Source organism: Sminthopsis crassicaudata, chromosome 1 (assembly GCF_048593235.1).
Source record: "Sminthopsis crassicaudata isolate SCR6 chromosome 1, ASM4859323v1, whole genome shotgun sequence".
NCBI classification, from domain to species: domain Eukaryota; kingdom Metazoa; phylum Chordata; class Mammalia; order Dasyuromorphia; family Dasyuridae; genus Sminthopsis; species Sminthopsis crassicaudata.
The window spans coordinates 512,672,259-512,948,866 of NC_133617.1; the positions used below are offsets into that span (position 1 = coordinate 512,672,259).

At 34.5% G+C, this 276,608-nt stretch overlaps 2 protein-coding genes, 2 non-coding genes and 1 pseudogene across 17 annotated transcripts; 1 reads left to right on the top strand and 4 right to left on the bottom strand.

Annotated features, from left to right (window-relative positions):
* Window positions 1-14,406: 14,406 nt before the first annotated feature.
* Window positions 14,407-113,591, top strand: UBE2R2 (ubiquitin conjugating enzyme E2 R2). Its single transcript, XM_074281636.1, has 6 exons — window positions 14,407-14,941; window positions 15,297-15,542; window positions 81,408-81,494; window positions 96,267-96,364; window positions 106,745-106,879; window positions 109,474-113,591. The coding sequence occupies exons 2-6, from the start codon at window positions 15,366-15,368 to the stop codon at window positions 109,691-109,693; spliced, it is 717 nt and encodes a 238-aa protein (XP_074137737.1). The 5' UTR covers window positions 14,407-14,941; window positions 15,297-15,365; the 3' UTR covers window positions 109,694-113,591.
* A 4,184-nt stretch (window positions 113,592-117,775) lies between these two features.
* On the bottom strand, window positions 117,776-232,907 carry UBAP2 (ubiquitin associated protein 2). Of its 14 annotated transcripts, none has more exons than XM_074281639.1 (30): window positions 232,771-232,907; window positions 227,274-227,358; window positions 207,417-207,556; window positions 198,382-198,459; window positions 190,758-190,868; window positions 186,699-186,852; window positions 185,650-185,727; window positions 175,380-175,434; window positions 174,891-174,994; window positions 164,275-164,327; window positions 159,023-159,090; window positions 156,288-156,480; window positions 152,103-152,313; window positions 150,550-150,824; window positions 149,800-149,969; window positions 147,161-147,371; window positions 141,654-141,693; window positions 131,103-131,286; window positions 129,887-129,956; window positions 128,600-128,795; window positions 127,395-127,486; window positions 126,345-126,395; window positions 122,315-122,344; window positions 121,885-121,963; window positions 120,975-121,180; window positions 120,168-120,267; window positions 119,974-120,081; window positions 119,593-119,660; window positions 119,019-119,210; window positions 117,776-118,824 (listed from the first exon to the last, which is right to left on the bottom strand). In XM_074281639.1, exons 3-30 carry the CDS (start codon window positions 207,513-207,515, stop codon window positions 118,729-118,731), a joined length of 3,372 nt encoding a protein of 1,123 aa, XP_074137740.1. In that variant the 5' UTR covers window positions 207,516-207,556; window positions 227,274-227,358; window positions 232,771-232,907; the 3' UTR covers window positions 117,776-118,728. The 14 variants fall into 14 exon arrangements, with proteins under 14 accessions (XP_074137740.1, XP_074137739.1, XP_074137741.1 ...); XM_074281638.1 differs by lacking the exon at window positions 232,771-232,907 and adding an exon at window positions 231,912-231,960; XM_074281640.1 differs by lacking the exon at window positions 227,274-227,358 and having other exon boundaries at window positions 232,771-232,902.
* On the bottom strand, window positions 156,105-156,189 carry LOC141552407 (small nucleolar RNA SNORD121A). Its single transcript, XR_012485196.1, has one exon. It is a non-coding gene; the product is annotated as a small nucleolar RNA SNORD121A (small nucleolar RNA).
* On the bottom strand, window positions 157,539-157,618 carry LOC141552405 (small nucleolar RNA SNORD121A). The gene has a single exon (XR_012485194.1). It is a non-coding gene; the product is annotated as a small nucleolar RNA SNORD121A (small nucleolar RNA).
* LOC141550711 (myosin light polypeptide 6-like) lies at window positions 207,568-222,841 on the bottom strand (annotated as a pseudogene).
* Window positions 232,908-276,608: the final 43,701 nt, after the last annotated feature.

A 276,608-nucleotide genomic window follows, 5' to 3' on the forward strand; every position in this document is an offset into this window, starting at 1 on the left:
CATTTTACATGTGTTACAGTATAACCTAGATACAATATATGTGTGTAAATCCAATTTTCTTGTTGCATGTTAAGTATTGGATTCCGAAGGTATAAGTAACCTGGGTAGATAGACAGTAGTGCTAATATTTTACATTCAATTCCCAGTGTTCCTTCTCTGGGTGTAGTTGTTTCTGTCCATCATTGATCAGCTGGAAGTGAGTTGGATCTTCTTTATGTTGAAGATATCCACTTCCATCAGAATACGTCCTCATTCAGTATTGTTGTTGAAGTGTATAGTGATCTTCTGGTTCTGCTCATTTCACTCAGCATCAGTTCATGCAAGTCTCTCCAAGCCTCTCTGTATTCATCCTGCTGGTCATTTCTTACAGAGCAATAATATTCCATAACCTTCATATACCATAATTTACCCAACCATTCTCCAATTGATGGACATCCATTCATCTTCCAGTTTCTAGCCACTACGAAAAGAGCTGCTACAAACATTTTGGCACACACAGGTCCCTTTCCCCTCTTTAGTATTTCTTTGGGATCTGCTCATCATTTCTTACAGAACAATAATATTCCATTACATTCATATAACTTATTCAGCTATTCCCCAACTAAGGGGGATCCCTTTGCTTTCTAGTTCCCACTACAAAAAGGGTGCTACAAATATTTTTGTGCATTTGGATTCTTTTAACCCCCTTTTAGCTACATGAAGATTTTAAAGATTCATGTTTCTGATCACTTTGAGATTTCTCAGGAAAGCCATTCATTCCTGATGCCTCAAGATACAGAGCTTTTCAGGGAATGGAGGTCTCCAAGTGTCTCAGTCATCTAAGAGGCTGACATATGGTTTTCCTATGCTGGCAAGAACTTTTTTTTGGGAGTATTTTAATACTTTTTATTAATAAAATGGTCATTGTACCACCACCTTCTTTTTATATTTTAAATGTGATTTTATTATAGCTTTTTATTGACAAAACATATGCATGGGTAATTTTTCAACATTGACCCTTGCAAAAAACTTCTGTTCCAACTTTTCCCCTCCTTTCTTCCACTTCCTACCCTAGATGGCAGGTAGTCCCATACATGTTAAATATGTTAAAGTATATGTTAAATAAAATATATGTATACATATTTATACAGTTTTCTTTCTACAGAAGAAAAATAGGATTTAGAAAGAAGGTAAAAATAACCTGGGAAGAAAAACAAAAATGCAAGCAAACAACAACAGAAAGAGTGCAAATGTTATGTTGTAGTCCATACTCATTTCCCAGTGTTATTTTGCTGGGTGTAGCTGGTTCTATTCATTACTGATCAATTGGAACTGATTTGGATCCTGTCATTGTTGAAGAGAGCTACGTCCATCAGAATTGATCCTCATATAGTATTGTTGAAGTGTATAATGATCTCCTGGTTCTGTTCATTTCACTTAGCATCAGTTCATGTAAATCTCTCCAAGCCTCTCCGTATTCATCCTGCTGGTCATTTCTTACAGAACAATAATATTCCATAACATTCATATACCACAATTTACCCAACCATTCTCCAATTGATGGGCATCCATTCAATTTCCAGTGTCTAGCCACTATACAAAGGGCCACCACAAACATTTTTGCACATATAGATCCCTTTCCCTTCTTTAATAAGCCCAGTAGTAACATTGCTGGATTAAAGGATATGCACAGTTTGACAACTTTTTGAGCATAGTTCCAAATTGCTCTCCAGAATGGTTGGATCCATTCACAACTCCACCAACAATGCATCAGTGTCCCAGTTTCCCCACATGTCCTCCATTCATTCTTCTGTCATCTTAGCCAATCTGAGAGGTGTGTAGTGTATCTCAGAGTTGTCTTAATTTGCAGTTCTCTGATCAATGATGATTTGGAGCACCTTTTCATATGGGTGGAAATAGTTTCAATTTCTTCATCTGAAAATTGTCTGTTCAAATCCTTTGACCATTTATCATTTGGAGAATGGCTTGATTTCTTATAAATTTGAGTCAATTCTCCCTATATTTTGGAAATGAGGCCTTTATCAGAACCTTTAATTGTAAAGATGTTTTCCCAGTTTATTGCTTCCCTTCTAATCTTCTCTGCATTAGTCTTGTTTGCACAAAAGTTTTTTTAACTTGATATAACCAAAATTTTCTACTTTGTGATCAATAATTATCTCTAGTGATTCTTTGGTCACAAATTCGGCAAGAACTTTTCTAATAGACTTTTTTCCTAATGTCCACCAGCTTTCAGCTGATTTCTTATGTAGTTCTGGGGTAGATGAAATCACTTACTGGAGTTTCTTAATGAATATTTTGATCATTATTTAGTATGGTACTATTTTTAATTTTGGAATTGGTGTGTGTATATATTGCTGGGGTAAGAGTGTAGGAACTAGGTTGTCAATCTCTGATCAGGCAGCCATTCTGGTTGATATTCCTTAATAGGCTTTATTTAACTATAAACAAAACAAAGATTTGTGCCCAAACCCAAACTTATAAACAGAAATGACACCTTTTTTTCTTCTCTAAGGAATCTTTCCTCCCTTGGGGATCTAGACTGACTTCTACAATAGTATTACCCTAGGGTTAAGGGCCTTCTTCAAGGAAAAAGTTCCTCTTGAGTTTATGTAGTTCATCCTTCTCTCATCTGAGCTCCAAGTCAAGTCAGATTGAGTCAAAAACCATTTAATGTCTTTTGTGTGCCACAGACTGCCTTGAGCACTGAGGATTCAAAGAAAAGTAAAAATAGCCTCTGTCTTTAACTTCCAGCCTAACTTGGGAGACAACTTTGTAGAAACAAAATATATTCAGAATAGACTGTTTTTGAAAGAAGGCACTAGCATTAAGGGGGAGGGTATATCTACTATAATTATCAAGAAAGACAATACTTTCCTCATTAATGGGAGAAGTTTAATGCTAAGACATTAAAAAAATGACTTGAGTTATCAGGTCTGATTTCTGTAGAGAAACCTAGATAGACTAAAGTTAGAGAGCATGAAAAGAGTGACCTTGAAAACATGCAATATGATGCCTGGGAGGAAGAATCAGAGATGTTCGATCAGGATGACAAACATGATGACTGTTTTCAAGTATCTGAAGGCTTGTCATGTTGAAGAGGGACATGACTTGCTCTGCTTGGCATATCAGGAATGAAATGGGGATCCTGGTTAGAAATTTCAAAGGATCAGATTTAGGCTTAAAATCTTCATGATTAGAGCTATTTCCCAAAAAGAGAGGGAGGTGGGTTTCCCTGGAAGGTAAAGATTTCTATCTGACTTGCAGTCTTTTCAAGGATAGATGACTCCTTCCTAGGTATATTGTCGAGTAGATTGATATTCAGCTATGAAATGGGTTAGATGGAATCCGAGCCCCCTTCCAATGTTGAGATTCTATTCATTATGCCTCCATTTCTTATTTTGCTTTTGATCTTAGTAATGTTTTTAAAAATTTATATTCTACATTTTCTTCATTATTTTCTTCTGAAGTTATTTTAGTATCATTCAGTTTTTTCTAGCTTAAATTTGTTCTTGAGGTTTTTTAGCTGCTTTGAGTTTTAAAATAAATTCCTCATGTGATTTTTCCTGCTAGATTTAGTTCTTCCTTTTTTGGTCTAGCACTATAATTTAAATAGTGTGGGGAACTCCCAGTTACGAAACTCTACTAATACAAATCAGCAACTTTCCTGAAATTTATAATCTTACAGATTGCCTGGAATGACTTAATTGTGTCAATTATTCATTTGACCATGTCTTTTATCTTTTTTCTTTTTCTTAAAATATGTATTTTTTTCTGGTATTTTTTCCTTTGTCTTACTCTTATTTCCCACCCTCCCATATATCATCAAAATTTTTTGTTTTTATATTTTCTGTTCCTAATATTACCATAGTTATGCAAGACTCTATTTCCTGGAGAATCATTTCATATGACAAATGGTAATTAAAAAAAAATATTTCCCCCAGTTACATTGAAAAAAAATTTTTTTAACATTTGTTTTTAAAGCTTTTATCTTATCTCCACTTCCAGCCTCCATTAAGAAACCACATATGAAGTTATGCAGACAAACACATAGTATCTCTTAAAGAGGAAAAAGAAAGCCCAACTTATTGCCTTAAATTGTATAATGTCTAACACCTTTGACCTCCCTGAAAGAGTAGATTGGGAGTCTATCCAACTATATCTTCTATACATCTATTCCATAATGTTTTTGAAAAGCATTTTTAGTTTTCTCATTATCTTTTTTGTGAATTTAAATTTTATTGTAATTGTCAATTTTGTTTCTTTTCTATTATTTTTTGAGGAGATGTGTCCATTGCAATTTAGTATTTTGCCACCTTCCTAGAAGACTCCCCATTATTATCTCTCCTATTCCTATGTTATAAGCAAGGCACTTATTCCCCTTTTATAGAAGAACAAATTGAAGCCTACTATGTTTAAGTAGCTAGGCCAAGGTCACATGACTAGTTAAGTAGCAAAGTAGGAACTAGGATTCCTTAGAATTCCCAGGGATTAGAATTCCCACTAATACTAAATACAAGGTAGGTAGCTACATGGTGAAATGGAGAGATTTTGGGATCTAAAGCCAGGAAGAACTGAGTTTAAATTTTACCTCAGACATTAGCTGTGTGACTTCATTTACCTCAGTTTCCTCATCTGTAAAATGAGCTAGAGAAGAAAATGGCAAATCACTCCAGAATTTTTGCCAAAAAAACAAAACAAAACCAAACAAAAAACAAATAGTTGGACATAATTGAAACAATTCAATAACAAAGTATAAGGTACTAGGATTGCAAAATCTCATGAAGCTTTTCTTCTATTAGGGGAATATAGCATATACACAAGTAAATACAAAGTAAGGAAATAGAATCTTTGATTTCATTGGTACAAGAGATTCTCAGGTTGATAATTTCCTCTATTAATATAGGTGATTACATTTTCTAGAACTTAATAGTTTTAGAAAATGGCTAAGAGCAATTTAAGGTCAAATGACTAGCTCAAGGTCACGTGTCTAGTATATATCAGATAGGAGGAAAATTTAGGTCTTCCTGGATTTGAGGCAAGTTCCCTACATTTTGTTGCCTTTCAAGTCCTAATTACTGGACAGAGATTGGGGTCGAAAGAATCTGAGAAGGTCTTTTCTGGAAGGAAAAGATGTAACAAGAGGTATAGAGTTAATCCTTCCATATAACGGAAATTTGAGGAGTGGCATGGTGTCCCCATCCCTCCATCTAGAAAATCTGAGTAAAATTTTTTAGTCTTCCTTTCAAACCAGAAAAGTCTGAATTATGATATCAAAAGATAACATATGTTAAAATTATGCAATACTATACAGATATTTTGTGCATTACTGCATTTTTAAACTTGCCTATTGTCTGTAGGTCTTGGTATGTCTTTTGTAGTTTCCACAAAACTCCCAAATTACCATTTAATTTTTAATGCTGACCCACAACATTGGGCAAAAGAGCAAAGTGGAAGGATAACAATACTTTGAAAGAAGCTAGACATTCTAAAAATAGAAGCGAAGAGGATGCTTTCTAGACAGTGGGAACATTGTATAAATGCCCAAATACAGGAAATAGAATGTCAAATATGAGGAATGTTGAGCAGACCAGTTTGATTGGGACAGTTTGAGTGAAGGGAAGTAACATGAAGTAAGATTGAAAACATGGGTGGAAACCAGATTGAGGAGGATGTTAAAGAACAAAATGAGGATAGTGGATTGAGTCAGTCATCCAATGAAGATTGAATGTTAGGGCAGAAGCTAGAAGAAGAGCGATCAATTAAGTTTTTGTAATCATCCAACTTAGAGGTGATGGTCTGAGTTAGAGTAGATGTTATGTGAATAGAGAGAAAAGGTCAGATGGAAGAAAGATCTTTTCTGGAGGTAGAATCCATAAGAATTCACTGATTGAAAATGGAGATTGAAGAAGAGGGCAGAGTAGAGAGTGAATCTAGATTAATGATTTAGGATTCTAATATGTCAAGTTCCTAAAAACTAAAGGATCTCTGTTAGCAAATCTGGTTGGTGGAATATAAATATTCCCTTTCCCTGCTAATGATTAATGTCCCTAGATATAACAGGATATTTTGCTTGGCATTAACATAGTTAATTAACATTAATCTACTGAGGGCTCATCTTGAATTAGTGGATCCCCCCCTCTTACTAGACTTTTAAAAGTTTTGAGTCAAAGATTCATACTAAGTAGTTAAACCAGAAATGGGGATATTCATTGCTTTTTTTTTTTTTTTTTTAATTTTTTCATTGAATTTTTTGCTTTTACATCAACTAAATTTCTCCTTGTATTCCTCCCCCTTCTAAGGGAGCTTCATTTAAATATTTCTTCCTTAAAAAGAAAAACTTGAGAAAGAAAAAAATCAGCAAGACATTTCAATACATGAGAAAATATCTGATAATATTTGTAATGTTCCATATCCTTAAACTCTTGATTTCTGGCAAGGCATGGTAGTGCTGTTTTTTTAAATCATATCTCCTGAGACCAAGCTTTGGTCTTTTAAATTTTGCAACATTGTTTAAATACATTTTATTGGTATGTTTTGTTTTTACCTTATCTAAATTTCTTTTAGAATCCTTCCCTTTGCTACTTCCCAGAAAGCCATCCCATATTACAAAGACTTCTTAAGAAAAAGAAAAAAATAATTGATCAGTATACCAAAGAGTCTATAAAAATATGTGTAATGCTCCATACCCATAAAGTCTTTCTTCTGCAAAGGAGTTTGGGGAAAATGTTTTCTATCTCTTTGGAGCCATGCTTGTTCTTTGTAATTTTGTAACATTTGCTTTCAATTGTTTGTGATTGTGGTTCTTTCCATTTACATTGTTGAAGTCATATATATTGTTTTAGAGGTTTTGCTTACTTCACTTTGTATTAATCCTTGTTTTTCCCTGTTTCTTTGTATTCATAATATTCCACATTTCTTATAGGACAATAATATTCTATTGGGAATCTCTGGAGGAGGGAACAGGAAAAATAAGCATTTAAATAGTGCCATTATATGACATTGTGCCAGACATTTTTTTTTTAATTTAAAAACATTATCTCATTTGATCCTCACAACAACCCAGAAAGATAGGCGCTATTATTTTCCTACTTTACAGTTGGAGAAACTAAAGCAGAAAACTTACCTATACAAGGCTATACAACAAGGGAGTGTCTAAGGCTAAATTTGAACTCAGGTATTCCTGACCCCAGACACTAACCATTAGACATCAGCAATCATACAATTTATTTAGTCATTCCATATTCCATGGAAATCTACTCTTCCCCCTCCTCCAGTTCTTTGCTATTACAAAAAGTGCTGTGAAGCCTTTCTTTTTATCTAGGACCTCCTTGAGTTGTATACCTACCAGTAGAATCTCTGGGTAATAGAATATTTTTCACTGGCTCTTCATCAATTAAAGTGGAGGTGGGACTACTTGCTACTGACAAAAAATGCCAGTGCTTTGGGGAGATAATCAGAGTTCACAAGACAGTGTTTTTTCCCTGACTGCCCTCCTGATAGAATGCTTCTTAATTTTTTTTTTTTTTTTTTTTTTTTTTTTTTGCTGAGGCAACTGGGGTTAAGTGACTTGCCTAGGAAGTGTTAAGGGTTTAAGGTCACATTTGAACTCAGGTCCTCCTGACTTCAGGGCTGGTGCTCTATTCACTGTGCCACCTAGCTGCCCCATGGTTAATTTTCTTTCTTTCTTTCTTTTTTTTTTTTTTTTTTTTACATTTTTTTTTATTATAGCTTTTTATATACAAAACATATGCACAGGTAAAATTTCAACATTGACCCTTACAAAAACTTGTTTCAAATTTTCCCCTCTTTCCGTCCACCCCCCCTCCCACAGATGGCAGGTAGTCCCATATATGTTAAATATGTTATAATATATGTTAAATACAATATATGTATACATAGTTATAGTTATCTTGCGGCACAAGAAAAATCGTATTTAGAAAAAAGGTGAAAATAACCTGAGAAAACAAAAATGCAATGCTTAATTTTCAGGCAGACCTTCCTAGTTTGAAAGTTTTAATCCAATTTCTAACTATTCTATTTAAGAGGCTGGTGTTCAGTAGAAACTGAGATTCTTATCTATGCTGAGTCATTAGTTCATGCTTTCACTTGAATCCAGATTTGGACCCTACTTCTCTTTCCTCAGGTTTGCTAATGGACTCTTGTTAGGGACAGGACAATTCAATGTAATGAATACTATGTGCTCTACATGCAGGGCACTGTGCTAAGTCTTGTGGATATAAACATATAAAATTTCCCCTATAAATCTGTTGATGGACACTATCATTTTTACTGAATTCCTTGGGGTTATGACTTGCCACAACATTCTGTCTCATGGTCTCTTTCCCCTCCACTACACCTCATCTTGAGTTTCACTCCACCTTGTCTCTTGGGCTCTTTTTAAGGGCACATTACAACTTCATGAGGTGTTCCTTTTTTCTGAATAACAGAGTTCCACTAGGGAACTTCTCTTTTCCATTATTAATGGTTAAAATCCCTTTCCTTGCAACTGTATGCTCTCCCAACTCTTTTCCATATTTACACTCTTGGTGTCTATTGTATCCCTTCATTTTGTCTGTAATCTCTTCTCCTAAAATAAACCTACATTTTGCAATGAAAATGGTCACTGTAAATTCTTTACAGGAATGAAGCCCAACATTTGGTGCCTACATCAATTTCATCATTTGGTGCTAAAACTCAAATATATCATTTGAAAGTCGCAATTGTTCTTCTAAATCACATTAATTAGGATCCATTAAAGACTTTTGGGTATGTGTTTGGGGGATATTAGGTGGTAGAACATGGTCAAATATGTTACTCTAATGCTAACTTCCTTTCTAACGTATGGGCCTTTTATGGCAATAGTGTGTGTTCTCTGTTATGAGCTTGCTTTGATATATTGCTCCTCCTTCTGTGTAATATAGGTAGGGCTGTGAGCTCAGTCACTGAGGAGACCTTACTGTAGGATCTGCAGAGTGATTGACTTGCCCAAAGAAACTCAATTTAAAGTAGCAGATTGAGGGAAGAAAGGAACAAAGGAAGGCATCTGGAGCCAATGAGTTACAGCTAAGACTTTTGGGAGCCTTATCTGAGTTCTATTTCCTCTCAAATCAGTTAAGCTGATCAGTTAAGCTGGGATTGAGTCCCAGACAGTTCAAAATGACACTTCTTTATCTTTCAGATCCAAAGTACTATGCATTGGTTTATAGTAGGTAACTACTAAATCTCATAGACCAGATTATCATGTAGTGCTGATTTAGGAATTAGGCAAAGTCAGACAGAACAAAGATCTTCAATTTTCATGACTTAAGCTTTCAATTTACTTCAGTCACCTACAGATATATGTTAATTTCACAATTAATGTTGTACTTTGGTGATCAAGAATTCTATGATTCTTGGTGAGGTAGACCACATCTTTGTCAGAGAATAGAGCAAAGACACTGAAAGGTTTGAAGGCATACCAAAAAAAAAAAAAAAAAAAAAAAAAAAAAAAAAAAAAAAAAGGAAGCTCATAATACTGGCTTGTATTTTTTCAGTAAAGTATAAGGGTATAAGGTAAGGTCTATTTGACCATATATTCCTATCTTTCCACCTCTTCTAGGACCTTCTAAATAGTTTTATTTCTTATTTGTCATTGAACTGTTACAGCCAGTCCAGCTCTCCATGATCCCATTTGGGGGTTTTCTTAGCAAAGATATTGGAGTGATTTGCCATTTTCTTCTTCAGCTCAGTTCATTTTATAGATGAGGAAACTGAAATTTGCCCAGAGTTATAGAGCTTGTGGATGATAACAGATTTGAATCCAGGTCTTCCTGATTACAGGCTCAGCACTTATCCAACCTTTCTTTTTAATATGACCTCTAATCACCTGACCCCTCACTGCTCTCCCAAGTATGTTTTCATTTTCCTTCTTTCCCAGTCTTAACTTATATAGTTGAACTGAAAACATTGTTAATGTGATGGGACAATATGCTGGAGGAAACAGTATAGGAACTAGGTGAAAGTATACAATGAAGTAAGCAGAATCAGGGAAATCATATACAAATAACCAATCTTGGCCCCAGAAAATAGAATACTCTCCTTTCCTTGGAGCACTTAATATATGGGTATATAAGTGTAGCCCAGGGTGTCAGACATAGTTGGTTTTGATTGTTTTTGTTACTAGGAAAGGATTACTGGGTGGGGAAAGTGAAGTATATATTAAACTGCTTATGATGTAAAAGTAAAGCACATTAGTAAAGAATTTTAGGTAGTTTGCTGTTGCCTTTGGGATAAGAAATCAAATGTGATATTTAAAGTCCTTCACAATTTAGCTCCACTTTTAAAAGTGTTTTTCTTACAACAACCCTGTAAGGAAGACAATTGCAAGTAGTATTTAAAGGTGAAAACACTTAGACTTTTATCTAGATGGGGGGAAAATCAGGGCAAGTTCCATGGAATAAGTATCAAATGAGCTGGGTCTTAAAAGAATAATCAGAATACGGGCAAAAATAGACATTCATATAGGCATAGGGAATAGCATAAATTACATAAAGGGCATAGGAAAGCATGAAATGGATCAAGAGAAGAAAACAGTGAATCTAATTTGTCTGGAAAGTAAGGTGCAAGGCACAGTAGGAGTAAAAGGAGTGAGAATATATATAGTTGGGGTTTGATTAGGGAAGGCATGATAGGCCAAAGTTTGGATTTTTAAGGTAGGCTGTGGATGGGGTCAATCTGGAGTATTATGTGATTGGAATTCTGCTTTAGGAAGATTAATTAAATTCCTTCTTAACAGACCAAAGATGAGCCTTGTTTATCTGGTATGGTTATGTAGGAACATTAGGGTCCCAGCAGGAATCAGAAAACAAAGCTCAGTAGTTAAAGGTGGGGTGAGCAATCAAGTTAATATATATAAAATTCTTTGCAGATCATTCATCCTATGTAAGCAAAGCTGTTCATATACCTTTCCAATAGAGACCTACTTCTTGACTTAGTTCACATAACAGAGTAGCCTGGGGCAAAAGAAGGCCTGGCATTAACAATTGGACATTATCCTGGGCCTAGAAACATAAAACTTGAGGAAAGGGAGTTGAAAGATACTTCCTGACTTCAGTGTTACAGTAAAAAATAATTTTAGAATTCTTAAGTAAAGCTGGCTTTTATATAGTACTTTGGATGCCTGTTTCAGATATAAGAAAGTTGAAATCCTGTCATAGTGAGGCAGAATGTAGCTGAATGCTGGTATACCATTGGCTTAGAGGAGAATTCCAAAATGCCCATTCCCCACATCTCACCCATTCTCAAATTCCTAGTCTTTATTTATACCACTGGATTTTTTTCTATTGTCTTCAATTTAACAATCCATCTTTCTGAACTTAAAGGTCTTCGTTAATGATAACTTCCCTACCTTTTTCTTTCCTTATTCTGCTTTTATATTTCTAGACAGTCCTGTAGTTTAGTTTCTGGTTGTTTTGTTCCAAACATAGGTGGCCTCAGTCTTTTGCTCTCTTTTTCCTTGCCCCTTAAAACTCTTTATATATGCTCTTTAATGTTAGAGATCATGCCTTCTGTTTTTCCTACAACTTAAGTCCATCCTCATAGAATAAGGACTAGTATAAGAACATACTACATATTTCACAAGTACTGGTTGTGTAATAGGGATATAAATCTTTTCTCTGTTGGCAGCCATCAGTTTTAAAGGATTAAGTCTTTTAAAAATATTTGATGCTTTCTCGAGGCTTCTTTGTGCCTCAGGATCATTTGTGTACCAGGGTCCTTTTGGAACATCAAGAGGAAGAGGAAGACTAGAATTGGAAAGATAAAGGGCACTAGCCCAGAGGTATGTTGGCTTAAGCTGTCTCATTCTAAAAGAGTCGGAGAAAGGCCTTCATAGCAAGAATAAACAGATGAGTGACAGAAAAGTGCTAAGTTGAGGCGGATGTAGCTGGAGCTGAGGAACAGCAAATATCTACCTTACTTATTCATCACTGGTATTTTGAGTGATATGGACTCTAGGAGTTCAGGGGGATGGAGTTGGCTTTCTGTTGAATCTGTTTCCCCCCTCAAACTGAAGATAATATTTATAGGTCAGTAATTACCTTTTGTGGCCTTGGTTAAAAATACTTTCTGTGATTCCTATATATAATGTTTGTTCTATACTTTGTCTCTAGTTAGTTTGTTCTTTGCAATGGAACTGAGGACACTTAGATGAAAACTAGAAATAAATCCAGTTTTTTACCTTCCAAATCAAATCTCCAGAGACGATGCCTGGGAAAAGCTAAGTCAATCTGTCTTGTACTCTTTGAGATAATGCATCCTAATTTTTGCTCTAGCTATTTCCCGTCTTTTCTGGTTCTCTCTTACTCTGAGAACTGTAATCAAATCAATACTACTATTGCTTCTGTTTTGTTCATCATCTTTGTGTCTTCTCAGACCATAATTTGCTTCCCTATTTGTCATTTTCTTTATTAGAATGTAAACTCTTAGAGAGACAAAAGCCTATATTCTCAATTTTCACTTAGTGAAAGCACCTAGCACTTAGTAAAGAGCTTAACACATAGTAATTTTTTCATAAATGTTTCCCCCTCCTCAAACATTCACATTCTGTTGTTCCTGGTGGAAATACTAGGTAGAAAGCATAGACTGAGAGATGTAGGCTTGCGTCTGTGTGAGTCCAGAATTAATTTAGACCATAGTTTATAGTCAATTGCCAGATATAAGTCTATATCCATATAGGGATAGGAAAGGCCACTTATAACAATGTTGACTGTTTTATAGTCAGTTGGTGGTCATACCTGGGGAGGAGGGAAACAAACTGAACATAATAAAAGCTAGTTGAAGGGGGCTCTGTTGGAGTTTGGGGTATAGAGGTACTGTCATTTGGCTTTTAAATAGGAATTCTAAACTTTTTTAGGTTATGGGCTCTTTTGGCAGTCTGGTGAAGTCTATGGACTCCTAAGAATTATGTTTTTAAATATACAAATTAGATAGAACTACTAAGGAAATCAATTATGTTAAAATATTAGTCAAATTTTAAAAAATTAGGTTCAGAGATCCTAAGTCAAGAAGCTCTATTCACAAACTGAACAAACAGAATGGTTATAATGCCGTGATTACCAACATTTTTTTGTTCTGTGAACCTCTTTCAACAGCACCAAAAAGTGTATTGTGAACCCTCGAGGTAAATTTTATAAAATTCTATACTTACTTACTACTTAAAGATTCCATTAAATTAGTTTAGCTCAGATTCCTGGATCATTTCAAACTCGCCAGAAGGGTTGAGGATCCACTAAATGGGAATCACTAATATTGTAGATTGCACAATGAATGCAGAATGAGAAGACCTGGGATCTATTATGAACATGAGTTAAGTGAACACGGATAAGTAATTTCTTCCCTGAAATTCTTTTGAGTGCATATGATTGAATAGGAAAGGAAGGACCAAGCATTGGATCCTCCCCCACAGCCTCTTCCAGGTCCCTTCCCACTAAATATATGCTATATTCACTCTTCAAAGTTTCTCACAGCAACCATATCTATCACAAACCTTCAGCTAGAGTTCCCCTGACTTATCTTCATACCCAGGTGGCTCTTTTAAGTTTTCAGGCAGCTTACTCTAGGAACCCTAATTCCTACAGTTTGAAAGGGCAAGTTTAAGTCTCTTGACAATTATTTCTACTATCATCCAGAAATATTCAAAGAGGTCTTTTAGGAGTCTATGGGGGTCAGCCATTCTTACCCTACGAGGCTCTTGACTCTTCTCTTTATCTTGCTCTTGAACCCCTATAGATCAGCCCCCAAGTGGCCTCTCCCCTTCTCGGCCGGGCCACCCAGAGGTCACCTAGTAATATAGCTATATCAATATCCATATCCATATTTCCTTTCCAAAGCAGCGCTACCTTTCCAGCAGTGAAGTTCCAATTTAATTCTGCAAAGGAACTAGGAACCGCCCTATCCCCAGCCCCCACCTCTCACACCCCGCAGTAGCCAGACTAGACAGAGAGGGGTACGCACGCATTTCCAACCTCCTCCATTCCCGCCTTCGCTTTCCTGTATCTCTAAGGTCCATCTCGCTTAAGCATAAGGATAACAAAAAATTCCCAGTCATTTCTTGAGACTTCTTTCTCGCTCCTCCACAGGAGAGAAGAGAATCATACAGACATACCCTCCTAAATCCTTCTTAGCCAACCCGGAACCCTAAGCACTCCGCTCCGCTGGGCTCCACTCCAGCAGGACATGCAAGGACAGGGGCTGGAGGGAGGAGGTTAGAAAAGGAGGGGGAAATCCCTCTTAACCCTCCTCCCCCATAAAGGCAAAGCTTGAAACTATTTCTTTAAGGGTTGGGGTGGAGAGGAGGAAAATGGGAGGAGCAAGGGGCGGGGACGGGATGGGGAGGGAGGAAACAGCTGGCGGGGCTGCCACCGCCCCTGGAACTGAGCACGCTGAGGTCAGGGTGCTCTGCTGGCGTCACAAAGGGCCTAAGTGGCCGGCGAGAGAGGAGCTGGTGACTGGAAGAGGAGGAGGAGGAGGAGGAGACGGCGGGGGGAGGAGGAGGAGGAGGAGGAGGGAGGGGGCGCGCGCGCGCCCCGCCGCTGAGGAGAGCCGCCCCCCCTCCCACCTTACCACCACCACCACCACCAGCACCAGCAACACCACCGCCGACGCGCGCGCGCGCGGCTGTCCCTCTCCCTCCCCTTTCTTTCTCCCGAGGCGCGCGAGACCCTCTCCCTCCCCGTTCCTCCCCCCCGCAGAGCCATAGCTGCGAGACCCTCGCGCGTACCCCCGTCGCCATCCCCTCCCCCCCTTCTCGGGCACCTCGCGCCCCTTCCCCGGCCCTTGAGGAGAGGGAGAGAGCGAGAAAGAGCGAACGAGCGAGCGAGCGAAAGAGAGAGATAGGAAGAGAAAGAGAGAAGAGAGCGAGAGCGCGCGCGTGAGAGAGACAGAGAGACAGAGAAAGAAAAGAGCGCGGCGGTGCTGGGCCCTGTCTCCCCCCTATTTCCCCTCCCTCTGCCTTACTCTTCCTCTTCCTCCTCCTCTTCCTCCTCCTCCTCCTCCTCCTCCTCGTTCTCCACCTCCTCCCGCAGAGGCCCCCCCCCCTGGGGGGGGGGAGGCCCCGGAAAGGGAGCGATTCCTCCCCCACCTCCCCCCCCACACCCCCAGCACAACACTCACTCACACACACACTCACCCACACCCACACCTGTGAGGAGGCCTCTCCCGTCCCCTCCCCCGCCCCGCCGCAGTCCTGAGGAGCCGCCGCGGCCGGTGGGGAGGAGAGCGAGGCCTGTGTGGGAGCCGGGGCCTCGGGGACTGGAGAGGGGCCCGGCGGCCCGGCCCTAGCCCTCGCCGCCGCCGCCGCCGCCGCCTCCGCCGCCGCCGCCGCTGCCATGGCCCAGCAGCAGATGACCAGCTCGCAGAAAGCCCTGATGCTGGAGCTCAAATCCCTGCAGGAGGAGCCGGTGGAGGGCTTCCGGATCACCCTGGTGGACGAGTCCGACCTCTACAACTGGGAGGTGGCCATCTTCGGGCCCCCCAACACGCTCTACGAGGGCGGCTACTTCAAGGTACGGCCATCACTCGCTCCCCTGGGGTCGCCCAGCGCGTGTATGTGTACGTGTGTGTATGTACACCCCTTCCTTCCCTCCCCCTCCCCCACCGCTTTTGGTCTTGGCTTCAGACCCCATCTACCGGTCTTAGGGGGTGCGGGAGGCCCAGCTTCTGTCCCCCATCCCGCCTCGCCAGCGTCTCTGTGCAGTGCCCGCGATCCCGGGAGATAGGAAATTAAGAAGGCCTTGTTCACCTTGCTCCCTTTCTCCCTCCTCGGAAGTAATGGATATGGGCAAAGTGTGGTGATCAGGGGAGGGAAGCGGGACCCTTCTCTGTCTGGGGATCTTATTATGTATTGTGCATCATCTTGGGACTCCCCAATCAAACAATCAATCCTAGTCGAGCAAGACACACTAAGCTGGAGATTGCTTGGAGACCGAGAGGTGAACCCTACGGAGTACCTGCACCTTTTGCATTAACATCTCCCCTCCCCCTCCACCCCAGGGGGTTGGTGGAGAAAGGTATTGGCTTGTCATTCTATCCTCCGAGACTATCCGGAGGCCCGGCCGGGAGTTTGTTGGGTCTCTTTAGTACATTCCTTCGGTGGATGATAATGGTAGATGAGGAAAGCCTTACGTGTGGGAAAAGAGGTAACAATCTTCCAATCACAATCTTGTTTGAAAATCTCATTTTCCTCTTTCTTTACCACTCCCAATTTAACTGATGAATCGATTACAATTACTTGGTAAATAGTACTTTTAACTTTTTTTTTTTTTTTTCAGAGCCTTTTCTCTAGTGTCTTTTGTCCAGTCCCTGGCACAAGTCAACGACTTGCATTTTAATAATACTAAGAATAATGCCAGCATTTTGATAGTGTTTTAAGGTTTGCAAAGACGTTTGACATTTAGTTTCTAATGAGCCTCACAGCAACCCTGTGAGTTTTTAAGCAGGTAGAGAAAGCTTCACCGAGTATTGTTGAGTGTCTTAGAGGGAGGAAGAAAGATTCCCATTTTAGGGAGATGAAATCGAGACTTTTTGCTCAGATGACTAGCCAGAACAAATGGAATGTCTGGATCATTGAAAAGGGGTGGGATCTGAGGTAGGGGTGGCTGGAATGACCGTGCTAGCTCTTTATTCAAATAGCCATAGGTCTAATTTTCAGTAATATGGAAGTTAGTTTTAATATGTTGCATTTACCAACTTGTTTGAAGAATCTTTTAAGATTCAGGAACTTTTGAGTTTTTCGTTGACTTTTTTTGTACAAACACTTTAAGATAGGATTATTATTGATTTTGGGGGGAGATGAAGTGGGAGAAGGAGGCCGTCTAAAGAACTGTGAAGCAAGTACCTGAAAATCCATTTTTGTTTTGTTTTAGTGACATGATCTGTGAGTCATTTTTCAGGTTATTGTTTTGAAGGGAGAGGATATCTTGGCACAAGTTTCAAATCAGTGTCTTAGTCATGCAGGTGTGATGTATATTTTTAGGACTACCCAATTACTTAACCTTTATTTTCCTTCAAGGTAGTAGCCCCAGTTTCAGGCTTGTAACTAGGTCAGCTTTGCAGGGATGATTTTAAAAGAGATGGGATGGAGATGTTAAAATATCATATAAGGAATAATTGGTAGTAATAAATAGCACATTGTGAAAAGTATTGCAAGTAATTTGTTACTCCTACTTCCTTGGGTGCTTCATTTGTTAAGAAGCCTCTGTTGACCATATATATGTAGATATTTACAAATATATAAATACAAATGATTAGTTGACTACCTCTTTGTGTCAAAAATAAAACTGGATAAGGTATTTTGCTTATATTGTGGTTGTCTCAATTAGTCTTTAGTTTGAGGACCATTCACTGTTAGTACAGTAAACCTTGTTATTTTTTTCAATTTAGTATGAATTTAGGCAATTTATAGTCTTAAACAAAACGTGATCATTACAAACTGTTTGCAGGAGAATTTACCTCCAAACTTTCTTTATGATCACTGTATACCTACTCTATTGTATTTAATTGTCTTATTTCGTAGTTCTTTTCAACCCTAGTAATCAAATGGTATATAGAAGTATTTTCATCTATATTGTAAACACTTCAAAGTTCTCCAAAATAATCTACTGGAATGGGAGTAAAATAAATTTTACAAGTTTTGCTTCTAGCTTATGGTACAGTAAAATTCTAAAGATATCTATATATGGAATTTAGTAGAATTTTCTTATCCTAATGCAGCTTTTGAACTAGTCATGCTTGGAAATAAAACAGACATCCAAAGAAAGTAGAAAAAGCATTAGTGGAGAATTATGGTCCAGAAAGTATAGTTGTGTGTCCTTGGGCAAGTCATTTAATTTTACTGGGCTTTAGCTTCCTCAAATAGGAATAATAATGCTTGATGGTCACAAGGTGGTTGTGAAGAAAATGCTTTGCAAATCTCAAAATGATAAACAAATGTAGTTTTTATTATAAATTGTATTATTTTGAAATGCGTGACTAAGGAAGTTAAAAAACAGGAGAGTTAGAATAGGTTATATGGAGCATAAACTTAGTGAACTATGTATTAAAATCAAACAGTACTTAAAAAAATTCTGTAATTTTGAGGCCTGTTATTCTAAAATTGATATTAAAATCATGTTTCTGATTTTTAAAATTGCAATTCTGATATTTTGAAGTAAAGGTTAACCTCTCTTTTAAGTGACTTGCCCCCAAGGGTCACACAGCTAGGAGGTCAGATTTGAACTTGGGTCCTCCTGACTTCAGGGTTGGTTTTCTCTCCACTGCACCAGCTACCTGCCCTTTTTCCTCATCTTTTTAAGAGATTGGATTGGATGATCTAAAGACCCTTCCAACTCAAACATTCTATGAGTCTTTTCTTTTTGCTTTTGTTTTGAAGTTTCTTCTTCATGGGTTTTTTCTTGTCTATATATCTTTCTTTGAAGATTATACTCTCAAAACTTCAACTATCACCTTTAAAATAATGAGTCCCAAATCTAAGTTTGTACTTTATTTAGATGATTCATATCACCAGATGCCTTCAGGACATTTCCATTTAGATATCCCTTTGATTCTTCAAATGCCAACATGATTAAAATTGAGCTGATTTATCTTTTCTTCTAAATTTGCTACTCTGACTTTATCATTTCTGACTGCTATATCACTTTTTATTCAGTCTCCATGTTTAATATCCTGAGTTGGTTATTTTTTTACTCCATTTGTCCTTTCTTATATTCAGACTAAATCCTCTTGATTAAATCTTGGGCAACATCTCTGGAATCATTCTTCTATTTCCCATGTCTGCCATGTTTGGAATAGTCTCCTCACAGGTTTTCTTGTCTTCCTCTTTTCAAATCCATCTTTAATACTGCTACTAGAACGAATGAACTTATGTAATAGGTTTGGTCATATATATCCACTGTTCAAAAATATTTAATAGATTCCTTTTTGCTTTTTGAGTAAACTTAAAAACTTAAAAGTTTACTTTTAAGACACCGCCAGATATCACACTAATGTTCCCCCTTACATTTTTCATAGTACTCTGTTTTAAACTCTGAATTACTTTTACAGTTTTCATTATAGCTCTCTCTCAAAAATACCAATATCTATATGTAAACATTTGTCTATCCTTCTAGACTATAAACCTTTGAGAAAAGGAATTTCTCCATTCTAGTGGTGGTGATTTTCTTTTTCTCTTCTTTCCTTTTTCTTAGTCTCTCTCCCATTAATTGTATTATCCTATTAGGTGCAGTAGTCCAGTTAGTCCATTTCTTGAAAAAGGGACAAATTAATGTTAGTGTTCCAAACAATTAACAAATGATTAAGTTCAAATACCATTGTGTTCTACTTCATTGCTTTTGTTTCTTAGATGCTTAGTAGCTCTTCTTACATTCTTATAGTTGTGATTGGAGTTTTCCCTATCATTATGTTGCTTGCTTCCTTATCAAAACTTATCAAAAGACTGCTTCCGTATATTTGCAAATTAAAATTACTCTCACTTTAGTTGGAGTAATGCTTTCTCAAGGATAGTGGAATTTTCAGTCTTTCTTATTTTTGCATTTCAGTAAATTGAAGCCTAGCAGATGAAGTAACTTTACCAAGTATGTCTTGTGTATGGAAGAACAATACAATAGCAGAGCTGGGATTTGAACCCAGGTTTCTGACTCCAAATGTGTTGGTGGTATCAGTGGTCTATATCTCTCATATACATTTTAATTTCTTCTATTTCCAGTGATTCTTGGGGGTTAAAAATCGTATATATGTGATAACTTGAGACCATTTTTTCAGGCTTCTTATACCTTATTCCCTGCCAGACTCTTTGAATTAGTAATATAGCCATCTTTGTTCTTCCATACACAAGACATACTTCATCTCTTTATCTGCTGTGGGCATTTTCTCTGACTGTTTCACAGTGCCTGGAATACTTTTTCTTTTCAATTCCGCCTACTGGCTTCCCTGGCTTCTTTTACATCTCAACTAAAATCCATCTATTATATAGCATACTTTTTCCAACTCTTCTTATTTATAGTGCTTTTCTTCTGATAATTATTTCCTAACTTATCCTGTATATATAATACAATTGTTTGCATAGTGCCTCCTCCATTAGAGTATGAGCTTCTTGATGGTAGAAACTGTCTGTTGCTTTTTTTTTTTTTTTTTTCCAATCTCAGGGTTTAGTATGCAGAGTAGACACTTAATAAATCTTTATTGATTTATTTTTTATGCTTAAAATAGACTTCTTTTAGATTTCTTTTTTTTGTCTTTTAAATTTTTTTTTCTGACTCATGTCTTATTGACTAATGATTTGAATTTTCTTTGCCTTTTTTTTTTTTTTTTTTTTTTAATACCTGGAGTCCATAATGTTGTGGGATCTTTTCCAAAAAATAAAATAATAAATGTAGTACTTTCTTGGTAGCTATTATACAAAACCTTGCTAGTGTAAATGCATCTTAAAATATTAAAAAAAAAATAGAAAGACCAGATATTGATCATGTAAAAACTTTTTATAAAAAAATGATATTTTTTTATGCTAGTACCATGCTCTAGAGTATATTGTAGATTCTTAACAAACATTTGTTGAATTGAAGTGAATCAATAAGTAAGAGTAATTTGTTTTATGGACAGCTAAGTGGCACACCAGCCCTAAATTCAGGAGGACCTGAGTTCAAATGTGACCTCAGACACTTGACACTTCCTAGCTGTGTGACGCTAGCAGGTCACTTAACCCCAATTGCCTCAGGGGAAAAAATTAGTTTTAGATAACCTAGGTTTAGAATCCCAATTATGCTCCTTTCTAGTTGTGTGACCACTTGGGTAAATCACTCAACTTCTCTGGATCTTAATTTTCTTATCTTTAAAGACGTTGGAATCAGTGACCATTGAGCTTACTTCCAATCTAAATGTGTGATTGTATGATATATAAATAGCTTCACTTGTGTTATAGGAGGCCCCATATGATTTTTTTAGATGTTCCCTGGTTAAATTTATTGATTAAAAAAACTTTTATTATAATTTTTGAAAACAATACACTTGTTATGTACAAGTAGAAATTAAGTTTTAAGGGAAAGGGTACCCATCTCTAACACTAAAACACATAATCTTGCACATAGTAGTAGGTGCTTTCTAGCCCATTCAATACAACAGAAAGGCTTTTATGTATCAGCACTTAGTTTATTACCTTTGATGGAAGTCAGTGAGTTTATTACCTTTGATGGAAGTCAGTGAATTCAATAAAATAAACAGTTACTGAGTATCCACTATGTTCAAGGTGCAATGGTAATCTTTTTAAGTAACTTCTGAAATTCTCCCTAGCCCCTTTTTTTTCCTAAAGGGCTTGAACAAATAGTAACTTATTGGAATATACATCTTAGGGACTAAACTTCTTTTTAGAATCTGTTTACATGGCTACTCCATCTTTCTGAAAGAAGGTTGTATCAGAAAGATTTTATTTTTATCATTCACCTGCATTCATTTTGGAAGGCTGCTACTGTATCCTAGATGATTTTCTGTCTCAATGTTTGTGGTTTGTCATTAACAGAACCAGTTTATTTTTAAATTTCTTCATCCATTTAGAAAGTGGATTTTTTATGCGGATAAACATGCATATTCTCTTTAAGGGAGAAAATGAGAAACTTCTAGAATGAAAAGAACTAGGTAATAAAGCTCATTTCAGTACTTTCTCTCTAAACTATTATTTAAAAAAATCTGTAGCATGGCCAAATTTTAGCGTCTTTACTATTTGAATTGTTCAGCATGAAATGCAGAAATGTGTTTATTGCCTTAAAGTTTACAAATTTGAAACACTAATTTGCTTTTTGTTATTAGACCAGTCAAGTAAAGAACACTGAAAAATTGTTGTAGTTGTAGCTGTATTATATATTGCAGCTGTGGACTGTGCTTTGGCCTCTAGGTTCATAATGTTCAAATTGATTTGTTTTAGTTTTGAATACCTCAAAACTTTTATTTTAGAGCCAAATAAAAGAGTGGGGAGAAATAGTAGGGGAATTTTAGACAGAAGGGCCAGACAGTTTATGGTCATATAATCTTCTCCTTTGATTTACCATTAATTGAGATGTGAGTAGAGGTTTCTTTCTCCTTTCCTTGCCATCCCCCTAGAGTTTCATTTATAACATGGCAGGGAGATTTAAAGCTTAGAGATTACTGAAATCAAGAAGGTGGTAATTTGTTAGAATGACTTTCTTTTTCTAACCAAAGGTGTCTTTTAAATAGCTTTCCTTAATTTGGCAGTGAAACATTTGATGCTAAATTTTTAAAAGCCATAGAGTTAGAAATTAGAATGTTATCTTTGAAAAACAAAGCACTGATGTATTAAAAAAACTTTCTTCTTTATAAATCATGATAACTTAAATATTTCTAAGGGAAATTTAAACTCTTAAAACTAGAAAAGATCTGTAGTCTTAAGTGTTTTGCTTTGGTACCTTCATTTCTTCTCATATTTTCTTTGAAATCATTTGTAATCTGTCTTCTACCTTCATCAGGCAACTTGAAACTATTCTCTTCTGAATTGTCAAATCTACTGACCTGTTCTAAATTCTCATCCTTCTGTACTTCTCTGTAGCATATTGACACTTGTTGAATCCTCTCTCTCTTCATAAGATAACCCACTCTTGGTTAGCCGAGTTTTTGTGACATTGCTATCTTCTGATTTGTCTCCTCCTACCTGTTTGACTACTCTTTAATCTTTCCTACTCATTTATCATTTTCTTGGTACTAACTTTGGCTGTATCCAAGGTATTTTTTCCCAAGGTCTTGTCAGCTTTTCTTTACTGTATTTGTTGACCTCATCAGCTCCCATAGTCTCAATTGCCAACTAGGCAGATGCTCCCCAGATACCAATCTCCAGTCCTAGTTTCTCTTACCTCACATCACCAATTGCCTAGTGACTATTTTCAGTTAGATGTTTGAAATTCATTATGTTCAGAAAAGAAGACACTTTCCCTCCTCCCTCCCCCACCCCCAAGTTATGCAGGTTTTTGCATTGTCTCACTGTCATCTTGGATTCCTTATTTTCAACCCACATATCTAATTTCTTTCCAATCTTTTCTTTTTTTCACATTGTTTTTTGAATACATTCCCTACTTAACACACACACACACACACACACACACACACACACACACACACACACACACACACACACACACACACCCTACCACCCTAATTCAGACCCTCATCACCTGTCATACAACTTTTTCTCACTTCAGTGCAGAGGGATTTTCCAGAAGTTGCAAGTCTGACCATGACATAATCCCACCTTACCTCCCCATATATAACTCTTATGGCTCCTTTTTTCTCCTAGGAAGGAATATAAACAACTCTGTCTCATATCTAAAACTCTTCACAACTTCTCTCCTTTCTACTTTGTAGTCGTCTTACATATTACTCCATTCTATGAACTCTTTATTCACTTATTCAGGCCTACTTGCTCTTTCACACAGTTAACACTTCATCTATCTAACATCTTTGCATTAATCTTCTCTCCTGCTTAGAATACTTTATCCTCACCTCTGTCTCAGAGAATCTCCTCTTTTCTTTGAGACTTGGCTTAAAGGTTATTCTTAATAAGAAAGCTTTATACCTGCAGTATACTTCTTCCACAAACCTTGCGTTAATTTTGTACATATTATATACACATACACAAATATTTGTATATAGAACTAGAGATTTAGAGCTTGAAAGGGACCTTAGAGAACCTCCTCATTTTGTAGATGATAAAACAGAGGCAAAGAAAGGTTAAGGTATTTGCCAAACAGTTAGATATTTGAGTCTTTTTATTATTATAATGTTATCCCATTTGTGACAACTTGTTTCACTTCTGTCTTTATATTCCCTCTGCTTATCACACTGTCTGGAACTTTGTAGACGTTTAATAAATGCTTATTGGGTGACTGAGGTGAATTTATAAGTTGGCATTTTTTCCTTAGTTCTGCTTATAGAAGTCCAAAATCTGTATCTTAATTTTTATCTTTTCTATATTTGGAATCTCCAGTCACATAATTCTAAAGTTAGCTGCTTTCCCATAGTTGTTGCACTGACACCTGACCCATTTGATTTCAACTGTGTGGCAGACCTATTTTATAGTTTTTCATATTTTAAACTTTGCAATTAGCTCCTAGCTGAGTAGAAAGTTTTATTCATATGATGATTTTTAAATTAGTTAAATTTGGGAAGGAGTTAACTACTGAGTGGATAGTAATCTCCATGTAAGGCTTACTTAATAATTTTAATAATAATTAAATAACATTTTGAATTTGTTTCTCTTGGTAGGAAGATTATAAGTTTCTGTGTTCAAGAAGTTGCCTTTTTTTTAAAAATTAATTTCATTGGTATTTTGTTTTTTTTTTCACATCACCAGAATTTCTCCCAGTATACTTCCCTCTACCTTATTTCTCCTCCTCCCATAACCACCCAAAACTATCCTAAAAAAAGTATTCTTTTTTTAAAGGAAAAAAAATTAGTAAAACCAATATATATATGAATATATATATATATTTAAATGAAATTATGTGCAGTCTTCCACATCCATGGATCTCTCACTTCTTCAAGGAAATGGTGAGGATTCTGGGGGAAGGTGTCTTTTCCCATATTTTGGGGGGGCAATTTGGCAACATTTGCTTTTGATTTGTGGTGATGCTTTCCATTTACATAAATATAGTGAACTGCATATTATCTTGGCCCTGTATATTAAAATTTGTATCAATTCATATAAATACATGCTTCTTTGGATTCATATTTGACATTTGTTAGAGCTCAGCAATATTCTGTTATATACATACACCACATGAATGGTTGTTTGCTTAATTCAGCATTTTCCAGTTGGTGGGTTTCTGCTTTGTTTTTAGTTCTTTGCTACCACAAGAAGTGCCCCTGTAAATTTTTTGGTGAATGTGGTATAGATATCTTTTCAAAGTTACCACTGATCTCTTTATCTCATCCTTTATTCTGTATTTATCTTGCTTGTACACAATTTTGCATGCTGTTACTTCATTGGAATGTGATTTCCTTAAGAGATTTTTTTTTCTTTTTTCTTCTTTTCTTTTTTTTTTTTAGACCCTCTTTCCTCTTTGTATTCCTAATGCTTAACAATAGTGCCTGACACATAGTAGGCACTTAATACTTGTTGGTTTTTATGGGAACTTTTAAAAATCTGTGCTCTCCTTGGAGTAAAATTTGCAAGAAAAACTTTCAGTAAATTTGGAAGGATTGTATATCAGGCATTAGTAGGTTGGTCTGAATTAAATTGAATAGAGGATAGGAAAACTTGTGAAATAATTTCTTTAGATTTTACGGAATTTGGATAGGTGGTTTGGACACATTGAAGACGACCTCACAATTTATGAGGCTGAAGGATTTTTCATTTTGTTTTTATGGACAGAAGGATTTTGAATATGAAGTAAAAAAAATTGCCAAATATTTTTATTTCATAGTAATATCTAGAAAATCTTAAAATTTGCAAAATACTTTTTACATTTATTGTCTCTTGAAATACCTCTGTGAGGTATGTTTTCTCTCTGTATATATGTGTTTAAATATTATGACTAAATAGATGTATAATCTATATCAATATATGCGATATTTGTACATATATATAAAACATACTTTTGAAAAATGTACTTCTACATATGGGTGAAGAAACTGAGATTCACAGAGATGAAATGATTTATCTAGGATAATGTAGCTAATAAGTGGGGTAAATTTGAACTTAGGTCAGTCAACAAGCATTTATTAAGGGCTAATTATGTGCTAGGCTAAGGTCAGAGTGACAGAGATAGAATATAAAAAACTTCAAAAGGTTAACATTTTCATGAAAGAGACTACATGTAAATAACTACATGCAAGAAGTAGCTGTACTATGTAAAGAGAAATTAATCATCAAGAAAAATGCAGACAGGTAGGGAAGATTGGGAAAAGCCTCCTGCAGGGGTGAGTTTTGAGTTGAAGGAAGTCTCAAAAATCAGGAGGCCAAGGTGATGTAGGAGAACATGAAAGCTAGAGATTGGGAGATGGGATGTCATGGTGGAGCAACAGTCAAGAGGCTAATTCTACTGGATTTTAAGATTTTTTTTTGTGGGGGGGGATGGTAAAGGAGGGAGTAATGTGTAAAAAGATTGGAAAGGTTTAAGAAAGGGCCAAATTGTGGGGGCTATTGGAATGAGAATGAGTAACTAGGTCACAGGAGAACCAAGAGAGAGTAATGTCATAAAAGAGAGCACCTAGGAGGAATAGAGGGTTATAATGTCAGAGATTACAGAGAAATTAAGGAAGATTAAGAAAAGGCTGTTAGATTTGGGAATTATAAGAGGTCATTTATAGCTTTGGAGAAAGCAGTTTTTTAATGATGAAGTCAGAAGTCAGATTGCAGAGAATAATTTAGAATAGAGGAGAAAGTGAAAGGAGCCAAGTATAAATGGCTTTCTCAAGGATTTTAACTTATGAGAGGAGTGAAACATAGGACTGTGAAGAGGATGATGAGCATGTAAAAGTAGGTTGGAGGGAACTGGGAGACATGGACATGTTTTCTAGGCAGCTGAAAAGCACAATAAGAGAATTGGGAAAAATTGGAGAATGTGGATGAACTAAGGGAGAAAGATCTCAGTCATATAAAGAGATAGGAAAGAGCTCTCCTCTTTGGGAGTGATCTTACTGTTTTAATTGAAGATATGAAGTCAGCTGAGTGTGAGAGTTTCTATGCCCTTGTGAGAAGAGGAAAAGGTTTTCAGTATGTGGTAAATAGGATTTCTGATTGATTAGAGAGGTGTAAAATAAATGTCTTGTAGCTGTGAGGGCTCAATTGAAATTATATAATATCAGAAATTTGTGGTCATCTCTACAGCACAGTTAGTAATAGATATCAGTGTGGTGTGGTAGAAGCAGTTGATATTATAATTTATAGAGAGCTTTGCCTGGAGCTTTAAAATGGTGGTAAGAATACTTTCTGGTTTTAAGTGTCTTTAGCAATTACGATAATATTCTCAATATAAATTTTGATACATGTAATCAAATATGTTTCCCATAAAAATTTTGTATCTATATAAAGCATTTTAAAAATCTTGTTATATGGTTAAATTCTTCTGGTTCTGTTTTCTTTACTTTACAATATTTTGTGTCTTTCCATAATTTTTTTTCCAGATATTCCATCATAGCATAATAGTAGTCTACATACAATGAGGCACTGTAACTTATTCAGCATTAGAGGATCTTGCTTTGAATCTTGAATCTGCTGCTTACTACATGTGTGACCTTGGACAATAACTTTACATTTTTAGGCCTCACTTCCTTTTTTTGTAAAAAGAGAGCATTGGGTTAGAACCCCTAAGATTCTCTCCAGTTTACAGTTAATATGATTAAATGTATTAGCCATTTCCCTCTGATTTGAAACCAAGAGGATTTTTTATTATTACTCAGTTGTGTCCAATTTATCATGACTCCATTTAGGGCATTGGCAAAAATACTGGAGTGATTTTCCTTTTCCAGCTCATTTTACAGATGAGGATCTGAGGCAAACAGGGTTAATTAACTGACTTGTCCAGAGTTATACAGCTAGTGAAAGTGTCTGAGCAGATTTGAACTCATGAAGATGAATTTTCCTGACTCCAAGCCTGGTACTCTATGCACTGTGCAATCTAGTGTCTCCTCTTCCCCTACCCCCAAAGAAGTTTTAATCATTGATAAATAGCATGTAAACTTTGTTCTGTGTTACAGTATAACTGTTTTGGAAAGCTTCCTGGAATTATGCAAAATGGACTAAAATTTCCATATCCTTTAATCCAGAGTTCCCACTAGCTTCATACCTTAATTCTGAGATCATTAGTATGAAAAAAATATCCATACACATAAAAATATTTGGATATTGATTGGATAAATATAAACAAATGGATAAACAAATTATAGAACATGAATGAAAATGTGTTATTATGCTGTAGCAAATGATGAATATGAGGAATATAGAGAAGTATGAATTTGCTTGAACTGATGAAAAGTGACGTAAAGCCAAGAAAACAATATATACAGTATAAATGAGAACACAGCCACACACACAAAATCAAAAGTGAATGTACAAAATTACAAAGAACAAGCATAGCCCCAAAGAAGAGGCATGAGGACTATTACTCCAGTCTTTTATAGAAGTTGGAACTTTATGGGTGTAGACCACGGCATATTTTTTCACTTTCTTTTTTGATATAGTGATCAGTTTTATTGATTTTTTCCCTCCTCTTTTTTTCTTTCTTTCTTTCTTTTTTTTTTTTTCTTTTCAGTGATGGTGAGGGTAGTTCTTGAAGGAGGAGGAGGTATGGGATGGGGAAAGGATGGGAGAAATTCTGGTGGTATATAACAAACCAAAATAAGTAAAATTTACTTTAAAATAAGCTCTTTGGATATGGGGATAATTTCATTTTTATTGTCATTGCTTTATAACTTGGTTCATTGTAGATGTACAAATGTGGATTTTTTTTATGTGACTATATTTTTTACATCATCTACATTTTATGTGACTATATTTTTTACATCATTTAAATTTTTTATTTTTATCATACTATCTTGAGTTTTTAGGAAAAAAATTCCATCTTTTCATATAAATAGTATGGAAAAGTTTCCTTTGATATTGAATAATTCTCTAATTGTACAAAGGATAAAGATAATAAAAAAGGGTGTTTTTAAAAATTTATAAAGCAGTTTAAGGTTAACAAAGTGCTTGTTCTTTTTTGACTCTCACAGCAACTTTTTGAGGTAGTAGCTATTATCTTTAACTTACAAATGAGGAAACTGAGGCAAAGTGATATCATACATATATTTTATATAGCTAGTAAGTGTCTGAGGTCAGATTTGAACTTAGGTTAAAGTTCTACACTCTCAAGTAGTTAACATTCTCATGGAAGAGACTACATGTAAATAACTATGTGCAAGATGTAGTTATACAATGGAAATGGAAATTAATTTTGACTTCCAAGTCCAAGTGCATTATCTAGTACATCACCTAACTCCTTACATTGAGAAACATTGATAATTGTATACAGGAAAGCAGTGATATACATTTTTTTGAACTTTTACACTTAAGGATATGACTATTTTAATCTTTCTTCCTTTCTCTTTTTCAGTTCCAGTTCCTTTTTATGTATTGTCTTCTCCCATTAGGATGGAAGCTTCTTACTAAAAGGGTAGCCTGGCTTAAGTTAATATCATTGGGCCTGGAATTAGGGAGAAATGTCTGGTTCAAATTCAGCCTTTAGCACTTTCTACCTGTGTGACTGTGGACAAGTAAGTCACTTAATCTCTTTGAGCCTCAGTTTTCTTTTCTGTAGTACAATACCTGAAGTACTTACCTAAAAGGATTATTATGAAGCTCATATGAGAGCTTTTCAACTTTAAAACACTATTCAGACACAATTAGTAGTTACATTAAATAATAATGGTATGAGGACAGTGAAGGATATCATTTCCTATTGCTATTTATCGGGAAAAGTTTCTTCATTGTCAAATGTTATCACAAGATTTTAGATGAATACATTTGATCACATTAAACAATAAACATTCCATGTCTGTGCTTTTTTCCAGTTAATACAAATCACTGCTGCATTTTGAGAGTTTTTTTTTTTCTCAGTATAAACATACGTGTTGTTGGTATGGCTCTGAAGCCAGCATTTTTACAGTTTGGGTTCAATATTGGGATGAAATGAGGATATTGAAAGTTATTGATCACTTAACAAAGAAGTTTTATCTTCCTTATATAGCAAGAATATACAGTAGTGGCATTTGCTTTTCTGGATGTGAATTTTTTTGTCTCTATCTGGAAACAAGTTTGGTTAGTAAGTCATCATAGTATACTGACTTTTGTGTTCTCAGGTACCCACCAAATATGAGAGGCACCAGTTATAGGAAGTTGGGAACTTTTATGCCCCCTGACCAATAAGATTTGTATCTGGGAAGCTAAAAGCCTATCAGGTTTAGTCTAGGAGAAAACTCTCAGGGAAGTTGCATCAGGAAACTTATTGGCCCTATTACTATCTATCTATCTATATCTATCTATATAGATATATGTATATATATTTGGTTTATAACATTAATTTTTTGATTTGTTTTCATAATGTTGAATCATTTAAAAATGTTAGGTTAAATCCTTTTTAAGTAGTTGACAGTAATTTTATAGTACTTATTAATTGTTCTTCAAAGTGATAGAATTATTTGTTTTCCCTCCAGAAGAATGTAAACTCTTTGGGGACAGACCATTTTGTTTTTTATTTTATTTTATGAGTTATTTTGGTTAAAGGACTTAATATATTCTCATAATCTCTCCTTTTAAATAGCTAGATTTAGGCCTTAGGTAGCTGAAAGTCTTTAGTAGGGCAATATTTGGAGCTTTTTGTTCTAAATAAAAACCTTTCAGATCTTTGACTCTATTAATATATTTTCTGAGAACCTTATGGTTATATTCATGTGTCATTGAGAGATTGAAGGTAGTACTTTGTGAAGATTCATTTGTAGTGATTTTTTAAAATGTGTAAATGAAAAGTTTCAAATAATCTTATGTAGGTTCAATATTTCAGTTCCATTGATTGCTTATACTTTGGTATGGAGACTGATTTAGGTGGTTTCAGATTCATCAACTTTCTGAGAAAGGAAATTTATCTTTTTAGCTACTTCATATATAATGATGGAAAAGAAAACTAAGGCTATTAGCTAGGTGATTTTTATCTAGGCCTTGAAACAGTAGATAAAATGACATTTTGTTGAAGACTTTGCTTTCTTCCCTTTTCTCCTTTTCTAACCTGAAAGTGATCTTTTCCTCATTTGAATTTTTTAGTACTTTGTATTTCTTTTATGTGTATTATTCTACTTTGTGTTATGGTTGTTTCATATTAAGTATGAAAAGAGGGATCCTCATTATTGATCACAAAATAGAAAATTTTGATTACATTAAATTAAGCTTTTGTACAAATAAAACTAATGCAAACAAGATTAGAAGGAAAGTAACAAATTGGGAAAACATTTTTATAGTTAAAGGTTCTGATAAAGGCCTCATCTCCAAAATATACAGAGAATTGACTCTAATTTATAAGAAATCAAGTCATGAACAGACAATTTTCAGATGATGAAATTGAAACTATTTCCACTCATATGAAAGAGTGTTCCAAATCACTATTGATCAGAGAAATGCAAATTAAGACAACTCTGAGATACCACTACACACCTGTCAGATTGGCTAAGATGACAGGCACAAATAATGAATGTTGGAGGGGATGTGGGAAAACTGGGACACTGATGCATTATTGGTGGAGCTGTGAAAGAATCCAACCATTCTGGAGAGCAATCTGGAATTATGCCCCAAAAGTTATCAAACTGTGCATACCCTTTGATCAAGCAAAGGGTTTATATTCCAAAGAAATACTAAAGAAGGGAAAGGGACCTGTATGTGCCAAAATGTTTGTGGCAGCCCTTTTTGTAGTGGCTAGAAAGTGGAAAATGAATAGATGCCCATCAATTGGAGAATGGTTGGATAAATTATGGAATATGAATGTTATGGAATATTATTGTTCTGTAAGAAATGACCAACAGGATAAATATAGAGAGGCTTGGAGAGACACATCAACTGATGCTGAGTGAAATGAGCAGAACCAGAAGATCACTATAGACTTCAACAACAATACTGTATGAGGATGTATTCTGATGGAAGTGGATATCTTCAACATAGAGAAGGTCTAATCTAGTTCCAATTGATCAATGATGGACAGAAACAGCTAAGCCCAGAGAAGGAACACTGGGAAATGAGTGTAAACTGTTTTCATTTTTTCTTCCCAGGTTATTTTTACCTTCCGAATCCAATTCTTCCTTTGCAACAACAAACAACATCCACATAAATCCTCAGCATTTTTATACATTAACAACACAATCCAACAGCAAGAGATACAAAGAGAAATTCCATTCAAAATAATGGTCGATAGTATAAAATATTTGGGAATATATCTACCAAAGGAGAGTCAGGAATTATATGAGCAAAATTACAAAACACTTGCCACAAAAATAAAGTCAGATTTAAATAATTGGAAAGACATTCAGTGCTCTTGGATAGGCCGAGCGAATATAATTAAGATGACAATACTCCTAAACTAATCTATTTATTTAGTGCTATACCAATCAGACTTCCAAGAAACTATTTAAATAACCTAGAAAAAATAACAACAGAATTCATATGGAACAACAAAAGGTCGAGAATTTTAAGGGAAGTAATGAAAAAAAAATTAAGTAAAGGTGGTCTAGCTGTGATCTAGAACTGTATTATAAAGCAACAGTCACCAAAACCATTTGGTATTGGCTAAGAAATAGACTAGTGATCAGTGGCATGGGTTAGGTTCACAGGGCAAGATAGTGAATAAAAATAGCAATCTAGTGTTTGACAAACCCAAAGATCCCAAATTTTGGGATAAGAATTCATTATTTGACAAAAACTGCTGGGAAAACTGGAAATTAGTATGGCAGAAAGTAGGCATGGACCCACATTTAACACACATACTAAGATAAGATCAAAATGGGTCCAAGATTTAGGCATAAAGAACGAAATCATAAATAAATTGGAGGAACATGGAATGGTTTACCTCTCAGACTTATGGAGGAGGAAGGAGTTTGTGTCCAAGGGAGAACTAGAGACCATTATTGATCACAACATAGAAAATTTTGATTACACCAAATTAAAAAGTTTCTGCACAAACAAAACTAATGCAAACAAGATTAGAAGGGAAGTAACAAATTGGGAAAACATTTTTACAGTTAAAGGTTCTGATAAAGGCCTCATCTCCAAAATATACAGAGAATTGACTTTAATTTATAAGAAATCAAGCCATTCTCCAGTTGATAAATGGTCAAAGGATATGAACAGACAATTTTCAGATGATGAAATTAAAACTATTTCCACTCATATGAAAGAGTGTTCCAAATCACTATTGATCAGAGAAATGCAAATTAAGACAACTCTGAGATTTCATTACACATCTGTCAGATTGGCTAAGATGACAGGAACAAATAACGATGAATGTTGGAAGGGCAGTGGGAAAACTGGGACACTGATGCATTGTTGGTGGAGTTGTGAAAGAATCCAACCATTCTGGAGAGCAATCTGGAATTATGCCCAAAAAGTTATCAAAATGTGCATACCCTTTGACCCAGCCATACTACTACTGGGCTTATACCCCAAGGAAATACTAAAGAAGGGAAAGGGACCTGTATGTGCCAAAATGTTTGTGGCAGCCCTTTTCATAGTGGCTAGAAGCTGGAAGATGAATGTATGTCCATCAATTGGAGAATGGTTGGGTAAATTATGGTATATGAATGTCATGGAATATTATTGTTCTGTAAGAAATGACCAACAGGAGAAATACAGAGAGGCTTGGAGAGACTTACATCAACTGATGCTGAGTGAAACGAGCAGAACCAGAAGATCATTATACACTTCAACAATGATACTGTACGAGGATGTATGCTGATGGAAGTGGATATCTTCAACATAGAGAAGAGCTAATCCAATTCCAGTTGATTAATGATGGACAGAATCAGCTACATCCAGAAAAGGAACACTGGGAAATGAGTGTAAACTGTTATTTTTACCTTCTGAATCCAATTCTTCCTGTGCAACAAGAAATTCGGTTCTACACACATATATTGTATCTAGAATATACTGTAATATATTTAACATGTATAAGACTGCCTGCCATCTGGGGGAGGGGGTTGGGAGAGGAAGGGAAAAAATCTGAGTAGAAGTAAGTGCAAGGGATAATGTTGTAAAAAATTACCCATGCATATGTACTGTCAAAAAAATTATAATTATAAAATAAAATAAAAATTAAATTAAAAAAAAAACAAACACTTTGGTTCTGCACATATATATTGTATTTAGGATATACTATAACTTATTTAATATGTATGGGAATGCCTGCCATCTAGAGGAGGAGGTAGAGGGAAGGAGGGGAAAATTCGGAACAGAAAGGAGTACAAGGGATAATGTTGTAAAAAATTACCTATGCATGTGTACTGTCAAAAATGTTATAATTATAAAATTAATTTAAAAAAAGTCATTAGTAAAAATAAAAAAAATTAAAAAGAGGGATCCTTCTCTCCTATCCTCCTATATCAATAAAAGTTGATATCTTTTTTTTCCATTTTCAAAAAATTCCGAACTAAAGAACAATTTTTTTCCCTGAGGCAATTGGGATTAAGTGACTTGGCCAGGGTCACACTGTCAGAAAGTGTCTGAGGCCAGATTTGAACTCAGGTTCTCCTGCCTTCAAGGGTGGTGCTCTATCCACTATACCAACTTGCTGCCCCAAGAACATTTTTATGTGTACTGTAGAACTTAAAATATGTTGTATAAAACTGAATTTCCATTTCATATTACTTGATTTTCTAATCACATTCTTTTTTACCCCTCAGTAGTATTTTATTTTTCCAAATACATTTAAAGATATTTCGAAATTTGTTTCTGTAAGACCTTGTGTTCCAAATTTTTCTCCCTCCCTTCCTCCCTCACCTCCCCAAAACAGCAATCAATTTGATATAGATTAAATTTGTGCAATTCTTTTAAACATATTTTAGTATTTGTCATTTTGTGTAAGAAAAATCAGACTAAAAGGGAGAAAACCATGAGCAAGAAAAAGCAAACAAACAAGGCGAAAATACTATTCTTTGATCCACATTCAGTCTCCATAGTTCTTTCTCTGGGTATGGATGGCATTTTCCATCCCAAATCTATTGGAATTGCCTTGAATCTCATTGTTGAGAATAGCCATATGTGTTGATCATTGCATAATCTTGATATTACTGTGTACTGTGTTCCCTTGGTTCTATTTCTATGCCTTTTCACTAGCTGTCCCACATTTCTGGAATGCACTCACCTTTATCTTAACAAAGTTCATCTCTTTTTAATATAAAGCCTTTTTTTTTTTTTTTTTAAACTTCCCTCTTCTTCCCATTGCCTAGGATCTTTCAAATTATCTTATATTTAATTACTTTGTATCTATTTGCATTCATTCTTTATAGTTTTATATATATAAGCTTGCATTTATTAACTTTATATTCATGCCACATATAGTAGAAGATAAGCTAATCGTGAATAAGGATTTCATTCTTTGTATTCCTAGTGCCTGTCAGTCCCTTCATTACATAGATGCTTAAAATAAAAATTCTTGCTAAATAAGTCTATGTTAATATGTTTTAAAAATTAATGTAATTATGTTAATACATATGTTAATATAACAATCTCAAAACTGAGAATATGAAGACTAAAGTTATTGGCAACTTCTAAGTCTGACTCTTAAAGTTGTAGTTATTCTTTAATCTCTTATTACTGATCCTGTCACTGAATTATTTATAGCTATTATGCCTAACAATCTTATCTCATAGTAAACTTTATTTTAAAAAGCTGTTTGGACTTAAATATTTTCTTTAAAGACCTCTTTATATATCCACTAGCAAGAAAATGTCACCTTTTTTTTTGGCTTTTTATTTACAGGATAATATTATTTAAAGAAGATGTATTTAAACCTAAAAAGACAAATTTTTAAAAAATACATTTTAAATACTCGTTAATGTTAATTGGCTTTAACCTGTTTGTTTACATGCATAAGTAATCACTGATAAGAAAGGGGTCATAGTATATTGGGAGGAAAAATTAGTTCTAGAGTTCCTGCCATTTATATATCTACTAGAAGAAATTTAGTTTGTTTTAGAATGTTTTAAATTTTAAAGACTTAACATCTTTGTGAGTGCAAATCCAGCCTCAGATACTTGCTAGCTTAATTGTGTAACCTTGGACAAGTCACATAACCCTATTTACCTTGGTTTCCTCATCTGTAAAATTAATTGGAAAAGGAAATGGGAAACCACTCCAATGATCTTTGCTATGTAAAACCCAAATGGGGTCATGAAGGACTCAGACATGATTGACAAAAAAAAATTCTGAAGTTAAACCTTAAAAAAAAAATTAAGCACTTTTAATGCATAGCACAACAGAGAAAAATTGCAAATGAAATGGTCTCCAAAGTATATGAATAAATTCCATACTTTACATTGAAAACTATCTTGCTTATCTGTGCTCCTTTCTCAACTTCCTTCTGTTCTCTGTGCATTTAAAAATGACCTTTTTGGGGGGGCAAGGAGTTTCACTATTTCTAATCATTCTCTCCATCCACCTTCCTCCAAGGTTAAAACATAAAAACAAGCAAGCAAACAAACAAACAAAAAAAAACTTTTGCAATAAGTACAATCAAGCAAAATGAATCCACATGATGACTATGAGCCAAAATGTTTTATTTATTTATTTATTGCATTTTGAGTTCGTCTCTGTCTGAAGTCATCATAGGTTCTCTGGATGGTTGTTTATTGCATTAATCAGAATTCTTAAGTCTTACTAATTTATCTTTCCTTGCATTATTGCTTCCTATAAATTGTTGTTTTGCTTTTGCTTCACCCTTGAAGGGTTCTCTGAAATTTGCCCTTTCATCATTTCTTACAGCACAATATTTCTTTTTTTTTATATATATATATATTTTATAATATTATCCCTTGTATTCATTTTTCCAAATTACCCCCCTTCCCTCTATTCCCTCCCCCCGACGACAGGCAATACCATACATTTTACATGTGTTACAATATAGTCTAGGTACAATACATGTGTGCGAATATCATTTTCTTGTTGCACAATAAACATTAGAATCCGAAGGTACATGCAACCTGGGCAGACAGATATTAGTGCTAACAATTTTCATTCTCCTCCCAGTGTTTCTTCTCTGGGTGTAGCTACCTCTGTCCATCATTGATCAACTGGAAGTGAGTTGGATCTTCTTTATGTTGAAGATTTCCACTTCCATCAGAATACATCCTCATACAGTATTGTTGTTGAAGTGTACAGTGATCTTCTGGTTCTGCTCATTTCACTCAGCATCAGTTGATTTAAGTCTCTCCAGGCCTCTCTATATTCCTCCTGCTGGTCATTTCTTACCGAGCAATAATATTCCATAACCTTCATATACCACAATTTACCCAACCATTCTCCAACTGATGGACATCCATTCATCTTCCAGTTTCTAGCTACAACAAAAAGAGCTGCCACAAACATTTTGGCACATATATGTCTCTTTCCGCTCTTTAGTATTTCTTTGGGATATAATCCCAGTAGTAGCGCTGCTGGGTCAAAGGGTATGCACAGTTTGATAACTTTTTGGGCATAATTCCAGATTGCTCTCCAGAATGGCTGGATTCTTTCACAACTCCACCAGCAATGTATTGGTGTCCCAATTTCCCCACATCCCCTCCAACATTTGTCATTATTTGTTCCTGTCATCTTAGCCAATCTGACAGGTGTGTAGTGGTATCTCAGAGTGGTCTTAATTTGCATTTCTCTGATCAGTAGTGATTTGGAACACTCTTTCATGTGAGTGGATATAGTTTCAATTTCTTCCTCTGAGAATTGTCTGTTCATATCCTTTGACCATTTATCAATTGGAGAATGGTTCGGTTTCTTATAAATTATGGTCAGTTCTCTATATATTTTGGAAATGAGACCTTTGTCAGAACCTTTGTTTTTAAAAATATTTTCCCAATTTGTTACTTCCCTTCTAATCTTGTTTGCATTAGTATTATTTGTACAGAAACTTTAGTTTGATGTAATCAAAATCTTCTATTTTGTGATCAATAATGATCTCTAGTTCTCCTCTGGTCATAAATTCCTTCCTCCTCCACAAGTCTGAGAGGTAGACTATCCTCTGTTCCTCTAATCTATTTATTATCTCCCTCTTTATGCCTAAATTATGGACCCATTTTGATCTTATCTTGGTATATGGTGTTAAGTGTGGATCCATATCTAATTTCTGCCATACTAATTTCCAGTTTTCCCAACAGTTTTTTCCGAATAATGAATTTTTATCCCTAATGTTGGAATCTTTGGGTTTGTCAAAGATTAGATTGCTATAGATGTACCCTTTTTTGTCCTTTGTATCTAATCTGTTCCACTGATCTACTGGTCTATTTCGTAGCCAATACCAAATGGTTTTGGTGACTGCTGCTATATAATATAGCTTTAGATCAGGTACACTTAGACCACCTTCCTCTGAGTTTTTTTTCATTAGTTCCCTTGCAATTCTTGACCTTTCATTCTTCCATATGAATTTTGTTGTTATTTTTTCTAGGTCATTAAAATAGTTTCTTGGGAGTCTGATTGGTATAGCACTAAATAAATAGATTAGTTTGGGGAGTATTGTCATCTTTATTATACAGCACAATATTTCATAATGTTTTTATACCACAATTTGTTTAGCCATTGCTCACTTGAATGAGTACCTCCTTAGTTTCAAATGTTTTTGTTTTTGTTTTTTCTTCTCTGTTAAATTCTTTCAGGATCAGGAAATTTATTTTGCTTTATTGCTATTTTCTTTCTAGAATTATCTTCTCCTTCCTTATCACAATTCCTTCTTTATCCCTTGCAAATGAATGCCAATCCATTCCTTCCACCATGTTTGTTTACTCTCATGCATTCTAATCTTGAAAAATAAAAAGTACCACCTCCCTTTCCTCTTTTCTATGCTAATATATTCCTTTTGCCTTCCTTTTTCTTTTCCCTCTTAATAACCAGAACAAAACCCTTTCTACCTTCCCATCCCCTTTGTTTTTATCCTTTGAAAACAAAGATTTTGAAGGGACACATTTCTTCTTCCTGTTAGAATGTTAGCACACACTGTATCATCATATAGACTCTTCCAGTTGCTCAGATAAATCTGGCTTATTCTTGTTTTTTTGAAAGTCTGTTGCTTGGCTAAAATTTTCTAATTTGTCTTCCAGACTATTTAGTCTCTTAATTCTTTATTCAGGGACTTTTAATTTCACCTTTTATCTCTTTATTCATTCTGGTTATTCATGAAGTGCTTGTGGAAAATTTTTTTATAATTATCTTCTTTGGGATGATCTACAGAATTAAAATAATTTTGATATTGATTGGTGATATTTTTCTTTGGAGTATCCATTTCTCCAGTATTATTAATTCCTGATTTGAAGATTTGTGCTAGAGCCATTCCCTGCTTTGTGCTGAGCTTTTGAATGGGAAAGTTGGTGGGAGCTGATTGATTTCATTCCAAGGTCAGAACCTCCATTTCGAAGGGTTGAATTCCCTTGAATCTTTATGTTCTCTGTGGCATTACAGAACAGAGGTAGGGACTTCAAAACCCTGGGTTTGGAATGATCCTCCTATTCTATGCTCTTCCTTTGGTCTTCCTGATCGTCTAGGGCTTTTTTACCATCCTAATATTTCCTCATTGGGCCCCTCAGTCTAACAGAGTCCTATAATTTGCCTAAAAATGTGTTTGTTTATAACCTATCATTGGTCTTCTGGGAGGCTTTTACCCAGCTTTTTGACTTTAGCTACATTGACATTATGGTAGCTGACTTTTTGTGCAGTTCTGGGGCGAAGAAAGTCATTTGCTATAGTTGCTCACTGGATTTCTTGATCATTTTTCAGTCTGATTCTATTTTTGTACTTCGTAAAGTACATTTCTGACCATGTCACCTCCCTACTCAATAAACTCCAGTGGCTCCCTGTCACCTCCAGGATCAAATATACAACTCTCTTATTTGGTTTTTCAAAGGCCTTCATAACCTACTCCTTTACCCTCATGCCTTTCTAATTAACACCTTATCTTCTCCTTCCCCCCATGCTTTATGAGTCAGTGACACTGACTCCCTTGCTTTTGTTCTATGAACAAGAACAAGAACAAGACAACATAACATTCCAGAGACAAGAACAAGAACAAGACAACACTTCATCTCTGGAATGGTTGTTTGTCATTCCTGGAATGCTCTCCCTCTGCATTTCTGCCTTCTGCCTTCCCTTGCTTCTTTAAAGTATCAGCTAAAATCTTATTTTCTACAAGTTGACTTTCTTAACTCTAGGATTATTTCTATAGCTTGTTTGTACATAGTAACTGTTGCAATAGAATTGCATGTTATCTCCCCCCCTTGTAAGTTCCCTGAGAGCAGAGAGTGACATCTTTCTTTATATCTCCCAAACTAATCTATTAAGCCCTTAATAAATGTTTCTTAACTGACAAGACTACTTTCTACTTTTCCTAGAAGTTTCAGATAGGTAATCTTTTTTAAATTTTTTTTATTAATTTTTATAATTATAACATTTTTTTTGATAGTACATATGCATAGGTAATTTTTTTTTTTTTTTAACAACATTATCCCTTGCACTTCCTTCTGTTCCGAATTTTTCCCCTCCTTCCCTCCACCTCCTCCCCTAGATGGCAGGCATTCCCATACATATTAAATATCTTATAGTATGTCTTAGGTACAATATATATGTGCAGATCCGAATTTTGTTGTTGTTGCAAAGGAAGAATTTTATTCCGACAGATAGGTAATCTTTACCTCAGATATTGGTACCTTTGTGCTTAGGCTACTAAATTAATTTTTTCTGAGTCTTGTCTACCTAGGCTTTTTCCTATTTTTAAAAAAGTTAGTATCAAATAATTTTGGCAAGTGTCACTTTTATAAAGTAGTTTTTAGTTCTGGTAACACTAGGTCCCTTTCATTACTATTTCTCCCCCCCCCCCAATTATTATTTTATTTGAGATTCTTGGCTTTTTGATCCTCCAGTGGGATTTTATTTTTTATTTTTAATTTTATTTAAAAAAAATTTTTTTTTTTGAGGCTGGGGTTAAGTGACTTGCCCAGGGTCACACAGCTAGGAAGTGTTAAGTGTCTGAGACCAGATTTGAACTCGGGTCCTCCTGAATTCAGGGCTGTTGCTCTATCCACTGCACCACCTAGCTGCCCCCCTCCAGTGGAATTTTAAAATTATTTTAGTTTATTTTTATATAATAATCCCTTATTGATTTGATTTGTTTAATGCTCTGTAACCTGTGATAAAATCTTCTAAAGCTTTTAAAAATATTTTGAATATTTAATATGTAGAACATTGTATGGAACTGCTATAAGAATAGTTGGTCATTTAAAAAATTATTTTAATTAAAATTTTTTGTTAAATGTTCTTTGTGATGATACCTTTTGTTTTTATATCCTCTTCATTACTATTTGCAGTTTAGCCCTTTCCCCTCCCAGAGAGCCATCTTTTGTAACAAAATAAAGTTACAGAGTAAAATTTTATTTAATGAAAGTTACCTTTAGACTTATAAAAACATGTAGTATTTTGACAGTATTGCTAAATAAAATACAGTTGGATTACTAACTTGAATTGCATATAATTAAAATGTTTTTAAAAAATAATGCTTATTATTTGGCAGACTCTTTCAAAGTTGTGACACAGTAAACAAAGAAATAAACATGTTTTTATTATTTTTGCTTATGTCATGTTAGACACCCATTATCAGTAGGGCAGATGTTGGATATGTTCAAGTGAACTAATGACATAGCAAAAAACCTTTTAGTAATGGTAACATCCTTATATGCTTGGGCATTTGATAAAAAAGCTTTAATAAACATTCTGCATTTTGCATAAAATAGCATTTGTTTTACTAAATTATGTTTAGATCTAGAAAATGTGGTTTAATATTCAGTTTGGGGAGAGACAGGCTATTTTGTTACCTGAAATAATGAAGGCATTTTATTTTAATCTTATTAGTAAAATCCTAATTTTAAAAAACTCAATAGGTTATTGAAATTGCTTTGCTTAATTTTAAGTGAAAACTTAAGGCTACAGGGCAGATTGACCCTTTTTTGTTTAATATGCGAGTGTATACTGCATTTGTAAACATAAGTGCCCTCTTGCGTTGAATGTTTTACTTAATTGAGTTTTGGGAATTCAGAATTATGAAAACTAATGAATGATTTAAAAGTGCTTCGTTAACATTTTTTCTCTCTTCTCTCTAGTTGAACAAAAATGAAAAAAGAGCCTGCAAAGATTAAAATCTTATATGTTTCAAAATAATCTTTGTTTATAAACAAAATTAACAAAAATGGTGGTGTTGTTTACATTGTTCTTTTATTCTGCTCACTTCACTGTGTACTAATTCATGTGTTTCCTGATTTCTCTGATAATTTGAATGGTATAGAATTAAAATTGTACATTTAACTTTGATACTACTGTAATTTTAATTCTTTTGGCAACTCTAGCCATGAGCATTTTATTCTTCCAACTATTTAAGTTCTTTTATTTCTTGAAGGAGCACTTTGTAGTTAAATCTGTATGAGTATTTTGCCTATTTTGTTGTGATGCCAAAATATTTCATATATTTTATGGATTTGAATATGATTTCCATTTCTATTACTATCTCTTGGATGTTGTTATGTAGAAATACTGGTGGTTTTTTTTTTTTTTTTTTTTTGGGTGAGGCAGTTGGGGTTAAGTGATGTGATGCCCAGGATCACAGCTAGTAAGTAAGTAGTATTAAGTGTCTGAGGCCAAATTTGAACTCAAGATCTCCTGACTCCAGAATTATTGTTCTATTCACTGTACCAACTGCCCTTGAGCATTTATTTTATAAGCTATTTTCTGTTTCTTTTGTTGATTTCCTAGGATTTTCTAAGGTAAATTGGCTTTTCTTTAGCAATAGGGATAATTTTATCCTATCTTTGAATATTTTAATTTTTCATCATTGCTATTTCTAGTATTTCCAGAATTAGATTAAATAACATCCTTCCTTTATTCCTTTACTTGTTGGAAATTTACTTTTGTTTGCCAACTATATATGATTTTGGTTTATTCAGATACTTTTTATTATATATTTTTTAAAAAGTCCTTATATGTCTATGCTTTTTATTGTTTTTAATAGTAGAATCAGTGTTGTATTTTGTTTAAGGTTTTGCCACCTTTTGAGATAATCATATTGTTTTGGATATTTGTTTATAATATGGTTATTTCTGTTAATAATATATTTTATGTAGTGCTTACTATATAAATAAAGAGAGCTAAGCCCTTTACAACTACTATTTCATTTGATACTCTAGGAGATTTTTATAGTTGATCCATCTAAAGCAAACAAGTCATAAACTTGAAGCAAACAGAGGTTAAATTTAAATTATTTTATGCCTTTGATTTATTTTGTATCATTGGTGTTACTAACATTTCTAAAAATAGATCAAATAGCAGTGAGAAGAATGAGCATTTTAACTTTATTCCTGTATTTATAGCGAAGAGGAAAAAATGAGTAAAACAGATACGTTAAAAAAAATTCAAAAGCATGCAGCATACAACACCTGTAACCTTCCACATCTATAGATATATATGGGTTGGAGGTGGACTTACATCTCTTCATTTGAGTCATGTTTGATCTTTGTAATTTGCTCCATTTACTTTTGATTTTTTTTTTTTTTTTCTGTGTGTGGGGTTGTTCTTTCCATTTAAATCGCTATATCCATTCTGTATCTTGTTTTCTTGGCTCTGTTTCACTTTGCATCAGTTTATGTTGATCTTTCCATGCTTCTCTGAATTTATTACATCATTTTTAAAAGGCTCAGTAGTATCAGATTATATTGATGTCCCAGAGATCCATTCCTCAGTCAATGAGGATCTATCTACTTCACAAAAAGTACTGCTACAAACATTATGGTGTAAATGGGACTTTCTTCTTATTTTATTGCCTTTTTTTTTCTTCTTCCAAATTATCTCTCAAATTATCTTTCAGTTCTGTGTATTTGCATTCCTAATTATTTGCACCCTGTCCCTGTCCCTCTTCCTCTCCCTCTCCCTCTTTCTCTTCCTTCCTTTCCTTTTCTCCCTCTCCCTCCCCCTTTCTCTTTCTGTGTCTCTGTCTTTCACTTTCTCTAGTGAGGCTTGCCACCATTGATTCGAGGCATGCTGTTCTGCCAATTATTTCTGCTTTGTTGGATATATATATATATATATATATATATATATATATCGTCCTATCATATTCTTCTTTTTCTAAGTAATTTGGAAATATTGTGCTGTGATGCTTTAATCCTCTGCTTCATCAAGTATTGATTCATTTTTCTTTGTTTTGCAATATTTATTTGGACATGTTTGGATTTGTTTCGCTAATTTGTAGGACATATTCCTTTTGATTGTTAATATCTTTTCTATTTGGTTTGTCTCCTCGTTCTTAAAGTTTTTAGCTGAGTTTTTTTTTCCTCCTCATCAGATAATTTGAATTTTACCTTTTCCCCCAATCCCTCATTTTTTGATTATTTCAATGGCTATTACTTTGGGGCTGAATGTCAGAGTTGTCTTCAGTCTTTTCATAGGTGAGAATTCATTTTTCACCAACTTGAGTTTCTGCTCCATTAATTATAGTTGAGGTCTTTGCTAGATGTCTGAACACCTTTAAAAAAATCTAGTCTAATTATATATATATATATATATATATATATATATATATATATATATATATATATATATATATATATATATAGTATTTAATTTATACTTTAACATATTTAACATGTATTGGTCAACCTGCCATCTTGGGGGGGGGAAGGAGAGGAAAAATTAGAACAAAAGGTTTGGTAATTGTCAATGTTGTAAAATTACCCATGCATATATCTGGTAAATAAAAACTATTAAAATATAAAAAAAAAATCTAGTCTAGTACCATGCTTGCTGATTTGCTGCAAATCCTTTTTTTCATTTCTATAGCTAAGTAGTATTACAGTGCAAAGCACTATCATGCTGTAGTCCCAGCCACAGCAAGCTTCTGACTTGTTTCTTCAGTCTTCAGAGAGGGTTAATTCGAATTGAGTTCATTTGCAAGCTCTTGGGTTCTCTTGCACAGCTCTGCCCAGATGCTTGTTGGTTGGTGGAGGAGGGAATACTGCATAAACATATTAAGAATTCTATATTAGCCTTTCCTATTGGTTGTTCATAGTGTTCTCTTTATTTCTTGTTTCCTGATGAGTTTGTTGTTACCTTGAGATTCTTGACCATTTTTCCTCCAGTTGAATGTTGTTCTTATATGTAGTTAGTATTATAAAATAACTGGTCGTTTGTCTTGGTGCTCAATATATTTAATTTAGATTGTATTGTCACTTTTATTATGTTGACATTGCCCAGGGAATATTTATTTATTTCTATTGTTGTATTGTGTTGATTGTATCAAGCCCCATGATAAACCACAGAAATCTTCTGGAAGACATCTGTAATCACTCAAAGAAGTTTGGCCTGTCTATTCATACAGCAATGATCAAATGAATGAAATGGTATAAATATATTTTACTAAGTACTTGTTAGACTTTGCTTTTCTCTTAGATGGTCAGATTTCATTAATAATAGGAGTTAGAAAAAAAATCTACTGAAATTGTGAAAAATCCCTCTTCTCTAGTTAGCTTATGGAAAAGCTGACCAGCAGCTTCTAGGTTATATAAGCAACAAGATGGAGGACTAGACTTTTTCTCTCATTCCATAACCTTTCATATGTCTCCAAAACAGAAATTATGTGTTAAAGCAACTTCATCTGTCTCTATGGTCTAAGGTACTCACTGACCCTACACTCACTCACCCAATACTCTACCACTATCTCCTATGTTACTTGCAGCAAGGCTGCACAAGGAGACCCAAACACCTGACATATCCTTTTAGCAAAAATCAGACCCCACACTCTGATTCCCTTTCTCTCTGTCTTCAGTGTCATGGAAACCTTGGCTCCAGGCTGCAGAAGTTTGTTGCATGACAGTGCTGCAACTGCCAGCTTCACAGAAGCTCTTCTGGAGCAAAAAATGTGGTGACAGTGCAAGAGATTGAGGCATGACATGGCTGTGTGTGTGTGTGTGTGTGTGTGTGTGTGTGTGTGTGTGTGTGTGTGTGTTTGGGAGAACTGTGCAGCAGTCCACTAAAGAGAAGTACTGAAAGAAGAGTTCTGTCTCCCCAAAAGTCACTTGGGGCAGAAACCTAGGCTGGTAAACTATGAATTAATAGTCTGGAAGGAGGCTGAGACTCTCTGAGACACAGCCCTTAAGGAAACTACCATCAGAGAAGTGATAGAAAGTGAACATTAAAATTATAAAGTGTGTGTTGGAGGGAGCCAAAACTAACAAAAATCTCAGAAAGAATTAAACTCAAAGACCTTGAATATAAGCAGACATATAAATCAACAGGGGAAACATTAACAACTAAAGGAAATACAACTTGTAGATCTAGTAAATCAGTTCAGAGTTTATGATTAATTACTTCAGAACAAAGGAAAAAGATTTAGTACTTCATGAGACAGAGAACTCTGTGGAATGTAAGAACATTGAGCCATGACATGCTGTTGAGTGATCAAAAGAAAAGTAAAAATTACAAGAGAATTTGTATATTGCTTAACACAGCAAAAATAATGGGCAAGATAAAAAAAAACTGGAATCTATAATAGTATATTTCACTAAAAAAACAAAAGGGAGAACAGCAGATTGGCAGTGCAAATATGCAGAAGGAAAGGACAGTCTAGAACAAGAGAAAAACCAGTAACATCAGAAGAAAAGCACAAAAATTACATGAAAAGAATGTACTTACTATGCATGCAAAACATATTGATCTTAAAGACAGGATGTATAGAGACAATAACAGAAGGATCATAGGTCTCCTAGAAGAATGTCAAGATGAAAAATCTCAGATACCATAATCCAAGAAATAATACAATAATATTGTTCAATGTCAATTAAAAGAATTACTTAAGTTACCTCCAGAAAAAAACAAAACAAAACAAAACAAAAACCCACAGCTTCTGATTCTAGGATATATAGTGGTTAAATTTAACAGTACATTTTAGAAATAAGCAATCAGGAGAAAGACTTTCAAATACAAAGCAAAGGCGCTTCAAATAACAGAAGTATTCTGTACCCATCAAAAAGCCATAGGGAATGGAATATATTGTGAAAAGCACATGAAGCTCAAAATGACTTATTCTGAACTTTAACCATATACTAAAGAAGGTGGACATTCAAGAATAAAGGAACATTTGAAACATTTTTTTAGAATAAAAACCAGACCTGAAGTGTGTATGCACTTCTTAAATGCCCCAGACAACAGAAGTGCAAAAGAATAGATAATAAAAGCAGCCAAGCACAGCCACAGCAACAACATAGACCAGAAAGTGTCTTTTAAAATGTATACAAGACCACCAGGAGATATAGAAAGAGAGTGGGGGGGGGGAGGTCATAACGAAGAGTCAGCTCTGGAGCTTTATAGACAAAATCTGGTGACACCTGCCTACCAGTGAAAGATTTTTTTTTTTTTTCCTACATAGGAGGGTACTTGAAAAGGAGGGGGGGGGTGTAGCAGGATTATAAAAAGGGATATGTGATGCACCTGGGTCAAATCAAGGACCATCTATGAGATGATCTTTTGTGATCTCTAAAGAACCTACAAAAGAGTGGGGAAGGAAGGAAGCCCTACCCTGGTGTATCAAAGATAAAGGTGGGGGGTGGAATTCTACTGGTGAATAAAGATGTTTTGTAAAGGCAGATGGGAACTGTACTGTATATAGATGGGGAGGGGGATTTGTATTTGAAAAGTCTATCCCTTCTGCCTTGGGGAGGAGGAAAATTAGAATTCTTAGGGTTTCTGGAATGTAGGGGAGTTGGGAGTTTATGGACTCAAGGAGATTTTAAGACAAATGAGACAAAAAGGTAACCAAGGCGGGAAGGGGGGAGGGGAGATGGAAGGTGGTGGGGAGGGAGAGATGGAAGGGGGTGGGTATAGATCAATTGTGAGTTACATAACAAAGGAATGTTGGGGGTGTGGTCTACCTCTGACATCTTCAAAAATTGGCTTTGTTCTGGGAAAGGAGCCACTGATAAAAAAGGGAATCCACGGGGCAAGTTCTAGTGGCAGAAACTGCCTAGAGGGAAGAACCTAGAACAGATACTTGGGAAGTTTTGATTGTATGAGAAATATAAAAAATAAATAAAGACTATGTGATTATAAGGGTCATGAACAAGAATGAGAATCTGGAGTCAAAGAATGGATAATGAAGAGATTGACAGATCCTTTTTGGAAATGGATGCAAAAATGAAATAAAAAAAAACAGGATTAATTGAAGGGGGGAAAGAGGTAAGAATTATATAATTATTTAACTAGATTTAAAAAAAAAATGTTAGAAAAAGGAATAAGCAAAACTCCAGAGGGAAAGGAATAATAAATAACAAGGGTGAAGAGGGCAGGAGTGAGGGGGAAGAAAGCCAGTGGGAATAAGATCTAAAAATAGCTGAAGGAACATAATTCTGTTTTTACAATCAAAGAGGGAAAAAAAAACCCCATAATTTGAAAAAAATCCCCAATAATTAGAAGATAGAGGAAAAATATAAAACTGATTCTTAAGACTTTAAAATGAAAGGATTAAAATTCAACAAAAAGAGTGATAGATTGAATAAGAAAGTGAAATCCTACAATTTTTTGTTTGTAATAAACACATAAAAACTGAAGACATCCCAAAATAAAATTGATGGAAATATAAATGTGTCAAGTAAGTCCCAAAAAACAGGAATTACTGAGTAAAAAAAAAAAAAAAAAAAAAAAAAAAAGAATACAATTAAGGAAACTGCACTATGCTGAAGGGGGAAGCAAACCTAGACAACAAATCATTATCAGCATTAAATTGTATTTTCCAATGCCTTGTCATCTTAAATTTTTTAAATCTGAGCTACAAGAAGCACATATAGCACAAAATAGTAACAATAGACTTTATACTGTCAGTTTTGAATAAGAAAGATAAATAAAAGGGAAAATGTGGAACTGAAAAATTGCTGAAAAAGACTTATGGTATTTTCAAAGGGAAGTTTATCTATGATCTTGTTGACTTATTAAATGAAGAAATTTGCCATGTAACTCTTGGATAATGCTGTATGATCTATTTTAGGAACAAGATTTCCAGAAAGTTTTATTTGTTTTCCATTAAAGTAATATCCAAGCCATTTCTAGTCTAGAGAGATGTGTAAACACTAATTTCACCATCCCAAGATGATTGCACTAACAATTGTAGGTATCTTTTTAAAGTGTTTCTTAAAATTTCTGTTTGTCTCTTGGCAAGTTGGATTATCAGATAATTTAGTCTCTGTGCCCTATCCCATATGTGTGGAATTCTTCCTTGTCACTCTTAGCATCTTTGTCCCTTTTCAATACACGGCTCAAATATTACTTGCTTTCCCCCTGCCTTTCCTATTTTCCCACTACTATATGTATCTTGGACATAACCTTTTATGTGTATGTATAGTTATCTCTCCCATATGGATTGAAGTCTCTTGAAGGCAAACTGTTTTTGCTCTTATTGTATTTTCAGTGTGTATACAGTGCTTCCTTTATAATAAGCAATTAATAAATACCCGTTTACTGCTTAGTTGATGTGGTCCTGTGGGAGTTCATTTATGTCTTATTTGATTTCTTTTTTTCTGAGATTTAATTATTTAAATTCTTACTTGGTTAATATGGATATTTTTTATTTTTGTAAGAATTCATCAATTTTGTTTAAATTATTATGTTGGCAAATAACTTGGCAAATAGTTTACAATAATTTTCCTTATGTCCTCTTCATTGTTGTGAATTTAGCTTTTAAAATTTTTTACTTTGTAAGTTTTTTTATTTAAAATAATTTTAATTATCTGATTTATCAGTTTTATTATTTAAAAAATTTATAAATTTATAAATTAAATTTAAACAGTCTTAGCTTGTCTTTTTATTTTTTCTGAATTTTGATTTTTTGTTTAAATTTGTTGCCTTCTAATTTTTTCATTCCATTGATCTGTTGTTCCCATTTGGACTTTGTCTATCCTCTCATGTTGACATTTCCATTAACCTTCTCCATGTGTGATATGATTTGCCCCCAGGACAATTTTAAAGGGGTCCTTGAGGTCAAAACTATTATTATTTTAATACTAATGGTAAATATTGATAGATACAATTCCCATAATTCAGATAGCAAATAAAATATTTGAACATGATAACTATTGATAGATATCCCACATAAACAAAAGTTCTTTGGGGACTTTTAAAAAGTATAGAGGGGTCCGGAGACCATAAAATTTGAGAACTACCAGTCTCCTTTAGCTTCCAGGTCAACTACTAGCTTATTCTGACCCAATCATATTGTTGTTATTGGTCAGGTGAGATTCAGATGTGTTGGTTATTTAGATTCAGTATTTGAATGAGATGAGAGAGTACAGGTCATCTAAGAGTTATAACAAAAGGTGATTTATGTACACATACAGTGAAAAGATATATTCTTGAGGTTAATTTTTCTTTAAAAACATGATAAAAATCACTTACCAATCAACCTGATTTCCCTCCCCTCTTTGGGAATTGAATTCTCCTATCCTTCCCTTTTAAAGATTGGGTTGCTAAGAGAACTGTATGGTTCTGCACACATATATTATATCTAGGCTATACTATAACATATTTAACATGTATAAGACTGCCTGCCATCTAGAGGGAGGGGGTGGAGGGAGGGAAGGGAAGGGAAAAGTTGGAACAGAAGTGAGTGCAAGGGATAATGTTGTTAAAAAAAAAAATTACCCATGCATATGTTCTGTCAATAAAAAGTTATAATTTAAAGAAAAATTGGGTTGCTTAAATATATTTTTTAAATTGAGATATTTTATATTTTTATAAACAAGTATCCACCAAATTTTGCTATATGGTTAGGCAATGTGACTTTTAGTAATTTTCCTTATTTCCTTTTAATTTCCTTTGAATTTTGTTATTGGAAATTTGCTTTTCTTGGAAAAATCAGATTAGCTAACAGTTTATTATTTTTAAAAAATAGCGCTTAGTATGACAGGAACAAATAATGATGATTGTTGGAGGGGATGTGGGGAAACTAGGACACTATTGCATTGTTGGTGGAGTTGCGAAAGAATCCAGCCATTCTGGAGAGCAATTTGGAACTATGCCCAAAAAACTATCAAACTGTGCATACCCTTTGACCCAGCAGCACTACTACTGGGATTATATCCCAAAGAAATACTAAAGAGCGGAAAGAGACATATATGTGCCAAAATGTTTGTGGCAGCTCTTTTTGTTGTAGTTAGAAACTGGAAGATGAATGGATGTCCATCAGTTGAAGAATGGTTGGGTAAATTATGGTATATGAAGGTTATGGAATATTATTGCTCTGTAAGAAATGACCATACAGAGAGGCTTGGAGAGACTTACATCAACTGATGCTCAGTGAAATGAGCAGAACCAGAAGATCACTATACACTTCAACAACAATGCTGTATGAGGATGTATTCTGATGGAAGTGGAAATCTTCAACATAAAGAAAAACCAACTCACTTCCAGTTGATCAATGATGGACAGAGGTAGCTACACACAGAGAAGAAACACTGGGAAGTGAATGTAAATTGTTAGCACTAATATCTGTCTACCCAGGTTACTTATACCTTCGGAATCTAATGCTTATTGTGCAACAAGAAAATGATATTCACACACATGTATTGTATCTAGGTTATATTGTAACACATGTAAAATGTATGGGATTGCCTGTCATCGGGGGGAGCGGGGGGATAATTTGGAAAAATGAATACAAGGGATAATATTATAAATATATATATATACATATATATATATATATATAAAATAAAAAAATAGCGCTTAGTCTTATCAGTACAGTAGAATGTTTTTCTTTGTTATATGCTCTTTGATATTTGGTGTTTCCATTTTTGTTTGGTGGGGATTTTAAAATTTGTTGGTTTGAAGTTCATTTCATTAATCTTTTCTTTCTGGTTTTTGATCATACTGTTAAGGACTGTTTTGGATGAATCCTGAAAGTTTTGGTACATTGTCTTACTGGTGTCATTTTCTTTGATGAAATCATCTGTTTTTACAAATTGTACTTTGCCCCACCAGTTATTTAGGATTTGCTTGTTTAAATTTGAATCCTCTCTTTAAAAACCCTTTATTTTTTTTTTTTTTGATGTTGTGATCAATTTTTAAAAATTGTTTTAATATTTCTATTTTTCTGTATTTATTTATAATCTTATGCCCTTGCATATGAACAATTTTGTTAAAGGTGCCATGCCACACAGAGATAAATTATAAGTAAATTCCTTTGTATTTATATTCAAATTGCCAGGGATCTAATTTTTCTAATTGTATTCATTTCTTTTAGGGGCTGCTGGAAAACAGCCACCCTAAAGCATACTATACAGGCAGCTAGGTGGCACAGTGGATAGAGTGGCAGGTCTGAAGTCATGAAAACTTATCTTTCTGTGTTCAAATTTGACCTCAGACACTTATTTGCTGTGTAATTCTGGACAAATCACTTAACGCTGCTTCAGTTTTTGATCTGTAAAATGAACTGGAGAAGGAAATGACAAGCCATATTTTGCCAAGAAAATCCCAAATGGGATCAAGAAAGAGTCAGACACCATTGAACAGCAAATGTGTACTATTGTTAGAGCTATGAATTGGTTCACATATTCTGGGAAAAAATTTGAAACTGTACTGTTAAAATCACTTGCACTTATCATATATAACCTTTGACTCAGTGAATGCTATTCTTAGAGAATTTGGAGCCAGGTTGTGAAGAGCTTAACATGCCACATAGAAGAATGTATATTGTATCTTACAGGCTGTTGGCAGACACTGAAGTTCTTTGAGAAGCATTATCAGACCTGTTTTTTAGAATCAACAATTTGGCAACAGATGGATGATGAATTTGAGAAGGCAGAGGCTGAAGTCAGGGAACCAATTAGAAAGCTCTTATAGTAATCCAGGTGAGAAATGGAGTGTCCGGACTAGGATTATGGTTAAGAAAAAAGAAGGGTGCAGATCTAAGAGGTGGTGTGGAGATAGAATTGGCAACGATAATACCATTAAAACCCACAAGTATGAAGAATACAAAGAATCTGGATGGACCAAACACAAAAAGGCAGAATCAGAAAATGGAGCACACACTCCAATATGAGGAAAAATGAATGGACAAGAATTCTGGTAGGGACATTAAGAATGATTGAAAAACTTATACATTGAAATTAACATAACTAAAAAATAATCACAAAGTAAATTTAGTTGATCGAATTGTTATTCAGTCTAAATGTTTAACAAAACATTTAAAACTTGTATTCAGAGCCTTGGCTTCTTTATTTTTTTGGTTAGATTTTTTTTTTTTTTTCCCTGAGTAAAACACATTGAGGTGTCAAGTATTATAGCTTTAGCTTTACTATCTTTACATATTGTTGGAACTCTTCTTTAAAAATTCTACAACCTTTTTCTTATGTCATTTCATCTTAGTATTTCCAAATTCCTAATAGAGGTTAAGCTTTGGGACTTGAAAATGAGAATTGGGAATTCCTGAAATAATAAATTATTCTGTATTTGCCATAATTTTATTTATTTATTTCATAATAAAAAATAGTGACCATAATAAGTCACTTTTCTGTAATAGGATTACTTTAAAAGTTTCAAAATGTCATAGGATTATTCTAAAAGTTTCAAAAATTTCTGGGGGAAAATTTTTATTATGATTATGAACATATTAATACAAATGATTTCAAACATACCTGATAATAAGCTGAGTTCCTTAATCCTTTTTAAAATTCCTCAAATACTCTTTTTTAAATATTTTTTTTACTCATTGTTCTGTGTACCAAAATACTAAGTTTAGTAATATTTACAAAGAACTGAAACCTATAGCAAATATTCAAACACTCAAAAATACCAGCAAACAGGGACAGCTAGGTGGTGCAGTGAATAGAGCACTAGTCCTGAAGTCAGGAAGACTTGAGTTCAAATATGGCCTTTAGACACTTAACACATCCTAGCTGTGTGACCCTGGGCAAGTCACTTGACCCCAATTGCTTTAGCCCAAAAACAAAAACAAAAACAAACAAAAAACCCCCAAAATATCATACTTATTATGGAGTAATATTCAAATATTCAGGCAATTGATGGCATAATGGATAATGCAGGTCTGAAGTCAGGAGGGCTCATCTTCCCAAGTTTAGATCTGGCATAAAACCCTGGACAAGTCACTTAATCCTGTTTGACTCAGTTCTTCATCTAATAAATGAACTGAAGAGGGAAATGGTAAACCACTCCAGTATCTTTGTTAAGAAAACTCCAAATGAGGTCATGAAGAGTTAGACATGATTGAACAACATCATTCAAATATTCAGATCTTCTAGCAAGGTTAATCGTGTTAAAATTTCCAATTGTATTTGTTTAAAAAACTTGTTATTTCTTGGAATATGACTCCTAGGGTTTATATAATATAAATTATAAGTAAAAACTTAGTAAAATTAATTTTTTTATTTGCAAAAATGACTATTTACAGTAGAGAAGACCACGAACACAAACTTAAAGCCTGTCAACAGTTATAAGCAAGATTGACTAATTCGATTGTGACCATTTCTCTTCTAAATGCTCCTATCCAGTTCCTGGAAATGTTAAAGTTAACTTTTTTACCCTGCAATATAGTAGCATCTCTAATGGTGATCATTAACCTTATTTCTGACAGGAGAATTTACAATACTTTCTTTCAGTTTCTTGATGGGAATTTTTCTTGAGATTAAGAGAAATGCAAATTTCTCAAAAAATGCCAACAAGGGACTCTTATATGAAAACACTAATAATATAATAATTATCATTATCACTTGTTACACCTTCCCTTTTAGACAAAGAATTTAGATAATAATTATCATTATCACTTGTTACACCTTCCCTTTTAGACAAAGAATTTAGATAAATGGAAAGAATTTGATCTTCAGTGATTAATTATAATTTAAATGATCTGTTCTTTTCATTATGCCCACACCCTCAATATCTGATTCTTATACTTTTTTTCTCTTTTTATCCCCCTTTTTACTATCTATTCTTCCAAAATATAAGTTTTGTTTTGTTTATGTTTACCTATTTGATATGGGAACTCTAGATTTTATATGTGAAGTTCTGAGACTTTTCCTTTTAGGACATGATTATTTCTATCTTTATTTTCTGTTTCTGATAGATTTGGGGAGTTTTTATTTGTTGAAATAGGATGAGATAAAGATGAGAGTAGAATCTTCAGGGACCTCTATGACTTCTCAGGAGTAAAAGCTAAAGACCTTGGTGGATTCCTGGTGCCTACCTGGTCTGCCTCTCTAGTATTGGTCACTGCTTATTCCCAGGGGCCCCATTGTAGTTTCCAAGTATCTTCAGGTTGTCTCAGGAGACCCCCAGCTGTTGTTGCTTCTAGAAAAAGACCCATGGCACATTGCATGCTTTCTGGTGTGGTAATTTGGGGAGTTTGCTATTTTGCTTATTGGCATTAATACTAGCTTTGAGTTTTGTATGGTTATTTGATGGAAGAAGTCATTGTAGTTTTTCATTGGATTTATTTTTAAATTTGAATATAACAAACATGATCATTTCAACATAGAAATAGGAAAAGAGGATTGTATATGACGAAACAGCAAAACCTGATTGCTAATCTATTGTCTTCTCTATTTTTATCACTCTATTAGTGATCAATTTTCTCTAATAAAAAACCATTTTTTCTTTTAATCTATCCCTTCCATAATTCCCCATTCCAAGTTGAGCCAATTAAAAACAAACCTGAAAAATAAAGAATTCAATATATACATGCCTAGAATCAGGCAAAATAAAATTCCATATTGTATCTGTTTGAATGTATATGTTTCTGTACCTCTCATTAGATGGCATGTTTCATATTCATTTGACCAGGCTTAATAAGCTTATTATTTTATTAATCAGAGTTCTAAAGTCTTTAAAAGTTTTTTTCCTATATTGCTTGTTTTTTTTCCTCACTTTACAATGTATCAATTCACAGAGGTCTTCCCAGTTTCCTTAGAAATTGTACATTTTATCATTTCTGAGTGCATTCCCCAATAGAAGGAAATATCTTTAATTTTTATCTTTGACAACCACAAAAACACCACTATAGATATTTTTGTATATATGCAATATTTTTTTTATTTGATTTCCTTGAGATAGAGGCCTAATAGTGCTATAACTTAGTCAAGCTTTTAATATACAGGGGTGTTGAATTTTGTCAAAAGCCTCTTAAGCATTTATTTACACAATCATATCTTTAAAAAATTATTTGTATTTTAAACATTGTTTATTATATTTGTAGTCTTTTTTTTTATGGGGTAGCTAGATGGGTGGTACTATGGAGTAAGGCTTCTTAAACTTTTCCCACTTGCTACCCCTTTTTGCCAAGTTTTTATGCGACCCCAGGTATATAGGTAAAGTTGGTATACAAATCAAACATTTATTGATAATAAACCATAAATTAATTAATTTTAAAACAATTCTTTGGTTTACATATTATTTTACTATTTATTAAAAGCAAAAGTAAATTTGCATGCTAATAAGATAGATGGGCATTTATTTTTACATAAAGAATTAAATTTTAGCAGAATATTTGACAGTGTAACATGTAGAATGTTCAGAAACCTTTCATTGTTAGCAGATTTTTTGCAACTCCCACATTGAATGGTATGAGAAGCTTTGCCATAGAACTCTGGGTCTGGAGTCAAGAAAACCTTGGCTTAAATTCAACCTGGAACACTTACTAACTGTGTGACTTTGGTCGATTCACTTAATCTTGTTTACTTTCATCTCCTTATCTGTAAAATGGGCTGAAGAAGGAAATGGCGAACCACTCTAATATCTTTGCTAAGAAATCCCTCCAGAAGGGGTCATGCAAGTGAAATGAAGAATAACAATAGTCATGTTTAGTTAGCCTTGCATTCCTGGTATAAACCCAATCTGGGCATAGCATATAAACATATTTTGTAGCTTATATGCTAATATTTTATTTGAATATTTTTGTGTCATTGTTCAATGGTGGGGATAATGTTCATAGTCTTTGATCTCACTTTGATTTGGTTATCAGGACCTATAGTAGTATCATCGAAATTGGAAAAGGTGTCTTCTATTCTTAGTGCAAACTGTTTATGTAATTATTCTTTGAATGTTTGCTAGATTTGATATATGAATCCATATGGTCTTATAGTTTATTTTCTTTGGAAATCATTTTTATGATTTCTTTTTAGTTTCTGTTGAAAATGCATTTTGTTGTTTAAACCAATCTGTTCCTTTATCTGGATACTTTGTTATTTTTGTGAATTTTCTTCTATATTATCAGTTTTGTTGTCATATAATTGGGCAAAATAGTATGTAATAACTGTTAGGGGTCACAGCCCCAACTCCCAAGTGGAACAAGCCTTATGTGTGTGACCAGCACTGCCTGTCCCCTTGAAATGGTGAAGGCTTTAAGTAATGAGGGGTGAGAGCCAGGGTGGTGTGAGACTCTTGTTTATTACAAAGATTGCCAGTCCTTTTATCATCTTGGTGCTTGTTTCTAGTTACTACTTCATACGTGATCACATTCTAGCCTATAGTAGATACATGATTCTCTACAGGAAGCTACATGTAGATATGATGTATGCATTCCTTTCCTAATAAGGATATTCAAGGTACTCCCCTCTAAGGTCTAGCATGCCTCCCCTGGGAACTGCCACATTGCTCCTTTGGGTGGGACCCTTTTTCTCTCAGCGCCATCTTGTTCATCCTTACAAGGCTACCTTCAGATTACCATGCCCTGTGCGATGTCCAAGGCTGGTGGGAGGGTTGGCAGGCCCTCTTACAAATAACTCACTTTATTGCCACTTAAATAGATGTTTCTCCTTTTTTCCTCCTTAGTTTGATCAATTTGATTTTCCTCTCTTTTTTAAGTCAGATGGATAAAGCATTTATTTTATTGCTTAGTTTTTTTTCCTCCTACAAAACAGCTCCCAATTTAATTTATCTTATCAGTACAGTTATTTTTTAAAAAATTTAACTCCCAATTCATTGATGTGTTCTTTTGTTGAAGAGATAGAAAATTTCCCCTCAAAATTGCATTAGTTACATTCCATAAATTCTCATTATTGTAATTTTCTTTGAAATTTTCTATTCTATAATTTATTTTCCCATTAGTCTTTAAAATTAAGTTATTTTAGTGTAGTATTACATTGACATTCTTTCCTTAAGGGCTATTTATTGAATGTAATTACTTCACCGTGATCTGTATTTGATGTGTTTAGTATTTCTGCTTTTCTGCAATTTTTTGGTAAAGTCTTTATGCTCTCTAATATGTGATCATATTTTTCTGGGGGAAAGTGCTATGTACTGCTAATAAATTATATTTTATATATAATTCATATATGTATATAATATAATACACATTTTATATATATATATATACATATATATATATATATATAATTTTCACTATTCACTTTCAGTAATTTCCAGAGAACTGGTCATCTCTTATTTCATTAAAGTTTTATTCAGGCTTTTAATGTTTTTCTTTAAAAAAAAAAAATACACTTCTCCACTGTTATCCTTTTACCAAATTTTCTCCCTCCAATTTGAATAATCTTTAAATATTTAGATGAATTGCTGTTGGGTAGGTATATATTAAAATTTGATATGAATTACAGAAAACTCTTAATTATAATATAAATTTTCTGTTTTTCTTTTTTTTATCTTGTCTAAATTTCTTGTAATCTTATCTGAAATCACATTTACCTATAAGTACTTGATTTTTGGAGTTTAGCTGAAGAACAATAAATTTTACTCTCATTATTGTGAATCTTTGTGTTTCATCTATGTTTCTTGAAAACAAGATAGTCAGATTCCATTTTCTTATCCATTTTATATGTTTCTCCGTTTTATTTGTTGTGCTTATCTCATTCCTATTCCCACCTATTGTACTTTTTCTTCCTTTGTTCCCATCCTTTTCTTTATAAATGAGAATTTTGTTAAAGAGAGTTTGCCTGACACTTGTGATCTATGAGGGAAGGAACTTATTTCCTCTCCATTTGTAGCTTATTTCATTCTGATCCCAGGGTGTTTCTTTTCTTTTTAAATAATCTGCTCATAGCTTTTGAGATAATTTCTGACTATTCCCATGCCTGTCTTGACTTCCTTTTTAGAGCCCCCCCAAGTTTCCTTTGTTTCCTGCCTTCTCCTATTTCTCTTTTGAGTTTTTTTTATATCAGAATACCTTTGATTATCTGTATTGATTGTTTTTAATTTTTCTTTATCTGGTTCAGATGAAAATTAGGTTCATGGGATCTCCATTTCCTTCTATTCCTGCTTTTGTGAGTTTATACTCTTTATCTTTTTTTTTTAATTTGCAAAGCACTTTAAATATATATATATATAATATATATATATATGTAATTGAAACTTTATTTTCAAATCATAAGCAAGGTACTCCATTTTTCACTATTGACCTTTGCAAAACCTTGGGTTCCAATTCCCATCCTTTCTTCCACCCCCTTTCTTAGATGGCAAGTAATCCAATATATGTTATATAATGGTAAAAATATATGTAAATCCAATATAGACATACATATTTATACCAAAAGGGGGAAAAGTGAGAAAGAAAATAAAATTCAAGTAAACAACAACAAAAAGAGTGAAAATGCTATATTGTGAACCACTCTCAGTTCCCACAGTCCTCTCTTTGGGTGTAGATGGCTCTCATCATCACAGGGCCATTGGAATTGGTTTGAATTGTCTCATTATTGAAAAGAGCCACATCCATCAGAATTGATCATATAATCTTGCCATGTATAATGAATTCCTGAATTGTGTTCATTTCACTTAGCATCAGTTTATGTAAGTCTTTCCAGACCTCTCCGAAATCATCCTGCTGGTCATTTCTTACAGAACAATAATATTCCATAATATTCATATACCATAACTTATTCATCCATTCTCCAATTGATGGGCATCTATTCAGTTTCCAGTTTCTTGCCACTACAAAAAGTGCTGCTATACAAACATTTTTGCACATGTGGGTTCCTTTCCCTCCTTTAAGATGTCTTTGGGATATAAGCCCAATAGAAACACTGCCACATCAAAGGGTATGCACAGTTTGATAACCCTTTGATATTCTCTTCATATTAATGTACCTTGATACAAGAATAGTGCTTTTCCTCATTTTCTTTTCTTCTCCAATATAGTTATTGGTCCCTCTCATATTTCTCTTAATGCCAGTAAAACAAAACAAGATCATCCAGAAAATACTTTCTATCTCCAACTTTTTCTATCATCCATAAAGCTATTAGGGTTCTTAAAAGATATTTATTATTTTTATTAACATGTAAATACTTCATATTCATATATTTCCTTTTAATGAAACAAATATGTATACCCTACCTTTTTATTTATTTATTTTTTGTCTTCTGTGATTTCCATTTTAAAATGTCTACTTATTTTTGGTGTTTTCATTATTAATGGCTCTCCTCCCCATGAAAGATTGTATTTAGTTTTGCCATATATTCTATGTTGTAAACTTTTATCTCTTGCCTCTTGTATTATCATATTCCAAGTTCTCTTCTTCTATGTATTGACGGATACAAATTTTTATATGACCCTTATTTTGGCTACTTGGTATTTGAATTCCTCTTTTTTTTTTTTTTTAAGCAACGTCTGTTTCCTTTGAAATTTCCTTGAAATTCTGAATTTTAACTATGATATTCCTTTGAGTTTTCATATATTCTTTCTCAAGATAACTGGTGGATTTTGACTTCTGGCTATAAAAATTCTGAGTGGTTTTCACTTAAATTTCTTGAAAATTGCTTCCAGTCTTTGTTTTGATCATTTTAGCTGATAATTCTTAGTAAATTCTTTCGCCTTAATCTGTTTTCCAGATCATTGGTTTTGAGATAGCATTTCTCATGTTTCCTTTTTTGTTTTAGTATTTCTTGTTCTCCTAAGTCACTTTCTGTTTGGTTTATCCTAATTTTTCAGCCATTTAATTCTTGGGTGAGGTTTTCCATCATCTATTGTAAGGTGTCAATTTTCCTTGCCGTTCTTTTCCTCCCTAGCTTTTCCATTCTGTTTTTCTTGTTTCATTTCTTCCAGGTACTCCTGCAGTCCCTCTGGCCAGGACATTTTTTCTTCGAGGCTTTACCTGGACTTGTTGTGGGGTGGTTCTCCTCCTCAGGGGTTTACCCCCCTGGGCATCATCACTTAAACCAAGGTATTTCATCATAGTATTTGGAGTTTTCCTTGGTTTGCTCATCTAATTCAATGTCTAGGTTTGGGGGAGTGGGGGTGCTGGCTGTATATTTGGGTCAGTTTTCTCAATTGAAAAATGTGGGCAGGGTCTGACTTGGTTCTGTTTATGGTATTCCAGATACCTTCAAAGGATTTCATGGCTGTTCTGGTATTGTGCCTCCCCTGAAACTCCTAGGGTCTGCTCTTTCAAAGTGGACTTCTGGAATCAGGTCTCAGATCATTTGTTCTGGCCCTGGATACTGCTTACTTTGTACCAAGACTTTTCTCAGCCTGGGTTCTTGTAGCCATGAGATTCTCTCCAAACAGAGCCTATATTAGGTTTAGCCTTCTGGGTAACAGCAGACCTGCTAGAGCCTGGCCTTGGCCTATTTATATTTATTCCAAGGTCTCTCAAAGACTCCAAGGGGTTCCTCATGGATTCTTGGTCTTATTTGTTTTCAGAGTGGTGCATTTATAAACCCAGATGGGGTATTGGGGTGAACAGAGCTTTTCTGTGCCATTGTATGTTACTTCTCATATTCCTTTTTTTTCCCTCCATTGATTTTCTTGTTCATTATTTAGTCTGCTAACAATTTAAGGTTTTTACTGAAATAGATGTCACAGAGCTAGCTTTCCTCAGTCCAGGTTTCCATTATGGTAGGAACTATACCTTTTTGTCTTAAGCTATTCTATTTTCTTTTTCCCTCTCAACTATCCTAATTTTATCTACCTCATATATTGATTTTTATCTAGCCATTCTTTTGGTTCCTTGTGACCAAGATATTATATATATATATATATATATATATAAAATTTTTTTTTTTAACTCTTCTAAGGCGCCCTGATTGTAATTTGTTTTGGAGTTACTATCTTCTTTTGGATTTTTCTCTTAGATTTCTGGTCATTCTTAGCATTTCTTAACTGTCTATTTTTTGCTTCTTTTTATGCATATGTATAACCTAAATTCCCAGATTGGGATTTTGTAGTAGTCAGGATCTATCTCCTCCAGCTCCCTTGGATAGATTGTTTGGGGTAGTCTCTTTGGTCTTATTCCCTCTGTAGTCCCTATGACGCTGCTGTACTAGCTGTGCTACCTATTATTAGGCCCCTGCCTTTGTGTCTCAACTGTTCTTCCACTATGGGTGGTGGTCTTGTATTGTCTCTTTTCCCTCTTTGCTCAGCCTCTGGTTGTGAGTTTGTTCTATCTTCTGTTGTGGCCCTGATAGACAAATAGAACAAACTCAGAACTCGGTTGTTGGAAAGCTTTTTTAATTTAAAGTCTCTCTCTCTCAGGGTTGTTTTGAAATAAAACAAGGTAGTATTTTTAAAGCCATATAAATGCTAGTTAGTTATTTTTATAATACCACCATCAACACCTGTCTTCTTGGGCCTCTTTCCTCCTTTCAAACACCTATTTTTAATTGTTCTCTTGAATTGTCTCCTAATAGCCAAGTCTAACAGTCATTTTCTTCGCCATCCTTGGTCTTTATAAGTTTTGACAATCACTTTCATATGACATATTCTCCTGACTCTCCTCCTATGTCTCTTCATTCTGTTTTTTATCTTTTTGATGTATTATTATGATGTTGTCTCCCAATGTCTTGTTCTTGCCCATCTTTGTTTTTTTTGGTGGTTTTTTTTTTTTCCTGAGGCAATTGGGGTTAAGTGACTTGCCCAGGGTCACATAGCTAGGAAGTGTTAAGTGTCTGAGACCAAATTTGAACTCAGGTCCTACTGACTTCAGGGCTGATGCTCTAACTACTGGCCACCTATCTGTCCCATTATGTTCATGGCTTCTTTTATTTTTTCTATGCAGATCTCTCAATTATATATACAGTTTTGAACTCCAGATAAGACTCTTACAACTGTTTTCAATATATTTCCACTTAGGTATCCCATTGAATCCTCAGACAATGCATGTCTAAAACTTTGTCCCTAATTGCTTTTTTTTTTTTTTTTCATCCACTCTTTTGGTAGTTCTACTGTACAATCCAGATTATCAACTTCATAACGTTATATTTCTTCTCTAAACTTTTTATCTCTCCAGTGTCTAGGATGCTTTCTGTGCACATAAGAGACTTATTGTGTCTTGATTCTCTGGAGCTTTCCTTGGGAATTCCTGGAACCACCTTGGAGGGGTCCTCTAGTTGTATCAAAGCTGGTGCAAATCTAAGTAGTTAATAGCCAAAGTAGTCCCCTTTGTCTTCTTCCTTTAGCATTCTTTATATCTTTAAAATAATACTGTGGAATTTTAAGTTGTTTTGGAGTTAATTTATTATGTTCAGTTCCAGCTAAATAGATGTGGTTCCCCCTCAAACCGAAAGGTCCTTAGAAGTTTCTTTTTTTTTTCTTTTTCTTTTTCTTTCTTTCTTTTTTTTTTTTTTTATGTGGTGGGTGGGGTGTGTTTGTGTATATAAGGCAGTTGGAGTTAAATAATTTGTCCGGATTCGAACAGCTTGTGCCTTGTCTGAGATTGAATTTGAAAGTTCTGACTCCAGGGCCAGTGCTCTAACCATTATGCCATCTAGCTGTCCCTGTCATTTGTTTTTGTTGTTGTTGACATTTATTTTCACAAAAGGATTGTTACCTGGTTTTGGGGGAATGCTGTTTTGTCTAATCTTGTGATTGTAATTTCAACACTATATTTTTATTAAAAGTTCTATAAAAAGTTGTTTTCTGCAATTCATAGGATCAAAGTTACTTTTGAATGAGATAATTATACCAAGATCTACTATGTTTGTTTGGTGAGCAAACTACTATTCTTCTATTTGCCCAATTTAGTAACCTTGCTGTCATTCTTGATTTCTATCCATTCAGTTTCAAATGTTATAATTTATTTTTCCACAACATCTGTCTTGTATGTTCCCTTCTTTCCAGTCTCACAGCTACCACCACTCAGCCACCATTATTCTAGTAAAAGATCTCATTCCCTGTTGCCTAGAGTATTCCAGTAACCTTTTAAATGGTGTCTATGCCCTAATCCATTGTTCAGATAGCAGTCAGAGTGATTTTTCTACAGCATCAATCTAACTGTCATTCTTTAATAAATTTACAAGCTCAAATATAAGATCTTTTCTGGAAGGGAGGGGGCAAATTCAAAGCTCCTCAAAATTTGACTCCTTGCTATGTTTTTTTTTTTTTAATCTTCTCAGAATGACTCTTTTCTACATATTTCGAAATCCAGCTCTGCTGTTCTATTTGCTATTATTCAAGACACTCCATTTCCTAACTCCATGTTTTCACTTAGATCATTCCTTGAAAGTAAGGGTCTGTCCATTTCAGGAAATGGTGGAAACTAGCAAAGGGAGAAATAATTCAGCAAATCAGAAGCTTGCTGTATGGTTTTCTGTGTGTCTGTTCCATTTACAGTTATTTATTTTTATTGTATCATACTAAATCACATGGATAATGAAGTCTCTCATCCAAGTATGATGAGATTGTGAGAATTTGAGACTTCTTAGATGTGGATAGTAGTTTGATGAGAGACTTCTTTTGAGTAATTATGTGAAGTGTAGTTGAGGCTCATACACTTAGGCAACAAGCAGCACTGCTCACCTAATCACTAGAAATTGAGAGATGGGTCAAAAGGCAGTATGAGCCCTTTTTTTTAGTAGGTACTAGGCTGGTGACTTGAGAGTAGTAACATCTGGTTACTAATAATAACCTGGCTAGAATATATTGAATTTATTCCATTAATATTTTTTTATAAATGGCCAACTGCCACCATATCATAATGATTCTAAACAGAAATTTCCTTTTAAATAAATATAAAATAGTAGGATTATATGATAAATACCACAACCTTGGAATGTCTTTAAACATACTAATATTGCTAGCTAACATTTATTTAGTGCCTTCCATGTGCCATTCACTATATTGTCTCATTTGATTCTCACAACAAATATGGGATGTAGATGCTATTATTATTCTCACTTTACAGATGAAGAGAAAATAAAAGTGGGAGAGAAGAGGTTAAGTGACAATGCCAACTAGGGTCACACAGCTAGTATCTGAAACTAGATTAAGTCTTTCTGACTCCAGGTTCAGAGCTCTATCCACTGAACCCCCTAGCTGCCTTGATATATAAAGTTGGCATCTGTTTATCATAAAAAACATATTTACAGTGACCTTGTAAAAGATAAACAATTAGTCATCACTGTTAAAAAGAGATAAAAATTATACCCCACTAAAAGAGTAAAAATATTTATTATCCTTCATTTATATTCATTCTGTATACTGTATGTATATCCCCTACCTGGCTGGGTAATTATTTGACAGCCTGCTTCTCTTTAGCTTTCAGAAAGCATGGAAAACGAGCCAAGTGTGGATGGTTTTTCACTTCAGCACTACCAAGCATATATACTTAACTGACACTCCAACTGTCACATTCAGAAGTTGAATCCACCTTCTACAGGATAGCCCTTCACATTATGTGTTTGAACATAGATATCAGAAGCTTTACTTAGATTTTTCTTCTTCTCAATGTTAAATATCCTTAGTTCCTTCAACCAATAGGGCATTACCTCAAGTCTTTTTGCTATCTTGGCTGTCTATTCTTCATCGGACATTTTATCACATCAGTGTCCATTTTAAACCTAGGTGTTAAGCATGATACTTTGGAAATGACTGGTACAAAATGCAGAGGGACTGTTAATTTCTGATTCTTGGAAGCTTTATCTTTTTTGAGTGAGGCAACCCAAACACATTTCCTTTATTGCCTTTTCTCCCTGCTAAATTATAGTATGCTTATAGGCTCCTAAATCCCCAGATGTTTTTAAACTTCTTTTTAATCATAACTCATCTATTTTTTCTATTTGTGAAATTGATTTTTGTAACTTGTGTAAAATTTCACATTTATTCCTATTAAATTTTATCATACTAGATTCAACCCAGTGCTCTAGTTTGTTAATGATTATTTTTGATTCAGAAACCTTTCATTCTCCGGATTAGCTCTCAAACCCAGCTTTGTCTCAATTGCCAATTTGATTTATGTGCTATTTATGCCTTCATCCAAGTTATCAATAAAAGTCTTCCTTAATTGGAATGTGAGCCCCATGAAGGTAGGATTTTTTTTTTTTTAATTAAACCTTTCTTTGTATCTTCAATGTTTTATACAGTATTTGGCCATATTGTAATTTTCTAATTAACTACTTTTTTTTTTTTAATTAATGCATGGGCAATTTTTCAACATTGACCCTTGCAAAACATTCTGTTCCAGATTTTTTCCCTTCTTCCCCCCATCCCCTCCCCTAGATAGCAGGGTAGTCCAATGCATGTAATTAACTAGTCTTAAAGGACTTGGTGATAGAGCAAACTACTGGAAACCACGTTCCATGTTGACATTGCTCCTTTGATTACCACTAGTCTTAAGTTTAGCCATTCAGCTACATCTGAATCTGATTGTATCTAGTATTATCTTTGTCTCGTCTACCCTCCACAAAAATAGTAAATGAGAGATATTTTATCAGCTGCCCTCTCACTGTTACAGATATTTCATCTGAGAAGCATTTTCACTGTTTCCCAAACCTGTAATGCTTTCTCTCATAATGTCTGCCCTCAGTTTCCCAGCCTTCCTTCAAATCTCATCTAAAGTTTCACCTTTGTTTTAGGATTCCTTCTCCAGGTTACTTTGTCCTCTTTTATCCAGAGTTTAAGTAGTAGTTTGCACATTGTCTTCAGTGAGAATAGAGTTCCTTGAGAGCAGAGATTTAGCTTTTGTCTTTTTGTTTGTTTTAATGTCCTTAGCACTTAGCAGAGTACCTGATACTAGTAAATTAATATTAGTTCACAGGTCAACTTTCTCTTTTAACTTCTAACTTTTAGAATCCCTGGCTTCTTTAAGACTCAGCACAAAGGCTCTCCCAAACTTCACTTTATTGTTGTTGTTAAGTTGTTTTCAGTTGTGTCTGACTCTTCGGGATCCTGTGACCCTTTTGGGGATTTTCTTGGTAAAGATAATGAAATAGTTAATCATTTCTTTCTCCAACTCATTTTACAGATGAGGACTATGGTCAATAGGGTTAAATGAGTTGCTCCAGAGTGTCACACCACTAGTAAGTGATAGAGGCTGAATTTGAACTTCAGGAAAATGCATTTTCCTTATTCCAGATCCAGCACTCTATCCTGGCCACCTGAATACCCTCACTCTCATCCTACCAATGAATAATTAATAGTTCTCCAATTATTTTATTCTGTTTTTCCACAAAGTGTTTTATAGTAAATCCTGGAGATATATTCTCAAACATTTTGTAGCTTCTGTTGTTATTTTGAGTGGAATTTCTCTTCTTAGGTCTTCCTGCTGGGTTTTATTGATTATACATAAGAAAGCTGATGGTTTATGAAGATTTATCCTGCAACTCTGTGGAATTTATTATTATTATTTTTTTAACTTTTTCCCTCCATAAGATTAGGGAGTTCCAATTTTATTTCTCTCTCCTTACTTTCCCTTTCCCCTCCCCAAGAAACCAAGCAATCTGATATGTCATAAATGTACAATCATATTAAACATTTCCGCATTAGTCATGTTGTGAAACAATCAGAAAAGGGAAAAAAAAACCCAAAGTGAAAATATAGCATGTTTTGATCTGTATTCAGACTCCATATTTCTTATTCTGCATGTGGAGAGCACTTTTCATGTGAGTTTTTTTGGAATTGTCTTAGATTGATGAGTAGACCGAAGTCTATCAAAATTGATCTTTTCACAATATTGCTGGTACTGTGGTACAATATTCTCCTGGTTCTGCTCACTTAATTCAGCATCATTTCATGTAAATCTTTCCAGATTTTGCGGAAATCTGCCTGGACAATAGTATTACATTATGGAATTTATTATTTTAATTAATTTTTCCATTGACTCTCTAGGGTTCTCTTAGTATAGCACCATATTTATAAAAAGAAATAATTTTTGTTTCCTGTTTTTTAGACTTATTCAAGCCTCATTTTCTTTTTCTTGTCTTATTGCTAACATTGTATTAAGTAATAGTTGTGATACTAGACATTCTTGCTTTATTTCTGATCATATTAGGAAGACCTTTTAACTTTTCCTCATTATACATAATGTTTCCTCTCAGATTTAGAGAAATATTCTATACTATGTTAAGTAAAAGTCCATTTATTCCTATGGTTTCCAGAGCTTTTAAAAGTCAGGAGTGTTATTTTGTCAAAAACAAAAAAACAAACAAAAAAACCCTTTTCAGCATCTATTTATATAATCACATAGTTTTAAAATCACTTGTATTATAAACATAATTATATTTGTAGTCTTAAGTTTATCCAGTTTTGTATTCCTCTTATAAAACCAACCTGGGCAGGTAGTATATAATCTTTCCAATATGATGTTGTATCCCACTTGCTAATAATTTATTTGAATTTTTTATTTTTTGTATTAGTGTTAAGAGTATTGACCTGTAGTTTTCTTCTCTGCTTAGTTTCTCCTTATTTTGGCTATCAAGATCATAGCTACATAATAGAAAGAAATTGGAAAAGTGTGTTATTGCAAATTGTTTGTGACATTGGAATTAATTATTCTTTAATTATTGATAAAATTGACTTTGAATTTTAACTGTTCTATGTGGTCTTTAAAATCATTAACTCCCCACTTTGGGAATTTGTTTATAACTTGTTCAATTTATTTTTCTGAAATTATTTAGTTGGATTATTTAAATACTCAAATATTACTATTTAATTAAAAATTTTTTTTCTAAGTTATCAGTTTTGTTAGCATATAATTAAGCAAAATAGGTCCTTTCTTTTTGTCATTGATCTCTTTTGAGTGGTAGATGCCTAAGCAAAGCAGTCAGCTTTGTTTTTTTTTTAAATTCTTAATTGCTTTTCAGAAAGACTAGGTCAGTTAATAAATTCTGGTCTGAGGATGTATATAGTTTAGTAACTTTTTGTTCCTTTGGTGGAGATTGCCATTGTAAGTTCAAATTCTTGTCTGCCAATTATTTTGTTACTATTTTTGATTTTCTCTTAAATCATTTGGGAACACCCTGCCATGGCTGTTTGTTTACTTGGGAATCTACAGAGACCTCAAATGTCCATTCATTTTCCCTTTTCTTGCAATATTTATTCAAAAATGTTTGGACTTGTGTAATTTGGAGTTCACATTCTCTTCTGTAGTTAATCTCTTCACTTTTTTGGTGTATCTGCCTAGGGTTTAAGGTCTTTAGCTGAAATTTTTCCTCTTGAGATCTTTTGTAATTTTGATCTTTTTCATTGACTTTTTAGCTAAAGTTCTAAATTACTTTATAAACTAGTTATACTAGTTCATAGCTTCATTAGCATTGTGTTAACATATATGTTCTTTTAAATCCTCTCCTAGGATTATTTTCCTTTTTTTTTTTTTTTTTTAAACTGTACCATTCTGATGAATGTGAAGAGAAAGCTCACTGTTTTGATTAGCATTTTTCTTATTAAATGTTTTGGGGGAAGCATTCTTTTCTATATGATTATTGATAGTTTATAATGCTTCCTTTGAAAACTGTCTATTCATAGTTTCATTATTTACCTCTTGAGATAATGGTCCTTGTATTTATTTTATTTGAATCAAAGAATTAAATAAACTTTCTCTTTAACATCCAGCCTCTGCAATTGAAGTTTGTTTTGCTTCAGTTGAATGTGTGTGTGCTGCCTACATGTATGCTGCCTGTGTGCATGTGTGTATGTGGGTTTGTTGGTTAGTATGTGTATAGATGTGTTTAACCATTCTTTGGTTCAGTTAATAGTGGAATTCATTTGGTGCTTTCTTCCCCATCCATTCCTCCAAGTGTATATATTATTCTTGAGCTACCAAATTATAAAACTTTAGGTCCCCTGCCTTTTTATTTCCTTTCAAGACCATCAATACAGAACAAAACCCTCCCCCACTCTCTCTGGTTTTTCTTAATTTTTCCTCTGTGATTCTTATGAACAAAAGAGTGGTAGAAGTAAGCTGTTTATCTTTAGTGATTGGTATGGTATCTTAACAGTAGCTTAATAAATATTTGTGGATTATGATACTTTATTTTAAAATTGTTATTAGATATAAAAATGGCTGAAAAAAGGGGAGGGGGAAGAATTTTAATGATTGCAGTGCAATTTTAAAGCAAAGAATAGAACTTAATATTTTGAGATAAAAAAATTTGGTCATTGTTCAAATTGAAGCTTTGAGAATTTTTGCTAGGAACCAAATAATATGGCAAAAAGATGAAACAATAGAAAATGTAGTGCCCAAAGGATTGATTCTTGTATTTTTGAAGGCAAGTATGTTTCATATAACATAGAAGCAAGGTGAAGCTACTTGTTATATAGATGAGAGAACATCTCAAAAAATCTGACTTGTTAAGGTAGCAAAGTGATCAAAGATTTGACCTATAATCCTCTGCTTTCTACAGGGAAATTTGCAATGAGAAAAAAAGGCAGCAAAACAGACATCCTTGGATCAGTTTCTCAAATGTCATCAAGTAGTTATAATCCTTCTCATAGAAGTCCTGCTGTATTTCATGACCTTGATGAAGGTTCCTTTATCTACTAATTTGTTGCAGTAAAAATAAAGCAAGAATTATGAAGAAGTAAGATAAGAACACAGTACTATGTCATTAAATATCATTTTATGTGACTGGTTACAGTTTTGCCCTATATGATCATTTTGCATGCCCACTAAAATTATTTCACATTTAGAAAGTTTACATTGTTCAGGTATATTACTTTTCACTTTTAAAGTTTTGTATGGTAATCTTGAGTGTGATAGATGAAGACTTCTCATAGTCACTATCTACCAAATAAAACAAATAATCTAATAAATTTGAAATAAGCAATATGATCTTACATTTAATAAAAGAGAGCCAAATACATTAGATAGGCTTACTTCAGAGTCCGTCTTTTTGAAGTGCGACCTTTGACTTTATGTAATCAATGGTAGAATGTGGTTTTTATTGTTTATTTCACATTACAATACTTTATTATAATAGGTATTTTCATAATTCCTTAGATTCATATTCGTCATTTTATAGTTATAAATCACCATAAATTAAACCAGTTTTGGGATTTGTAAAGTTTTTTGTTGTTAAAAATAAAATAGCTTAAAATATTTTTGGAGAAGTATTCTTTTCTCTTTTAGATGATATTTTATAGACTATTCTCTAGAGTCACTAAATCAAAAAGTATGATTAGTTTTGTGATTCTTATTGATACATATTGCTCTTAAGTTTTTTCATTCATTTCCAACCACACTATAAAAATATTGGAATGTCTTTCCCTACATATCTATTGAGGTCTGTGTGGGAAAGACATCATAGTGTGGGTTTAAGGTGGTATCTTAAATTTATTTTGACTTAGATTTTTGATGTCCAGGGCATATGAGTGTTTTTTTTTTTTTTTTTTTCATGTAATTGTTAATAGACATTTCTTCCTTGATTGTTTAAAAAACAACAACCTTAAGAACTTGGATGCTGTGTAATTTTAACGACTAAGCTTGATCCCAGAGAGGCTTGAAAAAGTGCATGTTGCCTTCCTTCAGTGATGGTAATGGGGACACTAAGAGTGTGAAATATTACATATATTTCAGGTGGTATCATATATTTGTTGGCTTTGCTAGATTACCTTTTTTTCTCTTTTTATTCTTTAAAAGGAATGACTTAGGGAAAGTTAAGGGAAGGAGATGAGTTATAATTGCAAAAGGAGATAATATAAAAACAAAAATAAATAAAATTGAGTGAGGTAATATAGAATAGTATATAAAGAAATGGTCTCAGAGGCAAATAAACCCAGATATAAATGTTTGTTGTTTGTGTGATTCTGGGCAAGTCATTTAACTTTGTGCTCTAGATATGAACTTGCTATGATAGTTCTTTAGTAATAGTTCTATAAACTAATAAAAGTATAGGTACTGTCTCAAGCCTTATAAATAAAAAATTTGTCATTTAATGTAATTTTCTAACATTGCTTCACTGGAAAATAGGTATTTTGGAAGTCTGTGTCTTATGTAATATTTATTAGATTATTACACCCTTCACCCCCATCTCCTGGCTTGCTTCAATGGATAGAGGGCCCGTCTACTAGTTTTTTTAATTTAAAAAATTAAAATTTTTTTTTTCATAATCTGGAATTTTTAGGTTTTTGGTTCTATAGTTTGACCATTAATAGCTGTTTGATATGCAATTTAACCTCTCTGACTTTCCCCGAGACAGTATTTAAGACTTTAAATTGTTGAGGTGGTGCTATCTCACTCCCTCCTCTCCATGTACACTTAATAATTTTTGTTTTAAGTTGATCTTTTCTCATAATTTTAGATAAATTGCTTTCTTTTTAAAATTTTATATGTCAAATCCATTGGGTTTTTTTTTTTTGCATTTCATTTAAGAAAAATATCACTTCTCTGCAAAATTGAGGCATATTTTTTATGAATTTGTTTTCCCCTGAGGCAATTGGAGTTAAGTGACTTGCCCAGGGTCACACAGCCAGGGAAGTGTTAAGTGTCTGAGATCAGATTTGAACTCAGGTCCTCCTTACTTCAGGGTTGGTACTCTATCTACTACCACTTAGCTGCCCCTGAATTAATTTTTTAAATATATAAATAGATATATAGATTATAATTTTTAAAATAAACTGAAGGATTTTATTGTGATGTGATGCCAATCTTTTTTCCACTATATAGATAACTAATATGGGAAGGAATTGTGATACAAAATAAGACCTTCTATCTATGATGAGACTTTCTACCTACATGTTATGGTTGATGTTTGTTATTTAAAGTAAGTCCTAAGGAAAAATAGCCTGGGCTATGTAGAGGATATGTGACTTGGCTGGACCACATAGCCTCTCCTTTAAACAAGAATTTGAACCCAGTCTTCATCATGATTTCACCAGATTCTCTTCAAAACATAAACTATATACTCTTGGTTTTGCAGCATGTTGATAAAAGGTTGGGTCTGGCTGGAAGTACAGTGGCTTTTCAATGGAATTTCTCTATTGATGGAAAGTTACCTGGTATATTACCTGTTACTTTGTGGTAATCCTGCTATACTGTGCTACTGGTCTTCCCATTTTCCTCCCCCAACTCTATATTATTGGTGTTGAAATGCTAATAATCAGATTAGTTTAGTAATCTTACTAAGCTCAGGACTTCCCAGCTCAAGCAATCCACCTCAGCCTTCCAGGTTGAAAGAATTATAAGTATATGCCAACTGGCTATGATAGTTCATATTTATTTGTATAAAAAGTTGGAAATCAGATCCTTTATATATTTGGCAATAATTTTCACCTCTTAGCACTTTGATTAAGGAAGTACCCTACCATAAATCCAGATCTCTCTCCATAGTTGAATTTTTAGAATGGTGAGGAATATATAAATTGAAACAAATTGTTGCATGGTTTCTTAGGTGTCACTTTTTGAGAACCTATTAGTAAGTTTCATGGTTGTAGAATGATTATTGTAGCCTTTAAGAAAGACATAATGGAAAATTATAGAATTTAGGAACTTTACTTGGGAATGTACAGGTAGTTTGCAATTTATATGACCTAATTTAGCTATGTTCCTTTAATATGTATTTGACAATTGGTGCTCTAGCAAGGTAGCTTAGTTACTGTGGAACCTCCTCTTTCTTTCCCTGCTGACGAGATTTTCTTCCCTCTTTCTTTCCTGTTTCTTTTCCTTTGACTGCTTTCCAGTACTACACCCCTGTTCTCTTCCTGTTTCTGATTCAGAGTAGGGTTGTAGGTAGTAGAATTTATTTATTTATTCTGTTTTCTTCGTCCTACACACAAGTTATTTTATTTCAACCCCTTGGATATCCTGTTTAGCACTTCAGTAGCTTCCCTGGCTTGTCCCAGACAATACTATTCCTACCTTAAGTTACTACCTGTAACTTGGAACTTGAATTTTTTTTTTTTTTTGATAGGAGTTCTAGAACAATTTGTGCCATATCAATTTGAAAATGAACGTACTTTGCCATAGAAACTTTGTTTCTATTGTAATGGGTTATAATATAGAACTTTGTTTCAGGTATGTTATGGTTTATATTGTTTTTTTGTGAACTGAACTGGCAACTATTTATAAATTGTTTTTATAATGGAAAAATTTTCAGTTTATAACATTGTTTCTCTGTGTGTGTGGGGGGGAAGTTCAAACCACTAATTATAAATGAACAGTCAATCAAAATAGACCTCTTTTGTTGAGACAGGGCAAAGGTCAAGCCAAGATACATTTAATAAGTGCCTATTATGTGCTAGGAACTGTGCTAAGAGCTGGGGATATAAAGGCAAAAATAATCTCTGCCTTGAAGGAATTTGCAACCTAAGATGGATGATGTAACATTCATTTGTTAGGAAAGTAGTTGGAGGTAAAAAAACACTTTCAGAGGACCTGGGCTCAAATATCAATATTTAAAAAAACAAACAAAAATATTATTATTGAATGCTAAAATTCAGTTAGAAGTTGTTGAAAATAAATATATAACTCCCAATACCCCCTCCACCTCAATCAAGCTTCATGAAATCTAGCCATGGACCCAATGTTAGAAAACAAAACTGAGGAGCAAACTAGAATTCTGCTAAGAAAATGGGTTAATATGTTGTTTATTTGTTATCTAGTTATTAGAAGAATTTGATGTAGATGGGGGCGGGTTAAAGACAACAACCCAGTTTCAAAAGGCCCCAATGTATTTGATTGAGAATCATCCTTTGTGCAGGTGGACTGAGGAAAACTCAGGTTGACTTGAGATTGTGTCTGTGTTTAGTTGCCTTGGATTTCCAAAAGACTAAATTAATCTTTAGATTCTGGTCAAGGTAAGAATATTTTGAACTGAAAGTTATTTCACTAGTAAATGTAGCCTTTTTTTTTTTTTTTTTTTTTGCCCCCTGATGCTGGGGCTAAATGACTTGCCCAGGGTCACACAGCTAGGAAGTGTTAAGTGTCTGAGATCAGATTTGAACTCCAGTCCTCCTGAACTCAGGGCTGGTGCTCTATGCATTGCACCACCTAGCTGCCTCTGTAAATGTAATCTTAAAGTAGAATTCTTCAATTAGGTAAAGAGGCAGATCCTATGTGTTGGATCCATAGCATCATTAGGTTTTCAGAGGATAGTTTAAAAAAGTAAATTCATTTGGGACAAAATATGTAGCCTATTCAGGGAGAAAAAATTATACCTACAAAAATCATAATTATGTAAATGAACTCAATAAGCTTAAATATATTTAAATTAGTAGATCTGTGTTCTAATCAGTGTAGGCATTCCCTCAAATAATAGATTGTAATCCATCTTGCCCTTCTCATCTTTTCTTTTACAGATTTGATGTAGGACACCTACTCTAATAAGATTGATTTTTATTTTAGAAAACAATTTGGGTTATTGTATGTGCTACATGATCTTATTTAATAACAATTGCTATAGTAACAATTAAATTTTAATAATAATTCAAAGTAATAAGTGATTCTAACCAAAAGTATGATGTAGAGAAAAGAGGTATGCTGAAGTGTAAGAAAAAGTGTTGTGAAAAAGCTTGGTGGGGAAATTTGGATTTGATCTGGATCTTGATTTGAACTAGAAATGAAGACGATATTCCTGTTTGGATAAAGAGCCCAGACATTTTCTGCATTTCCCTAATTACCCCCTAGATATAGTTCCAAGTTTTGTCATAGTATAGAGCTTGTTTTCATTCTTTGACCACAATTATTATCCTTTACTATGCTCCAGATAAACTAAACTCCCTAGTTCTAGTTTTTCAATTTCTAAGCCTTTATTCATGGTAACTCCTTGAATCTAGAGACTGATCATTCAAAGCCTGTCATGCTATTAATTTCTTGAAGCCTAATAGGTATGGGTGCTCCTCCACCCCCCAATCTACCTTTCTTTTTGCAACTTTGCTTCCAGGCTACTTTGCACCTTTCTTTTGGTATTTAATCATATTCAGCTTTGTGTTCTTATTATTTGTATATGTCCATAATTAGACAAAAGATAATAAACACCTTTCTGTGCTATAAGTACTCTATAAATAAAAGTATTTATTATATTTATATTATGAATAAATCTCTTGAGGGACACAAATGAGAGAATCTAATCTGCTTGAAGATGTAGTAAATTATCTAATATCCACAATTATCCTTTTTTCTTCATGGGTTTACAAATGCATGTAATCTAGTTCATTTGGGTTCTGCAACTAATATCTTTCTCCAGCTATCCTGATTCAAGTGTTGCAAAATTTAGCTAGAAAGTTGGATTTTTCCTCCAGAAGAGATATTTAATGAAAAATGAAGACAAAAGAAAAAAAAATCAACACAAACAAGTTTAGAAGTAAATGTGTTTTTAGAATTTACTGTCTAAATTTAAAAGCTAGCCATAGATGACAATAGGAGAACGACTTAATGAAGTCAATGTTTTAAGAAATAATATGAATTGAAAGAGGGAATAGTGACAGAGTTAAGAGAACTTGGATATTTGGGTTAGTTTTTAATCTTGTATAAGAATAATTTTCCCCTGAAGCAGAATCAAGATGAAAATATGAGAGGAAACCATATAGCCTAGATTCCTATTGTCTCTCCTCTACCAAAGTCTAGAAAAAATAATCTTACTGAATTCTGCTTAGGGAAGGTCCCCCTACTCCCCACCAAAAAAAGTCACAATAAATCACTTCTCCTAAGGCATCTTAAAAATTCAGATCTATGGGGCACTAGGTTTGGAATCTGGCTGAGACTGAAAAAGCTTGAAGACTGGACATCAGGGCAGAAATAAATGCCAGAGGATCCTTAGTTCATTAGGAATTGGTGGTGTTGAACTCACTTCCAGTTGATCAATGATGGACAGAGGTAGCTACACCCAGAGAAGAAACACTGGGAAATGAATTTAATTGTTAGCACTAATATCTGTCTGCCCAGGTTACATGTACCTTCGGAATCTAATGCTTATTGTGCAACAAGAAAATGGTATTTACACACATGTATTATATCTAGGTTATATTGTAACACAAGTAAAATGTATGGGATTGCCTGTCATTGGGGGGAGGGAGTAGGGGGGGTATAATTTGGAAAAATGAATACAAGGGATAATATTATAAAAAATATATAATAAAAATTATTAAAATAAAAAAAAAGGAATTGGTGGTGTTGGCAGCTTGTACCCCACTACCCAATTGCAGTCATAGATATAGAGCAGAAAATAACTCTGTACTGAGTAAGAAATGTAGTTGTGGGGCTTTGATCCTAGGAGCAGAAAGGCAACTTACAAAGCCCAGCATGCAAGCTTGCAGTAGAATTATTAGAACAGGTATCTCAGACCAAAGAGAAGCCAGAAATTCAGTCATTCAACTTGCAGGATTTCTTATCTGACTAGCAGTTAATTGAATTTCCAACCCTGGACAAGTTAGCAGATCCAAATCTAAGTTAGGAATTTGTGAATGGACATTATCCTGAATCACACTACTTTGAAGTATAGAAAACTTGCAGGCCTCTAGCCTGATCTATAAAAGCAGCAGAATATGATAGACATGTAGGTCAGACAACTTTCCTAGAAGTGTATAAAGCCTAGCACTAACTTGGAAGTTCAAATTTCCCATAATTTAAAATTTTTCATTTTATAAACCAAATGTGAATGGTAGAGGAAAAAATAGCTTCCTTCTCTCTCTCTCTCTCTCTCTCTCTCTCTCTCTCTCTCTCTCTCTCTCTCTCTCTCTTACAATAGTTGGACATTAAAAAAAAAAAGAATTAGTTAATATAATATTCTCCTTCATGCCGGTTTAGCCCTTAGCACAGTGACTGGCATATAGTAGGCACTTAATAAATGCTTGTTGATTTGGATTATAGGACTATTACGTATTCTTCCACCCTTGCCATTTAAATGACTAGGAGCAATGGCTGGAGACTTCTGGCAATTACCTCAAAAACCCAGTCTTTTAAAAAAGACTTTTGGTATGGACAGACAAGGTTTTTACAAAGTAATTTCACCAATAGGTTGATGGATTTCTGGTTTATTTATGAACTATTTAGCCTACAAAATAGAAATCTGAAGCATTACTAAAACCACAAAATATCTTGAATTGCTAGTGACTTCAGAGGCTAGTTAGTTTAACTCATACTTGAACAAGATCCCCTTAAAAATCATTAGTGTCATGAACATCATAGGGAGCATTTATATAATGCCTTCAGGTTGTGCACAATGCTTTAATGATAATTCATTTATTTAATTTATCATATGCTTTTTCAACCCATTCCATTTTGGCAAAGTTCTAATTTTTAGAGAGTTTTTTTTTGTTTGTTTTTGTTTTTTGTTATCTTTAATCTGTTAAATTGTCAATGTTCTTCCTAAAATGTAACACACAGCACTGAGATGACTATTCCAGTTATGGTTTAATCACAGCAGACAAATGAAAGTGAAATCTCCTTTGTTCCAGAGACTGCTACTATTAATGTAATCTGAGTTTGCAAAACTGTTGTTTAGCTATACCTGTCTCAAATTTATGAAAACTTTTTGAACCTAGGGATAATACTCTACATTTTCCCTTAATATGTCAGATTATCTGTCTATATTGTCATTACATATTTTTTGTATTGAGTCTGTCATTCAGCTTATCTTTCTCACTTATTGTTACCTATTGATAAATATGCCATGTTTGTTTTTATACAAAGTACTTGTTAAAATGTTAATTAAAATAGTTTTATAGTAGTCCCTCTCTCCCCCCCATTTATGATAATTTATTTTTTCAAATTACATATGAAAATAGTTTTAAATATTTTGTAAAATTTTGATTTCCATGTTTTCACCCTCCCCTTCTAACTCCCAAGATGGCAAGCAATCTGATATAGGTTATACATATACAATCATTTTAAACATATTTCTACATTAGTCATGTCATGAAAGAAGAATCAGAACAAAAGGGAAAAACTATGAGAAAAAATAAAAGTGAAAATACTATGCTTCAATCTGCATTCAGACTTCATAGTCTTTTCTCTGGACATGGATAGTATTTCCCATCATTAGTTTTTTGGAATTATTTTTGGATTGCTGTATTGTTGAAAAAAGATTATCATAGTTGATCATTGCACAGTGTTGCTATTATTTTAATATTCTGGTTCTGTTCACTTCACTCAGCATGTGATCTTGTTTTTTATAGCAAATACTTTGCAATAAGATTTTAATCCTACCATGCCAAATTATAGAAACACACTTCTGAATTAATATTATTGCTTAATTTTCTCCACAGACTATTTTGGATTTTTTTTTTTTAATGACAGAAGGAATAATTATCTGGTTCTAGATTTAAAAAAATGCTTGACAAATGTTTGACTATTGTAGCTATCAATTCTTGATTGGCTTTGCTAGTTAAAATTTACTGCTTAGTTTTGGTACATAGTAAACATTGTTATGTACATTCATCATTAGGATTAAAACAAATATAGTATCAAAACTCCCTTTTTTATATTCTTATTAATTGGGCACATTGCTGTGTTTAATCTTTTTTTCCCTCATACTTGTAGGCTTGAGTCTTCTGCTAAGTATCCCAATGATGTTTAATTTCAAATAATACAAATCCAAAACATTATATATATTTTCAAAAGTTTCCTTTGCCATAATTATATTGGTAGCCACATTTATTTCATTTTGTTTTCTAGGACTTTCAAGCATTAAAAAAATGTATTTGTCAGGAACTCATAAATCATTTGTAGGAAAAGTTAGCTGGGAGGACACTTTAAAAAAAAAAAAGACGAGATTTCAAAAAATTTCTTAAAATGACTTTTTATATCATTTTTGCTTTTTAAATTGTTTTCCACTACCAAACTCTCCTTTCTAACAGATAAGTACGGCTAATTTCTCCTTTTCAAAACCACACCCCCTCAAACACATTGACTGTGTCTGAAATTGTTTTCTTCCTACTACATCAGTGTTGCATTACCTGTCTAAAAATGAGAAGCTTTTTTTGCTCTCAGTTTTCCAAGTTAAAATTGGGCACTGTGTTTATGGATCATAATTCTGAAGTCTTTTAATTGTATTCTATTTACTTGTAGTCATTGTGTAAAATCTTCTCTTGGTTCTGCTTCATTTATTCTGCATCAGTTCATATACCTGCCCCCAAGTACCTCTGAATTGTTCGAAGTTGTTTTCATGGTACTGTTCCATTACATTCATAATATACTTTGTTCAGCTCTTTGAAAATTATGAATGTCTACTGGCTTTTTGAATACTTAGTTCTAAAGTACAGTACATGTTTTCCTTGAAAAATCAAACAACTAATCATTCTACAGATGTAATTGTTTTATAGCCGAGACAAACTTTCAGATCTCATTATTTTGTAAGTCAGTCTCTCATTACTTCAGTTACACTTATCTTTCTGCTTGTCTTAGCTCAGAAAAACTTTATTTATTCCTTTAGTAGAATCCCTATAGTGGAGCACACAAGTGAACTTTTTCTAGGCCTCTTTGATGTTCAATAGTATTTGGTATATGGCGACTCACTTTGACTTCTGACCACATTGTCTCTTCATCCTTTATTCTCAATACTGGAAATACAGACTGATATTCAAAGGCAAAAAGATGATATAATGAATAGAGTGCTAGATTTGGAGTCAGGAAGACCTGAGTTGAGATACTGCTTTGGACACTGATTATTAGCTTTGTGGCCTTGGGCAAGTCACTTAACCAGTCTCCTCACTTTCCATATTTGTAAAAATGAGCATGACAATAATAGCATATACCTCCTGAGGTTGCTGTCAGGGTAAAATGAGATAGTATTTATAAAGTGCTTTGCCAAGTGTTAAAGCTGTCTCTATATCCTAGATTTATTAACATTATGCTGCTTAAGTCCTACTCTTAGGAGAATGCTAATGGAGGATAAATTCTTCTTAAATATAAAAATAACAAATCTTTTTCTCTTCACATCCTATTATCATACATGTCTTTAAAGAAAAATAATGCTATATCTTTTAACTACATTAATATGTGATTCTGAAATGACTTTGTTTTTTAGGAACTTTTAATGCAATTTATCATAATATTCATATTAAAAAATAGCAACAAATTTTGTATAATAGACTAATGTTATTGTGTACCTGAGTAGCATTTTGTCACAACAATTTACAAAATAATATATCTAATTTCTTTTAATCACTACAAAAATCCTGGAGGGTAAACTGTGTAGTAGGAATAATGTTTTGGTTTTATAGGTAGAACTCAAAGCATAAAGAAGTTAAACTTTCTAAAGCTAAGAAATAGTAGATTCAGGTTTTCTTCCTAAAGTTTGTTTAAAAAGAATAATAACTGGCATGATGATTTTAGAGTAAGCATCTGGAAATACTTAAAAGGATTTGAAGTAGAAGTACTTCTTGTGGCATTTGGGGCAAGTCTGAATTGTAACTTTTAATTTATGTTGTAGTTTAATAAATTGAAATCTTCTACTATGATCAGTAAGAGCAAACTGTCTAAGCTAAAGTGGGATTAGTTTGAGATAAATGCCAGGATTTTATAATTTATTTGCATTCTTTTGGTCTGTTTTAGGCTCATATTAAATTTCCTATTGACTATCCATATTCACCACCTACCTTCAGATTCCTGACCAAAATGTGGCACCCTAACATTTATGAGGTAAGTGACTCCTACAAATTTCTCTTTTCCAGTTGTATTTTCCTATTGCATTTTTATCTCAGGGTGACCTTAGGTTGTGATGGTTTTTTGATGATCTTTATAGGAGCTATTATATGAATAAATCAATAGATTTTTAGTTTAAAAAAAAAAAAGCAAACTAGAAATGAGATATTTTCAAAGTCCATTGAGTGTTGTATTAAGAATTTACCTTTGTAAATTTTGTCTTTTAGCATGTATTTTTCTTTAAATATAAACTCGTATGTATAAGCAATTAGGATTTTATTTAAAATGTCAGATAAGTGCATATCTGTACCTATCCTCTGACCTTACAGTGAAGCAGAGGTGAATTTGTGACTGTCAACTGAGACTTAGCTTTTTTTTGGGGGGAAATTAGCTAGCTCATTTGGTCTAGTCTCGCAAAGAATTGCTGGTAAGCAATTGAGAGCCTCTTTTGCAATAAATCCAAGATGAGGTTCTTTGGAACTGTTTGTTATAAAAGGAGAAGAATAAAAGAATAATGATGTCCTTTTTCTAAGGGTGGATATATAGGAAACACTAGAAAAACTTTTTTGTTGCCAACATTTACCATTGTCTTAATATTTTAGACATAGATATTGCCATACAATATGTCCTTAGCTAAATTGACAACTCACTTGTAATGGCATTTCTTTAATTGAGTCACAAAAATTTTTAAATTTTTTAAAATCAATGATAATTGTCATCAAATGAAATGTGCTTCCTTAGGAAATAAAACTTCCCCATTGGAGTCTACAAGCTAAAGTTTGAATAGTGATTTGTCACAAATATTGCAAGAAAATATTCTAGTTCAAGTACATGTTGAGCTAGATAGTTTTGAGGTCTCTATTATGTCAAGATTCTATGAATTTACCTCCAAAGTTTCTTCAAAGATTCTATGGATCTGTCTCCAAAGTGTAATTCTACATTTTAGTCTATTTGAAAAGCACTTCTATTAGATGTACTTTGTACTATTCCTGTCCAATTTTTTAACGAATCAATTTTTTTTTGTTACACTGTACCTTTTGACTGCCCAAACAAGGTATTATCACAATATGCATTCTCCAAAAACAATTGAGCAAAATCACCAAATTGAACAATTACAATAATAAAATGTAATTTTTAACTTTTGTAATTAAAAGATAAAGATAATTAAGGGAAAAAGAGATGCATGTTTTAACTTACTTGATACTGACATCTAATGAATTTGTCCTGAGTTTTGTTGCCTTTGTTTACAGAATTACAGTTAATTATGTATATATTTTTTTGGATACAGCTTTCATTTAAAATTTTTTTTTATTAATTTTTAAAAATTTAACTTTTTAAAGTAACAAAGATCTACTTTCTTCCTCTCTTAGTCTCTATTCTTATTTTTTTAAAAGTCTCTTGTGACAAATATAGTTAAGCAAAAAAAAAAAAAATTCCCACATTACCTTTTTAGTCAGGTGGTCTCATCATTTCATTTTGTCCTGCTTTCCTTTATTATACATTATACCTTTTATTATACCTTTATTATGATTATACCTATATCATACCTTTATTAAGGTATAAAGATACCTTAATATTTTTTAATTGTTGCTTTTATTTTTTATTTTAAAAATTGTTGTCATTTCCTAATATCTTTTAACTCCACAGAACCCAATCTTGTAGCAAAGTAGTACAAAAAGCAAAACAAAAGGACACACTAATTGTGTCTAACTTCTACACTTGTATACTGTTTTTGAGTTCAAACCTCTCTACTTGCTGAGATGGATTTGATTTTTCTGGCACTGGGGTTTATTTAGAGGAAATTTCTTAGTGGTCATCAATTTTAAATATATTTTTATTTTTTAATTAAATCTTTATTTTCAAAACATATGCATGGATACTTTTTCAACATTAACCCTTGCAAAATCTTGTATTCCAATTTTTCCCTTCTTCCCCCTACCTCCTCTCCTAGATGACAAGTAATCCAATATATGTTAAACGTGGAAAAATATGTTAAATCCAATATATGCATATATATTCATATAATTATCTTGCTGCACAAGAAAAACCAAATCAAAAAGGAAAAACGAGAGTAAGAACATAAAATGCAAACAAACAACAACAAAAAGAGTGAAAAATGCTATTTTGTGATCCACAGTTCTATAATCCTTTCTCTGGGTATAGATGGGTTTCTTCATCACAAGATCATTGAAACTGACCTGAATCATCTCATTGTTGAATAGAGCCACTTCCTATCAGAATTGATCATCATATAATCTTGTTGTCATTAAACCTGTTCTTAATATCATATGAAGAGACTTGAGATCTAGAGAAGTTTAAATGAATTGACCAAGGTTAGGGCTGGAATTTGAACTCACGTCTTTAAACTCTAAATCCAGTGCTTTTGTTTACCTAAGCGTTAAACTATTTAATGAATTATTAGAGGAAATTTAAATATGGTTTATGAAACAGTATCTTTCCTGGTTTTTGAGGCAGTGTTGCTTATAATTAATCTTCTGGCATCATCCTTCATAATAGTTTTGCAGATGAAATTCCGCTTTAAATTCATTGTTACTCTTGGCCTCTTGCCATTTGGCAAGAAGATTAAAGTGTTCATTGGGTTGGTTTCTGGATCTTTTTTGACCTTTAATCATATCTAAGAAAGCTGATTTATGTTTATTTTTTATCCCTTTTTCATTAATCCAGAGTTAATTTAAAAATATTAATATTTTCTATTTCTTACATTACTGTAGTATCCCATATATGCTTCCTCTTTCCAGAGTTCCATCCTATATGACAAGCAGAAAAAAAGTCAACATAACTGACTGAAATATTAAAAAAATTTGAAAATACACATTGTGTAACACTTGTAGATCTCCCACTTCCACGAAAGGATAGACTGGGAGTGTCTTCCCATATGTTTCTTCATTCAAGTCTTATTTGATCTTTATAATTTTATTGTATTTACTTTTGTTTTTGTTGTTGTTGTTGTTGTATCATTCTTTCTATTTACATTGTTGTTAATTACTCTGTGTATTATTTCTTTGACTCTGCTTAACTTCATTCTGTACCACTTCATATAGTTCTTTCCATGTTTCTTTGTATATCTCATCTTTGTTATTCCCCATTCAATGGACATCTACTTTGTTTCCATTTCTTAGCTATCACATAAAGTGCTACTATAGCATTTTGGAGTATGTGAGGATTTTTTTTTCTTAAGATATAACTAATATAAGTCACTGATTTAAAGGGTAAGGATATTTTAGTTAGTCACTTTATATAATAATAATAATTATTATTTGCTGAGGCAATTGGGGTTAAATGCCTTGTCTGAGGTCACACAGCTAGGAAGTGTTAAGTGTCTGAGATCAGATTTGAACTCCCGTCCTTCTGACTTGAGGGCTGGTACTGTATCTACTGTGCCACCTAGCTTGCCCCCACTTTATATAATTCTCAGTTGCTTTTCAAAAAAGTTGTGCCATTTCTCAGTTCCACCTTCAATGAATAATGTACCTATCTTTTTCATAATCTCTCTAGCATTGACTGGTGCTTTTTTCTTTTTGCCAATTTACAAGGTGTGAGATAAAATCTCAGAATCGTTTTGATTTGTATTTCCCTTATGAGTAGTGATTTAGATCATCTCTCTCTGTCTCTCTGTTTCGACACTTTACAAAGATTTTGTTTAAACATTCTTCTAATACTTATATTTCAAACTATAAAATGTTTTAGGTTTTTCTTAAATCTTTTGTAATCGTATCATTTCTTGTTTAGTAAAGAATATATTTCTCATACCTGTAAAAGTGTTATGATTTGTTAAATTTTTTTGGTAATATGATCTTTAATAGTATTTTAAGGTCATGTTTTAATTTACAGTATATTATGAAATGTTTTATAAGGTATTCATTTAAGTCGAATTTCTGCCAGACTGCTTTCCAGTTTTCCTAGCAGTGGAAATTTTTTTTTCCCCCCTGGATAATTTGTTTTCTACTTTTTTTGCTGATAGATTATTTAAATAATTTCAGTCAGAGCTATTATAATTAATGTCTTTTTATCACTATACATCTAATTTAGTGTTGATTCTGACCTTTTCTTAATTCTGAAATCACTCCCATGTTATTGTCATTTCTTTTGTTTGTTTGTAAATTAATTTTTTTCCTTAATCATATGCAAAAACAAATTTTAACATTCATTAAAAATTTTTTTTTGAGTTTCACATCTCTGCTTCCATCCCTGCCCCTGCATTGAAAAGGCAAGCAATTTGATGTTGCTTATATATATGTAATCATGAAAAACATATTTCCACATTAGTCATGTTATGAAAGAAAACACAGACAACAAAACTGAAGGGAAAATAAAGAATTTTTAGCTTTGAACTGCACTCAGACTCCCATCAGTTCTTTCTCTGGAGATTGATAGCTTTTTTTTCCATCATAAATCTGTCAGAATTGTCTTGTGTGAAGACCAAGTTTGCACTAGAATCAGCCAGAGTCAAGATAAGCAAATGTCTTTGGTCTTTATTCTTGGTCTTTAGGGGTAGAAATGAAAGGAATGGATGCAAGTTCTCCACGACCTCCCTTCTCTTCTTCCACCGCCAAAGTGACTCTGGCTTGTCTTCTCCACCCCCTAATTCCTCCTACAATTATCTGTATATACCAAATGATTGGGCCAACACAGAATAGTGGGAAGGGCCATTTTCCAAGCATTTGCTTATAGAGTATTGTCCAATCGGAAATTAGCCTTAAGTGCTGGCTTGTGTGATTCCAATGTACCAACTCAGAGTTTCAGCCCTTTACAGTCTTGGATCACTGTATTGCTGAGAATAGCTAAATCATTCACCATATAATATTGTTAATATATGTAACATTCCTGTGATTCTGTTCATTTCACTTTGCATCAGTTCATGCAAGTTTTTTTTTTTAAACATCTTGCCTGTCATTTTTTCTAGCATAATAGTATTTCATCACAATCATATACAGTAACATATTTAGTTATTCCTCCATTGATGGGCATGCCCCCAATTTTTAGTTCTTTGCTTTCCCTAAAAGAACAGCTATAAATATTTTGTATGTATAGGTCCTTTTCTTTTCTTTTTTTCTTTTTTTAATCTCTTTATAATATAGACCTAGAAATGGTATTATAGAGTGAAACAATATACAAGTCTTTATAGCCTTAGTTCCAAATTGCTCTCCAGAATGGTTGAATCAATTCATAACTTCAATAGTGCATTAGTATTAGTATTAATTTTCCTACATCCTTTCCAGCATTTGTCATTTTCCTTTTCTGTTATATTAGCCAATTTGAGAAGTGTAGGGAAATTGCTCAGAGTTGTTTTTGGGCAAATGGAAACTGGTGACTGTATGTGGCATTAAGAAACAATAAAACAAAACCAAAAGAATGAAAAAATAGAAGAAAATGTGAAAACTTTGTATTTCTCTAGTCAGTAGTGATTTAGAGCATTTTTTGGGGGAGTATAGATAGCTTTGATTACCTCATTTGAAACTGCCTGTTCATATCTTTTGACCACTTATCAAATGGAGGGAAATGGCTCTTATTTCCAAAATTTTGATTCAGTTCTCTATATATTTGAGAAATGAGGTTTTTATTGGAGAAACTTTCTGTAAAAATTTTTTTTCACAGATGTGGTTACTATATATTTCCCTCCATCTTTTTTTTCTCCATGTTTCCTACTTTGTCTTTCTTTTCACCATTCTCAAAGGTATTTTGCTTCTGACTTACTTCCTCCAATTTGCCCTTCCTTTTTTCAGCATTTCCCCACCCCCTGTCTCTTACCCTATTTGATAGCTACTTTTCTATATGGTAAGATAAATTTTTATGCTGAGTGTGTTTATTATTTTCTCTTTGAGCCAGTTCTGATGAGAGTAGTATTCATTTACTCTCTCCTCACTTCTTCATCTTCTCTCCACTGTAAAAACTATTTTTTGCTTCTTTTATTTCAGATAACTTACCCTATTATAAGTTTCCCTTTCTCCCTCTTTCTCACCCCTTTATTTTACCTTTTGAAGATAATCGTCCTATCATATTCAACTGATAGCTGTCCTAATAATGAGAGAATTTTTTAAAGTTACAAATCTAATTTTCCCATATAGGAATATTAGCAGTTTAACTTTATTGAAATCCTTCATAATTTCTTTTTCCTATTTACCTTTTTATGCTTTTCTTGAGTCTTGTATTTAAAAGTCAGATTTTTTTAATTCGGCTCAAGTCTTTTCATTAGAAATGCTTGAAAGTCCTTTATTTTATTGAATGTCAGTGACTTCCCCTTACCTCCTCACAAATTATGCTCAGTTTTGCTGCATAGGTGATTCTTGATTGTAATCCTAACTCTTTTGCCCTCTAGAATATTTAATTTTCCAAATCCTTCTAAATGTGGAAACTGCTAAATCTTGTGTTGGATTGACTGTGGCTTCCCAATATTTGAATTGTTTTGTTTTATTTTGTTTTTTTTTTATTATTATTTGCAATATTTTCCCCTTGACCTGAGTCTTCTGAAATTTAGCTGTAATATTCCTGAGAATTTTCATTTTGGGATGTCTTTGAGGAACTAATTGCTGGATTCTTTCAATTTCTATTTGACCCATCAGGGATGTGGTGGGTTTTTTTTTTTTTTTTATACTTTCTTGAAAATAATATATCTAGATTACTTTTTTGATCATGGCTTTCAGGTAATCCAGTAAATCTTAAATTATCTCCTAGTACTCTTTTTCCAGGTGAGTAGTTTTTCTAGTGAAATATATCACATTTTCTGGTCAAAGGATATGAACAGACAATTTTCAGATGATGAAATTAAAACTATTTCCACTCACATGAAAGTGTTCCAAATCACTATTGATCAGAGAAATGCAAATTAAGACAACTCTGAGATATCATTACACACCTGTCAGATTGGCTAAGATGACAGGAACAAATAACGATGAATGTTGGAGGGGATGTGGGAAAACTGGGACACTGATGCATTGTTGGTGGAGTTGTGAAAGAATCCAACCATTCTGGAGAGCGATCTGGAATTATGCCCAAAAAGTTATCAAAATGTGCATACCCTTTGATCCAGCATTGCTGCTATCGGGCTTATATCCCAAAGAAATACTAAAGAAGGGAAAGGGACCTGTATGTGCCAAAATGTTTGTGGCAGCCCTTTTTGTAGTGGCTAGAAACTGGAAAATTAATGGATGCCCATCAATTGGAGAATGGTTGGGTAAATTATGGCATATGAATGTTATGGAATATTATTGTTTGGTAAGAAATGACCAACTGGAGGAATACAGAGAGGCTTGGAGAGACTTACATCAACTGATGCTGAGTGAAACGAGTAGAACTAGGGGATCATTATACACTTCAACAATGATACTGTATGAGAATGTATACTGATGGAAGTGGATATCTTCAACATAGAGAAGAGCTAATCCAATTCCAATTGACCAATGATGGACAGAATCAGCTACACCCAGAAAAGGGACACTGGGAAATGAGTGTAAACTGAGAGCATTGGTTTTTTTGTTTTGTTTCGTTTTGTTTTGTTTCTCTTCCCAGATTATTTTTACCTTGCGAATACAATCCTTCCTTTGCAACAACAACAACAACAAAATTCGGTTCTGCACATATATATTGTACTTAAGATATACTATAAGATATTTAATATATATGGGAATGCCTGCCATCTAGGGGAGGAGGGGGAGTGGAGGGAAGGAGGGGAAAAATTCAGAACAGAAGGGAGTACAAGGGATAATGTTGTAAAAAACAAAAAACAAACAAAAAAAACTACCTATACATATGTACTGTTAAAGAAAATGTTATAATTATAAAAATTAATTTAAAAAATTATATAAAAGTAAAAAAAAAGAAATATATCACATTTTCTTCTTTTATTTTTTTATTCTTTTGGTTTTGTTTTATTGTTTCTTGATGTGTCATAAAGTCATTAGCTTCCATTTGCCCAATATTAACTTTTAAAGAATTATTTTCCTCATTTAATTTGTGTACCTCCATTTTAATTTGTTTGGCCAGTTCTAATTTTTAAGGACTTTTCTTCAGTAAATTTTTTGAGCCTCTTTTACTGTTTGATCAGTTCTGCTTTTTAAGGAATTCTTCCCTTCAGTGAATTTTTATATATATCTTTTTCTATTTGGCTTATTCTATTTTTCCCTCTAGTATTTTTTTGTGCCTCTTTTACCAAGCTGTTGAATGTTTTTTGTTTTTTTTCATGATTTTACTATTCTTTCAGTGTTATTTCCTTTTACATTATAGCGGTCATTATATAAATTGTTCTTCTGCTTCTCTTTTATTTGGCACCAGTTGTATCTGTCTTTCCATACTTCTCTGTATTTTTCATATACATATTTTATTATATTCTATTATTTTAATGCATAGCTTCTTTAAACATTCCCTAATTGGAGGTACATGACCACTTTTCTTCTAGTTCATTACCACTACAAGAATGTTGATGTAAGTAAAAAAATTATTATATATGTATATCTGTCTGTCATCTTTCCCTCTATTTCTACCTTTCTTGGACTGTAATGCCTCTTTATGATGTCTCTGGGTTAAATGATTTGTTAAATTTAGTAACTTTTCTGGTACAATTTCAAGTTGTTTTCTAGAACATTTCCATCACAACTCCATCAATGGTGTGTTAATGTGTCACAAATGTTGTAGCATTTTCCACTTTAATATTTTGCCATCTTTTCCAGTCTCTGATGAGTTTGAAGTAAAACCTCAAAATTGTTTGATTTATATTTTTCTTTTCAATTGTATTTTGGACAATTGTCTCTGTGCCTTTCTACTGGCTCTTCCCCAGGCCTCGAATGCTCTGAGCCCTTCACTTTTATATAACTCTTGGTTTTTCCCCAAGGCTTGACTCAAATCCCATCTTTTGCAGGTGGTCTTTCCCATTCTCCCTTAACTGCTCTAGTCTAGCCTTTCCCTTTTATCAACTAAGTATAGAGTTTATATTTACCTAGTTGTTTCCCCCCATTAGAATGTGATTTGGAGCAACTATTTTTGCCTTTCTTTGTATCCCTAATACTTAGCACATAGTTTCTAAATACTGACTTACTAGTTATTGTTATATTTATTCTTTTGATTATTATTGGAAATATTTATTTTTCTTATTTGTGTCAGTTCCCTACAAATCTGTTAAACTAGGTCTTTATCAGACATTTTTTCCAAGTTAACTTCATTTCTAATTCTCTGATTTTCATGCAAAATTTTCTGATTTTTGTGTAATTAAAGTTATCTATTTCATTTTTTAATGATCACTTCTGTCATCCATCATTTGTTCAGTTAATTGTCTTCCTGACTGTAATTGTTGCATAAGATTCTTTTACATATAAGGTTATATATTATATACATAAGGTTCTTATATATGCTTCAGTTCTTTTATATTTTTTATGATAGTGGCCTTTTTATTGCCTGTCTCTGAAAGTTTACTGTGCTATTTAGTGTAAGGTTTTGGACACTTAATTTCTTTTGGACACTCAATATCTACAGCCAGCTTTAATGTTTTCCTATATATTTTTCAAACAGGGAGTCCTGTTTCTGTTTCTTGGGTTTATGGAACTCTTCCAAAAACCTCATATTTCTCATCTGTAAAATGAGCATTTTGATGAATTCTTGGATACCTTTTACATTTAAATTCTATGATTCTGTGATAAATACTTTTATTTTATCTTGGCAGACATACTTTGATGAAAATATTTTCAATATTATTTGAATTTTATATTATTATATCTGAATTTTATGAATAAATCCAACAGATAATATGATTTAGTGTTGGATCTTAGTGATTAGTTTACCCAGCCTCTTCATTTTTCACATGAGGAAACTGCAGCCCAAATACTTCAATATTTTTACATATTTTTAAATTCATTGTTTCTAATTTTTTCTTTTTTAAAAAAATTAAACTCCCCCCCCCCCCCCCCCGCGAGGCAATTGGGGTTAAATGACTTGCCCAGGGTCACACAGCTAGGAAGTGTTAAGTGTCTGAAGTTAGATTTGAACTCAGGTCCTCCTGACTTTAGGGCTGGTTCTCTTATCCACTGTGCCACCTAGCTGCTCCTAAACATTCATTTTTAAAATAAGATTTTGAGTTCCAAATTTCTCTCCCACCTTCCCAAAGATAAGCAAGCAATCTGATAGTGTTATAATGTGCAGTCTTGTTAAACATATTCCCATATTAGTCATATTGTGAAAGAAGAAATAGCATAAACAGGAAAAAAAAGTAAAAATAATAAAGTGAAAATAATATGTTTCCGTCTGCATTCAGATTCCCATCATTTCTTTCTCTGGATTTGGATAGTGTTTTCCACAATGAGTATTTTGGAATTTTCTTGGATCATTGTATTGCTGAGAGGAAGGCCCAAGTCTGTCATGGTTGATCATTGCATAGGGTTGTTATTACTGTACAATGTTCTTCCTGGTTGTTCTTGCTTCGCTCTGTATCGTATCTGTAAAATGTAAATCTTTCCAGGTTTTTCTGAAATATGCCTGCTCGTTTCTTGAAGATCTTATATATTATTATAGTATTCCTTTACATTCACATAGCATAACTTGTTCAACCATTTTGTAATTGGTGTTCCTTCAATTTCCAATTCTTTGCCACACAAAAACAGTTGCCATAAATATTTTTGTACATATAGGTCCTTTTTACTTTTTATCCCTTTGGGATACAGACCTAGTACTAGTATTGCTAGATTAAAAGATTTGCACAATTTGATTGTTCTTTGTGCATAGTTCCAAGTTGCTCTTAACATTGTTTGGATCAGTTCACAATTCCACTAACAATGAATGCATCAGCGCCATTTTCCCACATCATCTTCAACATTTGTAATTTTCCTTTTCTGTCATGTTAGCCAATCTGATAGGTTGTGAGATACTGCCTTGGAGTTGTCTTAATTTGCATTTCTCTTATAAGTAGTGAGCATTTTTTCATATGACTATAGATGTAGACTCTTCCTCTGAAAACTGTTCATATCCATTGGCCATTTGTCATTTGGGGAATGACTTACAGTCTTATAGATTTGGCTTAGTTCTCTATATATTTGAGAAGTAAAGCCATCATCAGATGTTTGTTTCTTGCTATAAAAATTGTTTCTCATTTTTCTGCTTTTCCTTCTAATTTTGATTGCATTTTTTCTTTTTAGGTTTTTTGGGATACCACTCTCATTGTTTTCTTAACTTTTAGACTACTCCTTCTCAGTCTCCTTTGTTGAATTCTCATCCAAATCATACCCTTTTACTATAGGTCTCCACAGAATTCTTTCAAGGCCCTCTTTTTTTTCTTCCTTAATACTACTTTAGGTGGTGATTTCATCTACTCACATGGATTAAATTACCATCCTTCTCAAATTTACCTCTTCTACCCTTTCTGCTGATCTCCTCCAGTTTTCCATTCCCAACTACTTTTTAGATATCTCATACTGAATGTCCAAATCTGAACTCATTATCTTTATAGTAGAGGGCACCATTATCCTTCCAGGCTTCCAGGCTCACAACTTAAGTGTCATCTTGTAATATTCATCATCTCTTATTCTCCATACTAGTCTGTTGTCAAGACCTGTTAAGTTCAACTTTGCAGCATGTCTTGAGGGTTCTACCTGAGGGTTCTACCTTTTCTCTTCTGACACTGTCTCCACTCTAGTGGAAGCTTTCATCATCTCACAATCTCTGGACAATTGACAATAGTCTATTGTTGAATCTTCTTGCCTCAAGTTTTCTCCTCTCTCCAATCCATCCTCCACTGAACCATCAAAGTAAATTTTTTTAAAGTACAGGTCTAACCATATTTCTCCTTCCCATCAAAAAACAAAAGAAAACAAAACCCAAACTCTAGTAGCGACTCATCATTTTCAGGATCAAATATAAAATTGTCCATTTGGTATGCAAACTTAACCTCACCTCTTTCTGCCTTTCCAGTCTTTTTACATTTTGTTCTCTGCTCATGACACTGCTCTCCTTGCTATTCTATGAATAAGACACTCTATCTTGGCCCTGTGTGTGTGTGTTTTTTTTTTTTTTTTTTTTTTTTTTTTTTTGCTGCCTCACTTTCCTAGAGTATTCTCTCTCTTCATATCCATCTATTGGCTTCTGTGATTTTCTTTAATTCCTAAGTAAAATTCCATCTTCTACTGGAAGCCTTTCTTAGCCTCTCAGTGTTAGTGCTTTCCCTCTTTTAATTATTTCCTATTTATCCTGTATAAAACTTGTTTGTACATAGTTATAAATTTTATATTAGACTGTGAGCTGTGTATAGCAGGGTCCACCTTTTTCCTTTTTTTTTTTTTATATGCTCAGCACTTAGCACAATGCCTGGCAAATAGCAGGTATTTAATAAATGCTTTTATTGACTGACTTAAAGCAGAGTTTCCTAATTTTTTTGTGTCATGAATATCATTGTCATTCTAGTTAAGCCAATAGATACTTCTGACGATAATGTTTTTAAATCCATAAGATACCCAGAATTATCAAGGAAGCTAGTTATTGAAATCTAATTATCAAAATATATTTTAAAAAATCCGGGATCAAGGACTTTTGAAGGACCTTTGACTGAAAATAATAGTCAACTCTTCATCTAGGTATGTCAGTAAATTAATTTTTCCTCTAACATATATGCATTTTTTCAAATTAAAAGGAAGCTCTGATAAAAAACAAACACTAACTTTGATTCTAATTTTAAATATTGTTTTTAAATGTGTATTTGTCAGTCCTTTTGAACCTAATTCAGTGTCCTATAGACAAGAAATAATGCTTAAAAGAAGAGTTGGAGCTCTTGGTTTCTTAAAGTAGATAAAACTCAGTTTTTCTTTGAGATTTGCCTTCTCTTGATATTTTTAGTAATTGATCTGTCTAAACCTAGACACTTTTCAGAACTACAGAGTTCTCTCTATACACTCTTTGATCTCTATTGAAATTCAATAGTTAACTTAGGTTTAATTATCAATACTATCCATACAATTCCTAGATCTATATCTAGCTCTGATCTCTTGCCTAAACTGAGGACTGCCTATGGTGTATTCTGACCTTGCTTATCTTGTAAAGTCAGAGGTATTAAATAGGCTGCATGAATTCAACAATTATAATGTGGAAAATATTTTAACAAAGTAAAAGTACAATAAAGCATAGATAACATTACATATTAAAATTTGTCTTTTCATTATACTTGGATTTCAAACCACCTATGCCTACTTCTAGCCCTTAATCTCCAAATTTGTCACATCTCACTCTTCTTCAAAGATCTCTCTGCCATAGCTTCCTGGATACCTTTTCTCTTTTCTTCATCTGTTGCATTCCTGTTATATAAACGTTTTGAGATAACAAAAAATGGAATGAACTGTTTTCTCTTTCCTAACTTCATTTTTTCTTTTTAAATCCAGAATGTGATCTGAAAATTACTTGGGGCTTAAGAGTTTTGTGGTTTTATGTAATTACATCCATTCATTTGTAGTAATTTTGCACTTTAACTTTGTTAAAGGATATAAATGGCAAGGGGGGGTGCTTTTATTTAAGAATCAGACCTGTAAACAGTATACATTTTCAATATACATGTTTTGCATGATTATATATGGGTATTTATATACATTTATAAATTGTGTATCTTATAGATTGCAGGCTAGAAGGGAACACAGAAATAAAGTAGTACAATTTGTAGATGAGGAAAGAATGAAGTGTAAGCATTAATTAGCTCTAGTTAGAAGGAACAGTATAATAATCTTGGACATTTCACAGGCTAGACAGCAGTATGTTAGAGATATATCTTTCTTGGATGAAAGAACATTTATTGCTCAGAACTCATTCTGTGCACAGTGTGATCTCATATTTCTGTGTTCTTTTACTGAGAATTTTTATGCAGGGTGTTGAGAGAGGAGACAGAAAGAAAAAAAATATCAATGTGTATGTAAATCTGGGCTATAGAAAACACAGATGATTGCAGTGGCAGATGACTTGGGAGAATGGTAGAGATGCCTCTCCTACAAAGCATTCTTTTAAAAAGTCCAGGTATGGGAGCTTCTGATGTCTTCTAAGCTAAAGCTATGCTGGACTAGTCCAAGGATCCTGAGGACTGTCACTTCATTTCTCTTCCTCAGCTGGTTTTCCAATGGTGGTAGTTCGAGTCCATCCCTTGTATTTTTTTGGGTGGGTGTGTAAGAGTTCATAAGTATTGTACTTCTGGGTCACTGTTACTTTTATTATGAATGGGATAAGAGGGCTTGTTCTCAACAGAAGAAAAATGTGTTAGTTATAAAAACTTTTAAATATTGATTACTTACTAACAGATTAAATCAAAATACTCAAGAAAATCATCAAGATTTTAAATCTTAGAACAAATTACCAATATTATTTTTCTTATTTGTACTATGTAGGTATAGTAGGTAATATAGTTGTGCCTGAATGTAGACTAGATGAGTTCTCAAGATTCTTTGTAACTCCTTGACTTTATGGTATGTGTATCTTTTAAATGCTTCTGAGAAAAATGATGCTCTATGCATCATGGTGCTTTGCTTGATTTTGGGAGGAGATTGCTTTTAGAAACAGAATTTGGACAAAATGAATATTATATATCAATATTTGGGGGAAATTGCTATGACTATCTTGACTTCAAATATGCAAGTGAAATAAAAGCAGAAGTATGCCCTTTAATAAGGAGGGAAACAGTTTGTAGGAAGAAAAAATAGCTAAGTATGAGAACTAGTGTGTGGTGTTTTTTTTTTTTTTTTTTTAATATGCTTCAAATTTCTTCTTTATTGGTATATATTGAATATCCTGGTTTTTGTCTTGTAGAATGGAGATGTGTGCATTTCTATTCTTCATCCTCCTGTAGATGACCCACAGAGTGGAGAACTGCCTTCTGAGAGGTGGAACCCTACTCAAAATGTCAGGTAATGAGCTTTATGAACAAAACCAATATTTTTTCCCCTATTTTGGGGAGGGAAAGGAGGAAGAAACTCCTTTTGGTAGAGTTTTTCCAGCTTCCTTTGCCCCATAGGCATTTTGTGGGATCTATGTGTATTATTCTGAAATGTATAAATTGTTAGGTTCTCTTGTGTTTATTTTTTGGTTCATAATCTTGTAGAATTTTGGTCACATTTTATAATATTTCTTCTCATGAGTTTTCAGGAAATTAATTAAAATGTAAATAAAATTGTTCTCCTTGGCTTTGATCATTTTAGCTAACTTTTTATTCTATCTTCACTCACAAATAATGAACAAGGTCAGTTAAATGTGGTGTCTTTGTTTCAATGGTTTTTAAAAGGTAGCATTCTCTTTATTTTTGTGTCAGTAAGCAACAAAAATACTTCTTCCCTTTTGAAACCATGTATATATGTATTTACACATACATATACTTATGTGCACAGACACCTACATATGCAATGTGTGTGTGTGTGTGTGTGTATGTGTGTTTGTGTGCATATATACTTTACCTAAAGTATAGGTAGGCCAAGGATATTGATAAAATACCTTGCTTTTGTGAAAAGTCTTATGGGAACTTTTTTGATTTTAAGAAATTTAAACTAAGGATAGTACTAGAACTGCTTTGTAGTGGTAGAAGCAGTCTATCAGTACCTATGGCATTAAATATTGTAGCATGTTAGGTTTAATATATGCTATATTATATATTCATTTAGATCAGACTTGAGGAACAGGAACTATATTGTATATTTTTGGGATACTAATAGGTCCCATACTGCAACATTTTAAATTTGACATTTCTACATCAAAAACTGTATTTTACTTTGCTTTTAATCATCTCACGTGTTGATTTTTGTTGATATCTGAAGATGAATATCCAGGTTCAGTAAGAACTTTACACTAAAGGGGATCCATATTGGATTGGTAACTAGAAACAAATATCAAATTAATCATCAGTATGTAGTAAACTCTTGATAAGTATTATGTTCAAGTAAAAGGAATTTGTTAGCAAATTAAAAAGACTTGTTATAATAACCTCAAAGTATTTTTATTGTTTCTATTAGTGTAAAGCAGGCCTTTCCCAAAATGCAAAAATTATTCAAGATAATATGAAATTATTTTATATTTTTCTTGCATAGAAGGTTTGAATCAACATGAATTTATTAAGTACTGAGGAAACAAAACAAAATGAAATATAGTCATTTGCCTCAAGGTGCTTAGCACTAACACAGTAGGAAGAACTATAATTCTAAATTAGACTTTTTGTTATCCCTTTATATTCTTAAGAGCTTTTGCTTATGTAAATTAGTGTATGCACTATATATACACATACATATAAACTTATGTGTGTGATATTAGACATTAAAGCACCTTAGTATTATTGTAAAAATAGTTTCAAAATCTTGGACCCCCTGAAAAGGATCTTGGAAAGTCTTGAGGGTTCCTCAGACTCTACTTTGAAATAACTGTCCTGTTAGTTTTGGTACCTGGTCAGTTGAAAAAATTAAATTATATTTAACTACTTCTTTTCTGGGTGTTATTTTAAGCAAAATATTTTCTTTTAAATAGGTTAAATGTCATTTAAAGTCATCCAATTCAAATATTACCTCCCCCACTTTGTTTTTATATGTATCCTTTGCATTGGGTCTTGTGCCTTATAGGTACTTAAATTCATGTTAAATTGAATTGTTACTATACAAGAAGGAGAAAAATAATGAAACCAGAAGAATATGGTATAAATTGGAAGAAGGAATAACAGAAGTCAGACCATTTAAGTCAAACTGAAACCTCAGCTTCAGAGCTGACAACTTGGACAGTGGGTTAGCCACTTATCTTGTATATAAGTATATTCCTTCCACTTTACTTTAATCATATATTGACCATCACAGGAAACATGTTCTTATTTTTTTAATTTAATTTTTATTTATTTATTTATTTATGTATTTGTTTTGCTGAGGCAATTGGGGTTGAGTGACTTGCTCAGGGTCACACAGCTAGGAAGTGTTAAGTGTTTGAGATCAGATTTGAACTCGGATCCTCCTAACTTCAGGGCTGGTGCTCTATCTACTGTGCCACCTAGCTGCCCCAATATGTTTTTAAAAAAAGATATTTGATTGATCTGAAAGATCTTTTTTCTTGACCTTGTGGACCCGGTTGCAACATATTATCTATCTTTGCGGTGTGTTTAATAGATTTTTCTTTCAGTCCTCATGTAATCTGATATAATATAGCGTGAGGCATACTTTAAATTAAGGCTTCCCTATTTTTTTTCTTTTTAATTTTATAGTTTGCCATATCATTCTCTTTTTATACTAGCTAATATGTACTGATAGGATGAGGATGGAGTGAAGGTGGTGGAAAGGAAGTATATGATGATAATGAAGGTTATAAAGATCATGAAATTGTAGCTTTAAAACCAGAAGGGATCTTAGGGATCATTATAGACAACCAATTTCCCCTCTCTTATTTTTTGTATGAGGAAACATAAGTATGGAGAGGCTTAGTGATTTATCCAGGGTCACAGAATTAGTATCTAAGGGATACCAGATCATTTAGGGATGATGAGTGACGTGGGTGGGTTTATGAAGGACACGTAAGTCCTAGTTACAGTTTGCCTTATTTCCTGAACACTAGTGAGGTCCTTGGAGAGAGATATGTTTAATTGGAAAGTGTTAACTTAAACGACATCATTTAATGAATATGCAATTAGTTTGAAAATTCTACTTAAAGTGTTGATGAGTTTATTACTGTTAACATGATATGGTATGTATTTGTATAATTTCCAATAATTGGTGAAAAGTTATGTTCAGAAGTACTTCAAAATGATAGTGTCAGACTGGCAAGTAATGAAAACATTGTGGCACAATGGAAAATGATGTTGAATTTAGAGTAAAAGGAATATTTATTTAGATCCTAGTTTTACCACTTGGTATCCATGGACATTGGGGAAAAGCCTTTGTGGGCCTTCATTTTTTCCTTTTTTTTAAATTTTTTTTCCCCCTGAGGCTGGGGGTAAGTGACTTGCCCAGGGTCACACAGCTAGGAACTGTTAAGTGTCTGAGACTAGATTTGAACTCTGGTCTTCCTGAATTCAGGGCTGGTGCTCTATCCACTGCGCCACCTACCTGCCCTGGGCCTTCATTTCTTTATCTATAAAATGAGGTAGACTAGCCAGCCTCTTGAGTTCCTCAGTTCTAAATCTGATCTTATTATTCTTGACAAATAAGCTTTGCCAACCTTATGTTAATTTCCCATGTTTTTTTGGTGGAATTTACTTCTGTAATTATTATTTAATCTTTGATGAGATAATTAGGAAAGGAGTTGATCAGAGAATTTTAACTGACAATTTTAACTGACCTTCATTCCTTCAGCAATCTGTGGAGCTCTTTAGGGTCATAGACTACTGTACTACATTCTTTAGAGGCTCCTCATAATCCATCTATGAGTACCTTTTGCTGGAATTTCCTTTTCTCTTTCTGCATTTAAGACCTAATTCAGTGTTCATTCTTGGAAAGCATCACACATCATCCATCTCACAGATCAATAATCTGATAATATTGACATTTACTTAAGGGGTTGTTTCACAACTGTTCTTAAATTGAGTATCTACTGTAGCTTAGCTAAATGGCAGGAATTACATTTTCTTTTTCGCTTTTTTCTTTCTTTCTTTTTTTTTTTTTTGTTTGTTGTTCAATCATTTCAGTCACATTTGACTTTTCATGATCCTATTTGGAGTTTTCTTGACAAAGTTATTAGAGTGGTTTGCCATTTTCTTCTCTAGTTCATTTTATAGATAAGGAAACTGAGGCAAACAGGGTTAAGGGATTGGTCCAGGATCACACAACTATTTAAAGTGTCCAGGCCTGGCACTCTACTGTGCCACCTAACTATCCTCAATGTTTTCTTATGCACCAGTTTCCTGATAAGGGGCAAAATAATGCATTGGATACTGGATTAAATTCTTAGTGGGTATTTGAATTGAGAAATTACCTAAGTCACCAGGATAGGTAAATTTAAATTTTTAGTTAAACCATTTATTTGATTTTTAAACGTGCTTTTTTTACCTATCTATACACAATTTTTGTTTTTTAAACCAAAAAAAGGCAGTACTATGATTTACTAGTGATTTTTTTCTTTAAAATTACATCCATAAGTATAGAAATCTTTTTTTGTTACTGATAGAAAAATTAGTGTTAGTTGTCACCATCACAGTCAGCTATTTTTTACAATTTAGAACTGATCCCAGTATCAAGAATTGAGAATGGCATACGTGATCTGTTGTAACATGAAAAAAAAAAGAAAAGAAAAAAAGATGTGATTGACTTTTAATACTTTTGTAAAACATCTAACAAATAGACTTTATTTAACAAATATAATTTAAATTAATTTTTTACTTCATTTTTATGTTCTTTGTTGGACTGTTAATATATTTTAATGTTTTAAAATTTTATATATGCAATTAAATTTGTGTGTTACTTTTTAAAAAATTCATTGAATCATGGTGGCACATGCCTGTCATTTTTGCTAGGAGAGGAGGCTAAGAAGTTAGTGGATTGATTGAATTATGGAATCTGGCTAAAGCCAATTAGGTTTGCAAACTAAATGAGTCTATGTGAACCCCCAGGATTGGAAGACTGCCAAAGAGCAGACTTAAAACTTTCTTTACTGATCAACATCAGGGAAAAAAGTTCTATCCTGAGTGAGATGAGAAGACTCAATTGAGGGGAGAGGGAAGATCAATGAGCTTCATATAGTGTTCGCGGAAAATTTAGATCTTAAAAATGTAGCTCTTAATAGTTTAGAATAATCTTTTATTTTTGCCTGTCTGGACTCATCAGTATAAGGAGAGGTGGTAATAATGGTGATTGACTCATGCAGCTGGAGCAAGAAGTGATGAAATGAAGTCCCTATGCTTAAAGTTCCTTGGAATGGACTCTGTTGTTACTTAGTTAGTTGAATGCCACCATTTCTTTCAACAGCTATGTATTAGGAATTTATGCCCTTTCATCTTTCAATTTGCCTGAAGTACTGCTCTTCCCATGATTTCATTTTCAGGAGATGTATATATACATAACCCACATGCATATACACACATACACACAAATACATGAAATCAAGTCATGGACTTGGAATATTTTGTCACGTTGTAAAGGAATTGGGAATACCAATTAGAACTATGTGTTAATTCATTCAAATATTTATGTAATAGAAAAAAAATAACACATTTTGATGTCCTAGGCACTCTTTTCTTCACATTTATACAACTTCACTTGGGGAAATCTCATCACCTTCCCTGGATTTAATTATTATTTCTGTGCTGATCATTCTCAGGTCTCCCTGTCTTTCCTTAAAATCTTAGATGACTTCAAATATGCATCTTGATTTGCTTTTCAGACAACTTGAATTGGATATCCAATAGGCATCTTAAACTCATTATATCCAAAACAGAACTCAATATCTTTTCCCCCAAACTCTTTCTTCTTCCTATCTCCATTATTACTAAGGAACTATCCTCTCAGTTCCTCTGGCTTGTGACCCAGGAGTCATCCTGAATTCCTTATATTTCTCATCTCCCATATCTAAACTCTTGCAAAAGCCTGTCAATTTCATCTTTGCAACATCTTTCAAATGTACTCCATTCTCTCCTCATTTTGTTTTCATTTTTTAAATTTTTATTTTGTTTTTATGAGGCAATTGAGATTAAGTGACTTGCCCTAGAGTCACACCCCTAGGAAGTATTAAGTATCTGAGGTTGGATTCGAACTCAAGTAGCCTGACTCCAAGGACATCCACTACACCATCTAGCTGCCCTCCCATTCTCTCCTGTTACATTGCCCCAGTGTGGGCCATCATTATGTTATACCTTGTACCTTGATTACTGTGATAGTCTGTTTGTGAGTTTGTCTGCCCCGTCATTCTCCACTCTGATCCCTTCATCATTCAGCCACTGAAGTGGATTTCCTAAAACATGTCTAATCGCATAACCCTCCTGTTCAGTAAACTTTAGTGGCTTTCTGTTGCTTATAGGACCAAATATAAAGTACTCAATGCATCATTCAGAGACTTTCATAACCTAGTCCCCATCGGCTTTTCTAAGTCTTTGAATACTTTGCTTGTCTGTCACATACTCTAGATTCAGTGACATTCCATCTCAGATCTGGGTATTTTCTCTGGCTCTCTCCCATGTCTAGAAATGCTTTCTCTTTTCCACTTTGACTTCTAGCTTTCTGGCTTCCTTTAAGTCCTAATTAAAATCCTTTCTAAATCCCTTCTACAGGAAACCTTTCTCATTCTTCTTAATTCCAGTGCTTTCCCTTTTTCATTTGTTTATTCATTTATCCATACCAAATGTTCAAATGGACTATTTGGGTCTGACCTATTATACATCCTTCTGAACTCATATTGATCTGATCAACCACAGTTGGGACATAGCCTCTTGATTTAAACAGTGATGTCACTTTGGTCCTCTTTGAGAATGAAGGACACCAATCAGCTTGCTTTGTTTATATTTGTTTGTATGTGCCTTTTCCTATAAATTCCTTGAGGACAGAAATTAGTCTTTTTATATCTCCCTTATCACATTGCCTGGCACATAGTAGGCTTTTAATAAATGTTTATTACATTGTTTAAGATGGTTTTCTGGTTGGAAGGCAAAAAACTTTACTGTTAAGTGATCCCAAGCAATTCTAATATTACAAGCTTAAAAGTAACTGTTAAGGTAATAGTTTGTTATAAAGGGAGTTTCTACATCAATAATTTCCTTCATTGATGAAATTATAAGAAGCTCACTCTTTTTTTTTGTGTAGCAGTTCCAGACATTTCCCATTTTACTCCCCTAGGTAACATTTTCTTCCCTTAAAGTCTAATTCTATAGTACCATATTTATCCGTTAATAGTTTCAGAACTGCACTTGAATCTCTAGGTCCTTATTCCTCAACTTCAGGTTGAAACTATTTTCTAGCTTGTATGCTGACTTCGTGGTATATCCAAAATCCTGCCTTAAATTTCTCCTTTCCTGGGCTGCTGGCCATAGGTATTAAGTATATAAAATCAAATGCAAAGGGGTACTCAGTGAACTTCCTACATATTGTGGAAAGCAACATATGTATATACATTAGTATATACAAAGTAAATATAAGATAATATTTGGGAGGTAGACACTGGTACATGAGAGAATCAGAATAAGCTTCATGTACAAAGTGATGTTCTAAGTTAAGTTTTAAAGGAAACTGGGGATTCTGAGAAGTGAAGGTGATGAAGATGTACATTCCAGAAGCAAGGGACAGTCTGTGCAAAGGCAGGAAGACCAGCAATTGAATACTATTTTTGCAGCATTGTAAATTGCATTAAGGGGGATAATATAAGCCTAAAGAGAGAGGTTAGACTCAGGTTGTGACTATCAGAGGAAGTATATATTTAATCTTAGAGATAATAGCATGGGTAGTTAGGTGGCCCAGTCGATAGAGTAACAGGTTTGAAGTCAGGAAGACTTGAGTTCAAATTTAGCCTCAGACATGGATTTTGTGACTTTGGGCAAGTCACTTAACTGTTTATTTCAATTTCCTCAGATGTACATTGAACTAGAGAAAGAAATGTCATACTCCTGTATCTTTGTCAAGAAAACCCTAGATGGAGATCATGAAGAGTTAGATTCATACAATTGAAATGACAGAACAACAAAAACAAGACATTAGTGAATCATTGGATTTTTTTTTTGAACAGGCAAATGACTTGGTAACTTCTCTCCCTTAGGAATATTATTTTGGCAGCTGTGTGAATAATGAATTTGAAAGGTGGGGGGTGGAACTTGAAGCAGGAAAGCTAGTTAGGATATTGTTGCAATAATCTATGGGGAAAATCGAAGATCTGAACTAAAGTTGTGACTTTTAAGAGTGGAAAAAAAGAAATAGGAGGTGGAGGGTAGGATTAATAAGGTTTGGCAATTATTGATTGGTCCTTGGTATCAACTTTCCTAAAGCTCTCCGTGTTTTTCCCCTTCTCCAGATAAAAAGCTATGTACTATAGTATAGAGAAAGCTGTCCTGGGTTCAGTGATTCTATGGTCCTGAGAAATTACTCTAGAAGTTGTAGAAAAAATATGACCTACATTGGTAGAGGGAGCTGGGAGCTTCCTTACTCAGTCTCAAGTCAGTTTAATCCCAATTAAATAATGAATCCAATTCCTATTTCTGTCTTCTTTGTAAATTCCATGACCGATCTTCCCAAATTCTCTGAGAATCTCAATTTAAGTAAGAATTGCACTAGTGCCATCTTGGGATTTCCCATTTAGCATGACAGAAATCATCCTTAGTGAATTTCCAGTTATTAATCCAATGTTGGATATGGAGGTCCTCAATCTACTGACTTTTCCCTCCTATGATATACTCAGACTCCTTTCAAACTATTACTTTCTCTTTGCTTTATTTAGTTGGTTTGAACACATATTTATGAAAGTTTTACTGCCTAGAAGCCATAGTAAAAACTTAAGAGATGGTCATTTTGCCTTATTGACTCATAATTTGTGTATATCTGGTCTACTTGCTGACTGGTTGCCTACATTGTGATGTGATCCTTTTAAAAGTGTTTTATAAGTAGTTAAATATCATGCCAGTTAATTGAGATATTGATGGATAAATATAATTTTGTCGGATTTTTAATTGGGTGGTAGACCAGATTATTTTTCCCCTTCAGTGGCTGGGAATAAGCTTCCTCACACCTAGGAATAGCTTGATGTTAAAATGAGAGGGGTTTAACATATGATTATTCACTTATCATCTCAGTGTAATTCATTTTTATATATTATTTAGAAAAATGTTTACAAAATCATTTCCCACAACTACCCTCTGAGATTTCTAATAGAAATATTTTTCATCCTCTACTGAATGAGGAGGAGACAGGATTTCAGAGGAATTAAGACTTGTCATTGGTCTCATAGCTGGCTAATAGGAACCAAATGGAAACCCAAGTCTCTTCATTTCATGTCCATCATTATCTTGTTAGAACATAAATCCTCGTCATTCAGATATATAATTTCATTAAAGGCTAGGTAATATTTATAATTGAAACTATACTTTCTCTTCAGATTAAGTTGGTTTTTGTTTTCTCTAAGTTCTAAAAATTATTTTCCTGGGCATTTCTTTTCCTAATCTTTATTCTCATGAGTGATCTTGAATATTTCCTTTAATTTTTGTCTTTCAAATGAATGATGATGCTTTAGTTCATATCCCTGAGAAGCTTGTTACCAATAGTAGACATGTAAAAACAAGAGGATCTACTTTTGTTTTGTTTGTGGTGTTTGAGTAATTTTGTTGTTCTTTTTTCACCATCAAGCCTCTTACATTACAATGTAGATTTTATCCTTATACACGTGCAGACAGCTTGCCATCCTGCCATCCTATCTTATCATAGTATTAAATTTCTTATTTAACTAGAGAGGGCTTAGCTAGATTCTAATCCTTAGAAGTAACTATTTCTGAAGACTGCTGTTTCTTTGTCACTTATAGGACTTCAGTCATTAAAGACCATCAGGTTTATTCAGTCCTTTTTGTTCAGGGAGAGATTAGTGTTCTTGCCTTTTCTTTCTGTCTTTTACTATTTCTAATCTTTAACAATATATTTTTTTCTATTAACATCAAAGATCCTCTGTTTAATATCTACTGCTTCTTGAAAAGACTTTCTAGGATAAGCAGTTGAAGCTAATAGATAATGGATGTGGAATGTTTGGAGTAAATTGTATAGTAGCAGCAGTACTCAGCCAATCTCAGTTAATAAAGATTGTGTCCCGACTCCTGGACTTTTCTTCTCAACCCACTCGTAGTTTGGCATTCCCTTCTTCCCACTTTCTTCCTCACCTTCAGAATTTTAATCACTTTACCCAGTGAAATTCTGCATTTCCTTATACAAAGTATTTTCCAAATCCATTGTTATTTAATTTGTAATTTTTATGGATTTTTCTGTTTATTTTTTGCAAAATTTCCAGACTTACTGCCTCTTGAGGGTTGAGCAGTAGATTGTATAAATATTAATAACACAAACTATAGCTAGAACCTGAATTTTGATATCAGTTTTCACACTGTATTCATTGTTACCATTTTCTCTGTGTCTGCTAGTTGGGGGGGGGTGTAAGTAGGGAAGGGAACTGTGGGATATGAAGTATTTAACTCTAAATTTCTAAGATGTGGAATTCTTCATGCTATTTTAATCAGAGCCCCAAATCAAATTATGCTAGTTTCTCCTTTGGAGAGTAAAAAACAAAATATTTAATCATATTTTCCTGGGTTTTTAACAGTTGTCAATTATCACCATTAACTTTATGAGTAGTTACAACTGATCATTCTTTCACATTTCTAGGACTATCTTGTTGAGTGTAATCTCACTGCTTAATGAGCCCAACACTTTCTCTCCAGCCAACGTGGATGCTTCAGTTATGTTCAGGAAATGGAGGGACAGTAAAGGAAAAGATAAAGAATATGCTGAAATCATTAGGTAAGATCATATGTTTATGTTCTTATTGTGCTCATTCATTCAAGACAAAATTAATTATTCCTCCAGTTTCATGAACTTTGGGATATAGATGATATGTATTAAATTGGGATCTAGATAATAATTATATAATGTCTTCTGTGTGTGCCAGGCTTTCTCTCATTATTTCATTTGGTCCTCACAGCAACATTGGCAAGTAGGTGCTTTTGTTATTCTCATGGCACAGATGGAGAAACAGACAAGGAATTAAGCGATTTTCCCAGAATCACATAGTTTATAATTGTCTAAAGTTAGATTTGAATTTAGATCTCCTGACTTCAGACCTGTTGTTCATGATCTGTTCCTTCCAATTCTAAAACTATGTGATTCAAATTTTTCAGAGCTTTGAAGAATGTTCGGTTATATTTATATTCTAGAATTTGAAGAGTAAATCTGTTCAATCTATTTAATATTTTAATTAAACAATTTAACATTTTAATAAACTTCACTCACATTTTCTCTAAATCTTTGTCTTTGCAGACATAAAAACTCTGACCTACATAGAAGAGTAGACCCTACTTTAGTTTTTCTCCTTTGTAATTTACCCCATGTCAGTTATCTTGTATTGAGGAGTATTAACAAGAAGCATCAGTTTTCTAAATAGTTTTGTACCATCATTTTTTGCAAGAGTAGGCTATAAGCTGATTAATTTTTAGTGTACTTCTTTATAATGATGTTCAGTATTAATTTGATTTGTGTGTGTGTGTGTGTGTGTGTGTGTGTGTGACATCAACACATTGTACCATGCTGTTGTTTGGAGGAGGTAACTCCTCACAGCAACAGACATTGACTAATCACCTACTTTTTTAGGGCAAGGTGTTAGGAATAATTTTTTGAGTTCTCACAATTTGGTTGATGAAGATATAGAAAGTTTACATATAGAGGAAAAACCCCACAATGCTAAAAACTACAAATGCTACAGGAATTCAAAGAAGAGAATTATTCCCAAGAGGAAAGGCAATCAAGACATGCCATGCCTCAAGAACAGCTTGAGTTGGGCTGAGATGGGAAAAAAGGCAAGAGTAGGTAATCAGGAAGAATATTCCTCTTGAGGTAGGAGAAGGATACTCCATGAACAAAGATGTATGTGAGGGGGGAACACACTGTGTTCACTAAATAATGAATAGGTTACATTGTAAGGGAAAGCAATTTCATTTAATAAGCGTATCAGCTAGGGAGATAATGTGCCAGATTTTGAATGCTTGGTAAAGATATTTGGACTTTATTCTGTAGATGAGGAATGAGGAACCTTTGAAAGACTTGGATTTCTTTGTGGGCATATGATAGCTTGGAGTCCATCATCATGTAAAATATATCATTTTCTCCCTAAAATATGTAATTTATACTTAGCTATTTTGAAATCCAAGCTGTTTTTCTGTCGCCTCACAACAAAACATGTCTCAATAGTTTGTCACTATCACCTTTTACTTTTATTCTGTCCTCATTTTTTACATTATTTAATAAAAAGTTATATCAGTCCAGATTGCTCCTTGGGGATTTCTTTACACATAGGAATATCTATTTGCTTATATTCTGTTTCATGTCTCCAAGCCAGTTTTGTGTCATAAGTTTCCCCTGTCTCACAGTGTCTCAAGCTGCAATAGTTCCTTGATTTTCATCTCTGAAAATGGTTTATTTCAAGGACTATTCAGGGAATAATAAATCTTTCATAGGATTTTGATGAAGTAAAAGGAGGTCTTGACAATTGGGGAATGACTGGTTAAAATGTGATTATCTTGGAATATTGTCGGTCTAAGAGAGAGGATGAGCAGGATGCTCTCTGGAAAAACACACACACACACACACACACACACACACTCCATCTACCTTTAGGAGAGGTCCTCCATGAACTCAAGAAAAGTAAAATGCATTGCATACAAAGTAATAGCAATGCTATAAATAATACCAGCTATAAATGACTGCTCTTCTCAGCAGTACAGTGATCCATGACTTCTGAAGAGCTTATGATAAATCCTATTTATACGCAGTTTAGAAAAAAGTGACTGTTTGAATACAGATTGAAGCAGACTCTGCCTCTCCTTCCTCCCTCCTCCTCCCCCATTAGGGTGGGAGATCTGTTTTCTTTCATAAGGTGACTTTTTTGGAAATGTTTTGCATAACTTCACATGTGGTTTTTTAATGGGGGATGGGGTAAGGGAAAGAATCTGGAGCTCAAAAGACAATTGTGGGTTCATTGTTTAATATTTGCTCATTTTTAAAATAAAAAAGTAATTTAAAACACCAAACACCTTAAACTACAAATCTAGTCTTCTCTCAAGTTCAACAGAAATTTTTTATGTGCCTATTGTTCCAGGTACTGGAATCATGATGCTGCACATATTGGGGAAAATAAATAGGTTTGGTAGTGGCAAAGCACCCTTGTGTGCTTAATTTTTGTGTTGGAATTTTTCTGAATTGGTGCCTTTGGAAGTATAACGTGACAGGAGCTTGAAAGTTCATTTCTTTTTTGGGAGGAATGGAAAGTGGACTAAGTACAATGTAGGCTTAAGGCAGAGAAAGACGCAATATGTACTACTTTTTCCTTTTCTTCCTTTCAGGAAACAAGTTTTGGCTACTAAAGCTGAAGCAGAAAAGGATGGAGTGAAGGTCCCCACTACACTGGCTGAATATTGCATCAAAACTAAAGTGCCTTCCAATGACAACAGTTCGGATTTACTTTATGACGACTTGTACGACGATGACATTGATGATGAAGATGAGGAAGAAGAAGATGCCGACTGTTATGATGATGATGATTCTGGGAATGAGGAGTCGTGACCTGCTCCCTCTGTGCCCCCTGTACTGCCCAGCCATCTCAGGCCAAAGGGAGCAGCGGTAACTCAGCAGTCCAGTGGCAAAAACCATACACAGGGGGTGGGGAAAACAAATGTGTCTACTGCTGTCTCCTGTTGTGTGGATCTCAGTTTGCTCCTTTTTATGGACCTCTCACTGGAGAGGAAGTAACCCTCCACAGAATGTCTGAATTCTTGCATTCTTTATCCTTCCATCACTGTATTACGATTCCTTTTTTAAAACAAAACCCAAAACTCCCTTCTCACTTCATCTCTACAAAGTGTTCACAGAGAAACACGTTTGGTCTGTGTTTAGATTCTTGAAGAATTAAATACAGTCTCTCATCAAGACGTTTAATGTATTTAAAGCTGGGAAACCCATCAGAAGTTGGGTCTTTGGGAGTTCACAAGTGCTGCATATACTGGGTAGCAAAAGAAAAACCGGAAAACAAAACAAAAAACAACCCCACGAAACCTTTAAAAAAAAAAAAAAAAAAAAAAAAAAAGCAAATTTGCCAAGGTTCTAGCTGCTCCATTTATGACATTAGTGTGTGCACATTGCATTTAACCTTGTGGTGGTGAATTTTGTTTTCTCCTTTTTTTTAAGGTGTGAGGCAGATGGTATAAGCAACTGTGTGCTGAGCTTGAGGAAATGTGTTATTGAAAGGCACAGTACTACTTTTCCGCCTCTCTGAAACAATCTTATAATCTTATTATTGAGACCTCAGCTATACTGGGGTAGAGAGAAAAATCAGATTTTTAAAAAATTGATTGGGATCTAATGCCTGAATAAATATTCATACTTTACATAGAACTGAGCACTTGGTTGCTATTTATTTTTTAAGGCAGGGGTTTTTTTTGTGGGATTTTTTTGGTGGTGAGAAGGAAGGGTTAAAAAAATCACTATGCCATTTGTGAAGATGCTGCTGGGGGGGAAAGGAATTCCTGGGGACAGCCCCCATCAGGAGGGGAAATAGCAAGAGCTTTCAGTCGATTTAGAGCAAGTCCTTCCCCACAGGGAACAATCTGATGCTACCTGGTGGATATGTGTTTGGGTCTTTTAAAGTAGCCGGTTATTATTCAGCCAGTATTAGTCCCAGGAGCATGTCCAGTGTTCTGGTTTTGGTATTTTCATTAAGCTACTACACCCTATAGTGATACGTGTGGATGTGAGTGAGTAGTGACCTGTTACTGCTTTCTTCATTGAATGTAACCTGAACTGATACATTTTCTTCTTGTTAACTCTCCTTTGTCCTACTAAAAGTCCTGCACTGATGGGGGCCTGGCTAGATAGCTCCAGAGGGAGAAGTGAATAGCGTGCTCTAAGGGAGATGGGTGACCCTGGGAGGGAAGACCTTACTTAACTGCAGACAGTAGTCGATGAGCCCTGTGGAGTCTGTGTTTGACTTGAAGCATCGTTTATAATCAAATTCCCTTCTCTCTTCTTTAGGGAAACTTGTGGGAAGGTGGGAGCATTCCCTTGATAAACTTTGTTCTGGAAAGCGCTGCTGTAAATATATTCCAGGCCTAACTTGTATCTGTCTTAATTAAATCAACAGATGGGGTCCTGGCTGACCTTTGATAATTAGGGATTTCAGAATTGGGAGTTTCTATCAGGGTAAAGGTTCGTATTTTCCTTTGTGGCAGGGGAAGGTAGAGCACTGAAGAAAGACCCCCTAGATTGTTCACACACCAAGTGAAGGAAATAAAGGGAGCACTGACCAGAATCCTATTTTGAATGCATGCGCTTCACTAGTTCTTTTACTTGGCACTACCCTTTTGTAATGTTCTTCAGTAAGAAAATCCCAGCTGCATCCCAGGGATCCTGTAGTGGCTAGGGATTAAGAGGTAATAATGCACTCTTACTTCACTTCCCTTCCTTTCTGATCTCAGGGTTTTCATTAGCTCTTGAATTTGCTTTTTTGCCTTGCCCTGGGCTGTCCTGAAACCAGTGAGGTGCTGGTTCTATCTCCTGGGGGAGTGGGTTGGGGACAAGTTCTTTTTAAACAGAAATTGAGAATTTGCTGGGCCCTGTGCCAGCACTTGCTGCTAGTCACCCCTCACTAAACATCCTTCTAACGCCTGGGCTTTTAACTCCCTTGTTAATGACTTGAGGATTTCAGGGGCCCTTAAGTTATCCTAACCTGTCCCAGTGACATCCTCCAGTGCCCAGCAGCTGAGAGTCAAAAATTACTCATTTTTGTGTATCCCTTGCTGCTGGGAAATCTCCTACAAGCCAGTCTTGGCTCCTTTTTATTTCAGAGTTGCTGCTGAGCCCTGGCTGAGGCTGTATCCATCTTCCTAATTTCTATCAGCCTCTATTGCATGTTGACTCAGGGAGCCAAAAATGGACAGATGATAATGTTAGTTAGGTGGAGCTTCTGGCTTAGCCTTTTGGTGTGTTAAAACTTACTGAGTGTGTGGCTACTATCTAATAAGGTTGTGTTCAAGAAACACATCTGGGGTGTAATAGCTTTTTAAAAAACTGTAGGCATTCGTGACAGTCCGACTCTGTGAACCCAGTGTGTACATCCCAGGGGCTTCTGAGAACATGTCTCATGTAAACAGCATTGGTGGCAGCCTATGCTATCTGTGGGTAAATGGCCAAGAGTGGTTGTTTTCTATTTCCCTTTTGTGGAGGTTAAGGGGAGGTGATTCAAGGGCCAGAGGTTCAGGCCAGATCATTGTGACGAGTAACTATGCCAATGACTTGGTTTGAAATGAGGATGCTGCATCTTTTCAGGATCTGTTTCCCTTTGTACTATGAGAGACCTTATTATAGATGATATCCAATGACTTGTATATTCAGGCTTGGTGGTAGAAGATGCATTATCATGATATTATCATGATTCTTTTGTTGGTCCCACTGTCCCTCTGCTTTATTTTAAAAACATTTCCATTCTCTCCCTCTTCCCCTCCCTCCTCCCCAATCACTTCCTATTATACCCAAGTGTGATTTATTTGTTTACTTGCTGGTTTCTGTTGTTTTGGAGACACATAAGCAAAGTAAGACATATAAAAATATCTTAGAAATTGAGGGGAAAAAGTTTACCTTAACTATATAACATTCTTGCTTTTCTTATCCCATCCTTTTCCCATCCTGATGAACAAGGTTTACATTATTAAAACAAGATTCAGATGCAACTTTCAACTGTTCTGAAACCAGCAGGATGCATTAGACTTAGTAATTTTCAAAGCTAAAATTCTAGATGTTTTCCTTTTTTCTTCAGTATTATAATTTACCAGAAAGGATTAACTGATGCATTTTGTGTTGTCCTCCCCATTAGTAGTTTATTTTTGTCTTTTCTGCACATCTGTCTACTAATAAAATGTGAAATAAAATATAATACCTGTATTGTTACTTCCCCATGGAATGATCCGCTTTTTTCCCTGGGTTAAAAATTTTTGAAGTTTTCAGTATCTCCATTGTTTCCCTCCAGTCTGTGCACCCATCTGGGTAAATGCTGTAAAGTTACTTCCTGGAATGTTGGTATGTTACACTCACTTCCTAGAGAAACCAACCCTCTCACCTTGCAGCTAAGGGTGAGCCTAAGCAAACAAACATGTCTGCCTGGAAAATCATCATATACTTCATATTTCCAAGCTATTTATTTAATCAGTATTTCAAAGAAACAGTTCTGCTTTCTTTTCTACTACACTTTCCCTCTTTATAGATATTAAAGCTTATGGGCATGCCCTGGAAATAGCTGGAGTCAAGAAATATTTGTTATGAAACTAAGAACATTGGTATTGCTTGGGGGTGGGGTGGTAGTTGAAGGATGTAACATTGTGTTTGCTATTTTGGTGTATAATTTGTTCACCGGCTTCAACAATGAGTATACCTGTCAATAAATTGTGGGTTTGGATGAGGAAGAGACACGAATTACATGAGAAGAGTTATGTTTTAAGTTCTGTGTGATAGTTCACTTCTTTTCTTTTAGCCAAGGTAAGTATGGATAGTGTCTTTTGACAACACTAATGGATTTCATCACTTCAATTTTTTTTTTTTTTTTTGCTGTTACTTGCCCACTTCCCAGTATGTAAGAATCTTCTGAAACTACCTAAAATGGAGAGGCAAAATTGGTCAGTGACTAGACATTTGGATTATGTAGGTGATTCTCCATCAACCAAAAAGTTTCCGTAGTAGTTTGGACAGGGCATATTAGTGAAACTCTAAACCTAAAAGTTTTTGTAGTGGATTTTCGAGAGAGAATTAGGCTAAGACATTGATAGTTTCATCCCATATGGGCAGTACAGTCTCATTCTCTCTAGAAAGCAGCTGCACTCAGATAATGTTTTGAAGACAATTCAGAATAAAAATTATTATATATATTTAAAAAGAATAATCACCTACATTCTAGGAACACAATTATATGCCTAGAAGCAACTGAATAAGTGGATTTAGTCTTTTTTTTTTAAGTATCATCTTTTTGATTTTAGGACTTTTGTCTTTGCCAGTATGCCAATTATTGGATGCCTTTCTACACCAGGCCTCAGGCAATTTTAAAGATACCGCTTCCTATGAAGCAGCATGGTCTATTTTTGAAGCAATTTAAAACTAAGGCAGAGAGCTCTCTTTAGGGCTTCTAAATATTTTGAGTCTGTCTTAAGTCATAAACCAGTGGGGAAAAGAGCCCCCAGACTTACTAGTCCTTCAAATCTTTCCAATACATCAGTGTTCAGGTTCAAAAATGAACTAGTGTTTAGGATTATTAACTCATTTTGTTTAAACATTTGTCTGGTTTATTACTGTAATTTTCCTCCCAGTATAACACTTTTAAAGTATTAATGCTTTCATATATGAGACTTTATAATATAATCTGATATACAGCCTCATAGCCACCCATCTTTAAAAAAAAAAAATCATTTTACATCATCTTGTGCTTAACTTGCATAGAGAAAGAGTAGATCAATGAATTGGGCTTGCAACTAAAAAAGCTAAAAAAAAAAAAAAACCAGAACCCCTCAAACTTGAAATTCTGAAAATAAAAGGAGAGATCAATAAAATTGAAAAAAAAAAATATTGAATAAATAAAACTAAAAATAAAAATATTGAATAAATAAATAGTTGGAATTATGAAAAAACCCAGCAAAATAGAAAACCTTTAATTTGATCAGAAAAAGGAAAGAGAAAAATCAGTTTATTAGTCTCAAAAATGAAAAGGGAAAACAAAACTATCCACCAATGAAGAGGAAATAGTACTTTGCCCAACTTTATGCTAATAAATTTGAAAACTTAATTGAAATGGAGGAATACCTACAAAATATAGATTGTTTTAACAGAGGAATTAAATACTCCCATTTTAGAAAAGAAATAGAACACGCTATTAACTCCCTAAGAAAAAAAAATCCCCAGCACCAGATGGATTTATATGTGAATTCTACCCAACATTTTGAAGAACAATTAACTCCAGTATTATATAAACTATTTGAATAGGGAATGAAGGACTCCTACCAAATTCCTTTTATGACATATAGTACTGATACCTAAACCAGGTGGGACAAAAACATCATCTTGGTCAAAAAATGTTAAAGGTGAGTAATTAATATATAGCCCAGAACAAATGGCACACAAATGATTAACTAATGCATTAAAGATGACTTCAGCAACTGGAAGCAGTCATTGATGGGTATTGTCATCTTATATAAAACCTGACTCTTCATTTGTTCAGAGGGAACCCATCTAGCATGCAGCATTTGTTTGACCTGTACCTCTTCACCTTACTAGATCTAACTTCTGTGATGACTTCAGAAACCATGGAAAAATTTTCTTTACCACCCTAGTGTCACATTGCCTGAAATACTTCCTCTTGCATTTTATTACGGTGGATTAATTTAATATTGCTTAATTCAGACTCATTTTTAAAGTAAGGCAGAAAACAGCCTACACGTGAAGAAATCAAAGTTTTTTCAGGCTAAATATTAGGGACTTTGTAGAAACATTTGTCCATAATTTTAATCAGTTTCAAAATTACTTGAATTTTTGAATTCAAAAAATCAAAATCATGATTCCCCTTGCAACTGCAGTGACAAGGATCCACGACACCAAAAAAAGGTTAGGAACCTCCAATCTTATCTACGCTCTATTACAAATGAAGTTTAGGAATAATGATTTGCCCTAAAAGTTATGAGGTTCTAACTTTGATTATCCCTGCTGGCAAATCAGTCTTTGTGGATTTAAGAATGAGATGAAAATAAAATTAATTGACAGACTATGACTCTGCAGTCATAAGGTTTGATTTCAACAGTGGTCTATATAAGAGCATCACTGTTGTCTGATTTTTCCTATAAAATTGTTTTGTTTTGAAATCAGCTGGAGAAAAAGCTAGATTTGCAGATAGAAACACAATAGAAATCCCTACTGCAAGACAAGATCCAAAATGATCTTAATAAGCTGAGCCATAGGATGAACCTCATAAAATTCTCACACACACACACTCTCGGGTTTTAAAAAAGCTTCACAGGTATAAAATGGGAGGAACACACATTTAAACATCATTCCAAGTTAGTATTTGACACAAAACCACTAATGGAATCTTGGACTCTGCTGAGCCATAGCTTAACATAGAATATCTGGGTAGCAACAGGTTAAAACAATTTACATTTATTATAATCAGAAGGGCAACAGGATGGTAATGGTACTTGAGAGATCATAGGATCAGTTTTGAAATAAGTAGGCATGAAGCTTAGAAAAAAAGACTTGATGGTGCCTTTCATTTCCAAGTGTTTTTGAAGGACTACAGGTCACCATGAGAAAGGATTGAATTTAGAGAGCAGATCAGAAGCCACATGAGAAGAGTTGCAAATGAGCCAATTTAGATTCCCCAGTTGTGGAGGTCTTCAGGCAGAGGTTGTATTACAAGTATGTGGAGATGGTTACTTGGTTACTTTTTTGTTTAGACTAGATGGCTGCAAAGTTCTTTCCAGTCAATTTTTTTTGAGACTATTTTTAGTTTTATTCCTGTCTCTCTTTCTTGCCCTGAATGTTTCACTAGCACTTATAAGCACACCTAAACTTTCTCCAAATAGTCCAACTCTGGATATCCATTCTGTGAACTACTTTTCCACGCCTTCAGCAGTTACCCTTATTCATTCATGACGTGCCACTGCAGCCAATTTTTCATAATTCATAATTAACTGTGAATTACCTCTGCAGCATTCAGACTTCTAGAGTGGACTTACTTATGACACAAATACCCTAAACACTGTCTGCTAGAGAAAATCTTTTCTTCAAAGGAAAAGGTCTGTGTTTAGATCGAGTTAGCACCCTGTTTACCTTAAAAATCAGGATAAGCAAAAGTCTTTATTAGTCTTTATTCCTGGTCTTTGGGGTAGAAGTGAATTGGATGGACGCAGGATCTCCATGACCTTCCTTCTCAACTACTGCCAAAGGTGACTCTGGCTTGTCTTATTCCACCCCCTAATCCCTCCTACAATTATCTGTCTACATCAAAAGATTGGGGCAGCACAGAACAGTGGGAAGGGTTCTCTTCCAAGCATATGCTAAGAGAGTACTGTCTAATCGGTAATTGGTTAAGTGCTGGTTGTCAGACCTCAGTGCATCAACTCAGTTTCAGCCCTTTACAGGTCTGGTACCATCTTCTTACTTCATAAAGCAGTTCTTAGAACTTTTTGCCATCTTATGTGTCCTTTTCAAATAATTCCATTTGGAAGGGCTTAAAAACCAATTGTTTCTCACCTTAAGAAAAAGCTCGAGATGCTTTTCATATTTGGACAGATGAAGTTTGCTCAAGGCAACCTAGGTCAAGAATAGGAGCCAAGTGGAGTAACTCAACATGTTTGATTCCTAGAAATTGTTTAGGGAGTAAACCGGTGGCCTTATCTGAAGTTCCTCCAGGCATTTTCAGCTTATCCAACCCTGGCATAATGAAGGAACGACTCCTATTCTGAAATGGAATTGATGCCTTAAACTGAGGTGGGAGTGGGAACACCACACTTTTGAGAAGGAGCTTCTCTTAAATTCAGAGAATTCAGTGGCCAGAAGGCATTTATGTTCAATTCTGTGCCAAGTGACCCCAGTCAAATGACAATCACGAAAAGACATGTGTACTTTCAGAACTTTATTATGTGGAGTTTGGGCTAAAAAGAAATGAAACTTCTGAAACAGTCACCCAATTGGTATAGGACAGTTCCTTTTGTGTTGGAGGGGACTTTTCTTTTGAAAGAGAGGATGGGGGAGTAGTTGGCCCTACTTTGTGGGCACTGGCCAGGTACAGGAGTGGGGAAAGAGACAGTTTCAGAAATTACAAAGGCCCTGAGGCCCCGATGGTTGGGGGGAGAGGAAGAGTTCTTGGAGGGTGGGGGGGAGGGGTCCCCTACACAGACACAGGGCCCATGTCGGATTTCACCTTAGGGAAGGGATGGGACACTTCTGCTGTCATCCGGCCAGAGTGAACGCCAACAGGCTGGGGGGAGAGATGGGATGCGACGAATGACAGAACGGTGGTTAAAAAAAAAAGCAACAAAAAACAAAAACAGCAAAACCAATGTAAGGAGTGAAAATTCAATGGCATGGAAAGGAGGAGAGAGGAGAAAACATAACAAAACACCTTGATTCTTCATGTGTACCAGGCCTTTCCAAACCTGAAATGCCTTGGCTGAGGGCCCCTTCCCTTCCCCCCTTCATTCCACTCCCTTCCCATGCCTATCAGAGCAAGTGGGACAGAGTGGAAACCCAGAGAGTTGGGGGGTCAAAAGAGGGGCAAGGGGGAAGGGGAGGATCCTCTTTCCCAACGGAGAGCACACAGCTGCAGGCTGCAGACACCACAAGGATGTAAACATCTATGACATTTACAAATACATACATAAATATATTACATACAACAGTGAATCAGGGGCAGGCAGAAAGATGCTTCCCCCAGACGGACTCTTGGCTGAAACAGTTACTGTTTCTCCATAACGATTCTTCTAATAAGATGATGTCGGTCTCCAAGAATAGGTCTCTGTGTGTTGGTTCTCCTCTCAGGTCCAGTGTCTTCCCCCTCCCCCCCCACAGGGGGCTCAGTTTGTCCAGTATGGAGAACTGCCATAGGTGGGTTTGGTGGCCTGAGACTTTGGCTGCAGGGTACTGGGTTGGCTACGCTGGCCAGAGCCACCCTGCAAAGTTAGAGCCCCAGCTTGTCAGTGCCTAAACAGGTTATCTGCTCCAGAGGCAGGAGGTTGAGAGTCCCCAAGTCCTTTTTTTCTCCACCCCAACCCATGCTCCCCCACCTTGGACCAAGCCAGTAACTAAACATTCCTGTGAATCCTGGGAAGGGAGAGGGAGAGTCCTGGAGTTCAGATGGACTCACCTGCCCGTCCTGCTGGAGATGGTGATGTAGCATCTGGGAATGGGGCTGTTGGTGGGCAGGCAGGATATGCAGGAACGGGGCCGGAGCATAACCAGGAGCGGCACCAGGGGTCAGTGGGCCTGTGGAGCCCAGGGCTGAGGGCAGGCTGAATGGTGGTGGGGTGCCCGCATGGAATCCCTGTTTGTCAAATGTCTGCAATGTGGATAGGTAGGGGGAAGGGTGATACGTTTAATAAGTGGGAGAGCTGGGATGCTAAGTGTTTCCCACTAGGCCACAACTCCACTGCCTCTTCAGTTTGGTCTTTCCTCACCTAAATGGAATGGGGTTTTAAAGATCACCTAGCCCAATCTCTCATTTTACCTTTGAGGAAACAAGAATCAAGAAGGGTAAAATAGTAAGTTATAAGCGGGAGAGCCAAGATTTCCCTGCATAGCACACAATGTTCCAGTGTATATCATGGATGTACTATGCTTCTTGAGCACAAAAGGAAAGTGGAGGGAATTGGAGCTTGGTTGAGGGGGAACCTAGGCATAAAGTCCAATTTCCCCCCTCCCCCCTCCTTCCTGCAACTCACCTGAGTCTTGTTGTACACAGAACCAGCTATGTCAGGCACACCTGTATTACTTGAGGTCACTGACACCCCTGTGAAATAAAAAGCAGCTGTTCCCCCAAGGAGACCCATCGGAGGGCTCCCTAGGGTCCCACTCCAATGCCAGACTAAGGAGTTACAAAATGCTGAGTTAGAGCTCAGCCATGCCACCAAATCAAAAAAACCAAGCCCATTCCTCATCTTCCTCAAAAAAAAAAAAAAAAAAAAAAAAAAAAAAAAAAAAAAAAAAAAGGTGGATTCAGCAGCTGCTGAGAAATTGCCAGTTGAATATGGGGAGCTCTAAACGGCTCTTCAGGGTAAGGTAGAGAGAAAAGGGGTATCATCAGGTCAAAGTCCAGGCGCTACCTTTTCCAGGTCCAGAACCAGCAGACTTATTTTGTGCTGGTGATGAACCACTGTAGCCTCCTTTGCTGTAATCTCCAGCAGCTGTCCCTTGGGTCAAATCATCATAACCTGGCAGGCAATTAGGAAAGGTGAGCACAGTAGGCTTGTAGAGGCACCCCAGCCGCAAGTCCTCTTTCCTGGGCTTGCCCCCTCACCTGCTCCATAGCTGTGCTGGCCATAACCACTGGCCTGCTGAAAGGGGGCGGTGGCGGTGTTCAGATTCACTCCATGCTGTTTAGCCGAAGCAGGAGGGACCTGAAAAGGCAGGGAGACAATTCTGGGGCAAGGATAGACAAGCAACAACACTGCGCTTTTCTTTTTCCATGCTTTCACCTGAGCAGGAGGCCTGACTTATCAACCCTAGTATTTGCTCTTCTCTGTCCTCAAGACTATAACAAACTCTGCAAGTTTGTTGTGTTTCCTGAAAAAGATTTTTCCAAGGTGGAGCAACTTTTTTTTTTTTTTTTTTTTTTAAACAGATTAAAAAAACTGCTACTAAAAGGCAAGAAATGAGTTTCCTAGAGGGTTCGGGATAGCTGAAGCGATATTCTAGCTACTGAAAATGGCAAAGCGTAAAGCAACTCAGTAAGAACAAGGACCCAAGACTGACCCTAGAGAAACCGATCAAATTCTATCTCCACTAAGGTGACAAAGCTCTGAGAAAGAAACCAAGGTGTGTTCCAGGAGATGAATGTCTTGAATGGCATTATCTGATTAAGACTAGCTACTGAGAAAGCAGAAAGCGGAGGACACTTGGCCATTCTGGAATCAACAATGAGAACAAACCTGGTGTCACCTAGTTCAACATAGAAAAATCCTTCAAAATAATGCAACCATACAATTGGCATGGGCCCCAAACTTTCCTCAAGACTACCAACCATTTCTTCTGGCACAGCCTTTTTTGCACAACTGAAACTTGTTTTTCTGTCCCCAAACATACACTCTTAGCCCCACATACTCACAAACATGGTTGGCCCGTACTGGAAGGCGCTGGGTACACCGGCATAGTAGGGGAGGCCAGTGTAGCTGTAGCCAGGAGGCAGCGTGGGGTTGAGAAAGGGTTGTTGAGCTGTGTGATGGGTCTGAGATTGGTTCTGCTGTGGCTGAGCCAGAGTGGTGGTGGGAGCAGGGGATGCAGAATCTCCACGGCCAAACTTAGATACATCACCTGCAGGGGGAAGGCAGCAGGTCCAAAGGCTGATCTCTTCTACTCTGAAGGAAGCAGGCCCAGCTGAGCAGGAGAGTTGTAAGGACATCCAAGGGCATGAAAGCAAGATCCAGATTTCTTACCTAGCTCAGTGCTGGCCCCATGTTTACCACTCCCTGCCTCAAGGCAGCAAGAGAGGCCACAGGAGGACTCTGTCACCAGCCCAATGGAAGATTATACAAGAGGGGATGGGACATAAAGGAAAACTGGCAGTCACTGTAACTGTCAAAATTTCTTCCTCTTCAATTTAAGATAGCAGAAAGGCTGGACCCTCTTGCAAATAAATACACTATCTGATCAAAGGATCATCCAGCCCAAACACTTCTACAGGGCAAGCGTAGGGCCCAGACCAAGAAAGTGAGTTACCCAAAGTCACAAAGGGATCCAAACCCAGAAAATCCAGCGTTCTTTTCATTACACCATAGCTGAAAGCAAAAGTTATTAGGGACTGTCCCCTTCACGAGATAGACAAGGAAAGGTCTGAGTTCCAACTGCTTTGTGGACAGTCACAAAGTTACCTACAAAGAAAAGATGGGCAAAGCAGATTCTAGTTTACCCAAATCCTAAGTTTTTGGATCAGTAGCACAACCTTCAAGTTGGCCCTGGAAGCAGGGATGAGAGAGAAAAATCCAACTTAGTTCCATCTTCCCCAAAAAGGCACAAACCTGAGTATGGGTTATTAGCAAGGCTCCCATCTCTGCCGGTGAGGGTCGCTGGAGCAGGGAATGTAATTCCATAATAATCCTGGAAGAGACACCCCCAAACAACTTGATCAACCCCAAACCACCACAGGAGAGCACAAACCCCCAGCAGGCAAAGGCACACGGCAGCACCAGAACGCACAGCGATTCCAACACATCTGGGACAGGGTTGGGGCAGGGGTGAGGGATTTCAAGGGGAAGGACAGACAGACAGCCCAGGCATGGTCAGAGTCAGATGGAACCTGGCCAGGATGCCCAGGTACCCAATCCCACACACTCCGGTTTCGTACCTTAACTGGTTGGCTGCAAATACTATGAGGCCTAAAAAATGCTACTCTTTCCTAAATCAAAGACTCAGAATAGCAGCTAAAAAAGTTGATTGAACAGTACAAACCTGAAAAGGAGTCATCAGTAGAGGAGGTGCCTAAAGGGTTAAAAAGGGGACAGCCAAAAATCAGGGGGGAGATATGTGAGGGTTGGGTTGGGAGGGCAGACTCCCCCCAATGCTAACATTAAAGGAAATGATGGACTGAGAGCTTGTTAAGACTCTGGTGTTTATCTACAATCAGCAATATGACAGTGAGTTATGAAAACCATCACACCCGCCACCCTGGGGCTGAGGCAACCGGACTGACACTTGTCGAGCACAGGAGGAGGAAAAGGCAATGATCTAAGTATGAGGAGCAGGAGCAGCAGCAGCAGCAGCAAAGAAGGCAAAGTTTAGCAAGGGCCCCCACCCTCTCCCTAAGGGAGCTGGGATAGAAGAAAAGTCTCATGCCATGGTGTTGCTGCCCCATCCAGCCTTTCTACAGAGTGAGGTAGCCCTGGTACAAAACTTGGGGAGCACACCTACCTCCCAACAGTTTAACAGCTAGCCCCTGTGGGGCCAGCAGTCACAAAGCCACCATGTACTTTGGTTGTTAGGGTAACATTTTGACTCAATTAAAGGCACTTTTAGTGGAGAGTTGGTCATGAAAAACTGACTAAAGTCTCAATTTCTTATCTTTAAATTTTAATATTTATTAACTATCAGCTACAAATAAATGAGGGTATTTTTGATTGAGGGGGAGCCTATAGTCTGGTGAGGAAAAACTGAATTATAAGCAAGTACTTTCTCAGGAAATGATCACAGAATCACTCTTTTCTTGGGTTAGGGATTTTGGACAGGGAAGGCCTACTGAATAATATGAAAATTAACCCACACCCCATGGAATACAGGCAGAAGCGAACCACCAAAGCCACCCAAGTGCGGCTGTATAGCATAACAAATTATAATGTAATGCACATTTAAAGTGCTTTATGGTTTACAAAATTTTCCTCATAACAACCCCCGTGAGGTAGGTAGCATAGATATTACCACCATTTTACAGATGAAGAAACTAAGACGCAGATGTTAAATGATTTTTCTGAAGTGATAGAGTTAGGAAATGACAAAGGCAGGACATGCCCTGGGGTTTACTGACTTTTGGGTCAGTGCTCCTCTCACTAAACCATTGGCTTCTTGGAAGATGACTCCCATTCTATTGGCTAATGCACACGTCACTGCTCTTTTTTACTTGGCTGTGTCTAATAGGAAAAAAACCAACTTGGGGAAACGATGGCTTCCTCTTCCTTCTCCTCTTCTTCTGGGCAAGAAGCAGGTATGACTAACTAGGAACTCAAAAGGGTGTCATTTGGGGGAGGGGAGGGAGTGAGGAGAGAGGTAATAATGAGATCTGGCCTTCAATACTAAGACCATGTAAAGATTCAACTAGACTCCTAAGGGAATCATCTCCCACGTGGCCCCAGCTCACGTGAATCCAATGCTAAAGGCAAACTGAGCTTGAATGAATCTGGCCTTAAGATTCATCAGGCATTGCCAGTGCTAACTGGTCAGAAACTGGTGCTTTGAGTTTGCCAAGAAGAGGAGGCACTCGCTTCTTCAGAACTTCTCTTATATGCTATGAAGAGAATATGCTCTGTATGCAATCTTTGAAAGACTTGGGACTCAAAGTTCCACAGATTAAAAATGGCCCAAGAAAAAAAATGAAAATAGAGCCTTTTAAATGGAAAAAATAGGGAAAACCAAGCTAAGGAAAAGGGTCTTATGATTAAACTGACAACCAATGGCCAGATCCCTTCACAGCTCGGCTTTGAGTTTTCTCATGAATGTTCCCAATCACCTTACATAGAATTGGCTCCTATTCAACACGTTCAACACCTTGGGCTGGAGGCTTTTAACCATCTGGAGTGTCTCTTAACCATCAAGCACAACTTGCAATTCCCTTGGAAAGCAATAAAGCTCAGGCCAAATGTCAAAAAGGCATTAACTTAAAAGATCTATCACCAAGCTTCACACACCCAAAAACAACAATCTCAGACTTGATGGGTAAAGGGAGGAAAAATTCCCCAGACAAAAGTGCCTGTAGATCCTTGCCTGGGGATGGGATGGGCTTTACTGTTTGCAAGGTTCCCAGGCTGAAAAAATACTTCCAGAAGACAGAACATTTTTTAAAAGGCAGGAATTACAATTAATGCTCTGTAGTAGATTTGTGAAGAGTAGGAAGGAGGTGCTGTATTCAATGGAAATCAATATGAACAATTTTTGAGAAAGAAAGAAAAACCTAAAGAAAACCAAAGATGAGAATGAAAAATTTTAATAATTTGGTCCTCTGCAATATATATAGGCCTGATTATGATACCAATGGAGAAATAAATTCTCAATTTAAGAGGCAGGGTTTTTAAACCTATTTTTTATCCACTGTAACTATATTTTGTCAAGTTTGTTCAGTAACATTTTCCAAATTCAGGATGACTGATTCTTTTAAGAATTTTCTTTTGCAAAGTTCAGAAGAGATTTGGAAAATGAGAATTAACAAGAGAAAAGCTACTGTGGATTTTCAATCTAATGAAGATTAAAGGAACCACAGGATTAGAACCAGCTATTCTCCATCTAAATGATGGAAAAATGTAAATCTGCTCGGGATGGTTTTAAAGAATTCTAGCTGGAAGGGAGAGGACAACTATTCCATGCCCTAGAAACACCTTCTAAAGATGAGGTAGTTGCTTTGAGAATGGTAGCTGCATAAAATGAAGTTTGTGTTTATAATAAGTATATTTTATCCATGTGACATACTTGGTCTGAAAAATAGGAGCATGGACATCTTTATATTCAGTCCCCAACAAGGAAAGCAAATATTGTGGGCTCTTAGCAACTAACAAACCTAAAAAGACTATAAGGATCAAACCTGGATTTGGAATCAAAGACTGCAATAATCCTTTAGTCCAGTTTTCAAGTTCCATGGATGAGGAAATTTGTTTTCCCAACAAACAGGACTGTTTTCATGATATCCGAACTATCTAATGATTACTTTTTTTTTTTTTTTTGACTGGGTATTGGAGGAGGAAAAGGAGATAAAAGAAATTCAAATGGCCCATCTAAGAAAGGTCAGTTAATGTAATGTAATGTAATATCCATTAACAATGGGTATTGTTTTAAAGAATGGAGAGTTAAGGTAATAATAGAATAAATGGGGGAAGAAATAAAATGGGGAAGAAAAGGAGAGAAGGAACTTAAATTGGGACTGATGAAAAAAAAAAAAAGAAATCCTATGAGATTTCCTATTCCTGGGGAATATTAAGGAACTAATATTGATTTTCATTCTCAGGTACTTTGGGGGACAGGAATAGGAGTGGAGTAGATGAGTTTCAGACCTTTGATTTCATTATAGGTCACACAAAGAGATACTTAATTAAAAAATCAACCAATAAAACCTTCATTCCCCACCCCCCTTTAAATTTGGGAGGAGTTCCTTACTCTCCCCCCTCAAGATCCAAGATTTGTGGTTCTAAAAACCACAAAATGACTAAGGTAACCCAAGACTGAGACAGATTTATATATATGGCCAGGTCTCTCTGAAGCCCTCTCCAAAAGGTATGTTATGCTCACTCACTAAAGATAAAAAGACTAGGTAAGAAGCCTGGGACTAGGAACAGAAAAGTGAATTCTTTTATCTGAATCTCAAGGAAAAGCAAAAGAAAAGTAAATTTATCCTTTTTCTTTCTGGTAATCTTAAGAATCCCTTAAAAGTAATGAGCAGCAATTTTTTTTCAGCTGGAAATTACTAAAGTAAATCTAAGCCATGCCTGTGAAGACCCTGAGCAGGCATAAGGACAAAGGAGGGGGAAGAGAGGGAAGGAAAATATGGTAAGGAAAAAGCAATTTTAGGTGAGAAAATAGAGAAGGAAAGGCAAAAAAGAGAAAAATGCTATAGTGATGAGGGACAGTGTCAGCAAAATGCCTCAGGTGCCTATCCTTACTTCATGCTGTCTGGCCCATTATGGTGCTGACAGCTGATGAGCAACACAACATGTGATTAATCTTGCCTGCCATTTTCAGGAGGATAGTTGTTGTGCCACAATCTGACCAACAGTTTCCTACTTACCATTGGTAGCCTGGATTGAAGCATCTGGAGATCATCATAACCATAAATCTGCTTGAAGACAAAGACAAGCAACAAGTCCATTATAACACTCTCCCATCCTTAAGTCAAAGATTCCCCCCAAATTTTGAACCCCAGGGAAGAAGTTCAAAACTCTTGCTGGCAAGACACCGTGACAATGGTGTGCAAGTACCCAAATGGGGAAGGAGGGAAACCCAAGGAAGAATAGTTGTTACAACCCAGAAGATTCTAATTTGGACTTTATAAATAACCAACTCACCCACTGGTTTTAACATATAGCTTGCTCCTTGGTGGAAGCCAGGAAAAAGGGAGAAGCCAGCTCTGTGCTGGAGTTGAGATCACCTGGCTCAGCTCCTACAGTCACAGGAAGCCTGGATTTCTAGGTTAGGAATTGGAAGCGCCAGGACTCTCATCGAACTACATCCTTCCCCTCTAACAAGTTAGAGTAAATTAGCAACCACGAACAGGTCGGCTGTCTGAGCACAGCTTAGTTTTTGGAGAAAATATCTTCAATGCAAAGTCTGTATGCTGTTGTCCCAGGGGTTGAATTTTACAATGTTGGGAGACAAGCCCAGCTGTGTTACTCAACTCAAATCACTCCTTTTGTGTTCATCAGTCTGTTCCTTTGTGAAATCTGGACTGAAGAGTGAATGTACTCCAAGGCTCAGGAAGAATATATAGAGTAGCAAGGGGGTGGGAAGAATTAGAGCACTGTTGAACTTCAGGAGGCCCTGACAACTTAAAACTTCCTGGAATAAGCAGTCTCTTATGCTTCTGGGGGTAGGGCACATCATACACATAACTCTGGATAAGGTAGGCTTGCCCACAATACAATGCCTTACCTGCTAATGTCTAATAAATGGCACTTGGGACAAATTTCCTATAAACAAGGAGCATGAGCAAGACTGGAAATGAAGTGCCTGTTACAATCCCAGAAATCAAGACAGGGAGCCTGGAACCACCCCCTTTCCCCCTCCACCCCCAAAACTGACCAAATAAAGGCAGGAGACAAGGTACAAGTAGGATGCTTACTGGGTAGGCAGGCAGGAGTCCTCCAGGACCCACAATGTACTGGTTATGGAGAAGGGGTGGGACACCTTGGGGTAAGTTGGGGGGAGCTTTGCCTGTAGAAGCAAAAACAAAACAAAACAAAACAAAAAAGAAACCACCAAACCATGTAAAGCAGTAATGAAAACACTATCAACAGTACTCTATTGGTCCATCGGTGATAAACCCTAAATTCACAATAAGACAGAATCTCAATCAAGCAAGTCCTATAGTACTAACTATATACAAAAGCTTGAATCATATATGTTTTTGCTTGGGAATGGAGCAGCACACAATGGAAAGACATGTACATGAACAATTTGGGTACTAGTGGGAGAGTACAGGAAATACATATTGAGTGGGGGAAAAAAAAATCAGCTTTAAAGTCATTACTGCTACCAGCAGTCTGAGAACACTTGAACACATTTTTGAAGATAGGGGATCTTAACCTTCTTTTGTGACATGGTTTTCTTTGACAGTCTGATCAAGTTTGACTCCCTTCTCAGAATAATGCTTTTAAATGCATAAAAGATGATAAAGGAAGTCAATTATATGAAATACTATTTAAAAAGCAAATTCCCAGACCTTGGGTTAAGAACCTCTATCCTATGAGAACACTATTTACATAGGCAAAATTTCTATCATACAAAAAAGCCAAAGGGGAAATGAGGCTAGGCAAATCTGAACTGTATATTCAGTGACACAGCTAAGCAACAGTTTGTTCTACTAAGTTAAATATGTACCCTGGGAAAGAACTGCCTACCAGTGCAATAAGAACTAAGTCCATTATACTCCTATCCTCAAGAGCAACCAACTAGAGCATTTTCCTTTTGTTACAGCAGGAGAAGAAGCCTTTCATCATAGAATAAGGAGTGGCTATAGGGATTCTGGCAACAGAACTTAAAAACTACATGGAAAAAAGCTGCTATCATTTGTTAAAACTGGACCTTTCTTGCATCTCAAAGACTTAACTACTATGCCTATTTCTACTCCCCTTTGAATGAATTCTCAAGGTTCTCCAGATGTATTTGTAAAAAAAAAAAAAAAAGAGCCCTAAGAATTAAAATGCCAAGTCTGTCATCATTTGGAAAAAGAGTGGTATTCTTCCCCTACAAAGGTCACTCCAAAGTGTCAAGATGCTAACCCGTCTGGTTACTGTAGGGAGAGGCAGTAGAGTGTTCATCTAATACCTGAAGAAACTAAAGGAGCTGCCCTGGTGGTTGCACTCGGCATAGAGACGCTGGTGACGCTGAGACCAAGGCTGTTTGTAGTGTTCATGCTGTTGGCCATGCTGACAACTGAAGAGGTGGTGCTGGTGGCAGAGGCTGAAGCAGCTGAGAAGGTGGTGGAGGGCTGAAGCGAAGATGCATTCTCAGCACTGGCGTGCTGACAAAACAAAATAGGTTCATGAATACAACATGACAAACTAAGAGATAAATTCTCTTAAAAATCCAATCCAGAAATTATGAGGAAATATTTTCACTATGATTCCTAGATTAATTCCAAATCCATTTAGCATCTAGCATTCAGTGATACTGATTAGTGCAAGGCCCAACTATACAATGTAGCTGATTTGCAAAATCTTTTAGGGATGTCATATTTCACTTAAATGGCTAGGAACCCCCCCCCCAAATTTGAATGTTTTCTTATAATACAGACCCCATTCAACAAACACCCAAAATTCTTGGGAGTGGGATGCTGCACTAACTTATATAAATACATACATGCATACCAAACACACACACATGAAACTTTCCCAACAATCTCTAGGTAGAAAGGTGATGGAGAATAGAGGTAAAGAATGAAACATACATTTTTCATATTATCAATGTATTGATTTGTTTTGTGTGACTATTATAAAATTATAAAAAAATTTTGTAAGGAGAAAGGGGAAGGAAAATCAAGTTGAGTGATTAGTAATAGAATTAATAAACAGTAACAACTCAATATGTATTCTTTTTTTATTCTTTACTATGTAATAATACTGAAATTCATCAATGATGAATCTCTTAAATTAAAAATAGTTAATTATGAGATTAATTTAAGAAATCTACTAAGAAAGGACTTTTTGGAATCAGAATGAGCCTCATGTTTTGTTTTGTCTTAAATTCAGAGTTTGAGGGGTTAACTGATGTAATCTGGCCAAAATTATTAACATCTGAGAACTTTCAGAAATTCTATTAAAAAACACAGGTTATGGGGCAGCTAGATGCTGCAGTGAATAAAGCACCAGCCTTGAAGTCAGGAGAACCTGAGTTCAAATCTGACCTCAGACACTTAACACTTCCTAACTGTGTAAACCTAGGCAAGTCACTTAACCCCAACTGCCTCAGCAAAAAAACAGAACAACAACAAAACACATCACAGGCTACCTTCAATTGTGTGTCTCACATACAATGAGCATGAGCATGTGCACGTGTGCACATATACCAATTCTTAGGTAGGAAAAAAAAAAAAAAAAAAAAAAGGACACTTACTGTATGTGATGTACTTGATGACAGAGCTGATGATGCAGAGGAAAGGTTGTTTTGATGACTGGACAGTGAACTACAAAACAAAATTAAGTATATTCACTGAGGTTGATCATTATTGATAATGACTGCTTGGGGAAGCTGATGTTTTGGGGGCATATCATGTGGCCACTGGCAGTTTTGAAAATGACATGCTGGGCACTCACTCCCTTACTCTAAAAGCTACTATAGTACCAATAGCATCTCTGCATCTCATCTAGATAAATGGCATATCCTCAGATGCAGATCAGCAGGTGCTGGTGCCAGCAGTGAAAACCTCTGGTTCTTATACCCTTTTTGTTTTCTTTTAGGTTAAGATGTCAATTATACATGGCACTTGTCTATATTTCTTTCACAAGGTAATCAGAAAAAAAAGTCAAAGAGTAACTTTTTAAGAAAGAAAAAATTAAGATTCTCTAGCCACTAGTACTTATAAAGGGCAAGAAATTTTATTATGACTAACTATAAGAACTACAATTAAGTAGCCAACCAAATAAACCATGTTTACCATCTGAATAAGTAACCATAAATTTTAGGATTCAAACCAACTCTTCTGTTTTAACATGACAAAAAAGATATCTGAAAGAGATTATCTGTATGAAAGAGACATAGTTTTTCAAGCATTTCATCTCACAAAATCCATTTCTTGTTAATAAAAAGATTAAATCTCAAAAGTGATCCTTAAAGTCAAGTCAAAAGTATATTTCAAAGTAGGTACCACTGTCTTTGCATATTTCATTATCACTCTTTTCCTGAATCTAAATAAGGATGAACATATATAAATTTAGGTTGCATATGGCGGCACCGATTTGTATACTACTGAGTTGGTGGAAATCAAAGCAGAGATCATTTCTAGGTTGAATTTAAAATATTATCACGCTGAAGAGGAAATGGAATCTATTAAAATCTACCAAAATATGAGAGCATTTTTTTCAAGTACAAGTCTTTCTTCAGTGGAAATTCTAAATTTTCTAAAGAAAGCCTGAGGAAATTAGGCAGTTCATTTTATTGAGTCTGTTTTTTTCTGTTAAGGTATAAGCCAGGCAAAACCTTACCCAAATAACTTTTTGTAATAATCTACCATCAAAAAAAACATCATTTCTTTATTGGAAACAAATTTCTAAGAGCTTTCTATTAAGACTTCAACCCAATCATTCCTCCAGGCCCATCTATTACATTATACCTGCTTAGCTGAGCAAGGGAGCCGCTGGACAAGTCACTGGATTGCGGCAAGGAAGGCAGTGTGGCCGTGTGGGGGGTTGCTGAAGGCAGAAGCGTAGTACCAGAAGCTGTGCTTGGTAAAGAGCCCAGAGTCGGGAGAGAGGAAGAGGTTTCTGTTGTCTTCGGTGCTGTAACAGATGAAGTAGCTGCAACAAGTTTATTTAAGTTGCAGAGAAAGCCACTGAAGAATTGGATTCTGCTAAGTTCAACAATGACAAATGAACTTGCATGCAAATAGAGAACTTCACCTTAAAATTCCATTTCTATTACTTATGATATGGAATTAAAACAGTTAACAGAATGTGACAATAATATTGGAAATGGATATCCTTTACTGTTAACTGAGGCCTTTTCTATATAAATTAATGATATACGGGAAAAACCAACATTTTCTGGGGTCAAAATAAAAACCTTTTACTAAAGAACAGATGGCATACCTATGTCTGCATCTACAACACTACAAGGTATTCTAATTTCAATCCACAGAGTAGATTAAGAAATCTTTTAGGGAAAGATCTTCAAAGCCCTCAAAAGCAGAATTATCCAAAAACTTTTAATATCTGTATTTTCAAGTGAAATGCATATTAAATTCACTAAGACTGGAAATAGTCTTTCATTAAATGATTTAAAAATACTAAAACAATTCACAGACATTGAATTAGAGCTGTAGTATAAGGAATTCCAAGTGAGATACTATATTAAACAAAAATAATTTAAGCAAGTGCTCTGCAAAGTAGTTTGAGAATTGCCTGGGATCTAAACTAAGATTAATAGTTCTAGGCATCTGAAAAAAAGACATGAATGCAGGTCTCTAAATTTTGAAATCAGCTATCCATTATGCCTTCTTTTCGTTATTAATCTTACTTCCTGGACATCTAACTTGACTTTGATGATTAATGCCAGACACCTAAACTTAAGCTTAGCCGTCTCCTCCCCACCCCCAAGATTTAGCATGGCATTATAAGAATTTCCCATACATTGTGTTCAAGTATGCTTCAAAGTAAAATAAAAGTATTTTTAAATGTCTATAAATGGGAATTAGCATTCCTTAAGTAAGAAAGGTATATGGTAGATACTGGAAATATATATTTGTATAGTAAAAAAAAATCAATCTAAATTTATTTGCAACCTTTTTCACAAAGCTAAAGTCAAGATATTCAAAAGGGAGAGTCACATTAGAGAAACTAACAATTTAAAGAGTAATTAAAAGGGCTAAATTCAAATATTCTAAGGTTAGCAAGATCAACACACATAAAGTACCTTCTATAATAGGATTACTCTCATAGGCCTTCTTTTCAAGAAGATGTCTTTTTTAAACCAAGTAAAATTTTGAATTATTTATAAGACTGAAAAAGCTTTTCACATTGGAATATGTTAAAAGATTTAGTTGTACCACCATATATTATTCCTTAAGGTTGGCTCAATCACTGACAGCTAAAACAGTCATTTGCAAAGCACTTGCCAGTTTTCAGAGGGTTTGGCACATATTTAATTTGATCCTTACAAGAATCACATTAACACTTAGTGTTCTTATTTTAAGAAAAAGAAACTGAAGATGAAGGACACTTCATGACAGCCACTGAAGTACAAAGTAAAAGAGATAGGATTTGGAATTAATGAAGTAAAACATGTTTTCTCTTATTTCCATGTAAAGTTCTGTGCGTATTTCTGCAAATACAGCATTATTGGAATGTTATCTCCAAGTATTTTGGTATGATAAGTTTAAAAAAAAAAAATCCAGCAGCTCATGGGAGGTAAATTCTGTTTGTGACAATTCCTGATTGTAACCTATACTTTATCAGTTTACTATATCAGATATCATAATAAGTATTGTGGATACAAAGAAAAAACAAAAACATCTCTCCTTTAAAGGTCACATTTTAATAGGGGAGACCACACATATATGGATGGGTATACAGAAGATCCAAGTGGAGTCAATACAAAGTAATGTTAGGGGGAGGAATGAGCAACTAGTAGGGGGATGGTCTGGAAACACTGGAGCTTGAGTTAAAGTCTAAGAAATCAGAGATAAGGAAAGAACAATCTAGAAATATGTTCCCCCCCAAAGAAAAGGAATGATGATGAGAAACAAGGAAGGAGGCCAGTGTGGCTGGACAAAAGGTAGAGAGATGGAAGGTAAGAAGGATGGAAAGTTAAAATGAAAAAGTTTCAATTCCAAATAGACGAGTATCTACTTATTTTGAAAGACATTAAGGTCAGAATTTGAAAAGACAATCACCTGTTTAATCTATATTATAGAAAAATTACTTTGGCAGGTTCATGGAAGATGGGTTAGTGTAGAGAAAGACTTCATTAATACAGATAAAAGGCAGTAAAGGGTGAAGATGGGGGTGGGCAGAGGGAGATAAAAGTGATGTGAGCTGTATGAAGGTAATATAAAAGAATACAAGAAACGGGGTGGGGAGAGAAGGGGAAATGCCAGATTTTGCAACTGATTATCTAAATATATGAGGTGAGAGTGAAAAATAGAGGACAGCTCTAAAATTGGGAATCTGAGGGACTGGAAAGTGCCAATAATTGAGAAATTTATTAGAGGGATGGAGAAAGAGCATGTTCAGTTTAAGGCCTTTCAGATATTCAATTTGAAATGTCTAAGGTAACAACAAATCTCAGAAACTGGTTGAAGTCATTTGCATAAAGATAGTAAATGAATCCATGGAAGCAGATGGGATTATCAAATAAAAGAGGGAAAAAAAAAAAAAAAAAAGAAGCAGGGTCTTGGATGTGACACAGCTGAAAATCTAATAGGAGCCTGAGGAATAATCAAGTTAGGAGGAAAACCAGAAGCAATGTCACAAAAACCTAGTTATTGGGTATGAAAAAGAAAGAAGATCCAGCAGAAGTTGTAGGAGGGTTTAGACAAGTAGGAAAACTTAAAACTCAGAGGAGTGATATTCAGAAAAAGGTAGTTAAAAATGTCGTCAAATGTCACAAACAGAAAAGGAACCAAGTGATTTGGCAATTAAGAGAATATTAATAACTTTGGAGAAAGTAACTTTATAAAGTGATGAAAGCTGGAAGCCAGACTACAGAAAGTTTCAAGTGAAGTTTGGAGGAAGAACTTAATATGGATGGATTTCTCAAGAAGTTTGGCTTAGGGAAAAAAATATGTAAAGCAACGATTAATGAAGAAGGTACATACATTCCAGTGGGGAGGCAGAGAGGGTTTTGTTTTTGTTTTTTTAAATTAAAAGGATGGAAGAGACTTCCATCTGAATAGGTTAGAATTGCAGTAAAAAAAGATAGTGAAATAGGATAGCAGAAGATGACATCAAGAATATCTCAATTTCTTTGATTATAAAATATAACTGTTGTGAGAAGCAAATGAGAAAAGTTGATGGAAAGTACTGTGTAAATCATAAAGCATTATAGATTAGATCAGTATTACTAGTGTTTACCTAGCTCTGTGATGGCAAATTAGAGTTCCCTATTTGCTACTGGTATTTAAAAATTATTCTCTATAGGCAAAAAGTCAATAGGAGCTGGTCAAGTATTCTAGCAGCTCTTTCTATGGACACTAAGAACAGATGCAGTACATACCATTTATAACGGAAAAAGCTGGAGAATCAGTATGATGCAGTGAAGAAAGACCTAGCTTTCCAAAGGTTTACTCATAGAACCTTCACTTCTCTGGGTTCTCAGTTTCATGGTTAGAAAATGAAAGAATTAGGCAAGATTACCTCTGAGGCTTCTTAAAGAATCTCAGTTTTTTAAGTTTGGTAAATCTGTACTTTATTATTAATATGTCTGTGCTAAAGAGCTAAACCTGGAACCACATAATCAGAAGGATAATGGCATTCTTTTTAAGGAGGTATTATTCACAATATACTTTTGATTAAACTGAATTCTCTATGATTCAATTTTGTTTAATGCAGATAAGGAGTCAAATAATTTTGTTTTGAATTTTAATTAGTCTATTACACTGGTTCCAAAATATTTTATTGGTTTATTATTCTGAAGTATAGAAATCACAAATTGAATACTTCCAATTTTATAGATTCTATTGGTACCATCTACAATTAATACTATTCTTCAGAGCAAGTTTGAATGTAGTCCACAAACTATATAAAATTGGGAAACACACAGAGAGTTTACACAATCTTCAATTTCCTTAGTTTTTGTTTCATGGTAGTGAGAGGGTATAAATAGCATGATAATTTGTATAACTCTACAATGTGCCACCAGAATGCAGGAATTTGGTTCGAAAAATATGGAGAATGCTGGCGACATAAAGTAAATGTCATCCCGAGGTCAGTGTGTAAGTAGGTAGTAGTACATCTGTGCCAACACCACAATTGGAATCATGATAATAAAAGGACTTTTTAGAAGGCTCCTATAAGGAGATTTTGCTATACAATGGATTCTTTCTAGATAACTATTAACTGTTAAACAGTGGGCTTTTAATAGAACTAGTTTCTCAGTCTCAACACAAGACAGCATATAACAACTGTCAGGTCCAACAATAACTTTTCATCTATTTGTGCCTCACTTGGGCAGCTAGGTGACAAGGTGGATAGAGTGCCAAGCTTGACTTTAAATCTAACCTCAGCATACTTAATACTGGGTCAGTCACTTAATGAACTCTGTTTCCCTTGGTTTCCTGTAAATATGAGCAAGATAAGGAAAGACTAAACTATTCCAGTATCTTTGCCTAGTAAACATCAAATGTATCTGACAAAGAGTCAGATACAAAGAAAAGTGTGAGCTCCTCTGTAATATTCTCTTTAAAATGTAATGTTCTCTTGTTGGGATTTTCTTGGGATTCTCTGGGAGCAGCCTTCTTTTCAGTTCAGTAATCACCATAGAGTAGCCAGGGGTTAAAGTCCAAATCATTTATTGTCCCTTTCTAAGTCTTGTCTCTTTTCCTGGGGCCCGGTTAGCTTTTTTAGAGGCCTATCTCTCTTAGTTCCAAGACCTTAAGCTCCTGCTGCCAGTCTTTTGTCTTCTATGCTTCTGCCAGCTTCTTGACATCCTCCTGAACATGTCTTGGTTTCTGTGTGGGAGGCAGGAGGACCACCACCATAGTCTCTGTCTTCCCTAGTTCTGATTCTGGCTGAGTTTGTTGGAGTTTATATCCTTTCTAATCAAAGGTGTGAATCTTGTAGAAGTATAGTATTCAGTAAAGTATTAAGTACATGTACTGAACTAAAGAACTGTTAAGCACTATGCTAAATAACCATTGTCTCTATCAATTCCACTGAGTTAGCACCTTGTTTCAAGTTCTGGCCCCATTACACCCCTCAATTTCCACTGCCATCATTCCACATCAAGCCGTTGCTCATGTCATTTGAAATACTGAAATAGCTTCAAGTAGATTGTTACACATCTTTTCTTGAAGTAAATTTATGAAAATGCTATTTTTCTGCAAAAAATCCCTTCAAATGTTTCCTCCACTGCCTGCCAAATAAAACCCAAATTCCTTAATCAGACATTAAGATTACAAGCTTAATCAAGCTACTTTCCCAAAATTTCATCTTTACTATTGCCTGACAAAAACCTGTCAAATGTAAGATCTGTAGCTGGGGATGCATCTTTTTTTTTTTTTTTTTTTTAGAATTCCCTACCCTATCTCCCAGGATGTATGTATGTCTGTGTAATACACACACGAACAACCTCAATGCCACCTAATTCTTGAAATCTACTCCAAACTTTTCATACAATCTCCAGAATTATAATGCTTGTTTCACTTGTTATTTAATGTATTACTTATGTGCTTTAGAAATTATCATGAGCTTATATACTTTTTGAAGGCAAAGATTAACCCTTATTCATCTTTATATGTCCCATATGGCACAAAGAATTTAAAATATGTTCAATGAATTAAAGAATCTAATGCACAAAGCAAAATTAACCTATTTAATTTAAAAAATTATTGCAAGGAAGGGAGATTACAAAATGCCTTAAAAAGAAAACATAAATAAAACATATGGTTATTTTAACTTATCTCACACTTATTAAAAGGCTGAAAAGAACATTACGATTTCAATAAGCCTGAAAAGATCAGTACCACTTTATAACAGGTAATGAAGGAAGTTCAAATAAATTTCCTATAATCACACACAGTATCTCATATATAAAACTCAAAAATACTGATGCCAAATCCATATATCAAGTGTATTATATGAAGAAATTCAGGTATTTTTCTGACTTCTTTGGAAACAAGAGAAAAAAGGGAGAACAGAGGTTAAAAGGAGGAAGAAGAAAATAGCACAAATGCCAGATATCTCATATGAGAAGCAGGAAAGTACAGGCAAGACAAATTTTAGTTGACCTGGGCATTAAAAAAAAATTCGCTTGAACAAATAAATAATGCTTTCATTTTATTTCCCTGCTGACAAGGGAGAAAAATTAGTTGCTCTCATAGAGGAACCAACTTTTAACGAAAGCTTTGCCAGAATTGTAGGGAAAGTAGGTGACTCTGACAATACAAACAATGATGCAATAAGTACAGTTACCTTAGCTTATGAACAATGAAGAAATAATAAAAACTAAGGAAAAGGTAATATGAGAAAACTGGAAAAACCTTACAATAACTTCTGGGAATGTGATCAATTCATTTCATAGTATGTTACATAGCTCAGGAATTCTGAAACTTTTTTTTTACACTCTATGAGTTCAAATTCTGATAAGTTTTCACCTTAGTGCATGCTTAGTTCAAATCTGGTCTCAGACACTTAACACTTCTTAGCTGTGTGACTCTAGGCAAGTCACTTAACCCCAGCCTCAGGGGAAAAAAGGAAAATTTAAAAAAAAAAAAAAAAAAAAAAAAAAAAAAAAAAAAAAAAAGATTTCATTGAATACCTAGGCAAACTCTTGGCAAACTCTTTGAGAATAACCCTAGGTTATCACTTATTTCTCTGTAAAACTACAAGTCTGAAAAGACATACTGATGCAGTTATCCAAACTGCACTTTAGCAGACTAATAAATATTTGTACTAGACATTTTAAACCCACACAAACCTAGTAATAGAATGCAGTTTGAAGAAGAGACTATAAGGTTAATTGCTCATTTACAAAATCTGTGAAGTCTTGGTATTGAAAGGTAATAACTAAGAAGTTACTCTTTTTAACCTAGAACTTAGAAAATTCACTCTACGCCAGGGATTTTTTTTCTTTTTAAATTGGGACCTTTTTGACTTTTGTCTTTAATACTGCAAGACCCTATTTCGCTCTCCACCATCTGTCACTTATCACTGTGCCAAAGGCTGAGAAATCCCATATTCCACTTTTAGCATCAAACTGCAAGAGTTCATCTGAATCAAGGTACATCAAAATGTCTAGATATGCGAAGAGAGGTAGCCTTCCTCTTTCAGAGTAAACAGAGCTCATGATTTGATAGTGCTAAAGAGGTAATCATCAAAACAATCCAAATAATGGCTAAAAAATACAGTGGTAGATCAGTGGAACAAATATACAGCAATAATCTAATGTTTGATAAACACAAAAAAATGCAAGCTTTTGGGACAAAAATTCCTTTGGAAAACTAGAAAGCAGATTGGCAGAAAACTAGGTAAAGACCACCATCTCATAAAATATAAAAAGATAAGATCAAACTAGATAACATGAGTTAGACATAATGGGCAGTATTTTCAGCAAAGGAGACTATGAAAAAATTTACCTACTGGATAGCTATGAATAAAGTATCTTCTTAATTCATCCATTTTCTCAGTTTATAAATTACACAAACCTAGCACTGAAGGATTTGTAAAGGAGGGCTTCAGTTATTAGGACATCTGGCAAAGTATGCTGTTTGCTTAAAGCTATTAATAATGTCTTGCTGTAATGCTGGAATATCTGCCTTCTACCCTAGGTTTAAGGAAAACAGATTTCTCATTGTGCAGAAAACTACTAGGTAGGATCTGATAACCTAAAATTCTACAGGGGAAGGTTGAGAAACAATTATAAATTAATATTTGAGACAAAGAAAGAAACAACTAGTATTTTAAAGTGGCCTATATTAATGAACAAGGCCTTATGACCAACAAGAGATAGAGGGGATCACAGGAGTTAATTTTGGCTACATTAAATCAGAACGTTTTTGCACAAACAAAGCCAATGCAGGTTAGAAGACAAAAAACTGCGAGTTAAATTAAATTAAAAACAAATTTCTCTGATAGTGGCCTTATCTCTCAAATATAAAGGAAGCTGAGCCAAGTATGAGCCATTACCAATTGATAAATGGTAAATAAACTGAAAAACTGGCAGTTTTCAGAAGAAATCAAAGTTATCTACACTTTAGTTGTGATGAAATACTTTTATGCTTTTATCAATAATGAGGAGGGTTTTCAGAAAAATCTGGGAAGATCCACCTGAACTGATACAAAGTAAAGTGAGCAAAACCTGGAGAATATTTACACAGTAAAAGCAATATTATATATAAAAGGAAGATCAACTGTAAAAGACTTAGCTACTCTGAACAAATACAAAGTTACAAGACAATTCTAAAGACTCACGGTGAAAAATGCTATCCAACCTCAAGAGAACTGATGACTATAAAATGAAGTATAATTTTTTTCATTTTATTTTTTCTTTATTTTCTTTCCACGTGGCTAATATGGTAATATTTGTTATGATTTCACATAAATGATATATTACTTGCTTTCTCAATGGGTAAAATGGAGACTGGAGGAAAAGAACTTAACGTCAATTTTTTTTTTTTTTTTTTTTTTTGCCAAGGCAACTGGGGTTAAGTTACTTACCGAGGAGTCATACAGCTAGGAAGTGTTCACCTAGCTGGCCCAAGTTCAATTGTTTTTAAAAAATAAATGTCAAATATATTGCAATCTTTGCTGTCTAGAGGGAAAGGTGAAGAAAAGGAGGAAGAAAAATTTAAAACACAAGATTTTGCATGGGTAAATGTTGAAAACTATCTCTACATTTTGAAAATAAAAAAAACTATAAAAAAAAGAATTGCAAAAATAAACAAGAAATTAAAAAATAAAAATAATACCAACATCTAGGTGTTCTTTTATCTTCTTCTTCCTTTATCAGATTCCAAGTAAGCATTTTTCTTTCCTTTACAAACCAATTTCTCTTGTTATCCTTTTATCCACCCCTGAGCAGCAGTTCCATCTCCTTTTCTAATTGTTCTTATTTCTAACATAGCTTAAAAAACCCCACAAACAATCCCTTCTCAGAAAAAAACAAACAAAAACTTCACATCCATTTTTGCTTCTCTTTAATTTTTTTTATCAGCCTTAGCTCACTATGAATTTTAGCACTCTGACATCAGTTTTATGGCAGTTTTTGTTTCCATCCATTGCTTGTTCTTTCTTTTTCATCTTCTAAATAGAATTTAAAAATCTGTCAATAAGACCCTTGTTCATTAACATAGGCCACTTTAAAATACTAGTTGTTTCTTTCTTTGTCTCAAATATTAATTTATAATTGTTTCTCAACCTTCCCCTGTAGAATTTTAGGTTATCAGATCCTACCTAGTAGTTTTCTGCACAATGAGAAATCTGTTTTCCTTAAACCTAGGGTAGAAGGCAGATATTCCAGCATTACAGCAAGACATTATTAATAGCTTTAAGCAAACAGCATACTTTGCCAGATGTCCTAATAACTGAAGCCCTCCTTTACAAATCCTTCAGTGCTAGGTTTGTGAAGTATCTTCTTAATTCATCCATTTTCTCAGTTTATAAATTATCTGCAGAGATAGCAGCGTAGTGCAACAGACAAGAGTACTAGCCTAGGGCAGCTAGGTGGAACAGTGGATAGAATACCAGCCCTGAAGTCAGGATGACCTGAGTTCAAATCTGTTCTCAGACACTTTTAACAGTTCCTAGTTGTGTGACCCTGGGCAAGTCACTTAACCCCAACTGTCTCAAGCCCCCCCCCCCCCCAAAAGAGAGAGACAGAGAGAGACAGAGAGAGAGAGAGAGAGGAGAGAGAGAGAGAGAGACAGAGATAGAGAGAGCGCTTCAAGTCAGGAAGACCAGAATTCAAATCCTGAAAATTCTACAAGATCCTTTAAGATTTTCAACTTCTTCACCAAGCCTTTTAAAAATATTTGGCAATATTTTCTAGATTGCTTAGGGTACTATCATTTATGACCACAAGAATCAATAAAAGTAATTGGGAGTTACTTGATACATCTTGGAAGATCCACACATGTCAGAGCAGTCAAGGAAGACAGCACCTTCTTACTTTTTCAAATCCTTGTTTTTGGGTGGAAAGCAATGGCCCCAGTACCCAGAAGAAAATAATTACTAACAACCAAGTCCAAATAATTATGTTCAAAGGCTCCTAATATATTCCTCACCTTTTTAAGAAATCAGTAAACATCTTCTTGACCTTTCAACTAATATAAAAAGTTCATCTCTTTCTAGATTAACTCTCACAATGGAAAGAATCACAGAAAAGATACTACAGAGCGCATATTCTAGGATTATAAATCCATATTATGAATCAAATGATTATTAGCCTTTAAGTCAATCTGTGTAGCAGTCCTGAGAAATTAGGAATTAGAAAAAGCATTCTATATACTTACTGTCTAAAGTTTGCTGAGTTCGAACACCACCATGTCCATTCTGCATAAGAAGGAAAAGAAGACAAGTAAAAATTATTTTTAAAACTATAGGGACAGTATAAGAAAAAACACAAATTAATTTAATAAATAATTTAACTATATATTTAAAAGGAAATCCTGGAGGCAGAGCTTCCTTGAGCGTGAATAATAATTTATTTGATCAGCAAATATTATATAAAAATGAATACTGTATTATTTAAGAATAATTAAAAGTATATTGTAAGATGCTAATTCAATTAACTTCTTAAAAATTCACAAAATGGTACCCTAAAAAAATTTTTATATGATCCGGGCAAGACTCAGCAAGCAAAATGCTATCAGATAAAAACAAAACTTATTAACTACGAGGAACAGAAATTTAACATGTAGGCAGGCAGTATAAATTCCAAGCCTCTGTGTCAGAATTCTAATGGCAAAATACATAATTGTTCCAATGACTAAGGCCATCAACAATATAACAAACTCAAAGCTGCTATGATATGAATATAAAGCTGAGAGATGAGATCCTTAATGTAACGATTGTGATTGACAGGCATCACAAATTACAGTTAAGAAGTGAATTAGTCTTCAAAGAGCCATAAAATTGAAAACAATAATAAAGACACAAGACAAATAGCTATGTTATCATAAGAGAAAAATACTTTACCCTTACCTTCCCCACACAAGTTTATTTATTCAGAGTAAATAGAACTATTTCTTAGGGTAAGAAACCAAACTAATAAGTAACCTAACATACTCAATTAGAATCTTACAAAGGGAAATGTCATAATAGAAGGACCATACTGAAATATTTTTCAAAAACAAAGTAAAGGACAAAGAATAGAACTACAGGAAACAATTTAAACCTTCTAGAACTAAATTATAATCTTGTCAGGATGAGAAGATTCCTATTATATAATATTTCTAGTTTCTTTCCCCTCCCACATTTAAGGAAGAGGATCCTTAGTTTTACTTTAATATAATAATCTATCTTTAATTCATCTGTAGGTTTTCAATATACCTTGTTCTAAGCCTCATGTTTGCTTCATTCTGTGCAACAAAAAAGTGGAGGAAGAAAGGACTATTTTCCAGAAGAAATAATGAGAAATAGGCACATAGGCTTCTATTGTTAGGCACATTCTTATATAAAAGTCAATCAGTAAACATTTATTAAATGCCTACTATGTGCCAGACAATGTGAATATAAAAAAAGGGCAAACTCCCCCTCTACCTGATTCCCACCCCCCAAAAAAAAAATCCCAACCCCGTCCTTGGTCTCAAGGAGCTAATAGTCTAAGGGAAAGTAAGCACAGCACATTTTCTGAATGTTTTAACTCCACTATTATACGTTATAAATTCCAGGAGGACAGTAACTATCTCAATTATAAAGTATTACGCTTTCTGATAGGAACAGTTCATTGCCACCCAGGAGTAATACAAATTACCTACATTTAATATCACAAAATAAATTATTTAACAAACTCTTCCCAAAGAGGGGGGAAAAAAATCAACATAGTAGCAGCTGCTTCCACATTAACTTGATTCATCAGAAGTATATTTAACTAAGGGGTACTGAGAAAGTGAGGGGGTAGAGCAAAAGGAATTCCTAATCTTAAAAAGGGGGGGGGAAGGGAGGGGGGAGTTATTACTACATGGTTATTCGCAATATGTACCACCGGATTTCTTAAACTGTTTCAAAAATGTACTGACAAATAACTACATGAAAGTATTATACTAATCTTTTCTCACAAAAGCATTTCTAATATTTTCCCATTAATAATAAAACTGAACCCTCAATTTTATATTATATGGTGCTATTTGAAAACCACTAGATTTGTATATTTAAGTCAAGGAAGGCCAGAAATATAATGTGCTAGATGTTAAGGAAATAGTAGATTTAATGGGAGATTTCATATCAGATTTGAACCTTAAAGGTAGGTAGGGATTTCAACTGGCATAAATGAAGGATAGAAGAGGTAGATTTAATTTCAAAAAGATATTAGCATAAGAAAGGGCATGGAAAAAGGAGAATTTAGCTGAAGAACAATATATCTCAAACACACATAGCAAGAACTAAGATGTCAGCTAGATAATGGAGGTTTCTTGAATTTCAGAATCTATAACATATTTGGTGAACAATGGGGAGTGATTAAAGGTTTTTATGTTAAGGGACAGCCATCTCAAAATGATGCATTAGAAAGATTAAATTAGCAGAGGTGCAAAATATTATAAAAAGAAAGAAACAAGAGAAAAAAGAGCAATATTGGTTAAGAGGCCACTATAGGAAATCAGCTAAGATTCCATCTTAAGGTGGAAGCAGACACAGATGAAATGACCAGAACAGTATATAAAATTCAAAACTGAATGCTGAAACTGAATAGATACTAGAGGAGAGGGGGAGAATTTAAGGACAGGGGGAAAAAGAAGAGACAAATAAAATTCCAGCCTGAATGACTGGGGAAATGATAGCACCAAAAACAGGGAAAGAAAAGCAGGTTTGGGGAAGGTGATAAATTCAACTTCAGGTATACATGAGTTTGAAATGCCAGCAGGATGTATAGAGAAATGCAGAGGACACAGGACTCCTTTTTAAGGAAAAGACTAAAACCAGAAATTAAGAAACTGACCCAGGTGCAAATAATTGACAATGGAAGCTATGGTTATAAGTGAGATTACCATAGGAAAAAATATAAAGAAAAACAAGAGGGAAGGGGATAGAATCCTGAAAGATATCCACAAATAAAGATTAGGAATAAAAATTAAGACACCACACTAAGGAAAAAAGCAGCTCCTGACGTAAACAGAATAATTATGAGAGGACAGTGTTACAAAAATCAAAGGATTAAAGAGTATTAAAAATGGGAGGCTAAGGAGAGCCCAAAGCTGCAGAAATATCAAGAAACAAAAGGACAAAGAAAATGTCATTGTATTTGTCAATTAAGGACTTTGAGAAGATCAGCTCAAATAGGATATGAGAGGAAATACAAAATTCAAAGCATTGAATGGTTAATTAGCAATTATCACCATGTATGTACAATATATAGAAATTGTAAAAGAAATTTTTTTGGTTAAATTTGGGTTCCAACCTTTTTACCCCCTTCACTTTCCCAAGCCTGAACTAGAGAAAGCCATTATTATTCTTACACACATGGATACACATACATGCATATGTATGTGTGTACTTGTAACACATATGAAACTATATAATTCATAGCTCCATGTATTTCTATGGAGGTTGATAGCATCTTTCTTCATAGGTCTTGTGGTTGATTTGAACATTCCTATAACTCAGAACAGCTTGGTCAATGTATATACAAAAATTTGATATAAGGAAAGGAAGATGATAGAATGAGGGTAAATGGAGTCAAAGAACTACTTTTTTCACAACTGATAGACCTGAATATGTGTGAAGGCTAATGGGAAGCATGGAAATGTTTGGAGATGTATGAACACAAAGAAAATAGCTGATGGAAAAAAACTGGAGATTGAAATAAAAAACTCGTGGAAAGGAGAAGTCAAGGTAGAATTACAGACTACAAGAATAGAGGAAGTGAGTGAATTCATGTTGGTGTGATTTATGATGTGGGACTTGGCACCAAAACTTGGGGTTCAGTCATGTGAAAAATTCACAATGGCCACTCTCTTTGGCAAAAGGTAGATTTATTTAGGGAAGAGGTTACAGACAAAATGAAGGGAGATACAATTAGCACTAGGAGTGGTAAATATGAAATAGAGTGAGAGAGTGTATGAAAAACAAGTACCTCCCTGGAACTCACAATTACCCAGTAATACTGTATGAGGATGTATTCTGATGGAGATAGATATCTTCAACAAAGAGAAGATCTAATTCAGTTCCAATTGATTAATGATGGACAGGATCAGCTACAGCCAGAGAAGGAACACTAGAAATGGGTGTAAACGGTTTGCATTTTTTTTTTTCTTCCCAGGTTATTTTTACCTTCTGAATCCAATTCTTCCTGCGCAACAAGAAATTCAGTTCTGCATATATATTGTATCTAGGATATACTATAACATATCTAACACGTATAAGAATGCTTGCCATCTAAGAGAGGGGGTGGAGGGAAGGGAAAAGTCAGAACAGAAATGAGTGCAAGGGATAATGCTGTAAAAAATTACTCATGTATATGTAATGCCAATAAAAAGTTACAAAAACAAACAAACAAACAAACAAACAAAAAACAATTACCCAGTAAAAAGGGAGTAGCTCATGAGGTTGGGGTATGCCCTTAGCTGGGTAACTAATCATAAAATGGACTTAGCACACTAAGATAATTAGTTAGCTGTAAGGAGAGTGGGGTTGGGAAGCATAGTGGAGTTAGGGGAGATACCACATGGCATGGGTAAGTTGAAGAGGAAAGACACCAAAATCATAACACCAATTGAAGCAGGTTAAATTCCAAAAAGGATTTAGCAAAGAACCAGGAACAACAAGACAAATTTATAGGAAAAGTTAGAGAGACCAGGGCTTTGGGTTACTTATTTGCTAATTTTATAGCTTACAAGTAGGTTTGAAGGGTGGTCTATTCACTATTGTCTCAGGAACTTGGTTATCACTAACTAATAGCTTGTCTATCTGAAAGTCAGCAATGTTTATAGTACTCCTAAGGCCAGGAGACTTTAGAATCACTGACAAGACAGATTTTTAGAACAACAGCACTCTAAGGTCAGAGGACCTCAGGATTACTGTTACATTTCCCCTAGAAACTACACCCATCAGTGTCAAATGGGTTTCTCCCAACAAAGAACTAAGCATGCAATCTAACAGCAAGTAAAGAAAAATGGTATCAATAACTCCAAAAGTTTACATGGAAAAGAGTATTTAAATAACATGTTAGGAAAAATATTTAGAGGCCCAAATTCATTCATAAAATTATAAAAATGATTCAATTCCACAAACAGTTATTAAACCATCTATCATGGGTATAGCATAGAGATAAAGATAAAAATTAATAACATCTCCATTATCTTACATTTTATTGAGGCATACAGCATGCAAATAAATAAATTTAGAATAAGCTACAGCTTTGCCCCTCCCCATGGGACTGCATGTTACCCTCCCTGCCCATGGGATCCCCTAAATGACAATTATTTAGAATATGGATTAGAGAAGATAAAGGAAGGCAATAAAAGCATGGAATCTAATTAGGAGGCTACTATAGGAGTTTAGATGGGAGGCATTGGAGACCTGAATAAGGGTGATGGCTGAGTGAATGGAAAGGAGATGGATATAAGAAATGTTATGGAAATGAGCAAGACTTGTTACCTGAAAAGGGGGTGGATGAAAGGAAAAAGAAGAAAATAGTGATGGATAATTCTGAGGTGACTGGAAGCCTTCACCAAAAATAAGGAAATTCTAAGGAAGGACATATTTAGGGGTTAGAAAATGAGTTCAAAATTGAGTTAAAGATGACTAAAGAACAAATATATAGAGATATTCAACAGGCTGAGAAAACCAAGAAGATACTTACTGTGACAGCAATAGAAGTTGTTTCAGATGGAGCCACAGAACTTTGGTATGCTATCCTGCTATGCACAGAATTCTGGTCGTAGGAGGAAGATGTTGTTACGGGACTAGTGCTCTGAGATGAGTTGGTCAAACTGGAAGAGGTGATGACGGAGGTTGTATAGGTCGACTCCTGTACTGTATTGGATATTGGCAAAGAGGTATTCAAAGGATCACTGGAAAAAGTAAAAGTTATTTATCACCTCAGTAAATAAATGTCATTTCAGCCTTTATGAAAAACCACCACCTTATTATTTTTACTGATTAGCCATATTTTAAAGTCAATTAAATATCATGCTTAACTATAAATTTAATACATTTAAATACAGAGAAATTATCATGGTCCTCTTCCAAAGTCATTTTACCTAAAATATTTTTCAGTTCTTAGGATGGGGGGGGGGGGGGGGAGAAGCAACTAGATTTTAATCTAACTGAGAAGTTACAATGACTTAGTGATCTCTTAGGATAGAATCTAGATGGATTTAAATTTTTCTTTCATTGAACATCCTTGAGCAAGTTTCTTAACAATCCTGTTCTAGTTTCCCAGTTAGTAAAAGGGCATAAGCTAATCTCTTATCACCTGGGGAAAAGGGTGGGTTGTTAATTTAGAAAGTACTAAATATATAACAAATAGAACTGTTTTTTTTAAAAAATAGTCCAATTAAAAAGAGGCTTGACAAATCAGCCATATATCCCTCCCTCAGCCCTAAGGTCATGAGCTCCCCCATTACTGCCAATTGATCAAGTTGTAACTGTATGATCAACTGTCAGGGATAACATAGAAGGCATTCCTTTATGAGGTAGGTGGTTAGGCTAGAAGACTTAGGTGTTTTAATTTTCAAGAGAAAAGAGATGGACTCAAAATCATGGTTCAATACTTAAATCTTCAAAAAGCTTCTAAATAAAACTCTAAAGAGAGGATAAAATCCTAAAGCTTACATGACAAAAAACTATGACAATATGTAAAAAATGAAATGGTTCAATTCAGCAGTACTTTCCCAAGGCTAGAATACACTGCTAATTAAACTGATGGAGCTATAAAATTTGCTGTACCCTCTGTATTTGGTTCTTATACCAGGGTGCTAATACATTGGTCCCATCAGTCTCACATCATACCAAGTGTTCTGTTAGTATCATGATACAAAAGCTAAAATAAGAGTCTTTTCTTCACTATAAACTGATCCTATCTCTTTCAGAAACTCTATTTGCTTCTCTATTAATCTATCATCATTCCTACTATTTCCATGAACATTTGTGCTGCCTTACAAGTTTTCTTTTGTTTCCTCCAATTTCTCTTGGATCTTCACCACACATTTGTTCATTTTTAATGGGGGAGTATAAAAATTATAGAGGAAATGTGGCATGGTAGATAGAAAGCAAGTTATCAGAATCAGTAAGACAAAGGTAGAAGCCCCAATTCCTTCACATTTTGGTTGGACAACCCCAACCCGTCATTTAAATTCTTAGTAAATAGGTGCAGGACAGACACTGATCTGACTGATGGAGGGAAGTTACCACACAAATTGTTCCTTACACCAATGAAATCAAAGGACTGGTTTTTAAAAAAACAAACAAAAAATCTTTAACCTGTATTTCCTTAAAATGCAATCCCTTTTTGGTAAAGTCTCTTTCTTCACTTGAAAAGTACCCGCATGGCTTTACCTTCATTTAGAAACCAAAGGCATAACAAATGACTTAGATGTTTGGTTCTGACTTTTGCATAATTAGTAACCAGCAAGTGAACTTCTACTTCTTCATGATAAACTCATAGGAGAGGATTCTAAATACACAGGGCATGTTGTGAGAATGAAAAACAGAGCATCTTTAGCCCCCATCATTTTGATAAAATTTTTATAGCAAATGTCTTCCAAAGACAGAGTACAAATGAATACACACAAATGTGTCCCCTTATCTATTACTGCCCTGCCACAATGCAACTTATTTCTCTTCTCCTATTCTCAAAGCAAAAATCTCTATTTTATCTCAGATGAGCTGTTGAAAAGTTAAATTATTTCTTTTTGTGGACCCTAACTTTCCACCATCCTTATATGGAATTCCTTCTGAAAGATGCATCATTTCTACCTTCTACATGATTGTTGCCACAAAACATATATTTCTTCATGTTCTCTTGAAATAGGATGCATGAATCCAGTAAGCAGACTTGGCTAAAATGTTCATGTTTCCATTCCAAAGCAAGCGTATCTTGAAAAAAAAAAAGCAAGCATTCCTTCTTCACTTTGACTTGAATTTTTATGTATATATTTTAATCAGAGGAATTTTGTGGTTGTTTAAAAAAATAAAAATAAAAAAATAAAACAAATGCCTAAAAAAAAAAAGGCTAGTTAAGAAATTTTGGGGAGGTAGGAGATACTATTGAGCACAATGAAACTTAAATTTCATTCTTCTTCCCTCCCAAGAATCTGTTTTCTTTCATATAGCAGCCAAACAAGCCTGCTTACTCTCAAAGTCCCATTGTCAAGAGGCAACTCCTTCAACTCCCAATTCACAAAACTATCTCCTTTCCATAAGTCATTTTGACTCGACTGTGTTTGTACCTTATAGAAACTTCAGTAGCCTAAAGCATAAAAAAGAGCAATTGTATACCTTACAGGTTTTGGATACAAGCTGATTTGGGCCTGATTACTATTTTCATTGCTCAATGTTGATCCAAAATCAGGGAGAGAAGGTTCCGATCCAAATTCCAGAGCTCCAAACTGAACATTTAACCCTGTAACATCTGTTGATCCTGGCATTTCCACTGCAGATGCAGGGACCTATAAGGGAAAAATATGTTTTCACATTCAGAGCTTAGCATCTTTTTTGGTTCAAGAGCTTTCCTCTATAGTGAGAGTCCTTAAATATCATTTGATGCTAATGGGGAAGTCCAAAGTATTCAAGAGGAAAATGGGATTGGGGAGAGGAGGAAAAATGCACAGAATGGGAATTGTTAGCCACGTTAGCACAAAGATAACTACTCTTCCTTTAGTAGCACATAATTTTGTACTGAAGTTCTCAAAAAATACCTATTTCCTATGGATAATATAAATAAATCCACCTCGATGTATAGGCAAGGCAAAGGTAACTGAACAGATGCTAAGCTAGTTCCTTAGTTATATAAAAACTCTTATTATTGGCTACCATCTTCCATTTTTACCTTTCTGCTTTATTATTACTCCAATGAAAAACAATTTTTACATTATTGACAATAAGATAAACACACACACACACACACACACACACACACACACACACACACACACACAAATTAAACAATCAATAATTTATAAAGGGGAAATGTTTGGTTTCACATTCCTTTCCCTATAAAGTTTACCTCTGGTAAATCTGGTCACTCACCTTGGAAGATGGTGGTACTCTCCGTTTTGGGGGTTTGATCTGTTTTGGCTGAGTTTGGTGGGCAGACGCTGCTTGGTTTTCTGCAGACATGCTGGGAAGTTGCAGCATTTTGTTCACAGCTGTGGTATTGTCTCTAGAGTTTTCTCGGAGTTTTACCTGGGAGGAAAAGTTCTCCATCCCAGGAGGAGGAGCAGGGATGGGCGGCTGGGTCTGGTGCTGCTGTCGCTGGCTCAACTGGCTTAGAACTGGGGATGGCTCAGGCTGAGATTTGAAGTCTACCAAATATCCAGAAAGAAAGAGATCTAATATATAATCATACAATTACCCAAAGTTGATCATTTGTTTATGCTAATCTTTCTGCCACTATCATGTATATAACTGAGAAACAGAAAATAATTATTCCATCCCAATGTCTAATTCAGAAAACACAGCAGTTATATTTTTATATCTATCTACCCAATTTGATATAAATGACTTAAGCATGCACTTTCTTTAGGTCCATATCAAATAATATTTGATCACTTCAAAATAATATTTGAAGACCTCTGTTAAGAAATACCTCAAAATATAGCTACATAAATGAAAAAATTAAGAAGCAACAAAATTTAGGTTAAATGAATACTATTGGTCCTAACAATTATATATATATATATATATATATATATATATATCCCCCTTCACAATCTTCAGTAAAATTATTTTAAGACTATTTTGATGGCACTCCCTATTATGATAGTGTATGAAATTGCACTTCAGATAATTATATAGAACTTTTAACACAGAGTACAATTTAAATGCTACCCAGATATGAAAGAATATGGTTTTAATTAAAAGAAAGTATGAGAACACCTGGACATCTGGGGAGAAACTAGTCTAAATTTGTAAGTTTTGAAGAAAAATCTCAGATCATTTTCAGGAGCTAAATTTAAAAGCAGGAAAAAAAAAGAAAAGAGGTTTAAATAGTACTAGGTCCTTCAAATTGTTCTGTTTCTTCCATGTTTCTTATACTGTGCAACTCAAAATATCAACCAAATCAACAACCCAAAATAGTCTAAAGAACAATTTTAAAAGTAGCCATAGTCCAGGGATATTACTTTGCAAAATTAGTAATATCTTGAGTTTGAGATACCAATGGATCTTGTAAGAACTGATACTGTAACTACTATTGTTCATTTCATAGTGACCAGTATATATTCTGTGACCATTCCTTCTATAAATAAATTATGTTTGCCTAGAACTTTTTAACTATAATACAGTCCTTCCTATGCAGGGGAATTTAAATGAATTGTTATTCCTTGATATATAGAATATGCATCTCCATACATTTTATGTACACTGTAACTAAAATAAAACCTTTTTTCATCAAAAAAACACAAACATAAAAAACTTTGTAGATAATTATTTTTAAAATCTGAAAAAATTCTGCAGTTGGATTTGCTATGTAATGTTATTTTTACAACATATATCCAATTTAGTAACACGCATCATGTTGTCTCCCCACTGAAAGTATGAAAAGGCTTAAGCTGACTGTAAGAGAAAATCCATGCACTTACCAAACTGATTCATTATAGAGGACTGGGGAACTGGGGGTTTAAGATCCCAAGTTGAAGTAGTTGTAGGAGGACTAGTGCTGTTTTGTTGAGAACTCTGAGTGCTGAACTGGCCTAAACTTGGAGATTTCAATTGGTCCAAAATCTGGGAACTGGTGGGGTTTGCCATCTTTGAGGATCCAAGCTCTCCAAATCCAGAACCAAGAACTGAAGACTGTATAGAGGGAGAAGAAAAAAGGAGTTTCAAGTAGGAAAAATTTCAGTGTAAAATGTGAAAGACAATTGTCCTAAATATTTTAAAAGTTGAAATTCAATTCATCACTATTTTTGAAAGCAGCTTGGAAAAAAAATCCATATTCTGGATATTCAAATAAAAACAATAATAAAACAACCAAAACTCTCTTTATTTGACAAATTCTGAAGAAAAAAAGTGTTATGTACCTCCATATGGTAATAAAAGTATAAAAATTGACAATTAAAATGTCATTTTTAAAAAATTTGGTGAGGTACCAGAAATGTAGTATTTGAGATATACTTTATGAAGATTAAGTAAACATATCATTATCTGAAAAATCCATGGCTATTATCCACTTTAATAGAATAGCACACACCCAACTAATTGAAGACTTCTCAAAAAGGACCAGGTAACAAGAAACAATAAGCTATAACAAAGAAGACAATATAAATCAAAGACAAGTAATATTATTAGATATGTTCTAAATCAAATACTGGAAGGTTTACACAGACACAAATTCTCACAAAGTAGACTTAAAAGATATCCAAGAGCATTAGAATTTATATACTTTAAAAAACATGTCCATTTTAAAGTAAATCTCATTAGATTACAACAATTATTTACTATTTTTCCTAAGTGTCCTAAGAAAGCTATAATCATTGAACATTATTTTTAAAATTCTGCTCAAAGTTTGGATCTATGCTCAAAAAGTTTTCACACTGTGCATACCCTTTGATCCAGCAGTGTTTCTACTGGGATTATATCCCAAAAATCTTTAAGGAGGGAAAGGGGCCCACATGTGCAAAAATGTTTGTGGCTGCCCTCAGTATAGAAGCAAGAAACTGGAAGTTGAGTGGATGCCCATCAGTTGAAGAAGGGCTGAATAAATTATGGTATATGAATGTTATAACCAGCAGGATGATTTCAGAGAGGCCTGGAGAGACTTACATGAACTGATGCTAAGTGAAATGAGCAGAACCAGGAGATCATTATACACAGCAACAACAAAATTATACGATGATCAATTCTGATGGACATGGCTCTCTTCAACAATGAGATGATTCAAACCAGTTCCACTTGTTCAGTGATAAAGAGAGCCATCTATACCCAGAGAGAGGACCATGAGAATTGACGTATGGAACACAAAATAACATTCTCTCTCACTGTTGTTATTTGTTTGCATTTTGTTTTATTTCTCAGTTTTCTTTTTCTTCCTTCTTGATCTGATTTTTCTTGTGCAGCAAGATAACTGTTAAATATGTATACATATAATGGATTGAACATGTATTTTAACATATTTAACTACCTGCCAGCTAGGGGATTGGGGGGGAGGAGGGGAGGGAAGGAGGGAAAAATTTGGAACAAAAGACTTTGCAAGGGTCAATGTTGGAAAAAAATCACCTGTGCATGTTGTGTAAATAAAAAAGTTTTAACAAAAAATAAATAAATATAGAAATTCTGCTCAAGATAATTATACATGATCCAATTTAACCATAAAGACACTAGTTATTTAGTAAATTGTACAACCAAATGCCTTCTGTTTTTCTTCAGGTTCTTAAGAGTTTAACCTGAACTGGTTTAGACAGCAACTAAAAGTAGGACAGAGATCAAATTAAAGTAGAAAAGAGAATGGGGAAGAATTATTCCCCAAAATTCCAGACACTAGGGTTTCACTTAGCCAAATCATTACCTGGAACAACTAATTTAGGTTTTCTTTCTAATATTAATGGGACAAAAATGAGGCAGTGATAGATGCCCCCCCCAAAAAAAGTCTTCAAATTTATGCAGTAATCTGATAAAACAGATTTAATTCTTTACATTTAGTTAAACAACGCCTATATTCAATCAACTCAATGGTCCCAGGAACTGAAAGATAGACCTTTGGGACTAGCTGTAGAAATAGCAAATGTGGCACTAGCTCGGAACTTATCAAACTTGTCAGTATACAAATGGTAAATAAGTCAGTGATTAGATTATAATAGCACAGATGACAGCTCTATTGAAACAAGGTGTTTATATTAGCAAAAACAAAAAAAAAAAAAAAAACAAAAAAAAAAAAGGCAGATAATGACCACTCTTCACTAATTATATTCAAAGTTACTAATTTGAAATTGATTTGAAATGATCTTAAACCTAAATTTAATCCTGTTCCTAAAATGATATTCATGCTGACCTCTTTCTACTTCTCTTCCCATGGTTTAAAGTGCTGAACTTAGAAAGGAAGATCTGGATTCAAATTATGCATTTCAAGGTGTGACTATATATTTGTGACACGGATTGCTTCAATTTAGGGCCTTAGTTTACTTATCTAAAAAATGAGGGTTAACACATGCATCACAGGATTTCCATAAACATTAAAAAAAAAAAAAAAAAAAAAAAAAAAAAAAGATACAAACACACTAAACTTTGTGAGCTCAAAAGCATAATATAAATATCATTTACTACCTATATGCTAACCCATCTTTTTCCACTATCTGAGAAAATTATAAAAAATTATTCTAGATGACAGCAACTCCAGTCTCTAACTCTTTTTATATCTATCATCATTAATGCAAAAGTAGCATTTTATTAAGCATTATTTTATTCTCACATTATCCCACATATGTAAACTTATCTCCCTAACTTTGTCCATGGGTGACAAGGTTTGACGAATTACATTATTATAAAGGTTATTATTATCACAATGCCAGTCCCCATAGTTCTCTCTAACAGTTTTTGAGTCCACTCAGTTGACTGCATATGGGCTTTAAAGGTAACTAAACAGAGATAAAACTGAATGTGAAAATTAGGGAACTATAAAAATTTCTCACTCATCTGCCATCTTTAAATTCCAGATTCTTTTTTTTTATTTTTTTATTTTTAAGTTTAGCATTGAAAGTACATCTTTTCATTTGCAAGCACTTGAAAGCAAAAAGAAAGTTAAATAACTAATGGAGAGACAAAAGTTGTTTATCCTAGTGGTCTCAAAACCTAGAAACAAAGAGCATCAGGCTTCACCCCATTCTATCTGAAGCAATAGTACCACAATATGCAACAGTTCTATAATAACAGCACATTCAAACAGGATATGATGACTTACAATATAGAGTAAGAAAAATAATCTGTATAAAACCTGTATGTTTACCTACAAAATTTGCAAATGATTTTATTATATAAACAGAAAATATATAAATCTGGATTTATAAAACTAAAAAAGTTATACTTAGGACCACCCAAACTGGCTAGGATTGGAAAAATTTCAAAATGGGGATTAGTTTATAAGGGATTGTAGATATAAATTAGCCTAATCTGTTCATTCTCCAGATGAAATAACTAAAAGCACAAAAAGACAAAAAATCTTGTCTTTGAAACTAGGTCCAATAACTTCAACAAATGTTTTTTCCAAGATTGAACCCCTTAAGCTCAAACAAAAAAATCCTGCTGTATTCCTTTTCACTTAAACTTATTGATGCACATTATGGACATTTAAAGTTTTATTGCTGTTGAAATATCAAAATCCATCTTTGGCTAAATTTCAGTGTTACTGTTTAATGCTTAGCTAGCCACCATCACATCAAAAATTCCTGTTGTAATCTTCTGACATGCCAAAAACAATAAAGTTTCTATTTACAGTAACATGGAAAATAAAAACAAATGTCAATATTTTAAGTCTGGAAGTAGGCATGACTAATTCACACAGTAAGAGAAACTCCATAAAAATATTAATTTCATCAATAAGACTTGGAACTTTCATAAGTGTTCTGAGAAAATTCAACTATTTTCTTTCATTAGTCCAGAAAACTCAGAGATAGATGGATTTCAACATACAATAATCAGATATGTGCTTGGAAACTATCACATCACAGTCTCCTGGACTAGAAGAAAATTCTGTTTTCTAAAATCTGACTGGATGCTTATAAGTATAAATGCTATAAACATTCCTTGAAATTCCATACTGAAATAAAATAAGTTACCAGACTCTGGGGAGAATAAGAGTTGACAGTACTCGGGTTGCTAGTTCCTGATGCCATCTGAGTGTTGTTGTGTTGAGAATTTGTAAAAACCAGGGCTTGGCCAAACCCCTGCTGTTGAGGAGGTTCAAATGAGTTGACTTCTGGGACTTGGGTAGAAGTAGAAGGCTTCTGCAGCAAGGCTACCAAATCAATGCTAAGCAGACAAAAAACAATATCCAAGTCAAATGCTTCTCTTATCAGAAAATATATCAAGAAGCACAAAAAGAAGAAAATTTACATTAAAAAGTCTATAAGCAAAGGAGCTATATTCACCTTTGGGAAATGAGATTTTTTTTTTTTTAAAAGGGGTGATATAAGCCACAAAAAGCAAATCCATAGAAATTCAGATTCAAGAAAGGTTGTAAAAACTTTGTAGGAAGGAAAAGTAAAATATATCTACGCAGAAAATTTGGGAGTCATAATTTTTGAAAACTTATTTATTTATATTTTGTTATATTTTCAATCATTTGCTACATCATAAAACTGGGAGTTTGGAAAGCAAAAGGATTAATCTGGACTTGCAGATATAAATATTTAAACTTGGTTTAATGAAGGACTGTGTTTAGCAGGTTGTTACCCTTATTTATAGAATTAAATCTTGATATTAGAGGAGATGTTCAGAAGTCAATATCTGAACAAGAAATCCCTTAAAAATAAATAAATAAATAGCTGACCACTGTTTAAAAAGTCTTTGAAAACCTCCAGTGGAAAAGAACCTACCTGTTGCCACTTGAGACACCCAATTCTGCTATAGAGCAATCTCATTTTTAAAAAGATTTTTCTTCCTCTTAATTCAATCCTAAATTTGCCTCCTTCACCTAAAAAGATTTTATTCTTAGATTTTCACTCTGCTCTAGGCTGAACAACTAAATTCCCTTTTCCAAAAGAAGGATCCTTCTAATTTATGCCCATTCAAAACTTCTTTACCAGGACAAACAATTCCAGCTTCTGCAATCAGTTCTCTCTCATATGGAATGGTGCTAGGAGGCCTGCACAGATTTCTTTTCTTTTGAGCAGAACTCTCACACAAAAATTAGAATCAGTTTATATTTAAAATGATTATTTGACCAGAACACGTAAATAAAAGCTAAGCTAGAATTTTAGTCTATAAAATAAACTGCTTATGTTTAGTTATACTTCAAAAGTTGGACAGTAAGCAAATAATGGGTAAAATACATCAATAAAAATAATATTATTTATAATATTTCAAAAGTCCAAAAAACTCAGAAATGTTTTCCACATGGATTAGTCAGATATGTGCTTGGAAAAGAATACATCATTGTTCTTTGGACTTTCTAATACTGCCTCCCATCTAAGACTTGGGTCAATGAACATTTTTCTTAAAAATATTTTGTGATTTGGAAAAAAAAAGAAATTTCATAAACTAAAATTACTTTCAAAAATGTATACAACAAAGCAGTTCTAGATTGTTTACAGAACTCAAAATCCATTGCATGGAAAAATATTTAATACTTTTTAAAAATTGGCTTTCAAATTAATTTAGATTTTCCTCAGAAACAAGAAGCTGACTAAAAAATTTTAAAGAAATGATTCCTTTAAATGCTCAATTTCTGTTTCATCTCTAATTTGTTAACATGTATCAAGTACCACACTTCTCCCACTACCTGCTTTTTTTAGTTTGTGGAGGCTTTTGATATTATTCTGAGCATAGGGTACATTTGAATTTATTTTACATTAGGTTCAGTGAATTCTAAGAAATGAAATGGAAAATTGGGAATACATCTGGAATTATTTCTAGCTAATGTGGGAAACTTTACTCTGTTAAATGTGTGTAAAAAAGATTTTCTAACTAACTCTCACTGGACTTTAATAAAAAGACCAAAATTATGAAGAGAGACTCTAGGAACTCTAGAAAAGGAATTCAGTTAAAAGGCAAAACAACAGGAACCAAAATGACGATGCAATAAACTGAAGTAAATTTAGATTAAATCAGTTAAAACTAAAAAGCACAAGTTCAAACTGTAATTATTATTAGCTTAGAATTTCATATTTTTCTCCCTATTATAATTACATAAAATTAAATTTAAAAGATATTTTGATGAGCACAATAAAGTTTGTATATTCTTTTATGATTAGTACAATATTTATGAATAGTATGATAACAAAGTGAATACTTAAAATAATACTTCAGTCTTAATTCAGAACCTTTCATGTTTGCAGAAGCAAAGACTCTGAATCGGAAAAAACTTCAGTCATTCACATGCTCTGTAAATGGTCTTTTGAATAAATTTTTATTAGTTCAGCTGAAAATCCCCAGCAAGTTAAGTGAAGTAATTTCATGTTTAAAGGTGATCTTTCTATTACCTCACTGTAAGGAATATTATGTTTTCTAATTACTGAAAGACAATGGTTTATTATTTCCCCCAAAAAGCACTCAATCTTAAACTTTCCCCTATGTATTCCCTCGAGTTAAATAGGAAAAATACTGCCAATAATGGCAATAAACTTAAAATGTCAATATTTGTGTGACATCTACTATTGACAATCAAATTCTGGTAAAAATAATATTTAAACTTATTATCTATGAGAATCAAAAATATTTCCATATCCAAATAAGAAAAATTTTCTTCACCTTACATGTGCTACCTGATTTATATCATTTAATATAAAAAGACCTTGAAATGAACTAATTGGAAAAGTTTGTTCTAATAGCTGCTGAGGAAAGAAGGTTATACCTTTGTCCAGGTGTGACATGATTTTCAGCTGGAACAGAAGAAGCAGTGAATACCTTCGTTTCAGAAAGCTGTGTGGAAAAGAGAAACTTAATTCTAATTGTTATGCATGCAGAAAAGCAAAATAAACACCAAATTACTATTATTTAGTATTCATCTCAAAGTAGCTCGGTCAATGGCAGTTTTTGGGAAAGATGGAGGTTTTTAAATATCAAAGAAATTTGTATTTGATCTCTAAAGTAATAAACAGGAAGCCCACATGACTACAGAGAAGGCAGACTTGAAATGGAAAACCAATTAGGAGAGTACTGCAATAATGCAGGTGAGAGGGGAATAAGGACCTGAACTAGGATGCTAAGTAGTTGGGTAGAAAGAGTCAAATTAAAGAAATGCTATGGATGTTGAAACACCAAGTTGTAGAAACAGACTGCATATGGGGGAAAGGGAAAGAGAGTGTAAGGATGAGAATGGTTCAAAAACTGGGAATCTGAGTGATATTCTTAGTATAAGTATCACAAGCTGTTTTGAGTCAGGTTGAATTTAAGATATGTTTGGGTGCTATTCTACAATGCATATGCTGAAAGTCAAAAATTGAAGTTAGTGAAATAACTGGGAAGTAAAATATACAGAAAAGAAGATCCAGGACAAAACTTTAGAGGACATACAATGATTAAGTGGAACATCAATAAAGACTAAGCAAAGACATATTGATTTAAAAAAAGCCTCCTGTCTACCAAAGCAGGAGTAGGGTCAGAAAAACCTAAGAGGGAGGGATCCAAAAGGAGATAATCCTTAGTATCTATCTAATGGTTCAGTGAGACAGGAATGTACAGATGGAAGAAAAAGTCAGCTGATCTGACAATTAAATAACTGATAAAGGGAGAAATCAGTTTCAGTTGAGTGAAGAAGTCAGAAGCCAAAGTGCAAAAGGAACTGAGAAATCGTTAAGGTTGAGTACCAAGCTCAACAAAGTGTTCTAGGAGCTTGGTTTTGAACAGGAGCCATTTAAAGTAGTAACTTTGAGTGGGTATGAGATTCAAGACAGGTCTAGTGTTTTTGTTTTTTAGGGACAAGGAAACTGTGACTCTCATGTAGTCATATTTTTAGGCAGTAGGGAATGGGTCACTACATAAGAGGTGTGGAATGAAGGGGAATAGAAGGAATGAGTCAGGGACAAGCTATCAGAAAAGATGTAGAGAGATGAAAGGAAGAGCATAAGCAAGAAGGGATTGACACTGTTAAGAAAAATGAGTATGGGAGATAGGAATTAAGGAGAAAGACATCAAGCAATTTGAGATGAAGAGGGAGGAAGTTCATGAGGAATGGCCTATATTTTCCACAGTAAAATGAGAGATTTTCTACTGAGATGGATGATGAAGGGTAGGGTATGTGAGCATAGAAAGTTAAAGGACAGAAGCTAGATCTCAGAACAGCTGCTGGGAGGCAAGAATCAATTAAAGAATTGTAAATGGATTACCTTGCTTAAGAGAAGAAAGATGATGAGATTGGTTAACTCTAGCAAAAATTGAGTAAGAAGAAAAATGATCCCAGAGCAAGAGTAATGCTTTAGAAATTACTATGGGTTGAAAAAACTGGGGGAGGGGTGGTGCTGGTGGTGTCATAATAATGACCAAGAGTAGGTTTTAAAAGAAATGGACAACAGGAAGAGATAGAGCAGTAAGTACTCTATATATCAGATTTGATAGAAGTACCACACTGAATGATTGAATAATGGATAACGTTACCATACAAGAGAAGACATTGGCTATAAATATGCATACCAGTGTAGGATTTGAAAAACTGTGTCTATGATGACAGGAATTAATAAAATAAAAGGGAAAGCCACATGGAGCCTGGAATTTTGCAATTTTAACCAAAGCTACAAATATAAAATTCATTCTTGCTTTGTATGATGATAATTTTCCCCTGTAATTTTAAAAGATCACATACACCATTCAGTTTAAACAACGCAATGGGGATGATGACAAGAGGAACAAATTAGTTCCTTAAGATTCAGTAAAAAAGAGCATTGAATTTGGAGTCAGAGGACCTGGATTTGAATCTCAGCTGCACTTCTTATTTACAAATGACAAGTCATCACCTTTTTCCCTCAAAAGTTAACTGAGAGTCTAGACATGTCCAAAAGAGATGGCCAAATGACTATCCTTTAAATAACCCGCTGGCCTTAATAATAAAATTAAGTTACCTCCCCTCAAAGAAACAGCAGTCTACAATGACCTACGGTTGTTAGAATTAGTACATTTTTTGACATATAATTAACTTTACACGTTTTTTTTACAACTTAAAAAAAAACAACCTTTTAATAAGTAAAATATACTCCCCATTTGATATAATCGCTTAGGACACACAATTCTACACTGAATTTGCAAGATTTTTAAAAAAACACATCATATATTATGCTATATCATTTATCACATTTTTTATCAAGAAATCACACATATTGGATAGCTTTAATAAACAATCCATTTTCCCCAAATCTAGTCTTGATTATACCTATAGATTGCCATTTCTTGCTCTTTCTCATGTGGCACGATATAAGATAGTAATACAGTATGCTATCTTCCTTTGGCAATTTTTATAATTTCATAAAATTTTTGCTTCAAAATATAGCAATATAGTTTGTATCAGAATTCATAATTTCTTTCAATGGTGGCAAGACTTCCTGGCCTAATATAAGTAAAAAATAAGGAAAATATTTTTGTAAATGTATTCTGCTATCTAATGAAGATGCTCAGATTGTATAAACTCACCTGAATTTCTAAAAACAGTTCTGGTATAATTTTCAATGAAAAGTGAATTCAATTGGCAAAAATATTGGCTTATTCAGTTTTTATATCATTGAGGTTAAGATGGTAATTTTTTCTTGAGTGACAATGTTTTATTAAATTCTTCTTACTACTGTTTCAAATTCAATAAGTCCATGTTGCACTACATTTCAATCAATAATCCCATCCAGCGAGAAGTGTCTTCCCCCCTTTCCCCTTTCTTGTATTCTGAGTGCAACATTCTGAAGCAATAGTTTTTAAGTTTTTCAATTTCAACCACACATGTTTTTGAGTTTCAGTGTGATCAATCTCATTTTACTGTATGTGGAATGATATTTTAATTGGTTTTTGACACTTGAGCTACCCATTTTAATACTTTAATAGTCAATAGAGTGTGTTGCCCTTTAAAGAGCTTTTTCTTTTGCATGTTTCCTTGGAGTAAAGGAGTAAAAGCCATTCTTAAAAATCAAAGAATTAAAAACAACACAAGGAAGAATTTAAGTGTTTGTATGGACCAAAATCTAACACTCAACTCAAAGAAATTCATGAGGAAACCAGCTTAATGTTGTTTTATATGGTCAAAGATGGTGTGTTCAATTAGTTTACTGTCAGTAGAAACACTTGTGGCAAGATGTTACAAAATGGAAACATTTCAAAACTGGTGATTCCAAGGAATTTTCATAACCATTATACCTCAAAGGATTTTACAAGCTCTAAATTTATAATCCCATAAAAAAAGTTTTTCTTAAATTTTTCTTTCTTATCTATATAAACAGAAAAATGTATGGATACAATTGGATACAATTCTATATAGCTTTATCATGAGATTATGAGACATGGAAAAGACATATCATTTAGTACAACCCACATTTCAAAAGTAATTCCTTCTAAATGATTACTAAGCATCTACTATTGAGTGAAGATTTTAAGTGAAATGGATACTAATCTACCAACATCACATCCTATTTCTCTAAATAATAATCTTCATCTACTAATTATCCAAAACTCATCCAATTATTATGAAAATATTGAATATTCATTTACTCATTTGTGTGCATAATTTTTCTGCTGTATAAGCTTTAAGTTCCTTGAGGGCTGTTGGTGGCCTTAGGCCTTAGGCCATAGCACAGAACTTGATACATAACATTTGTTGAATAAATGTTTATTGAACTGAACTCAACCAAGAAGCAGCCCATTTGATTTTTTTTTTTTAAAAACTCTAATTTCAAGGAAAATTATCCAGTAGTCAAGCAGAAATCTGTCTCTTTGTACCTTATGCCCACTGCTTCTAGTTCATTTGTATGGGGTCCAACATATAAAGTCTATGTCCTCTTCCCGATGATAGCTCTTCAAATCGTTAAGATGCTGATCATATCCTCTTCTCAGACTTCCTTTATCCAAGCTAAACAATTGTAGTTCTTTCACCTAACCCAAATATAACACAGCTTACAATCCATTTATGGACTGTACACTATCCATTTAAGATGCCCTATTTATAAGCAAATAGAATACACTTAATGAGCATCTAATATGTGTAAGGAAAGCTAGTAGTTGCTATAGGGGGAGGCACAAAGAGAACCCTAAGTTACAGATGAAAGGGAATGAAAGAGTAAAAAATGTCACAGGGAAGTAAATATATGTAATTATTAAATGAAAAATACAAGCCAAAAAATGCAGCATGAATTAAGGGTGGAACTTCTGGTGTGGGCTGGATTGGTCTGGGAAGGCAAACAGAATCTGGTCAGAAGGGAGATGAATAGATCTTATAAATTTAATTAATTTATTGTAGACACAGAAAACGAGGTCTAGAGGGAAGATGACCTGCAAAAGAGCACACAGGAAATCTGAACTCAGTTTTCGCCTCCATACACAGCAGACTTTCCAAAGTAACACACTGAATCCACCTGAGTTTTGAAATGTATATAGGATTTGAAATGAAAAGATATGCGGGATATTCTAGGTAGAAGATAAGTAAGAACAACAAAAAGTATAGAGATAAAAGTATGTGAAAACATTTTTGAGGGCAAAGTAAAGAGACAGATTTGGCTATTGGCAAATGATCTGGAAAACTGAGTAATTAAGGTATGGAGTGGAAAACACACACTGTAGCTAGGCTAAAGAGTGTATGAAGGCCAAACTGAGGAGTTTGGAAGCAGGAATTCTCTTAAGCTTATCTCTGCCACTTGGAATCCCTAGTTCTGGTTAAAATCCAATTCAAATGCATAGCTTGGCCCTCCCTGCTCAGTACTTTCCTCTACTAGAGGTGCCTTATAAATGATTTGCATGCATCTATACATGTAAATGTTACATAGTCCTCATCCCCAACAAAGAGAATGTAATCTTCCTGAAGGAAAGGAACCCTCAATTTTATTTGTGTATCTTCAAAACTTGACAAAGATGGAATAGGCATTTAATTCAATACTTATTGATTAATAAGATTATTTTATCCAAACTACAATAAATACTTACGTCTTCATTCCAGTCTTCTGTTGTCCACTCTTCCATAGAGTTCTTCCATGCCCCTATGATGACATGATAAAACAAATAAACAAAATTTAAAGACAAAAACACCAGAAAAGTTCAGAATACACTTTTACTTCCATGGTTCCATTCTAAACTTTGTCATATGAAGCAAAGGAATATTTTACCTCATTATTAATTCAGTTTAAGAGTTACTGTATACTACTGGCAGAGTTGAAAAATGGGCTAACCATTTCTGATGAGGAAAAACCATTTCTTAACCAAGAAAATTATGAAGCAATCATTCATAGATGCCAAATACTGGAATGGATGGGTTAAAGACAGAAAGGATCAATTTATAACAATATACTATAATGAATTATAATCAATTTCCAATTTATAAGAAAATATTAGCAACAACATTTTTTGAATGCAAAAATTTAGCAACAATTGGTGGACATTGTTTTACATGAATGAATCAGAATATTTTCATGGAATAAGAAACATCAAAAAGAGAAAAAATTCACTGGAATCTTAAAAAAGATTTTTAAAATTTTAAAATAAAAATAGTAACCTACTAATGAAATAGACAAGATTTAAAAAAAAAAAATCATAAAACTCATTAATGTAGTACATTCACACCCAAACATACATTACACAGGAAAGATCTCAATATTTGAGTAGAATTACAAAAAAAAAAAAAAAAAAAAACAGAAAGAAGTCAGACAAATTACCCAGTCAATAAGCATTTATTAAGGACCTAGTATAGGCCAGGCAAATGCTAGCAGATAAAAGAAAGGCAGAGGACAATCACTGATTACCAGGAACTCAAAACCCGGATGTGAAAGACAATATACATACAAACTATGTACAGAAAAATTAGAAGGATGGTGCTAGGATTAAGAGGAATTGGGAAAGGTTTCTTATAGAAATTGAGATTTAAGTTGGGACTTCAAGAAACTTTAGGAAAAGCAGAGAAGAAGGAAAGAAATTCCAAAAGGAATTTTGTCCAGGAGGATGCCAGGGAAAATGCCTGAAGCAAGAGATGGAATTTAAGGAACACTAAAGAGACTGGTATCATAGGGTTACACAGAATATTGAAGGTAGTAAGGTAAAATAAGACTGAAAAGTGGTGTGCAACAAGAAAATGGTATTTACACACATATATTGTATCTAGGTTATATTGTAACACATGTAAAATGTATGGGATTACCTGTCATCGGGGGGGAGGGAGTGGAGGGAGGGAGGGGATTTGGAAAAATGAATTAAAAAAAAAAAAAAAAAAAAAGACTGAAAAGTGGGGGGAAGGGATAGGCTACAAAAGGGTTTTGACTGCCAGAGAACTGTCTACTGGCAGAGTTGAAAAATTGGCCTTAACCAAGACAATTCATTGTCTACATCAAAGTTTCTTAAACTGTGGATTGCAATCCTATGTGGAGTCAGGGGAGTTCACAAAATTGTAACTTATTATCAGTAAATGTTTGATACATATATCTATTTTTAAACACCTATATATTTGGAGTTATGTAAAATTTTCACTAGTGAAAAAAAGTTTAAGCTGACATGTTCTACATGATGGGGAATCACTGACATTTAATGAGTAGGATGGTGAGAATGTGAGATCTGCTAGGCAGGAAGATCACTAATAGCTAAGTGGAAAATGGATCAAAGTGGGGAGACCTGCAGCAAGGAGACCAAACACCAGCAAACTATTGTAATAGTCCAGGTTTGAGATAATAGTTGTATTCAAGAAACAGTATTAAAGAAAATATTCAAGCCCTGACAACAGCCTGGATAAAGGAAGTGAATGACAGTGTGAATAATGTGTTATTAAGTACTTTTTTTTTTTTCTTTTCAGAGACCATTTGCTAAACAATAGGGATACAAAGAAGGCAACAACAATCCCTAACCAAAAGAAACACGCAAACTACATCTCAGAGTAAAGGCAGAAAAGTCTCTTGTAGAAGGTAGGGTTTGAACTGAGTCTTAAAAAAAGTCAGGAGGTAAAGATAAGAAATGAAAACCTTTTAAGCATTAAGGGCAGCCAATCACACCAAAGAAGCCAATGACATTGGTTCATAGAATGTGGAAAGGAGTATGAAGTCTAAGAAAACTGCAAAAGTAAGAAAGATAGAAAAGTGCTAAGGTTATAAAGCCAAATGAGATTTTTAAATTTAACCTTGGAGTTAATGAGGAGTTAATGGGTTTACTGAGTAGAAAGATAGCATGGTCAAACTTTTGCTAAAGAACTTGCATTGGAAGTGTCAGGAGAGAAAAAGTGACATATAATAATGATGCTGTTGGTATAGTAACAATAAGACTTGACAAAAAAATTGAACTGTGGGGCAAGTGAAAGTGAAGAGTGGAACTGGGAAGATGATAGAATACTCAGGATAGAAATAAGAATGATGGATAGGCTTTGAATGAAAAATTCTGAATACTATTTTGAACATCTTGATTTTTAAATATTTTGGGGAAATTAAGTAATGATATTCAGGTAGTTGGAGTAGGTAGCTGGAAATAAAAGGGTAAGAGTTCAGAATAAAGAGTTGAAAAAACAGCTCTAAGAATCAATCATCTAAGACAATCCAAAAAAATTGATGAGACAATGAAATAAGACAACATTAGAAGAGAATGACCAAGGACGGACCCTAGTTAGTGATTATGACCTGGAGAAAATCATTAATGAAATAACCCATTAACGCCTTAATAAATTCAGAATGGATTTGAATCTGAATAGAAGATTAAAAATCATATATAAATTAGAAAATTGAATCATATTATTAAGAGATGAATTCTTAACCAAGCAAGGGACACAAGTGATTTACAAAAGACACCTCATTAATAATACTGATTATATGACCAAGCTTTTGCATGAACACAATTACACAAGAAAGATAATAAGTATTTAGTATCCAAAATATATAGCTATAGTCAGTGCTAGAGGGGGTTGTGGAAAAATGGATATGATAATGCATTGCTGGAACTACCAAAAGGTATAAACATCACAGAAAGGAATTTTGAATGATCCAAAAGATTTTTTTTTTTTTTTTTTTTTTTTTTTTTTTGCAGAGGCAATTGGAATTAAGTGACTTATCTAGGTTCACACAGCTAGGAAGTGTTATCTGTCTGAGGACAGATTTGAATTCAGGTCCTCCTGACTTCAGGGCTGGTGCTCTATCCACTGCGCTACCTAGCTGTTCCCAAAAGATTTCTTAAATGACCAATCCAGCTTGATACAAAGATTTCGTGGAAATACAAATACTGCAAGATTGTCAATAATTTTTTAAAAGTTCTATATAAACCAAAATATGTATACCATATCTAGAACTAGAAATAAATTAGATGCCTTATCAATGGGGAAATTGTCAAATAAATTGTACACCCAATGTAATGGAATATTACTGTGAGGAATGAAAGTAATATGATGATGATAGAGAAAACACACAGTTACTTTTTAATATTTAAGTCACTGTTCTCAAACTTTTGGGCTTCAGGACTCTGTATACTATAAAATTACTGATAATCCCTCTACCCAAAGAATTTTTGTTTATGTGGAACATAGCTATCAATATTAAATATTAAAAATTAGGATGCCAATATTATGATAACAATTTTGATTTCTTAGACCACTTAAAAGTGTCTGGGAACATAAGGGTTCTTCCTCAGACCACATTTTGAGAATTGCTGGAATAATTGAAGTAAGCACAATCAGGGAAAAAATTTAGATAAAAACTACAACAGTATAACTGGGGGAAAAAAAGTTTAAAAAAATTAATAGTAATAGCAAAGTTGGGGATGGTTGGCTATGAATGATTCTAGTTATTCTCAACATTATAATGATCCATAACTACTCTGAAGGACTTATGATGAAAAATGCTAACCATACAGAGAGAAAGAACTGATTGTGTTTGAATACAGACTGAAGCATACCCTTTTTTTTTTTTTTTTTGGTTGTTGTTTTGTTTTGTTTTAAGTAGGGAAATATGTTTTCTTTTACAACATGACTTTTATGGAAATGTTTTTGCACAATTTCACATGGGCCTTCTCAATGTGGGGGGGAGGGAGAAGGGGAAAGAATTTGAAACTCAAAATTTTAAAAACAAATGTTAAAAAACAAAGAACAAACAAAAAAATAGAAATGAAATGCTGCAAACATGTCAAACCTTTACCCTAAAAGAAGAGATGAAGAAGACACCTCTCTTCCCTGATTCTTTGTAGATGTGAGGGTCATGGGAGTAGAAAAAACATTATCAAGACATTTTTTGATATATTAGTTGCCTTTACTGAACATGTTCTTTTTAAAATCATAACTCTCTGGGAATTTTATCAGTTCTTTGGGAGATAATGAGAAGAAGAATACAATGAGCAACACAGATATCATAAAAACAAATGATCAAGTTTGTTTTTTAAAAAGTTGTTACAGACCAAAGAAAAGAGAACAAGGAAAAATTGAAATCATATAATGAATACATATAATATAAATGAAAGCAATGTTATAATCTTAACTCAGATTAAAAGCAATAAACATACAATCAGTCTCAGGAGAGATGATGATATACCACTTCTCCCCTCTTTATAGAGAAGTGGGTAGTTATAGGCCATTGAATATATTTCAATGAATCTTACACTCAGTACCATCTGATTTTCTTAGAAAAAAATAGTCACTTGCTAAATAAAATCCAGGATGATTGTCCCAGGTCCAAAATCGGCAAATAAGAAAAATCTTCAGTCATCTTCAAATATTAAAATTCTGAAGACAACGCTGGAATCCAATTTAAATCTAAGAACAGAATTTCTTATATTGATTTAACAAGAGACAAAATCAGTTCCTTTGATGGTTTTCTTTGTTCCTTGCTTCACTTATAGACTATTACTCTAGTATGATAAATACATAAGCATATTAAGAAGCACTATCTTGTGAGGCAAATACTAAAAGAAATATTATTTTCATATAATTTAGTCCAAGAAATATAAAATTATACAAAAGAGATGTAATTCTACAGAACTAATAAATGTTAGCCTGAGAAACGGAAAACCGGTCTTTAAAATCAAAATCAAATAGTTGTTCCCTTTCCCCCCCTTTCCACTGTACCACACAAGTCTTCCATAAGACTTGTTATTCTACTAGGTAACATGACAGAAAAGAAAAATATCATTATTAGGTCATTATTAGGTATCCTAAATGAAGGGGGGGGGGGGAAGGAAAATGACCAATTTGTACAAAAATATTTATACCAGCTCTTTTTGGGGTAGCAAAGAATCAGAAATTGAGGGAATGTCCATCACTTAGGGATGGCTGAAAAAGTTGTGGTATATGATTGTGATGGATATAAGAAATGGCAAGCAGGATGCTATCAGGAAAATGTGGAACGATGTACATAAACTGAAACAAAGTAGACAAAATGGCACATACAGTAATAACAATACTGTACACGGTGATCAACTAAATGACTCATCAATACAAACATTCAAGATAATTCTAAAGGACTTAGCCACTTCCAGAAAAAGAACTGATAGAATGTGAATGCAGATTGAAATGCACTATTTTTTATTTTCTGTATTTTTTCCCCTGGGGAATAAAGATGGGAATGTCTGCTTCCTTTGCAACATGAACAACATGGAAATAAATTTTGCATTATTGCACATATAAAACCTTTATCAAAATGTTTGCCTTCTTAATGGGGGGAGAAGAACACGAGAATTTAGAACTCTAAATTAAAAAACACTAATGTTAAAAATTGTTTTAACATATGGGGAGAATATATATATATATATATAAACAAACTTCATTCTCTGTGCATCTGCTTCTCTCCTTTATAGAATACAGGGGAATAGCCTTCAAGGCCCAGATACTTTCTAATTCTATATACATCTAAATTAGGCTTAAGGAATTATAGGTATATATCTCCTTAAGAGTATGGAAAACATTTGTTTTTCTCTGAAATATTAGCTACATCTTAAAGAAATAACCACATTTTTAGAAAGTGTTACTTTACCCATATTAGGAGGAAAAGGAGGATCGAAGAAAAGATCCCACTTGGAAGTAGAAGGAGTTATTGAAGAAAGAAAGGTGGTTTACCTAGAAAATCAGCAAATAAACTAATTGGCAAAATTAAAAGCATTGGTAAAGTAGAAGGATGCAAAATAAACCCATAATAAACCCACAAAACATCATTTTCATGTAATAATAACAAAATCTAGGAGGAAATAAAGAAAATCCACTCAAAAAAAAAATATACGAAATGCATTAAATATCTGGAAGTACATCAACCAAGGCACGAGTCTTAAAAAAAAAAACAAAAAACAAAAAAAAACACAAAAGAGGTTTTTGCTTTAAATGGTAAAGTGAGTAGAAAAGTACCATAGTCAGGAGCTCTATTACAACTATTCCATTAAGGATTAAAAATCAAGTAGACTTAGAAATAATCAGCACATGAAAGGAAAATCAATGCATTGTAGCACCTCAAATATGTGTAAATAAGACAGAAGTTTAGAAGCACAGTGAAGGGTCCACAGTAAAAGGTCAGATTACAGATAAAGGGGAAAAAAAGAAGAATGGAAGAGAGAGGAAAAGAGATGAGGGGAAGGGGAAGGGAAAAAGAGAAAGGGAAAAGGACAGGGAGATTTGAAAGCAACAATCAGGGTTTGCTCACACCCCTGGCTCTCTTTTCCCAGTTATATAGAAAGTACCCCTGCATGGCACACTAGCTAGTTCAGAGATCCCTGAATACAGAGTATTCATTATCTATGCCTCAGATAACATAGTTTATTACCAAAAATGACCCAATGGATGCAGAGATAATAAAGACATTAATGAGAATATAAGCCTACATTATCTCAAATCTCAAAGCATCTTTACCGATATTTCTAGAAAAAAAAATGAAAACTTAAAAAATGATAAAATAGATTGAGAGTACTAAGATAATTAGATTTAAAATGAATCTTGTAAAAAAAATAAATAAATACAGAATCTTACCTTACCATTATCTGTGTACTCAGACAACATCTCTATATACTCTCCTACTAAGAGCCCTAAATTCTATGCTCTTAGGTCCCCTAAATCTTTACTATGCAAGGGGGTTCAGGTGTTCATATCACTTCCAAGTGATAATATCTTCAATGTTCTTTCTCTATTTGGATGACTGTCTCCATTTTTTAATCGCCAATGGAAATCTGTCCTAGGCCTAGAAGCTCTGATAGACTGGCAAATTTTTTGTTTTATCGTGCCAGGGCCTAGAGTTCCTTCCCAGCCATCTCCTCATTTTAGTCCCACGAGGGTATGTAAGATGAAATGAGGGAAAATACTACAAACAGCATCAAAGAATTAAAGTACCATGTTGTCACAGTAAAGATCACCTAAGACTTGGCTGTCACTATAAAAGAGAATACTATATGGAATGAATGTAACAGTTCAAAAGGCAAATAACAAAATTTAAAAAAAAAATTTACTATTGTTCCTAAAGCAAGGGAAAATGAACCTTTCTGAATCAGAACTCTTTTTTAGTTATTATTTGTTTTTTGAGAGGCAACTGGGGTTAAATGCTTTGCTCAGGGTCACACAGGATTTGAACTCAGATCCTCTTAACTGCAGGGCCTGTACCACTATGTGTGTACCTTCCCCTTTGAAATAGAATTCTTCAAAAGACTGCTCAAAAAATCTGCTATCTTAAAAATCACAGAGGGAGAAAAATTTTAAAAGAGAGGGCGCCTAGGAGGATTCTGCTGTACTTGATGCAATTTTACATGGGGGGGAAAAAAGTAAGGAAAAGGAATACATTATGAAAAAAGTTAGGAAATGAGTATAACAATCAGGTTATATGAATACACGACAATATTAACATGAAGGAAGAGATGAGAGAAACAAACTATACATTAGCCTAATTTTCACTTGAAACAGATATGGGACAGATACCCAAGTGTGGTATAGAAATACTTTAAACAGAGAATAAAGTGAGGACAGAGGGAAGAAGGATTATGATAAAAGGTAGATTCTGGAAAGGATCAGTCATAAAATACTCCAGAGGGTGATATATGAAGGTAGAAGGAAAAAAGGTAAGAATTTGTAAATTTGTAAAAGAGGGGAGAGAAGGAACAGTGAAATTAAAGCAAATCATACAAAATACAAATCACTAATATTCAACACATTCCTCTCTCAGAAACACCTTTTGAAATTCTAATTTTATTTCTAGCTTCTTTACCAAGAGAAAGACCTTACGACTGTAAAAGGACTGATGAAAAGGGGAAGATGAGCACTTGGAGAGGAAGGGATTATTGTGTATTGAAAGCCAAGATAAGCTAATAAAACATTGCCTAGCTACCCTTAAGCCCAAATCAAAGGACACTGAAAAGAGCTGCTGCATGCAACTTCAGAGAGTGAGCATGAGCCATTCTGTATGAATGACCTTGGGTTTTCATTTCCCAACCCATAAAAGACAGCTGGATTAAATAACATATGCAATACATGCTAGCTAAAAATTTATGATCTTCTGTTTCTAAGTAAACCTTATACTCCTTAAAATTTTCTTGATTTATCCTAACGCATATTAATTGAAATTGCATAACATTTCAAATTAAATAGAAGGCAAAAGAGGCCTAAAAGATTGCCCAAGGACACAAACTCAAAAGAAAAAAGATTTTTAAAAAAGTATTGTCTCCTCCACTTTTTTTCCAGGTTAACACCACAGTTAGTTTTTGTCTAACCTGGAAACCAGCAGTTCTCAAAGTATAGTTGGTAGAATCCTAAGTATCCCCAGATCCTTTTAAGGGGTCCATCAGGTCAAAACCATTTTCACAATAACATTAAGATATTATGGATTTTCTTCATATACTTCAATCAAAGCAATATATCATAACAGATTAAATGCATAAGCAAATTAAAACCAGTTTCCTACTATAAGCCAGACATTAAAGATTTATAAAAAATATATATTTTTTAAAATTACTTTCTTGCTAATTTTTAAAAATTTATTTTCCATCCAAAAGGCTGTGTAGTATTTTTAATGAACTGTTAAATTTTTTATTAATTATTTAAAAAAATTTTTAATTTGTGCTTTACTATGCTCAAAGGACTATTAAATTGTGCATACCCTTTAATCCAGAAGTATCTTTGAGTCTGTATTCCAGAGAAATCATAAAAGAGAGAAAAAAGACTCATGTGCAAAAATGTGGCACCCCTTTTTATAATGGCAAGAGAACTAGAAACTGAATGAATGTCCCTTGGTTGGGGAACAGCTGAATAAGTTATGGTATATGAATGTAATAAATTATTATTGTTCTATAAGAAACGATCAGCAAGCTGATTTCAGAAAAGCCTGGAAAGACTTAGTGAAAGTAAAATGAGCAGAACCAAGAGAACACTGTACACAGGAACAACAGGAACAAGATTATATAAGCAACTGTGATGGACTTTGTCTCTTCCCCCCATCAAAAACAAACAAACAAACAAAAACCAATGAGGTGATGATTCAAGGTAATTTTAATAGAATGTGATGGAAAATACCATCGACATCCAGAGAGAACTATGAAGACTGAATATTGATCAAAGCAGAGTATTTCCACCTTTTTTTGTTGTTGTTGTTCTTTCTTGTTTGCTTATTTTTTCCTCTTTTGATGTTTTTTTTTTGGGCAGGGGGTTTCAGCATGACAATTATAGAAATATGTTTAGAAGAACTGCACACATTTAACCTATATCAGATTGCTTGCTATCTGAGAGATGGGAAAGTGGGGAGAGAAGAGAGAGAAGGCAAGAAGAAAAATCTGGAATACAAGGTTTTGTGAAGGTAAATGTTGAAAACTATCTTTGCGTGTATTTAGAAAAATAAAATTCTATTTAAAAATTTTTTAAAAAGAAAATAAAATTTGTGTTTTAATATAATATTGTCAGGTATAACTCACACAAAAAAACCCAAAAAAACCCCAAAAGTCTTTGAATTCTTAACTTACAGAATTGACTTGAAATGACAATTTTACTTATGGAGTATTATAATAGATTTCTAAGTGAACTGAAAATTAAATTATCATGATTCACTTTGACTTTCTTCTTCAACGACTGTATATATTCCTAATATCCATTAACATAATTATAAGAGATCTTATCTAGGAAACAATCATTTAATCACCCATTTGGCAATCTACATTGAAGTAAACATTTATAAACTCAGGGAAACACATGGAAAAAATTTCACTTGGAGTAAAAAAGTCCCCCCAAAGTTATAAAATATAAAGAAAATTAAAATAATAATCAGTGTGAACCTAGATAAAATTTTAGCTGTCATAAGGATAAATCATTCAGTTCATTTTAAAATTTTCAGTGGTTTTTGAAATTAGAAACAGAATGGAAACAACTTAGAAATTAAATTTGTACGTATTTGAGAAAAACAGACTCTTTAAGGCAGTTTGATTTTCCTAAATTTTGTTCCCTAAATGTTACTATAACATTCAAATGATCTGTAGCATATAATGCATTTCTTTCTAGTTGGAACTAAATTACTCTTTATCAAATATCAAATAATAAACATTATTATTATTTGATATTTGATAAAGAGTAATCGATCTCAAGTACTTTCAAAATGACTCTAACTGGAGCATTTTATTACAACTTAGTTCTCTCTGAGGAATCCTACCAGGTCCATCATCTGTATCATTCGGGCCAGCTTCCCAAACTTCTGGTTTTGTCCCAAAGCCATCAGTGGCTGAAGAATCAGTGTAGTCTGCAGGGTTAAATGTCCTAGGATTTGAAAGAATTACAAAGTAAAGATGAAATTCCAATACCAAAATTCTAAAATGTTAAAGTATGGCCACTTTGCTACAGCAAAGCCCCATTTCCTTTTACTTCTAATCTTAGGTCTTTCTCAAAAAAAAAGTAATATTTCATTCAATTACATAACACTGCATTTTGTTAATGCACATTCACACTTGCTAAATTTAACTATACAGCTTAATGAAATGATTTTATTTGTACTATTCTCCTGTACCAAATCCTTTCATGGGAATGAAACATAAAGCTGCAAATTCAATATTATAGAAAGCACCTACAGCAGAAATAAACCAACAAAAGGAAGAAGGGTAAAAGAAATAGGGCAAATTAGTTAGAGTGAAAAATTAATACTTACCCCATACCTTGTGATGAGAAACGCCCTGCCCCTCTCCCTCTGCCACGACCAAAACCTATGAAAGGAGACAAAAGTTAATTTTATGAAAAGATAATGTAAAATACTGCTTACTACTGTATAAATTAATTTCCTTAATAGCCAGTATCTCCTACTCTTTCCATAAATATTCTGTTCTTTATTTAAGAAAGTCTGATAATCAAGAACATTTTGCCTGTTAGCTAAATTTCTAATCTGGGAGTCAATGTTGTAACAAACCAATGTTGAGACAAAACCTATTAGCCTTATCTTTGAGTTGTTTAACAGGTTAGGTTTATATACTTAGGTGATAATGGTGGGAAAAAGGAGTCTAGCTCTTTTTAAATTATTATAAATTTTATTATGTTCACTCCAATTGTTGGCACAATGAATGACATCAACTGTTAGTGAAGGTTGACTTCAGAAGATAGAGTACAAGTTTTTTGGGCTATATTTAAATTCCCAGTTATAGAAATTCATAATAAAGTATAATCAATGTGGCACTAAACTGTTAGGAACTTTGAATTTCAACAGACAAAAAAACTCACAAAGAAAAGTGGTAGACATACCAAAAAAAAAAAAAAAAAAAAAAAAATCTGGGAATGATAAGGACTTATTTCCTATGGGGAAATGACTTAAAATAACGGCTGAATGTCCAGTATAGCCTGTAAAGACTTAATAACATATAACACTACTTTAAAAATGTATACAATCCAATAACCTACAACAAAGTTTTTATGACAAAATGTCTGCTTTCTAACTTAAGTCCTTTGTTATAATTATCTTTTTATCTAGTTCAACTGCCAAGTTTACACCTCTGATAACATCATTGATAAGAAATTGTCTCTTGCATTTATCTTCACTGAATATATTCCTATAAAAATAGGAAGCTATTTTACACTTCATCTGACAATAATCAAAAGGTTGAACAAATCTCCTAGTATATTTTATGTAACTGACATGCCTAAGATAAAATCTTTTTTTGGAGTACACATATATTATAAAATGATCCTCTCAACAGTCCCATGATATAGGACTTGATCCTCATTTATGAGTGTGTTTAAATGACTTTTTTGAGGTCACACTCCTAGTAAGCAATGTCTGAAACATGAGTCTCTGACCTTCCTATTTCTAATTCCATTGCTCTATCCTCTGTACTCCCATTCAACTAACTGAGAATCCCATTATAGCTTCCAGAAATAAGATGGTAGTCCCTTTGGACTTGGTCAAAAGACAGCTACATTATTATATTTGATTTTAAAAGCCAGAGTTTAAGAAAATATAAGCTATAAAAGGTTCCAGAGAGAAGCAACTCAGGATATGGGAAAGGCCTTACTTCATTATCTAATGACAATGATTGAGCACTGAGAATGTTTAGAACCAGAAACTATGAGAAATTGAAAAGGGACAAATTTAAGTTTGAGATGAGACAACTGCCTCAAGAGGTGGTAGGTACCAGATCATATCATTTCAAAGATATTCATAATTGTTGCTTTCATAAATATAGTAGCCATATCCCTCATAGTCCCTTCATCCCTCTTTATCTTTATTCTATCTCTTTCCCTAATACTAGGGAACTTTGATTCTGAAAGATAGAAAAATCTACTTGAACAAGAAGAATGGAAAGCAAGATTCAAATTTCTTGATTTCTGTATTTAGGAAAGAACTCTTTTCACAGGAATTAACATTGAAAAAAAATAGTCAACTAGATGAATGATTACAGTATTAATGACTAAGATTGCCATTAATTATTAATGAAAATCAGATGAATGATCCAGACGTAAAGTGTATTAACAAATCTTTCAAAAAAAAGTAAGCTGAATTAATTTTAGAACATGAATATAATATTACTGTTCTATAAGAAAAAATATGATGAATACAGAGAACCATAAAAGACTTACATGAACCAAAGTGAGATAAGCAAAAGCAGAAAAACAATAAACAAATTGACTGAAAGTAATGTAAATGCAAAGAACGGGAACAGAACAAATGAAAATAAAAGATTTACATGAAAAATTACAAATGGAAATAAACAGAGTCAGGAGGGGAAAATGCACTGGCAACAACAACGTATTAACAGAACTACCACTAGAACATAAGTAAAAGTGATTATTGCTATCTCATTAAGAAGAGTTATAAGACGACAACATTCCACTCCACTCTTGTGCATAAGTAAAAAGTCCACAAGTGTGTGTGAGGTCAGAATTCTTAATATGTATCAATTCTTTGCTTCAAATTTTTTCCCTCTACTTCCTTTCTTTTTATATCATTTTAGGATTATAAAGAATCTCAGAAGCAATCAGATGTCATTAAGGATAACTACAAGAAGCCCAAAATAACCTTTATTTGTGAGGAATATTTCTCACTTTTGTAACATGCAAAAAGAAAGTCAAACATACAAATCAGGAAATGATGATTTATTTTACTTAAAGGATCGTTAAATTCCCTTAAATATCAAACCAATGTTTTAAAATAAAATCAATTGAATCAATCAACACATATTTAATTTCCTACAGAATGAGTCAGTAGGACAAGATTATGCAGAAACAAAAAGAAATATGAAACAGTTCCTAGGCTCAGAGACTTACACTTTAACATAGAAGACAGCACATATAAAAATACATGCACAACATATAAAAAGTGAAAACAAGCTATTTTATGCAGACAGGGTACAATCTGCTGGTAGAAACAGAAAATGCTTTGAGCTGAAATATGAAGTAAATCAAGGAAGTCAGTGAGGAGGAGGAGTATAAACAGAAGGCACAATATATGAAAAGGGGAAAAGTAGGATGTATTGGAAGTGACATTAGAAACAAGGGAGCATAATAATGACAAGTGTTTAGCCAAGGAGTTGAAGATTTGAAATATAGTGGTAGCTATGAGAATAAAGGAAAATTTATGAATTCTACAGATATGTGGAATATGAAAACATAGTTGCAAAACTAGGTACCTGCATGGATGCTGGCAAGAAAAAATGAGAACAAAATTGAGAAAGGGATTTAGGGAGAAAGTGAATAAAGCTAATGGATTTAGTTTTGGACATGCTGAGATTAAAGTGTTTATAAGGCATTCTGTTCCAGTATGTCCAACAGGAGGTTGGCAAAGCAATAATAAAATGCAGAAGATCCAACAAAGAAGACAAAAGAAACACAGAAGGTTCACTGCTTGTTCACAAATCTGGAGAAAAAGAGGAAATAATAGGGAATGAAAATATGAAGGGGTTATGATGTTGAATTTCTCATGACAAGATTATGAGGCTACATGTTAAATATATATCTTAAAATAGCCTACATTTAAAGTCTGATTTTATATTTTATGCTGGTAAAATTATATAAACAAAAAAAATGCCCACTGATTAGAGAATTGCTAAATAAATTGTGGTACTCAAATGTAATAAGGATTTTCCTTACTGGTCAATAATAAAAAACAAACAAAATTAATATAGAGAAGGAACGGACATGTTAAGCAAATCTAAACAAAATTAAGTAAGCAGAATCAGAAAAACAGCATATAAAGATTACAATAATATAAATAGAAAACAACAAAAAAAGCAAAATTCAATGTTGATTATGATAGCTCTCTTATGCAAAGAGAAGGGAATGTGAAAACAGAGTAATATAAGAAAAAAAATACCAATAATAAACACTATTTTTAAAAAAATGTTGAAAAATGATAATGACTTCAGCTAGGGCTCAAAAAGATAATGAGAAATCATCTATCTCTCTTCATAGTCATGTTCCTTGGCAAAAGCAGATGCTGCATGTGATGTCAAACTTGTAATTTTGCTGAACTCCATCTCCCATACCTTAAATTCTTTATTTTAAGGCAATTTTCTAGTAGCAGCTTACAGAAAGAATATAGAAACAGGTGATATAGAAACAAAATATATTATTAACAATCTTTTTGCCTGAATTAAAAATACTTTCTTGGGGGAGGGGGGGAGACTCTGAAGGACAATATCTGCTCTCTATAATAGACACCACAGATTTTTGGTGTTCTCTCCTCTTCTAATGACACTGGAATTCCTCACTAATAATGAGAAATTCAAATTAAAGAAACTCTGATGTTGCAACTCACATCTATGAAATGATCGAAAACTACAAGAAAGAAAAATGACAAAGATGTGGGAAAATATTGATCTAGCCAATCTTCAATGCTATTTGACACCACATATAAAATCATTAAATTGCTCACAAATACTTTAATGGAGTGAAGTAAGCAGAGAGAACAATATACACTGAATCAATGTAAACAAAAACTAAGACATCCAAAATGAGCATTACAAAATGGTAAAGAACAAGTTTGCATCAAAGATTTGAAGTAATGTTCTTAATCTACCATTTCTGAATATTACATATGTTTTTGGACATTTTTGTTGTGCTGATCAGTTATTGACTTTTCCCCCTGTTTTTTGTTATAATGTAGCCCCCTTGGGGAAGCAGAAAAAATATTTGAGTAAATTGTGGTTAGGTGAAAAAAGCAAAAGGCATTTTTAAAAGCTTTTTTTAAAGTTTATCCTTTAAGTCATCGGGGGGAGGGAGTGGGGGATAATTTAGAAAAATGAATACAAGGGCTATTATAAAAAAAAATTACTCATGCATATATACTGTGGAAAAAAATTCTAAATAAAAAAAATAAAAATAAAGTTTATCCCTTTTTTTTTTTTTTTAGAAGTAATTCAAAACAGATCCCAAAGAGAATGATTTTATAACAAGAGCAAAGCCTCAATGAAAAAACATACATTAGCCACAAATCCAATTAAAATTTCTGGAAAAGATTTATTAAAGGATAAATGAAATGGACTTCTCATGCCAAGATGGTGAAGTGAAGAAGGAATCCCCTAAATCCTTGAGAAATTCTTCAAAAAACTAGAAAACCTCTTCAGAATTGATCTAGGAAGGAGAAGTATATGGGCCAGAACTCTGAAACAAGGATTCTTACAAAGTGTTAAGTCAGTGGAATTGATGAGACAAGGGTTATCTAGTTTAGCATGGTGATTAATAGTTCTCTAAGTTCAGTATGATTGATTTAATCTTACAACAAATAATGATTTCTCTAGTGATATAATAATTGGCTTATACTCAATGTAGAGCATATAAGCTGGGAGCCTCAGCCAGATTCATTCAGAGTTAAAGACAAAGGACTGGAGACAGAAGCTCTCAGAGCCAAGAAGACATTCATTCCATTTTTGGTCAGGTTCCTGGTGGCTCTCCTGAGAGGCACAGATATTCATTTCATCATCCATCTTTGTGGTGGCTGGAGTGTTGAAGCACAAGCTCTTGGATTCAGACTCACTTCATCTCATACCACCATGGTGACAGGCTGTCCTCCTTCCCTTCTCCACTAAAACCAAGACTCTGGTAGGCCTCTAAGAAAGCTGGCCAGGGCCCCAGGCAAGGAGACAAGACTTTGAGAGAGATAATAAAGGATTTGGACTTGAACACCTGGCTGCACTTGTGGTGATTACTCTACTGAAAAGAAGACTGCACCAGAGACCTCAAGAAAAACCACCAAGAACATTACATAGAAGTAGCTTATCAGCATAGCAGGAAAGGTCTGTCCACTGGGGTGAAAAGTGGAGCTAGATGCAAAACAATGCCACCCCGGCATAGCAGCTGCCCAAAGGGAGGTCCCACCCCTAGTCCAAGTAAAAAAAAAAAAAAAAAAAGCCTACCTTCTAGAAAAAGCCAGCAGTAAGAGCACTACAGAACCAGAGCTCAACACCAAGTCAAGCTCCCCAGTACTCTTCCCCCCCCACCATAAAAAAAGCAGAGTGATACTATGGTGATAGGGAAGGTCAAAGAATAAACTTAGAAGAACGCAGTAGTGTCAAAATGGCTACATGTGACTATGATCAAGTCATATCAGGAATGACAAGCTGATTTAATATAAGGACTTTTCCTCAGCATAATTGATGATATGAACAAAAAAAGAGAGAAATCATATGATTATGTCAATGATTGCAGAAAAGGCATTTGACAAAATCCAACATTTATTCTATTAATAACACTAGAGAACACAAGAATAAATGGAATTTTCCTTAAAATGATAAATAGCATCTAATAATGATGAGGTTTAGATTTGGGGTACCCAAATGAAAATGAGGTCTAGTGGCGGTGCAAGCAGTTCTCTGTAAAGGAATTTACAGACCCGAAAACCTAGATTGAAAGAAGAGGTTTATTATGGGGATTGGAAGTAAAGTTAAAGCCTAGTTAAAGGAAATAGATGAGGATAAAGAGAAGACACTGGAAACATTCCAGTGGGCAAAGAGTCGTTAGGATGCCAAGCTAGTCTGGCTCTTTTATAATAGGGGGTTTTGGCTACAAGCTGAAAGGATCTCGTGGGTGGAGTCCCAGGTTGGTTCCTTGCTGGATTTCAGCCAGGGCTAGAATCTGAATTGAATTCAATGGGTTTCTGGACTCAGCAAGCCCCATCTAGATAACAAAGATGAAGTTGTCCTTGGGGTGGGGTCCCCTCACTGAGGCAGAGTGAAGGGAGTTTTCTCCTTTAAGGATTTTTCAGAGTTTTGGGGTTCCCTCTTCAATAAAATCAGCAAGCATCATCTATAATGGGGATAAAACTAGAAGAAGCATTCCAAATAAGATCAGGGGTCAAAAAAGTTTGCCCATTATCACCAATATTATTCAGTACTGTACTAGAAATGTTAGCTTTAGCAATAAGAAAAGAAAAAGAAATTGACAGAATTAGAGTAGAAGAATAGTAATATTCATTTTAGATGTCTTTCTTTATATTGATTTATTTAATATGTATTGTTTATTTCTTTTGAGTACAGTTCTATTCCATTACATTTATGGCTAGTTGTTGAATACTCGTTTTTAATTCTTTGCTTTTATAAAACATGTTGATATTATAAAATGATTTCACATAATTTCAGGTAATAAATTTAAACAGAGGAAGATGTGGGGAGAAATCTGACATTTGAAGCTATTATGGAACTGGTGAAAAACAGAACATATACACAGAGCTGGGACAGAAATATATTTCCTTCAAAAGGGACACAGGAGGGACAATATGAGAGAGAGAGAAAGAGAGGGGGGAGGGGGAGGTAGGGGAGAGGAAGGAGGGAGAGAAAGAAAGAGGAAGAGAAAAAGAAAAGGAAGGAAGGAAGGGAAGGTGGAAGGGAAGAAGGAAGGGAAGGGAAGGAAGGGAAAGAAAAGAAAGACTTTCAAAAATTCAATTGCTATTAACACATACCCTAAACCAGGGGTCCGCAAACCAGATGAGGCCCACTGAGGACGTTTATGTGGCCCTATGGCAAAATCAGACTCGAAGTGAGGTTCGATCTAAACTTGTGTTAGCAACGCATACTTGCAGCACTGGGCTGAGGTGGTGGAGACAAGAGTGTTGAGGCGCTCCAATAGTCTGAGGGACAATGAACTGGCCCCCTATTTAAAAAGTTTGAGGACCACTGCCCTAGACTCACTAAGTATATCCCTTCCCAATATCCCACAATACTAGAAGCCCTAGGAATAAGGAAAGAGTTCAATTAAGGCTCACCCCTACTCTCCAGTCTACCGGCTCCCCTTCCCTTTTCTTCTTCCTAGTACAGAGACACTGGCTCCAGATGTCTGCTTCAACTTCCATAGCCAGTTTGGTCATAGCTCTTCAAAAGCACAAGCATTCTGAGGGCTGCAACTCAGAAGAGCGCTGCAAAGCTCTGAACTGTTGGTGCCAGTGCAATGAACTAAAGTACAAAGGGAATGAAGTACTTTCTCCAGGTCAGAATACCATGTATGCGAAGTGGGAAGTGAAAATCTCCATCAAACCAAAAAGAATCATCACAGCACACAGCTGGAGACACTGCTGACCACTCAAGAGTTAGAGCAAAAAATTAGGCTGATGAACTTCCAGTTTGGAAGGAAGACAAGAGACATTGAATCCAGTCTCCAAGTAAACTACAAAGAGGAGGGAGTCAGAAAGCAAGCGATGAAGAAAATAACAAGAGAAAAAAATACCAAAGATTTCAGGATGAAAACTCAAAAGATATTTAATACCAACAAATAAATCAATAGCATAAACAATACCAGAAGGAAATACAGCTTCCAGATGTAATAAATATGTTCAGGCAAAAGAAAGGAAAATGATCTAACAATTAACAAAAAAGAGGATCCTATGAAATTTGATAACAAGGAACCACAATATGCTGTTCCAGAGTTCAGAAGAGAAATGTGAATTATGAGAGCAGAATTTATGACCTACATAGCAAAAATAAGCAGAATTTAAAAACACGAACCTGCAATAGCAAGCTCCACAAAGAAACAAAAGAAATACAAACATATAGAAGTAAAAGACAGTCTAAAAGAAGAGAAGCAAAAAAATAATAACATTAATATATACTCACTATATGCAAATAAAACAAACTGAACTCATTGAAGATAGGATGCAGAGAATCTATAGAATAAAGTATATCCCCCCCCACACACACACACAGAGGATAACAGTATTAAAAAATCCTAACACAGTAACAAAGAAAATAATAAAACTTCTTAGAATTATTATTTTTGCCTAGAACTTCTAACATAGAAAATGAAATTTCAGTCAAAAGAATTCACGGATAGCCTTAATATGATAAGATTTTGATCAGCAGGATGATTTCAGAAAGGCCTGAAGATAATTATATGAGCTGATGCTAAGTGAAGTGAATAGAACTAAGAGAACACTGTACATAGCAACAGCAAGAAAAATTATATCATGATCATCTCTGATGGACTTGGCTCTTTTCAACAATTAGATGATGTAGGCCAATTCCTACAGATTTGTGATAGAGCCATCTGCATCCAGAAAGAGGATTATAGGGACTGACTGTGGATCACAACATAGTATTTTTCACTTTTTGTTGTTGTTGTTGTTGTTTGCTTGCTTTTTTCCTTCTCATTTCCCCCCTTTTTTTGATCTGATTTTTCTTGTGCAGCATGATTAATGTGCAGTTATATTTAAGGGAGTTGTACATATTTAACCTTATTGGATTGCTTGGAAGGAATCGAAATTTTGAGTTTTGCAGGGGTAGATAGCTGAAAGCTATCTTTGCATTATTTTGAAAATTGAAAGATATTATCTGAAAAAAAATTTTAGTAAAAAATATGGTTTTAAAAATTTGGTGGTATGCATCTCGCTTTTACATTCAAACATATTTGGTATTCAGTCATTTCTATTCAGTTCTTAGTTCAGATTCTACTTACGTCCCAACTAGATTTTTTAACAGCCTTCTAATTGGTCTCCTTACTTCATTTATCTATCTCTCCTCTACTTGAATCTATCATACAGCTGTCAAAATCATTTTCCATGAGCTAGTCTAACCATATCACTATCCTACTCAATAAATTGCGGATCCCTAGGATTTATTACAGAATATGTGTAGCCTTATCACATAATACTCATTTATTCTATGTTCCAACCAAACTAACTTTCTTACTATTCTTCTATTGAACACACCTTTTCCTATATTTAAGCCTTTTTACTGATGCCCCCCCCCCAACCTGGAATTTTTTCTCTCCTCAATATCTCGCTTTCAAAATATTTTAAGTTTCAAGATGCACCTCACGCATCACTATTTACTTGAAGCCATTTCTGAGCAACAAAATTGCTATAAAATTCCCACTATATCCCAAAAAATTAGTGTACATTTTCTATATAGCTATAAATCTCTCTCTGAAAGAATGTAAGATGCTTGAGAGGGAAATGGCTAGTTCATTTTGTCTTTGTATTCCCAATTAGGCACAGTATCTTGAAAAGTAGGCTTATAAGAAATGCTTTGTCAGTAATTGGCCTTGCTTTAAACCTGAAAAAAGACCTGTCATTTCTCTTCCTTTCCCTGATATTTATTTTTATTACAATCATTCACCATTTTAAGAAAAAAACTTGCTCCACTCTTAAGGGTATCTTCTAGAAGGAGATCAGTAACATTCAAACGAAAAAAGAACCATTCTCTTCTAAAAAATTTTTTTAAGATAGCGAGGTGTCTAATTTTATTTTTAGGAAGAATCCCATAGTTCAACTATACATTAAAACATCACATATTATATTTGGTGAAGCTTAGCATTTATATCTTTTAACTCAAAAAATGGGGCTAAATGTTTCTGATAATCAGGCCAAGACTAATAGATTTCTTTAAAACAGTAAGAAATAGAGTCCTAGAGAATGCAAAAAGCCAAATTTCCTTTAATGGATTCCTCAAACAAAATACAATGTAAATCATAACCTCTTTTCACTTTCTCTTCTATTTTTTAAGTCTTACCTCTAACACGGCCACGCTTGCCACGATCTGAAGGCTTATCCCCTGGATTGCAGTCAACTCCATTCTCTTCACTTCTAACTATGGAAGAAGAATAACAAAATATTCAACTTTCTTTGCCAGATCTTTTCATACATGACTTCAATGTAAGGATTTTGAAATACTGAAGGAGGACAGAGAATCTAAAAGAAGTTTAGTGCAGACAAAATATTCTGTTACTGAAAAAAAAAAAAATTTTTTTTAAACAAAAATAAATAAATAAATAAATAAATAAAAACCCAAACCCAGAATGCCAAAAGCTAAACATTCCTGCTTCCTTACCAAATCAGGTTTCAGGAATAAGAAAAAAGTGTCATAAATTAATCATTTTGATCCATTACTTTTTGACTCTTGTCCAATCCAAAGTCCCTTCCTTTTCCTGTGAAATGAATGTGTTCTTTGGTAACTGTCCAACATAAAAAAAAAAAAATTGTCCAATATAACAAATAACAATATAACAGATCATATGTAATTATTTCATATAATGCAGCCAGATGAAGCTGAGGCAGCATAAAAATTAAAAAGAGTATCAAAGTTGTGCCAAATAAGAATCTTCAGATTCATGGTTCTCAAAGATAATTTCATCCTTGGAAAAAATAGTAACATATATGAGAGATAAGAGTTTTCTGAGGAAACTTATGAATTCTGAGCAAAAGAAAAATATCTCCCAAATACTATTCCTAATATCATATTTACTAGATGAAGATTCCAGAGTAACAAACTTCTTTATTAAACTTTAATAAAATATGCTGAATGTGAAAAAAATTCTAATATAATAATACTTAGTCCAAAAAGAAAAGAAAACAACTTTCTCTACAATAAGAAAATGTATCCCCCTCAAAATACTTTGGAACAAAACATAAAGGCCAAAAGGACAAGATGGAATTGGTGTTGGCTGTAAGTTAGTTGATCAGTATTGATGTTACATTTTTCAACACCACCTTTTTCAGCTTCAAAAAGCTGGAAATGCTATTTGGGGGGAAGAAGAGGGTTAAAGGAAGATTTGCACTTACAATCTCTGCCACGACTGCCACCTCTTCCCCGCCGACTGTTACTGCCACGTACACGATTTGCTTCTTTATCATTTCTCTTTTCTCTATTCTCTTTATTTTCTGAACTCTCTTTTCCAATACTCTTCTTTTTACCACCTACAGTCTCCCATGAAGTCTAGTTGCAGAGAAGAAAATGTATTAAATGTTCAAAACTAAATGAAACTTTTTATCTTTTCCCCATAAAAATAGCAATAAAGCAATGAAAGCTTTTAGTTGAATACCCAACATAACAATTCATCTATTTTAAATTTTCTCCTATCTTGAATGTTCATTTTCTAACCAAGGGTTTCTTTTCTATATTAATATCTAAAGCATAAAAAACCCACTCATTTTCACCTAGCAAAGTGATGGGTTACTACCCAGATTTGGATAAAACTCTTAATACCATGAGGTACTGTGATATAGAACAAATAAAAGGCTAGGAACCCCAAATACCAAGGTGCAGGTCCCACCATTTCTATTGCCCACTGTGTACTTTAGACAAGCAATTAAATTAAGCAACAATGGCCTCAAATTAATTACATATTTGAAAAATGCAGATTATATACGCCCTGTTTAACACCTGGATTCCCAGGTAAAAATCCAGTATTACATAAATGTACACAATACCACTAAGTTTTAAGATAATACTGACAAAAAGTAACAGATAAGACAAGGAAAGGACATAAAGAAAGCAAAGAAAAAGAGAAAACAAATTTCCTTTCTGTAGATGATAAGACAGTATACTTGGAGAAACCCAGAAAGCCAACTAAAAATAAATTGGAACAATTAAACCTCATCAAAGTAGAAGGATTAAAAAATAATAACATAAAATAGCCTGAATTTCTATAACATATAATATACATATATGTATGGAAATATTTCTATAATATAACCTAACAAAAATAGAAAGAGAAGTATTACATTTAGAATACAGAATGTATGAAATACATAGGAGTCTACACTCCAAATACAAATACTATCTCTTTCTGCTAATAAAGGAAGAACAAAATTATTAGAAAAATATTCATTACTCATGGCAAGCTAAAGCAGTATGACAAAAATGACAATACTATCCAAATTAATTTACTTATTTAGGACTATAGCAATAAAATTACCAAAAGACAACTTTATATAACTAGAAAAAAATAGTAAAATTTATTTAGAGGAACAAAAAGCCACAAATTTCAAAGGAAATAATGGAAAAAGTAGAATGAAAGGGCAAGTAACAATACTATATCTCCAACTATACACTCATGAAAATAATTTAGTATTGACAAATTCAGAATGATCAGTGTGGGGGAAAAAGTATAGAACATACAAAAGTAAATTCAGCCTAATGTTCAAATAAACTCAAAGACTCCTATTAGGGTAAGAAATCACTATCTGACAAAAAGTTGTGAGAAACTAAGTAGCAGGGTCTGAGAAATTTATATTTATATTTCTTATTATATACCAAGATAAGACCCAAATGATCATGTAATAAAGAAAATACTTCATTATCAAACAAGATATAGAGAGCATCACAGAAGACAAAATGGACAGTTTTAAGAATGTAAAATAAAAAAAAATATAAAACCCTGGTTGTGGCTGCTTCTTAGATGTGAGAGAACAAACCCACTCACTGGAGCTCATCCCTTCCCCAACGTCTGCCACCCCACCCCCCTGCTGGCTAAATGAAATTACTTTAGAATTAACTGCTTCTACTGTTTAAAGGAATAGCTTACATTTACATGGTGTTAGTAACTCAATGTTTGTTTATTTTTCAAGTCTGTAGTAGTTTTAAGGCAAGATCATTTGTGATACTACGTCAAAGGTTCTACCATTTAAGCAATGCCAGGAACTAAGAAAAGTTTGTTAAATGTATGGTTAACTGCAAATTCTCTAAAAAATGGTTATTTCAAAACCTTTTCAACAAATTAATATTTATTAAGTGCAGTATGGTTTCATTGTTCAATGAATATAACCAATTATTTTCTTGCTCTGTAGGAGATAGGATTTAAAACCTAATTAACGAAACTTGCTACTGAGATGAAATCTCTTAAGATTATAACAGCTATTGTTTTGATGAATTCAAGGCTAGAAATCTAGTTCAGGATTTGGGCTATTCCTACTCTAGTAAGTAAATATTATTGGATAAGTTACACCAGAGAAGCAGTGAAAGAAAAACAGGATGGCATGGAAAAATAGAATGACTCTAGAGAGGTTATTGGCAGAAGAAGAACATGTGCTGTAATTGGAAGTAGTTTCACTCCTAGGACAATCCTATCAGAAGAATTAGCAGAGAATTCAGGGATTAATTAACCATTCTGTAAAAGGAGATTTGTGCAGGGTTAATTGACTTTTATGAAGTGGGATGTAAAAAATTGGCTAAATGTGAGGGGTCAGAAAAGGATGTGGAAACCAAATTACTAAAAAGAAAAAAAGTGGGACTGTGAGAAGTAGATGGGCATTTGTTTTTCACATTTATGAAAATTCAACTGAAAAGATGAAACTTTGTATTAGAAAATTAAAAGTAACAAGATCAAGAGATAGTCAAGGGTAAAGTTTATTTTCTCCCAAAAGAATGTAAGCTTCTTGGGAGGAGGGACTGGCTATCTAATGAGAAATAAAGATTCACATCCTGTGCCATGCAATTAATGGGGAATCAGGGCAGGAAGATAGAGAAGTCTTGAGGGCAAAATAGATACAGAGTTTGAGGAACTACATCCAGAATGGTGTGAGATGCCCATAAATACACAAAATAGAGGAGGGATTAAGTGGGATGCACAAGAGGCCTTCTCAGAAAACTGACCCCTGCCATAGTTTGTGGCTACAGTTCCAGGAATCCCACTCCCCTTACTTGTATTCTTGCTTAATTTTGCACAAATCACTTTGTAATCTACAGATCCTCTCTCTTGTATCCTGAGAGTGGAGGGGGTTCCAGAACAGATTGTGAACCCTGATACTAAGTCACAGATAGCTGGGATCCAAGATGTAGTAAAGTTGTTCCATGGTATAAAAACCCTGTTTTGCTGCCTGTGCTTGGCTTCCCTTCACTAGACTGTTGAAGGCAACACCTAATTCCTGTAGGAATTCAATAAACTGCTTTCTGCTCTGGCTCTGAGAAATACCTATTTGAATTATTTTGGGCTAATGGTCACTGTCCCTCACACTACTAAATGTAAGATCCAAAGAAGATCAAAGTAAGAAAAAGTAAGTCCTATACATACAAACATTTATATATTAATTATAAGATTGGGGGCAGCGAGGTGGCACAGTGGATAGAGCACCAGCCCTGAATTCAGGATGACCTGAGTTCAAATCTGGTCTCAGACACTTAACACTTCCTAGCTGTGTGACCCTGGGCAAGTCACTTCACCCCAGCTCAGAAAAAAGAAAAAAAAAAATTATAAGATTAAACAAAGTAGCAGAGAATTAGAAACTAAAAGACATCAACTGGAGAATTATGAGCAATTATGTTACACAAATGCAATGTTATAAAAATAATAAAAGGGAAAGTTTCAGAAAATTAAAATTCAATCACAAGCTCATTTACAATGTATAATCTTATGATTAAAATAGTATTGGAATAAATTTATGGTGACTCAAATATTCCTTTAACTATCAGGAAAAAGGTCAAAAAAGAATATATATATATATATATATTTTTTCAAGTTAAAGAAACAGTTACTCTTAAGTGCATAAAATCAGGATTCTTCAATATCACAAAAGATTCATTTGTTGTAGAGGAAAACAAGGAGAAATTTGGGAGAAAAAATATAATTCATTTTGAGAGGGGAAACCCAATATGGGGGAGTGTTATCTAAAAGGACTTGAATTATTTACCTCAATAATCGAAACAAAGTTAGATGGTAACCCAAAAGTCATCTATTAAAACTCTAAACCCTAAGAAACATAATTTGATTAAAACTAAAAAAAATTTAACAAATTCTACTGTATTTGCATTTGTAATGATAAAATTTCACTATTTAAAAAAAATCGCAACTACGAATACCCCAACATTTCCCCCCCCCCAACATTTTATAAACTAATACCTACCGTATCAGAATTCCCTTCCAGTAATATGTTGATGGCTCTGTTCACGTCACCATTGCAATCATGCAGGGCCACTATGGACTCATCTTGGTTTTTCCCTGTTACTTCCATAAGCTATAGAAAAGGCACAAATTTGTTGTTAAACAATAGCATTTTATTTTCAAGAATTAAAATAATTCTCAATCTGTATGTTCATTTAATTCATCTGTATATTTCATGACAATTGATCATCACACATTAATTTTAATTTTAAACTGAACTTTAAGTCTGCATTTGACCTTTATCTTCCCATAGCCAAGTGTGGGCCACCTACTATGTGAAGAGATAAGCCTTCCAAGAATTCAATTAGAACAAGTATACCTTTTTATTTTGCTGCCAATGAGCTTCTTTGCTGGTCACTTTTAAGTCCTCCAAAGAAAGACCAGTTAATTATCAATAATGTCATCTCCCCAATCTGTGTTAATAGCCCTGAATACGGGTCCATTTGTTGTTGCATTACTTTCCCCCCAATCTCATTAAACTCCCACTTTCCCATTAAAAAAAACAACAACAGACCTCATAGTTTTATAATTCAGAATAAAACTCCTATGTTAGCAAGGTCTATTATTTTTTTTAATTATGTAATATTTTATTTTTTCTGAATACATGTAAAGATAGTTTTCAACATTCATTTTTATCTCCCTCTTCCATGAGTAATCTGAAGTGTACCCTATAGCTGATCTCCACTATTGTGACCTGGTAACCAACATTGTATTTCACTTCCAGCTTCTAGGCACTTAAAAAGGATCTCTGGATTTGGCCTCTAAATATTTTAACACCAGTCTCCAAGAACGCCTCTCATGTATAGGGAGGGCCCCACTCACTTTGAGAGATTTAACAATTTAAAGAATTATTTAGAAAGAAATTAAAGAATTTAATTTAGAGAATGATGTGTACTCTAAACCAGCTCATTCTGTAAATGTTCAAATGAGCAGAACCTGTTCCTATTTAATCATAACCACATATAACTGGAATATAGATTTCTGCAGGGTCTTGCAATGTTTTGGAGCTTGCTGCACAATGACAGGAAGAAAGAAGGGTAACTGGGAAGACCTCATCATTCACAGGGAATCTCTTTTACACCTTCTTTTTTAATTTCTTGACATCTCTCATTTAACTGTGAATTAAAACCTACATGTTCCTAACTAAAATGCTTATTAAGATGCTCTGAAATTTGTGTATAAATAACTTTAAAGAGAAGGAATAATGTTCAGTAGAGTTCTTGATATTCATTTGGTTACCTTTGAGAAAGTAATACTGGGAGGGAGGGGGGAGGGGAAGAGAGAGAGAAATCAGACTTCATAAATTTTAAATTTAAAAAAAATTATTAGAAATGACAGATGCAAGTACCTGAAAATAAATATTTTACGCAAAATAATTTTCTTCCTCCCATTGAGAAGGCAAGAAACACAATCCTCATTATACTTAGGAAATCATGCAAAACACACTTCTCCTCACTGTCCAAAAAGAAAAAGGAAAGGAAAGATGTACTCAGAGCATCAATTCTCAGTCTGGAAGTGGATAGCATTTCCATCTTGATTTTTTGGAATTGTGAAATCACTGCATTGATTATTGTTACTGCTATGTAAATTATGTAAATTATTCTCCTGGCTCTGCTTACACTTTTCTATTAGCTCATACAATACTTCCCAGGTTTTTTTGGTTAAAATTATTTCCTTCATCATTTCTTATAAATACAATAAGATTCCATTACATTAATGCAACATAGCTTGTTCAAGTCATTGCACAAAATTACAACCATCCTCTAAGTTTCTAATTCTTTGCCACCACATCGAGTTGCTATAATATTTTTGTATATGTGGATGTTTTTCCCCCCATGGAATATAAACATAGTAGTAATATTGCTGGGTCAAAAAGGTACTCACAATTTTATAGCCTTTTGGAGAAACTTCAATTTTACTTTGCAAAATGGTTAGAGTAGCTCCCAATACTAATACTTCATTAGTATTACCACTATTTTTTTTTTAATAGCTTTTATTTACAATATATATGCATGGGTAATTTTACAGCACTGACAATTGCCAAGCCTTTTGTTCCAATTTTCCCCTCCTTCCCCCCACCCCCTCCCCCAGATGGCAGGTTGACCAATACATGTTAAATATGTTAAGGTATAAATTAAATATATTTATATATGTCAAAACAATTATTTTGCTGTACAAAAAGAATTGGACTTTGAAACAGTGTACAATTAGCCTGTGAAGGAAACCCAAAATGCAGGTGGACAAAAAGAGGGGCATTGGGAATTCTATGTAGTAGGAATTCTATGTAGTAGTTCATCTATCTCCCAGAGTTCTTTCACTGGGCGTAACTGGTTCAGTTCATTACTGCTCTATTGAAACTGACTTGGTTCATCTCATTGTTGAAGAGGGCCACGTGCATCAGAATTAATCATCATAAAGAATCCAGCCATTCTGGAGAGCAATCTGGAACTATGCCCAAAAAGTTATCAAACTGTGCATACCCTTTGACCCAGCATTGCTGTTATTGGGATTATATCGCAAAGAAATGCTAAAGAGCGGAAAGGGACCTGTATGTGCCAAAATGTTTGTGGCAGCTCTTTTTGTTGTAGCTAGAAACTGGAAGTTGAATGGATGTCCATCAATTGGAGAATGGTTGGGTAAATTGTGGTATATGAAGGTTATGGAATATTATTGCTCTGTAAGAAATGACCAGCAGGAGGAATACAGAGAGGCTTGGAGAGACTTAAATCAACTGTTGCTGAGTGAAATGAGCAGAACCAGAAGATCACTATACACTTCAACAACAATACTGTATGAGGATGTATTCTGATGGAAGTGGAAATCTTCAACATAAAGAAGATCCAACTCACTTCCAGTTGATCAATGATGGACAGAAATAACTACACCCAGAGAAGGAACACTGGGAAGTGAATGTAAATTGTTAGCACTACTATCTACCCAGGTTATTTATACCTTCGGAATCTAATACTTAATGGTAACAAGAAAATGGTATTTACACACATATATTGTATCTAGGTTATATTGTAACACATGTAAAATGTATGGGATTGCCTGTCATCGGGGGGAGGGAGTGAAGGGAGGGAGGGGATAATTTGGAAAAATAAAAAAAAAAAAAAAAAAAAAAGAATCATCATATAGTATTGTTGTTGAAGTATATAATGATCTCCTGGTCCTGCTCATTTCACTCAGCATCAGTTCATGTAAGTCTCTCCAGGCCTTTCTGAAATCATGCTGGTCATTTTTCTTATAGAACATACTCCATAATATTCATATACCACAATTTATTCAGCCATTCTCCAATTGATGGGCATCCACTCAGTTTCCAGTTTCTGGCCACTACAAAGAGGGCTGCCACAAACATTCTTGCACACACAGGTCCCTTTCCTTTCTTTAAGATCTCTTTGGGATATAAGCCCAGTAGTAACACTGTTGGATCAAAGGGTATGCACAGTTTGATAACTTTTTGAGCATAGTTCCAAATCATTCTCCAAAATGGTTGGTTGTATTCACAATTCCACCAACAATGTATCAATGTCCCTGTTTTCCCACATCCCACATTTCCAACATTCTGCATTATCTTTCCCAGTCATTCTAGCCAGTCTGACAGGTGTGTACCACTATTTGTTTTTTCATAGCCCCTCCAAATTTGTCATTTTTCTTTTCTATCATATTAACTACTCTAAGTAGTATACCTCAGAATTGCTTTTCATAATTAGCAATGGTATCAGAGCATTTTTTAAATTGCACTATTGATAGCTTTCATTCTATTCTCCATTCCTATCAGTATTTACATAAACATGGATCAGTTATACTATTTCAGGAATGAGATGTTTATCAGAAAACTTGCCCCAAAGATTCCTCTCTTCTCCCCCCTTCCACTATGGTTTCCTGCTTTTCTTATTTTTTTAGATGCATCAGTTTTAAACAAAATTTTCAATTTTATCTGCCACAAATCTATCCCTTGTATAATCATGAACTCTTTCCTGCCCATGAATCTAATAATTTCTTCTCCATCCCACTAATTTGCTTATATTATGTTAAAATCACACAAATATTTTCAACTTATTTTGGAATACAGTGTGAATGAGCTTATTTTATCAAGCCTACAATGTGAGATGTTAGTTTCCAGCTAGTTTTTGTCCTACTAGCTTCCCACTTTGCCAGAACTTTTTTTTCAAATAGTGAGTTGTTGCCCTACTAGCTGGGATATTTAGGTTTAGTGAATTATAGGTTATTTACTTCATTAGTTTTTTAATATTGTGTATCTATTTGTTCCATCGACCAATTAATATTTCTTATTCAAAATCTAATTGTTTGGATAATTACAGCTTACATTCCTGACATTTTGTTCTTCCAGATGGATTGTTTTGGTTTTTTTCTAACTCTATAATTTTTTATTATAATTTAGAAGTACTAACATTTTAAATATACTAGCTCAGTCTAACAATGAACAATTAATATTTCTTCAATTATTTAGATTTATATGGAGTGTTTTGTAACTGTTTATAGCATTCCTGTGTGTCTTGGCAGGCAGACTCTCCCATATTATAAATTCTCTGCAGTTTATCTTAAAAGGAATTTCTTAATCTTCTGAGTTTTGTTGGTAATATAAAGAAATGCTAATGATTTATGTGGATTTACTTTATATCCTACCACTCTGAATGAAGTTCTTGTTTTAGCTAGTTTTTTACTCTCTATGGACTCATAAATAAACCATTATAATCTGCAAAGAGTTATACTTTTAGTTTTGTTTCCTCATTGCCTATTCTTATTCCTCTCTACTTGCTATATTACTAGTACAATACTGAATAATAATGGTGATGATGGACAGCCTTGCTTCAACCTTGATTTTACTGGGAAGTTTATTCCCATTACAAATATATTCTCTTCACTTTAGATAGTTGAAACTTATTTTAAGAAAAGTTCCATTTATTTCTATGCTTTCTGATGTATTAAATAGGAATGGATGCTATATTTGTCAAAAACCTTTTTTTCTTTTGAAAATAAAAAGCTTAAAAACAAACAAAAAAAACCAAACCTGTTTTCTCCATCTATTTTGATTTTTGCTTTTATTATTGGTAAAATCAATTATGCCTTTAGGTTTGGTAATACTGAATTAATCCACTACATTCCAGTGCAGCATGTTTATAGTATGATCTTTGTGATATATTGCTGCAATCTCTTTGTTGTTTTATTTTACATTTTTGCATCAATATTCATTGATAAAATTGGCACATACTTTTTTTTCTCTACTTTACCTATCAAAACCAAATTTGCATAACAGGAAGAATTTGATAAAACAACTACCCCCCCCCCCAGTTTATATTGCATTGGAATTAATTATTCTTTGAAGTTTGGTGGAATTAACTTATATATCTAGTCTGGGAGGTTTTCTAAGAGAATTTATGGCTGGTTAAATTCTTTTTTTCTAATATAGGGTAATTTTCTAATATAGGGTAAATATACTATCTGAATTCTGTTAATCTGAACAATTTATAAATATTCATCCATTTCACTAATGCCAATTTTATTTGCATAAAATTGGAGAAAATAGGTTCTAATAATTGATTCTATCTTCCCTGATAATACATTCATCCTTTTCACTTTTTGAGACTGTTAATTTGGGTTTCTTTTTAATCAATGGTCTGTTTTATTATTTTTTCCCCTCCCATAAAATCTGCTCCTAGTTGTATTTATTAATTCATTTTTTTTTTAAACTTCCAATTTTATTCTCTTGATTTTCAGGATTTCTATCTTGGTGTTTAATTAATTTTTTTTTTTGGGGGGGTGATTAGTTATTTTTCTAAGTTTTTTTTAAAAGATACACCTAACTTATTGATCTGCTTTTTCTTTTACTAATGTATGTATTTCGAGACATAAATCTAAGTAATGATTTGACTGCATATAACATGTTGGTATGTTGTCTCATTATTGTTGTTTCTGATTTTTTATGATCGCATTTGGAGTTTTCTTGGCAAGGATACTGAAGATATTTGCCATTTCTTCAGCTCATTTTACAGAATAGGAAACTAAGGCAAACTGGATTAAGTGATTACCCTAGGGTCATACAGTTTGTTAAGTATATGAAGCTGAACTTGAACACAGGTCTTTCTATCTCCAGGCCACTTTGTCATGTAAGGGCCTGAAATCATTTCGGTAATCAGTTCTTTGACTCATTTTTATTATATTATAGCCTCCCAAAAGATGAATTTAATATTTCTGTTTTCTTTCCTGCCCATGTTGAGATTTTAAATGTCTTAATACACTGTCAGATTTACTGATATATAGTTGGGCAAGAATAATTTCTAATGTTTGCTTGATTTGGTAGAAGATGCCACTTATAGTTAAAATATATATAAACACTTTTCTATTCCCAGTCAATAGCCTCCTTCTCTAATTTTATCTATCTATCTATCTATCTATCTATCTATCTATCTAACTATCTATCTATCTATCTATCTATCTTTATCTAATTTTTATAAAATCCTATTCCTTTCCTTACTTTTATTTTATTTTATGGTCAGATGTATCTAGGTCTGAGAAAAGAAAATTGAAGTTCCCCTCCACCCCCCACTAGTATAGTTTTGTTGTCTATTCCCTCCAATAATTAACTTATCCTTGCCTTTCTTGCTTTCAAGAATTTGAATATTAAGCTATTAGGTGCATATATACCAATACTGATAGAACATTTTATGGTCTCTGTTACTTTTTAGCAAAATTTAGTTTCCTCAATTATCTTTTAATTAAGTCAAATTTTGTTTTTTCAGAGCTCAGAGCTACTATTCCTAACTCTTTTTTCCTGAGTTCTGCTCCTGTCTCCTACATTAACTGTATCTTTGTTCCAAGTATATATCATGTAAATAATTTATTACTGAATTTTGATTTCTAATCTATTCTACTATCCTCTTCTACTACACGTGTGAGTTCATCTTGTGATTACTATTTCCTTCTATCTTATTCTCTCCTACTTAACCTTCCCTCCTAGAATTTTTTTTGTTTCTGACCACACTTCCATTAATCTTCCCTTTTTTTAACTCCCCTGCCCTTTTCTTTTATTTTCCTATACTCAACTATATGTGCATGTCTATTTACCTATTCTATATGGTATCTTTATTCAATAAGACTTAGAGATGAAAGAGACCCTGAAAATCATTTAGTTCGTTAGCCTCCTCACTGAACAAAATTTTTTCCAGATTAAAAGAAAGATGATAGGAACAATTTAAAAATGAAAATACTTCTTGTGAGTTTATGTTTTTCAGCAAAACTCATTCTGCAAAAAGTAGTAGGGTGTGCAAATTTACAAGTCATTTATCGTCTCCAAATCAGAGGAAATTATTTTTTAAATGAAAGTAATTTATTTCTTAAGAGGCAAGCATATTTGAAATGGTACTTTAAATAGGCAGTGAGGGAATATTTCAGTGTTTAAGAGTGTCTGTTTTCCATATTTAAAAATTAGAAGGATGTCACAAGTGATGCTTTCAAAATTTCTGTCAATCTTGATTAATGATAATCATTTTGCAGTATAACTGAAAATCCTAGAAAATAAATATTAAGGCCAGAACAAAAACTTCTGTTTAATAATATACCTGTTTAACTTTGTCTTCAAAGTCTGCATCATTTTTATCATAGATCATTTGAGCGAGGCGAATTTGTTCAGCTGTTGCCTAAAAAGTAAAAAGAACAATTAATTTTCTAATAAAATATAATCAAAAAGACAAAATGTGTGTTAACACCCACAAACCCAAAATATTATGTTAATGTGACTTATCTAGTAAATAATGTCCGTTTGTAACTTGTACCAGCAAATATATAAAATAAACTACTATCAAAATAAAGAAAAATATTAAAGTTTTCCATTTCTGTATCTAAGTGTCCTAAAATTTGTGTTCTACTTTGTGACCATATGCTTAGATAATCACAGAAACAATAACCTGAATGATATTTCTTTTCAAAAATAAATATAAATAAAAGGGGGGTGAAAACAGTGGCAGAAAGGAACAGCTGGTATGACAAATGAATTTGGCTCAAATATCACTCTTAGAAGACTCAAAGTAAAACAAAAAACAAAAAACTGACCCCCATTATATATGTAAAAAGATCAAGGCTCACGTATCACTCTTAGAAGTCCAAAGTAAAACAAACAAAAAACTGGCCTCATTAAACATGTAAAAGGATAAAACTAATTACTTAACCTAAATTTTTTTTTTTTAAAGCTACACTGGTGTCAAAAACTGTTAACACAAATTATGTGTGCATTTGGTGGATATACTTAAACACACAGCTTCTCAAGTATCCCCAGTTTTAAACTACTAAATAGAAACTCATTTTCTGTCATTCTCAGCTAAATAACAAAGAAAGGGCAAGCAACACAGAAAACGAGGCTTAAAAAAACCTAGCTTCAAATTCTAACATTACCACCAAACTTTAATCCGGAGCAATATGCCTCAAACAATTCCCCCTATAATATACTGAAATGACTAAATAATCTAACATTTGCAATATTTACAACACTTAGCAGAATTTTGAGTAGCATTATTTGAATGTGTGTACACACACATATATGCATGTATGGCATAGAGATAGCACAGTAAGATGCCCCAAGCCTATTCCATATAAACTTTTTTTTTATTCCATTGAAATGGTTTCAATCTTTTCTGTGTATTTGAATGTAAATCCTAAATGATTCAACAGTCAAGATCTTAATAGCTATATTGTTTTTATGCTGCAAAAGTTTTCAAGAGTTAAAAATCACAATTATGGTGAAATGAAAACTCAACTACTATTTTTAAAAAATAGCCCCATTGTCCCTTTTATATGAGGCAAAAGATTAAACTCATCTACTTTTGTTTAATGAAGTTCTTAACCTGAGAGTGGAAGGGGTGGAGAGAAGGGAAAATAGAGAGAAAAAGATCTATAATTTTTTTTTAATATTGATAACCATATTTTGATATAATTGGTTTCCTTGGAAATCTTATGCATTCTTGAGAAGTAATTCATATGCTTTATCAGACTGCCAAGAAGTTCCATGACATGAAAAAGATTAAGAACCTCTTCTCAACTATGGCAATTGAATGTGAATCGAAGCATAGTATTTTCACCTTTTTTGTTTGATTTTTTTCTCCTTGATATTTTTCCCTTTTGGTCTGATTTTTCTTGCACAGTATGACAAATATGGAAATATGTTTTAAAATATTTTATATTTTAAGTGTATAATCTGTATCAGATTGTTTGCTATCTTGGAGCAGGGAAAAAGCAAGGGAGGAAGGAAAAAAATTAGAACACAAAATCTTGCAAAATTGAACGTTGAAAATCATCTTTAAATGTAATTGGAAAAATAAAATAGTGAGGAAAAAAAAGACCCTCTTCTTTAGAAACTAGCAGACCCCACTCCTTCAACATATCAAACAAACACACAGATAACTGAATGTAATGCAACAAATAATTAAATGTCAAAATGTTTAATAGATATTTCGAAAAGCTCTGTATTTTGGTATGGGCACTTCCTAGGAACCGAGTTATGAACTTCATTAACTTAACTAACTCCTTTTTATATAGAATGGTCTCTCAAGTATCATATACCCTCAAGTAAATATTTTCACAAATTGATCTGAGAAATAAAATATGCAGATAATGGTACTAAAAAAAGGAAGGGGGGGGGATAACAACAAAAACAAAAAAATGAAACCACTATGATCTAGGATAGAAGGGAGGGGGGAGGAGCCGGAATGTGATATAGCTCTAAAAGTTACTGTTACTTTTGGAAAATCACTTAAGTTCTCAGAACTTTCTTTAAAATGAAAAGAAACTACTACATAACTTCTGCGGTTCCTTCCATCTCTAAATCCCATGAAGAAGAAAAGGAATAGCCAAGGGGGAAAAAAAAAATAGAGAAAGCTACACTGAAATATTAAGTGAAATAGTAAGATGAGGGAGGAATTTAGTAAATTCTCTGTTTTCGAGAAACACTTATCTCTCATTAAACAGCAGACATGTTATGATTGCTCCCAAACTTGTTCAACCTAAAGACCAATACTGCCGCTCACTCTTCTTCTATTCCCCTCTTAATATCTGAAGTGGCACACTGGAAAGCTCATCTAAACTATCTGGGAGTACAGTATAAAGCTAAAATTATTCTTTTCAAGAGAGTTAACCTCAGATCCACTCAAAAGATTTCTTCTACAAAATCAGCTTCTCTGAAAACATAACTATTAAGACTACTATATATATATATATATATATATATATATATATATATACATCCACACTTCCACTCAATAGCTTTAAGACTCTTGATTCTTCTTCCCTTCCTCCAGCTCACAAATTATTTCTAAAATACTAAAACCATCTTTTTATTCATACTTCTGTTTCCTTTACATATCAAATAATATCACTATTAAGTGCCATCTAATAGCATCTAATTTTTTAAATTTTATTTTTAATTTAAGAAAGAAAACAAGCATTTCCATAACAGTATAATAAAAAAAAATTACAAATGAAACCACAAATCTACCATATATATATATATATATATATATATATATACACACACACACACACACACACACACACACACACACACACACACACAATCTGCTATTCTTTTTAAATATATATAGTTATCAAGCAGTTCTACTCAGCTGTGGAGAGGAATGCAAAAGAAATGTATATAACAAATTATATCAGAGAACCTTAGAATTGAGTTCTTAAACACAGAGATAGGCACTTTCTAGGAACACTTTCTAGGAACCAAGTCATGACCTTCCTTAACATAGCGATAATAGTCTTTGAGAATCAGTCAACCTGAAGATTTGAACTTTATGAACCTATATGAAGTTGGTAAGAATCAAATTTGGTTCAGAAGAAAAAGTTCATTATAGTGACAGAATAAAAATCTTGTAACTGGAAGGAAATAGAATTTATCTACTTAAACCTCCCACCAAATTAAAAAAAAAAATCCTTTTCTCAACTATTGTTCATATCATTCAGTCTTTACTTAAATACTTTCAGTGTAACTAACAGGGAGACCACTATCTAGGTAGGGTAGCTCAATTTCTTATAAAATAATCTTATAAAAGTTCTTGCCTTACATTTAAATGTTCTCCCACTAATTAGTTATATAAATTAGATCTTTGACAGTCTTTCAAACATAGAAAAGACAACTGTGTCCTACAAGTCTACTTTGCTGTTGGTTAAATAATTCCCAATTAACCCAAAATATTATGCATGACAGATTCCAGACCCCTCACCATTCTTAATGTGTTAGGTTGTCAGTATTCATCTTTAAAAACCAATTTTTTTTAGTTTCAGTCCAGATCTGCAATTTTATGGTGAGATGATTCTTACAAATACAAATCAGCCACTTGGCAATTTATAATCATAAGAGACACTTGGGGAATATAAAAGGACTTGTCCAGAGTCAATACAGCCAGTTAAAAAATCAAATGGCATCAGAATAGGCGTTAAAAACAGCCATTTTTAATACCACAGGCCAGTAGCTTATACAATATTCTCATGTAAAACTGTTTTAAGCAGCATAGAGTACAGTGAGACTATTAACTTAGTTTCAACACTATACTTCTATTAATGCAAATATCAGTCTTTTTAGCAATGAATCTCGTGCACCATACTGATTTTGTTATAAAGGATGCCTACAGATCTTTTTCATTAGGAAATAATTCTCAAGGTCTCATGCATTCAATTCTTAAGAAATTAAGTTTCCTGAACTCAAAAAGGTTTTAATACTTTTTTGATACTGATCTGGAATCATAATTAAATTTTGGTGTATATTCTCAGCTTATGAAGAGCGAAACTAAAAAACAAACTAAAAAACAAAACAAAAACAAAACCAGTTGTCATGCAATGCATCTGGTTATTCAAACTCTGTATTACCTTGTCAATTGTCAATGACCAAGGACAAAAGTCTGTGGCAGGCAATGAGTTCTCTCCAGGATGAATTATCATATAAAACTACACAGAAAGTAATTCCATTTGCTAAAGGACATACAACTTGTTAATAACAAAGCATAGCATATTCCTTTCCCAATTCTTGGTCCAAAATTCACCCTGCTATACCTTAAGTTAGGACACCCTATTAAAAGTTAGGAAATTGAAACAGTTGCTTTGTCATTAAGCAGATGCAGATTTAGAATAAGATGGCAGCAATAAGAATTTTAAAAAAGATGAGTAAGAACTGAAAGGATTTACTGAATGACCAAATAGAGGGACAAAAAAGAAAGGTAACAAGTCACCCTATGAGGGATCCAATGTTTTGCATAGAAATAGAAAAGTTGGGAAGGAGGATATCTATTTGTAAACAAAAGTTGAAAGGAGATTTGGAGAACAGATTATAAATACTATCCTGAGCTGGAGAGGACAATAGTAGTTCAAGTAAAAATGTGCTACAATATTATGAGTATGGGATACAAGAAAATGACAGCCACAGATATGGATTTTGAGAATCAACGTAATAGTTGGAGACCTCATCTATTTTTATTTCTTCAAGGCAAAGAACAATGGGGGGAAAAATAGATGGTGAACAAAGACTAAGTCTTGGGATAATTAGAAAACAGAAAAGGAAAAATGAAACAGCAAGGAAGATAAAATACAGTTAAGAATGTACATCAGGAAATCTGAAGTTATTACTTACTTAATCCATTCACTCTTACTATATTTGTGCTTATGACCTTTAGACACCAAAAGTATATTATGTAAATAAATTTGTTCAACCTAAGTGGGCTAAGAACATTTTGTACAATTCACGGTACAAAATCTATACTAAATAAAGTAATAACTGAATTGTCAAGAAAGTTAATGCTTCATTCTGTTTAGTCTAAAGAACTGTAATTGATGACATTTAATAAGCCTATACAAAACAGGATACAAAACAGCATAGTCAGAACATAATAATACTGATATGAGTCTGGAGGAGTTTGGAGCAAGATGAAAAAGTTAGGTCTTTCTCAAAATAAAAATGTAAATTGACACTGTGTCCTTATATAAAAGGACTAAAAGATCTGTCATTTGCCTGAGAGACATTTATTTTGACATTTAAATCCATGTTTTCTAATCCATTGCTTAACAGCCTGTAGAAGTCAAACAAAAAATTTGGTGCCCCTAAATATCTACCCCCCCATCCCAAGATCTAACCCAGAATATTTTTTCTCCGAGAATCCAAAAGGAAAAATAAAAAAATCAAGAACTGAGAGAAGGGGGGGAGGGGGGACCAGCTAGGTGGCACAGTGGATAGAGCACCAACCCTGAATTCAGGAGGACCCAAGTTCAAATCTGGTCTCAGACACTTAACACTTCCTAGCTATGTGACCCTGGGCAAATCATTTAACCCCAGCCTCAAGAAGGAAAAAAAAAAAAAAAAAGAACAGAGAGCTAGAGAAGGAATTTATAAATTTGTATTTAAAAACACATTTACTTTAAGTAAATATACATAAATCATATATATATATATTCCAGATTGATTTTAATCCTCAATATTATAAAAGATATTTTGCCATGCTTTAACTGACGATAGCATAGGATTTCCTAAAGCTTCCTTCCCTTTTATTTTGCTATTTTAGCTGTTTACAAACTCCCATTTTCTGCAGGGGGAAAAAAAAAAAAAAAAAAAACCATGCACACACTGAGTTTATTAGTTCAGATGATAACATCTGGATCAAACACATATTCTAAATATTTAAAGTACAAGAATCATTAAAAAAAAAAAAAAAACTTAAATATCATCTATTCCAAATGACTTAATTGTATAGGTGAGGAACCCAAGGCTCCAAAGAAATTAAGTGACTTGCCCGAGGTCAGAGAGACAGTATTCACCTTAAACTAGCTTCCTAGGAAGTGACTGTATTTAAACTTTTAAGTTATGGCTAATGCCAGCTAAAGTGTTTAACTGCCATTAGATATGGTTATATAATACTATGTAACACTGATAGGGAATTTCTTTTTTAAGGGAAGAAAACAAGCTTTTATTAAGTACTTACAATCTGTCAAGAACTGTAACTATACCATCATTTGATTGTCACAGGGTTAGCTGCTCTAATTATCTCCATTTTACATGCAGGCAGAGGGTAAAGGTCATAAAGCAAATAAAGGTCTGAGGCAGAATGCAATATTTTGTGTGCAATTCCTCATGACCCCACAGACCATTGAACACCAAGCCCTTCTATCCTCCACTATCTCCCACAGACTGCCCAAGTTCATATCTGTTGATTTCATGACACTTTCTATCTCATCCTCTATTGTCTGTGCCCTTTTCCTTTGCCTTCAATCTTCCCAGAATCAAGGTTTTTACTGATGAATTTTATCTTCTCACTGTGTGGCCAGAGTAATGAAGCTTTAGCTTCAGAATCGGAATAGTATGAATTAATTTTATAATTATCAGCATAACACAACCAGATTAAAGGATATTTACCTAAGAAAAGAAAGGCAAATATCTTCTGTCCCAGAACAAAAATATTTATATGAAAAGCAAATGGGGAAGAAAGGAATGGGAAAGGGGAAAGTAGGGGAGGGCACGAAGAGTTGTGAGGAAGAAAGCACATGTGTGATCAAGGTACAGAAAAAGGAAAGAGGTTCAATATAACATTTTAAAATACATAGAAGAGCAGAGTAAAAGTTCAAAACGGAACACAGACAAGCAGTACAGATTTCTTAACAGGCTCTTTACATATGTAGGTGGTTTATCAGACAGAGCATAGGACTTAGTCAGAAAGCCCTAAGATTAAATCTTGCTTCAAATATTTACCAGCTATGTAACCCTGCCTAATTAATTCAACTTTTCTATGCCTCAGTTTATTCATTTGTAAAATGGGTTAATAATAGCATCTACCTCACAGGACTGTTGTGAAGATCAAATAAGTGAACAATATGTAAAATCCTTTGTAAATTTTAAAGGATTTTTTTTAATACATAAAATGCTAGCTAGCTACTAAAATGACTACTGTCTCAAATTTAATGTACATTTTAAAACTTTGTATTTAATAGAATTTTACAACCTCATATAAAATCTTTTTGCTGCTTCTACATCAAAATATCCTTTTTAGTATTCATTAAATTTATAATTTTTTTAAAAAGGGTTATTAATGAAATATTTTTGTGCAATAAAAACTGACAAAGGATTCTGAGATACATCGAAAGATTTATACAAATATTGAGAGTGAAATAAGCAAAGCCAAGAGGCACAATTTACACAACAAACTCCACAACATCAATGTAATACCAAATAAACAAAGGAAGGGTAAGGAATAAATAGAAAATGAAATTATAACCCTGTTCATGGCAGGGAGGACAAGAACTGCTGAAGATTATTATATTATACTATCAGATGTTGTTGTTATACTGTATGTTTTTGCTTAATTGTTTTTGTCACAAGATCCAATATAGTGCCAGAAGTTTGAAAACAAAAGGTATCAATCAAAATATTCTCTTAAAAGAAATAAAGGTCAGTCTTTTGGATCCTTTTTACATATGTAAAAAAACCTGAGAGATCATTAATCCAATATTTTTCTTTTTACAGTAGGAGGGGCAGGTGGCCCTTTAAAGGGTTAAATGAGTTGCCCAAGATTACAAAAACAAATGGGAGAATCAAGATTAGAACCTATTAACTTCTTCCTAAGCACTGCTATCTTTTATAATTTAACAGTAGCACCAGGAAGATGCAAAATGATGTCACTATTCATTAACAATGCAAAAGAAAGCCTCCTCTTATCAAGTCAATAAAAGGGCCATGTGTTCAGTCATTTCAATACAGTCTTGACTCTTTATAACCCTATTTGAAATTTTTTTGGCAGAAACACTCAAGTATTCTACCATTTCCTCATCCAGATCGTTTTGCTGAAGAAGAACTGAGGAAAAGAGGATTAAGTGACTTATTCAGGATCACACAATCTTGTAATTTAAATAAGTTAATTTTCTTTGCTAGATTCAAGATCTAGCACTCTATCCACTCTATCCCTAAAAGAGCCATATTGGTGTCATAATCCAACAATCATATATATTTGGCATCTGAATACAGTATAATTTTATTACTATTGATTCCATGAATTCAAATAAAAATTTAGCCTCATCTGATAAATGTTACCTATGTACTATTTACAAAGATTTGTCAAGTAAAATAATAATACACAAATTTATGAATTCCTTAATTCCTTAATTGACTTAAGATCACAAATAACTTCAAACTTCAAAATAAACATTTTAAACATATGTTGCTGATCACAATCCATTTTTTGTGGAATAAAAAAAGACTATTATTACTTGTTAAATAGTACTAACAACATTTGAAAATAATATATTTCCATCATCTTAAAATAAAGTTACTTATCAAAGTTCTTTCTCAGCTAATCTGAGACTTTATGAATGTACCATTCATAATTTTGTATCAAATTTATCTTGCTAAGTTTTGCATAGTCTAAAAGTTTATAGTCCCTGAGTCCACAGGTAAGTGATAACCAGAAACAGCAGCCTAGAAGCAAATGTCTCGTCACATTTCTTATTGAAATCCCCCCCAGAGAAAAAAAAAAATTTCTGGCAAAAAAAAAACAAAAAACAAAAAAACATAGCTATGTATTTACGCTTAAATTATTTTATTCCACTAAAGAAACATAAAACTCACCTGTACTACTTGTTTCTGTGGTTGTGTCATCTGTGTGGTTGAAATCTGAGTTTTGTCCCGAGTGCCCCGGGAACGTTCACTGCCCACTGAAGTCATCATATACAGTATATACAAAACAATGTATGTACAAAATAGAAAATCTGTAAGAAATCAGAATAAAGCATTTCAGACACATCTGAGTAAAGAAAGCTCTCTTATTATGTGACAAAAAGGGAGAAAACCCAGAAAAATCTTTTAGACCTATACAAGAAAATGCTTTTTATTGTTAGGGGAAAATATAAATGTAAAGTTGTTTTCTAGAAGTTGTTCTTTCTTAAAAAATTGACAGTAATATTTACTGGGAGAATATTTACTTATTTACTCCACTTAGTAGTTTAGAAATATTATTTTTAGCAGAACTCCTACAAGTGAGAGCTCCTAAATATTAAGTAAAATTATAGGCAGGTCCTACTTCCACAGCTTCATTCAGACCAAAAAATCCTACTTTTCTTGTCCTTTTTTCCTATTCATGATGTTTCCTGAACTTGATTCCACATAGGTAATAATGTATATGCAGTAAAGACTTTTCCTCACAAAACAGTTCTTATTTTACAGTACAGTACAAGGCACCTATCTTGCCAAAAAACAACCTACAAATTATAAATTTGCAAAGGAAGCTAACGTAATTGTATTTAAATGATTAAATCATGTTAGCACACTCTTAGGAAAGATCTTTATTATGGAATTAAGGACTTACTTAGCTACTTGAGATATCAACTAACTATTCAAGACTTCTATGTTACAAAAGTCCAGAAACAGAATTACTGATGAGTTTATGCCTTTTCAGACATAAGTAAATACTAGAGAAAGGAGAGGAAAATATTAGACAGAATTTTGAGTTTCAGAAACCAAGTTTTTTATTTCAATTCACATATAGGAAAATTAGGTAGACAATCTCACAAGCTTAACCTTGTAAATAGTCTTTCTGTAAGGTCAACCAATTAACCATCACCAGAAAATAAGTAAATGCATCTAACTCAAATTATACCCCCCCCAAAAAATAAGCACTTAAAAAAAAAAAACTTAAGCAACAACAACCTTTTAGATTTTCAAATGCAAATATAAAAATATCATTATCAGAAACAAATACTCTCTCCCTTTCTCCCTCTCTCTCCTGTGTCCATTTTCCATTAGAATTTTACTCTGGAAGTATAATTCTGTCTAAAAAGAAAAAGAAATACCAATGTCATTCTTAAGCAATTAAGAGTTCACAAATTTCAACCTGCTGAACAGGTTGTAGTATATGCCTTTAATATAATATTATTATGTCCTAAGAAATGAAGAACATGACACTCTTAGAAAAACCTTATTTATATGAATTGATACAAAGAGAAATGAGTAGAACCAGGAAAACACTGTACACAGTGTTATATAGAATATTAGACTGATGACACCCTAATTATTTGAAGTATTTGTAATTCAGGAAGATATTTGTTCCTTACCAGCTTGCATTTTTCTCTCATCTGACTGTTAAGTAACTCAAATCCACTTCTTGATATCAATCGGCTACCATGGGAATAAATTTAGCATCACAACTTAACTGCTAAATCAAGGACAGAAAAAGTGGACTGAATAGAGCCCTTGTTAAAACATAAATCATATTCAAATGGTTCTGTGTTCTAGTCAATTCGGAAACTTTCTTCAATAAAGCAGATCATATCCCAACCCTGCCTGCCATCCAGTGCTGCTCTTGTCCCTACCTTCCCACTGTTCACCAATTTGGTGAAATTGCCAGAGACCTTCATCACTTTCTCTTCACACAATAAGGGTACCAATGAAGTATTGATAATTCATCTGTTAGTCTTAATTCTTATCACTTGTTCAACTAAAAATCTTTCTTCCTATTACACAATTCCTTGAAGACATCTTTTTACTCCATCAGTGTTTCTTATTGGTTAAGAGTTGATTATAGAGAATATAAAATTTTAGTTTTTGGAAGGAACCTCAGAATGTCCTAATCCTATTTTTCTATGAAAAATTATCAAAAATAAGAAATTAAATTGAAATTATTAATTATGACAATTATTTGTGTTGCTTTCAAAAAAACCTAGAAAGCCCGATATGAACTGATACAAATTAAAGTGAGTAGAATCAGAACAGTGTACACAGCATTAGCCAACTGAGCATGAGTTAGTTATTCTCAATACAATTATCCAAGACAATTCTGAAAGATTTATGATGAAAAATGCTATTCCAGAGAAAGAACAGATGAGAACTCTGAATGAAGGCCAAATCATACTTTTATTTTGTTTTTAAATGCATAAAAATACCAAAGATTACCAAAAAACAAACAAAAACTCCAATCATTTACACTGAAAAAAACAAAAAATTTAAAGTTCACAATCCTCAGATTAAAAAATTACTATTCTAAAGTAACATATTAATAATGAATAAGTTATTTGACTTATGTATCTCTGAAATACATAAGAGTAAACATATTCTTAATAATTAGGCAGTTAAATAAAATACTATCCATTTTCCCCAATAAAACATATTCCTTCTGCCCAATTTCAGGATAAATTGTCCCATTTAGAACTACAGAAAAATTTCAAGAAAGCATACTAAGGCCAGAATCAAGGATGACTAGATATGTTTAGTGCAGCATGGAACAGTTTATAATTCCCTCATCCCCCACACCTCAAAATCCTCTCTATGTCTCTTTCCTCCCCTTCCCCATTCGAGGAACAGATAGCAAGTTTATTTGGTGAAAGCAGAAAACAAATAAGTCAAAGAGGACATGTGGTGGAAATTGGAAGTAAAGATTTTTGGTAACCCTGAAAATGTAATTAAGTTACTTCTGGGACAAGAGGATGATTTTTATACTAAGAAAGTTTGAGAGGGGGGGAGAGTATCTTTGTGTAAAGGGGAGTTGTTCTCATCTATTCAGCATCATCTGCACTAGCTCCACCCCAATGGGATATGTCTGACAAATTTTCATAGTTGATACCACCATTGCTGTTCTCAAGCCCTGCCACCAACACTTACAATTCTTCTGTCATCTCATCTAGGGTGATGAGGTTTTGTCTAATTTCAGCCCTCATGACTGCATTTCCTTTTCTTATCAAACACCTGAAGACTCTCTACATAGTCCCCATATGTGCCCTGATCCTTATTCTTTGCTACAGTCTGCAACATTGGCAGAAATTATTCAAAGACCAGCATCTTCACATTCATCTCATCACTCTTGGGATTCCCTTGAAGCACCTCAGCATTGGTAGCATCGTGGCCCAGTTCTCACATGATGTCACTGCACTGGCTATATAAGATCTTTCCATTCTCCCTGGTCAGTTAAACAGCTGGAAGGACTCCTTTAATTCTGCTACCTGTTCCTCCATTAACTCATATCTTGGCCTTTCATCCTGGTCCTTCCTGCTTGCTGCTGTTGCTTGCTACATTATGTCCCCATCTATGTTTTGTATCTAATGGCTACATTAAAGTGATGTGCTTCACACCAAAAGAGGAAAAAAAGCAACACTTTCAAAAACCATATTTTTTGTTTAAATTCCTACGTGAAAGGATAATAACTCTTAACTCAATTATGGCAGGAGTAAATACAGACAAAGGGCACAGGTGTAAATTGAATATGAAGGCATAATACCAAAAAAAAAAAAAAGAAAAGAACTTAAGGAATGAAAAAGTAATGTACTGGGAAAAAGGAAAAGGGAGAAGTAGAATGGAGTTTATTCAGCCATAAAAAAGCAGCAAGAAAAAGCTTTTACCATGGAGGGGAAAGAGGGTAAGGAGAGGATGAATGAGTGAACCTTGGCTCAAAGAGGAAATAACAAACATTCTCAATAATGGGTATAGAAATTTGAGAGAAATGGAAAACAGGAAGGGGGATAAAAGAGGGAATATTAGGGGAGGGAGTGGTCAGCAGCAAAACACTTAAGAAGGAACAGGGTAAGAGAGAAAACAGAATAAATGTGGGGAAATATAATTAGCAATAGTTATTATAAAAAGAATTTTGAAGCAAGTTTCTCTAATAAGGCCTTGGAGTTTTCAAACACAGAGGGAACTGAGTCAAATTTACAAAAATAAGAGTTATGTTCCAATTGATAAATTGATAAAATTAGCATATCAAAAGATATGCTATACAGCAGGATGATTTCAGAAAGGCCTGGAGAGACTTACATGAACTGATGATAAGTAAAATGAGTAGAACCAAAAGAACATTACACAAAGCTACAAGATTATACAATGATCAAATCTAATGGACATGGCTCTTTTCAACAGTGAAGTGATTCAGGTCAATTCCAATGATTTGTGATAGAGTTATCTGCACCCAAAGAGAGGACTATGAGGACTGAACATAGTATTTTCACTTTTTAAAGTTGCTGTTTGCTTGCATTTTGTTTTCTTTCTCATTTTTGTTCCCCTTTTTGATCTTATTTTTCTTGTGGAACTCAATTTCTTCATCTACAAATGGGGGAGAGGGACTAAATGGCCTCCAAATTCCTTTCAACTTTATGTGTGTGATCCTATGATAGAATAAGAGTTTCTAATAGCCTCTAGATACAGAGGAAGAATAAAGACAAAGGGATTGAAACAAAGTAATTAACTTCCAATAAATAGAGTATTCCATACCCTATTTCTTTTGTCTATTCTATAGACAAAAAAATTAGAAAATATTGCATTAAAGTTAAAAGCTGAAAAGGGAAAAAAAACAACCTTCTGAAAAGACAATTCATGAAACAAAACTAAACCTACACAAACAGAAAAGCTGAGTTCACAAAGCAAACTATTATTAACATTTTGTTAATTAACATTTCTTTTTAAAGCAAAATTTAAAATTTCAGATTCTATTTCCATCTTTTGTTCAATTTCATTATTCTTATAATAAAAAATTATTTTTTAAAAGCCAAGGAATGTCATGTTAAAAATGCTAATGTACTTAACCTTAAAACCTTTAAGGGCATGGCCATGAAAATCACTAAGCAATCTGGTTTGGTAGTACCACTAAGTAAATTTTCAGTATCTTTCTAAAATTCTCATCATAACTATTTTTTAACATTTTAAAAGTCTCACTCTTTTTTTCTCCAAAGGAAAAAAAAAAGGTCTTCTGGTGACCTCTTAATATTAAACTCAGAATATCTTTTGCAATTTCTAACAAAAACTAAAGATCTCCGAGAGATTCTTGAGTCCAGAGTTGAAAAAAATGTCCATCTTAAAGTTATTTTCCTACTAATTAGTTTTGAATCATAACAGAAAAAGATACAGTAATTTTATGGATGATCATCTGGGGTAAAGACTTTATCAAATGATTTAAAAGCACAAGGGAAGAAAATTAATAAACAATTAATTCTGAGAGAAATCCTAAAATGCTCTAGTTATGTAACCCTCTACCACTAAGAAAAGTATAAGAGTTCTAACAATTCATGTAAAAATGACAAAGTGGACACTTGGAAGATAGAGGCTCCCATTAAGTGGTAGTTGATGAAGACAGACTAAGGTACAGGATGAATATGAATTGTTTAACCATCTATTTTAATCAAATAATAAACATGAGTAAAAAAGGAAATGGAAAATTGCTAAATTTGAATAGAGAATTATTATTATTATCTTGATTTAGTCACTTACACTCTGGATTTTAATTTCCTGATCTATATGGTGGTGGTATGGAGTGGGCAGTGTTAAAATAGATAAACTTTAAAGTTCCTTCCAACTGAAATCTTGGGATTTTATGAGGTAAGGTTTGCTTTAAAATGGAAACTCGGAAGACAATTTTTAATTTTCTTAGTGTCTAATCTCCACTTCTCTTGGTTGTATTTGACTTCACTCAGTATCAATTCATATAAGTCCTTTCAGATTTCTCTAAAATCAGGTTGCATATCATTTCAATAATATTTCACACTACATCCATATACCATAACTTATTTAGCCATTTCTCAATTGATGGGCATCTACTCAATTTCCAATTCCTTGGCACCACAAAAAGAACGATTATAAACATTTTTTGCATATGTGAGCCTTTTCCCCTCTTTTATAATCCCTTTAGGATATAGACCCAGTAGTGTCACTGCTGGATCAAAGGGTATGAACAATTTTATAGCCCTTTGGGCATAGTTCCAAATTGATATTCTTACCCTTGCTCTTTCAGATGAATTGTATTAATTTTTTTAGCATTGAATTTAGGTACAATTGTCATTCTACTAGTTTAGGTAGAATTGTCATCTTTACTGTTAGCCTGACCTAATCATGAACAACTGATATTTTTTCCATTTGCTTAGATTTGACTTTGTGTGAAAAGTGTTTTGTAACTGCATTCATATAGTTCCTGGAATTGTGTTAGCAGGTAGACTCCCAAATATTGTCTACTGTTGTTTTAAATGGGATTTCTCTTTCTAATCCTTGCTATTGTACTTTTTTGATAATACATAAATGTTTGGAGATTTATGTGGATTTATTTTATATTAAACTTTACTAAAGTTGCTGTTTCCAGTATTTTTAATTGATTCTCTAAATGTCTATAAAAAATATGCCATCTTATCATCTGTAAAGAATGAGTTTTGTTTTTTCATGGGCTACTCTTTCCAATTTCCTTTTCTTTTCTTATTGTTAAAGCTAACATATTTCTATGACAATATTGCCTAATAATAATGATGATAGAAAACCTTGTTTCACCCATAGAGAATACTTCTAACTTAGCTCCATTACATATAATGCTTGCTGATGATGTTAGATAGATGCCACTTATCATTTTAAGGAAAACTACATTTATTTCTATTTTCTACTGTTTTTATTAAGAATGGATACTATATTCTTTGACGCATCAGTGTTACTACTGGGCTTGTGTCTCAAAGAGATCTTCAAAGGAGGGGAAAAAGACCTGTATGTGCAAAAATGTTTGTGGTAACCCTTTTCGTAGTGGCTAGAAACTGGAAACAATAAATGCCCATCAATTAGAGAACGGGTGAATAAATTGTGGTATATGAATATTATGGAATATCATTGTTCTATAAGAAACGACCATCAGGATGATTTCAGAGGCCTGAAGAGAGTTACATGAACTGAAGCTAAGTGAAATGAGCAGAATCAGGAGATCATATACGGCAACAAGAAGACCATATGACGATCAATTCTGATGGCCATGGCTCTCTTCAACAATGAGATGATTCAAATCAGTTCCAATTGTTCAGTAACGAAGAGAGTCATCTACACCCAAAGAGAGGACTATGGGAAATGAGTGTGGACCACAACATAGCATTTCCACTCTTTGTTTTTGTTTGCTTGCATTTTTTGTTTTCCTTCTCAGGTTTTTTCCTTTCTTTCTAGATCCAATTTTTCTTGTGCAGCAAGATAACTGTATAAACATGTATACATATACTGGATTTAACATATATTTGACTACCTGTCATCTAGGAGAAGGGGTAGAGGGAAGGAGGGAAAAATTTGGAACAGGTTTTGCAAGGGTCACTGTTGAAAAATTACCCATCCATATGTTTTGTAAATAAAAAGCTATAACTAAAATTTAAAAAAAAAGAATGGATGCTGTACAACAAGATTATGTGATGATCAACTATGATAGACTTTTCAACAATGAGGTGATTCAGGCCAATTTCAATAGACTTGTAATGGAGAGCCATCTGCATCCAGAAAGAGGACTATGGGAACAGAATGTAGATTAAAACAGTTATTAACTTTTTTTGTTGTTTGCTTGCTTTTTAAAATTTTTCCCCTCCTTTTTGATTTGATTTTTCTTGTGTAGTATGATAAATATGGAAATGCTTAGAAGAATTGCAAATGTTTAACCTAAAATGGATCATCTGCCATCTAGGCAGAAGGAGGGAAGGAGAGAAGGGAGAAAAATTTGGAACAAAAGGTTTGCAAGAGTAAAGTTGAAAATTATTATTGCATGTATTTTGAAAAATAAATTATAAAAATAAAATCTTTTAAATTTAAAAAAAAAATGGATGCTGTTATTTTGTCAAATGCTTTTTCTGCTTCTATTGAGATAATCATGATTTCTACCTGTTTGTTTATTGATATGATCAATTTTATGCTGACAATTTTCCTGACCCTGAAGCAACTCTGAATTCCTGTTATAATTCCAACTTGGTTATAATATATTACCCTGGGGATAAATTGATATGCTCTCTTTGCTAATATTTTAAGATTTTTACATCAATAATTCATTAGGGAAATTGGTCTATAATTTTCTTTCTCTGTTTTGGCCCTTCCTGGTTTAGGGATTAGGTATCATATCTGTGTCATGAAAGGAATGTGAGCAATAATCAACTATGAAAGACCTGGTGGTTTTTAGTAGTTTAGTGATCTCCTGATCCTGCTCATTTCACTTAGCATTAGTTCATGTAAGTCTATCCTGGAGGTTTTTTCTACAGAATTCAGCGATAGCTTGTTCAACTTTTTTTTTTTCTCCTAACATAAAATACTTTATTTCCTCTTCTGTTAACCTGGGTAATTTGTAATTCTGTAAATACTCATCCATTTCTATTAGGTTTATCAGCATATAGTTGGACAAAACAGATCCTAATTATTTGATTTCCTTTTTCTTGATAAGTTCATCCTTTTTATTTTTGATACTGGTAATTTGGTTTTCTTTTCTCTTTTCCCTAATCAAATTAAGCAAACGTTTATCTATTTTGTTAGGTTTTTTTTTCCCCATAAACCAACTCAGTTTTATTATTTCAATAATTTTTTTACTTTCAATTTTACTAAGCTCTCCTTTAATTTTCAAAATTTCTAATCTGATGTTCAATGGGGGGGGGTGTTAACTTCTTTTTCTATCTTTTTTTCAGCTTGCATACCCAATTTCATTCATTTCCTCTTTTATTTTATTCATGTAAGCATCTAGAGAAATAAAATTTCCCCTAAGAACTGCTTTGGCTTCATACTATATTTTTAGTAAATGGTAATAATTATTTCTATGTCTTTGTTTTATTTACCTATTCTTTAGGATTATTTAGGTTTCAATTAATTTTTGGTCTATTTTCCATGGCCTTTATTACATGTAATTTTTATTGCATCATGATATGAAAAGAATTGTTAATATTTCTGCCTTTCAACATTTTATTATGAGTTTTTTTTTTTTTTAAATGCCCTAACGCATGGTAAATTTTTGTGTGGGAGCCATGTTCTGCTGAGAAAAGGGTATAATCCTATCTTCAATCTTCTCTACCAGTCTAACACACCTAATTTTTCTAAAATTCTATTTGACTCCTTAACTTCTTTCTTATTTTGTGATTGCATTCATTTAATTCTGAGAGGGGGAAGTTGAAATCCCCCAATAGCTTTTTGCTACCAATTTCTTCCTGCAACTTCTCTAAGAATCTGGAGACTATATTACTTGGTTCAAATATGTTGAGGATTGATATTTCATTATCTAAAGTACCCTTTTGCAAGGTGTCAATTCTTTCCTTATCTCTTTTAATTAGATCTATTTTTGCTTCTCTCAGGTCAGGTTCACTACCCGTTTGGTTGATTTTTTTTTTTTTTTAACTTCAGCTGAAGTATATATTCTGCTCTAGTCTTTTAGTGTCTCTATTTTAAATGTGTTTCTTGTAAAAAATATATAGTAGGATGCTGGCTTTTAATCTTGATTTGATTAAAATTACATTTGATTCTGCATTATGGGAAAGTTCATCCCATTCACATTGACAATAATATTTACTAACTCTATATTTCCCTCTGTCTTATTTTTACCTATTTGTATTTTTCTCCTTTTCCTGCCTCACCATTGTTTGTTTCTAACTCCCCCCCCTTCTCAATCTGTTCTTCCTTTCTAAATCATTTCCTTCCCTTTTTGCCCTTTCCCTCTTGTATTTCTGCCCTTCTGACAGAAGTATAATCTTCCCTCTTCCCTTTTCTTTCCCGTTCTACTTTCCTAAAGGATAAGATAAATTTCTACACCTCTGTATGTTATTCCCTGATGAAATTAAGGTTCAAACAATGTCCATTCTCCTCTTTTCTTTCCTACTATAATGTCTTTCATGCCTCTTCATATGATGTAATTTACCCCATTTTACCTCCTCTTTCCTTTTCTCCCACTACAATTCTTTTTCCACCTTTATTTTTTACATCATTACATCAGACGATAAGAACTTGGCTAGCTCAAGTCGGTAGAGCATGAGACTCTTAATCTCAGGGTCATGGGTTTGAGCCCCACATTGGGCACCAATATGTCAAGTTCTGATCGTCTCTCAATTGTAATCCTTCTCTGGGAGGAGGTTTCTTTTCTCTGTGAATCTTTTTCTCTGTCCTCTTCACTTGCGAATTCATTGGACGTCTTCTCCTTGATCCAATCCAGAACTTACTTTCCAGACTCTAACTTTTTTATCCTCCCAGAGAATGGGCGTGGAATAACTCAGGGGCTTGTGGGAAAAATACTTCAACCAATGAACTTGCTCCTCATAATTATGTAAACTCCTCCCCAGAAGTCCAAAGGGGTAAACTCCCCTTAAAGGCTGGAACCAAAAGGTGTGAACTAGAGAATTGTTAAGTACTTAGCACTTAGTAAGAACCTAACATCTCATTATCTCATTAGCACTTAGTAAGAACCTAACAAGAAATGATTGAAAAATCCCCTATTTCACTGAATAACCATTTTACCCTGAAAGACAGATAGCTCAATTTTATTGGGCAGTTGATTCTTGGTTGTAGTTCAAACTCCTTTGCCTAACAGAATTTCATATTCCAGGCCTTTTGAGCCTTTAAATGTGGAAAATGCGAAGTCATATTGTCTCCCTCATTAGAAGTCTTTAAGAGGAGGGACTTTTGCCTTTTTTGATTGCTAGCATTTAACACAGTGCCTGGGACATAGTAGGCCCTTAATGTTTATTGACTGAGTTACAGGGTCTTGTTAAAATCGGTATCTACTTTTCTCCCCAACTGAAAATTTTGGGGATAGTTCTAAATTGCTTTCCAGAATGATTAGATCAATTTATAAGGCCACCAATACTGCACTAATTGTGCCTATTTTTCCAAAGCCTAACATTTATCATTTTCTTCTCTTGTCATCACTGCCAATCTTATGAGTGAAGTAGAAGCTCAATTGTTTTAATTAGCATTTCTCTATAGTGATTAGAGCATTTTTACAAATGGTTGTTAAGAGTTTGGATATCTTTCTTTAAAACCTGACTGTTCATATCCTTTGAATACTTTATTAATTGGGGAATAGCTCTTATTTTACAAATTTGGATTGGTTTCTTATTTATATTGAATATGAGACCTTTGTCAGAGAAACTTGCTGCCATAACTTTTCCTCCAGTCATTTCCTTTCTAATTTTGAATGCATGATTTGTTTGTGTAAAAACTTTTAAATTTTATAAAAACAAAATATTATGTTTTATTTTCTGTGATCCTTTTATTAACTTGTTTTCTTGACTAAATTCCATATAAAATTTTGTTGATATCTAATTCCATTCTCTCTTAAAAGTAAAATAGTTGATTCTGAAAAGCAATATGAAACTACGTCCAAATTAGTGAACCATGAATAGGCACTAATCCAATGATATCACCAATAAATCTATGTGTCCAATATGATCAAAAAAAGATTTTATGTACCTTATGCTAAATAAGTTACTGATCATAGTTTTGATCTCTGGAATCAAGCAGAAAATTGGATAGCCATTATGTTGCTCCTATGTGTTCGTTCCCCAGACTAAGAGACAGTCTCTCTCATCTAAAAGCTAAATTATTTGGCAGAAGCATTATCAAAGTTTGTTACATGCTAGTCAATAAACATTTCTAAAACCATGAGTTATACATAAAACCATGTTTCAGTATACATTCACATTACACACAAATTTTAAGGAAGGAATTTAAAAACATAATTCAAAACTCAAAGTTATCAGAATACTTAAGGCCAAGTATACTACCATTAAATTATGGAAATGATTCATGGACAAATGAGGAGTACAAAACTTTTAGCAATTTACCACAACATGAAGATTTTGGATAGCCTAAGACAAAATAGGAATTCAATGTGCCTTTTTAAAAAAATTGAGCTGTTAATAAAGCAGGACACTATCAAAGTTTAGCCATGTGCACTTTTGTTGGTCCAAGGAATACCATTTGCCCTTATAGTCTACCTCCTTTCTTCAGTACCCACCCACACCCTTGGCTTCACTTCAACAACACTGAAAAAATTGTTCTAAAAGAATTCCTAGAATAGAAACAGATAGGAGCAACAAATACTAAAAATAACCCAGTGAAGATTCAGGCATATCTGGAGTTCTTGAATTGTTGGAAGCACTACCTTATGAAACTCTACTCTCCTCCCCCGCTCTAGTTTTAATACCATTTTTCTTTAATTCACCAGAAACATAAGCAAGAAGCTTTGCTTTTAACAAAATCCTATATAAATTATACTAGATTACAGGGCAAGAACTAAATTACATTGATCATGTAAGTATAAAGCTTAAATAAGCCAGAATTTGTTCAAATGTGGAATCCAGATATTATCTAATAATTATGTTAAAAATACCTTGTACAACAAAGCTGTCAAATACACAGCCCACAATATTCCTGAACATGGTCAGAAACAGATTAAAATATAAAAGAGATATTTAACAAAATAAACAAAAAAATATAATATAAAACAGATGATATTGTATTTTAAAACTGAGTCAATATGCAACCCATAGCATTCCTTAGGTATTGTTAATTATTCTTCCCCCCTCCCCTTCCTATTTGAACATACAATTCTAAAAAACGTAACTTTTCTCCCTGAAACAAAGCTTGTCATTTGATAGATCTTCCAGTTTCCCAAGTTAATTTGCAGGGGAAAGACACTTTTAAAAAACTAAAGTTTTGGCCCTATCCTAGTAAAGACGTAATCCTCTTAGCAGGAGGAAAAAAGAGGCTTCCTTTATCCTACAGAATTCTCCCAAACACCATAAACTTCCCCTACCCTCACTCCTTTCCTACTCTAAAATAGGTTAGTTTGTGAATTTGAAAGTTTGAGGGAGATATATAAACTTTTGTATAGATATACTTCCCGTCTCCCACCAGCACCAAAACTATATCTAAAAAATCCCAACCTCCTTCATCTATAATCCTTGTGATTCAGGAAAATTAAGCTCTATGAAAATGCTGTATGAAAATCCTTTCCCCAGTTACCTTCAAAGACAATGCACCTTAATCCTTTCTAATCCCTCCATATTTCCATAGTACCTTTCACTATACTGACTGAAATTCAGTCTACATTATTAAAACATCACTTTCACAGACTTCTTTTACTTCATCTTCCGGCACTAACTGACTAGCTTTTCTCTGAAACTTCCATCCAATCTGCAAGAATAGGATAAAAAATTTAACATGCTCCTTATTCTTCACTGTCATTTACAGCACACCTCCTTTCCTACTTTTTTCCCCTCCCACCCCATTCCATACACTGAATAAGGCAATTCTTCTTTTAAAGTTTATAACATCCAATTCTATCAGACTGTCCCAATTCTCTACTGGGGGGTAACCTTAAACTTAAAACCCATGAATCTGGTATTTTTTCTAACACATTTTTGTAACTATTTCAATATAATTAGTTTCCTTTGCAATCCTATATATTTTACACATTTAAAAATATTATTCTTAGAAGTCCATATTCTTTAGCAGACTCCAAAAAGGTTCCACAAAAAAAAAAAATCTAAGAAATCCTGTGTGCTGTTATTTGTCAACATTGATGCCACTTTTCCTTGTTTAATATTAATAGCACAATCTTTAACATTCAACTAGAGTGACTGGTGTTCACAACAGTGATCCAAAAAATTTCTCCTAAGCCAGCAATCTCAACTCCCATGATTCTATCTCAACCAGACAGAGCCACGAATACCTTAATTTAAATTCACTGACAGACAATTGTTCTACTTGATCACAAATCTCCTGTCTTCTCCATTCTTTCCCACTCTCTCAAACTTCAAAATTTTGTTCTTAAATCCCTCCTTACAATTCACTATCTAACAAAAATTGCTTGGAAAATTGGAAAACAGAGTAGCAAAAACTAGACATTGACCAATATCTCACACCCTATACAAGATAAGGTCAAAATTGATACATAATTTAGACAAAGAATGATGATATAATAAAACTGTATACCCTATGGAAAAGGGAAGAATTTATGACCAAATAAGAAGATTATGAAATACAAAATAGATAAATTTTAATTACATTAAATTTAAAATATTTTTCACAGTCAATGCAATCAAAATTAGAAGGGAAGCAGAAATCTGTGAAACAATCTTTACAGTCAGTATTGCTGATGAAGGCCTCATTTTTAAAATGTATAGAGAATTGAGCCAAATTTATACAAAAAAAACCATTCTCCAATAGGCAGTTTTCATTTGAAGAAATTAAAGCTTTCCATTGTCAAATGAAAAAAACTCTCTAAATCATTGTTGATTAGAGAAATACAAAATAAAACAATTCTGAAATATCACCTCATACCTATCAGATTAGCTAATATGACAGAAAAAAAATGATAAATGTTGAAGATATGGGAAAATTGGAACACTAATACATTGCTGGTTAAGAACTAATCCAGGGGGCAGCTAGGTGGCACAGTGGATAAAGCACCAGCCCTGAACTCAGGAGGATCCGAGTTCAAATCTGGTCTCAGACACTTAACACTTCCTAGCTGTGTGACCCTGGGCAAGTCACTTAACCCCAGCCTCAGAAAAAAAACAAAACAAAACAAAACAAAAAAAAAAAAACTAATCCAAACATTTTGGAAGGCAATTGGGAACTATGCTCAAAAGGCTACAAAACTTTGATTATCTTTTGATCCATCAATACCACTATTGGGTTTATCGCAAATAAATTATTAAAAAGGGAAAAGGACCTACATCCACAAAATATTTATAATAACTCTTTATATGACGGCAATGCCCATCTATTGGGGAATGAGTAAACAAATTTGGTAGATTGTTCCATAACAAATAATGAGCAGACAAGATTATGTGATGATCAACTATGATAAACTTAGCTCTTCTCAACAATGAGTTGATTCAAGGCAATTTCAATATACTTGGGATAGAAAATGCCAATCATATCCAAAGAGAAAACTATAGACTAAAAGTGGATAGAAGCATATTTTCATCTTTTTTTTTGTTTGTTTTTTCTTTCTTGTAATCCCCCCCTTTTGGTCTGATTTTTCTTGCACATGACAAATATGAAAATGTTTTAAAGCATAGCACAAATTTTTAACCTCTATCAGATTGTCTGCTATCTTAGAAGGGAAGGAAGGGAAGAAAGAAGAAAAACTTAGAACATAAAATTTTACAAAAATAAATGTTGAGGGACAACTAGTTGCTGAAGTGGATACAGCACCAGCCCTGAAGTCAGGTGGACCGGAATTCAAATCCAACCTCAAACACTTAACATGTCCTAACTGTATGACCCTGGGCAAGTCACTTATTGCCTCAGCAAAAAAAAAAAAAAAAAAAAAAAGTTTAAAAACAGTCTTTACATGTATTTGGAAAAATAAAATACTACTAAAAAAAAAAAAAAAAGAAAAACAATGAACAGACTGATTCAGAAAAATCTGGAAAGACTTTAAACATGAACTGAAACCAAGTGAAGTGAGCAGAAAAGTAGGATTACATTGTACACAGTAACAGCAACATTAAGTGATGATCAACTATGATAAGACTTAGTGCTTCTCAGAAATACAATGATCTAAGACCCTTCCAAAAAACTCAAGATAGAAAATGCTATCGACAGGGGTAGCTAGATGAATCAGTGTATAGAGCACCAGCCCTGGAATGAGAAGGACCTGAGTTAAAATCTGGCCTCAGACATTTAAGACTTCATAGCTGTGTGACCCTGAGCATGTTACTTAACCCCAATTGCCTTGCAAAAAAACAAGAAAAAGAAAATTTTGTCCACATCCAGAGAAACAATTATGAATTAGGAATGTGGATCAAAACATACTATTTTCATTTTTTTGCTGTTTTTTCTTTCTTGTGGTTTTTCCCTTTTGTGTTGATTCTTCTTCCACAACATGACTAATATGGAAATCTTTAAAATGGTTATACATATATAAACTATATCAGATTAGTTACTGTCTTAGGGAGGGAAAAAGGAAAGAAAAAAGGGTATCAAAATCTTTCTTATACAAGTAAATGTTGGAGAGAAAAAAAAAAAAAAATTTTAAAAATAAATCCCTCCTTACTTTCCCACTCTATCAGCCAGAACAAGATCTGGAGAATTCCTGAAAAACAATATATGGAAAATCTGGACACTATTATTTCAACAATCACAAATGAAAACTGCTTGTATTTCTAAGAACCAGTGAGCAAAGTGAAGTTTGAAAGACTCCACCAATTCACCTAGAAAAACCTCAAAAGGAACCAAAAAGCCAATTTTTTTGGAACCTAAAAAAGATTCCATTTCAAAGAAAAAGGAAAAAAATGCAAGTAGCAAGCAAAATTCAAATACCAAGAAATAAAGACTCAGAATCAAACAAGAATTCAGCAGAGCTTATACTACACAGGAAAAATACTGGGATACAATAACTTAGTTTTATATTACATTAAAATATACAAAAGCACTTCACAAACATCACTTCTTTTACCATTACAACAATTCTGGGAGGCAGATGTTATTATGCCCCCCTTTTTATAAATGAGGAAACTGGGGCAGACGTAAAGTGACTTGTGGGTCAACATGGGTAGTGCCTGGAGAAAGGCTTGACTTGAAAGTTTTCCTGACTCCCAAGTCCTGCACTCTGTTCAATTCATCACCTAGCTGTTTCTATTCCAAAAGGAGAAATATATAGGCAAAAGTTGGAGAATAACTGCCTCTAAAGCTAAATTCAGTGAGGATTAAGGAATGGAAATGGATCTCAAACCAAATAGTGAACTTTCAAGTATTTGTGATGAGAAGCCCAATGATAAAGTTTCAACATTCTAACTGGGAAAGAAATGTGTCCCTTCAAATCTTGAATGGAATCTAAGGGTATTGAGAGTGACCTGGGACTGTTCTGAGTATCTTGACAAGGGCAAACTAAAGTAGAAAGTAGGAACAAAGAGCAGAACTTGCTATTTTCCCAATAAGAGCACATGAAAAAAATATATTAAAATGGAGTAAAGAGTAGGGAGGCATCATATGAATTGCACTCTACATGATAAGGACTAAAAACAACCAAAAATTTTAGTATAGAATTACATCAAATTCAAAAGGGGGGGGGGGGAAAGCAGGGACAGAAATAAGAAAGGAGTTAAGGCTTAGAAAGTTCAATAATGAGGATGCTCCAAAGTGAATTACAGCAACTCTGAGGTTGTATCTTACACTCATTAGATTGGGGGGAGGGGTAATGCATGCTGGAGGAGTTGTTAGGAAACCAGATTAAAAGTAAGGCCCTGTTGGAGGAACTGTGAATAAACTCATCTAGCCACTCTGTAAAGTTATTTGGAAGTACATCCTTCTCCTCCTCCCACCTCCCAATCACTAAATTTCTGGAATTTGACAATTCCATCTCTCTCCATCTCTCTTCTCTCTCTTCTCTTCTCTCTCTCTCTCCCTTTCCTTCCCTCCCTCCCTCTCTCTCCCCCTTGCCCCTCAAATCCACAAGTACTTATATCTTTTCATCATTTACATTAGTCATTTTATTAGTAGTGTCCCCAAATAAAATAATGGAATTGGCCACTATTATAGCAATTTAAGAAATTATAAATATGAGACCCAAGAAGATATGAAGTGAGGCAGAGGAAAGTAAACCAGAAAACAACATATACAATGACAACAATGTAAAAATAAATAAACCATATAAAACAAAGCTTCATGATGTATAATTATAATAATCATGTTTGTTCCTTCAAAAAAAGTAATGAGAAAAATCTACTTTCCCTTTACCTAGGGATGAAGGAATATAAAAGCACTGTTTATGTGAGATTTGGTTGATTTGCTGGTTAGTTTTGCTGAAATGCTCCCTTTATACTCCCCACATCCCATATACCCCTCCCCATATTCTTTATTATATGGAATGGTTCTTTGAGGACAGAAGATAAAAGCAAAAATAAAATAGCTAACTAATAACTAGCTTTTACACAGCATTTTATGGTTTGCAAAATGCTTTAGATATATTATTTCACTTGATCCTCACAAAAACTACAATTTTATAGATGAGAAAACTAAAATCAAGAGGTTAAGTGACTTGTCCAGGATGACATAGCTAGGGTCTGAGGCAGCATACCAATCCTACATGCCTTACAGTTGCCTAAAAGAAAATAAGCTCCAAGGGGCAGCTAGATGGCACAGTAGATAGAGCACCAGCCCTGAATTCAGGAGGACCTGAGTTCAAATCTGGTCTCAGACACTTAACACTTCCTAGCTGTGTGACCCTGGGCAAGTCACTTAACCCCAGGGGGCGAGGGGGAAGAGAAGCTCGAATAATTAGAAAAAGATTAACAACTGGTTTCTAGTATACCAGTATGATTTAAATGAACATTTTTCATGAAGATTATAGACTTGCAAAGGAAGATATGTTTCTAAACATTGATTTGAGAACCCAACAATATTAAACTTTACTGGTTAAAAACAAAAAGTTATCTCAGTAATTAAAAAAAAAAAAAAAAAGATAAGGAACAGAAGCAATCAAAAACATGAGCCACATGAGTGATAAACCTAAGAATGTAAGTTAAATGGAATAAGGTTCTCCTTTTTTGACAAGAACTGATGGAAAAACTGGAAAGCTGTCAAAAACTGGGTTTAAATCAATATGATAAAAGAAAATTAGATAATATATCTTTCAATATCAAAAACATAGCTAGAAAGAAAAAGTTTTTAGTAAATGGATGGAGGAAATCACAGAAAATAAAAGAGGAAATCTCTATTACTAAAATTAAAAGCCCTTTAACACAAATAAAATCAATGAATATAAAGAATTGCAAGATCTTCGCTATACACTTCAATGCTGTATGAAGATGTATTCTGATGGAAGTGGATATCTTCGACATAAAGAAGATCCAACTCACAACCAGTTGATCAACGATGGACAGAAATAACTACACCCAGAAAAGGAACACTGGGAAGTGAATGTAAATTGTTAGCACTACTGTCTATCTACCCATGTTACTTATACCTTCGGAATCTAATACTTAATGTGCAACAAGAAAATGGTATTTACACACATATATTGTATCTAGGTTATATTGTAACACATGTAAAATGTATGGGATTGCCTGCCATGGGGGGGAGGGAGTGAAGGAAAGGGGGGGGGGGGTAATTTGGAAAAAATGAATACAAGGGATAATGTTATAAAAAAAAAATGCTCATGCATATATACTGTGGAAAAAAAAATTCTTAAAAAAAAAAAAGAATTGCAAGATCTTAACAGTTAAATGAAAACATTCTATATTACTAATGGTAGATAAACACAAAAATTGACACCATATAAATTCACAATGATAAATGATGTATAATAGTCTATGTGGGCAGGACTGTGAAGATATAATCATACCATTAGCTATTCTAAATATCAATTTAGATATAAGCAAGAAAAATGGCTTAAATGTCAAAATTGTTTGACCCACTAATACCACTACTAGGAATATAATACCCCCCCCCAAAAGCAAAAAAACATAAAATTTCAATATTCAATGTTCAAAATCCTCTTTGTGGAGGCAAAGACCTAGAAACAAAGTGAATACCATGGACTAGGAAATATACTAAAAAAGATGACACATGAATACATATAATTATTCTATAAAAATGACAAATGAGAATTCAGAAAAATAAGGGTGTGTATGAATCATTGTCAATATGAACTGAAACAAAGTGAAATAAGCAGAAGACAAGCAAATATAAAATGCCACAATAACTGTGGTACAGATCACTAAGTCTAAAGACAAAAATTTCAAATCTCACCTCTGATGTTAATTACCAGTGTGATCTCAGGAAAGTCACTGAATCTCCCTGGGTCTCTAGACAGCTTCTAAGGTCCCTCCCAGTTCTAGAGGGACAGTCAGGTGAAATGGAAAAAAAAAAAAAAAAAAAAAAAATCACTAAAAAGAAGTAAACACCAAATAATTGGGGGGGGAAAAAGATACAAAGAACTAAAACTTCTTCCAACTGCTGCCTTGACCATATTCGCCCCAATTCTCACCATAGTAGAGAAGCAAAAGACCATTCATACAAATTAGACCGTCAAATGACTCACTGTATCTGGTTTAAAATTTGTTTTCCTTGTCACAAGAAAGGATTCAATCTGAAGGGATATGTGTAAAATGAAGGTGATATTGTGTTCAGATTGTTTTCAGAGGATACAAAGACAGAAAGGAAACGTCTCCTATCCTCAAGTTTACATTCTATAAGGGAAACAAAGATGTACAAAATAAATACAATGTAATGTTGGGAGGGGGAAGAAGCTGGAAAGATAGTAAGTAGAAGACTAAAAAAGACCAAGTGGTAGGTATTAAAATGTTTTGTTTTGGCTTTTTTTTTTTTTTTTTTTTTTAAAGACACTGATGTGACATACTTTGAGCAGATTCACTGAAAATACTTATTAAATGCCTACTGGTGATGGAAGCAGTGGACCTCTAGGACAGTCTGAAGAAGCCAATGACAAAAGTATGGTTCTCAAACTACACATTATATATTATTAATAACTTATGTAATTATTTCAAGATTCCCTATTTTATAGACAAGAAAACAAGGTGCCGAAGGATTAAAGTAACTAACCCCACTCTCCAATCCCAGTGAGACAGGATTTATACTTTAAAAAGTATTATTATCAAAATTAGTACTCTTCTCCAGTGACTGTATATAGATTGTTTATCCATAGTTATTTGTAAGCTACCTTCCTCAAGAGAAGAGCTACTTAAGAACAGCAACAATCTTCTGACTTTCTTTGCATATACCCTAGGGGTTAGCTCAGGGTCTAGCACATAGTAGGTGCTTAACAAAAGTTTACTGATTCAAGTCTCTTTCTTTCCTTTACAAAGCAGTTATTTCAATGTCCAGCCAGGCTCTTTCCATATAAACAAGAATGATCTGAAGCTTGAATACCTCAAGATTGGCTGAAATTTAATAACACTGAAGAAGGAAGTCAAATTAGCATGACCAATAAAAGGTATCATTCATATTCATTGTAAAAGTCATGCTTTTTTACAAAAGACATTCCTAAGCATTAAACACATTCAAAATGGTCTTAGACCAAACTTTAAAAATGTCTAGACAAAAGAAACAATTTTTTTAAAAAGTAAAATTGTGACTTTAGAACCATTAAGGACTGAGCCCAGACAATTTCAGGGCAATTTTTTGAAGTTTATGCCATATGTTCTCACAGCAGGATGCAATCACTGTTATATTATCTAGATCCAGTTTTCAGTTTGAGGGAGTAGAGTGCTTGACCAGTTTCAAGTGCAAAAAACATTCAGCTTAAGTGAATGACAAATTTTAAGATGCATTTCTATTGCTATCATCAAATCCAGGGCCCATAAATATAACAGGAATCTTAATGGGACTTATTTTCTCTGCTTCTTACCAAGAAAAGAAGCTAAGATGTCCTTAATACATTATACAGAAAAAAAAAGCTCCCATTTGATTACATTTTGCTTCCTACATTTAAAATGAAAAATACTAAGAAGGGTTGAGAATCAATCCTTAGGGATATTTCCTTTGACCTCTTTGTATTCTCTCCCCCATCTACCCAGAAGAAATGATTTTCCTATTCTTTTTGGACACAGTCTAAGAAAATATCATCTCTTCTCTGAATCTTTTAAGAAGTGGGTGAGATGCTGCATGTGATACAGAAATAACTACTGTTAGCAGTAAAAATGTAAAAATCAGCTTAACTCTTAACAAAAGGAATGAAGAAGACCAGTATCTTTCTCTTCATATGGATAAGAAAACTTCATTGAAATAGAAGTACATGCATGAGGCTGGGCAAAATCTTTAGCCTAGTATTAAGATTTTATAGTAATAAGAAAACCAGTAGTCACAGATAGCGATTTAATTCAAGATTTTGGAATAGTGGGGGTTAAGGGAGGCAAGAAGCTATTGTTAGAAATTTTAGTCATCCATTTTCTGTAAGTAATGGAACAAATCCTGTTTCCCACCCCCATCTCCCAAACTTCAGAATCTTGTCAGCATTCTCCATCCTTTGTGTGTGTCTCTCTCCATATGTGTAAACACACACACACACCACTTAGTTTCTTCGATCTCATAAGCTCCTAAGAATTCAACTAATCATCTCTATGCAGGTAACAATCTACCAATCCAACTCCCAAGCTCCACCAACATCAACAAACTATTGGTTATTTACAAATGAACGTGTCACAGGCATCTCAGATTCAGTACTTCCAAAACACAACTTTGCTCTTCAAATGTCAGGGTCTTCCTTACTTCTTTCCCCTTCCTCAAAAGTTATATAATCAATCAGATGATAATTTTACATCCACAATCTTTCTCACAATCTTCATCTTCTCCCACAAAATTCATCCTCATCATGCCTATACTCCAATAATCTAATGGGAGCTCTCTGCTCCAATCAAATCTTTCTCTTCTCTTTAATTTATCCTCCACACAATAATGAAATTGATATCTCTAAATCACAGATTTGACCATGTGATTTTCCCTGCTCAAGAATGATGCCAATTTTTTTTGCCTCTAAGTCAAAATATGAATTCCTCTGAGTTGGTTTTTAAAGTTCTTCACAATCTAGGTCTCAGGCTTATTACACATTACTTTCCTTTACTACCTGTGTTCAATCAAATTAGCTTACTTACAGATTCAACATCATGATCTTCCATTGTCTGTCTTCATGCCTTTGCCTTCCATGCTCCTCTTGGTTTCGATTCCACTCACTGCTTATCATCACCTGGTAAAATCCCCAACTTTCTCCAAAATTAAGTTCAGAGGTCACATCATACAGGAAGTCCATCCTGATTATTCTTCCTCAGCCTCAGGTATCAGACCTCCAGGAAAATTACCATATCTATATACATGCCATCCCCCCCAAATATGAGCTCAACATTTCCTTTTTCTTTCTGTATCTTTAGCACAGAATAATCATTTGATAAATGCTTATTCAATTGAGGGAAGTATCAATGGGAGAAACTGAGTGGTAAAAAGGTGTATAGCCTCCATTCCATCAAATTAAAAAAACAAAATTCATTTAGTTAGCATTCTTAAGAGAAAAATGAATACCACGTATAACCTGAGAAAAAAACAGTAAATATAAGGGAAAAGAGAAAAGACATGGTAGGCATTATTTAGGAACAGAAGTACCACGAGAGTTAAAGGAAGCTGAGTGCCTCTCTCTGCCCTAGAAAACTGGGAGACCTTTATTTAGACATTCTTTCAAAATAGTAAAGGTTTGTTAGCATCCTCAGGTGGGGGGAAAATGACATAAATCTGGAATATAATCAGAATAATACCTATAACCTGGGTAGAAAAGGAAAATAATAACACATGAATGATAGCGCTGAGGTGAAGGCTACAATTAGGTCATGCTGTTACCAGGGTAATAAGAGTGACTAGACTAAGGATAAGTAGGAGGAAGCAGTAACACACCCAAGAGAAAAACTGAATTCAGTATATGTCAAGGAGGGATCAGAGTTGTGTAACTTGAGAAGATAGCTAAGCAACTAATTAGGTCGAGAGACAGAATTAAACCAGGGGAAAAGTACAGAAAGTAGGGCTGAACTGAACCCCAAGGAGTTTGTGAAAGATAAGAGAACATTAAGATCCAATAAACTGATAAAGTTGGACACCTAGAGTACACTTTAAGAGGGCTAATTAAGTTGCACTTCAAGTTGTATGAGTTTTAGTTAAGGAACACTCTCCAAAGTACATAAGCCAAATTGGTATGTGAAACCAAATTCACACCTCTAATCAGGCTGAGCACCAGAAAGGCTGATAGAAAATAGGTTTATTAGATTTGAAAGCTCTAAACTTCAGAAAACCTGGGTAAGGGTTAAGCTTAAGTACTTAAATGGGAAAGAAAAGAGTGCAAAAAGCCACACCCTCCAGAGTAGAGCTCTGCAATTGTAGTAAAAAAGAAAACCAGCCCCCAGTGGTGGAAGGAGTAGGTAGATGTATGGGTAAAATGGCAGTCTGGGAAACTGGAAACACAGATGCCTTAGGAGGAGTGCCCAGATTGGGAAAACTAAAAGGCGGCCTCAGAAATAAATTTGGGGAAGGGAAGAGGTTAGGAAGGATGCTGATGTGAGAAAAGGATGACCGGGAATCGGATGGGAGCGAAATGCCCCCGAAAAAAGTGTGTGCAATTAGGAGACCAAGGCAGCCGAGTCTCGAGGAAGGGGGAGGGGCGTTCAGCCCTTCCCCTCCCCCTTGCGGGTGGGCAAGGAGGCAGGCCTCGGGTTGGGGTGGGAGGCCAAGTCGTGGACGAAGGTGGGCCTGACTTGGGGAGGGGGTGAATAGGACACGGCCCCGAGAAACCACAGAGGTCCGCAGAACATGAAGTTCGGTGAAGATGATCGGCGAGAGGAAAGAGGGGGAAAGAGAGACCAAGGAGGAGGGTGAAACGACGGAAGGCATTACCGCTGCTGCTCCCGCCGCGCCCCGGACCAGCCGCCGCCGCTCGTTACCTGCCTATGTGCTTCTCACAAAGCAGCGGCGGCCGGGGCCCCGTCACGTGACCGTGCCGCGTCACTGGCAAAGGCGGAGCCTGGGGCGGAGCCCTCCTCCCGCCGCCTTCCCCTCCCCCGCCCTTTCCTCCGGACTCGAGGACATGCGCTAGTCCGCTCTCCCCCTCCCGCACTCTCCCTCCCGCACTCTGCTTCCCCCACCTCCTCCTCCTCACTCAGACACCGGACAACCAACTGAGAGCCACCCAACCAGAGTGGTGGTGAAGAAAACAGATGAGAGGGTGTGTGGGACCAGACTGGGAGGTACAAGGATTAGAACTGGGAGAAATGATACAAACCACAACCAGCCTTCCCACAACTCCAACTCGATGTCGCGAGGCGATGACATCACAAGGCAATCAGTTCCTCCCTTGCCCTTCTTTCCCCTCCGCTCCGGACCGCAGGCTCCTCAATCACATGATTACTAGGAAGTGGCCATTTCCTCAGCAGAAAGAGCCGTCACCCAATTCGGCATTTACAGAGACTACCATTCCCGACATGCACCACTACAAAGCCGCGTACTATGACGCTCCTCCCCTCTCTTCACCCACCCCCACCCCCAACACACACGCTCCCGCGAGGCAACGTGGTATTTTGTAAAGAGAGCTAGATCTGGAGTCGGGAGAGATCTCGGTTCAAATCCCTCCCAATACTTGTAAGTGACTCAGGACGAATTACTTGCTTCCCTGTTGAGTGTCTAAGTTTGCCCCTCCACCCTCGGGAGTGTAACACCCTACCTCAGAAATACTGTATGGAAACCGCGCTTTGCAAACCTTAAGGCGCTATGTGAATGCGAATGTCAGCAGCCTTGGCAGGTAGTGCTTAAGAGTTCGGAGGGTTCCCGAAGAGAAGTGGGAGGGTGAAGAAAAGAAGGGAAGTCCCCGTTTCCGGGAGCCATCGCGCCCCGACCAATGAGAGAGCCGAGGCTCGGCGCCAGAGCTGGGTACGTTCGATGGTGCGTCCGCTCGGCGCAGGGGATGCCGGGAGACGCAGTGACGTTTGAAGAGGTTGGGGAGAGGGGCGCGCGCATTCCGGAGCCCCTAGGCACCTCATGCCACGTTTCCAACGGCTGTCTTAAGTCCTGATTCCCTGTCTGCCCACCCTATTTGCCCTCGACCCCGCGAACTTAAAAATACTAATTTCCACATCATCGGGTAGAAAAACAGGCCAAGTCCGATTTCCTCCAATCCCGGCGGGAGGAGAGAGTTATGGGGATGGAACGGATGATGCGCCCTCCCTATCCAACCTTTTATGTTTGTCCGCTCTCCCATTCATCTGGCCCTTTAGACCACCCAGACTCCCTTCTCCGAGCAGTGTCTCATCCCTTCACCGTCCGGAGTTCCCTCTCCTCTGGTTCCAAGGGCAAATCTGATCCAATTTCCTCATTTCCCCGGGTCTTTGGAGAATTCGACTGAAGACCTGATTTTGGGTGAGAGTTAATTTGGGCAAATTAAGAATGTACCCTCCCAGTTTTAAAGGAAAAGAAAACATTCATGATGAATTTCACTTGAACATAACATGTCCAGAGGGAGGAGAGATTATTTCGTCTTGAGAACGCTTCAGTGGAGAAAGTGGCATGATACTATAACTTTGGAGTATTAGTAGAATTATATATATATATATATATATTTTTTTAAGAGTCCATGGGCCTTTGAGAGGTTAAAAGTGATTTGGCCAGATTGAGCCAACCAGTATGTTTTATCTGAAGCAAACTGTTCACTGTAATAACATTCCTCTGATTGTTCTGGAGCAGAAGTTCTTAGTTTTCTTTGGTAATTTGGCTTGTGAAGTTTATGAAACCCCTTCGTTTCATTATTGAGTGCTAAAAGTACATAAGATTGCAAAGAAACTTAATGCTGAAATACAGTTATTAGAATGCCAAATGTCCCCAAAACCTTGATCTAGTGAGAACTGCTCTCAGAGTGACTTTGGAGACACCCTGTATTTTAAAACAATGTGCCCCAGTTTAAGAGCTTACAATGCCAATAGGTTTCAAACACTGAGAAGGTATTCTAGTGAACAGCCTTGAAGTACAGGTTCAGTGCAGTGAATTCCATCATCCAGGAGATACTACCCAACAGTCCAGGAAAGTGGAGAAATCTAAAACACTTAATTGAATCATGTTTTTTAAAATATAAGTCACTTCACTGAAATAATTTTTAATTGTTTTTTGGTCCAGATCTGTGATTTTATCAGGTGGGGAAACTTAGGTAATCCACTGATGTGAATATTTTAAAAACTTTTTATTTTTAACTTTAGAATAAAAAGATTATAAAAAATTCCCATTTACTCAGCACAACACAGGAATCTCCATTTCACACTGTTTTAAAAAAAAAAAAACCACTATGTAATATTACATGTTTTCAAAACTACCTGATTTCTGTGTTCCCTTCTGACTTTTCTTTTGTTCTGTACTATACACTTTTTTCCTTCCTCCCCACCCTGCCTAGGTGGGGAAATTTATGTATGTGTATGTTTATGTATATAAAAACCACATATATGTATATATGTGTGTATATGTAATATGTATGTATATATATGTATATATACCCACATATATGTATATTAAACCATTCTCTATATATTTCTGTTCTTTCTTTGGAGATAAATAGTATCTTCACATGTTCTTTGTAATTGACTTGAGCATAACAATTCAAAATAACATTGTTGCAAATCTTTGTTGCAAAAAGTTTTAGGTGCCTGAAGACTTGTTCAGTCATATCAGTCAGGTTGACTTTTTCCTGACCCAGTTGGGGTTTTCTTGGCAAAAATACTGGACTGGTTTGGCATTTCCTTTAGCTCATTTTACAGATAAGGAAACTGAGGCAAACAGAGTTAATGATTTGCCTAGATAAACATAGTAAATATCTGAAGTCAGATATGAACAATTTATAGTCACAAGTGGTATGCTTCTGGGATGAATTGAACCCAGATTTGCTTTACTCTCCAAACCAGCTCTATTTAATCCCTCATAAACTAAAGGAAAATTATTCTGTGTCCTTTTACACATGTCAGGGACTGATGTTTCACATTTAGGATTCATTGAAGATAAAAATGTCATGGTTTTGATATTAGAGCATCTCTAATTTTCACTTGTTGAAGAAAACATATATTAATACCCAGTGTTTTAGGTGTAAGCGTGCCCAAAATAATTTTGTTTAACTTAACATTTTAGAGACAAGTATTCCTAATCTAGAAAGAATGATCCAAAATTGGCATAGTTTCCACCCTCCCACTTCCACCTGCCTTATTACCCCAACAGGGTGTGTACTCACCCTGTATATTTTTATAGAAACCTTGAAGAAAAAGAAACACCACAACATGTTAAAATACAGTTTAGGGTTAATATTTTAGAGCAGTGATTTAACAATAGCCACTATTCCATTTTTACCAGGACTACTTATTTCAAGGATCAAAAGGGGCTCTTTTACCTATAATGAATATTATGAATATTATATTCCTTTCCCAATGGAGGGAAAGAGATGGAAGTAAACAAGCATCACTTTAAGAGTCTATCATGCTTAGGCACTTTTGCAAATGTAACAACGCTGGGAAGTGGGGTTATATTATTATCACCATTTCACAGTTAAAGAAACTAAATACTTATTGAAATAACTTGTCCAACATCACACATCTAGGAAATATATGAGGCTGGATTTAAACTCTAGTCTTCCTGACTAGTGATTAGCACCTTCAGAACAATCTGATTTCTGGGCTCCTGGCATTTTCTCTGGCTATCTCCCATATTTGGAAAAACTATCACTCCACTGATCTCCCTAGCTTCCTTTGGCTCAACTAAAATCTCATCTTTTACTATAACCCTTCCCCAACCTCTCAATTCTAATCCCTTCTCTCTGTTAATTATTTATCTTGATCTCTCCACCTTTTTAGTCTGAAGGGACTATGTGCCAACACCAGATTAATCTTTCTAACATCCGTGAATGATTGTATATATTCTCACTTAAGACACCAGCTCAATAAAACCTGAGAGCCCCTACTTCTTTTTGAGTAAAGTATTAACTTTTTAGTCAAGACAAAGTGCTTTGTCTATATTTGTTTGCATATTGTCTTCCAGTTTAGAGAATAAGGTCCTTGAGGGAAAGGAGTACCTTTTCCCTTTTTTTTTTTTTTTTTTAGGGTATCCTCTGCCCTAGGCATTTAAACATTTAATAATAAATTTATTTTATAATAACGCATATATTTTTCATATTATATTATACATATGGCAATATGTAATATATATAATAATTTAATAATAAATACATAAAAATAAAATTTTAATTTATGACTTAGTTTCTATCAGGCTGTCTTTAGTCATGTTTCCTCTTACTTCATGGTACCCTTTCTGAACTGTCTCTTTGCTCTTTAAAAAATTTTATTTTATTTTTAAAATTTTTTGTCTCTCCAACTTCCCTTATTGAAAAGCAAAACAAAACTGTTATAATAAATTGGTGTAATTAAGCAAAATAAATGTCCATTTGTTTATTGGTTCATACAAAAATATTCCCAACTTCTGTCACAGAATAGGTGGACTAATAGACCTAGGGTTTGCTCTGTCATCCCAAATCAACCTGTCTTTTAGCATTATCAGCTGGTTGTTTTTTTTTATTGTGATCACAATTCAGGCTCAATACTCCATGGATTGTGCTCTAGGCAGAACAGACCAATGGGCCTACTATTTACTCCCTACTACTCTTAGTATAGTTTAAGCTAGAAATTTTCTAGTTTTATCAGCAGCTCCTTGCCTGTGATTTTAGGGGAAGAAACCACAACAGGTCCTTTTGAGTGAGATCTTAACATTCAGCATAAAAGCATCCAAGTAGCTTATATTCAAAATTAACCAACCTTGTAAATCAAAGAGATCTAGCAACTGCCTTAAGCCCAGGACTATTTAAACAGCTCTAAAACATGGATCTGGAAGCCTTAGATCAGAATAGATACTCTCTTCCAATAGCCTGATGATGATCAACAAGCCTGAGTCTTTTTACTATTATTGTGTGTATTCTGGACTATTCTTTCTCAGTCTCACTTTGTTGTTGTTTCATTCAATAGTATATATTTTCCAATTACATGTAAAGACAATTTTCAATATTCATTTTTGTAAAATTTTGAGATCCAAATTTTTTCTCTCCTTCCTTTCCCTCCCCATTCCCCATGTCAGCAAATAATCCAATATAGGCTATACATGTGAAAAAAGATTTTTTAAAAAGTGATAATAGTATGTTTTGATCTGTATTTATTCTCCATAGTTCTTTCTCTTTATGTGGACGGCATTTTCCATCACAAGTCTTTTGGAATTGTCTTAGATCACTATATTGCTGAAAACTAAGTTTATCATAAGTGATCATGACAATACTATGTATAATGTTCGCATGGTTCTGCTTACTTCACTAGGCATCAGTTCATGTTAGTCTTTCCAGATTTTTCTGAAATTAGTCTGCTCAGTATTTCTTATGGAACAATAATAGTATTCCATTATATTCATATACCACAACTTTTTTAGCCATTCCCCAACTTGATGGGCTCCCTTCAATTTCTTAATTTTTGTCACCACAAAAAGAGCTTTTATAAATATTTTGTCCATGTGGGTGCTTTTCCCTTTTATATTATCTCTTTGAGATACACACCTAGTAGTGGTATTTTTCAGCCCCATTTTGGAACTGTTAATGCCAGGTTCATTGTGAATGTGTAAGTGTATGGAAATGTGTGTGTCAGCTGGCAATCCTTGTTTGACTTTGTGTTAGTCATTTTGGTTTTTATTATTTATAGTGTAAAGATCATTAAAGAGAAAGCAGAAATGAAACTAAGGTTGGAAACCTTAGTTTCTCATGAGAACCTGAACTTAATCTCACACACTAGATCAAAGTGACAAGCATGACCACAGAGTGACCTTGTCTATTTCTGTTCTTCTGCTTACTTGGACATCATACCTGTGAGGTGCTTCTACAGATAAAGTCAGTTATTGTTCTCCAAAAATACGTCTTCTCAGCTCATTCCCATCATTGTATGCATGCTATTATTGCTTTCATTCCCACCATTGTATACATCCCAAGCCCATTCCCATCATTGTTGTTACTTTAGGCTGTGAAAATCATATTTTTCTTGTATAACAGCTGCATAAGTAAGGAAATTATCTAACTGCATTCTTTTTACTTCTGTTATCACTTGCTTTGCTAGTTATAATCCTATATAAAGTCTGTGCCTCAGTTACTCTAGACTGAATGATTTGGATAATAGTCCCATCAGTCAACTAGTTTATTAATAAATCTCCACTAAGAAATTAAATCAGTCTCTACTTACCTCAGTTTCCCAGGGTTTTTGAGAATTGAATGAAATATATGAAGACATTTAAAAAACTGTGAAGTTATATAAATATGTTCAGTGTTTTTCAGTTGTGTTTGATTCTTTGGGACCTTCCACCTTTTTTTTGAAAAACATTTTCTTTTCTAGCTTGTTTGATGAGGAAAATGACACAAAGTTAAGTGGTTTTCTTAGGGTCACATAGCTAGGAAATGTGTGAGGCCATATTTGAACTCAGGAAGAGGAATCTTCCTGACTTCAGATACAGCACTCCATCCACTGTACTACCTAGCTACCCTGTGTACATGTGTTTAGATTGGGAAGGGACCCCAAAAGGTTGGGGTCACAGACAGCTGTTGGCAAGATATCTCAAAAGAATTTGCAGGCTTGAACCCTTCTCCAAGGGGCAAAGTTTATTGTAATTATAACACCAATTAAAGCAGTCCTAATTCCAGGAGAATTTAGCAAAGAAAGAGAAGAGACACATTTATCTAGTTCTTCATGGTATAGTGTAATGGTCCAAAGAGGAAGCTCATACAGTGTAATAAGGAAGTACAAAGGCCTTGAAGCCTGAGAACCCCAGATATGGTTTTCTGTGAACAGTGCAGATGGCCACGTGAGCAGAAGCTCGGTTCGTATTGAAATCACATCATCAACAGGAGGCATCTCCTTTTCTAATTGGCTGTGTGTGTGTGACCTCATAAACCCGACATAAGTTCAATAGGAGTCAGCAGGATGTGAACACATGGAAAAAAGACCTTGAGCTTGTATGCAGATGTCCATAATCTAAAAATTGTCTTTCATATCCTTTGACCACTTATCAATTGGAGAATGGCTTGATTTCTTATAAATTAGAGTCAACTCTCTATATATTTTGGAAATGAGGCCTTTATCTGAACCTTTAACTGTAAAAATATTTTCCCAGTTTGTTGCTTCCCTTCTAACTAGTTTGCATTAGTTTTGTTTGTACAAAGGCTTTTTAATTTGATATAATCAACATTTTCTATTTTGTGATCAATAATGATCTCTAGTTCTTCTTTGATGACAAATTCCTACCTTCTCCACAAGTCTGAGAGGTAAACTATCCTATATTCCTCTAATTTATTTTTATTCTCATTCTTTATGGCTAAATTATGGACCCATTTTGATCTTATCTTAAGTGTATGGTGTTTTATAAATCCATGCCTAATTTCTGCCATACTAATTTCCAGTTTTCCCAGCAGTTTTTGTCAAATAATGAATTCTTATCCTTAAAGTTGGGATACTTGGGGTTGTCAAACACTAGATTGCTATAGTTATTGACTATTTTGTCTTGTGAACCTAAACTATTCCACTGATCAACTAGTCTACTTCTTAGCCAATACCAAATGGTTTTGATAACTGCTGCTTTATAATATAGTTCTAGATCAGGTACAGCTAGGCCACCTTCATTTGATTGTTTTTTTCATTAATTCCCTTGAAATTCTTGACCTTTTGTTCTTCCATATGAATATTGTTATTTTTTCTAGGTCATTAAAATAGTTTCTTAGGAGTCTGATTGGTATAACACTAAATAAATAGATTAGTTTAGGTAGTATTGTCATCTTTATTATATTTACTTTACCTATCCAAGAGCACTTAATATTTTTCCAATTATTTAAATTTGTAAGTGCTTTGTAATTTTGTTCATATAATTCCTGACTTTCCTTAGGTAGATAGATTCCCAAGTATTTTATGCTATTGACAGTTATTTTGAATGGAATTTTGTAATGTTCTTCTCTAAAATATAATCTTCTCTGGGGCAAGTTTCTTGGGGGAGTTCTAAAGGCAGCCTTAGTTTCAGTTCAGTGTAATAATCACCCCGAATGCAGCCAGGTATTAAAAGTCCAAATCCTTTCTCAGCTAGTTTTCTGGAGACCTTCCAGATCTTGGTTTCAGTGTTCTCTACAAGACAGCCTGCCACCACTTCTCTGTCTTCCTTCGTTCTGCCCGACTGCTGTCTCTGGCTTGTGAATCTCCTCTACTGAATCCTGGCTTCTGAATCTCTCAGAGTCAATCCTGGTTGACAGGCTCCTAGCTTATATATGCTCTCTTAAAGGTGTGAATCTTGTGGAACTGTAGTAAGTACTAAGTACATCTAGAGAACTGTTAAGCACCCTGCTAAATAACCATTGTCTCTATCAATTCCACTGACTTAGCACCTTGTAAAAATTCTAACAATTTCTCTTTGTATCTCTTTCTGTTGGATTTTGTTGATGATGTATAAAAATGCTGAGGATTTATGTAGATTTATTTTGTATCCTGCAACTTTGCTAAAGTTGTGAATAATTTCTAATAGCTTTTTAGTAGAATCTCTGGAGTTCTCTAAGTATACATATATAAGTATACATATATATAAGTATATATATCATTTGCAAAGAGTGATAATTTGGTTTCCTCATTACCTACTCTTAATTCTTTTAATTTCTTTCTCAATTCTTATTGCTGAAGCTAGTGTTTCTAATACAATATTGAATAATAATAGTGATCGTGGGCAACCTTGTTTCACTTCTGATCTTACTGGGAATGGTTTCGGTTTATTCCCATTACATATGATGCTTACTGATGGTTTTAGACATATGCTCCTGACGATTTTAAGGAAAATTCCATTTATTCCTATACTCTCAAGTGTTTTTATTAGGAATGAATGGATGTTGGATTTTATCAAATGCTTTTTCTGCATCTATTGAGATGATCATATAGTTTTTTTAATTTGGTTATTTATATAGTCAATGATGCTAAGTCTTCCTAATATTGAACCAGCCCTGCATTCCTGTTATAAATCCTACTTGGTCACAGTGTATCATCCTGGGGATGATTTTCTGTAATGTCTATTTTACCCTCTGTTTCTATAACATCTGGGCAGTCTCTTTGATAATTTCCTGAAAAATAGTGTCCAGGCTCTTTTTTTCATCATATTTTTCAGGAAGTCCAATAGTTCTCAGATTATCTCTCCTAGATTTATTTTTCAGGTCTGTTGTTTTCCCAAGAAAGTATTTGACATTTTTTTCCATTGTTTCATTTTTTTGGTTTTGCTTGATTGATCCTTGGTATCTCCTTGAGTCATTCAATTCCATTTGTTCAATTCTGATTTTTAATTAATTATTTTCTTCACTCACTTTTTATATCTTTTTCTAATTGTTCAATTGAGTTTTTAAGTGAATTGTTTTGTTCTATGGAATTTTTTTTCCTTTTTGTCAATTTTATTTTTAGAGAGCTATTTTCTTTTTCTAATTCACTAATTCTGTTTTACTTGGAGTTATTTACCTTTTCCAATTCACTAATTCTGTTTTTCAAGGATTTGATTTCTTTATCCACTCTTATCTTTAAATGAGTGGTATGACTTATCCAGACTCTTTTGCCAAGCTTCCCTTTCTTTTTCCCATTTTTCTTCTAGCTCTCTTGTGAGAGCCTTTTTAATTTCTTCTATGAGAGTCTTGTGTGTTGACCAGATAATATCCCTCTTTGGGGATTCATCTGGAGACAGTTTGTTTTTAGTCTCCTCAAGTTTAAAGTCTGCTCTCTATCCATATAGAAGCTATCAATAGTTAGAGCCCGTTTTAATGTTTTGCTCATTTTGTCAAAGAAGAATCAAAGAAAATAAACTAACAAAAAACCCAAATGGTCTGCTTTTTTTTTGGGGGGGGGAAATGAGGCTGGATGGTATTACCGAGCTTCCTCAGACTGCAGAAGCAGCAGTGAGGCACTAGCAGGACAGCAGTGGCTGCACTGTGTCTTTGCTCTGAGAATAGGAGAGCGTGCTGAGTCACCCGTGTTGCTGGGTGGTTGTGGCCTGGTCCAGAGAGGACGCTAGCTTTTCGGGGTTATAGTCTTTACCTCCTCTGTTTATAACTTCTCTGCTGATCTACTGGTTTGCTGCCAGGGTAAAGTAGCCAAACTGTGGTAAAATTCTCCCTGTAGAAATGGCTGAGATCACACCTCACCCCCCTCAGATCTGCTCAGTATGAGCTGCCTTCTGTACTCTCACTGCCTGCCCTCAGTCTGTGCCCAATCTAACTATCCCACTTGTGAGCAAAAACATACTTTTTCTGGCGAATTTTGAGGATATCTTCTATTGATAATTATTTGTGTTTTTTTTCAGTCAAGCACTAATTCCAAGGCCTTGTCATGAAATAAAGTATTCTGAGAGCAAAGATGGAGCTTAAATAAATGTGTGTTTTCTCTTTGCCATCTTGGTTGGAAGTCCCCATATAAGTCCACTTAACTGATTTGGGAAACTGAGGAATGTGTAGCTATTGCTCCAGTCACTAATATAGATAGACAGTGTGTGATCTATGACCCAGGAGGAGGAGTAACATCAGGCTTCTTGACTCCCACTCCTGGAATACAATTTAGTGATTGTTATTAAAACTTTGACTTCAAGCAACAGAATTCAGGAATATTATATACTGCAGCTGTTACAACTGAACATCCTTTATTCACTATCCATATGAATGGCATACCATTGAAAAGGTTGGTAGACATGTGTAGATTGTACAGCTAGTAGAGATGTCAGTTGGCCTAGTCATTGGCTAAAGATTATAACAAACACCTATATGTCTGGCATAAAAGGATCAATAGTAGCTGGAATTAGTACTATCTCTTGAAATTAAGACAGAAGTTTTTATTTCTTTTACAGTTGAAAGGATCCCATCAATCTGTGGGGAAGGGACATCTTACAAAGTGAAAAAATTCAGGCCTCATTAGATATATGACAGGAGCAACTTGACCATGGACATTTACAACCTTCTCTAAGTCCTTGGGATTCCCCACTATTTGTTGTAAGAAAGAAATCTGGAAAATGGAGGGAGGATGCTGACTGATTTGAAAAAAGTAAGCGGACAGATGGAGACAATGGGAATGGTTCAGCTTGAGCTTCCATCTCAATTGCCTAGAGAATGGCCTCTTTGGATTAAGGATTGTTTCTATTCTATTCCCAATAGATAAAAAGGATATGAAAGGATTTGTCTTTTCAGTGTCCAGCATTCATTTAGCTGAATCTTATAAAAGATTTGAATGGACAGTTTTGCCACAGGGAATGAAGAATAGCCCTACTATGTATCAAATGCATGTGGTGGCTGCTGTTCTTGCTCCTGTAAGAAAAGCATTTCCGAAAATTATGTTGTTACCACCATTATATGACATTTTAAGAAAAGACAGTGCTTTATTTTTTTTCACAGTACAAAGATGAGGATTTTAATTTTATTTTGTTTGTCCTCTATTCTTTCTTTTTTTAATAGCTTTTTATTTACAAGCTATATGCTTCAGCATTGACAATTGCAAAACCTTTTGTTCCAACTCTTCCCCTCTTTCCTCCCACCCCCTTCCCCAGATTGCAGATTGACCAATACATGTTAAATATGTTAAAGTATAAGTTAAATACAATATACGTATACATGTCCAAACAGTTATTTTGCTGTACAAAAAGAATCGGACTTGGAAATAATGTACAATTTTCTGGTGAAGAAAATAAAAAATGCAGGCAGACAAAAATAGAGGGATTGGGAATTCTATGTAGTGGTTCACAGTCAACTCCCAGAGTTCTTAAGCTGGGTATAGCTGGTTCAATTCATTACTGCTTTATTGGAATTGACTTGGTTCATCTCATTGTTTTATTTATTTTTATTTTACTTTATTAATTTATTTTTTTTAACAGAAATTTTATGCATAGATAAATTTTCAGCATTGACAATTGCAAAACTTTTTGTTCCAACTTTTCTCCTCCTTCCCCCCCCACCCCTTCCCCCAGATGGCAGGTTGATCAATACATGTTAAATATGTTAAAGTATAAGTTAAATATAATATATGTATATATGTCCAAACAGTTATTTTGCTGTACAAACAGTGTACAATTAGCCTATGAAGGCTCAGTTCATGTAAGTCTCTCCAGGCCTTTCTGAAATCATCCTGTTGGTCATTTCTTACAGAACAATAATATTCCATAACATTCATAGACCACAATTTATTATTCTCCAGTTGATGGGCATCCACTCAGTTTCTAGTTTCTGGCCACTACAAAGAGGGCTGCCACAAACAGTTTTGCACATACGGGTCCCTTTCCCTTCTTTAAGATCTCTTTGGGATATAAGCCCAGTAGTAACACTGCTGGATCAAAAGGCAAGCACAGTTTGATAACTTTTTAAGCATAGTTCCAAATTGCTCTCCAGAATGGCTGGATGCACATTCACAATTCTACCAATCTATCAGGAAGACAGTGCTTTAGATTCATCACGCCAGCTTACCAAAGAAGCTGAAAAGGCTTTAAGAGAGATTGCATTGGCTTTATCCAATGTGGTTGAAAGAGTCATTAAAAAAGTATTGAAAATATCAGTTTTTGCTACAAAAGAGGCACCCACAGCAGTCCTTCATCAAGGAGACAGTGTGATGGAGTGGGTGAACCTCCCAGCACAACCAGATCAAAGTCTTACTCCTTACCCAGTGCTTGTGGCTACAATTTCATTAAAAGCCATTAAGAAAGTATTACTATTATCTGGGATAAGACCTGACAAAATGTACACCTTTTGTACCAATGCACAAACTGACGCGTGTTGTGAAACCATCCCAGAGTGGAAAAAAGTTATTGGCCATAGCTCCAAGCCTTGCACATGGGTCTCCATTAAAGATAACCCAGCTGTTACATAATTGGCAATGGATTTTTGATGTAAATATAACTTCTGATTCAGCTCATTCAGTAGATGTGGTACAAAAAGTTGCCACAGCCCAGATAAAATTTGTAGTTTCTAATATATATCAGCTATTTAAAGAACTTTGAGAGCAAGTGAGGAAGCATTCAGGTAAGTATTATATTCTGCATGTCCACTTTTATAGCAGACTTTCAAATCCTAGCTTTTATCATCAGGCTGCTAGAGCTTTACATTTGCAATTTGGGATAACTAAAGAGGAAGCTAGGAGCATAGCAGAAAGCTATACAGCTTGCCTTCCTTTTCACATTCCTATGCTCCCTCCAGGGAAAAAGCCTCATGGTTTGAGATCTAATGCTCTATGGCAATGGACATCACTCATGTTAAGAGGCAGAGCATCCATATAACTATGGATACACATTCTCAATTCCTTATGGCTTCATTCCAATCAGGAGAAGCAGTCAGGCATGTGATCAGCCATCTTTACCATTGTTTTTCCATTGTAGGAGTTTCACATGCATTTAAGATAGATAATGGACCAGCTTATACATCTTTTGCCTTTAGGTCTTTTTGCATTGAATTTGGCATTGCCCATTCCACTGGCATCCCATATAACCCTACTGGCCAAGTCATCATTGGACAGACTATTTATACTCTGAAGATGTTCCCACCAAACAAGAGAAGGGAATTTTGGGATTTGCACAAGATATGGCGATACACACATGTAATTGCCTGAAATTTTCAAATTCTTTGGATTTTACCCCAGCAATGTGCGCGGCTAACTAACAGATTGGTTGACAAGGACAAGAGCCCTCTCTCCACAGTGATGTGGAAGGGCCTAGAGGGCATCTGGAAGGGCCTGGGTTGGGTCAAGGTTTGGGGTCTTGGATACGCTCTTCTCATTCCAGATGGAGACCCAACAACAGATGAGTGGATCCCAACCACAAACATCAGTGACCTAGGGAACCAAAAAGAGAAGGACCAGACAACGAAAGCATTGCCGAAGACGACAGCCCAGAAAGATAGGCCAGATATCGGCAGACCTTCAGACATTGATGGCAGCCATGTCCCTCCTGACCATGACACCAGAGACGGCAGACACAGCTCCAGTGTAGCAGCTGAATTGGACTGTCCTGGGTGATATGCAACACCTAGAGACTGACAGAACTGGACAATGGGCTTGTGCGCTTCTCCCATGGCTACTCGCTGTTCATATGGTGGCCTGGGGAGAGACTTTGCTCTACTTTTCACTTGTAGACAATGCCTTTAAATTAGTGAGTGAAAAACCAGCATGCCCACCTGCCAAAGTTACTGAGTCAGTGCTGACCTTTGTTGTATACACCCTAAAAGGAGTATGCAATTGAAACTACAGACTTATGACATTCTATCTCACTGATATCTTACCTCCTTGAGTATGATTTTATTGAATGGGTTGAACACCATGTTACCCATGCTTGGTTTTGGCCTCTGTTGGGCCTAGTCAAAAGACTTTAGAATCAGATAAATTGTTAGAACAATAGTATTCTCAAGTTGGTAGAAGGGGCTCCGAGTCATATTCTAAAGCCTGAGGACTTTAGAATCACTGACATATTATTAGAATAGAAGCTCCCTAAGGGAAGGGGACCTTAAAATTACTATATTTCCCTAGAAGCTGTTGTGTCCTGCTTTCTAGAGTCTCCAAGTTGGGGTGACAAAGCATCCCATGCTTTCTAGAGCCCCCACACTGAAGTGATTAAAATATACTGTCCTAGCGGAGAAGTGATGAGGCAGGACTCCTGAGGATGGTGGAAAAAATGGAGTCCATTATTACAAGGTCTTTTCCCCTTTTATATCCTCACACCCTTATATAACCAAAATAACACTGGGCATGCACTAACTATATACTGTGCATGTGGGACCACATAAACAACTTGCTATTGTATGTAGATGACTCTTTGCCACCTAGTATCATTCTGCTTCAATCACAACACAGGTTGTCTCAGCCCCCTGACTTCTCAGGAAGTCTGAGAGCTCTTAGAGAAGATGGGGATGGGGAGACGAACCAGACATTATCACCATATTGGGTTGAAGGGTTTTATATCTCACCCAGAGTTTCTCCACTGTCTGTGATGCTCTACAAGAAGCTATACCATATCACATGTACAGTATTAAGTTTTTGTACCTCAATCTTCTGCCAAGATCTCTTGTTCTTATTTATTTTTTAACTGTGTTCCTACTCATTTTTTTCAAAGATGCAATATAGCATACATTTTTTCCTACCCTGGAATAGTATTATTCTGTACTTCAAACTAGATTCCCAGAGATCATGGCTAGGAGGAACTAACCTCCTCAGCCACCCATTCCCCAGGATCAAATAGTTCTCTTCTTCAGTCCAACCTTTTTTAGCTGTCAAGAGAATATTTTCACCACATTGACCAAGTCCTCAAGCTCTCAAACCTGTAATTAAAATAAAATTCTGGAACAGGTAAGTTAATTGCCACACAATCGTTCCATTCTCATCTTTGAGATTCTCTGGCTATCAGTTCTCTCCCATTAGAAAGTAAACTTCTTGAGGTCAGAGATTGACTTGCTTTTGTATTTATATACTCAGTACTAAGTATTTAAGCATTTCAATAGTTTTCATTAATTTATTATACCTTAGTTCATTCATTCCAGAACTGGTATTCTTATTGATATAATAGTCCCTTGATATCCTAGTAGTGTTTTCAAAGGTTATTTGAATGAAAAAAAAATCCTCATTTTGTGGTTATTCTTGTGATACCCTGGTTACCTTTCTGTAGGTCCCAGGACCAGTATTGGTCTCAGCAGAATTATTACCACAAGAATAGTCAGGGATTAAGTCCAAAGTCTTTATTGTCTCCTTCAGTCTCCCAGTTTGTGTCAGTAGTCTCAGCCAGTCAGTCAGGAGTCTGAACATCTTAATGTATGTCCTAGTTTCTAGAGCCCCCACACCAGGGTGGATTAAAATATAATGTCCAGATTAGCTCTCTGGAGGATCTAGGGACCAGGCCGAGTCCTTAGTCTCAGTGGAGAAGTGATGAAGGCAGGAGAGCCACAATGAAGCTGTCTTCTCTATCTCCAAGTCTCTCTTCCCTCCCAGATCTCTTAGCTTTTATTTACTTTGCTATAAGTACATCATTATAGGTATCAATCTTGTAGAATAGGTGTCAATTTGTAAATCTCTAAGTACTAAATACATGTAAACTAGAGAATCATCTCAATTCCACTGAGTTAACCCCTTGTAAAATTACTTGTTTCAAGTACACTTGGCCGCCCTCTACATATTTTAGTGAAGGGGAATTCCCAATTAATGTAATATGTTTCTCTGATGATGGATACATATTTGTCATTAGGAATGATGAGTTGTAGCTCCTAGGGATAATGTAGCAATTTCTGAGGAAACCCTACTGGGCCTTGGGAGTGCCACAAACAATGCTGGCTGTCAGAGAACAATCTGTTAGTGAGTAAGCCATAGAATTCAATGATAAAAGCTGTTTCTACCTCTATTCAGTATTCTTCAAGTTTGAAGTTTTTCCTAATAGGAAAATGAACAAAAATGAACAAAATGAACAAAAGATACAAGAAATATGTGAACTGAAAGGATGATGAATAGAGAGAAATATGGAAAGATGTATATGAACTGATGCAGAGTGAAAAACAGAGTCAAGAAAATAACATATAAGTAACTACAACAATTGATTCATTGAATTTATTCAATATTTCACTTATATCTGCTGCCTTGCCTGGCTTCAACTCCATCAACAAGATTTTCCCCAGGATAAACATCATTTCTAAACTCACTACCAAACTGCTACTCAAACCTTGATTAATTAATTCCATCTTCCTCAGCTTCCTTTCCTCTCTGTTTGGAGGGCTGGAGGATGGAGTTTTAGACTTCTCCCAGTGTCTTCTTTTATAGAGGTCGGAAACAGCACTTTCAAATCACTTCAGTTTGCATCTACTACCCTGCCAGGGTTCAATACCATAGAGCAAAATGTCCCCAAATTAGATCCTCCATGTTGTCTCCTCCCCACCCTCCCTCTTCTTTGTGTTGTCATCCCTTTTATGTTGTAAACTCTTTGAGGGCAGGAACTATCTTTTTGTTGTTATATTCCTATCACTTAGTGAAGAGGTCAAAGTAGATAGCCCAGTATGCAAATGATTAACAGAATCTTACATCCTCAAGAGAAATCTTTTTCTTATACAAACTTCAAAGGATTTACAGCCTCCTGAGGAACTTCTTGATATACAAACTTCTCTATATCAGAAGGAAGCAGAAAAGTCCTTTGTAAATAGAAACTCTGTTTTATGGTCCTGTTTGTGTATAAAATGAACCTCCAAAATTCTATTCCTTGCAAATAGGCTTTTCTCCCTGGAAGCTTTTTGCCCACTGTGAGCGTCCCTCTCCTAATCAATAAAGATTTTAACACAGCATTGAGTAGGCTATGGATCCGGCCTTGGCACTTTGGAGGGAGGAGGAGAGAGGGAGAAAGAGAGAGACAGGCAGAAAAGAATCACTGACCCATCTCTGCCCAGAGTTAACCACCCTCTTCATTCACCCTCATCATTAGTACTAGACCAATCACAGGGACTTCATAAATGTTTGTTAGTTTGGAATTCAATAAGTAAATACTATAGAGTAAAAGAAATGAAAGAGAATCTATAAAAGAAGAAATATATCAACAATAGCAATGTGAATGAGAATGTGAATATCTCAAGACTCTTTAAAGTGGTTTAGAATTGATTAGGTACTAGTTACCATAAGGAAAGATCCATTTATTCTTACCTTAGCTAAGATTTTTAAAAATAGGAATGAGTCTTATATCTTGTCATAAGTTTTTAAAAAATCTATTAATATGATCATATGCTTTATGTTGTTTTTGTTAAGAGGGTCAGTTATATTTGTAATTTTTCTAATATTGACTCAATATTAGGTTCAATAATAGGAAATATTAGGACAATTTAACTTTGTCATAATGTTTAATCTTTGTGATATAATCCTGTAGTCTCCTTACTAAAATTTTGTCTAAATTCTTTGCATCAATATTTATTAGGGATATTGGCCTATAATTGTACAAAAGGAGAAAAAGTGTAGTCTCTTAATTTCAAGTATCATGATTAATATAAATAGCCATGGGAGAACTTGCATGTGATAATGGGTCAACCCTGGCACTATGTCTTCTTTATCTATTTCTTTATAATATCTGGACTTAATTGGGGTTGTCATTGTGATCCACCATTTTGCCCTGCTGCCACCTAGGACTGACTCATGAGTAAGTTCTTCCCCTCAAAATCTATTCACTACTAAACTGGTATAGATCTCTTTTTCTTTGGTATCAATGTTACCTCTGATTATAATAAGACCATCTCTCAGGAGGGTTTGCCTATTTACAGATGATGTAGTTGGTAATCCTGAGTTGGTCACTTGGGTTGGAGTTTGAAATTCAGTAAGTAAATATTATAGACTAGAGTAAAGATGGGAAGTGAGAGAAGGAAAGGTGGGCAGCATGCTAGATACTTGATATGAGTGTGGGGACACATGGAAAACAGTGATCAGCTTATGCCTTGACAGGTTTTTAGTATTCAGGATTGTTTATATTGCTTAATGAAATATTTATAGTCTCAACAAGCAAGCATGAGACTTTTAGGGTTGTTAAAGAGAGACTTTGAAATGGCAGTTGCCCTTATTGTCATGGAACAAAGAACAGAACAAGATGACTAGAAATGTTTTTTTAAGAAGATAGAGGATGGTGTAGAGTTAAAAAAACAAAAACAAAACTAGGGAATGTTTGTGGGGGAGTGTATCTATCTGTCTGTCTGTTTCTGTTTCTTTTTATGTGTTCTTCCCTCCATTCATCCTTCCCTTTCTGACTGCAGTCACATCAGAGGGCAGGCAAAAGAAAGACAGGGAAAGAAAAACTCAGTAAAGAGAAGACTATTTGGGTTGTGATTATTAAAGAGGTGTCAGCTCAGAATGTACAAGAAACAAGACAGTGCAGTTTAGACAAGTGATAATTTCTTAGACTGTGTGTGTTTGTGTTCGTAAGAGCATGAGCTCTGGAGTCATCTTGTGAGGACTGACAATATCAAACTTGTGAGTGTGCTTATTTTCAGAGAAGGAAGAATATTTTTTCAAAAAGTAGGTAACTAAAAGCCTCACTAGTAAGGAAATACTGGGACCATTGTCTCTGTTGTTCTGCTTCTGTGTCTGTGTCTGTGTTTGTCTTTCAGAGTTTGTATAGTTATCTGATGGATTATTAGGTCAGTAATCCACAATTCAAGGAAAATGTCTCAGAGGAAATGGAATGTGATACTGATGGGAGTGAACCTTGAAACTATTCCCCTTGACTGTTGGGGGAAGCAATAGGGGTGAATTCTGAAACAGTGTCCTCTTTGATCTGTAAAAGAAGGGAGATTCAGTCTCAAACTCCACAAAGTCTGGGACAAAAGCATACTTTCCAGACAATCCTTTTCTAAGTTAAGTGGCTTCATTCAATTGGGGATGTTGGTCAAAATCACCCTCCATTGATCTTTTGAGGGTAGCCAGATCCTCTTCAGAAAATTCCAGACTCTGGGTTTTTGCCTTCAAAATGATTTTATTCAGTTGGAGATCTGTGCCTGTTGAGGGGCTTGAAACTCTTAAGATAAGGCCTTGGGGGGGGCATTGACAACATTGAAGGAATGTCATTCAATGGAAGTCTTAGACTCAGACTGCTATAAAGGACAATTATAAACACCATATCTGAAGTAGTATGCTTTGCCAAGGAACTTCTCGTCTTTGCACAGCTGCCTACCAGGACTCTTGCCCACTGTAAAAATACTCTCTTCTTAGTGATAACCTTTATTTCCCTAACAAATAGGACTTCTTCCCAGTGAGGAGTCTGTCTTCCTAGCAAAGCTGCCTTCTCAGTGCCAATAAAAATCCCTTTTTTTGCCACATTCAGATTTCAGGTTTGTGAATTCTTTCACACAGGACCTGTGCTGACCAGAGGGAATTCTCACATCAATTCTATACCACTAGACTAGCATCAATACTGAATTATTACTGGGGTGGATATTTAGCTCTGGAAAAACTGAAAGGATAAACCTGGCCAAAGATAAGCTACTTGGTTTTCCTATTGTGTAATTTTCTAATGAAAAAAAAAAGTTTCCTACCTGAGTAATTCTGAATCTAGCATGATGGAATTTTTGCTGCATGAATGATTATTCTACAAATTTGACTATGACTGACCTGAAATCAAACAGACCTAAGGACACTTTATCCTGATACACATGTGTTGAGTCAAAATTATCTTTTATCTTTAGTAATTATCTCTATCTCTCATTTAGTTAAGAATACATTTTCTATATATGATTTTGATAATAATGACATTTTAATTATTTTGGCACAGCTTAGTCATGAGCACTGAATATTCCTCAACTTTTTATGTTTTTCTTCCTTTCTTTAAGAGGAACTTTGATAACAGGAAAAAATAATGATGAATGTTGGAGAGGCTGTGGGAAAACTGGGACACTGATATATTGCTTGTGGAATAGTGAAAGAATCCAACCATTCTGGAGAGCAATCTGGAATTATGCCCCCAAAATTATCAAACTACACATACCCTTTGATCCAGCAGTGCTACTACTGGGCTTATATCCCAGAAAATACTAAAGAAGGGAAAGGGACCTGTATGTGCCAAAATGTTTGTGGCAACCCTTTTTGTAGTGGTTAGAAACTGGAAAATGAATGGATGCCCATCAATTGGAGAATGGTTGTGTAAATTGTGGTATATGAATATTATGGAATATTATTGTTCTGTAATGATGAATACAGAGAGGATTGGAGAGACATCAACTGATGCTGAGTGAAATGAGCAGAACTAGGAGATCATTATACACGTCAACAACGATACTGTATGATGGAAGTGGATATCTTCAACAAAGAGAAGATCTAATTCAGATCCAATTGATCAATGATAGACAGAATCAGCAACTCCCAGAGAAGGAACACTGGGAAATGAGTATAAACTGTTTGCATTTTCATTTTCTTCCCAGGTTATTTTTACCTTCTGAATCCAATTCTTCCTTTGCAACAATAACAAAATTTGGTTCTGCACGCATATATTGTATCTAGGCTATACTATAACACATTTAACATGTATGGGACTGCCTGCTATCTAGGGGAGGAGGTAGAGAAAAGGAGGGGAAAATTCGGAATAGAAGTGAATACAAGGGATAATGTTGTAAAAAATTACCCATGCGAGGGGAATGTAAATTGTTAGCACTAATATCTGTCTGCCCAGGTTGCATGTACCTTCGGAATCTAATGCTTATTGTGCAACAAGAAAATGATATTCACACACATGTATTGTACCTAGACTATATTGTAACACATGTAAAATGTATGGTATTGCCTGTCGTCGGGGGGAGGGAATAGAGGGAGGGGGGGTAATTTGGAAAAATGAATACAAGGGATAATATTATAAAAAATATATATATATAATAAAAAAAATTACCCATGCATATGTACTGTCAAAAAAAATTTATAATTATAAAATAAAATGTAAAAAAAAAATCTCACCCTGAATATAAAAGTTGAAAAATTAAAAAAAAGAGGCACTTTGTAATTAAACTTATACAAGTCTTAAGATCCTTAGATAATTAATAAATTTTATAATTATTTGGAATGGGAAATCTCTTATTTTCTTGTCTTTTGATATTACATAGAAATGTAATTGATTTTTGAGGATTTATTTTAAATCCTATAACTTTGTTGAAGTTATTGTCTCAATTGGTATTTTTGCTGATTTGCTAGGATTTTCCAAGCTAAAAAAAGCAAATCATTGGAGAGCAGGGATAGTTTTATCTTTTATCCTTATTCTTTTAATTTTGTTCCTCTTGTTTTATTGCTATTGTCAGCAATTCTAGAACTACATCAAATTATAATCCTTGTTTCACTCTTATGTTTATTGGAAAAGATTCCAGTATATCCCCAATGCATATACTTCTTGCTTTCACTTTTAGACACATGCCTTTTAGGTTATACATACATACATACATACATACATACATACATACATATATATATATGTATATATATTTAAAGATCTATGACCATATTTTAGAAGGTGTTTAGCATGAAAGTGTACTACACTTTGTAAAAGGCTTTTTCTGAACCTATTGAAATGACTGTGAAATTTGAGGTGTTTTGTTTTTTAATATAATTATGTTGTTTCCAATCAATATTTTTCCAGCTCTGACTCTTCATTAAAGTCTTATATATCAACAAATATCCATTCTTTCTCCTGAACTATCATTCTCAGCTTTGTTGGATAAGTGATTCTTGATTGTAATTCTGGCTCTTTTCCATCAAGAATATCATTATCATCCCAAGCCTTTCAATCCTTTAATATAGAAACTATTAAATCCTGTGTAATCCTGTGTTTTCATGATATTTGAATATTTCTTTCTGGGTGTTTGTAGTATTTTCTCCTTGACCTGGGAGCTCTAAATTTGGCTATAATATTCTTGGCAGTTTCTGTTTTGGGAGGCAATTTGTGGATTCTTTCCATTTCTATTTTACCCTCTGGTTCTAGGATATGGAAGCAGTTTTCTTTGATAATTTCTTGAAATTTGAAGTTCAGGATCTTTTTATGATCAGGGAGTCCAATAATTCTTCGTTATCTCTACTTAATCTATTTTCCAGGTCAGATGTTTTTCCAATGAGAATTTTCACATCTTTTTATTTTTTTTAAATTCTTTTGCTTTTGTTTTTTCCTTTCTTAATGTCTTATGGAATAATTAGCTTCAACTTAACCAATTTTAATTTTTAGCTAATTAATTTCTTCAATGAGTTTTTGTACCTCTATTTCCATTTGGCCACTTTTACTTAAGTTTTTTTCTTCAATGAATTTTTGTAAGTCTTCCAGTTTTTGTGCCTCCTTTACTAAGCTTCTTACTCCTTTTTCATGATTTTTTTGCATCACTCTCACTTATTTTCCATTTTTTCTATCTCTCTTATTCAATTTTAAATATCCTTTTGGAATGCTTCTGAGAATTCTTTTTTGGGTCAGAGACTGATTTACATTTGTCTTTGAGACATATGTAACTGTTTTGACATAATTGTCCTCTTCTAAGTTTGTGCTGTAATCCTTCCTATCACCATAATAACTTTATGTGGTTTTTTTTGTTTTGTTTTTTTGGTTGGTGGTAGGGTTTTTTGCTCATTTTTCTGCCTATTTTGTGGCTTTTTAATGTATGTAAAAGTTGAACTCTGCTCTTGGAGTAGAAAGGGTATTTCCCTCAACTTTTTGTACGGGATCCTAATACCTTGCTGTTAGCTTGCTCCTGGGATTGGAGCCTTTGCTGCTGGCTCCTAGAGTTTATTTTTTCATTAGTTAATTCATCTATTGTGCTCCCCTCCAACTTCAGTAAGATAGTCCTTTCCTAATGACTTTCTAAGCTGTCCTGGGCTTGTAAAGGATTTCTCTCAATCTCTTCATTATCTTTTCTTTATGTCTATTCTAGATCCTCATTCTTTGGTTCATTATCCCTGTAATTGTCTAGTATCTTTCTCTCTTTTGTATCTTCATATAACCAAAGCTTCCAAAGTGTCCATTCTAGGTTCTCTTCTAAGTGGTTTCTATGACTGACAAGATGGATTCTCCTTTTTATTGTACCTCAGTCCCAGAACAATGCCAATAATTGCTGATTTCAGAGTGAACCCTGTTGCACTACATTTCTGATTATGGAGCATATCAGTGATCTGATCTGTATATTCCCCTGTTACCTTTCTCCTTTCCCCCACTCCTGATGAAGCATGAATAGATTCTTCTTTCTTTTTTTAAAATTAATTTTATAATTATAACATTTTTTGACAGTACATATGCATAGGTAATTTTTTACAACATTATCCCTTATACTCCCTTCTGTTCTGAATTTTCCCCTCCTTTCCTCCACCCTCTCCCCTAGATGGCAGGCATTCCCATACATATTAAATATGTTATAGTATATCCTAGGTACAATATATATGTGCAGAACCAAATTTTGTTGTTATTGTTATTATTATTGCAAAAGAAGAATTGTATTCGGAAGGTAAAAATAACCTGGGGAGAAAAACAAAAAAAAAAACAAAAAAACAAAAAACTCATTTCCCAGTGTTCCTTTTCTGGGTTGAATAGATTTTTCAAGCACCAAATTCCCCAGGTCATCCCAGGGTAAAGTCCCCATCTCCCTTCACAGGACATTACTTTTCTTCCATAGGAGCATTAATCAAAAGAACCCCTTTCTACTATCAAAGTAGGGCCTCCTTCCTTTAACCCACTTCTACTTCTTATTCTTTGTCCCATTTTTTTACCCTTCTATCCTTCTCATGCACTTTCTTGTAGATTCTTCTCTTTCTGAGACCACAGGTGTCACCTTTCCCCCATTGCTAACAGCAAATTTGACCCCCAGCACATCATATTTCCCTCTTTATCTCTCTGCTCCTTGCCTCACTCCTTCATGTATCTTTCTATGTTGTAGACTTAGAGAAATACATTGATTCACTCTCAGCTACAATGCCATTGGCTTCTTCACTTTTATTTCTACCAGATTTCCATCTTCACCCCTGACTAAATGTGTACCTTTAGAAAAAGTTTCTTACTCGTCCCTTCACTGTCACTTTGCTATTATATATCTTTTTGCTATTGCATTTATTCACTCTTCCACATTTCTGTTCTTTGGATACTTGAGTAGCAAATCATGTTTTTAGTTTTGGTTTTCTTTCTAAAATGTTTCAGATGCTTCTTTATTGATGTTCATTTTTTTCATGTATGATTAAGTTCATATTTGCAGGATAGGTCACCCTGGGGTGCATATTGAGCACCATTGCTCTTGAGAACACATTATTCCATTCCCTCCTACGTTTCCTAGTGGGTGAAAAACAGTTTCACATTATTCAAATTTGCTTTCCTTTAATTTAAAAGTATTCCGATCACTTGAACTTGTTTTTGAATTGAAATACTAAATTTAACCATATATATCTTAGAGTTTGCAGCCTCATTTCTGTCCAGCATAAGATGAGTCTTTAGAAATTGGAGTCCTTCAAGTACTCTAAGGAAAGGTGAACAAATCCAGCTCAGAACTGGAGAAGGTCAAAGCTCAGCAGTCCATAAATGTGCCCTTCCAGTCTGGGAAAGAGCAAGCCAGGCTTAAAAAAGCAAAAAAAAAAAAAAAAAACAACAACAACAAACAAACAAACAAAAAAAAAAAACCAATGAACAATAATAGGAGACTCAGAGATCAGTATATAATTCAGTAGGTGCCATAGAACATCAATAAATAGAGCCCTAAAATGTAATTCATTCAGAATAGTTGTTACCAAGTTCTAGAATATCATTAGCAACTAGGGAATCTTGAAAATAGTCAGGAAGAAGATATTTACATATTGATAAATAGCTCAAGAAATAAAAATTCCTACAATGCATTATCCTGGAAAGGGAAATTAGTTTGAATCTCAAATATCTATACTACAAATCTGAGCAAGATGTGTTTTCAGTGAGGACAGAAAATTTAATTCTTTCTGGATGAGAAAGTTTTTGACATTGTCTAGGACACTCCTAGGTACTTTTATTAAGAGTTTTTTTTTTTTTTTTTTAATTTTCAGGTGGTGTTTTGTGCGTTACTTCTATTTTCACTTTCTAATACATCTAGGTAATTTTCTTATGAATTTTTGAGATGTGGCAACAATTTATTTTTTGGTCATGGTTTTTAAGGAGTCTGATGATTCTTATATTATCTCTCATTGACTTATTTGTCAGTTGCTTTTAACAGTAGGATACCTACTGTTTTCCTCTTTTTAAAAAAGATCTTTTGACTTTGCTTTAATATTTCTTTTTTCAACATTAGTTTTTTAAAATAAGATTTTGAGTTCCAATTTTTTTTTCTCCCTTTGTCCCTTCCCTCTTCCCTACAATGGCAAATAATCCGATATAGGTCATACATGTGCAATCATGTTAAACATATTTCCACATTAGCATATTGCGAAAGAGAAACAGAACAAAAAGAAAAATCTGTGAAGAAAACAAAGAAAATGAAAATAGTAAGCTTCAATTGTTCTCCAGACTTTCTCAGTTTTTTCTTTGGATGGATAGCATTTCTATCATGACTCTTTTGGCACTGTCTTGGATTATTGTAGCGCTGAGAAGAGCTGTTTTTCAAAGCTAATCATTGTACAATGTTGCTGTTACTATGCACAGTCTTCTCCTGATTCTACTCACTTCATTCAATATCAGTTCATTTAAGTCTTTCTTTTTTTCTGAATCAGATTTTTTTCTGAAATCAGATAAACCACAACTTGTTCAACCATTCCCCAATTGATTAGTATCCCCTCAATTTCCAATTCTTTGCCAGCACAGAGCTGCTATAAATATGCTTTAATATTTCTTATTTTTTGCATAATCATTGGGTTCTGTTTTTCTAATTTTTAGTGTATGTAATTAGGTGAGATTTCCCATCTAAGCTTTGTTTTCCTTCCCATTTTTTAAGAACTCAAATTTCAATTTTTATCCCTTGCTTTATCTCATTGCACATGTATGACCTATATCGGATTCTTTTATTTCCTGTAGTCAATTGATTTTTTTCTCTAGATGTGGAGTTAATCATATTTTTTTGATTTATCTCTTGGGCTTCAAATATTTCCATAGTATTTCTCCATTTTCATTTGGCATTTTCTTTTCTTTATAAATATTTCTAAGCCAAGTTCTTTTTTTTTTTTTTTTGGTTTATTTTGTTTTTTAATAGTTAATTTTAATAGTTAATAATAAATTGTTTAATAGTTTTTTAATACATGCAAAGATAGTTTTCAGCATTCACCCCTGCAAAACCCCGCATTCCAAATTTTTCTCCCTCCCTTGTCTCCATCCCTCTCCTCTAGACAGTAAGTAATACAAGATAGGTTAAACATGTGCAAATCTTCTAAACATATTTCCACAATTATCATGCTGCACAAGAAAATCAGATCAAAAAGGGGAAAAAACAAGAAAAAAGAAACAACAAAAAGGTGAAAATACTATGTTGTGATCTAGATTAAGTCCCTATAATCCTCTTTCTAGATGCAGATGGCTCTCTCCATCACAAGTCTATTGGAGTTGACCTGAACCATCTCATTGTTGAAAAGAGTCAAATCCATCAGAGTTGATTATCACATAATCTTCTTATTGCTTGATTCTACACCCTTCACTTAGATTCAGTTCATGTAAGTCTTTTCAGGCATTTCTGAAATCATCCAGCTGATCATTTCTTATAGAACAATAATATTCCATTATATTCAAATTTTCATAACTTATTCAGCCGTTCCTCAACTGATGGGCACTCACTTTCAAGTTCCTTGTCACTACAAAAAACCAAGTTCTTGAATTAGGATTTTCAGCTTGGGCTAGTTCCCTATAACACTCTTTAGTGGTTTGGATAATTCCCGTCTTGTCCCATCTTTGTGATTGTTGCTGTTTCTGCAATTCTGAATGAGGTATCTGATGTTAGGCTCCTTGGATTCTGTCTCATTCTCCCAGTGGCCTATTGTAGACTCTGGTCTTGACTGGGTTCTATCTCCTCTCCTTCCATAATAAGTAATTGGGAGTTAATTCCATGTGTGACATGCCTTAGTCAGGTATTAGAGATTATAATAGTCTTGGGTCTCTTATAAGGACCCTCATATTGAATCCCTGAGCACAGAGTTGGTTCTGTATCTTGTGGCTCTCAGTAACCCAAAGAATACACAATCAGCTATAGTGTCCCTGGGTAGTGACCTCTGAATACTGGCTTTGTCTCTCAATTTTACTCTGTTAGGCCTGACCTAAGACCTGTCTTTAATTCTGCAACTATTGGCCCTCAGTCTGTCAACTAGCATTAAGTGTCTATTTTGTGCCAAGTACTGTGTTAAGTGCTGGGAGAAAAAAAAAGGCAAAAAATAGTCCCTGCTCTCAAAAAGCTCAAGGTCTATGGGGAAGACAACAGGAAAACAACTCTGTATAAACGAGATATATACAGGATAAATTGTAAATAATTTCAGGATTTGATAGGAACTAAAAAAAATTTTTTTTTTTTAGGAACTAAAATTTAAAGAAAAATTTAAAAGTCTTCTGGTAGAAGGTGGGACTTTAGCTGAGCTTTGAAGAAAACCAGCAAAGCTAGATAGAGATGAGGAAAGAGAGATTTCAAGGAATGGGAAATAATCAGTGAAAATACATGGAGTTTGGTGATTTAATATCATGTTCAAAGAGTGAAAAAGAATAAGATCTAACTTAGACTAGGATAACGTTGGAAGGGTCCAGGTTATGGACTACTTTAAATGTCAAAACAGATGATTTTAAATTAAATCCTTGAGGTAATAGGGAGCCAGTGGAGTTTGCTGACTGGGGGTTGATATAGTCATTCTTCCACTTGAGGAAAATCAATTTAATAGTTTTGTGGCCACTTACATTACCACACTTCTAATTTAGGCCTTTATCATCTCACTTCTGAAACCACTAAAATAACCTAATTGATGTTATCTCAAGTTTATCCCTACTCTAGCTTTCTACTACTCAGTTGTCAAAAAATTTTGTTTTGTATTTTGTTTTTCCTAAAGTGTAGGTTTGACCTGGAGATGGATCTGATAATCAGATTTGAAATCTGACATTCAAGGCTCTTCCTAACATATCCTATTCCTAGCTTTTCATCCTCCTTATACTTTACTTTTTTCTATGTACTCTGCAGTCCAACTATACTTGTCTACTTGCAGTTCTAAAAGGATAATGTGCCTCCTTAGGGATATTCTTAAGGATAACAGGAATCCTGCCTCCATACCTTGAAACATTGGTTTGTCATCATTCTAGGAATATGTTCTCTTAATTTTCTGGATTTTAAGATTCAGCTCAAATCTCACCTTCTGCAGGAAGTCTTTCCTGTATACTATAGCTTATCATGCTTTTCCTTTTTCAGATTTTAAAAAAAATCTATTTTGTGTATGCTTGTATGTACCTAATTATTCACATTTTTCCCTTTATGAAATTACCTCTTTGAGGGCAGAGACTGTTAAAAAAAAACCCCAATGCTTAGCATTATACTTGTCATATAATAAGCATTTAATATTTGTTGAATGTCTTACCCTCCTCTCTCCTTCCCCCAATTATGTTAATGTTTGTGTGCATTTTTAGATTGGAGAAAAGAACTTGATTCTTTTTTTAAAATTTTATTTATCTTGTTTTATATAGATTCTTTTCTGATAGTTATTTAGGTTTATGTTAGAGAATTGAGTTCCTCTCTGATTTTTCACTTTCCCATTTAAAAAAATATTCATATATATGAACATTAAGTTTTTGTGTATATAGTTCACAGTTTTTGGCCTCTCATTTCTTACTCTTGAGTCATACATTTTTTCTACCTTTACTTATGTCCAAATTTATATCAGTGGAAAAAACCCAAATTTAACAATTACAATTTTGATTATAGATTGCCCTTAAGAGTGTGAAAGTTGGATTAGAATTTTATGTCAACTATCACAAATAAAAGTCTAGCATCAAGAAAGTATAAAAAATTTATACAATTTTTTTACAAGTGTAAGAGCTGTTCTCCAGTAGATAAGTTGTCAAAGAACATGAATAATCACTTTTCTAAAGAAGAAACACACATTATCAACAGCCATCAAAAAAAATTCAAAATTGCTAACAAAGTAAGATAAACTTAGAGGTATCATCTTATACTGAACAAAATGGAAAAGATGGAAAAGCTCAATTTTAGCAAAGTTTTAGAGAAATAAATTATTAAGTTAATCTTTTGTATGTGAACCTGTCAATTGTTCAAACTGGTTGGGAAATAGAAGGCATGACAACATCATTATTCATTAAATATCTCCCCCCCAATTTCATACCATTTGATCCATTCATTTCTCTTTGGTTTATGCTCTAACGACATTATTGAAAAGATATATTTATAGTTGCATTATTTGTAACAGTGAAAATGATGGCGACAAATTAGATCATTTTTCAAATATGTTATCCTGGAAAGAACACCCACTGGAGTCAGTTGATCTAATTTTAAATATTCCTTTTTATGTTTCCTGTGTGATGGAATTTCAATTTCTTGGGCTTCATTTTCCTAAGCAGTATTTAGAAAAGAGGTACTGTTGCTGTGAGTAGAGGGACTGACAACTATCTGCCTCAGTCCTGGTTCAGAGCCTAGCTTTTTTGGTTTGTGAACTTGCTTCATTGTTATGGGATTCTTTCATTAAGAGGTTAAGCTCTCTGTCTTTACCCCCACCCTCATTGCATCAATAACAAATTCCAATCTCCATGTCCCATAGACAATGCTATTTGCAAAAGTTAAGGCTCATGTCTGGTTTCCTCAAAGGTAAAGCAAAAGACATTCAACACCTAATATGAAGCAGGTAGGAAACAGAATAACTGTTCCAATACAAAAGAATGCTGCTGCTGCTATTGTTTATCCTTTGTTCTTGAAGAGCAATACTGACATCAGAAGGATGATATTTTGACTTGCAAGTAAATTGGATTTAAGTGAAGCAAAAACTGTGTGAAGTCATCTATCTGATCCACTCTCTCCTCTAGTCATCTGATAAAATACTTTCCTTCCCTCCCTCCTTCCTTCCTTCCTTTCCTTCTTTTCCTTCCTTTCTTTCTTTCCTTTTTCTTTCCTTTCCCTCCTTCTTTAGAGAAATACATTTCCATAAGATCAACACTAAGCAGTGTATATCATCGAAAACTTTGAATGACCAAATCATTACCTAAAAACCTATCTAAAATGGTTTTTTTTTTGTTTTTTTACTAGTGATGAACAAAAGAATGTATATAAGAGCTATATCAAGGCATAACAAATATAGGAACCATCTACATAAGAGGATACAAGAATCATTAATTGGGTATCAGATATTGTCAGACAACAGACAGGAGAGAAAAATTCAATCAATTACTACAAAGGAGAATTCAGTGACCACTAACCATTAATTGATCATGACTGGCAGCTGAAAAGTCTGTCCCTATTCTAAGTACATTACTTAGCTCTCCTAAGAGAGTCGTTGTCTTTAAGTCATTCTATACAAACTACCATAATGAAAAAGTCACATAAGGACTGGTAGCTATGTCATCTTGGTTGACTTTTTTGATAACATAATCATCAAAATTATAGTATATGAATATAATTGATTATGCATAAGAACTTACTAAAAAGATGTAACCTATTTTTATTACATTAGATATTAAGTATACTTTTGTTAAACAGTATATTTTCCCAAGTCTAGCCCTGATTTTTATACATAGGTTTTCAATGAAGTTTAAATCAGGTAAATTCCCAAGCCATTGATGTTTATTTATATTTTGAATAAATTTCTTAACCCTTCATGATTTGTGTCATATTAAAATATTTTGTTGCCTTATTCCAGTTCCATTTGGGAATTTCTATAATTGAAAAAATTCTGCTTGTTACTATGTAAAGGAGGAAACTGGTCAATAGGAGTTCATATTCTTTGAACATATGTGTTTTGGGTGCAGTGGATAGAGCACTGACTTTGAAGTCAGAAAGTTCTGAGTTCAATCCAACCTCATACACTTAACACTTATTAGCTGTGTTACTCTAGGCAAGTCACTTAGCTCCAAATGCCTCACCAAAAAAGAAAAAAAAAAGGAACATATATAGTGTTTTGTCTGATGTGATCCTCTATATGGAAGATATATAGGAATGGGCATATTCCCTTGAATAAGAATATATATATATCTATATCGATGTATTTGATTATTCTTTCCTTTCTCTTTACTGTGTGGTGAGAACAGTTTTTTGATTGTCCACTGAACCAGAACTGAGTGTGCATCTGAAACACTCCCACAGGGAAGAATCTGATCTCTTTTGAGGAGGATGAACTGATATGAACTTTTGGTAAGAAAGGAATCCTCTCACCCAGACTATAGAGTCAGTGAACCTGTGGCCTCCAAAGCCTTCTATTTGGGATGAGGTAGTCTTTTTTTGGGATAGGATCTTGTGAGGCTTCACCCCTTATATCAAAATATTTAGAATAATTCTCTAACTGGGAAAAGACTTCCAAATCTCCAAAATATTTTTGGGTGGATATTTTTCTTCTCAAATGGACTTATTAATGAAAAAAAAATTCGTTTTGTTGGTAAAATGTATCATTTTTAAATCATCTCCAATTCTCCAGTCTCTGTTCTGTATAGTAGGCTCTTTTTTTTCATCAAAACAATTAATAGTTATGATTTTTAAAAATTGGACTTTTTGTTCTAGATTCAAAAATTTATGCCAAATTGTAGAGAATTTAGTAGTAACCCTTCAAATTTCCAGATTCTTCTAAAGGTAAGGATTACTTAGTCTTTTGCAGTAATTGTTAATTCTTGGCCTTCCCCCCTTTCCCATTTTTAACCCTACTTTGCATATTGTTTTAAACATATATTTTCATGTTATACAAGAAAAATCAGACCAAAAGGAAAAAAAAAACATGAGAAAGAGAAACACAAACAAGGAAACAAAAAAAGGTGACAATCCTATGATATTCAGTCTCTGGAGCTCTTTCTCTGGATGGGCATGACATTTTCCATTCCTAGTCTACTAGAATTATCTTGAATCACTTTATTGTTGAAAAGAGCCAAGTCCATCACAGTTGATCATCACATAATCTTGTTACTGTGTACAATGTTCTCCTGATTCTGCTCACTTCACTCAACAGCATCAACATTCATTTTTGTAAAAATTTCAGTTTTTTTCTCCCTCCATCTTTTTCTTCCTCCCTCTCCAAGACAGCAAGTAATCTGATATCTTTTATGTACAGCTTCAATGCCTTTTCTAAATCTGCATCCTTCTTGATTTTTAGTGTCTGACTTCACTGTTAACTGGACCCTTTTCCCCCCCAGATATTCTCCCTGGATCTTCAAGATACTGTTCTGTTGTGCTTCTCTCTCTACTGGTCAGACTAGTCTTTCTAGATTTCTATCTCCTTTATAAATTTATCATTTATATTCTACTCCCTATGTTCTTTTAAAAAATATAATTTCTATATTGGTGATCTCACTAACTCCCATGAATAAAATTATCTTCTCTCTGTAAATGACTTCCACATCCACATTCTCAGTTTTTTTTCCCTCTCCTGATCTCCAATCCTGCATTTCCAAGTGTTTATTCAACATTACCATCTGGATGTTCTTTATGGATAGGGATAGGGGGGGATTAAATCTATGATTCTATTGTTGTAGGGAACTCCCATATGAAGAAATTCCCATTATCAGTGTAGTGAGGCACTTTTTCTGCAAATTTTAGTCTCAAAACGAGTTTTGTGTGGGACAGTGGATACAGCATCAGCCCTGAAATCAGGAGGACCTGAGTTCAAATGTGACCTCAGACACTTAACACTTCCTAGCTAGTCACTTAACCCCAATTGCCTCAGCAAAAAAAAAAAAAAAATAGTACTGTAAGATTAAGCAACCTGCCCAAGATCACACAGCTGGTTGTATCTGAGGCAGAATGTGAATTGAGGTCTTCCTGGTTCGAAGTTCAGCTCTACTGTATGTACCATGTTTTCTAGACATACTTTCTAGACAGTTATCTCACATTAAGTGAAATAGGACTTAACTCTGTCCCTCATCCTCTCTTTAACTTTTTTATTCCTACTGAGGTTGCCATTCTTTAGTTACCCAGGTTTGAAATTTAAGTCATCTTCCATTTTTTCTTTTCACTCATTCTATATAGTTACCAAATCTTGTCAATGCCATATCGTCCATATATTTTTCATTCATTTCCTTCCTATTTACACCACCACTATCCTAATTCAAGTCTTCACTACTTTTCACCCTATTGGCCTCTTTTTTGTATTCAAGCTCTCCTTCATAGACACCAAATTGATATTATGAAAATATATGTTGATCATATCACTCCTTTTCTTGAAAAGCTTTATAAATTCCCTGCTATCTGTATAAAATATACAGATATCTATATCTGTAAAATATGTCCTTGTATAAAATAAGAAAATCTTTGACTGGTTTTAAAACAGCTCATCTTAATCTGGCTCTAATCTATCCTGCTGGGCTGCTTGTACTTCTACATTTTCATCAAATTAGCCAATTTACTGTTCCTCATACAGAATATGTCACTATTTGTGTCAGCCTTTGCAAGACTGTTTATCCCCATGTCTGGAATACTCCCCCTCCTCATCTTTAGTTCTTGCTACCATTACTAATTTTTTTTCAGCTCAAGTGTCATCTCTGAACTTGAAGCCAGGAAGAATTGGGTTTAAATCCTTCCTCAGATGCTTGCTAGCTTCTGAGCAAGTTATTTAACACTTAATTGTTATTTAAGGGGAAAGTCTTCAAAGTCTTTAGTGTAGCAAGCTGTAGTTAGGGGTATGAACAAAGCTCCAATTCCTCTACATACTGGCTTCTTCCCAAAGTCCTTTTACATCTGAAATGTGTCTTTTCTTAAAGCTATTTTAAGCTCTGGCTAACTGCCTCTTAGAGAGATTGGGAACACTGAGGAAATCAGTATCAACGTGAAGATTTATGCACAGGGACTTGGGTGGGTTAATCCTGAAATAATTATTCACCCTCATTTTACAGATGAGATGAAGTGGTTTTGTTATTTGATGCTGTGTGGTTTGGGAATGGCTTGTGTGTGCTTAACTATGGTGACAATTTGTTTTGCCCGGTCTTTTCCATATCAATTAAACCTCCATGGGTCATTTTTCTAACTCTCCTCCCCACAAAAAGGCAAAAGAAAAGACTAATTGAATTCTGCTGAGGTGAAATGGCTTCGCTAAAACACACAGTGGCAGAAAGGACTTGAGTGAACTCAAGTCGTCTGATTCCAATCCAGAGCTATTGGTGATAGTGGACTGCCACTCAAAAGTCTGAGGAAAATTTATCGTTAGTACCATTTCCTTCACATCTTCCCTAATTCTAATCTTGGGTTTAGGAATATATTTTACAAATTCATTCACCCTGAGGTGTTAAAATACTGGATATTCTGGGAGAATTTACATCTTAAAAACAGGAACCTATTAGTGCTATATTTAACTAAGAGGAATGATGGGCTGGCTAATGGCAGAATTTTTGATTGTGATGCAGTGGAGCAGTGGGTTTCCTCCCATTGATCTCCCAATCAAATAGGCACACCAAAAAGTATGCCATTTGAAGATGACTGGCTGAAATTAGGGGACTAAACCCAGATCTTGGGTTTTATTAGCATAGGGTTCTTTCCAACCACAAGCCTTTCCTTACCTAGGCACATGCCTGAATTATATAATAATGATCTTAATATATATATATATATACATATATATGTATATATATATATACATATATATATATATATATATATATATATATATTTTTTTTTTTTTTTTTTTTTTTGCCTTGGCAAAAAGCCAAACCCTAACCTCCATTTCTCCCTCCACAGAGTCTCATGTTTCTTTTAAATGAGATGTAGCCATGAGTAGTTTATTTTTATGAAACAGTTTCATAGTTTTTCTTTGAAGGTTGGGGACATTAATTATAGCTCTGAACAATATTTAATGAGCTGTATTTTAAACATACTTCTCTGAGCTCAGTTAACAAGTATTAGCATTTTAAAATTGACTTTATATGACTAGAATTTATACTCTTGCGTTCACAAACAAAAATAACCACCATTTTCCCCAAAACTCTAGAGAAGGATGGAAGGTAAGTGTGTTGAGGGCGGTAGCCCTTTGGTATTCCTTGTTTGATCTCCAACTTCTTTTGGGACTTGGACCTTTGATACAAGATCTGGTCAAACTAGTTTGGGCTATCTGAGCTGGCCAGGGTTTTACAGCCCACATTCTAATCTGCTCAGATAGACCAAATGGCATCAGGAAATTCCTTTTTGGGAAGAGACTTCTGTCTCTACTCAAAAGATAACAAGAGAATCCTTATCTTATTTACATCACTCTCCTGAACCTCCTTACATCACTGCATAAAAAGAGACCTCAAAAAATCTACTCTTTGCAAAATGGGCCTTGTACCATGCAGCCATTTTGCCCACCGGCTCTCCGGTGTTTCCATCCTAATCAATAAAGATTATGTTTCCATACAGCATTAAGTAGCAAATTCCTTTGCTGCCAAACCCATCCTTGGTTACTTTGGGGAAGGAAGGAGAGAGAGAAAAGGAACTGACCCATCTCAGTTTAGACCTCAGTCTACTCCTCATCATTTACTCCTCATCAACTGCAGTTAGGAAAAACTCATATTGTTGGGATAAGGAGGAAAACACCTTATGGTTTTTTTTTTTTTCTGTTCTTAGCTAAACTGTGTCCTCTGTGTGATCATTAAAGATAAGGCCCTGGAGACTCATGAGTTTTAAAGAAGTCAAAGTCATAGAGTAGTGATTCTCTGGATGAACAACTAAGTTGGAAGGTGTCATCAGACACCTAGAACCTAGTCCATGAAGAGACTGCTTAATAGGGTTGCCATGATTAAGTGTTTAACCAGCTTTAGGGGCATGTGGAATGAAAGTATGAACAGGAAAGGTTTCATTTGTGTCAGCATTAAATCTAGACAATCAAATGATTAAATCAAACTTATTTGTAGAGTTTGCCAAGATGTAAATAATGAAAACCTAACAATTGCTTTTTGAGAACCCATAAGATCTGCCTGTATGGTGTTGAGTTGAATCTGTAAAGGGCAAATGCCTGGCCAAAACTGCAGAAGCCACCATTTCCAATTAGACTAAAGGTTAAATTCTTACCCAAGTATCTCTGACACAATAGTATAATAGTTAAAACACTCAGATAGTAATCAAACTATGATTAAGGGTTCCTAAATGTTAGAGACAGAAGGGACCCTGAAGATCACCTAGTCCAACCTTTTTTTATTTACAGGTGAAAAAAAAAGGCCCAAGAAAATTGAAGTGATTTTCTTCCAGGTCACAAAGGAAGCCAGTAGCAGAGCCAAGATTCAAACCTAGATCTTCTAAAAGACTCAAAGCACTGTAATTTTTTTTCCACCACGCTTTGATGCCTTGCTTAGTTACACAATTAGCTTCACTCTTCTTTGGCAGATCACAGTCTGACCTCTGGACTTACTTTTTCTTTTTCCTTTGTTCAGTTACAGATTGATCCCCTACAAGCCTACATCAAGAGAAAGAAGACATATTGTTTGTTGATTTGAAAGTGGCTACCAAATCAGCATGCTCATGACCAAAAGGGGTTCAGACAAAAAGGACCCTTTAGAGCAGGGTTTTTTTTTTTTTTTTTTTTTTGTTTTGCTTTAGCAGGTTGGTGAAGCCTATGGACTTCTCAGCATAATAGTTTTAAATGCGTAAAATAGAATGCATGTAATTATAAAGGAAACCAGTTATGCAGAAATACAATGATTAAGATTAAAAAACAGCAACCAGCAACAAAATACCCCAAACCTAGTTCATGGATCTCAAGTTAAGAAAATTTACTTTGCAAACTGCATAGGGTGGGGAATACTGTAAAAGGAAATAAATCACTTGACCCAGGTTACATGAGGGGTAAACTGGCCCAAAGAATATGACTCCTGTGGAAAGGCCAGCATGCTATGCTATCATGTCTAAACACAGAAAAGCAAAAGACTCAGATTCACTCATAGTAATAACAGTACAAGACAGTCTTAAGTGCTAATTTGGGTGTATGCCATTAAAGGTTGTAGGCTTTAGAGGGGAAAAAAAAAAAACTTGAATGAGTAAGGAAAATTTCATGAAGGTACCTAGGCAATAAAGGAATAAATTCTTCATTCACACTTAGGACATGAATAATGTTGTAAATAAAAATAAAAATTGTTTCAAACTTTCTGGAAAACAATTGGAATTATGCAAGAAAACCCTTTAAATTGCTAATATTACTCTTTGACCCAGTGTTCCCATATTGGGGAACAGGCAATCAAATATAAAATATTCTAAAGTGTTAACATTTTTTTCTCCTTCCCCCTTTGTTCTCCTTGCTAAAGAATAAAAGTATATCTTATAGGAGAATGGCTAGACAAATTATGGTCTGTCAATGTAAAGGAATATTTTTGTATTATAAGGATGCGTACAATGAATTCAGAGAAAAATAGGGATATGCAAACTGATACAGAATGAAGAGAGCAAAATGAGAATATACATTAGGTCTACAATATTGAGATACTCATACAGCTTTATGATCTCATTGATTGGGAAGTACCCTTCAGTGATGTGGGTGGCAGCCCATGCAAGTGCCTGCTCAATCTGTCTCTTATCTATGTCCTCCCATATATTCACCACATGGAAGGGTCACTGTACAGTACCCTGCTTGGCTGCCTATCACCTTTTCCTGTCCACATGATCAGCCATGATTTTCATTATCTTCTACCTGCCTGGTTGGATGGAACAGAAAGTTCCTCCCCAGCCCTCCTTTTAATAAAGATTGCTTAATCTGCTATCTTCATTTCCCACCTGGCTGGGCTTCTTCAGTTATCATCCCCAGGTACCTTCCTCCCCCGCTTTTCAGCTTTTGTTTCTCTCTGTGAGTTCTATAAAGGCAAGAACTAGTTTTCATATTTGTAACCTTACTGCTTAGCATTGTGCCTGATGTACAGTATGTGCTTGACTGAAACCCTGTATTTCCCTCCTCTCATAAAAAAAATTCCAGAGTGACTTTTGTTCTTTGGATTTCTCCACACAGACTGCTCATAGCCATCATGTGTCTCCCCACTGTCCACTGTATGATATTAACTTTTTAAATTGAATTTTTATTCTGAATATAAACACCAAAAAACACATTTCCAGATATACAGCAAAACACACAAAAAAGAAAACTGTACATGAAGCTATAATCTGCATTTCATACTGATTTTTTAAAATAAATTTCACATTTTTTAAAATAAATTTTTATTGATACCTTTTGCTTTTTCATTATCTAAATTTCTCCCCAACCAAAGAAGCATATATATATGTATATATGTATACATATATATATATATATATAGTATAAAATAATATTTTCAAACATTACGGTTCTGTTTGTGCTTCCTTCAAAATTTTCTTCTGTTCCCTTCTGTGAACTTTAAAAAATGTTATACGACCTTCTTTTTTGGCATCAATAGTTATAACCTTCCCCCATACTTCTCCCAATTAAAAACTGAAAGAAAAAATTACTTGTATCAAATAAGCATAGTCAATTAAAATTAATGTACACAGTGGCCATGTCCAAAAATCTAAGTGTTTTTACCCCTGCACCTTGAATTCACAACCTCCATCAAGAGGTAGATTACATGCTTCATTATAGTTCTTCTAGTGACATGTTTGGTCACTGCATTCATTAGGGTTCTTAAGTATTTCAAAGTTGTTTTTCTTTACAATATTGTCCTTGTAAAATTGTTCTCCTGGTTTTGTTTACTTCACTCTGCATGAGTTCATACTACCCAGGATTTTTTTGGAATCATTTCTTTTGGTATTTCTTACGGCACAGTGTTAGCATTCCATTTGATTCCTATGCCACAATTTGTTGAGTCATCCCAACTGTCTAACAGATGATCTAAGGCATCCCACTAGATTCTATTTTCCTTCCTCTCTCCCTCCCCATCTTTTAATCTTTCAGTATCAGTAAGTTTGTTGTGCTTACAATAATACCCTCCCTAGTACCATCCTCTCTGAGCCTATTTCCATCTCCATCATTGTTTCCCTCTTGAGTTTATTATATTTCTACAACAAACTGTGTGTCTGGCAGTGTTTTGAGTCTCCCTTGATCAATTCAGATAAAAATGAAGTTCATCTGATGCCCTGCTCTCTGTTTGTATACTCTTCTCATGCACACCAATTATATAGAAATGGTTAAGTTCGGCCTCCTCCTCCTTCCTTTCTACACAAGGACAAACCTTTTCTTCTTTTCCTCCTTTCTACATAAGGGTAATCCTTTTATTCTTCAGTCTCCCTCACCTTTTAAAACCTCAAAATAATTAATAGTGGTTAAATGATCTTTTGAGGATGACTTTCATTCATGTATAGACAGCAATATTCTGGAGTTGACTTTTTCAGAATAAAACTGACCAGGTTTCTATGGTCACCCCTGAGGATCTGGAGGTTTTTCCTTATGTTTATGGCTCAAGAACCCCTCCAGATTTGTTCCACCCATGACCAGCAACCAATGATGAGTGTCCCAATTCCCCTTAACCAATTAACACCAAATAAGTTTATTAAAGGGATATTTACTGCAGCATTTGACACTGTTGATCCCATGTTAAGAAATACCAAGAAGTACAAATATTTTCTTCTGACACCCAAAGGCCCATTCTCTCCAAACCAACTTGGTCCTTAGGGAAAGTGGGCTCAGATTTAATGAAGTTTCTTCAGAGCAGTTGCCCCCACCATGTTCACTTTCAAAAGAGGCAAAGCTGATGGATTGGAAGAGTTCAAAATTCTACTCCTGGAACTGAGTGGAGCAGGTCCCCCAGGACTTCACTCTCCACTGTTTTACTTTCAGAAAATCTCAGGATGGATTAATAAGCAGGAAAGGAGACTGTCTTCACCCATTCCTCCCCCTTTCTCTTCATGCTTTGAGCCCTAAACTCAGCTCCCTCCTTTCTCTTCACATCACTAGTCTCACCACCACCTCCTAAGGGTAGCATCTAGAGGTAGGACCCTAGATCTGCAGAGACACTCTGGACAAGGCTAGTTTGGGCAAGACCAGATTGAACAGGTTTGGCTCTATGTGCAGTTCTTCTCACTTAGGTCTGTACAACCCCTATGGGAGAGGAACAGTAAGTCTTTTGGCTGGGAAACTAAACAGGAGGTCCATTTGCAGCAGCAAAATACCAGTTGTGTCTCATTTGAGAAAGGAGAGCAAGTAAAAGTTCTGAACACGAGTGGATTGTAAGAACCTTGATTTAGCTGGTCTTACTCCCCTTGGTCATTAAAGTCTCCCCCTTCCTATTTCCCTTTCTTTTTTTCTCTTCCATTTCACACATTCTAATAAACTTTACCTGCTGACAGAGCTGGATCCAACAGAGACAGAACATTAAGAGTGGTAGTGAGATATCGTCATTGTATGTGTGCTTAGGGGGCAGGGAACTAGTGTGCTAAAGCAATGAACTGGAACCTAAGGTGGGAGTAGGTGGGGATGTGCTGCTCATCCAGTTAAGTATTTATTATGAGCCAGGCATCAAGCTAAGCACTGGGGATATAAACAAAGGCAAAAACAATCTTGGCACTCAAAGGGCTTACAAATAGGGAAGACAACATGCAAACAACTATGTACAAACAAGATATATGTATATGTATATGTATATATATATATATATATATGTATGTATATATGATAAATTTAAGAGAATCAGAGGGAAGGCACTAGCATTGCAGGAGACCAGGGAAGGTTTTTCTAAAGACAGGATGTTGGCAGAGACTTGAAGAAATCCAGGAGGCAGAGATGAGGAGGAAGAGTATTCCAAGAATGAAGGACAGCTGGTGAAAATGCCTAGGGTCAGGGAATGGAGTATTTTCATTTTTAGCAAGGAGGCCAGTGTCACTGTATCACAGAGTAAGAGGACTAGGACTGTCGAAGGGCTTAAAAGCCAAACGGGGGATTTTGTACTTGATCTTGGAGGTAATGGGAAGCCACTGGAGTTGTTTACTGGACAGGGGTGCAATATGGTCAGGCCTGTGCTTTAGGAAGATCACTTTGACAGCCGAATGAAGGATAGACTCAGTGGGGAAAGACTTGAAGCTGGGGATCAACCAGCAGGCTATTGCAATAGTGGAGACGTGAGGTTTTGAGGGCCTACCCAAGGATGGTGGAAGTCTTGAGAGGAGAGATGTTACAAAGAACTGACAGGTCTTGGCAACAGATTGGATAAAGGGGCCAAGTATGGGTGAGGGGTTTTAAACCTGGGTGACTGGGAAGATGGTGGTGCCTTAGTAATAGGGAAGTCAGGAAGAAAGGAGGGTAGCTGGAGGGAAGATAATGAGTTCTATTTTTGACATGTTTATGGGACATTCAGGATGGGATGTTCACTAGGCAGTTGGAGATGTAACTGGAGGGGCAAATAGATAAATCTCAGAATGATCTCTATAGAAATAATTGAATTCAAGAGAGCAGATGAAAATAGAGGGAGAAAAGAGGAAGGCTCAGGACAGTGTCTTGGGCAACACTTCTTGCTAGTGGGTACAAGCTGGATGAAAATCCAGCAAAGGAGATGAAGAAGTGGTCAGACAGGTAGGAGGAGAATTGGAAAGAAAGGTGCCACCAAAACCCAGAGAGAAGAGACTATCACTAAGATGGTAATTAATAGTGTTAGAGGTTACAGAGAGGTCAAGAACAATGATGATAGAGAAAAGGCCATTAGACTTGGCAATTAAAGAGATCATTGGTAACTCTGAAGAAGGCAGTTTCAGTTGAATGATGAGGTAAAAAACTAGATTGCAAAAGGCTTAGAAGAAAGAGAAGAGGAAGTGGAGGCACCAGTTACAGAAAGCCTTCTCAAAGAGTTTAGCCACAAAGAGGAGGAGAGAGAGAGAAGATGAAAACTACTAGGGACAGAGGCAGTGGTGCGCTGGTAATATGTTAACAACCAGTGCTCTGAAAAAACTTTTTATGCTTAATCTTCATCTTTTTCTCCATCATTTTCATAAATATAATCAACCAAGCAATGTGCTTTAAGCCCTGATTTTGTAGTGTTTTGCCAATTTCTAAGGCATAAATGTTCCTATTGAAAATTTAGCAAATTAGCTCTTATGAGTTGGTATGACTGGCTCCAGCACATCAAATAAGAGTTTTTTGAAGTGAAAGGAAACATGGCCATGTTTGTAGGCAGTGAGTAGAGAGTGAAGATTAGTGAGAGAGAAGACACATTAATCTATTGGAGAAGACAATGGAATTGGATTACTTGTTCATGTGGAAAGGGTTGCTTTGGTAAGGAGATAGCAATGGAAGAGGTATTGAAAGAAGACATTATCAGTGGAATGAGGAGGGGAGAAAAGGGAACTCAGTGAATGGTTTCATTTTTTTCAGTGTTACATGAAGCAAGGTTTTCAGCTGAGGGTGAAAGGAGACCAAGGGAAATTTGAGGAGGATGAAGTTTGGAAAAGCTGTGGTAAATGGGATAGGGAATCAGTTAGGGAGGTATAAAAGAAAGGAACTACTACAAGGAGAACCTATTTGAGATCATGTAAGAAATTTGTAGAGGGTTTAGAAGCAGTCCAGTTTCGTGATTTTCTCCAGCTCCATTCAATGTATGGCAGAGATGTAATCTAAGGCTGAAGCCCTAAAGGGTAAGATTAGTGAGAAGCTAAAGGGTCCAGAGATTCAGGAGGAGAATATAAGTGAACTGGTTCACCTTGAGGTCAAGATGGGGAAGGGAAGAGTGTGTAGCTAGTGTAAATTTTTTGGTTTGGGAAAGAACTGAGGGGTAGAGGAATTGGAGATCATGGTGAGGATGAAGAGTAGGATTAGGGGTTTGAAGGCAGCTGGAAAGGTGGAATAACAATAGACTATGATTGGACAGTGGAGTTTTAGAGTTCATGAACATGGAAGTGGAACAACTGTGGACAATGGCAAAGTCACTCTTTGTAAAGATGAGATGGAGGAGAAGAGAAGGTAATGGAGAATGAGTAAATCAGGAAGCAAATCATCAGAATTGGGTGGTAGTCATCCATTTTTGACAAGTCTTGGGATGTTTTCAGTTACTTCTTGGAACTGTGCCCCAGGAAGACAAGAGACATCTCTATTGTTGTTATCAGGTCAACAAACAGCTGCCTCCATTCCCCCCATGAGCAGAGACGCCAACCGCCAAAGGTCGTCTGACCTTTATTGAATAATCTCTCACCTGGTAGCTTCTGTGGCTCTTCTTCATCAATCCCTGGAGGTCAAGCAATTGCTTCCTCCTTAGGGCACCCAGCTCCTTCCTCTTCAGGAAGTCTCTCTCTCTCTCTCTCTTTCTCACTCTCTTAAGCTCCAAGGTATAGTTGTCCTTTTCTTTTTTCTCCTGACACCATAGGATCGTATCCTTTGACTCTCCATCCTCCTGACAAGGGTCAAGTTTCCCTCTGTTATTTCAGGTTCTTTTCCCCTGATTGAAGCCTGCTTCTGTGTGTGTATGTGTGTGTGTGTGTGTGTGTGAGCATGTGTGTGTTTTGTTTTTTAAGAACATTTCATGGTTCCTGATAATCTGGAGGGTAAAGAGGTGTTCCTCAGGGCTCTTCACTTTTTCTTCTAGGAGGAAAACCAGCCTATGCTTGGAACAGAGTGTCAGAAGCCTCAGGTCTCTTGTTTTTGACTTTGACACTCTCCAGTTAAGTCTCATCGGCCTCAGTTTTCTCCTCTTATGTGAGGGCAATAATGTTTTCAGTGATACCATAAAGAGTCCTTTGAAATCCTTAGCATAGATAGTATCCCCTTGGGTGCAGAGCCCTGCACTAGGAACCCTGGAGAGGATAAAAAATAAATATAAATCTATGGTCCTTATCCTTATGAAGTTTACAATTCAGTTCAATTTGACTTTGTAAATTAGTATAACCATCAGAAAAAAGTTGTGATTTACTAAGTTTCAACTATCATTAGAAACTATCAGAAGTATTTAAGCAAAGGCTGGATGACCACTGTTTCATTTGTTCATTCATTCATCCATCCATCCATTCAACATTCAACTGAGTACCTGCTATATTTGAGTCTTTATTCTAGATGCTGGTTGGGGATACAGGATCCCTTCCCTCAA

Coding starts and splice junctions, on each gene's coding strand:
- UBE2R2 (XM_074281636.1), top strand. CDS start 15,366: ATGGCCCAGCAGCAGATGACCAGCTCGCAGAAAGCCCTGATGCTGGAG. Junction 81,495..96,266: donor GGCACCCTAACATTTATGAG/GTAAGTGACTCC, acceptor TTTGTCTTGTAG/AATGGAGATGTGTGCATTTC. Junction 96,365..106,744: donor AACCCTACTCAAAATGTCAG/GTAATGAGCTTT, acceptor TCACATTTCTAG/GACTATCTTGTTGAGTGTAA.
- UBAP2 (XM_074281639.1), bottom strand. CDS start 207,515: ATGATGACTTCAGTGGGCAGTGAACGTTCCCGGGGCACTCGGGACAAA. Junction 156,481..159,022: donor CATGTCACACCTGGACAAAG/GTATAACCTTCT, acceptor TTGTCTGCTTAG/CATTGATTTGGTAGCCTTGC. Junction 128,796..129,886: donor CATCAAGTACATCACATACA/GTAAGTGTCCTT, acceptor TTGTTTTGTCAG/CACGCCAGTGCTGAGAATGC.